The following is a 288,358-nucleotide window of genomic DNA, read 5'->3' on the forward strand; positions in this document are numbered from 1 at the left end:
CATTGATAGGTACTAGGCAGTCAGTCTACAGTCCATTAAAAGCCTTGCCAGTAAACCACACTGAGAAATTCCTTCCAGCCTTGGGGGAGTGTAACATATAACAGATCAGGGAAGAATTTGAGAATGACCATCCAATGATTTAGTGTACCTTGAAGATGGCAAGGGTGCTACTGTACTCGTGGCTGGCAGGATTTGAACCTACATAGATCAACCTAGTGGATTTCAAACCCATCTCCTTAAAAATCTTGACCACAACTACAGATGAATAAAAACTAATTAGATTGCATATGTAAGTAATACTACCTGAAAGGGTAGACATTACTGAATAACAGTATACAAAGAGTACTTTTATTTTAATTTGGTTCACTTACCCATTATCACAAGACTAAATTAAAGTAGATATAAACAAAAAAAAAATGTTGTGTACTTTCAATTCCAAATATGTGAGCAATTTGCCTATGAAGCTGTGTTTCCTAGGCATTCTGTTAATGCAATGACTGAATATTTATTCTTCTCTTCTGCCTTTAAAGTCATCTCTCTGTCTTGCCACCAGAGTGTCAGGATATAGAATGAACATTATAGGATGCGTGATATGAAGTACAAGAAACTATTCCTTGTTCCTCCTAGGCTGTTCACATATTAACTTGGGGTTGCCTAGTTGGTATACACCATGAAGAAAATATTGCACTAGAAATACATTTAGATGTAGCAGCACTTTTCCAACTCATCTTAGCTCCTCAGCTGTGCATAATAGCATGTCCAAAATGTTTATCAGTTACTGAGAAATGACTACTGGTTTTACTACTGCTGATGTTTCATTTGAAGTGTTTTTTAAGTTGTTTTTATCTTTTATGGTGTTTGTAACTGAGAATTAAAATCTGTTTTAAATTCAGCATGAGAACAAAGAACCAACAGAAGATGATTTCTGTGGGAATGTAGGTTCTGGATTGAACTGTAGACAATCCTTATAGGACTAATGCAAAATGACAGATATTTTTTTTTAAATGCTAGTGTCATTACAAAGATATAAAAAGAGCCCCACATATTTGTCTTATGGCAATTGAAGCATATAGTCTAATGAGGAACTCTGTAACACCTGCTAAATCAAGTGAAAAGCATTTAACCATAAATCTAATGACACAATGCAAATATATGCATTTCAGTTATATAATAGAAATCCTAATGGAACAGTTTCTGTGTAGCTAAATTGAGTATCACAAGACTATATTTTGGACATGCATTACAACAAATGCTGAGAGAAAGAGAATTGTGCAGAATGAATTAGGAGCACATTCAAAGTTATTACAGAAAGTAACCTGATATTTGATGTCCAAGTATTGCTTCAAAAGTGGAGGAACCAATTTAAAGTGAGCCATGGAAGGAGAAGAGGAAACAGTAAAAGTGTTATGGTTTACTGGAATTATAGCCCTCAGAGTGGATTACAGTTGTGTAAGTAGTGAAGTCTCATGTATATGATCTGTTCAGGAATGTACAGTCAGTAAATCAGAACAGTTTCTTGTTATTATTTTAATTTATGTGGCTTGTTTTAACTGAGATCAGTAACCCCATATGTTAAATGGATCTGCATTGAAAATAACAAATAGCATTGTTTAAAATTTGCAAATACTTGCATATATAAGCAAGTAAGTGAACAGTATCATTCAGAACATAATTCTGAGAATATAGACTGCTGCAAAACTATGGATTATTCTGTTTGGATTCATAAACAGCTCGGAACACTTCAGTGAACATTTAAAAATGAAACAAGTTATGGCACAGTTTAGCGCATACTAAAAGCTAACATTGCATAAGAAGAAATCTGTGCAGAAAAAAAATCTTACATTAAAAGGACTCCACAGAATTATTTAAGTATTTTTCTTGTATAGAAAGGTACAGAATGTTCAAAGGATGTATTAAGTACCCAACATTCAAGTGAACATTATTTTTTATTTTTTTGCAGAAAGTTAATCCATTCTTGGTTCAGTTGCAAATAGACGACACTTCTGTGCATTGTGAATTACACACCAAAAGAAGCATTACTCTAGTAACTTAACACCGTGAATTGATCTTATATATAACAGCCATAAAAACCAGAACTACTGGAAATGGAAGAACCCACCTCTATAAAAGGAAGGGGAAGAAGGTGACCCTGAAGCCTGATCAGAATATATATGCACAGCAGATATACTATAGCAAGCAATAGAGGTGGTAGAGAGGTCACAATCAAACTCCTGAACAGACTTTTGAGAAACAGTGGAACCAAAGTTAGCTCTATGTCTAGAGCTAAATCCATTATATAATGAAATGAAAAAGTGTGAGGAGGAGCCAAGTAAGCGCTGCACAAATGGTGTGTCAAGGGCAGCCTGTGTTGGAAGGCTATAGAAGTAACCAAAGCTCTGGGTGAGTGGGGGTTGGAACTGGAGGAACCAAGCAGTGAGGTTCAAAGATGGCATCTCTGCTGTGCTGGCCTGGTAAGGGAAGAGGTGAAATAATCTTTGCACTTGCTGTTTTGGGAAGCACTGCTCTCATCTCTAGAACATTTATATAAGTGGCGGCGTCGATTTGGTTGCCATATGCCTGGACTGTTCTGCCTGATATATGCCCCCCCACGATCAGGGGCGTCCGGCATCCATTGAAGGATTCTCATGTGAAATCTGGCTAAAAAAGTAGAGGGATAGCAGCAGCCATAATCCCCAGTACTTTTTAACCAAATCTGACTTTTGACTCTGTTGCTGTGGAATAGAAGAAGGAGTGTAGTGTGTCTGCTATTCTTCTGTAAGTCTTCTTGCTGTGACATTGACTTGATATCTAGATTATTGAGATACTTAACTTTTGAAAATCACGAAAAGGTGTAGTCTCCTGGCAATCAGAAGAAGATGCTTGAGCTGTGAGGGGGTCAAGGGGACACCCAGGAGGTGGAAGAGGCGAGAGCCAAAGCAGATACACAGATTCATCCTCCGAGAGTCGAGGGTTAAGGGTTCCCCAATTCCCCTCTGTTTCTAGATCTAGTAGATGTCTTGCAAAGGGAGACATTCAGCAGGAGAGGGACTCGGGGAACCTCTCCTAAATCTGTGTGAGGTCAGGTGACTGACAGAGAGTGAGTCTTCTGTTTTCTCTTTCTTTTCTTCTCTGAGGCCAATTCAGGAAAGTCTTAGGTGCCGACTCAGTACTGGAGCGAAGACCCTAGCCTTAGAGGGTTTGCCCCGATGCAGTGGAGGGGGACCTCAGGCTTTTTTAACCCATAAAAAATAAAATCTTTCTTTTCTGCAGACTCTGCAGCTGAAAGCATGGCATGGCAGCACGAAATCTTAAGTCCCTACAGAAAACACACACACACTCTCTCTGAGGGAATAGGAGGGCCGAAGGCTAAGGGGAAAGAACAGATAGTTTTTGTGGTAGGGAAAAAACACAAACCTGGAGCGGTAAAAAAAACACACCTTGATAGCTGTAGCCTTTTCTTTCACTGAAATCTTGTACAGGACAGTGCATGAAAACAGTAAATAGAGGTGGGAACTGCTGATGTGAACATGAATAGAAGGAACAAAAGTAAAGCATACTTTTCGTAACAGTATAAAGTAATAACTTCAGTTTACTTGAAAGGAACTGGATAAGTAACTGATTTTAGAATCGAGATAAGTTGAACACACTCACTGCTACTATACAGGTTCCACAGACTGAGGTGAGTATCCTAGCAATGCTGATGCACTAAGTTCTTTGTTTCTCAGGCATTTGCAGACTTGGACATACCTGATCAAGTGTTAATACTAAATGTTGCGGACAGTACATTAATATGTGCTGTTCATACTGAACCCTGGACTTTTGTTGCAGGTGCGTGGATATGTTTTGAATGGCTGGCTTAAAGATAACTCACACAAGGGCTATCCCACAAAACACTAGCATTAAGTGTGAGAGATGGATGTGTATTGTGGGGTTCCAGAATCATCAATTCTGCAATAATACTAAAAACTTTAAGCTCTTCACTGAATGTTTTCACTTTTACGATCTCTTGGCAATGATTTAGTAAACAATGGTCTAGATTGCATGTTAACTCTGATATAAGTGTATATAATGAATTTTGCTAATTTACATGTAATCACTGAAAATGGAGACACTTGTTTTTTCAAGTATGGTACTTTGGAAGCAATCGTATCTAATAATGGATATTGGTTTGCTAGTGTGTAATTTGCACACTTCATAAAAAGAAATTGAATATATTTACTGGCAATTGATTACCGGGGAAGCCCAACTGGGTAGAAGCCCATTTTCAGGGAGAGGCCCATTGAGCGAAGATCTAAAATATTACAAAATATCTTAAGAACAATAATTTTATAATCTTTAGAAATAATACAAAGAACAACTACAGTTTAAATAATTATGCCAAATAATACATAATATGAAAACATTGGTTAAGAATACATACAGGTTATAGGACAGCGATTTAATATTTAGAGAAATTTTAGCCAGTTTATAGAGAACGTAAAGGTAAGTTAGTATAATACAACCAAGAACTACAGTGTAAAGGAGAGAAAAGCAGGATTATGGTATACTTAGAAAGAAAGCCAGGGGAGAGAAATTGACAAAAGTAAGGAAGTGAGTGAAGAAGGGAGAGTAAGGTGCTGTAAGGTATGAAGAGGTATTTTTTCACATTTAGGGATATTGTTTATCCTGGTACGGAGCAAGAGCAGAGCCCACTTTTACTAAGAAGTCTTTCAGAATGGTTTTGAAGGATAGGAAGGAGGGTACTGACCTGATGGATACAGGTAACAAGTTCCAGACCTTAGCAATGTGGAAACATAGTTGTGTAGAATGTTACTCAGTGCTGGTCAAGCAGATAGATGCAGGATCATTTTATAGGTGGTAAGAAGCTGTGTATATATTAGTTAATGGGGTAATTCTAACCAGTTTAAGCTTTTTAGTGCTATACAATGGTGGGTTCTAAGAGGGGTATTTTTTGCAAATTTAACTTTGTTGTAGCATTGTTCAAGTTTTGATTTTTGTGATGCAATCATGGGAGTGTCATAATGTAATTACTGTACAAGGTCTAGCAGAGAGAGTTGTTCAGACTTTAAAGGAAGGGTGAGACTGTGGAAATAAGGCTGAACTGGTTCTTGTTTAGGAATAGAGTTACTTCTTTCCCTAGAAATGGAACAGAAGCAGACAACAGATTGTGCCTTACAGGTCCACTTCAAACAAGAGGATTAAGGGTGTGTGCTGTTAATGAGGTGCTTCCTGTGGACCAATGTTTGATGCCCTCAGCTGCAGATGCCTACCATGTGGCTCTGAAGTCACTTAACTAGACAGTGTCCATGGGCTGAGTCTGAGAAAAGGGTCATGTGGAATAGTGCTCTGCCCAGGTTGTTATTCAATCACTCAATCAATCAATCAGTCTAGACATCTGAGTGGAAGCACACCATCATCAGTGAAATGATGACCACATATCAAGCCTTAATAGTCTTCTAGTGATTATAAAACCATTAGCTGTCCAGATTGTTACAGGCAATGCCATGGTAATGTTGCACTTCAACAAACAAGGGGGAACACCCTGGTTCCTAACAAAAGTGGTCTTGAATGAGGCTGTTAGCCTCATCCTTCTTGTCTGGACAATCAGCATCCTATCATCTTCAGCAGATGCAATGACCAGAGAGATAATGGTTCTTCACAAGTACGTGTTGGACATCTTAAAAGTTGACATGTTTACATCCCAGGTAAATCATCAGGTATATGCCTTGTGTCCTGGGATTCTTTGCTCAGAGGTCAATGAGCAACACCTTCTGAATCAGTTGTAGACAAGGTCACGTTTGCAATTTTCTTCCAGGTCTTCTTATTCTAAAGCCATTCCTTAAGGCAAGACTCATCCAGGAGTATATGGACTTTTAAACCCAAATTTCAGAAGCCTCAGTCTCAAGAGTTTGATCTATAATAGGTTAATATGTAGCCATTTGTTCTTGTCACATGTTTCAGCAATCATGAAAAAGGCTAGAAGACCAATCAACAGGACATTGTATTGGTCTGAGTAGATTAGATTCTCACATTGTTATGACAAGAAGGAACTATCTCCTCCCGATGTAACTAATCCTGCATTATCTTTCTGGTCAATTTGGCAAGACCTAACCTGTTCTTATATCAATGCGCAATAATCCACCATTTCTGTCTATATTCCACTGGAGCCATCTTTGTCTGTTAACACTTCATTTAAGCATTTGCTAAAGGGTATATTCATTTTGTAGGCAGTACAGTGGTGCAGAAAGAATAGTAATGTAATTTCATGGCAAAAGGTTTCCTAGATTGTTACTTTGCAGTGATGCTTTGTGTGCAGATTCTGCCATGTCTACCTGTGTGTCTTTGCATGGGGTTTCTCTCTGTACTCATGGTTGCTCCACATGCAGTAGGTGAATTGGTGATGCTAAATTGTGACTGAGTTTGTCTGATACAGAAGAAAGGCCTGGCACAGTACTTCTATTCCCAACTTTTCTAATAAACTCTGTGGATGACACCAGCTGTTCATAGGTTCACTATAGGAGTTGGATGCTACTTGAAAGCATTGGCTGGATGGATTCTCTATTTGCAAAATCCAAAATGGCAAGTATTTAGTCTGGGATCTGAACTTGAGAAGTTCACTTTACCACCTTTTGAATCCTCCAGTACATGTGAATTAAAATGTCTCCTTTGGAAGCCTTTTTCCATATAGCAGTTACAGAAACCAAGGGATGTTTGAACTCTGACATACAGACCCTTTATGTAGGAAACCCTCTGCAACCTTTCACAAGGATGGTATGGCTTTGAAGATTAAGCCCTCTTTCATGCCACAGGATGTTTCTCATCAATTCTTCAGTCATTCCATACAACTTAATTCTGAAAGCAAATGTTTCAAATACCATTGATGAGCACAGGCAACTTTAGTACCCCATCGTGACTATCTATATTAGAAAATATGTTTTGCTTCCTTCCTGAATGGCAAGCAAGTCTGACAGTTACTAAGTAAATACTTTTTAAGTGGCTGGCAGAGAGCACTGCCTTCTGTTGTGACAAATATGGCAAGGTCATGACAGTACAGATAAGGACCCACACAAATGGGTCAACTGATACCACTAAAAGCTTCTTCAAAAATGTCCATACCCAAAGCATTTCTGACGCTGCCCCATGGACTGCCAAACCCCCATTTTCTGATCATTTTAGACTGGATCACCACTGTAAATGTGGGGGCAGGATTTGTTCCTGCTGCTCAACAGGTGATTTTACAACCAGCCAGCCACATCCAAGGTCAAGACCCACACTGTTTGGTGCACTGTCATTCACCTTAAGAATGTTCTCCAGCAGTGAGCGTTATGATGAAACTGTACTTGCAGATGTTCAGCTAGAAGCAGCTCCTTCTTGGACTCCATTTTGGTCAAGTCAGAGCATTCAACTTATTCATTAAATTCATATAACTTGTATAAACTGAATGTGTAATCACAATATGATTTTAGTTTTGCAGTGTTGATTTGGGAAAAAACTGGATGTGTAATCACAATATGATTTTAGTTTTACAGTGTTGATTAGGGAACTTTGGTACTTTCCTCTTTTCTTTTGTGGTCCATACAAAAACACATACACACTGTATGCACATATATATATATATATATATATATATATATATATATATATATATATATATCATTTTATTTATTTATTTTTCTTACCACAGATGACTCAGTTTCATGACTCTGTTTCATCACATCCAAGCTTTTTAACATTAATTTGATGTGATAAGATGGTGTCCATCATTGATAACAAATTAGGCTATATGCATTACAACCATTTAATACATGAAATTTGTTCATGCAGTTTGATCCTTTGCCCAGTTCTTATGGTCCTGCTCGTCTCTTATCTTTCCAGTTCTTCGTTGCCATGCATTTACTATATCAAAGGAGGCCACTGCTTATCAGCTTCCTATGAGACTCTCTCAGCTGGAGCACTGGCCACAGTGGTCACAGTTCTAAGAAATACTTAAGTAGATTACATTTGTCCAGCAGCAGCAGTGTAGTCTGACCCGAACATCTTCTTCAAACACTACAAACTGGATACTATTTCCAGGACATGATCCACCTCTGGGGTAAGTTAGTCATTGGGATTATTGCCTTGCTGGGTACACCCATGTATGTAGCTGTGGACTCAATCCTACATGTTACCAGAGATAGACCACTTCTTCAACGTACAAAACTTAAGTACTTACCATAGCCCTAGCTCTGTAAGAAGTGCATCCATCTTTGATAATGTAGTCCATCCAGCATTCCCCTGTGGAATCCTGGGCAACCAGCCAGTCTTTTCATCTCCTTTCCAAGAAACTAGCAACAGACAACTGGCTAACACTTGCTGTTCTTCTGTTTCCTACTTTGTTCCAAGAGTTACCTGCATGCTGTATCCTCAGAATAGCCATACAAGTGCAACAAGATGACCCGAGGAAAGAAAGGTTAACAGCATCATGGGAGGGAGGAAACAGGCTGCAGACATTTAGGTGCTGAGCAGTACTAATGACTGTGGTGTATACCTATATGGGTTACTAATCATGGTTGCACTTTTTACAGATCTGACATTATAGCATGTATACTTAAGTTTTATTTTGATTCATGTGCAGGGTTTTTCACTACAGCTTCTGTATACCAGATTACTCTCAGAAGATGTATTTTACCATTCTTACAGTCATGCCTCCTTATGTGGTTATCATTCATAGGTTATTCATGCTTCTTTTGTTTGCTGAAACTATCACAGCTCATTGTATTCTTGTTATACTGTTTTAGGTCTATTGTCTTGCATGCAGCTTTACAGTCTTTAAATGTGTCTGTCTTTGTTAGTTGTGACAGAGTGTCTTCACTTGCTTCATACATGCAATTCACTTTATTTATCATCGTCTAATTCTTCAGTAATCTGCTCCTTAGCTGATCATTTCTGATAGTTGCATTTTTCTGTTTAAAACTAGTAATAATGTTAGTCACTGTGTACTGAAAGACTACATGTACAAAGGTGAAACTCTGAAATTTATGAAACCATTGATTCCCTTTAAAAAGCTCTACAGTTTCATGTGAAAATGTTCAGACATTAAACTCATGCAGACACAAATATGATAGCGCTGTGAATGTGGTGCATTTTCTTCTGCTCTCCGCTAAGCAACTCACAACCAGCATCACATTCAGTTGCATAACCCTCATATTTATCCAGTAGGTAAGGGGAATGCAGACATGGTGTGATCTTAATAAATTGCACATTTCAAGACAAGAATGAAAAAGACTGTGTTTGGAGAAGTGACATGTCTGCCATAATCTATCACTTTTAACAGTATTAGACTGTAGTCATTGCTTAGGAAAGCAGAAATGGTAGCGATCCGAAGATGGTCTACAGATCACTAATAGCTGAAAGTCATTGATGAATAGCACCATTCAGAATGCCTCTTCATATTCAAGCACAATGGAAGACCTTATCTTAGCGTCACGTTTAGCGCTCCTATTATTGGTAGGGAACTTTGCTGTCTTAAAACTGTCAAACCTCACATTGAATTTTACAGGAAGGAAGCATTCTGAAAGCAGTATCTTTCTGCCAAAATACTTTCAAATAAACTCAGCAGCAGCAATGAAGAAGGTTCCAATAATTAAAAATAAATAGATAAAATAATATAATGAGCATACTGAAATGAGACGGCCTCAAGGAGTAACACTATAGCTATACAAAAGGGGCTACAAACTCACTGAAAGTCTTAATCTCAAATAATGCAGAGGAAAAGCTGCTGGGTAAAAATGCTGTAAGAATGTTGTTGAATGTATCAGGAAACTGAAACAGAACTAGACAAAAACTGAATCCATAATCTGCGGCTTGTACAAAGGAAAGGGTTAGCTATAACCAGGATTTAATAAAGAAAATATAAAGAAATGAGGTAAAAGCTGTCAATCCTAAGCCAAGAATTGTGGGTTCATGTCCCATCTGGGGTGATATAATCAGGGTTGGGAGGGTGGCCTAATGGCTAAGGTATTTGCCTTACAAACGCAAGGTGCAGGGTTTGAGTCTCACAAGGAATAATTGGCTAGGCTTAAAATGACCCACAAGGGCAGTTAGCCTAGTACTAATCTATGAAGTGTAAGGATCAGAAGCTTGTACAGTTTTTGATGCTACTTGTTAGTCACTCTCAAGCTATCAGAATTAATGGAGTATTAGAGCATTAGAAAAGCAAACTGTATATTATGCTTTGACTAAACCATTGTATTCAGTTTGTCTCTTTGGTGGAGAATGCATGCCTTAAATGAACTGTCAAGCTGGCCTCCCAGAGGGAAAATCATTTTGACTAAAGGGGCTGGAAATGTCTGACTTTACAGATTTTTTCATATGCAAAGCACATTAAACTGAATATTTCTGATTGTGCATGAGCTAAATAAAGAATATGGATTGTTCAACACAACCTTGTTATGCTTCCCTGAATATATCATATTCTCACTAAAACATGGATATCTGGTTATCTTAAATATCTAGGCAGATGTACTGCTAAAGCAGGAAGCCTTTATTAGAAGTAAAGTCATAGAGTTACAGAGAAGGAAATGTGATAACTTCTTAACAATATGCTAATATCTTCTGTAATAAAAGTTTTTTTCTGCAGTGTGTGTGTGTGTGTGTGTGTGTGTGTGTGTGTGTGTGTGTGTAGCTCCTTGTTGGGACACTTCAAACTGAGTTCTTATGGTTCTTGGCTGCTTTTCACTCATGGTTCCTGGTTTATTTTCAGAGTGGTTGGCTATTATGTCTTCGTAGGAATTTTTTTCTGGTACTCAGCTTTACCCACATGAAGGTAATGTACCAACTCCCAGTGAGGATTAAGGGGGAAGTTTTACCTTCTTGTCTGTCAAATTATCTGATTTGATTGCCCTACGTACACCTGTTGCGACTAATTTACAGCACTTAATGGCTAACAACCACCTTTCCAGCCTTTAAGGAGGGACAGACACACTGTATCGATCCCCCAAACTTTTTGGACCACCTTGCACCAACACACCCCTGCAGACTTTTGTGCACAAGGAGAGTTTTGTCTCAATTCAGTAAGTGGCATTAGTGAAGCAGCAGCTGCAGCTCCGGTTGATTTAGAAATGACCAGCTGGCTGAATAATGTTCCAAATGTTATGAGCAGAGCAATTTCCTACCGTATCTCCTCCCAGTCTGGTTGATATGGGCATCCTGAGACAGTGTAGCAACTACCTCATGTACATGGACAAGCATCTACTACTACCACCTAGAAAAACAATTTGTGAGAGATGCAATTACATTACGAACCTAGAGCCCATAATCCTTCTCTCTCAAGCCAGTATATCTGGAACCAAAAAGGTTGTCAACACAATCAGTACACCTCAAACACCACTCAAATCTACACAACACACACCTACTTATGGGGAGGTCCTCAACATAAACATACCCAAACAAAGGAGACCTCCGAGGCAAAAACACACACAATGTCCACAGCCCTCCACACCACATACCATGCAGAGTCCTTACTCCTGTGTCTCACAGCCACTAAGGCTTCATCATAAACCCAACATATTAGTCATAGGAGACTCCATTGTGAAACACACAGATGTGCCTGTCACCAGGATGGATATGGAGAAAGTCACAGTTAGTTGTCTGTCAGGTGCCAGAATCTGCCATATCACATATGCACTCAAGTATCTCAACCACAGGTATTGTTATGACTCTGTCATAGTCCATGTTGGTGTGAATGACTTGAGGTGTACCTCTCTGGACTATATGAAGAGAGACATGATTGAGCTCGCTGAGTATGTGTCCCAGACAGGTATGTCCCAAACCTTAAGCAGCATTCTGCCATCACCAAGAATGATTCCTCAATACAAACATAAAATGATTGACTTTAATAATTTTAGTTTAATTTCTGGTGTCATTCCAGGGGGATCCAGTACCTGACAGCCTGGGAAGATATGATTGACAGACCATGATGCTTTGCCAGAGATGGCCTGCATCTATCTTTCCTGGGCTTCAGGCTTCTGGCAAAGGATCTTGCCTCCCACATAGTGCCTTTTTAGGAAAAGTCCTGAGGTCAATAAAACCAACATAAAAATGTCAACAAAACACAAATTAAAGGTCATGCTGCTGAACTCTAGGAATCTAAACATGAAACTGCACTCATTGCAAGCATTCTTAACCCTGGAAAATGCTGACATCTGTGCAGTCACAGAAACCTGGTTCAAAGCTGCAGAGAGCACCCCAGCCTTACATGGTTACTCATCCTATCATACATTCAGACCCCAAACTGCAAGCAATAAAGCCAAAGGAGGTGGACTTTCAGTATATGTTAAAGACATACACACCTCCAGGCTGGTCAAACAGTTTGATGCACAGCAAACATTCCAATTGCAGTTAAACATTGACAAGACCCCTATCCAAATTATAGCTAGCTACTGGCCCCCAAGTATGACTCAAGATGCCCAATCTGCCTATTTGGACCTGTTCAGATCTGTCAAGATTCAACCCTTTACCCTGAACCTGGGTGACTTTAACTTGCCAAACATAGATTGGAAGAACTACTCATGCCAGAACACAAATACCCAGAGATGTCATGATTTTGTCAATGCAAATGCCTTTTAACAGCTAGTTGATACCCCTGCAAGAGGTGATATTTTGTACTTGGTATTATCCAACATGAGTAACCACTGCAGCATCCCTATAGTATCATCCTCCCTGGTAAGATCCAACCATAAAATGGTCACGTTTGAAGTCACCGTCTCCCCCATCCCGCCTCTAGCTAGGATCAGACATACAAACTTCTCCAAAGCTGATTACAGCCTCCTGAAGGATGGTATAAACAGTTTCATAGCCCCCTCCTCTCTGTAGGAACTGACACCAATATCCAAAACTACACCAAAGTACTATACGAGCATTTATATAGATGCATGGAATAAGGAATACCAGACAGGACTAAATCATCCTCCTCAAGGAAGAGTAAACCTGTCTGTCTGGTGGACGTCTGCAGTAAATAAACTCTATAACAAAAGGAAAAAAATTGCTGTCCTAGACCAAGAAAGAGCGGGTGGCTAACTGGAAGCAATGTCTTCTTAACCTGAACAAGCAAATGAGAGCACTAGTGAAATCCTCCAAAGCAAACTTCAAGTCCAAATTGGCCACATCTACTAGAGACAATCATAAGGCCTTCTTCACATATGTCCGCAGCCTCAAAGGAAGCACCCAGATCTGTTCAAAACTGGTGGTCAAGGACACCATATATACAAATGCTGTAGATATAGCAAACTTGTTGGCTGACAGATTCAGCGAAATCTTCACTCCTCTGCCCCCCCCCCATCAGTAAATCAGGGCATCCACAGTACCTGCCCCCCTCCCCTTATATCTAGGGAACAGGTCATCATTTGTCTCTCAAAGGCAAAAAATACAGCCTCCATGGGACCCGGTAACACACCAGGCTGCATCCCACGTGAACTCAGGCAGGAATTTGCAACACCATTAGGCACCCTATTCAACTAAAGCCTGAGTACTGGCTTCATCCCAGCTGAGTGGAGGAGAGTCACTGTCATCCCTTTATACAAAGATGGAGCATCCACTGATCTGGGAAATTATAGACCCATCAGCCTAACTAGCCTGATCTGCAAGGCCATGGAACAGATTACATGGACCTCATTAACAAGGACATTGACAACCTCCAAACACTCAATCCCACATACTTTTGCTTCGTCAAGGGGAGTTCATGTCTGCTAAATCTAGTCAACTTCTTTGAGACAGTCACCAAAGCCATGGACGAGGTGAAAGCGGTGCACACTGCCTACCTTCACCTGTCCAAAGCCTTTGACACTATTCCCCACTTGGGCATAATAGATAAACATTCTCAATTAGGCATCAATCCATATGTTACCAGATGGTAGCAAATTGGCTCACTGATAGAGAACCCACCTAGTCAAAATAGGGGAAGCCACCTCAAGAAGTAGACCCGTAACAAGCGTACCCCAGGGTTTGGTCTTGGGGCATCTGTTGTTTGGGATATACTTTTCAGATGTGCAGACCAAAACCAGTGGGCTATGGCTGACCAAGTTTGCAGATGACTACAAGTTGGGTGCTAACATCAATTCCCCTAGTGATGTGGACATCCTCCAGGAGGGTCTCACTCAGACAAATGACTAGTGCCGGAAACATGGCCTCAAGCTGAAAAACAAAAATGCACCATCATCCCCTTTGGGAAGAGTGATGTCGCCACAAATTATCACATTAATAACAACATCTTAAGCAGTCAGTTGTGATGAATTTGGGCACCCAGGTTGATAGCAATCTGACTTTTGACCACAATGTTGCTTCCGTTGTATGGAAAGCCTTCTACATGGCCCACCTCTTAAGTAAGGGTATCTCATCCAGGGACAAGGAGGTCATTACATCTCTTTATTATTCCCTTATAAGACCCATTATTGAGTACAATGCCCATTTCGGCATGTACCTCGCAAAGCACATGCAGCAGCTGGAGAGACCACAGAGGTTTCTCACCAGGAGAATCCAGGGCCTCCAACATCTACCATACACAGATAGGCTAAAAGCCCTATCTCTCTACTCAGTTTCATACAGACTCCTCAGAGGTGAACTCTGTCTGGCATACAAGGTGATCACAATCCCCACCTTGATGGGACTGCTGCATATCTGCAAGTCAAGCTCCACTTGAGTAACTCACACACATGGCCTCAACCTGGTGTGTGACATCAACAGGACTTCTTGGTGGGGCAGATTTGTGTCCCAGAAACTCCCACATCTATGGAATAGACTCCCTCTCCATATCAAGCAGAGTAACTTTTTACCCCTTTTTAAGTGCAACCTGGATAACTGGATGGGAAACAGAAAATATACCCCTGGGATTCCACCCATGTCCCTGCTGGACAGGGGCATCAGGTGCTGACTTGTGTAAACATGGGCTAAACTCTTGGCTAGGCTTATAAGGGCCTCAGGGCCAATAGCCTAGTAACCTCATATGATCCTATGAACAGTCACATAAGCATTAATATTAATAGACCTAGTGGGCATATATTTGGCAGATTCTTTCTTGAATCATACAAATTCTAAGCCATCTTTGTCATCACAGCAATATGTTGCCTTTTATACTTTCAAAATTCAGATATTGTAGTCTTACAGGGCCTCTTTCCATGTGGAATGTAGAAAGAAAGTGCACTGTACCTTTTCAGACTAGATCAACAATTTACAATTCATGAAGTACCCTGAAAAGAGAGGCTTCCTGATGGCTGTAGTTGTTAGTTGTTCTAGTTCTGAAACAAAAGATCAAATTGCTGACTTTCAGTTAATTGTGAGACCATGTAGCATTTAGTTTTCAGGATGGCCAAAAAGTCTGAGAAGGACATACACTGCATGTGGCCATCTTCATGATGTCTTCACTTCTGACCGTTCAATGTGTACATTGTACCAGCCATCATATTTAGGAACCTTTCTATATGATAACGGCACCAAATTTTGTAAAGTGAAATATATGATATATGTGTGTGTGTGTGCGTGTGTGTGTGTGTGTGTGTGTGTGTGTGTGTGTGTGTGTGTGTGTGTGTGTGTGTGTGTGTGTTATGCTGTTATTTTACCTTATGTCACTTTGTATGATTTCCAGAATTTGGAATCTTATTCATGTCTAAACATTTTAACATCAAAACCATAGTTTGTTTATATATCTTCTGATCAGCAACATTTTTTCATAACATTATGAGTGAGTTTAAGGGGCAAACAATAGGCATTTACAACCATTATTATCAGGGGATGACATGCAGATGTCTCCATTTATCTGTTTCTTACAAAAAAAGAAGAAAAAATGTAAAGAAAAGTCAGTTTATGAGTACATTTTGTATAATATAGTAAGCCCACTTTCCCAATAAACATAGTTTATTTTAGTTATATTAGTCAATAATTTTATCGCCTCACAGTAAGACATTGTCCTGCTCAATTCTCAGCTAGAGGGTCATCTGTGTGGAGACATGCGTGAGTGGGTGTACCTTCGTTAAAGGTTGTGCGTCAGGGCCGGCAACTCGGCACGTAAAAATCTACTGCCAATCATTAGCGGACCAGAGTTCCGCTGTGGCGACCCCTAACCGGGAAAAGCCGGAAGACACAAACAAACAAGTCTATAATTTTTAGAAGGTAGGTGGACTGATCTAGAGTTACTCTTCAGCAATAACCTGCACCAAGGGGCATAATTACTAAAGCGGTTCACTGAATTTTTTACTGAGTACTTAATCAGAAAACAATAAAGCAACATAATAACATACTATAGAAAGCTAAAGCAAACATAGGAAAGTAAGCAGCAGACATATTAGTATTTTATTTATTTATTTATTTTATTTAACATTTGTTGACCAGGAAAGTCCGACTAGGTTCCACAGATCCTGTTTTCAGTGGAGGTCCGGGGAGAAATGCTCCAGAAGCACTATTAGTAGTACTGCACTGTGCGCTGTAATATAAGCAGTAATGCATGACAGAGTGCAAATCACAGGAAAATAATGGGGTGTTCTGAGGCTCAGTGCCTGTGGTGTCCACACCCATGTAAAGTCCATTATTTCCTCATAATACCCACTTTGGTGAGCATTACTGTGCTTAGAAAATTGACTGTCTGCTAAATAGCTTTATTTTTTTATTATTATTTAGACATTGTTATATTTTTAAATTGAAATAGTTCTTATGCCCAATGTTTTATAGTTGCTATAGGATGTTGTAATTGTTATTAATGGAGGATATTTTTATATTCAAAATATACATTATGCAAGGCTACACACATGAACAGATTCAGATGCAGAAAGACAATCGCTCACATGTATACAGAAACTCAGATGTATGCATATACAGACACACACACACACACACACACACACACACACACACACACACACACACACACACACACACACACACACAAATGTGCCCAACAGTTGCAGTTAGTAAACTTCAGATGTCTCGTTGTCATGGATGAAAAGCATATAGTCCCAAGGATTTCAACACCCTCCCTCACTCCCCATGTACCTCTTAGCTCTTTCTCATTTTAATTCGTATTTATGCTCTGTCCTTGAAAATATTTGATTCTCTGGTAAATCTCTGAGGACTACATTCAGTCAACAAATCTAGCCATTATTGTTCAATACTTCTTACTGATCCAAAATCTATTGCTTTATTCACTTTTTTATGTAAATTAAGGTATTTTTGATTTTGTGTCTTTTGCCCTGTTGTTGGCGGCTTCTTACACTAACACACTCACACACATACACAGAACTGTGTTACTTTTGCTGCATCTCTTTGTCTCTTTCCCCTTTCTTTCTCACACACATGTGAACTTGTGCACAGACACACACCCATATAATTATATCAATGTTATTCTTCTGTATGCCCACTAAAGTAGTGATTTTAGTGATTTAGCTTATGTAAACAGGACAGATAAGCAAATATAGCAAACTTAAGTGAAGTGCAAAAGTGTGGTAGTGTATGTGCTATAAGATATACATTCCTTAGCTGACTTAATTTAGGCATAGTGTTGTGACATTTGTCTTCAGTGTTAATTTTACTTCACCTACATTTGCATATTTTATTGCTCTGTTCATGGGAAATGAGTGTAGGGTGGGTAATCAGAAAAAAAATGTTTCCATTGCCATTTAGAATACAACACACTGTACAGAACTGCATTTAATTTTTTGTGAGGTTAATCTCCAAGTATCAGACTATATCCCCTTGCACACTCTTACCTATTGAAATCACCTCTGAGGTCAATGCAGCTGTGTAAAATGGAAGCGTCCCCTGCAGTGACCTGTGCTAGCCAATGCATAGCTGTAAGTAACTGCTTTGTTGCGGTGTTGGTTGCCAGAAAATAACACCATCTGTTCGTTAATGTTTGAATACTTCAAGAACTCCTTCTCCTTTATCACTAACAGTAACATGACCAATATCTGAAAACATGATTATTGCACATAGCACAAAAGTGTGTTCCTCTTTTAGTCTCTTTGCAATGTTTTTTTGAAAGCTGTACTATGACATGTATTCTCAGCGGTTGTACATGATCTTGCAGTAAGTCATTATCAGCAATGTACATGTTGGACAAAAAACAGTATCCAGAGGAACAAAATAATAGACAGACAAGGTATTTCTAAAGCACTGCTTAACTGTAGTTTACTGAGAATATTTTTATGTATTTCTATTAATTATGACGAGTAAATGCACGCTATACTTGATTCATACTTATAGTCCATCCTTATCTGTCTACAGTCATTGGGATCTAGAATAGTGGGCCAGAGTGCAAGTCTAAATGGGCTTAAGACTAAAAATAATGATCCTAAATCAACCTGGCAGAGGTCTAAAAGAGCTGTGATTTTGTGTGATGTTGCACCCCCCCTTTATCCCCCAATAGTATTATCTTCATCTCTAAGGTTGTTCTTCCTTGGGATGAGGAGAACTGCCTATTTGCATGACACCTTTTTTTTTAATCAGGTATTCAGGAATTTGTGGTGTGAATGAATGTCCTTTGAGTGATATCACCTATTTCTTGCTCTAGGATGATTAACTGGTGTTATGAAAATCTGCAGAGATTTTTCTTAAATTTGCAAAATGTGCTAAGGATATCTGTCCCCATTGGAATTAGCATGATGTTTTTAAAGAACTGACAAAAAACAAGAATATGATTTCTTTTTCCTTGAGATAAAGGCAGACAGTTATATCCAGGCATTCTCTTTTTCTTTTCAGTATAATTTTACTGGGCCACTAGTCAAAATCATTGCCCTGGTAACAGCCCTTCAGCAGAATCCCCCTTGGATATACAAAAATGTCCTGGCTTAATTCCTAGAGGGGGATTTTCTTCCTACAGGGTATGAAGCATTGCAAACATTTATTCATTTAATTTTACTATTCAGATAAACAGCCTTTAATCTACTTCAAGTATGACATGCGGAAAGGACTCTTTTCCCGGTTAGGGGTCGCCACAGCGGAACTCCGGTCCGCTAATGATTGGTAGTTGATTTTTACGTGCCGAGTTACCAGCCGTGATGCACAACCTTCAACAAAGGAATGCCCATTCACACACATCTCCACGCAGAAGACGCTCTAGCTGAGAATCGAACCAGACAGTGTCTTACTGTGAGGCAACAACGCTACCGCAGCATCACCACCGGGGTACAAATATAAGAAAGTCATACAGGATATATACAGAAGAGTGAAACTAACAGATGTAGGCATAAACCAATATAAGTTTACATAATATTTGTTAGAGAGTACAACTGTAATTAGAAATTACAACTACAAAACTAAATCTTCTCAGAAGTACAGTAGAAACATTTGTCTAACTTAAATTTCTACCAACATTCACACAAGCTTTTTCCAGAAAGTAGACATTTGAACTTGGGTAAATAACATTGCAATGTGGACTGTTTTACATTTCTGCTGTTAAGTAAGGCATTCCTTGGCCTTCTGTTAAGAATTCACCCCAGCATTATCCCAGAGCTTTCTTCTCCTTGTAATATCAGTAAAACTAATGTCTTTCGTCTTTTCCCAGTTAGGGGTCGCCACAGCGGAACTCTGGTCTGCTAATGATTGGCAGTGGATTTTTTATGGTGCCGAGTTGCCAGCCCGATACCCAACCTTCAAAGAAGGCATACCCATTCACACACGCACCTACCTGCATGTCTTTAAATGTCACTCGACCGTGGGGAGGATATGCAGACTCCACACAAAAGGCACTCCAGCCAAGAATCGAATGGGAGAATCTCTTGCTGTGAAGCGACAACGCTAACTGCTGCACCACCACGGCTTCCTCTCCTTGTAATATCAGTAAGATGTTTAGTGTGCACAGACTCGTCGTTACCTTTCAGTCTCTTGATTTTTTCCTATAACGGTATTATTTCATTTCAGATTTCACTTTGTTATAGAAATGAAGGTGTCCATCTTGTATGATGTAGAGAACAGTGTACTCTTTTCTTTGTTTTCAGTGTTACCCGTTGCTTATGGCTTTATATTCCCGAGACTGTAGCTTGCTCGGTAAAGTTCTTTAAAGCTAAAGTAAATTTTTCTACAAACATTTATCTTTAGAACCATACTATAGTGTTACATAACCTGATAAATATGCTAATTTTTGATCAGAGTAATTTTGCTTTAATCTATGTATTTGTAAAAATTTAAGGATAGTACGAAGCATTATATACAGTCTGCTTCTGCCTTACTAGTACTATGAACTGCCAAAAGTCAGTCAGAGATGAATGAGCAGGTCTGCAGGACTTATTTGGGAACTTTGGCACCTCAGTATGAATGTGGGGGGGGTCTGTAAATTGCACAGGACTAACAGCTTTTTTCTTTATGTTCTTTTCCTCCATACCTGCTGATCATCAAGCCTTCCCCTACAGGCCTTGAGATTGTTCTTTCCTACATAATGAGTATCCCCAATATGGAGACAAGCCCTGGAATTCATGAATTACTACACTAAGTATACACTGTTCTGAGTAAACAGGTAATATAAGCATGACTCACACCTTCTCCTTCCTAATTTTCGTTTTTTTTTTTTCCATGGTGGTGGTGCTGCGGTAGCGTTGTCGCCTCACAGTAAGACGCTGTCCGGTTCGACTCTCAGTTAGCACGTCTTCTGCGTGGAGACATGCGTGAATGGGCGTACCTTCGTTGAAGGTTGTGTGTCAGGGCTGGCAACCCGGTACATAAAAATTAAATGCCAATCATTAGCGGACTAGAGTTCCGCTGTGGCGATCCCTAACTGGGAAAAGCCGAAAGTCACAACAACAACAACTGATGTGGTCCTAACTATCAAGGGGATTCACAGAAGTCACTCTACATGTACACTTAGTGTAATCTTTCTGAGTGACTAGAAAGCACAAACATGGTAGGGATGTTCTTGAATACAGATCTTGTACACTTAGTGCAGACGTTAATGAATGTGGTCTAAGGGCTGACTGGTAAGGCTATTATTCAGGCATCTTTGGAGGTGATTTGTATCCCCTCCAACATCTCCACAATAAAGACATTTCTGCTGCTAAGGCCCTAACCCCATCCTTGGTGACTGGTATGAGCAACTCTGTTACTGCAGAGCATTCTGTGCACTCTCTATACACATACATGGCTCCGCCCATATGCTAATGAAGGTTACCATCAATGAGATTGTCAACTGTTCTATCCTCAGTCCTGGCCTTTTCATTGTCATGCAAGTCTCCACGTAAATGGAGGTGAATGGCCTACAAAAGACACCAAGCCCTAGCCTGAGGATAAGTAAGTTAATTTTGTCTGCTGACTTCTCTTCCTTGTCATTATGTGAGCTTAGTCATCAGAGCTGTAGTCGGAGCTTTATGCTCCATGACATGGAGGTGGGTCATAATAGCACTGAATACTTAGTAAGGCCTTATATTTTATTATCTTGTGCAGAAGATGATTTAAATGTGCCGTGGAAGGCTAAATATGTCCCCAGCAAACCACCTACGTATTACAGCTAAACTGAGTCATATTATGAGGAAACAAAGCATGTTACCAAAACAAGACCTGCAGACTGAGCAACAAAAGTGCATTATTATGGTGACCTCCATTGTGGCTAGTGTGGGCTATAATAAACTCAAACATATTAAGAAACAGAGTGATTCTGGTGCATTGGTATATCACAAAATAGCAAGGTATAATAAAACATATATTTTCCAGTTAGGTTTTACCAGCTCAGTTTCTGCTGTATTTGAAAATGATGATGAAGCATAACTGCTAAGAAACAATGTTAAGAAACCAGTTTTGTACCTTGTTTAAATACTGTTAAGGATCCTGTCATTAGTGTTAAACTTTGCACCACTGGCCACATGTATGCTCACTTCCATGACTTGACCATGGGACATTCTCTATAACCACCTTTTACTTTAAGAAAATGTTCTACAAAAGTGTTAGAAAACTTCTAAGCAATGGGCACCAAAAAATGTAAACGTAGCTTGGATTCCTTATACCCCTTCATTCTTAAAATGACCAAGCCAATCATAAGCAAGCCATTACCCCATGTCATGAACCCATTGCTCACTTCTGGAACAACTCCACCAATTTTTAAAATGCTTTTTAGTAATACCTACTTTCTATGGTAGCAAACCACAGGTGCCAATAGCACCATACCTCTCAACCTCTTAATGCAAGAAATCTGGACAAAGCCAGGTAAAATGGGGGACAAAGGCCAAAAAATAGGGACATATTTTAAATATTGTTCTTATAAACTTAGAAAGTTGCTAGAGTAAAAAAAAAATTTTAACATACATTTTCTGAAGGATTTGAAGTCTAAAACTCAAACGTATGTCATAATTTAGTGATGTCAGTCCTCAGATCATCCAGTGATTTGCTAGAAAACCACAAATTTTATGTGAAGCAGACCAAAAATATAAGTAAAAAATCTAGACATTCTGTGAAAATCTTGGCAGTTGAGATATATGAACAGCACACACTGCATTCTACTAACTTATTACAAACATAGCTTATAGTTGGGTCATAAAATAAGTGGACAAATACAGCTTTATTGAAAAAATATCTTTAGGAAGGAATTTAATAGTACACTTAATGCCATTTACTAGGTAGTGGAGCATATTACTAACTCCCTTCCTGAAGCCACAAGATATTCTAACTGGTGATGTAGTTTTAAATTTAAAACATGCATCAAAGTCCTCTGATCACACACTACAGCTGCCTAGGTTTGAAGAACTAAGATGTAGTGATGGCCCAAATACAAGGTTTAATCACTACCTAAGTGGTAGAAATCAATGCTGTCTCACACTTTTATATATATGTGTGTGTATATATATATATATATATATATATATATATATATATATATATATATATATATATATATATATATATATATATATATATATATATATATATATATATATATATATATATATATATATAGACTGCGGTGGTGGTGCTGCGGTAGCGTTGTCACCTCACAGTAACACATTGTCCTGTTTGATTCTCAGCTAGAGTGTCTTCTGTGTGGAGACATGCGTGAATGGGTGTACCTTCGTTTAAGGTTGTGCGTCAGAGCTGGCAACTCGGCACGTAAAAATCTACTGCCAATCATTAGCGGACTGGAGTTTCACTGTGGCGACCCCTAACCGGAAAAAGCCAAAAGACACAACTATATATATATATATATATATATATATATGTATAAAATTAAGATATGGATTATTTATATGTAAGCAGCCTTTTAATTAAGCAGTCACATGTTTTTATGTACATATGTATGTATTTATTTACGTATTGTTTGTTGACAGGCCATAGTAGTGTGGTCCAGGGATCTTTTTCAGTCATGAACTGAGCCAGAGGCAGACACAATGATATAATAAATGTACAGCAGTTATCAGTAATATATCCAAACACATATATAAATATAAACATAGATATAATAGCAGGCTAAAGATCAGTTTATGTAATAATAATGTTACAGGATAAACAGATAATAAGGCTGGATTCATGACACTGGATATCTAAAGTAGACAGGAAAGGCTATTATAGAAACATTTACATAGCAGAACATTTTACCGTAAAAATAAATCAAATGGATACATTTATGTTATACACATGATATTGTATTATCTTCCCAGAAAACATTTACTGTTGTTGAGGTTAATGAAATGGTCCAGTAGAATGGATTTAAGGGATAAGGGAGTAAAAGTGTTTTTAATGACAGCAGTACTTCATGCCACCTGTGCTACTGTCACTGTAAGTATAATAGGGAGAGTACTCCATGCCACTGTTACTGTAACTAAAGTAGGATGATTACTCCATGCCACTGTTACTGTAACTAAAGCAGGATGATTGCTCCATGCCACTCTTCCTGTAACTAAAGCAGGATGAGTACTCCATTCCACTGTTACTAAAGCAAGATGAGTTTTCCATGCCATTGTCACTAAAGCTGGACGAGTACTCCATGCCACTCTAACTAAAGAAGAATGAGTATTGCATGCCACTGCCACTGTAACTAAAGAAGGACTACTATTCCATGCCACTGTTGCTGTAACTAAAGCAGGACTACTATTCCATGCCACTGTTGCTGTAACTAAAGCAGGACGAGTACTCCATTCCACTGTTACTAAAGCAGGATGAATTTTCAATGCCATTGTCACTAAAGCAGGATGAGTACTCCATGCCACTGTCACTGTAACTAAAGGAGAATGAGTATTGCATGCCACTGTCACTGTAAATAAAGGACTACTATTCCATGCCACTGTTGTAACTAAAGTAGGAAGAGTACTCCATGCAACTGTTGCTGTAACTAATGCAGGATGAGTACTCCATGCCACTTTTACTGTAACTAAAGCAGGATGAGTACTCCATGCCACTGTCACTAAAGCAGGATGAGTACTCCATGCCACTGTAACTAAAGAAGAATGAGTATTGCATGCCACTGCCACTGTAACTAAAGAAGGACTACTATTCCATGCCACTATTGCTGTAACTAAAGCAGGACTACTATTCAATGCCACTGTTTGTTGTAACTAAAGCAGGAAGAGTACTCCATGCCACTGTTACTGTAACTAAAGCAGGAAGACTACTATATGCCACTCTCCACTCTTTTTGAAGGTAAAGCAGGATAAGTTCTCTATGCCACTGTTATTTAATTAAAGCAGGAAGAATATTGCATGCCACTGTTACTGTAACTAAAGCAGGAAGAATACCCCACATTACTGGTACTGTTTTGTAGAATGGATGTCGGTTGAGAGAGGTAAAGGTATCCATTTTACTGTGTATGGTCCTGCATTTTAAGACCTAAGAAACTGGTTCTATTTGTTTACATTTTATTTACAACTAATGGGTATTATTTACAAAATAATAACTTGTACATTACTGCTGAGAAAAAGAGATGGCTGTTATTTGTAACCGTTTAGCATTGTTTGAGAATCTCAAATAAAAAGAGAACGTGCAGGAGTGTAAAATCCACTAGTAACACAAAAACACTCCAGTAACTGACTCAAGCACCTAGAAGCACAAACCAGACCAAAAGTTCACTCAGCGATTTAATAGAAAACACATGCAGAAAAGTCTAAAAATTCCACCAAACAGTTGTTGTAGTGGTACATAAAATCAGCAAAGTAAAACCATACGTTGCATAAATATCCAATGCAGAAATTAAGGTAAGCGCTTTCGTGTGAGTCACAGACTTTTTCAAGACCATAGAAAAGCATTGCATCATGGTATAAATAGTAGCTTAATCAAAATCAATTAACATTTTAAAGAGTCAGGTTAAAACTGGGAAGTGAGAATTACACTTGCTGGTGTATTTATAAAGAAGTGTGTGTTTTATGTGTATTCTTTACTTTCTAGATGTATTATTTTTCAAACCTTACAAAATACCTTTATAACTTAAGTGCCCTTTGTTTCAGTATGGGCACCAAAGATAAGTGGTCATTGATACCTGGTGGTTGGGTGGCATTTGATGACAACTGCCACATAAATTCCTCTCGCAAATTCATTACACCAATCTCCTTCCCTCTCATTGTATCTGACCACTTCTAAAATGCCAAACATATCCTGTAAAGTTGTCACATTTCAGTGAATGTCTGTGCAAAGCATTATTGTGGTTATGAGTTTCCTTGACATAGGAGTGTTCATAAATCCTTTTTCTCAGGGGTCTTTCAGTTTTGCGTATGTAAAACATATTACACCCATGACAAACACTTATATAAACCAAACCCTTGGTTTGACAGTTCCCTCCTGCCAAGTAAATTCTCTGCGGCGGGTCACCTATCAATATTTCTGTATTTTCCTAAATAAGTGGACACTGGTTACATCTACCACATTTCTTTGTTCCCCTTCTTTCTTTCGTATTTAAAAGGGGATGCTCCAGGAGATGTTTCATAGTGTGTCCTAACTTATATGAAAATGATGGTCCTTTACCAAGGGACTGAACCAGGTCCTCATTACCCTCCAAAATAACCCAGTTTTTATTGAGAATGTCCCTAATCTTGTGACTGAAGTAACCGTAATCCCCCGAGAAAGATTGCTTCATTCAAGGCTGGGGCACCCCCACAAAAGGGGTATAACTAGTATCTCACCCACCCAGAATGTCCATACCTAGTTAACAAACCCAGTCCTCCGGGTAACCTCTGTCAGTAAACACTTGAATTAAATGACCTAGTTCCCTCTTCAAACAATCCAGGGTTGAATACATACGAGCCCCTCTACATCAATAATATATGTGATTATTTTAAATTTACGCACACTTGTGATTCCACTACTATTAACTACTTAGATGTTACTATTACTAGGGATGCAAATACAAACACATTCATATCCAAGGTTTATCTCAAACCGACATACTTAAATAGTTTTTTAAGTTACAAAAGTCATCAACCCTTTTACATCAATAAGAATCTTGTGAGAGTTCAAATGATTAGGGGGGGCTCATATGTGTTCATCTCTGGATTGTTTGAAGAGGGAAATAGGTCAGTCAATTCAAATGTTTACTGACAGAGGTTACCCGGAGGACTGGGTTCATGAACTGGGTATGGACATTCTGGGTGGCTGGGGTACTAGATATACCCCTTTGGTGGGGGTGCCCCAGCCTTGAATGAAGCAATCTTTCTCGGGGGTTAGTTCCACTCACTCACATTCCATGGTTACCTATTATGGTTACTTCAGTCACAAGATTAGGGACATTCTCAATAAAAACTGGGTTATTTTGGAGGGTAACGAGGACCTGGTTCAGTCCCTTGGTAAAGGACCATCATAAGTTAGGACACACTATGAAACATTTCCTGGAACATCCCCTTTTAAATACGAAAGAAAGAAGGGGAACAAAGAAATGTGGTAGATGTAACCAGTGTCCACTTATTTAGGAAAATACAGAAATATTGATAGGTGACCCGCCACAGAGAATTTACTTGGCAGGAGGGAACTGTCTAGGCAAAACTGAAAGATCCCTGAGAAAAAAGATTTACGAACACTCATATGCTATGGGAACTCATAATCACCACAATGCTTTGCACAGACATGCACTGAAATGTGGCAACTTTACAGGATATGTTTGGCATTTTAGAAGCGGTCAGATACAATGAGAGGGGAGGAGAATGGTGTAATGAATTAGCGAGGAGGGAATTGATGTGGCAGTTGAAATTAAATGCCACCCAACCAGGTATCAATGACCACTTATATTTGGTGCCCGTACTGAAACAAAGGGCACTTAAGTTATAAAAGTATTTTGTAAGGGTTGAAAAACAATTTATCTAGAAAGTAAAGAATACACATAAAACACAAACTTCTTTATAAATACACTAGCAAGTGTAATTCTCACTTCACAGTTTTAACCTGTTTATTTAAAATGTTAATTGATTTTGATTAAGCTACTATTTATACCATGATGCAATGCTTTTCTGTGGTTTTGAAAAATTCTGTGACTAGATCAGACGAAAGCGCTTATCTTAATTTCTGCATTGGATATTTATGCAATGGATGGTTTTACTTTACTGATTTTATGTACCACTACAACAACTGTTTAGTGGAATTTTAAGACTTTGCTGCTTGTGTTGTCTATTAAATCGCTGAGTGAACTTTTGGTCTGGTTTGTGCTTCTGGGTGCTTGAGTCAGTTACAGGATTGTTTTAGAATCTGATAATAGTGCTCATTTGAAATTGCAAAAGCTATGAAATGATAGGACGACATCTACAACATATTAGGTGTGGAAAGTAATGTGTGTGTGTATGTTTGTATATATATATATATATATATATGTCTTATATGTACTGTATATATATATATATATATATATATATATATATATATATATATTTATATTTATATAAGTAACAGCAGATCATATTTTAATTGTGGAATGAGTATATTGATGTGGATAGCAATGCATGATTTTAGGATGTGCAGTCTAAAATGCTTGTAACTTTAAGCTGAGAAAGTACAGTGCTAGTTGTTTCTTTTTCTTTTTTGTCTCTCTCTTTGTGTGTGTGTGTGTGTGTGTGTGTGTGTGTGTGTGTGTGTGTGTGTGTGTGTGTGTGTGTGTGTGTGTGTGTGTGTGTATATATATATATATATATATATATATATATATATATATATATATATATATATGTACATACTCACACAGAGGCTCTCTCACACACACACACACACACACACACGAACCTTGGCTGTGGATGATTGTCACTGTTGAAGTGACACTCCAATGCCATGTGAAAAAAAAATGTGAAAAGGAGCTGTGAATGAATGGATGTATTTATATATATGTATATGAAGGAGGAATCGAGTCCAGCCAATAGCATAGGTATTTTAAAGGATATGGAGACTGTGGTTTCCTACTGGATTTCTAACTGAAGTTGAACTTGTCACAAAGAGTTGTGCTGTCCTGAAGAACATTGGTATTGCTTTTAATGTTAATTGAGAAGTGCTTTGATGAAATAAGTAGTATTCTGTATTTAAATATTATATTTGCATTTCTTTACTGTTGTGATAAAACCAGTACAGCATCCTTTTGTGACTACCTGTGATTGCAGTTTATCTGACTGTCCTAATTTTGTGAAAGAAAAACACATTGTATTGCCCAGCTGTGACATTCCGTATAAACTGCATAAATGATGCTGTTCATTGTACCTTTCTTATTAATTACTGTATAATGATTTGTTGTGCCCTTGGCTTGAGTTGTGACTGAAAGTGGTCTGTGAATTAGCCCACCTACCCAGCTAGCTAACAAACAAATGAATAAGCCCAACTCCATGTACTATTGAAATCATTTTGTATGCTTTTTATGTCTTTTGGGATGTAACTGCTTGAGCAGTTGCATCTTTATTGGATTAAGTATAGATTTGATAGGCTGGATGTAATTTTAAGATATAAATGCAAACACAATAGAACTATGGCAGCTACCACGGTATCGGATTTTCTAAACACTCTCTGGGCACTTGAAACAGCCATTAGCATGTTACTGTCACCAGGACACTATTTGGGTGGCAACTTTTTCATAGCAGATTGGGGAGGCTATTGAATATGCTGTCCCTAAGTGTAAGGAAGGCAGATACACTGCGGTCCTATATAACCAGTGTTGACCAGTGCTTTGGTAATGGGGTCTACAGTTCACTACTAAATGGGAACAAGCTGCTTGAAAGCCTCTGAAGAGGCTCTCCATTTACTTACATATACTGAACATTGACCATTTTATGTGATCACAGTAGTAAATCATCTGTGTAAATTGTAATATTTACTCAATGAAGTTATTAATGAAAAGGAAAAATAACATTGCCCATAGGATGATGTGTGTAGACTTTAGAAAGAAAAGAAGACTCGTCACATATAGTAGTTCTCAGATGAGCTCTTTCTGAACAGCAGAGTGAACTGTCATGCAAAACTGCTGAACAGTATTCCTGGATACTGTGTTATGTCAACAGTAAAACCACGTTGCTTTTGGGTTGTACTTTCAAACATGATGCATAACTGTGTAGGGCTGGTATCTGGCAGAAAGTACATACCACAGCCCTAAGCAATTCAAAAAAACTCATACAAATGCAGAATAAATTCTGCCAAGCCACTGGATTCCTGGAACAGCTCAGGTTTGGAGTAACTACGCAGATGAGGCCTGTCAGACTCAGCTATGAATCATACAGCCCAAACCTAAAGACTAAATGTCTGTTACAGACAGAAAATATGGGGTAGCAAGAGCAGATTTATACCACCAAAATATAAATGTAGCATTTGAATCGCCCTTAAAGCTCATATGTCTGGCAGCAGTATGTGGCTGAGCAACTACATCATGCAAGCTGCGATAACATACAAAATGAAAAAAGTATACAACATTGTCAAAGTGCTACATATTATCACAGAGTACCTTGTGCACAAAGGTAACATACAAAATGAAAAAAGTATACAACATTGTCAAAGTGCTACATATTATCACAGAGTACCTTGTGCACAAAGGTAACATACAAAATGAAAAAAGTATACAACATTGTCAAAGTGCTACATATTATCACAGAGTACCTTGTGCACAAAGGTAACATACAAAATGAAAAAAGTATACAACATTGTCAAAGTGCTACATATTATCACAGAGTACCTTGTGCACAAAGGTAACATACAAAATGAAAAAAGTATACAACATTGTCAAAGTGCTACATATTATCACAGAGTACCTTGTGCACAAAGGTAACATACAAAATGAAAAAGTATACAACATTGTCAAAGTGCTACATATTATCACAGAGTACCTTGTGCACAAAGGTAACATACAAAATGAAAAAGTATACAACATTGTCAAAGTGCTACATATTATCACAGAGTACCTTGTGCACAAAGGTAACATACAAAATGAAAAAGTATACAACATTGTCAAAGTGCTACATATTATCACAGAGTACCTTGTGCACAAAGGTAACATACAAAATGAAAAAAGTATACAACATTGTCAAAGTGCTACATATTATTACAGAGTACCTTGTGCACAAAGGTAACATACAAAATGAAAAAAGTGTACAACATTGTCAGAGTGCTACATATTATCACAGAGTACCTTGTGCACAAAGGTAACATACAAAATGAAAAAAGTATACAACATTGTCAAAGTGCTACATATTATCACAGAGTACCTTGTGCACAAAGGTAACATACAAAATGAAAAAAGTATACAACATTGTCAAAGTGCTACATATTATCACAGAGTACCTTGTGCACAAAGGTAACATACAAAATGAAAAAAGTATACAACATTGTCAAAGTGCTACATATTATCACAGAGTACCTTGTGCACAAAGGTAACATACAAAATGAAAAAGTATACAACATTGTCAAAGTGCTACATATTATCACAGAGTACCTTGTGCACAAAGGTAACATACAAAATGAAAAAAGTATACAACATTGTCAAAGTGCTACATATTATCACAGAGTACCTTGTGCACAAAGGACATCCTCTCCTAGTTCTTCCAACAGTATGAGGTAGCTTAGGACCAGGTCCCTTATTTTAAAAATGAAAATTAAATATCTGCTGTAGACATGACAGTGCAACAGTGAGAACAACATAGTGCTGCCATCACCCAAAGCAGTAACAGATATGTCTGCATTGCACATAATGCTATCTGTATACATGATGCTATATACAGAATAGAATGATTTTATGGGCACACACCATCGGAAGGTATGTTGGTAAATGTTTGCATATTGTTCAGTTCTGTGCTTCACCAGCAAATACAAATGTGGCCTGCATGTTCTATGGACTGTGCCCTCCCTGAGAAACTGTCATTTAATCGAAGCTCCAGTTCACTGAATGTCTCTACATTGAACATAAAGCATTGAATACCATTTCAGCAAAGGATTACATCATGAAAATGTTATCCTGGCGAAGGGAGATAGTTGGCCATTGTAACAAATTTGCCCTTTTCCACAGTAAAGTGCGATCTCTTAGTTGGAATATATAATTGGGGTTGTGGGGGGCACAGCCCCTCACCTTGGTGAGTTTAAAATAGTGTAATTTGTGTTGTGATCACTCTCGTGACCAAGTATTTTTTTCCCTGAGAAATCTTTTCAATGATGTAATTCTACACTGAAATGATATTCAATGCTTTAAGTTCGACAAATAGATGTTCGGTGAAATCGGGCTTCGATGAAATGATATAGTCCCACCCTCCCCAGCACAACATCCAATATGTTATGACCACTGACATTCACACACAACCTATGTTATAAGTTAATGTAGTGTATCTATGCATGGAATGCATGCACACATCATGCCGCATGTGTGACCAAATGATGTGCATTTCGATCTACTAATCGTATCAGGAAATAAGGCCACCTAGTGCATGGCACGTCAGGCTGCATTGTACTGCCCTGTAGTTCTGCCACAGCTCACACCTAGTGCATACTACATTAGGCTACAGTGTACCGCCTTATACTTCTATCACAGGTCACACCTTGTGCTTACTATGTCAAGCTGCAGTGTACTGCCCTGTACTCCTACCTTAGCTCACACATAGCGCATACTACATCAGGTTGCAGTGTACCCCCCTGTACTTGTACTGTGTCTCACACCTAGTGCATGCTACATCTGGCTACAGTGTAATCCCCTGTACTTGTAATGCAGATCACACCTAGTGCATGCTATGTCAGGCTTTAGTGTACTGCCCTGTAGTTCTGCCACAGCTTACACCTAGTGCATGCTATGTCAGGCAGCTGTGCAACACCCTGTACTTCTACCACAGCTCACACCTAGTACTTGCTATGTCAGGCTGCAGTGTACTGTCCTGTAATTCTACCACAGCTCACACATACTGCATTCTATGTCAGGCTGCGATGTACCACCTTGTACTACTACTACAGCTCCCAACAAGTACATGCTACATCAGGCTACAGTGTACTGTCCTGTACTCCTACCACAGCTCACACCTAGTACATGCTACATCAGGCTACAGTGTACTGTCCTGTACTCCTACCACAGCTCACACCTAGTACATGCTACATCAGGCTGCAGTGTACTGTCCTGTACTCCTACCACAGCTCACACCTAGTACATGCTACATCAGGCTGCAGTGTACTGTCCTGTATGTCTACTGCATCTCACATCTAGTGCATGCTGTGTCAGGCTGCAATGTACGACCTTGTACTTCTACTACAGCTCCCAACAAGTACATGCTACATCAGGCAACAGTGTACTGCCCTGTACTTCTACCACAGCTCACACCTATTGTGTGCTTCATCAGGCTGCATTGTACTGGCCTGTACTTCTGCAACAGCTCCCACCTAGTGCATGCTATGTCTGGCTGCAGTGTACCACTCTGTATTTCAGCTCACACATAGCACATGATACTTCAGGCTGCTGTGATGTTCTTCGTGTTTCACTGTTGCAGTCAACACATTTGGATTATCAACTTGCAGTAGCCCTCAGTCAGCCTGATTAACAAAGTCTTGGGTCCTGCGTCGGTTGCTGTCTCTTCTTCCATTATGTCAGGTTGTCAGGGGTATAAAACATGCAGCCGACACCATTACATCAGTCTTTCATGCCGTGCGGTGCCCGAAGCATTAGCAGTTCGCAAGTGCCTGGTCGGCCGACTCCTGAAATTTTCATTTTCGAGTTTCAGAACCAAAGTCTTCAACTAAAAGCTAAGTACCCCATTGGGGAAACTTTTTCTTGTTCTAAACCGATGTCAGTAAAAGTAAATAATTGCATTTCTTGTGGAAAGCAAATACCTCATAAAGATTTTCATTCGTACTGTATTCCTTGCCTAGGCCCTGACCATGATGTACCTCGCTGTCAGTTTTGTGCCGTATTTAAACCATGAACTATCCGTCGGTATATTTTCGGTTCCAAATATTTTGGTGCTCAGTTCAATTATCCTGATATGTCTTCAGTAAGCCATCCAACTACCGACATTCCGAAAAAACGCAAAGATAAAGACAGAGACAGGCCGCCTAAATACAAATCTGCAGACGAAGCTTCTCCTAAGCCAGACACCAGTTCGCCGGTACTCAGTGAGGTGCTGTCGCAGCCCCTGATACCCGCTACTTCAGATTTGCAGGCCTCTACTGAGACCCATTCGGAGTCCGGTATGCCGAGAGATGCTTCAACTGTGGAACCTGCGGATGTCTCTACCTTGGATGGGTCCGGAGCTGCTGTGCAGGCACTGACTTCTGAGCAGGGTTGCCAGATTTCCGACTGGCCAGGTAAGGACTAAAAAAAAAAAAAAATAAAAGGTCTTTCACTGTAAGCTCTGTGTTTATTTTTTATTTGATTGGCCAATCAAAAATCGCTAAACAAGGAGCTACTTCTGTTTAATGCGGAGCTGCAATGTTCCGCATTAAACAGAAGTAGCTCTGTTTTGTGATGTTTTGATTGGCCCGTATGCCGGTATAGGGGCCAATCAAAACATCGCAAAACAGAGCTACTTCTGTTTAATGCGGAACTGCGATGTTCACTCAGTGAGGTGTTGTCGCAGCCCCTGATACCCGCTACTTCAGATTTGCAGACCTCTACTGAGACCCATTTGGAGTCCAGTATGCCATGAGATGCTTCAACTGTGGAACCTGCGGATGTCTCTACCTTGGATGGGTCCGGAGCTGCTGTGCAGGCACTGGCTTCTGAGCAGGGTTGCCAGATTTCCGACTGGCCAGGTAAGGACTAAAAAAAAAAAAAGGTCTTTCACTGTAAGCTCTGTGTTTATTTTTTATTTGATTGGCCCATATACCGGCATACGGGCCAGTCAAAAATCACTAAACACTGAGCTTTGTTTAATGTGGAACTTCCGCATTAAACACAAGAAGCTCCGTGTTTAGCGATTTTTGATTGGCCCATATGCCGGTATACGGGCCAATCAAAAAAAAAAAACAAAGCGGAGGCTGCCCGGGATTTAAACCGGCAGGGTGGGGCTCGGGATCAGGCTGCTGATCTCGGGACAGTTCCGCCCAAATAGGGACGTCTGGAAACCCTGCTTCTGAGAGTGTATTCAAGTCTACTGACTTGCATATTAAACCAATGCCATCTTCTTCTTCAAGACCTAAAACTCAAACCATGCCTAGAAAACTGACACCCAGACCATGTGGTCAAGCCTCTATGCCTAAAAAACAAATGATAACAATGGCTGAAGACCTTATTACTTTAATCAGGGGAAGCCAACCTTCCCCCTCTAAGAGACCTAGGAGTGAGTTTGCTTATGATACTTCTGACCAGGATACTGAAATTTCTGTTTCCTATGATGACCAGGATTTACCCTTATCTACCTATGAGGATTCTGATGCTGAGGACTCTATTCCTTCTGCTCCCCACCCCCCAGAGGATTTCTCTTTTGGTGAAACCTTGCATACTCTCAGGGAGCATTTTCAATGGGAAAGTCAGGATTTCTCTGATTCTAAAAAGAGGCTTAGGGATTTCTTACTCCTGCCCTAGCAAAGGCCTTTAGCTATACCTCCTGTACTGGACAGTATTGATGATGCCTTTTCTGAATCTAGCTTGGCCCCTGACTCTTTACCTCCTGCTCCCAGAAAACCTGATAGATATTACAGAGTTCCTGACTCTCACAAGTTCCTTTTCAAAAATCCTACTACAGATCCTGAAACCGTTTCACAGGGACCCAAGGGCATTAAAGCTACTACTGCCAAAAATCCTACCCCCTCTGATAGACTCCAGGGCGCTGGATAGATGGGGTAAGAAGGTATACACTTCTTCAAATTTGGCCATTAGGGCCTTTATTTGCCAGTTTTATATGTTAAAGTATCAGCAGCATATTATTGGATTGCTTAAACAGAAAATTATGTTGATTCCTGATTGTGCTGAAAATAAGGATTCACAGGATTTAATGCATTCTGCTGAACAAGTTGGTAAACATACTTTGCAATGTGGTTTTGATTCACTAAAGGCATCTTGCAGGACTGCTGTAACTGGGTCTGTACTTAGAAGGCATGCTTGGCTTAAGGAGCAATCCTTGCCAGATCATGTTAAAGCAAAATTACTGGATGCTCCCTTAAATCAGGACCGCCTATTTGGCAACAAGGCAGAAGAAGTTCTTAAAAAGATGGAGGAAAAAGCCAAATCTATGCAAACTGTTAAAGATTTTTTAAAAGTACAACCGCCAAGATTTAGTAGGCATTGGCCTTCTAAGAACTGGTCTTTTCCTGCCTCTTACAGACCTTCTCAGTCCTAACCAAGATCCAGCAGAGCACCCAGGCTTCAGTCCCAGGGGACGCACAGGACTAAACAGTGGGGGGCCTCCACTTCCAAATCTGGGCATAATAAAACTCCCCCCTATGATAAACTGACTCGATGACTTCTTTTTAAAGCTTCCAAACACTTCTCAACTGTCTGCCCCTGTGGGGGGAAAGATTGCACTTCATGCAAAGAACTGGGGACTCATTACCCAGGACAAATGGGTTTTAAATATTGTCCCAAGGATACAGATTTCACTTCCACATGTTACCAAATCCAAAAGGTTGGCTGGATCTACCTCCAAATCAGTGGGCAGAGGCCCAAAAGCAAGTACTGTCTCTTTTAAACATAGGGTCCATTCACTTGGTACCAGAAGAGGAAAAGGGACAAGGTTTCTACTCAAGACTTTTCCTGGTACCCAGAAAAGACAATTCATGGTGTCCTATTCTGGACCTGTCTACTCTAAATACCTTTTTGGTGATTCCAAAATTCAAGATGCTGACTCTTCACTAGTTGCTTCCTATGCTAGGCAAAGATGCCTGGTTGGCAACACTAGATTTAAAGGAAGCATACCTGCACATCCCAATCAGGGAATCTTGCAGAAGTTACCTACGCTTCAAAGCAGGCTACATGCACTGTCAGTTCTCTGCACTGCCCTTTGGCTTATCTACTGCACCCAGGGTATTCACAAAGTGCCTAGCTCCAGTCATTGCATTTTGCAGGCAAATAAATATTCAAATATACCCATACCTGAACGATTGTCTAATTCAGGCAGAAAGCCAAAACATACTTTTGAAACATCTGGCCTTTGTATAAAGGGTGCTAACTTGTCTGAGGTACACCATAAAAAAAAAGAAATCACACCTGGTACCCTGTCAACAAATTATATTCTTGGGAGCAAGCTTGAATACAATTTCCCAGATGGCTTTCCTCACACCAGAGAAACAAATTCATTTGACAACCTACTTCAAACAAGTGGCCACAAAAACCCTGCTATCTGCAAAGCAAATACTACAAGCCTTGGGGTTCATGGCCTCCTGCATTCTTCTAATTCCATATGCAAGACTGCATATGAGGAAACTACAATGGTATCTAAAAAGCCTATGGTGTCAACATTCTCAGGATCTAGAAGTAATGATTCCTATCATACCTTGCCTATGCCTAGAGTTCCTTTGGTGGGCAGAGGCCTGCCACCAAAACAGGGGACTATCATTCACATTACCCCCTGCCGCCCATACCCTAACAACAGACGCATTAGACTATGCATGGGGGCTCACCTGGCAGGGAAGTGCAGTTAGGGCAAATGGAACCCAAGTCAAATGCACCTGCATATCAATCAAAAAGAAATGTTAGCTGTACAGAATGCTCTGACAGCCTTCAAGGACCACATTCTTCCAGGGCAATTAATGGTAAAGACGGACAACGTCACTGTTATGTGGTACATAAACAAGCAGGGGGGTACACATTCTTACCCCCTCTGCAGACTAGCCATGGCATTGTGGAACACAGCCTTGAGCTACCAAGTGCATCTACAGGCTCAATTCCTGCCAAGGAAATACACTGGCAGACGAACTAAGCAGAAACCTCATGGATCCACACGAGTGGAAAGTGGAACCAAGGATTTTCAACTTGTTGACAAGCAAATGGGGAGCCCAGATATAGACCTGTTTGCCTCCCCCCAGAACTATCAATTGGACAAATTTTGCACAAGGACTCCCCACAGACAAACTTGGAAAGTGAATGCTCTGTCCTTCAGTTGGAAAAACCTATCAGTTTATGCCTTTCCTTCTCTGCCTCTGCTCTCCAAGGTACTACTAAAGATCAAGCAAGACAAACCAAGGACAATTTTGATTGCACCAGACTGGCCATGCCAACACTGGTACCCCCTCTTGCGCAGTGTGTCACTGTTGGCCCCATGGCACCTGCCTCAGTCTCCTACCCTGCTGTCTCAGCAGGAGAACCAGATTCTGCAACCTCAACTTCAAACACTGAACCTAGCAGCCTGGCTAATTACCTAATCTCTCCTTTACCATCCCTCAGTAAACCAGGGATGGATATCATTTTAGAGGCAAGGAGGGCCTAGTACTAGAAAATCTTATGCTGAAAAATGGAAAAGATTCTGTGCCTGGAAACAATCTCAAGGGATGAGCACAGCAGTGCCCAATTTACCTGAGATTTTACAATACTTAACTGAAATGCTTTACAATGGCCTGTCTTTTTCCTCAATAAAAATTCATGCCTCAGCCATTTCAGCTCATTGTAACACAGAATCTCCCCTCTTCTCCCATCCACTGCTCAAGCAGTTCCTTAGAGGGGACAAAAATTTAATACCACCCAGGAGAGCTCCAACTCCATCCTGGGACCTTAACTTTGTATTGGAGAAACTCACCCTTCCTCCTTTCGAGCCAGCTGCTACTGCAGATTTAAAATTCCTTTCTTGGAAAACAGCTTTCCTTTTATCAATCACTTCAGCAAGAAGGGTATCTGAATTACAGGCCTTTATGGCAGTGGAGCATTTCATCATCTTTCATGCGGACAGGGTGTCCCTCAGGACCAATCCCTCTGTCATGCCCAAGGTGGTATCCAGTGTGGCCCTTAATCAGTCCATTAATTTGCCAACCTTCTTTCCTAATCCACAGAACAAAGGGGAATGGATACTGCACTCTTTAGATGTGCACAGACAACTTAGAATCTACTTGGACAGGACTAAACCTCAAAGGAAATCTGAACAACTGTTGGTGGCATTTGCTGCAGGGACAGAGGGAAAGGCTATTTCAAAGCAAACCATTTCTAAATGGATAGGCAACTACATTCATTTCTGCTATAAGCACCATGGTAAACCTATCCCACATGGGATCAGACCCCATTCAACCAGGGCTGCATCTACCTCTACAGCCTTTCTCGGAGGTGTACCTACCAGGGATATCCTAGCAGCTGCTACCTCGAGTTCTGTACATACTTTCACCAAGCATTACCATTTGCCAATTTTCTATAAATCCAGAGCTGGCTTTGCCACTGCAGTCTTGCAGGGCCTTATAGCTGGTCCTAATGCTATCTAAATTCCTCCTCCCATCCTTAGCTTTGGGAATCTACCCAAATGTGATGACTGCAACAGTGAAACACGAAGAGCATAGTACAGTTGTGTACACTTACCATAAATGTAGATGTTCGAGTGTATTCACTGTTGCAGTCCTGGTTACCCTCCCTCAAGCCCCCTGACTTCTTTTGGTTATACCTCTTCTCTCCTTTACTATGCTTAAAAGCTTTTTGGTGTATTTGCTTTTTTGTTGGAGGTATAATCTTGTATATTTATAGATTTAATTGCTTCCCATTAAGGGGGAACCTGATATCTGGAGCAAGAAAAACTGATGTAATGGTGTCGGCTGCATGTTTTATACCCTTGATGACCTGACGTCAAGGAAGAAGAGACAGCAACCGATGCAGGACCCAAGACTTTGTTAATCAGGCTGACTGAGGGCTACTGCAAGCAGATAACCCACATGTGATGACTGCAACAGTGAATACACTCGAACATCTACATTTATGGTAAGTGTACACAATGTACTTTGTGCCCTGTACTTCTACTACAGCTCCCACCTAGTACATGCTATGTCAGGCAGTGCAGTTAACATCAGAAACACACTGTGCATGATGGAACATGTGCACATTTAACATTCATGGCACAGCCATGTTTATGAATTTGCCTCCCAGTACAGTAGAGTAAGAAAAGCAAAGGCCCTGGAAATGTCATGGTGCCCTGCCCCCTTTCTGATGCCATCTGACATACAGCACCAGCTTCCTTTGACATATAAAGGAGTGAGCCAGATAAGCAAAAGTTAGCAAATTTTTTGTAGGTTTACGTGTGTGTGTGTGTTTGTGTCACAAACATGTGCATATCTCTCTCTGTCTGTCACACACACACGTCTTTTTACACTGTTTCTCTCTTTAGCAGTGTTCAGCCTTTCAGCTCACCTGCTTTATATGTATATTCCACTTCTTATCCAAGTAGAACCTCTTGACTTCCCTTTACATTAGTGAGTTATTCACTAGAGATTATTTTCATATCAGTACCTGTGCAAACTCTCCATTTTATTTTCTTCATTTACGCCAGTTAATTTACTTAACTGTAGCTTGTTAGGTAGTAACAAAGTCATCTGTAACTTTCTGTTAAACCACTGGTCAATCTTTTATGGTATATCCAACTTCAGTACCACCGTTTGTATTATTATCTCTTCTTTCTTTGAACCTTGCATTCCTGCCTCTGTTTCTTTAACTATGGTTTCTTCCCTTCTGCCATCAAAGTCTTTTTTATTGTTGTGCCCTTGGTGTCATTTAGTCAGAAATAACATCTTTGTAAACTTTCTTCTGTAATCTTCCATTATTATTTACATACACACACACACACACACACACACACACACACACACTACATTCACTAACTTCTTATGAATGCACACACACACACACACACACACACACACACACACACACACACACACACACACACACACACACACACACACACACACACTACCTTCATTAACTTCTTACAAATGATAGACAGAATATTTCTTATTCTAGAGCTGAGCGTTTTTCGTAAGTGATCCACATTTTCAGCATTTCTTTCCTGATTTGTTTATAGGTTCATAGGTTGATACTAGGCTGTCTGCTCTAGGGCATTTATAAGCCTAGCCAGAGTGTGTTTGGCTTTCGCCACCCTTTTAGATTAGTTGACTGTGCCTCTGTATAGTAGGTCACAGAAGGTAGCCCTTTTAAGGTTAGTTTACTGTACCTGTGTCAAGCAGGGACACAGAAGAGATCCCAGGGGTAAACTTACGATCTCCCATCCACTCATCAAGATTTCTCTTGAAAAGGGTCAGTGAGGGGATCTGCCTAACATGGATTTGGATTTTGTTCCAGAGGGAGGGGAGCCTCTGGGATATGAATCTGTCCCTCCAGCATGTCCTATTTATTTCTGTGCTGAGGTTCAAGTCCCTGGAGTGTGTAGCTCTAAGGGATTTGGATTTCCTGAGGTAAAGCATGTCCATTAATTCTGGGTTGGACATGGCTTTATACGTCAGACACAGATCACCTCTGAGTAGGCAGTACGCAACTGAGTAGAGCTGGAGTTTCTTTAACCAAACTGCATAGGGCATCTGTTTGAGCCCCTTGATCCTCTTGGTGAGATACTTTGAGGTCTTTCCAGTTGCTGAAGGTGTCGGGTAAGGTACATCCCAAACGGGGCATTGTACTCAATTATGGGCATGATAAGTGATGAGTAGAGGGGCACTCTTTTGATCTAGATGTGAACCCTTTCATGATAAAGTGGGCTATATAGAAGGTCTTTCTAACCACTTTGGCAATGTGATTGTCAAAGGAGAGATTGCTATCTACTCTGTGAGACCATTTTGGAGGATGCTTGTGTCAGTTGGAGAGTCAATTACAGCACCCAGTTTGCAGTCATCTGCGAACTGGGTCAGCCATAGTCCACCCATGTTAGCCTGTACCTCGGAGAAATATGTACCGAACAAGAGAGGTCCCAGGACTGAGCCTTGTGAGACACCACTTGTAACTGGTTTAGAGTCTGACATGGCACCTGCTATTCTGACCAGGTGGGTTCTATCCCTGAGCCAGTTTGCAACCCATCTTGTGACATACGGGTTGATATTTAAGCTGGTGAGCTTATTTATGATGCCTGAGTGGGGTATTGTGTCGAAGGCTTTTGTGAGGTCCAGGTAAGCTGTGTGGACTACCTTCCCTTCATCTATGGCTTTGGTAACTGTTTCAAAGAAGTCAACCAGGTTCAAGAGGCAAGATCTGCCCTTAACGAAGTTGAATTGGGTAGGATCCAGTGTCTGGAGGTTCCCAATGTCTTTGTTTATGATTTCCATGATGATATGCTCCATAGCTTTGCAGACCAGGCTAGTCAGGCTTATAGGGCGATAGTTTCCGGGGTCTGTTGTGGCACCACCTTTGTGGAATGGGACCACTGTTGCTGTACACCATTCCTTGGGAACATATCCTGTAGTAAGGCTGAGATTGAACAGTGACTTTATATGAGGGTTTAGTTCTTCTTGGAGCTCGTGTAAAACGCAGCCCGGGACACCGTCTGGTCCCATTGATGCTGTGTTTTTTGCTTTGGAGAGGGCAGCTCTCACCTGTGCATCTGTGATCTCAGGAAGGCTACACTCTGTTGGGGTAGACATTTGCTCTTTTGGGGGGGAAGGGGGGGGGAGAAGTTTGCACTGAACCTTTCTGACAGGATGTTGGCAATGTCTGTGGGTTTAGTGTATTTTTTGTCATTTTGCACTAACTCAGAGTATATCTTGGAGTTGCCTCTCAGGTTTCTGTCATAACTAAAGAAGGCCTTGTGATTATCTTTAGTGTCTTGTGCAATTTTTCTTTTGAAGCTGGCCTTAGATGATTTTATGAGGGATCGTAGTTTTTTGCTAGTACTGATCAGTGAAGCCTTCCCTTTTTGGGATTTTGCTCTGTCCTGTAGTAGCTTTCTCCTTCTGTTGTATAGCTTATTTATGGCCGGGGTCCGCCAGATAGGTCTCCTGCCTTTGGAGGAGTGAGTCTTGGTTTTATTTGAGATAGCATGCTCCATGCTTTCCTGTAGGTGTCCATAGTATGCTTTTGTAAAGGATTCTGCATTTTGGGCCGTATTTTCCACTGGCCTGGGGGCTTTGAATGATTCCACCTCAGTTTTGAGAAGTGTGAAGTTTGCTTTTGAGAAGTTCTTCACCGTGGTTTCCTTGGCTAGGGGTTGGGATGGAATATGGATGTCCAGTGAGATTTGTTTATGATCTGATCTTACCAATGATGGGTATGCCTCTGGTGTGGAACATAGAGACCCCATGTTGGTGATGACCAGATCCAATATGTTTTCCCCTCTTGTGGGAGTGGTGACCAATTGTTCCATAGCATTTGAGTTTATAAATTCAAGGAACCGTTGGGCGAGGGTGTTTGGGCTTGAGTAGTTTTCCCAATCGATGTTTGGGTAGTTGAAGTCACCCAATATAACAGTGTTTGGAGAGACCTTCATATTCTTCAGTGTTCTCAGGAAAGCCGAGTGAGGTTCCTGTGTTTGGGAGGGTGGTCTGTAGCAGGCTACAAACTGAAAGGCAGTTTTGCCCACTGTTAGTTGCACATGGATGGTCTCCGATGCTTCGTGCAGGTGTGGGTATCTTTGATAAATATGGATACTCCCCCTCCTTTTGTGGTTCGGTCCAAGTTTTGGGGCCGGAAAGCATGGTATGAAGTATAGCCTGTTAGTGCTGGGGTGCACTCGGGAGCCGTGAACCAGGTTTCTGTTACTGCACAGATATCGATATTCTCCATACTGAGGAGAGTCTCGAGTGCGTGCATCTTGAGGTTTAGACTTCTGGCATTGTGCAGCATTACTCTTAGTTTTTTTTTTCTTAGTGTTGTCTATGGGGGTGGGTTTGTCTTTTGAGCCTTGCCTAAAAAAGGCACTATAGGGGAGGCAAGAGCCTTTGCCAGTATTTGAAAACCCAGGGGTGACAGGTGTAAGCCATCCCTAGCGAAGCAACATGGCTTGTCGAGCATGTCATCCCAGGTTGACAGACACTGGATCCCCTTTGAATGACACCAATACTTTAGCCAATTGTTAAAACTGATCATTTTGTCTTTATACTGTGGCATAATTCTTGGTGAGGGTAAGATGCTACTCAAGGTCAGGGTCATACCGGCCTGGGCTACATGATCAAAGAGCTCCTGTACATCTTTTTTCATGTAGTCCAGGGAGGTACATCTCAGGTCATTCACACCAGCATGGACAATGATGGAGTCATACTTGTACTTGCTTTGGAGTGACCTGAGTGCATGTGTTATGTGGCGGATCCTGGCACCCGACAGGCAGCTTACAGTGACCTTCTCCTTGTTCAGCCTGGTGAGTGGGACGTCAGTGTGTCTGACAACAGAGTTACCTATTACAAGTGTATTAGATGTGTTGTTTAGCCTTAAGGGCTGTGACTGTGTGGCACACTGACTTTGTGAGCTATGTGCTACATGGATATTGTTTCGTGGTAGGTGTTGCTTGGATGTCTGCTTTGGAGGTCTCTGCTGCTTAGGCAGATTTTTATTTAGAGCCTCCAAGTATGTTTTTGTGTGTTTATGTGTTTGGTTTGCTGATGCGATAGGTCTATGTGAGACTGGATTTGTGGTGTGTGTGGTTACCTTCTCCTCCTGACGGGCTGTGCCAGTACTGGGTTGAGAGAGCTTAGCCTCCAGTTTGGCTGTATAGTTGCATCTCTCACATATATTTGTGCTGGTTAGGAGGAGGAGAGGGTGGTCTGTATACATAAGGCAGTTGTAACATTGCCTCAAGATTCCCAGATTCACCAGCTGGACTGGAGAGTAAACTCGAAACTGACCTTTGGACATGCCTGAATAATATAGGAAACTACTTATTGACTGATTAGAAAGAACCAATAGAGAGCAAGTGCTTAAAAGGAGTATAAGAGGATGTAGTGCTTTAGTTTGTGTTTACCTATGAGATTACTTATACGAGCAAGTGCAGGGCTATAGAATGAGAATAGAGTGCTTAATTAGAGATTTAGAGCAGTTGTAAGGGAAAAAGTGAAGAGCAGACTTTGTGGAGCCGGGAATACTTTAAACCTGTTTAAGCGGCACTGCCCGACGCTGCTCTGTGCGCAAGACCGTGCAAAAAGAGGGTTGCAGGGTTTTAAGAGAGAGAGATCAAGGAGTTTAGAATTGACCCAAAATGGCCAAAAAAACTACAGCTTCTAGGCAGTAACCACTCTTACAGGGACAGGCAGGCTGTTCAGTGTTAACGACTGCCACTGGTGGCTATTATGTAGCTCATGTTAGAAGGCATGGTGCCCACATTTAAATGTTTAGATAAAACGTTCGTATTTTTAATGCCTTTGTCTTACAAGAAATTCCATCTTGTGTAGTTGTTAAGTACAAAGTACTATGTTCAGTAGGATATCATTATTTAATTAAGACATATTTTTCTTAATGGGGGAATGTTGTTTTTTTCATTTTCAAGATGAATTTTAGTATTTAAGATAATCTTCAAGAACCGGAAACATTCTTTAATTTACTGAAATTGATGATGTTCATCGTGTTTCACTGCTGCAGTCATTACACTTGGGTTATCCTGCCATCAGGCGGTCCCGCAGTCGGCCAGAGTTCCAAGGTCTTGGTCCTGCTTCAGTTGCTGTTGCTTCTTCCCTGACGTCAGTGCGCCAGGGGTATATAAGATGCAGCCGACGCCATTTTCTTCAGTCTTTCTTGCTGCGCGGTGCCCAAAGCAAAAGCAGTTCGCAAGTTCCGGTCGGCCGACTCCTGAGATTTCAAATACGATTTCAGATCCGAAGTCTTCAATAAAGCTAAGTACTCTGTTGGGGAAAATTTTTCTTGCCTCAGACCGATGTCAGTAAAAGTTAATAATTTTATTTCTTGTGGGAAGCAAATACCTCATAAGGATTTTCATTCTTACTGTATTCCATGCCTAGGCCCAGATCACGATATCACTAGCTGTCAGTTTTGTGCTAGATTTAACAAACGCACTATTAAACGTCGGTTTGATTTTGCACACCATTATTTTGGCTGAAGGTTTAATTATACCATGCCATTGGAGCAACCGACGACCGGAATTCACAAAAAACGCAAAGATAAGGATAAGGATAGGCATTCAAGGTCCAAAACAGACAACGAAGCCTCTTCTAGGCCAGTCGCCAGTTCGCCAGTTCTCAGTGAGGCACTTTCACAGCCCCTGACACCCGCTACCTCAGAGCCACAGGCCCCGATCGACTCCCACGTGGAGTTGCCTAGGCCTCTGGATACTCAAGGTGTTGGACCTCCGGAGACTAACCCTTCAGATGGGTCCGGAGCCGCTGAGCAGGCTTCGGCTTCTGAGGGTGTTCAGACCTTCACAGCTTACCATTGCATCTACAGTCAAGTCTAAAGCAACATTAAAGACAAAGAAACAAGTACAGCATTCTCCTGGACAGGCCTCCATGCCTAAAAAACAGATGCTCAAAAATGGCCGAAGACTTAATTACTCTGATCAAGGGTACCCATCCCCCTCCTGATAAAAGGCCTAGGCAGGATACAGACTATGATTCCTCTGACCAGATTTCTATATATTCTGACTCCTCTTCAGACCAGGGATATTCCTTACCTCCCTATGAGGACTCTGATGTTGAATAATCTATCCCATCAGCCTCTCCTCCTGAGGATTATTCTTTTGGGGAAACTTTACACACCATGAGGGAGCATTTCCACTGGGAGGGCCAGGATTACACAGAGTCCAAGAAAAGGCTCAGAGATTTTCTTTTATTGTCTCAGCACAAGCCCCTTGCTATTCCGTCAGTGTTGGATATTGTGGACGATGTGTTCTCTGAATCCAGTTTAAATCCAGATTCATTGCCCACTGCTCCAGTCAAGCTAGACAGGTACTACAGAGTCCCTGACTCACACAAATTTCTTTATAGAAACCCTGCTGCTGACCCAGAAACTATTTCCTAGGGTCCCAAAAGGGTAAAGGCCTCCACAGCTAAAAATCCAGTCCCCTTGGACAGGGATTCCAGAGCATTAGACAGATGGGGTAAGAAAGTTTACACCTCAGCAACATTAGCAGTGAGAGCTGTAAACTGCCAGTTTCACATGCTTAAATATCCACAATATTTACTGTCTCAGTTCAAACAGAAAATGAGTACAAGTGCAGAACAACCTGATTTTAAGGAAATGCAGGATTTATTGCATGCAGCTGAGCAAGTAGGTAAACATACTTTGCAATGTGGTTTTGATTCATTAGAAGCTTCTTGTAGAGCAGCAGTTACAGGATCTGTGATTCGAAGGCATGCTTGGTTAAATGAACAAACCTTACCAGATCATGTTAAGGCAAAATTATTAGATGCTCCTTTACAGCAAGATATTTTATTTGGTGTTAAAGCAGAGGAGGTATTAAAGAAAATGGAGGATAAGGCAAAATCTATGCAAACAGTAAAGGATTTCTTACAGGTACAGCCACCAAGATTTAGCAGAAATTGGCCTACTAAAAATTGGTCCTTTCCAGTGTCAGACAGGCCACAAAGAGGCAGATACAGACGCCCAAGAGGCAGATCTCAGCATCAAGGAACTTACAGACCACGACAGTGGGGTGCTTCAACTCCAAAAGGAGGTGAGGACAAGTCACAACCTTGCAGGAAACAATCTCAATGACTTTCCCCTTCCAATGCCAAACTCTACCCTGTTGGCAGCTCCCTTAGGGGGGAAACTAGCACTTTTTTCACAAAACTGGCAAACTATCACCCAGGACAAATGGGTGCTGAATATTGTGTGTCAAGGTTACAGGTTTCACTTTCACACTTTACCAAGACTAAAAGGAATGCCAGACCTGCCACAAAATCAATGGGCAGAGGCACAAAAACAAATTGCAGCCCTCATGGACATGAGAGCTATTCAAAAAGTACCACAGCAGGAACAAGGACAAGGTTTTTACTCAAGACTCTTCCTGTTCCCCAGAAAGGACAAAGCCTGGAGACCCATTCTAGACCTTTTCACTCTAAATACTTACCTGGATGTTCCGAAATTCAAAATGTTGACACTACAGCAGCTCCTTCCCATGTTGGGCAAGAAAGCTTGGCTTGTTACTTTGGACCTCAAAGAGGCATACCTGCATGTCCCTATCAGACAAAATTGCAGAAGATACTTCAGATTCAAAGCTGGTTCAATGCACTACTAATTCTCTGCACTGCCCTTTGGCTTATCTACTGCGCCCAGGGTCTTCACAAAGTGCCTGGCACCAGTAATTGCATTTTGCAGACAAAAAGGAATTCAAATTTATCTATACCTGGATGACTGCCTGATTCAAGCAGAGAGCAAGGACTTTCTTCTTAAGCATCTGGCATTTGTAAAAAAGTTAAGTTGCCTAGGGTACACAGTAAATGAAAATAAATCAAAACTAGTGCCCTCACAAGAGATAATATTCCTGGGTGCCATCTTAAATACAACGGCCCAGATGGCTTATCTCATGCCAGACAAACAAGGACAACTGACTCAGTATTTTCAAATGATGGCAACAAAGTCCCAATTCCCTGCAAGAAAAATTCTGGGATTCATGGCATCCTGCATACTTCTAATTCCATATGCCAGACTGCATATGAGGAAATTACAATGGTACCTGAAAAGTGTTTGGAATCAACACTCTCACAGCCTGCAAACGGTAATACCACTAATTCCCTGCCTGCAACAGGAGTTTCGATGGTGGGCACAGGCATGTAACCTCAACAAGGGTCAGCCTTTCACACTACCCACAGCCAGGCAGACTGTAACAACAGCTTCGGATTACGCCTGGGGAGCACACATGGCAGGAAAATGTATTCAGGGCAAATGGACCACAGACCAAATGCATCTACACATCAATCAAAAAGAGATGTTGGCTGTACAAAATGCCCTAACAGCTTTCAAGGACCTTCTGCATCCAGGACAATTACTATTAAAGACAGACAACACCACAATAATGTGGTACATAAACAAGCAAGGGGGCACTCATTCTTACCCCCTATGCAGACAAGCCATGACTTTGTGGAACACAGCTCTAACTTATCAAGTTCATCTGCAAGCACAATTCCTGCCAGGAAAGAAAAATACTCTGGCAGACAACCTAAGCAGAAACATCATGGATCCTCACGAGTGGAAATTAAATCCACAAGTTTTCAACATGATAATGCAAAAAATGGGGGTGCAGGGACATAGATCTCTTTGCCTCCCCACTGAACTGCCAACTACAAAAATTCTGCACAAGGACTTATCACACACAAGTATGGAAAGTGGATGCTCTTTCGTTCAGCTGGAAAAGCCTACACGTTTGTGCCTTCCCTACTCTGCCTCTCCTTTTGAAGGTTCTCCTAAAAAGCCAGACAAGAAAAAACACAGATGATTCTGATTGCTCCAGACTGGCCACGCCAACATTGGTACCCAATCTTAAAGAACTTAGCTCGAGGCCCACCTTGGATTTTGCCTCAAATTCCACACCTGCAGACTCAACCAAACAATCAGATCCTACACAGTCAGCTCAAAACCTTATCCCTGGCTGCATGGCAGATTCATTAGTCAAACAAGCAACACCTCTCTCAAAAGCTGTTATGGATGTCATTTTGGAGGCCAGAAGGCCTAGCACCAGGAAATCTTATTCAGAAAAGTGGAAGAGATTCTGTGCCTGGAACCAGGCTCAAGGCCTTGACCCTCTTGTCCCTAACATTCCTCAGATACTACAATACTTAACTGAGATGCTGGACAAAGGACTTTCCTTCTCATCCATTAAGATCCACGCTTCTGCCATCTCGGCTCATTACAACACAGATCCTCCTATTTTCTTTCATCCATTGCTAAAGCAGTACCTCAGAGGGGCAAAAAACATAAGACCGCCCCGGAGAGCACCAACACCTACTTGGGACCTCAATTTTGTCTTGGAAAAGCTCACTTTACCTCCTTTTGAGCCAGCCATTGCAGCAGAAATAAAATATATATCATGGAAAGCTGCCCTGCTACTGGCAATAACCTCAGCACGCAGAGTCTCAGAACTAAAGGCACTAATGGCAGTGGAGCCCTTCATCATTTTTCACCAAGAGAGGGTTTCCTTAAGAAAAAACCCTTCATTTATGCCTAAGGTGGTATCCAGTGTGGCTCTCAAACAAACTATTCACTTGCCAACTTTTTATCCAAACCCCCAGAATAAAGGGGAGAGAATTCTACATTCCTTGGACATACAGAAAATTACGCTTCTACTTGGACAAAACAAAAGCTTTCAGGAAAACTGAGCAATTGTTTGCATCCTATGCTGCAAAATCACAAGGAAAGGCTATTTCAAAGCAGACCATTTCAAAGTGGATAGGACACTGTATCCAGTTCTGCTACACACAGCATGGGAAACCGGTACCATCTAACATTAGACCACATTCCACCAGGGCAACTGCAACTTCTACTGCCTATCTTAGAGGAGTACCTACCAAGGACATTTTGGATGCTGCAACTTGGAGTTCAGTGCACACCTTTACCAAGCATTACCACTTGCCTCTTTACTCCAGATCCAGAGCTGGCTTTGCCACTGCTGTACTACAGGGCCTCATAGCCACACCAAATCCTCTCTAGAACCAGCCACCCTGACTCAGCTTTGGGATTCTTCCCAAGTGTAATGACTGCAGCAGTGAAACACGATGAACATAGTACAGTTTTGTACCTACCATAAATGTAGATGTTCGAGTGTACACCCTGCTGCAGTCCTGGTTACCCATCCACCTTTTCCTCTTTCTTAGCTGGGTCTTATCTACATCTTTCTACACTATACTTTTTATGTGGTGTATTTGCTGGCTACTAAAGGTTATGTTTTCACCTTCTGTATGTTTTGTAAGCAATATGTATTGCCTATCCTTTTGGGGGCACCTGACATCTGGGGCAAGAAAAACTGAAGAAAATGGCGTTGGCTGCATCTTATATACCCCTGGCGCACTGACATCAGGGAAGACGCGACAGCAACCAACGCAGGACCAAGACTTTGGAACTCTGGCCGACTGCAGGACCACCTGACGGCAGGATAACCCAAGTGTAATGACTGCAGCAGTGAAGACACTCGAACATCTACATTTATGGTAGTTACAAAACTGCACTTTCTGTTGTTTTTTATGCAAGAAACTGCATCATCTTTGTAAAGCCGCATCACCGTTATAGCAACTGCAGTCATTATTCCTTGATTTTATTTCTTATTGAATCACTTTATTTGTTCTGTTTTTAACTGGATAAGCACACAGGACAAAGTATCCCCTTTTCAGGAGTAATCTGGGGGCATTATCTGGTCAAGGTGCTTGTTCAAAGTTATGTTACGTAGCATGCAAATGGTGGTGAAAGAAGTCAAACCAATAGCCTTTTACCTACATGAAGCAGTTCATTAACAAGTCAGTGCCTTAATCCTGTGTGCTAACTGCCAGATACTTTATTGTGCATAGAACAGTAGAGAAAGGTATCCCTGTTCAGATCTGTTTTGGAGGGTAAGTAAGCAGAGCTGCAATATTTTACTAAAATCTATTTCTCTACCTGAGGTTAGCAATAGTACCTAGTAAAGTTTTCTATATTACATATTTATTTTGTATTCACTTTTTAGCTAGACACCTGTAAAAAACCCGTTTGGGTTGGGTGTGACCATTTCTAGTATAATAGGCATTTATGGCAGTCACATTTGCGGGTCAGCTTGGTAATAACATTGTCAAAGAGATGGCCTGAATTCAGGTGGTTATCATCTTATATTTTATATACTTCTGCAAGTTGCTAAATATCTTAAGAATGGTGTAGAATAACAGGTGTGCTGTAACTTTAAGAAGCATTTCCAAGATCTGTGTGTGCATATCAGTACCATGCAAGTATTATTTTCAGTGCCATTTTGAAGGTGCAGCTAATATAATCTTTATTGTATTGGGTTATACTGTATTTGTATTGTACTGTATGTGGAGCTTTTCTCCCCGGGCCTCTGTTGAAAACGGGTTCTGTAGACCCATTCAGACTACCCAGGTAAACAAATGTCAAATAAATAAATAAATCTATGTGCATGATAGCTAATCTGTTTATAAGTTAAAAGTTACTTAACCTCGTTTATGATGTGTTTGCATACAATAACGTTGCTTGAACAAGAACCTACGATGCTCGTTTGTTTTATCCTGGCCTGGCGAGCGATGTATCAGAAGCGGAATTGCAAAGACTATTCTTCAGAGCTATGAGATGCAGAGCTAATGACGAAGGTGAACTAAAAGAACCGAGAGCAAAAAAGGGTCCGAAACAAGTCAAAGGTAAAGGGAACACACACAAATTATTTGTTTATTGAAAGAGGTTAAATGGAGCATTACAAGGGCGCAAAATGTATTGTTAAGTAAACAAATAGAACAGAAAAGTTTATTAAGCAAACAAGAAGTAGAAAAGAGCTCATTAATCAGACAAAATGTTTGAAGCTGAGTTATTTGATAAAATGAGCATTACAAAACTACATAAAGGGTGGAGGGATCAAGATGGCTGCCGTCCTCTAAACAGTGTTGGATCATAGCTCAGTGTCATATCAATAAACATTACCTTTGAGTAGCATCAGAGAATTAACTTACTTGGATAATAACCTTACTTTGGAATAAAGGAACACTTTTTCTTACCACATACTGGGTCAAGAACAAGGAAGATCTGTAATACAGTGAGGATTGTAGCTGATTTTTTTCCTTCTCTTCCCTACATGTGCTATCCATGAGAACTCAGATTCCTCGGCCTGCAATCTCCTAATCAAGTGAAACAAGAAAATCAACTATGTCACAGGATTCTATACACATGGACGCTCAAACTACAAAAGCAAAATATTCTACAATTGCATCTCCGGAAAAAGAAACACTACCCAAAAGGGCAAGAACAGGTAAACAACAGGAAAATACAAAACCTACTGGCAAAATGAAAACAGACCCAACTAATATGGATGAATTAAAATTGGCATTGCAACCTATTCAATCTGCAATACAAAACTTTTCCACTCAACTACAAACCTTTGGGGATTCCATAGACAGAATGCTTACAAGAATTGACAAAACTGAAGCAAAGGTTCTGGATAATGAAATCAAAATAGAGCAGTTACAAAAAGGTCATAATTCCAATGCAAAAACTATGCTGGATATGCAACAGAAACTTTTGGACCTTGAAGCCAGATCCAGGCGCAACAATATCATAGTAAGGGGTATTCCTGAACAGATAGATCTTAACACTCTTCCAGAAACCATTATCAATATCTTTGATTTATTCCTGGACAATGCTCCCTTTATAGACCAGATAATAGTCGAAAGAGCTCACCGGGCTCTCAGACCATCTTTGGAACAAAAAAATCCTAGAATTGTCTATGCCAAAATTCTAAACTACCAGCATATTAACAAAATTTTATTTGCAGCTAAAACAAAAAAATATATAGTTTGGAATGGAGCCAGAATATACCTAGCATCAGACCTTCCTGCGCAGATAAAAATGGAGAGGCAAAAGTTGGCACCCTTCTGTGCATATTTAATACAAAAACAAATTCAGATGAAGTACCCAAACACTCTGATTTTTCAACACCAAGGATGCAAATTATCAGCAGTAAACAGTAAGGAAGCCACTTTGGTCTTCTTTAAAGCATTTAATGAATCCCCAGATCTAGTATAACAAAATCGCTGACTTACTTCAATGTGTTTCTCCTTTTTGTATGTTCTTCCCACTCATGGATGATGGCGCCGGACCTCGGAGGATGTTTTCAGTTCTTTTCATGATCCGCCACAGTCTCCTGGATTTCCTCTTGTCTGATCGCTGGCTGGGGGCAGGCCTCTCTACCTCGTGGATCCGGGTTTCTATCTAGGGACTACAACTTTCACTTCCACCATGAACTTCAGCTCCGTGACACTCCTTGACCCTTGCTCTCCCATAATTCCATGATGTCTTAAAGAAACAGGCATCTAAATATTAAGATACATATCGAGGAGGAACGTCATAAATTATTTAAAGGGACAGCTTCGCTTCATCTCCCTGTCACACAGTGGGGGGGGCTGTCTTAACAGTGATTAAGGTTTTTAGATTGTAATTACATGCCTTTTGAGGGACAGGTTTGTGAACATATTACACTTCCAATGCAGATGGGCGGAAGGGAAGCCTTCGAGAAATCTCGGCTTTAATAACAGATCCAAGAGCAACCCATTTACTTTACCTGGGCAAGGCTTGGTCCTACGATGGAAAAGACTACAGGTACAGTTCATGAAGTCATGTGTAGAAGAGGACCAACCAGTTTTTGATTCATAAAGCCAGTGATTTCTACGTGCAGATTTTATTGGGGGTAGATTGTGTACAAGATTTATGCAAGGCTTGTGAGTAACAGGTAGTATAGAACTATACATTCTGGTATATATACAATCTGCCTTTTCATTACCTTGTTTACCCACGGGTTTAATAATTATAATGATACTCCGGGCAACATTGTTTGAATACTCATAACAGGATTTATACTGAATGTCATTTTCTTTGTGGGGATTTTTTTTTTATAAATAGCTGTTGATATAACCTGGTTAATGGCATAGTCCAAAAAGTTTTACTTGTATAACTATCTGTTGGTTAAAAGCAATTTGCAATGTGAAGGCAGTTATTGGACTAACAACATAGGGATTGTTTTAACTTTATATTTAACGAGACTGGAATTTAAAGATATATCTCTGTAATGTTTTAACCTAGTTTGTACTCAAAACATTGCATGTACTCTTAACATAACACAGCATTTTTAGACTTGAGTCTTCCTGGTGCTTTGGAAAATCTAGGCTGCAGTTCTGGGTTACCACTTTGATTATGAGATGCCTTATCTAATCATTAAATATTTACACTAAAACCACTCACACGCATCTAAGGGGAAACTCATCTTAACACGAATAACACTTACTTAATGGACAGGGTTATGGTTTCTTTCAAAAAAAGAAAAATAAAGGGAGGAAAAAAAAGAGAAATAGCATACTCATGATGAAAATTTCTCTCATTTAATAGAATTTGGTGGTATGCATCACTTATGGTTATAGTTAATACTTACATACATATATAATTAAACTATCTGACTAAACTTAAATTTGCTGAGCTATGAGTTTGGTTCTCTAATTTGTTTGGGATTGTTATACATTTTAGATTGTATAGATGTTGTTGGTTCATGTTGGGATGTTTTAGTCTCACTGTATTAGTTTCACTACAAGTTTTATGTAATTTGTATTTCTTTACTGCTACAACACCTAATATCCCAGTCTCTTCCGGGCTAGAAGGGTGGTGGTTAGGCACGGGTTTTGAGCAGGAAGGGTTTCTTATCTTTGCCCAAACATACTGGTTTACCATTTATCTATACTTAAATAATCCTACATTCTCCACCTATAGCTTTCTATTTAATAAATAATAAAATCACAAATGCTGAAATTAGAGTCATGGAACATTAAAGGGTTACAAGCAATTAAGAAAAGAAAACTTCTTATGCATCTGGTGTTTAAATCTTTATCAAACATAATTTTCATCCAAGAAACTCATCTATCTAATGATCAGTGGGAACAGGAGCGAGGGAAGAGATGGATTAAAACTATTATTGCATCAGGTGCAAAAACTAATAGTGTGGGGGTTGATATAATTATCAAAAATTCATTCCAACAAGACATAATTAACTACAACTCTGATGAAGAGGGTAGATGGTGCTATTTTACTGCTCGGTGTACATACGTTAAACCTACCCTATTTATTAATATTTATGCTCCATGCACCAGACAACAAAACTTCCTTATGACAATTTATAAAGTACTGGCATTTTTCCTAACCATTACTACATATTGGGAGGGGACTGGAATTCTATACCAAATCTGATGACAGACAGGTCCAATATTAATGGTAAATATAATAAATACGCTACATTAACTATTTCCGAACTTAAGGAGGATTTCAGATTATTTGATCCTTACATCTATCAAAAAGGCCCCTCAAATAATAACAAATTCACTTTCTTTTCTAGCTGTCACAAGAGTTGGTCTAGGTTGGACTTCTTCCTAATTTCCTCAATACTTAATAACTTTGACATCTCATTTAATACTGATCCCAGATTTCTCTCGGACCACTCAAAAATTTCCCTCTCTATCACTGGTCTTCCAAAATACTTTCAAATTCCAAAGCCATTTGGTGGCAGGTAAATTCTAACCTTCTAAAGAAGGCAGACATACTTTCAGAAATTGAGTCCTACCTAGATCAATTCCTTCAATCTTTAAATTCTGATTCATCTTCCATAGACTATTCCTGGGCAGCCACTAAGGCAATGATTAGAGGAATGCTTATAAATAAAGCATCTTACTACAAAAAAAACTTTACAATAAGAACAAATCATCCATATCAGATAGAATAACTAAGCTAGAAGCTGAAATCCAAACAAACTACTTTCCCCAATCTGAGAAGGAATTAATTCAACAACAAGAGGAACTTCTATCTCTTCATGCTGAGAATCTTTACTTTCATCAAATAAAAACCTTAGCCAACTACTCTGAATGGGCCCAATTTCCTTCTAAGTTTCTAGACAGAATCTTAAATCAAACCAAACCATCTCCTTCTCTATCAGAAATTCATTATCAGGGGATAAGGTATCAGACTACACAAGAAATACTTAAACTCTTTGAATCAATATGTTCCCAACTATATAGTCCTCTGGAAAGTCCTATAGACAAAGCAGGGATTCAAAGCTTCTTAAACAAGTTAACTTTCCCCAGGCTTACGAAAGATCAACAAGACATCCTAGCCAGGGAAATTACACAACAAGAAATGACCTACGTTATCAACAACCTGAAACTTAACAAAGCCCCTGGCCCAGATGGCTTCACGGCCAAATTCTATAAATGCTTTATATCTAAAATCTCCAACGCCCTGCTCCAGCTTTTTAATCATATTATCCACTTTGGAGTAAAAGATATTCATCTAAATGCATCAAGAACTATTTTTATTCCAAAACCTAATTCTGACACAAAAATACCCTGGAAGTATAGGCCTATTTCTATCGTTAACTTAGATATGAAGATCTTGGCTACAATCCTAGCTAATAGACATAAAACTGTCATTCTCAGAGTTGTATCACCCAAACAATCAGGCTTTATTCTTCATAGACAAACTGTTGATCGTACACTTACACTAGACGCCTTGATATCACTCTCTACTCTCGCTAAAAACCCTATTTACACCCTGGCCATAGATGCATCCAAAGCCTTTGACCGAATCAGCACAGACTTTCTGTTTGATACTCTCCCTTACTTCAGTATACCATACTTATACATTAACATGATTAAAATTCTTTATTCTAATGCATACACTGTTTTACAAATAAATAAACAAGTATCATCCAGGATCGACATTAGAAATGGTGCAAGGCCAGAATGCCCCCTTTCCTCCCTTCTATTTAACCTTTTCATTGAACCTTTATTTCTATTAATCAAACAGAAAACCTTTCATCACATTCCTTTGTTATACAACACAAAAATCTCCTTAGCAACTTATGCTGATGACGTAAACATCTATTTTACCTTACCTAATTCTGACCTTGAGAAAATTATGATTTCCATTGATACCTTCTCCAAATTAGCAAACTACAAATTAAATAAAGGCAAATCCTTAATCTTCCCTATTAATATGTCCACTCAATACCCAAGTATATTCCCATCTAAAGGTATAAACATTAAACATTTCCATTATCTAGGAATCTCATTCTTTCAGGACTCTACAGCATTTTACCAGGGTAATATTACTAGATTATGGTCGAATATGCAAAATGATTTAAACAGATGGGCCAACCTTAAAGTACCCTTCCTCGCAAGAGTAGCAATCATTAAAATGAACATACTTTCCAGATTTCTTTATAGTTTCAATGCAACAAATATTATCTTACACAACAAGTTCTTCAAAAATATATACTCATCCCTTTCAAAATTTATATGGTCCCCTAAATTTGTTAGGATTAGCTACTCTAAACTTTCATACCCAAAAGAACAAGGAGGTCTAGGACTGTCACATTTTAAATTATAGTACAAAATTATAAATTGCAGTAGGATAATTAACATAGCTACATTCAACAGGGATTCCAACATATGGCATCCAGTCTGGGTCATACTCTATAACAATTATATTAAATCACTGAATTTTAACCCCTTAGCTCTTCCTTTCTTAAATAAAGAAAATTTGGGCAAAATCAATATACATCATAACATAAAAACCAAAATAGGAACACTACAAAAACTTTTTCACTCCCTAAAGCTGACCCCTGCCTTTAATATTTTACAACCACTCCATTTTAATCCTAACATAAAAATGAATGGGATTATGCTAAACTTAGCTCAATTCCCCCTTCTGAAGGATAAAAATATTATAGATCTCCTCCCCTTTAAGCACCACTCTATCTCAGATATAAGAACTAAGATGATTCTTCCCAAAAAGTATACAATTATACTAAGACAAATCATGGAATTATCCCATAAATTCTTAGATCACCCTCTGCTATCAGATAAAGATATCTCCTCCTGCAAAGTAATTTGGAACCTTCTCCAACTCAAAAGGAAAATGATTTCAAACACCACAAAATCATTATGTCCTTTAAAATACAAAAGGAGCCTATATACTCTAACTATTGGCTGAAACAGGATCCCTCTATCTCCCACAATCAAATATCGAATGCCATCAAGACTGGCTCCAATCTCATACCCCTAAAAAAGCTCAATTATACCCAGCTTATGTTAGTGAACAATGCTTATCTTACCCCTAACATAGTTAATAAAATTTACCCTAACTCTTCTCCTCGGTGCCAATTCTGCCAAAATCAAAAAGATGATCTCCTACACATATTTTGGAGCTGTAAATGCTCATACAAACTTTGGTGTGCCCTAAGAGTCCAGTTAGAAAAAATAGGCTACGAAAAATCAACTTTGTCTTGGAAATTTACACTGTTACATATCCCCCCTCCTGGACTATCAAAGGTACAACTCAGAATTTTAATTTACATATTCATGTTAATAAAGTATTACATCACACTTAACTGGAAAAACAGGCACTCATTATCCTGGGAAGGGTTTAAGATACTAGCAATTAAACATCTTAAGGCTCATAGGTATCTATTTCACAAACCAAATCAGAAAGCTTATCTTAAAGAATATTAGAGGATGTTTTTTTGAATATGTTCTAAAATGATTGTAAAATTACCAAGATTCACTTGTGATTTTTTTGGGCATTGTATATAGTTAAGCCTGCATGTAGTTCATGTTGTTTTGTTTTGCTGTCTTTGGGTGTCTTAATACTCTTATAAACAAATAAAAAGAATTAAAAAAGAAACTACATAAAGGGTTCAGAATTACCCCAGAATTGTCAGATGAGCATGTTTAAAGTAAAACAAGCATGTCTAGAGTTAAAACAAGCACAAGAAAGTATAATGAGCATAAAAAGAGATTAAATGAGCAAAATGAATATAACACGAGGATGTAAGAGGCACGTTAAGAGATTCAATGAGAAAAACAACTATAGTAGAAAGGGCATAAAAGTGCGTGTTAAGTATAAATAAAGCAAAGGCGACTGCATGTGTTTTGGCACAAATTACTACTTCGTATTAACTGAAACCTTGAATAGTATTACTAGAGTTGTTCAAAGTATCTCAAAGTGTATAAAAGTGGTTACAGTATGTGCTTATTGCTGTACATTTATTCCCGAGAATTTGTTGTGGGCAAAGTGCAACTATTTCATAAAGTTCAGTCAAGTGAAACCATTTTGAAAAGTTTCTTGTTCTTGGATATGTCTGTTTACAGAGTGCCGCCATTACAGAGTGTTTCTTGCACTATACAGAGTTGTTTGGCAAAGTGCAGCCATTTTGGAGAAATTTCACTGTGCTACGAACTGTTTATTTGTGAAGTGCAGTTATCTTAAGATGTTTCCATTCTAAACAACTTCTGCCCAATGCATTCAAAATTGCAATTACTTTGAGGTAATACACTCACAGAGTGCCATTTCTTCGAAACAATTTATTCTTAGAGTGACATTACTTCGAGATAGCTTATTCGCAAAGTGTAGTTGTTTGAAAATTTCTTAAAATGATGATAAGTGACTTTGGCATTATTGCCTTTACAAGATAAATGGCTCGTGTAGTAAAATAATTTTTTTGCAAGTGACTTTACAGTAAAGAGATTTCAAAGTGTTGCCCAGCAATCTTATTTCATGAAATTCAGTTATCCAAAGGCTCTTTGTGTTGTTACAAGTATTGTCATAAATTTCAAGCACATGTATACATGTAAGTATAAGTGTGCATGTTTGTGCATAATTGCAGAAGTTTTCACTGAGATATGTCAGTATGGCAGACTGATTTTGCAAGCCACAGCCACTTGTGTTTGATCAGAATACTGCGGAGAACATTTGAGTAAGAATGTGATATATTTATAAAAGCGGCTTATTCTGATAAAGATGCACATACTAAGGGATTAATTTTTCTGAATGCAGCAGGGTCAGAAGCCATTGAAAGGGAGCATTCATTTGTCTATGCACCAGCAGTGTATGAAGGTAAAGGAGAAACACATTGTGTTGTTGTGCATGCTGAATCAAGGGAAGACCCTGAGTGTTTAAAGCACAAATTCAGAGAAATGTGTAACCCCCAGACTAATGTTACACTAGAGAGGCATTTGTTTCACACAAGAGATCAAATGCAAGGGGAGACTTTTGCAGCTTATATTACTGACCTGAGAAACAAAGCTAAAATGTGTAGGGTTGGTGATTTAAAGGATGAGTTGATAAAGGACAGATTTGTGTGTGGTATTAATAATGCTGCTGTAAGAATGATTTTGCCATTGAGATTTGTCAGATTCATGAAATTACAGAAAGGCACACAAATATGCTTGCTAGTGATAAGAGCATGGTTTCAGTAGGCTCCAGAGCTCATGTAGACAGCATGCAACATGTGACAAGCAGGAGCAGGGCTAAGCATGTGGAAATAGCATCCCCTACAGGACATCCAGGCAAAACATGTAGTCTTCTAGCATATACTCCAAGAACAGTTCAGTTGGAAAGATCATACTCAGTGCAAAACCAAGCGTACTTAGTGCAAAACAGACATTGCTCAGAACAGCATAAGAGTGAATCTGCAAAACCCAAATCAGGCTTTATTGTTAACTGTTGCAGTTGTGGTGCCAACCATGAGTCCAGAGGAGAATAGTGCATGGCATATGGTCAGCAATGTCATAAGTGTAAGAAATAGAACAATTTCCAAAGATTCTGTAAATCGAGTAAGGCTCACACAGTTAGAAAGAAGGGTCACTCCAAAAAGCAAGTTAATCAAATAGACCTGCAACGGTCTGCTTTCTATGTAGATGGTATGTCAGTAATTGGTGAAAAAAACTGATGCAGTAGATTTATTGGCAAGAAATAAAGTGTTTTATACTGTCTGGACCAATGGTAAATCCACTGAGCTCAAAGTAGACACTGGTTCAAAGTGTAATGTCATGTCTGCAGATACTTGTGCAAGGGTCAGAGCTGGTGAACAACTAAATATGACTAGCTGTGTGAAATGTGTAGCTTATGGAGGTGAAGAAATTCAAACCGAGGGCTCAGTGGCACCTTCCTGTTATGTGGCCAAGAACTGTTATAGCCTATTGTTCTATGTGGTTTGAAGACCTGTGCAGTCATTATTGGGTCTCAGAGACAGTTTAAAAATGAATCTGCTTTCTTTTACCAAAGAGGTTCATCAGATAAGCACAAATCCTAGTTTCAGCTTCACCAATACAATTTTTTTCAGAGTATGCTGATGTTTTCGATGACAGATTGGGACAACTTCCAGTTGTGTATTCCATGAAATTAGACCCAGAAATAAATCCAGTGGTCAGACCAACAAGAAGAGTTCCGATAGCTATGCAGCATAAGGTCAAAGCTCAGTTGGACAAAATGGTGCAACAAGGTGTGATTTGTCCAGTTACAGAACCTACCGAATGGGTGTTGTCCATGGTAGCAACTCATAAAAAAGGCTCAGATGAAATCAGAATATGCATTGACCTTAGAGATTTTAACAAAGCATTGAAGACACTGCAGCATCCTATGCATGCAGTCGAAGAAGTTGCAGCCCTGATACCGAATGCCACAGTTTTTTTCTGTCTTGGATGCAAAGAGTTCATTTTGGCAAGTGATGCTTGATCAGAAATCTTCATTACTGATTACATTCAGTACCCCATTTGGAAGATATAGATTCCTCAGAATGCCGTTTGGAATAAATTCTGAAAGTGAAGTCTTTCAGCGCACAGTGGAGCAAATTTTTTCAGGTTATCCTTGTGCCTTAATAATAGATGTAATATTGATCAGAGGCAATGGTGAATTAGAGCATGACAGAAATCTGAAGAGAGTTCAACACAGAGCACGTGAAGTGGACTTAAAGCTTAATCCTGTGAAGTGCAAATTCAGACTACCAGAAGTTACATATGTAGGTCATTTGTTTACAAGTATGGGCTTGAGACCAGACTCATCCAAGCAAGCAGCCATTCTTGATATGCCAGCACCAGATAATGTGCAAGCTCTGCAGCATTTTCTTGGTATGGTCAATTATTTAGGTAAGTTTATCCCAGACTTCAGTGAGTTGACAGTGCCTTTGAGAGAGCTCACACGTAAGAATGTTACTTGGTCATGGCTAGACCAGCACCAGAGAGCATTTGAAGTTCTTAAGCAGAAAATTGCTACCTCCCCCATCATTGGGATACTATGATGTCAACAAACCAGTAACTCTTTCCTGCGATGCTTCGGAATTTGGTTTAGGTGCAGTTATTCTTCAAGAAGGCAGGCTAGTAGCCTACGCATCTAGAACACTTACCCAGACTGAGATGCAGTATGCTCGAATTGAGAAAGAACTTTTGGCAATAGCATTTGCATGTTCCAAGTTTCATAATTATAGCTGAGGCTGAGAAATCCAGACTGAGACTGATCATCAACCCTTAGTTACTATTTTAAAGAAGCCTATGCATTCAGCTACAACGAGATTACAAAGAATGATGCTCAGATTGCAAAAGTACAAATTCAGAATAAAAGGTAAATTTCTTTATCTGGCTGATACCTTATCCAGAGTACCTAGAAATACAACAGAACAGCTTCAAACAGAGAATTTTGATTTTGATGTCATGGAAGTGCATCATTTTTCTACCACAAGATTTGATGAGCTGTCAGATCATACAATGACTGATCCAGTTTTGCATAAGCTCAGTTACTATATTAATGTTGGATAGCCGTCAAAACAATCCAGTGTACCGCCAGAAGTGCAATCTTACTTTCCTTACAGAGATGAGTTGTTGATGGAAGATGGCATTGTTTTCAAAGGTCCTAAAATTGTTGTTTCCGCTTCCTTACAACAAGAATATATTCAGATTTTGTATCGTGGTCAACCGGGGTTCCAAATCTACTAAGAGAATAGCAAGAGGACTAGTACTTTGGACTTCTCTAGTGAAAGACATTGATAGAGTACTTTCTTCCTGTTCAGTATGGAATAGTACTAAAGCACATTTGCAAAGAGAGGCACTTCAGCTAAGTCAAATTCCTGATCTACCTTTGTCAGTTGTAGCTGCAGACATATTCGAGTGGAACGATCAACATTATTTAGTACTGATAGACTCTTATTCAAATTGGTTTGAGGTCAATCTACTACCTAATCTGACTTCTACTACAGTCATTACTAAGTTGAAACACCATTTCTCAGTCCATGGCAGTCCACAGAAATTAATCTCTGACAATGGTATGCAATTCATCAGTCAATTGTTTCAGAAATTTGCCAGAGAATGGGACTTCGTACATGTTACTAGTAGTCCAGAGTATCGCAATCAAATGGACTTGCTGAACATGCAGTGCATAGTGCAAAGCAATTACTTGTAAAGTCAAAGCTTGGTAATACTGATTTTTTTTTAATTTACGCAGTCTCAGAAACATACCGCATGATGATATACTTGGCTCACCTGCTCAGAGATTTCTGTCCAGACAAACCGGAACAACACTGACTATTAGTTCTAGTTTATTGTGGCCTAAAGATAAGAACAATCAAGCCATCAAAGTCCAGTTATCTAGAAAGCGTTCTTTCTAGTAGTTCAGCTATGATAAGTCAAGCAGATTTCTTCATCCATTGGAAAAAGGAGAGAGAGTGAGGATACAAACAGCAAAAGGTTTCAACCGGACTGGTCAAGTAATGAGTATATGTGCAGAGCCGAGATCCTATTCTGTTAAATCCGAGGGTGTGGAGTACAGGAGAAATCGCAGACATCTTCTTCCTGTAGCAGAACCGATATCACAGCATCATACCTGTGATAAAGACTCTTAACTCTCAGAGCAGTCCAGACGATAGTCCTTTTCTTGAACATGTCTTGACTCCTGATACTGCTCCGGCAGATGATTACAGTGTTCCTAAGACTGAACAGTCAGCAGAGACAATCCCAGTTGCTAAACCAGATCCCAAATTTTGTGTCATATGATATGATCGCATTTCAAAGCCTAGTGTGAAATACACAGCGACTTGGACATAGTTGCATATCTAGTTTTGTATAATTGCAGGATGAAAATCATTTCTATGTATACTGCATATTCATTATTGTTAGTGATGATGCTGGACTTATTTTCTCAGAGAGAGAGGATATAGAATAACAGGTGTGCTGTGCCGTGTAAGAAGCATTTCCAAGATCTGTGTGTGCATATAAATACCAAGCACGTTATCTTCACCATCATTTTGAAGCTGCAGCCAACATGTTAACATCTGTGTGCATGATACTTAATCTGTTTATAGGTTTAAGTTACTTAACCTAGTTTATGATGCATTTCCATACAATAAAGCCACTTGAACAAGAACCCACGATGGTCGCTTGTTTTATCCTGACCTGGAGAGTGAAAAATGGTACTAAAACCTAGCATGCAGTCAGAAATTCCATGGTTCAGAAATAGTAAAAGTGACATAATGTGTTTCACAGCTTGCTTAAATTTTCCAAAAACGACAGGCTTTTGATTCCGCCAGTGTACATAGTATCAATAGGTGAATGCCCCAGCATGTGCAGGATGTGGAAGATGTCTGAATGTGGTCAGAAAATGTGTATCTGGGAGTGGGCAGTCTGTAAAAGGAAGCAGTTATATTAGGCTGTTAGAACTGCTTGAGCTACGTGGCCAGTGCCAGCGGCACATGGAGCAAGCAGGGCAGTGTGCCATATGGGTGGCATCACGCCGGAGTGGAAACATCTACAGGGTGCAAGGGAGTTAGGTCTAGGCTGTGTGTGTGTGTGTGTGTGTGTGTGTGTGTGTGTGTGTGTGTGTGTGTGTGTGAGTGTTTGTGTGTGTGTGTGTGTGAGGAGTAGTTTCAGGGACTAGGCCATGCTCAAGGAAGAAAGGGGGTCAAGTATTATTCCAGGTGTGCAGGGTATGTGTGCCGTGGTGTGGGCCTGAAAGCTTTTCAGTGTCAAGCATTTTGCTTAACAATTCAGAAATATGCAAGTGTTTAGATGTCAAAACCATGAGGTTTAGGTGAAACAACTTTTAAGAGTCTGCACATCCATTTATGACACAGTTTTGGATGTTCCCAAAACATTGTTATTTTCTTATGTTATTACTTGACTTCAGGCTTTGTCTTATGTCATGCTTCCAGAAAGCTTCTCTAATGGTAGCTTTAACTGTATCTCTTTCTAAGACTGTTGCTATGCATCCTTGAAACCTTTGCCATAAGCATAGTAACACTGAAGCATATGTAATTGCAAAGGAATAATTTGTAGAACAGGAAAGCACACACATAGTAAAACAAGTCCCCCCCCCCCCCGACGATAAACCTCCACCACCCCCCACATGGTGCTTTTCACTCTTCACGCCCCCACCGTACTTTATTATTTGTTACTGTCAGGGTATACTGGCTTCAGAAAGAGAATGACAGTGCTTACAGAACAAAGCTCTATCTTGCTATTTCTCAAGGTTAGAATGACCTTGGAGCTGGCTGGAGAGACACCAGTAAGCACATCATTACAAGGTGTGGTTTTCACATAGGAATGGAAACTGCACAGTTGTAGGTCCCCACAACTCAAAATAACAAAACTAGAGCAGATAACTTCAGGCACTTGTAGAGAAACCTCCTACTACTAATATAGCTAGGATTTATGTTACAGTTGTTTAATTCTTCTACTCAGACATCCTTTGAAGCACTGCAGAGAAAGATCTTTCTTGTCCTTTTGCAATATTAACTTTCCTTTCCTAGTCAGATGCAAATCACAAAATGCTTCAGACTTTTCAAATAGGATAGTTCTCATTCTATGTATGCTGCCCAGAGAGCTCCACTTATTTCTTAATTGACAGACTTGATTGGCTACATCTTCGAACCAGAGCAAAGTCAGGTAACTGATTGTCTCATACATAGTCTAGTGACATTCTTCTCCCCTCACCTCACTCAGGTGTTCCCAGGAGTTTCAGATTCCAATCCACCCCATAATGTACAGCAGCTCTGATTCTTTTCCAGAGATCCCTAAGATCAGTAATTCACTTAGTAGCAGTGCCGCCTCTTGTAATTGCTTAATGCAATTGGCATTTATTCAACATTGTTAGAGAAAAACTTTATCCTGATTCACTCAAAAAAATCATATTTTTGAAAAGTGTTCTGTGCTGACTTTGACTGAGATCTCATGAAAATTGTTAAGCCCCGTGGTCTCAAGTGGTCCTCTTCCTATCCTTGTCATCGTTTTCCTACCAGTGATGCAACTTGAGGAGTCTAACAGCTGGATGTTAGTCTCTGCCATATCTTTGTTTATTATTATTACTTTTTCTGATGTTCGTCGTCTCCTATTGCTGCAGTCCTGACAAACGGGTACTCCGCTGCCCACCATCGGCCCGAATACCAAAGGGCTAGATCCGGCGTCGGTCACGGGTGCCTGAGACTGACGTAAGTACTTGTCAGTACAAATGCGCATGACCGACGCCATAACCTCAGTCTTTCTTGCTGCATGGTCCTCAGCAGAAGCAGTTTTTGCAAGTGTCTGGAACTGTCGGTTTTCGAGTTTCAGACCGGATACCAAGTTGGCTAAGTACCCTGTTGGGAACATTTTTTGTCTTTTTCTTGCCTCAGTATTGCCGGATGTCAGAAAAAGTTAATAACTGTATTTCTTGTGGGAAACAGATTCCTCGTAGGGATTACCATTCACTCTGCATTCCTTGTTTAGGGCCTGAGCACGGCGTTGTTGGGTGTCGCTTTTGTGCTACTTTTAACAAGCGTACTATTAAACGTCAGTTGGACTGTGCTAGGCTGGTGTTTGGTAAATGTTGTAATTATAACATGCCGTCGGATTCCCTGACGACTGGTTCTTCTAAGAAGCGCAAAGATAAGTCTTTGCGGTCCAAACAGGATGACGTCGGTTCTGTGGAACCACTGACTGCTTCAGTGGCTCCTTCTGACAGTTTACCAGTGTGTCTAGGGGAGCCTTTGTTACTGCAGGAAGTGGTTTCTCCTGTGTTAGGCCAGGCTGAGGGTGCTTCTTTGTTGTCAGTGGCTTCCTCCCCTCATAGGGTAGTTAGACCTCCTCCTTCTCAAGGCAAAGGCCATTCTAAATCTAAGTCTTTCCCTGCTGGTGCTAACCCCCAGGGTCCAGCTCCTAGGAAGCACATGTTAAAGATGGCTGAAGGTTTGATTACTTTAATTAGGGGTTCCATGCCCCCCCCTGTGAAGAGGCCCAGGATAGACACAGAGTTGGAGGGTCTGGTTCAGTCTTCCAATGAGTCAGATTCCTCTGTGGAAGAGCTTCAGGATTTCCCTCCCTATTCTGATTCGGAGGCTGAGGACGCTACTCCCCGCCCCTCCAGAAGATTTTTCTTTCTCTGAAACTTTGCATTCCATGAGGAACATTTCGTGGGATGGCCAGGATTATTCTGAATCTCGTAAAGGCTGAGAGAATTCTTGTTTTACCTCAGCACAGGCCTTTGGCTATTCCCCCTTTACTGGATGTTGTTCAGGATGTATTTTCTGAGGATGCCCTTAACCCAGATTCTCTGCCCCTGCCCCAGTTAAACCGGATAGATACTACAGGGTTGTACTTGTATAAGAGTCCTAGGGCTGATCCAGAAACTATTTCTCAAGGCCCCAAAGGTGTTAAGGCTTCTGTGGTTAAGAATCCGGTTCCTCTGGACATGGATGCTAGGGCCCTGGATAGGTGGGGTAAAAAACTGTATACCTCTTCTACTTTGGCTATGAGAGCTTTAAATTGTCAATTTCATATGCTCCGGTATCAGAATTATTTGCTAAGTCAATTGAAATGTAAAATGGCTGCTTTGTCTGAAGGTGTTGACTGTAAGGAGCTTCAGGATTTAGTGCATGCGACCAGGTTGGTAAGCATTCTTTGCAGTGTGGTTTTGATGCTTTACAAGCTTCTTCCAGGGTGGCTGCTACTAGTTCTGTTGTTACATGCCTGGCTTAGAGATCAGTCCTTGTCAGAGCATGTTAAGGCTCGCATTATGGATGCTCCTTTGCAATCTGATGTTCTTTTGGCCCTCCAGTGGAATCAGTTTTGAAAAATGGAGGAAAAAGCTAAGTCTATGCAGAAGGACTTCTTACAGGTTCAGCCCCTAAGTTCAGTAGGAATTGGCCTGCTAGGGGATGGTCTTTTCCCTCTTGGATTTTCATTCTAGGGGCAGGTCGGTAGAGGTAGGGCTTCCTCTCAGGGCCCTGTTACTTCTAGGCCTTTGAATTCTTTTACCCCTTCTGCTGGGGTGGGCAGGGGTCAGTCCTTTCGAAGCAGTCCCAATGACCTGTGTCTTCAGCTGCCAGACTCTGCTTTGCTGGCAGCTCCTCTAGGAGGAAAACTGGGACTTTTCAAAGGAATTGGCATTTGGTTACCCAGGACAAATGGGTATTGGACATTATAACTCGAGGCTACAAGTTTTATTTTCACACATTCCCTCCTTTCCAAGGTATGCCGGATGTGCCTCATCAGCAAAGACTGGAAGCGCAGGCACAGATTTTTCTCTGCTCGGTTGGGAGCAATACAGGCAGTTCCTTCTGTGGACAGGGGCAGGGTTTTATTCCCATCTTTTCTTAGTGCCAAAGAAGGGAAATACTTGGAGGCCCATTCTGGATTTATCCATTCTAAACACCTTTCTGGAAATTCTGAAATTCAAGATGTTGACACTGCAGCAGCTGTTGCCTATGCTAGGCAGAGATCACTGGATGGTGACTTTGGATCTCAAGGAGGCCTATCTTCACATTCCTATCAGGCCCAGTTGCAGGAAATTCCTGAGGTTTCAGACTGGGAATTTGCATTATCAGTTCTCTGCATTGCCCTTTGGCTTATCTACTGCACCCAGGGTATTCACAAAAGTCCTGGCTCCAGTAATAGCTTTTCTCCGCTCAGGGAATTCAAATTTATCCTTATCTGGACGATTGTTTGATACTGGCTCAGGGCAAGCACGAACTTCTTCGACATCTGCAGTATGTGATGACAGTTTTCAGATGCCTAGGGTATTCTGTGAACGAAATAAAGTCCAGTCTAGTACCCTCACAGGAGATGTGTTTTCTGGGTGTGAGACTGAATACAGCTACTCAGATGGCATCTCTTACCCCGGACAAACAAAGAAATCTTCACCTGTACTTCCAACAGCTATCCGTAATGTCCAGGCTGACTGCAAGGACAGTCCTTCAAGCCTTGGGGTTCATGGCATCTTGCATTCTAGTGCTTCCCAATGCCAAACTGCATATGAGGAAGCTACAGTGGTATCTCAAAAGCATTTGGACTCAACACAGCCACGATTTGGATACTGTCATTCGGATTCTACCTTGCATTCAGAAAGAATTTGTGTGGTGGGCTCAGGAATGTCACCTAAACAAGGGACTCTCTGTGACCCAACCGAGGCAAGTCAGATATTAACGACAGATGCCTCGAGTCAGCCTGGGGTGCTCATTTCAAAGGAAAATGGATTCAAGACCTTTGGCCCCGGACTGCTTCACTTGCATATCAACATGAAGGAGATGCTGGCAGTTCAATTTGCATTGAAAGCATTCAAGGATCTACTTCGACGGGACTGGTGTTGATTCAACAGACAACACAACTGTCATGTGGTACATCAACAAGCAGGGGCGAACTCATTCTTACCCTCTTTGCAGGCAAGCAATGCTGTTATGGGAAACTGCTTTGGATCTGCACATCACTCTTCGAGCACAGTTTCTGCCAGGAGCACAAAATTCGTTAGCAGATGTTCTGAGCAGACAGATGGTGGATCCTCATGAATGGAAGTTGGACCCTCAGGTATTTCATCAGTTGACCATGGCTTGGGAACTCCAGACATAGATCTGCTCTGAATTCCCAACTACCTCTGTTTTGCACAAGGCTGTTTCATCCAAAGCCTGGAAAATAGATGCACTATCCTTCAGTTGGAGCAACCTTCACGTGTATGCCTTTCCTCCTCTGCCTCTTCTTCCAAAGGTCCTGTTGAAAGTCAGGAGGGACAAACCTTGCATGATCCTTATAGCCGGATTGGCCTCGTCAACATTGGTACCCTCTGCTGAGGAGCCTAATTCACGGGACACCTTGGCCATTACCACGGATTCCTCACTTATTGTCTCAAGAAAACAATCATTTTCTCAATGTCAGGGTGCAATCCCTACACCTGACAGCCTGGCATTCAGTTTTAGAGGATGAGGGCCTTCAGCTCCCTCAACAAGTTTTGGATGTCCTTTTGGAGGCCAGGCGTCCTAGTACTCGAAAAGTTTATGCTGATAAATGGAAGAGATTTTTCTTTGGAGTTCAGCTAAAGGCCTTGATGTCACGTTGCCTAATTTGAGTTGTACTTTGCAATATTTGACTATGTTACTGGACAAGGGTTTGTCCTTCTCTTCTATAAAAGTGCATGCTGCAGCTATTTCTGCTCACTATGATGGTGATCCTCCTTTATTTTCACATCCTTTGCTTAAACAGTTTCTTAGAGAGAATATAAGACCCGGCTCCTACTCCTGCCTGGGATCTTAATTTTGTTTTGGAAAAGCTGACTCTGCCTCCTTTTGAACCTGCAGCTACGGCTGAATTGAAGTTGTTGTCCTGGAAGACTGCTTTTTTATTGGCTGTTACTTCTGCTAGAAGGGTATCTGAATTACAGGCTCTCATGGCAGTGGAACCTTTTCTGATTTTTCACCAGGACAGAGTTTCCTTGCGTACTAATCCTACTTTTCTGCCTAAGGTTGTTTCTAATGTGGCTTTGAACCAATCTATACATTTGCCTACTTTTTATGCTAACCCCCAAAATGAAGGGGAAAGAGTTTTGCATTCTTTGGATGTGCATAGGCAGTTACGGTATTATTTGTTCAGAACCAATGAGTTCGGAGATCTCAACAGTTATTTGTTTCTTGCTGTGGCTTCAAGTGGGAAAGCTGTCTCAAACAAACTATTTCCAAGTGGATCGGCCATTGTATTGCTTTTTGTTACTCTCATCATGGCAAGCATGTTCCAGTTCGGATCTGGTCTCATTCTACTACCACCTCTACTGCTTTTTGAGAGGGGAAGCAACTAAATACAATCTAGAGGGAGCTAGTAGGAGTTCTGTACATACCCTTACAAAGCATTATCAATTGCCTCTATATCCTAGGTCAAGGGCTGGGTTTGCCACTGCAGTCTTACAGGGCATGTCTGCAGCTCCTCCTGCTATTTAGTTGGCCAGCCCCCTTTTCCGTTGCTGTGGGATTCTACCCATTTGTCAGGACTGCAGCAATGGGAGACGCATTACATAGTACAGTTTTGTACCTACCATAAATGTAGATGTTGATCTCCATTGCTGCAGTCCTATTTTCCTCCTTCCCCTTTTTCTTTTAGATTGGGGTTTTGGGTGGTGTTTTCTTTTTGCATTCTGACGTCTGAGGCAAGAAAGACTGAGGTTATTTTGTACTGACAAGTACTTACGTCAGTCTCAGGCGCCCGTGACCGACGCCGGATCTAGCCCTTTGGTATTCGGGCCGATGGTGGGCAGCGGAGTACCCGTTTGTCAGGACTGCAGCAATGGAGATCCTCGAACATCTACATTTATGGTAGGTACAAAACTGTACTTTTTAATAATCTTGTCTCCTGAATTGGGGGGTTGTAACATTAAGTCAATGTTAAAAGCTCAAGAATCATTGCATTGCTGAGGCCAAGTGATAAATTTTATGTGTGTTTCCTTCATACTTTGTTCATTATGTTATAACTTTTTAAAATGGTGTATGCTACTTGTTTTATGTTCCTTCTGGACATTTAATATGTGTTTTCTTCACACTGTCTGCTTATTATGTCATACCTTTTTAAAATGGCGTACACTGCTTGTTTTATGTTGCCTTCTGGTCCAAGTCATTCCCCAACAACTTCTGTCTTGAAACAATTCATTTAACCCATTAACAAATAGGTAACACTTTCTTTTATAGAAACCTAATTAGCAAAGTACATTAGTTACTGTTCATCTTAAATAAACCTAACCCCGCTCCAAAAATGGTCTCACTTTCCCTTCATCTGAGTAATACTGCAGTGCACAAAGCTCTTTATTTCACTGTGTTACTTGTAACTCTGGGATTTGCTTATCATGGCATTTCTTAGCTGGTTTGTGAACAACCATTTGCTGCTTAAGCCTGTATGCTAATAAGTTATAGAACATGGGAGTATCTGCATAATACTGATATTGTGTGTATAAAATAATAGCTTTCCTTTTACCTTCATGTACAGTATTCCATTAATTCTTTAACTGCCTTAGTACCTGATCTATAAATTACCTACTCCTTCCTGGTTGCTTTTCTTTTTTGAATTTTACTATCTTTCACTTGCCTCTTACAATGTTCATCCTCATTTTCTCTTTGTGTTGTGGCTACTGTGAAGCAAGTTTTATTTTCAAAGTATCTTTGAGAGTAGGCAAACAGGACATTGTTATGAAGCATTCTTCTTAGAGTGTTTCTATATGCTCTTCATGTCATCCTTTGCCTGAATGCCTTAGTTTGCAACCCATCCTGATCTTAGCATTGCCCATTAGGTCATAGTTCCTGTTGCTCTTGTTGTTGCATTATTTTAGATGGGATTCAGAAAGGGCTACTGACAGAGGTAAGCCCTAACATGGCCATTTTCACACTGGTGGTAGCCATTTCTGATTCAGAGACAGAACGTCCACAGTGATTCTCCATTGTCTGTAGAATCATACTGTTGAACTGTCTCCATAGCTATGTTCAATGCTAGTGACATATTCTGGGGGTGGCCTATGCTAATTAGCCATGTGATCTCCCCTGAATATGTCCACATTAAGAGATTAACCCATAAATTAGCACAGCTGGGCATGTCAATGAACATGGCTGAAAATCTGCGGTCTTGTAATCAGAGGAGAGACCACAAAAATGGTAATATCTAGTGAGTGTATGCAGAAAGGTAGTGGTGTGTGTGTGTGTGTGTGTGTGTGTGTGTGTGTCTGCCTGCCTGCCTGCCTGCCTGCCAGGGTAGTCACAGCACGGGATCATGAAAGTCTTTTATCTGGTAAAAAAAATTAAAACCACTCTCCAGCTCTGATTATGGATATAAAAAAATCTTTCATTTCTGTAAACAAAAAAAAAAAAAATCCCACCATCTGAGAATGTGGCAACTTTATTTTAAACCTACTGTATGTAACCCAAACTCGACAAGCAGACATACCATTTCATTTGCATCCGTCCTTATTTTTAAAGTGCTGTTGCGTGCAGTTGGTACCTTAATGCTGAAATAAAAGTGTTCAGTTATTGTGAAGGCTTCTTATTTCTTTTTTCTCATTAACGTTTATGAACTTTTACATATGTTATTTACAATGATACTAGACCTAGAGAAATATGTGATTTTACGAAAATGCAAATCTGAACATACATTTTAGCTTTCACTGTTTAAATAGTATCTCTCTATACAAAGGTTAATGGCATTTTCCTGACCTGCCACTCAAACTTTAAATTCCAGGGAGTATGCATGTTTCTGCAGCAACTCCCCCCCACACACACACACAGAACGTTAATTGCCTTAATTTTGCTTCGTTCTAGCTATACTTCCTTTGTTAACACCTTTATTGAATTATCATTTAAGACATAGGCAAACATGTATTTATATAAAATAAAGCAAACCATTTTAACATGTTCATAGTTACAAACATTGTACATCAGTTATGTTTTTTGTATAACATCAGCAATCCAGCAGTATGCAAATTGTTCAATTCCCTTAAATCTCAATCTTCTTCCAAAACATTATTAGAATTCTTTCTGCTACTTTGAGTATAATATTTCTGCCTTTCTAATTTCTCCAAATCTTTTGGATTTCTAATACCAATAGACCCCATTCCTAAATCAAAGTATGATTAAAGTTAATATTGTTTCAATCTTTGATGTCAGCCAAAAGTGCTCTTCGCAGCACCCTCAATGTGCCCAGTAATGCTGCCTCCTGCAATGCTTACAGGGTTACATGGATTGATAACATATCTAAATATTATTGTAAATTCTTTTTTACAAGACCCATTGCTCCTACTACTATTGAAACTGTCTGAGTTTCTTTCTTCTGCATTGCTCTCATTTCTGCCTGCAGATCCTGGTATTTTATGACTTTGTGTCTCTCTGTACGCAAGACACTATAGTCACTGGGTGTGGCGATTTCAATAATCGATGCTACTTTTGTCTTCTTTTCTTGGACCACTATATCTGGTTTTCTAGCATCTGTATTTTGAACTGTTAGTAATGGGTGATCCCATGTGATATAAGCTTCATCATTTTTTATGATGCGTTCTGGCTCATGTTTCCAGTGTTTTTCAGCCACTTCAATACCATAATGTTTGCACAATCCCCAGTGCAACAGTCTTACCACATTATTATGCCTTTTAGTATACAGTCCTTCTGTCATTAGTGCATCGCAACCAGCAACAAGGTGTGTGACTGTTTCCAATTCGGTTTTACAAAACCTACATGTGTGTTTCTCCCACATGTTCAATGGACTTTGTAAACCAGCGCATATGTAGCCCACTATCTTGGGCTGCCAATATTAACCTTTCATTTCTTGATGTGAATTCACCTCTCCTTAACTATTCCTGCGTTCATTCTTGATCAACATGAGGCTCTTCCAGAAGTTTTCTATACTTGCAACACTATTTATGATTTTTCCACATTTCTTACCTTCTCATCTGGTCCCTCACCTTATATTCTTTATTTTGTTTTTAGGCACATTCAGTTGCTGCATGGTTTTTATCCACTTCTGGTTTGATTTCCATTTCTGCTTGATGTTGATATGCTTCTGATAAGTTAAGCAGAGACGTCATCTTAGATTTATTCTCCTCATGTTTCAAAACTTTCATTATGTTTGGGTCTTATGAGGTCAGCAGATATGTGTGGAGTCCTACGATTGCAGATCTGTACATATAATCAATTTCAAGGAGGCCCATCCCTCCTTCGGAATGGGGAATATATAATCTTGGTATACACTGATTTTTATAAATCATTTGGTGAGCATGAGGCATCCTTCTTGTTTTAATATCTAATCTATCTAACACTTTTTGGGGACAGTCAGCCACTCCAAAACTGTACGTTAGGACAGGAAGAGCAAATCGATTTATAGCTTGGATCTTGTGCCTAGATATCAATGCTGTTTTCAGGATTAATTTAAGTCTTATAAAGTAATCCTTAAGTTTTATTCACATTTGTTCATGTTTTATTGTTAATCCTTCATCAGTTCCCAAATATTTATGCACTCCCTCTTGCTCAAGTTCTTTTATATCACATTCTTGTCCCAAACTGATGTTTTCCTGGTGCTGTAGTTTCCTGCTTTAAAGGTTGCTTTTGCACATTTATCAAGACCAAATGACATTTTAATGTCATCTGAAATAGTTTTGACAACCTGCAGCTGTGCTTTCAGTTCCTCATCTGATGAGCTATACAGGTTTAAATCATCGACAAAGAGAAGATGAGACATCATTAGACTTTGTTGTTTTCTAGGAGTCAAATTGTGGCCATGGCCTAAGCTGTTAAGTAAACAGCTTAATGGATTAATGGCAAGGCAGAGTAGCAACGGTGACAGAGAGTCACCCGGGAATTATCCCGGGGATAATAATCTGTCCTTTATCGTGGCTTAATTGCAAAGTGGTCTGCCATTGTTTCATGGTTACTGTAATGTATTCAATCAGTGTGGGATGTATCTTATATATTTTTAAGCACTGTTTTATCCATGAATGTGGGATACTATCAAATGCTTTTTTGTAGTCAATCTGTGCCATACTTAGATTCTTCCCCTTTTTACAGTTCTGCATTATAACTTTATTTAACAACAAATGATCCTTGGTTCCGTATGACTTTCTTTTGTGCTACTGCCATAACTGAGTTTTTTTCTAAATGACTGTAAGCTCTGTCGGCATAAATTCCCATGTGTAGTTTATACGTCATCGGAAGGCAAGTTATTGATCTATAATATTTAGGGTAGCTTACAGGTTCACTCTTAAGTAAGAGCATTGTTTTGCCTGTTGTTAGCCAGGTTGGTGTCTGTTCCATGTGTGCATATAAATAGTTCTTACTCATGGCTAAATCTTCGTGCAAACATGTTAATATTTTAAACAAAAGTTAGGTACTGCATCTGGGCCTGAGGTTTTCTAATTAGAAGCTTTCCTTAACTTTGTTTCAATCTCTCTGGCTGTTACTTCATCCCATTTCATATCATGTACCTTTAAACTTCTTATTCTTTCTTTTACTTCTTCTATCCTTTTAGTATCTTTGTTATATTCCATAGGATCTTCACAGATACTTCTCCAAAATGCGTCTACTTCCTCTTTTTTTTTGGCAGTCTTTCAATTCCTTTTACCTTATTCCCAATTCACAATAAAACTTTTTTGGGTCATCAATAAATTGCTTATTTTCTACTTTTCCTTTATATTTAGTTATCTGTGTATCTTCTAAGTTTTTCTGCCTGTGCTGAAATTTTTAGTTTATTTGCGGTACTGCATGATAGATCCTGGTCTGTTCTAATACTGTGCATTGCTATAATATTCTGTATGGCTGTTGTTATACTCCTTAAGGATCTGCATCCAAAATCCAACTCTGTCATTATTTCTTGTTTCATCATCATCTCTTTCCACTTAGAATTATAACTTTCTTCTTGTGTTATGTATGTGAGCCTTAACTGTGTAGATCTAAAATATCCCTTCAAATCAGGTAATCCTAAACTACCTTATTCTGTTGGAAGGATCAGCATATCCCACTTGACTCTTGCCCTATCCAGATAAATTCCTTCAAGTCTTTATTATTGTCCACAACTTCTCCTCTGGTTGATAAAAATATGCCTGACCTGTATATAAAAATAATGGGATTAGAAACATTTTCACTGTTTGTATCTTGCTATTCCATATCCATTAAAAAGAGCTTCCAGTTTCTTAGTTTTTGTATTATCTTTTGTTGAGTCAGTTAGGTGCCATAACAGAGTCCTTTTTAATCCATGTTATCATGTTCCTATAGATATGGATATTGCTGGACCAGTTTACATGTTGGTACATAGTTTACAGCTATAGCCTTTGTTTTATATTCATTAATTGTATATCATAAGTTCATAGGAGATTACTGTGGAAAATGGCTTAAGATCCCTTACAAGCTTAGCCAGTATAATTGGATTTTACCCAATATGTGGCCCCTAGGAGTAAGAAGATGGCGTAAGTCTGTGCATATGCCTTGAGTATTATACAGACTGCCCCTATCCATAAGGGAAATAGGCTCTATCCAAGGTATACATTTCCGATTCCCCATCCATTGATCCAAACTGCATTTGAAAAGGGCTAATGAAGGGCTCTGTCTGATATGAAGAGGGAGCCTGTTCCAAAGAAGTGGTAATCTCTGTGACACATAGCTGTGTCTCCAGCATGATTTGTTTGAGTCACTGACTAGGTTTAGATCCGTAGTTGCAGTGACCCTCTTGCTGTTTGTCTTGAGAATGTATAGCAGATCCATCAAGGTTGGATTTGTGAGTGCCTTGTAGGCTAGGCATAAGTCATCCTTAGTAGTCAGTAGGAGACAGAGTAAAGGGATAGGGCTTTTAGTCTGTCTGTATAGGACATGTTGTTTACACCATGTATTTCCTTTGTCAGGAACCTCTGGGATCACTCCAGCTGGTGTAAGTGACTAGTCAAGTAAATACCAGAAGGTGCATTGTACTTGATTATTCGTCTAATGAGGGCTGAATGCAGTGGTATGTTAGCTTCCTTGGATCTGGCTACCATATCTGTACTTACAACCTGTGCCACATACAATGACTTCCTCACCACTGTGGACGCATGGTGCTCAAAGTTGAGGCTATCTATCTGTGCACCTAGATCACTCACCTCTGAGTCTACTCTTAGGAGTGCGCTATTAATGTAATTTGCAGGGGTCGTTGGCTTACCAAAGAGTATTATAATGAATTTTTTACATTTAGTTTTAGGCCATGGCTCTGGCACCAGTCATTTGTCTGTCTGAGACCCTCCTAAAAGATATTTACATCACTGAGGGATTTAATGATTGTCCCCAGCTTGCTGTCATCAGCAGACTTTGTCATCCAGAGGCCTGCTACATTATCCGTGACTTCAGAGATGGATATTCCAAACAGGAGTGGTCTCAGCACTGACTCCTGTAGCACACCACTGGTAACTGGCCTTTTGCTGAGTCTGGATTCACCTAATTTAACCATGTGTCCTGTCCATGAGCCATTTGGCTGTCCATCTGGTGACATAGGGATTTATGTCCAGTTCTGTGAGTTTGTTTATAATATTTGAGTGTGGGATTGTGCCAAATGCCTTGGCCAAGCCAAGGTAGGTGGTAAGTACTGTTTTACCCTCATCCTTGACTCTGGTAGACTTTTGACTTAGTAGGCATGACCTACCTGCCCCTGACAAAGTAGAATTGGGTCAGTCCAGTGTTTGGAGGTTTCCTATATCATTATTTGTCAGGTCCATGATTATTCTTTCCATGATATTACATATACGACTACTCAAACCTATGGATCTGTAATTACTTGGATCAGTTGATGGTCCCCCTTTGTGCAGAGGGATAACTGTTGCTGTCCTCCACTGTATCAGAACAAGCCAAACAAAAGGCTGTGGTTAAATAGAGAGCTCAGTGGGCCTGATGGGTCCTGTTTCAAGCTGTTTAAGAGGAAATCTGGTATATCATCAAGCCCCACTGATGTCATGTTTTTAGCTTTACAGAGCACAGTGGCAACCTGTTCTTTGATGATAATTGGTGGTAGAGTGGTGGAGGATATTTCTTGAGTGAGAACTGGGGTGATAGGGAATTGAAATTTGAGCTAAATTTATCAGCAAGCAGATTTTCTATATCTTCTGGCTGAGTATAAGTGATGACATCCACTACTAATTCTGCACATTGTCGGGTGTCGCCTTGCAGACTGTGGACATAACTGAAAAACACCTTATGGTTATCCTTAGCTTTGAAGGCTATTTTTGCCTCAAAGTCTACTTTCAATGCCTTGACTAGTTCCCTGATGCACTTGTTTAGAATAATGAGGGACTTTTTGTTCTATTGTGCACATTCCTTCGTACTTCTGGACAGTATTTTCTTTATTTTGTTGTACAACCTATTAATACCAGGGGTCCACCAGGGTGGCTTGTTTTTGACGTTTGACCTGGACTTATTTCAGTCTGGTACTACTGTTTCTAAGCAGTTGTTTATATGGTCATACATGACTTTGTGTGTGCCACTGCATAGGCTTCTGTATTTTCTGGATTTGGTGGAGCATGCAAACTAACTATGCTGTCACTCAATAGGAGGTTGTTTGTCTTATAAAAGTGCTTAAAGTTTTTAGAGGGTCTATATCATATGAGCAAATCATACAAATTGCGAATGCTCATAATATCGAACCTACCAGACCTCAAACTTCCTATTGTGGGGGGCTGTGCCCCCCACACCCCCAGCTAAATATATATTCCACCACCAAGATCGCACTACAGTTAGGAAAGGGCAAATATCCCATTCTACACTGTACCGCGATCTCAGAAAAAGCACTTTGAGGTCCAGTTCATTCGATATTATGAGCATTTGCAATTTGTGCGATTCACTCATATGATATAGACCCGTTTTTAGAATTAGGTGGGGAGGTCTAGCTTTACCTTTATTTCAAGGGATATCACTTTGTGATCTGATGTTATCAGTGAAGATATCACTCCTGGGGGTGCAGTGCTCACCCATATTTGTGAGTACCAGATGTAAGATATTTGTACCCCTAGTGGACTTTATAAACCAACGATTGCACAGCCCACTATCTTGGCCCGCCAATAATAACCTTTCATCTCTTGGTTTGAATTTGCCTCTCCTTAACTATTCCTGTGTTTGAGGTTCTTCCAGAAATTTTCTATACTTGCAACTATATTTATGCTTTTTCCACATTTATTGCCTTCTCATCTGATCCTTAACCTTATATTCTTTCTTTTGTTTTTTGGCACATTCAGTTGCTGCATGATTTTTATCTACTTGTGGTTTGATTTCCATTCTTGCTTGATGCTGATAAGCCTCTGCTAGATTAAGCAGAGAAGTCATCTTAGATTTATTCTCCTCATGTTTCAAAACTTTCACTACATTTGGGTCTTGTGAGGTCAGCAGATATGTGTGGAGTCCCAGGATTGCAGATCTGTACATATAATCAATTTCAAGGAGGACCATTCCTCCTTCAGAATGTGGAATATATAATTTGGTATGGACTGATTTGTATAAATCATTTGGTGAGCATGAAGCATCCTTCTTGTTTTCCTATCTAATCTATCCAACACATTTTGGGGCCAGTTAATCACTCCAAAACTGTAAGTTAGGACAGGAAGAGCAATTTGGTTTATAGCTTGGATTTGTTCCTAGATGTCAGTGCTGTTTTCAGGATTAATTTAAATCTTCTGAAGTATTCCTTACTAAGTTTTATTTGCATTTGTTCATGCTTTATTGTTGATCCTTCATCAGTTCCCAAGTACTTATACACTCCTTCTTGCTCAAGTTCTTTTATATCACATTCTTGTCCCAAACTGATGTTTTCCTGGTGTTACAGTTATTCTGCTTTAAAGGTTGCTTTTGCATATTTATCAAGACCAAGTGACATTCTTATATCATCTGAAAAAGTTTTGACAACTTGCAATTATGCTTTCAGTTCCTCATCTGATGAGCTGTACAGTTTTAAATCATCGACAAAGAGAAGGTGAGAGGTCTTTATACTGTGTTGTTTTCTAGGAGCCAGATTATAGCCATGGCCTAAGCTGTTGAGTAAACAGCTTAATGGATTTAGGGCAAGGCAAAATAGTAATGGTGACAGAGAGTCACCCAGGAATATCCCCCTTTGAATTTTTATCCCTGGGATAACAATTTGTCCTTTGTCATGTCTTAATTGCAAAGTGGTTTGCCACTGTTTCATGGTCACTGTAATGTAATTGATCAATGTGGGGTATATCTTATGCATTTTTAAGCACTCATTTATCCATGAATGAGGGATACTATCAAATACTTTTTTGTAGTCAATCCATGCCATACTTAGATTCTTCCCCTTTTTACAGTTCTCCACTATGACTTTATTTAACAACAAATGACCCTTTGCTCCATATGGCTTTCTTTTATTGCCCTTTTGTTCTACTGCAATAATTGAGTTTTCTTCTAAATGGCTATAAACTCTGTCGGCATGAATTCCCGTGTATAGTTTATACGTCATCGGAAGGCAAGTTATTGGTCAGTACTTTTTAGGGTAGCTTTCAGGTTCACTCTTAAGTAGGAGAATTTTTTTTTCTGTTGTTAGCCAGGTTGGTGTCTGTTCTGGGTGCACATATAAATAGTTCTTAGTCATGGCTAAATCTTTGTGCAAAGATGTTAATACTTTTAACCAGAAGTTAGGTACTACAAGTGGACCTGGGGTTTTCCAATTAGAGGCTTTTCTTAAGTTTGTTTCAATCTCTCCAGCTGTTACTTCATCCCATTTCATACCCTTTACCTTTAAACTTCTTACTCTTTCTTTTACTTCTTCTATCCATTTAGCATCTTTGTTGTGTTCCACAGGATCTTCGTAGATTCTTATCCAAAATGTAACTATTTCTTCTTTTTTGGCAGTCTTTCAATTCCTTTTATCTTATTCCCAAGTTTTCTATAAAACCTTTTTGGGTCCTCAGTAAATTGATTATTTTGCACTTTTCCTTTATATTTATATGTATCTTCTAAGTTTTTCCGCCGGTGCTAAAAGTTTTAGTTTATTATTTGTGATAGTGCATGATAGATCCTGGTCTGTTCTAATGTTGCATGTTGCTTTTATCACATCTATCTTTCTTAGTATTTTTGTTGATCTGTTCCCGCTTCTGTAGTCTTCTAACACTGACAATTCTTGTCTTAATTGCTTTATAATTTTTCTATATTCGATATTTCCATGATGATATTCGATTTCTCCCCTTCCTTTCCCTCAATACCCTGTGTTCTTGTGGTAGAACTTTATCAGTTATTAATTTAGCTGCACAGTAATACATCCTGTTTACTTCTGTTGTATTGCATGGATTTCTATGAACAGTCCTATTTACAGTGTTCATTTGTTTTATCAGACATATGACTTTTTTAGGTTTTATTAACCTTTTGCAATCTATTTCTTTCATTGATCTTGATATATCTGTCCATGTCTATTAAATCAATCAATTCTTTTCTCAGCTCAATTTCTTCCAAACCGAGGCACATCCCTTGTTTTCCAATTCCTACGGGCATTCTATAGAAGGTTCTATAGCATCTTCCTGTGACACAGTCTCATCAATTTCATCCTGTGCTGTATGTTGCTCTATCATATGGGAACTCACCAGCCTATCACTCCTCCACATTCACTGCATCAGAGTTTCCACAATTTCCTGTTCCTTCCCTTGCTGTCTAGCTTCAAGTGAATGTTATACTGGTTTCCTGTGGAAGGCTCCAAATTATCTTGATATGGCACCTGACCAATTGCTTCCTGTTCCACTGATTTCCCCTTAATTTGGATATCCATTACTCTATCCTGTTGTGGTGCTTTCTGAATTAGATTTTCTACACTGAATCCTTCCCTTTGCAGGTACTCCATGACCTCACTTTCTATTTCTTTAATGTCTCCATTACTATCTAGCTTTTCTACTTTTCCTCTGTCTTATTTTTTGTATTGTAAAGTTTTCCATATCCAGATTCCTTCGTCTGTATTTCTCTTGGTGCTGCTGTTTTTGTATTGATCAGTTTTGCTTTCTACTTTGCATAAATATTACACCATATTAAATCTCTTTTGCTTTCCCTTGCCCATATTTCTTCTTCAGATGTTTCTTGATCTTCCTGTTTCTCCCTACTTTGGGGACTCGCTGCATCCTGTGATGTAACATGTCTTAGATCATCTACATCAAATCCTTCACTTCACAGGCATTCCACAACTTCAACTTCTATTTTTTTAACTTCTACTTTACTGGTTTCTTTTCTTCGTTCCATCTTTGTGATATTTTTTTTATTGTGAAATTTTCCATATCCAGATGCCTTTGCCTGTATTTCTCTTCAAATATTTCTGGGACTGGCTTCTTTGCATTGATTAATGTGGCTTTCTCCTTTGCATAAATATTGCACCACATCAAATCTCTCTTTCTTTCCCATGTCCATATTTCTTTTCTATACTTTTCAAATATCTCTTGGTTTTGTTGTTTATATTTTCACACTTCCTCAAATGCTTCTTTTTCCAAGCAGATCAGAATTTCTTGATCTGTATACTGTTTCTCACAAATCTGTTGTATTAGTGAACACAAATTTTTATTTGAGGCTTCTGACAGTTTTTCTTGCAGAAGTATTTTTCTTTCCTCTAATATTACTCTCTCAATCATTTTGTGAATCTTGTGTCTGGAAATTCTGGGCTTTTTGCATAACAGTAATAATCCATCATTTCTTTCTTATCCTCAGTAGTCCACTTTATCATCTTTATGGCTCTTCTTTGGCCTATTAGTTTTTGTGATTTTTGTGGACTGCTACTTCCTTCTACAATGGGGGGGGGGGGCATCATTCCCCTAGGCCTGGCCTGACCTGACCCTATTGTAGGAATGTTTTCATATTTTGAGGATTATGCACTGCCATCTTTTCCAGTCCTGGCACCAATGCGCCTACCAGGATTGGGCACTTTTTTATCCTGTGCTTCCAGCTATCTTTTTTAGTTTTTGACCTACTTGTGTCCATGATATATGCTATATAAATACAGTCTATATATCATTGTCGCCCTGGTGAGATTTTGTAAAAACATGTTCCACCTCATGAAGGTACTCACCAAGACCTGAAGATGAATTCAATTTCAGCACTACTACTCTCCTTTGCTTGCTGACTTTTCATCTCTCCATCCAGACCCTAATATTCGGTATGACTGTTGTTATTCTCCTTAAGATCTGCTCCCAAAATCCATTTCTTTCCTTGTTTCTTGAATTACACCCCCCGCATCATTATCATCATCCTTTTCCATTTTGAATTATAACTTTCTGCTTGTGCTGTGTATAAGAGCCTTAACTATGTAGCTCTAAATATCACTTCAAATCAGGTAATCCTAAACATCCTTGTTCTACTGGGAGGATCACTGTATCCCCCTTGACATTTGCCCTCATCAAATCCCAAGTAAAAATCCTTCAACTCTTTATTAATTACTATCTACAGCTTCTCCCCTGGTTGAAAAAAGTATGCCTGACCTATATATATATATAAAATGAAGGGACTAAATGCATTTTTATTGCTTGTATCTTGATATCCATATCTATAGGCAACAGCTTCCAGTTTCTCAGTTTTTTGTATTATCTTTTGTATAGTCTCTTCCCATATATCCTTAGTTGCCATAACAGAATCCTTTTTAATCCATACTCCTAAATACTTCATTTCATCATGTCCCCATAAATCCGGGTATTGCTGAACCATTTGTGTAGATGCATAGTTCATATAGCCTTTGTTTTATCTTCATTAATTTTTATCTTCATTAATTTTATACCTCGAAAAAATCCAGATATGTCTGAGAATGTTCCACAACACTGAAATGTCCTTTTCTGGTTCCATCAGGTTCAAAATAATATCATTGGCAAATAAAGCCAACTATTTTTGAACACCATCAATTATATCCCTGAATTTCTGAGTCCCTTATTTTCCTTGTTAATGGTTCTAAATATAATGCAATTAATAAAGTGGAAATAGGACATCACTGCCTGGCTCCTCTCTTCAAGCAAAACCTATCAGAGGGGAACCCTTCCCATTTGATGTTTGCCTCTAATACTTCATATATCCCTCTAATTAACCTTATTGCTAATATTTCCACTGCTCTACTCAGAAAATCCCAGCTTATTCTGTTGAGTGCTTTCTTTGCATCAAGACCAATCAATAACACTGATATTTGCTTACATTCTGTTTCTCTCTGAATTATTATTGTTCTAGCAATGTTGTCAAATGTTTGCCTCCCCTCCACAAAACCACATTGATTCATACCTACCAAATACGGCATCACTTTTGCCATTGTTTTAGCCATTATGGACATAAACACTTTATACTCATGGTTTAAAATTGACATTGGCTTATATAAAGCTGGATCAGATGGGTCTTTACTGCCTTTATGTGTTAGAGCTAAAACAGCTTTAGTCTGGGATGTTGGTGCCTCCCCTCCTTTAAAAATGCTGTTAAATAAAACCTTCCAGATATTTCTCAATTTCTTTCTTCCACCAGAGTTCTATATATTCCTGGAGAATTCCCTTCAGATTAGTTATACATCACCATTTTTATCTCAACACCTTCTAGTTAGCTGCTGAGCCTCATCTTCCTCTAACATTTGTGGATGGCCAGCATTTTTTGCAGCATCAGCATGCCAGTGGTTTTGTTGTGGAGTATTTGGTTCACACACTTCTGCAGTTTGGACATTGGCAATGCTGCTGGAAGTGTAGTTTGAGGCTTTTTTTGAACTAGGTTAAGGAGGATTGGTGAGTAAGTTTGGCAGGTAGCATATTCCACTTTTTGCCTACTGAGTTGGCGAATAGAGAGTCCCCAGCCACATTTATGCTCTTAGTTGTTTGCACCAGCAATTTGTCAGCAGAGCATAGTGACCTCAGGTTGCTGTATGGTTTGATGATCTTATTTAGTGCTGATATTTTTTCGGGTTGATATAGCATTTTGTGGGTTATTACAAGTTGGTTGTATCGGAGAAGACTGGGCCACTCCAGCCATCCTAGTTGAGTTAGGTTGATACAATGGTGGGTCCTAAAGGTAGCACTTGTAGCAAATCTAGCAATATGGTTGTAACAACTAGCAAGTTTGGTAAGGGTGGCTTGGTTTAGGTTAGTGAAGAGGGGGACGCATAGAGCAGGGTAGAAAGTAGGTGGAACCAAACAATAGTGTTTTTTTGCAAAAGGAGTAAGGAAGGGTTTGATCCTGTATAGGGAGCCTAGTTTTTTGTTGACAGATTTGGTGGTTTTATTGACATGGATATCATATTTTAGGGCGTTATCAACTGTGACATCCAGGTGTTTTGTGCGAGTATCTGCGGATATAATTGTGCCATTGCTGGAACTTATAGTAAAGAATGGTGAGGAGGATTTGCAGGTGGGGGAAAAGATGAGCAGTTTAGTTTTGTTAGGGTTTAATAGAAGCTGATGGTTTGTGAACCATTTTTCTACATCATTGAATGTATTCTGGGTTAGAGTCATAAGCTCAGTTGAGGAGGAGGTGGTACATATTAAAGTAGAGTCATCTGCATATTGTATTCATGTGGCCTTGGGAGTAATGGTGAGTAGGTCATTGATAAAGACTGAGAAGAGTAGTGGTCCTAGTATGGAGCCTTGGGGGACTCCTAGAGTAATGGGTAGATGTGTGGATAGGGTATTCTGCCATAAAACTGCTTGTTGTCTATCAGATAGGTAAGATTGGAAACATTTAATAGAGCTACTATTCAGTGACAGTTCCTTCAGGGTATGGAGAAGCAAAAAAGCCTTTTAATTGGTTCATCTCATAAGTAAAGGGATTGCAGCCAGAAAAAAGGAGTTTATTACCTCTCTATACTCCTCCCTCATTAGACCATTAATTGAGTATAACACCCCATTTGGTATGTAGCTCTCCAAACATCTGCACCAACTGGAAAGGCCACAGAAGTACCTCACAAAGAGAATCCATGGCCTCCAACACCTGTTCTATGTGGACAGGCTCAGATCACTAATACTCTACTCAGTGTCATACAGACTGCTCAGGAGTGATCTGTGCCTCACCAATAAGGCAATTTTGGACCCTGCCATACCAAAGATGCTCCATATCCATAAGTCTAACTCCTCATGCATTACCCGCTTGAAAGGTCTGAGTCTAATATGCACCATCAACAAAACCTGATGGAGAGACAGGTTTGTCTCCCAGAGGCTACCCCATCTCTGGAATAGACTTCTCATACACATCAAACAGAGTACCTCACTGACCCTCTTCAAGCACAGCCTTGATGAATGGATGGGAAACAAATATTTCCCACAGGTTCCACCTGTGTCCCTCATTGACAGGGGCAACAGGTGCTGATTGAGGTTTCTTTTTTGGGGAATAACTCTTGGCTAGGCTTGTAAGGGCCCCAGGGCCATTAGCCTAGTAACCTCCTATGATCCTATGAACATTGGCATACTTAAGTATTCCAGAAATATTTCCATTTGGGCTTTTTCTTAATTTTCCACTTCTCTACTTTGTACAAAATTTCATAAAACTTTCACAATATCTCTAATACTTCTACAGGATCACGGGTTATTTTTCTTATTATACACTCCTAAAGGTTGGCAACAACTCTTTTCCGTATTTTGTTGCATAACTCGTGCCAAAAGTTTTTGTGCCCTGGAGTTTTACACTTTCTAAACACATGCATGTTATGCAGGTACTATTATTTTTCTTTAGCACTCTGCAGTTGCAACAGTTTCTGTTCTATGAGACTTCCCTTATTTTGTAATATTACATCCTTTGTCAGCCTCCCTGAATAATTTTAATTACTTGTTAAGATTTCTTTCTTTTATTTCTGCCCTATTTTAAACTCCACTTTCATTTTATCCCACTCCCTAGCTATAGCATATATGGTGCCTTCTGTCTTCCTAATAACTCCTAGATAATTTCCACTACCCATTCCCTAAATTCCTCTGGTTTTAACAAGTAGGTGGAGAAGTGCCTGTGTCTCATCTTTACTTCATTAACCTGCATTTTTATCTTAGAAAATATTGGCATATGATCTGAAATAGTTATTGGATGTGTATCAGAATTCTCAGTTAAATGTATACTTTATGAAATATAATTTCTGCCTAGTCTAACCCAGTTATTCTGCCTTGTTGAATAATATGTAAATTATGTCCAAATTCCTACTAGAGAATTCAGATCTTTTGTACCAAATATTTTCATAAATGTCTTCTACTAGGCCCCCCAAAACATCTTCATTGTTGCAAATCAAATCAAGTTCCAGTCCCCCCATAAGTAATTTCCCCTGCTGAAAGTTTATTTCACCCAAAGTTTGTTTAAGCTCCATAATAGCAGTTTAGGTGGAATATAAATTACATGGCAGTGTAATCCTCATCCCTTGCCAGTAGCTCCTTAATAACACAAATCTGTCATTATTATCATTTGTTCCTTCTTCTATCATTATTGGAGCTCCTCTGTAGAAATTAATCTAAGTGTTCCTCTTTTCCTTTGTCCCTGATATTCTGCAGAATATCCCTCCTGAAATCATTTCTTTATCAAATCCACATGCTCATTTCATTCTTTGCACTCTGTATTTCTTAATATAATTAAGTATTCTTTCCTTTTAGTCTATATGTATGAGTCCATTCACATTCTAAGATAATATGGCAAGTGTCACCATTATGGTAGTAAGTAATTATTCCCACATATTATATATGGCAGCTTTTTAAAATGCCTTATTTCCAGCTATAATGTTAAATGCACCCAATAATGTTTGACAGCTTGATCTTTTGTACAGTTTCTTGTCATCTCCATTTGAATCTTTGTCACATATTACAAAACTTTTTGTTTTAATGAAAACTCTCAAAAAACACTGCCTTGAATACCCCAATAACTTTTAAACTTAAAACAAACATAAAAAATATGTACATCTTCAAATAATGAAGTTTAACCTTCCTGATAGGAACATTTGTCCCAAATTAACAGCCGCACACATAGACATCATCTAACCTAAAATTAAGGTTATTCATGCAAAGTCACATGTTGCAGCCTGTGCCCCTACTTAAACTAATTGCTGCCTGCTTTTATCTTATTTTTACCCCTCCCCTTCCAAGTGTGAAAAAACAGCTTGTATGCTTTCAGGAAAAATAACTTTTAGCCTTAAAAGAGTGCTCTGGCTTTTATTGCCTGGTGGTGTAGTTAGCATGTCTCCATGGAAACATACAAATAAAATGTACTGCAACCCTCAGCTGCAAACTTCTCAATTCACACTGAGCACGTATTTGTTAAAGGAAAAAAATCATTACATTCAGCGTTCTCTTATTTACATGCTTACACACACACACACACACACACACACACACACACACACACACACACACACACACACACACACACACACACAAAACTTATTGGATTAAGCCAAGGGTCTTAATCCAAACATTTATCTATGCAAAAGTAAGACAAGACATACAAACTCTACATATATTGTACTCTGTGTGTGTTTATACCCCATCTTCCCACCTCAACAACTCATGAGTACAGAGTATTAACTTAAACACGCTTTTGTCCAGCCCTTCTTCTCTTGTTACTTTGTAATACCTGCATTTCTTAAAAGTAAAAAAGATCTAGCTATCCTTCCTTTGTAGAAAAAAGCTTCTGACTTTAAAATATTACTTTTAGTTTATACCTGCAGTTTAACCGTAAATTTATTAATTTTATTTTATTTATTTGCAGTTGTTGAACCAGGATAGTCCATTGGGCCTAATGAACCCGTTTTCAATGGAGTCCTGGGGAGAAAAGCTCCTAAATACATATTACACAAAGACTAATATATACACATAGATTGCATGTAGATTACAGAGGTAAACAAACTATGCTTAATATACTCCTAAAAGCTCCTAAATACATGTTACACAAAGATTAATATACACACATAGATTGCATGAAGATTACAGAGGTAAACAAACTAAGCTTAATATACACACATAGATTGCAGGTTCATTACAGAGGTAAACAGACTGATCAAAAGTATTTAAATCAAAGGAAATTATATCATTTTTTTTTTCCAGTTGGAATGAGGATAGGTAGTTAGATGGAGTAGGGTCAGGAGTTATTGTATGCATGTGAGTGTTGGTTATGAGGGATGGGAGCATGAGTATTCCCATGTGGAAGTTAGATGAGAGTGGAGTGATTTTTTAAAGGATTGGAGGCTAGTAGTGGTATGAATGGAGGGGGGAAGGGAAATGGAAATGTTTTACAAGTCTGCCGTATTTCATAGAAAAGCACAGTTATAAGTTTTAAACACTTTTGTACATTTTGCAGCTTTGTTGCATTCTTACTAAAAAGAATGTGTAGTTTTAGAGACAGTCTTAACAGTACCCATTGCTTTAAAGATTTGAGAAGACATTACATTACATTACACTCTGCACCAGTGTCTAGTCTGAGCACCATCCTTCACTTTGATTTGAAATTTTAAGCTTTCCTCCCCATGTTTACAACTCATTTTTTGGGCATGCCTTTTCTGTACTTTGGTGTTGTTCACTGCTGACTGTGTGCACAATTTTAACAAAAGTGTCACTTACAAGTTACTAATTTTGTTCTCGCACAGACAACTTCACAAATTTAACTTCATATTTTCTTTATGTTGCAAACTTTGGAGAATGATTTCTTTCTCCACAGTTTCTATGTATTTTTCTAATTGCAAGCCATGTATTTTATAGTACGTATATCCCAAGCTGATAAGCAAGGTTTTTGTTTCTGCCTATGTTATCTGCTTGCCATGCTCACCAATGACTTCTCAACTCATTTTACTCTATTTTACTTACTTTCTTCTCTTCTTCTCATGAGCCAGTCTACGCACATATCAGTGAACTTCTTTACAGCGATGAAGTAATTTCACACATCCTGCACCTGAAATTAAATTTCTTTCAGTAATCTGCCCTTACCTGATCAAATTTTGATACCACAAATAACTCTGTATTGAACTAATGAATTATGTGACTTCACCAAATTTAAATTGTTTGTCTGGATTCTTTAATTTGATAACATAAGCATCAGTAGACTTATTGAGATGTGTCTTCATGAAAAGCAAATGCCAAGTATGTGGCAGACACTTTCTCAGCCGAAGTTAACTCAGACACATTTCTGTCATGACTGCAGTATTCTTTATTTCTGGATCTCAGAAATTAATGTTCTATACTGGGTAAGGTCTTCTTTTGTATTGCTCATAAACCTGGCACATTATATCTTTCCAGGTTTCTCAGATATTAAATTCAGAATTAAGATTCTGAACAAATCAAACTTCTGAATCTTCAATTTTTTGTTTTCAGAGAGGTGGGATTCATGCACCTCCTGGTGAATTGTTTCTCAAACAGAAAGTGAAACAACTTATTTATGATTTCTTGTGAATCAGTGTAATATTTCATATTCAGGATAGCATAAAAGAAAATATGAGGACATAGCTACATGTAGTTATTTTCATCAGCATTTATTTCATACTGCATAGTAGTAGCAGGATACCAGAGTAAATGATCTACATTCTGAACTCTGACTCAGGCTGGAGGTACCAGCTTTATGAAAGCTGTAGCTGTGTACATGTAACAATGCCCACACTGCTGGAGTTCACAAATTTGTTAACATCTTTGTCCCTGATGGAAGGCTGGTGCATCGGTAGGTCTATGTAATGGGGATAGAGATGCATCAGATCACGACCTGGATCCAATTTAATTCTGAGCGGTAACTGTGATGTTAAAAATTACAAAGTAATACATTTTCATATTTCTTGCTTTATCAGCTGAAGGAGCAGAAGTTGAAGATTACTAGTAAGGAGGATGATTGTCACTTTAAACCATTAAAGCAAATTTGAGCAGTGAATGGTAATGTTTTGCAGCATAGTAGTCAACTCCTTTGATCAATAATCGAGATCATGGAGCACAAAGTCCCAAAATCAAGGACAATTTTTAAATATTATTCCAATTTACCTAAAAAGTTAATACAGAATAATTTTTATTTCATCACTTGTTTTTTTTTTTAAATAAGTATGATTAAAATATTTAGTGATTTACAAGAAAACCAAAAAATGTATGGTGGTCATGGCAAAATATGAGATAAAGTCACAAAAGTTCTACATACTCATGGACAGTTGAAAGCTGTGATGGGTTAATATTGCCAAAATAATTAATTCCTACTTAAGGTCTTTGGATAGTCCCGTTAGTACAGGATGCTCTTCAGCTATATGTTGAAGTACTTTGTGTTATTTTGTATACCACAACACAGAATGAGATATGTTTTTGGAAGCTGATTCAGAAAAGTAGCACAGATTTTGACATGTGAGGGGAAGGAACTTGCTGAGCTGAAAATATGTTTTCCCAGATTTCCTATACACCATAATTTCTTAAGTGTTAAAGGCAACTTTTATGGGGAGGCTCAAGTTTATCTCAATGGGAAGGTGTTCAAGAATAACTAAAACATTGTGCATGTAAAATATGTATTCTGTATTATTCTGTAGCAATCAAGATAAAATCAGTCAATTAGGAGGGAAAGAAAGAAAGAATGCATGTTTGACTGGAAATCTATAGTAAAAGAAGTTTTTCCACTGTGTGCTGGCAAGTGGGTCTGCTTCTATGAATGCAGCATTTTATATGAGGCTTCCAAAGGTGTTGAAACTAGGAGAAAGTTCAAGGACTTTTCAGTGGCTTGAGGAAATAAATACTCACTGTGATGTGACTGAGACTGAAGGTCTAAGTTGTCGACCTTCAAGTATTTATTTATTTTCATTTGAGCTACCAAGCATTTATGTGCCCAGTAGACAATGAATACCCACGCAGCATATAACAATGCATGATTAAGGTCATATAAAGAAACACTGATTAGTCTCATAGTAAAACAGATTATAGAAAACACACTCACCAGTAAACATGCCTGCTCTAGAAAGAAAAGTAATGTTTGAAAAAGATAAAATAATGTTTGAGTGACTGTTTTTATTAGATTAATTTTCTGGTTGTTACACCTTCTTTGTACAGTCTGCCTACTTTTATTTGTGTGGGTTTTCACCAGACTCTGTGGTTTCCAAAGATGTGCCACAAGATGACTTGTTGATCCTTGTACATTTCATTTAGGGTATGCGTATCTATTCATTCTGAAGAGGACGGATATCCTGTTATCCTATCCAGGATAGGGTATCTCTCTTACACCAGTCATAGGGTATCTCTCTTACACCAGTCACTAGCCAAGAGAGAGTCCAGTTCCTCTACAACTCTGAATATGACAGCACAAGTACTGAAGAAAGAATGACAGATTTGGACATGGCCTCATATTATATGTACAGAAATAATGCCACGCTAGCTAACTGTCAAGAAATGAGGTTATTAATCATCACAAAAAGTGAGAGAGAGAGGGAGAGAGTGAAATGGTGGAAGCAGACCTAACAGTACCATTAATATTGGGGTTTAGAAAGGTAGCTTACATGGATTAGACTATCAAAGCAGTCACTTAAAGGTAACACTGAATCCATTTATGCTCTGCTGATAAGTTCAATAAGAAGGCCAAATCATGCATGTCCACAACTAGTGGAGTTTGGCTTTATTGGCCTGAGTGTATCCATGAAGGAGTCCAGTTCAGAAGCTGGAATCTTCAAAAAGTTAAACCTCATATGGTCAAGACCATATGATTGACTTTCTGAAATCTTGAAGCATTCCCTTTTCAGCAGTTAGAGCTATCTCAGGGTTGGTATATATATATATATATATATATATATATATATATATATATATATATATATATATATATATAATATGCAGGGGGTGTGTGGAGTCAGGGTGGTCCCCCCTGCAAAATCATAGATTTTTGTTGTATTCTGAAGTTTGAATTTCCGAAAAGTTGATCATATTGTCTTAACCATATGAATTTTGACTTTTTGAAAAGTCGAGCTTCTGAGTTGGATTCCCATGATGACTTAAAAGGTAAAATGTCACAGGCATTCTGAAGCCATCTAGCTGAAACACTTAATGTCTTAAAGGGGTCATTTGCATATATCCCATGGGCCTCTATTTCATTTGTTTAAGGTATCACACAGTGAAAACTGTACCTTGGCTGGGGATTTCTTGCAGTTTATACTAAAAAATAAAATATAAAACAATGTAGTCCCTTTAACCAACACTGAGTTCATACCCCAGCAATTGTTTTTTAAGAGGCATGGCTCTCTAGATCTTTATTTGATGAATCATACTTATTTGAAAAGGTACTAAAAGGATTTTATTAACAGGATAGGTCAGCTTGCAGATGTACAGATTTTTTTATAAAATATTCATCATTCGTAGCGGTACTCCTTTATGCTGCTGTGTTACAAGGATAGTAAAGTATTTTGGATTCATTCAACAAACAGGACCTCAAAGAAAGGCTAATCATGTTGACCGTGTAAGCCACACTTTGAATAAGTACTTCAGGAATGTGGAGACATGACCAGTGGTTAGGAAAATGCTCAGTTGCCCCAAGATGTGAACGCTGTCTGGAAGTCTGATTCTGAAGGAATAGCACTGCAAACTTATTAACTAATGAGATGTGGTATTACTGATTGGTTAAGCAAACCAGGAAGAATACTGCATAGCTAATGCCACCAATTAATTCATGCCTGTAATATACATCTTCTGACTGGCCTTAAACTTAACAGTTTAGACCTCATTTTGAAACTATTATGTGCTCTTAGACAGTCCATCTTTGTCTCCTGGTATGAGCAGACATGCGCTTTTTCCATGAATTAAATCAATTAAGTGACTCTTCTTTTGAATGATATATAGGCTCAGGAGAGTCATATGTACTGTGTATAAAGCCTGATAGTTGAAGTTGTGCTCCTGCAATGTTCTATATATCTGTCTAACAGGGCCAAAGTTAGCATTTTGGAGACCTCTAGCAGGTGTTATAAGTTGGGGGCCCCAGACACTTTCACTCTATGTGTCACTCTTCACTGCCATCCCTTCTAAGCTTCTTCCTTCTGGTGGGAGGTTGGCATAATGGTTAAGGTGTTTACCTTACACACATAAGGCACAGGGTTTGATTCTCACATGGGGTAATTAGCTAGGCTGAAAATGGCTCACAAGGGAAGTTAACCTAGTACGAACCTATGAACACGACATTGGCCCATTTCACAAAGGAACACTGACAGTGACTGGTATTTAGTTGCAGTGATGACACATTACAACATCCCTATGTACAATGCCGGCCTAAGGTGAAATGGTGTATTAGGCAAAGGACTCCATGGCACCATCCCACTACTTACTGTTTAACCCCCCCCCTACAAACATCGTCCAGTGCTATCCCCTGTTTTCTGTCCATTCTCAGCTCCTCACACCATGCAAATTAATTTTTATAAATTTTTCTCACATTTTGCTTTACTTTTCGAGCCTTTTCAAGAAGCCACAGCCTTCTCTTTGGTCTGAAGTTTATTTTAATATATTTTTTGTTATATTCAACCTTTTTGTTTCAATGGTGATGTTTGCAATAATTGTGATTAAGAACAAATTCACTATTGCTGTTCAGGTTTACTTTTCCTTCCATTCTTCCAACATATTTACCTGGCAAAGATAGCCCAGCAATAATTGTGTAGGGAATAAGTTAACTAGGTGGGGATTCTGGCTGGTCAGACCCCCAGATGTCATAGATTTATAGATGCTCTGAGGTGCATTTTAGAGAATTTTCACAACCTTTTGATTCTGTGGTAGCCTGATGAAAAATTATGAGTAAGAAACATTCAGTCTTATTTTAGTGGTGCCCAGGGCTTAATGCTCAAAGCTGGCAAAATAGTAGCTCACAATAAACTAACAAGACAAATGTTTGAGTGGATATATAAATCCTGTTTGAGAATACTGCCAGTGTCCCTACCCCCTTCCCCAAAAAAGACACCAGTCACTGTCTGTGCATCCCCCTAGTGTTATGAGTTGTAAGATTAGGACGAAAGCAGAGGCTCAAAGGGTCACAACTGACTGCTGTTATACATATACATAACACGCCTCCACACTCTTCACTGCTGCCCCCAAAGGCAGCTACCTGTATACTTGCCTGATCTCTAATGTGAAGAAAGTGAAAAAGAAATAATGATCACATTAATGTATTCCAACTTCCAGCTCCTAGACAGTACAATGCCCCTACACAAGCTATAGTAATCTTCTTTGCTACCTCTGAGGTCTGTGAGAAAAGTAAAAGAAACAATAACTGCACTGTCCCCAGCCCGAAAAGAAGCCATGACAACCTTTTGTCACACTTCTGAGGTTTGATTATGGGAAAAAATAAAATAATGATCACACCATCCTCAGATCCACACACAAGCTACAGCAACCTTCTCTACATACCTCTGACCTAGACTGGTTTTAGAATGAGTGCAGCAGCTGATGACAGAAGCCACTACTGAGTTCATGTCAAAATACATTTATACAGTCTATGGTGAGGGGCCATCAGACCTTAGAAGTGCTAAAGGTCTGAATGTTTTGTGATGTACTTTATGCATTATTTTTGAAAGATAACTACTTGTTAGCTGCATTTATTTTACTGTTACCCAGAAGAGTTGTGTGTGTGCCCATTGTGTGTGCACAAATAAAAATCAATGATATTTTATACACACACACACACACACACACACACACACACACACACACACACACACTGCATGTTCACCTTCAGGGAAACTGAAGGAATACGAATTCACATACTGCATTATTCTGAGGTGCTTGAGGAAAGCAGAGTGCATGGCAAGACACACACACAGACAGGTAGGGGATGTAGACTCCACACAGATAAGGCCATAGCCAAGAAGTCAATCAGCAAAGCACTGTGAAATGGCAGTGCTACTGACAGTGCCACTGTGGAAATGAGCAGTTGCTTTCACAAACCTCCTCTGTCTGCAAAACCAGCAAAGATAGACACCTATCATATGCAAGGTCACATTTGTGATAGCAAGTGAAACCAGTTATGGCCAAATTGTTATTCTTAAGTACATTGTAACAACATGCCACCCTCCCCCCAATACACAGGCATAATGTCAGTGCCAATATAATGTTCATGATAGCAAATGAATGAAATTATAGCTATCTTGTTGCTCTTACATTGCAGCCCCACACACACACACACACACACACACACACACACACACAGAACCATAAGCCAAAGTAAAACTAGTTTTACACTGATTTCAGCAAATAGTAATACATTGTGTGACCTCAGTACTGCTGCATACCAGATCAGTGGCTGTTGTTCAGCAGTCATCAGGAGTAATCAATATCTGTCACTTTCCTTGACTTCACAAAATATACCTGATTTTGCCTCATATTCTTGCCCTGTTATTCACAAAAAATAAAGATTTGTAGGTAAATCATTCAGGATTGTAGACAGTCAATAATGCCAGACATCATAGATTCATACTTCCTATTGTCCAAATAAAATATATGTTAATGCAAGACGTGTTATTCTGTGTACTTATTAAGTGAATGAATCTAATAGTTTTAATGTATTTCTGAGCGTGATCCTTTATTCTGCCATTATTGCTGCCTTTGCCTAGAATTCTTAAGCAATTAAGTTATGAGTTAAAGTATATGGTCTCCTGCCAGTATTTATAAAACTCCCTCAAACAGAAGACAATCCCAGAAGAGTGGAAGATTCTGCTCTTTTCAAAATCTCAGGCAGACATGGAGCTCAGTCACTCAGGGCTGTCAATCTCTAGTGCTTAACCTGCTCATTCACTGATTACTGGCTTTATCCTAACAGGATCATAACACAACCCTGTTTGTGTGTAAAGCACACAATCTGAGAATGAATGATTTTTTTTTCTCATTATCTCATAACCGGCACCAGCATCTTTAATGAGCCCCCCACCACATAGTCAAGGATGGCAGGGGACCCCCGCAGTCACATGTATTGTGGATGCCTAAAGCCGACTATGATGATAATTTTAGTGGAGAGAACATCCATCAACAGGATTTAACTAAATCAAGGGCAGTATATCAGTGTTAAAGCTGCTGCTTGAGAAAACATTGTTACTGCAACCAGACATGTCTGTGAATTTTAGAGATGATGTGGTGCCAATCCATTGGATTCTTCACCCTATAAGTTATTGCTATCCACCTAGTTTACTGAGTGAACAAGTCTGCTGTTCTGGCTTTTGTTGGTTTGACAAACGTAACAAAACATCAAAGTAAGATAACTTGCTGTGGTTGCGGCCCCCCAGGACCAGGGAGCCCTCAGCGAACACAGACTTCCTGGTGCTTAAAGCAGGCTATGTTGTCTATTATACCTTGGTAAACTGAGGAAAATAGTTTACTGGTAATTGTGAATAATACAAGGCCTGTGTTAGACATTTATTTCCTGAAATCTTGCAGTTAAAGTTTACTCCTAAAATGATTATAACAACAGCCCAATAATGAGACCTTGTCTGAAAATAATCACAAGTGAAAAGGTAGTTATTCAGAAGGTCAAGCAGAGTTATAGAGACCTGCTTATTTAAAGGTGTGTCTTTGCTGTTATGTAACCTGGATATTTCTCTTCACAGAATGCTGAAGTACATGGCAAGTAACAGATTTATATGAACTTGTAAATATCTGTCACAGGAACCACACAACGTTGAGTAAATCTGTTTTATTTTCAACAATTTACAAGAATCAAAATGTAATGGCTGAGTATCTTGTTTGAAAGTTTGTCTAATTTTCTATTTCAAAATTATAACATCTTAGTATGTTGTGCAAAGAAAAAACAGTCTAACAGCCACCTGATCCAATGACCAAACTTCCTTTGTAAGGTTAGGAAAACCTACTGGTGGGATAAGTTTCTTGCCTAATGCATTCCCTACCACACTTGTGGAATAGAATCCTCAGCACATCAGAGTACCTCCATTACTATTTTCAAAACCACTCTTAACAGTTGTATAACTTATCAAAAATTCATGCCTGGTATTAATGCAAATTATCTACTGTTTGGAGGAAACTATTCTACCCTTATAACCATATGGGCAGTATGACTAAGTTTCTCAGTGACTGTACAGCTGTAAGTGTAGTATAAACTTATGACCTTATGCATAGCTCTGGTTTGCATAATTTGTGCAAGCACTATTAATATACATTTCCAAGGGAAAGAAATTCATAAAAACTGACAGGTAGAATAGTCATCTGCACAAGACAGCTGATATTTTTAAAGAAGTATCTGAAAATAGTTTCTTTTAAATACAGTGGTATATACTACACTAATGACCCCTAGGACCTTTATAAGCATAGCTACGCAACACTAATGTGTCTCATAATTTATGTATTTTAGATGTTTATATAGGGTGTGATGGCTGGGTATGACATTATTTACTGACTGCCTCTATCCATCAGAGACATAGGTGCTAGAGCAGGGATGAAATCTCGGTTTCCCATCCAGTGGTCCAAGTTGCACTTAAATTGGAAGGGACTTTGTTTTACATGGATAGAGAGTCTGTTCCAGAGAATGGCAATTCTCTGAGAAACATAGCTGTCTCTCCATGTCCTTTTTATGTCCCAAGCAAAATGTAGGTCTTTAGATCTAGTACTTCTGATTCTGATTGTTTTGTCAATGTGCAGTATGTTCATCAAAGTGGGATCCAGGTATGTCTTGTTTGCCAGGCATACATTGCCTCTCAATAGTCTGTAGGAGACCAAGCATAGAGATAAGACTTTGAGGTGATCCACATAGGACTTTGTGTTTATGCCCTGTATCCTTTTTGTAAGTAACCTTTGTGGACATTTCATTTGCTGCATGTGTCTGGTCAGATACATACAGAAGGCCGCATTATATTCAATGATGGTTCTGATGAGGGTCGAGTAAAGTGGTACAATGACTTCCCTGGACCTAGATGCCATGCTCTTATTTATAAGCTGAGCAACTTAGAAGGATTTCCTTTCTACCTTGGACACAAGTTGGTCGAAGACCAGGTTCCTGTCTATATGTTTTGCCAGTTCTCTGACTAGTGGGTCATCTCTTGGGACTGTTTTATCAATGATGCATTTTCCTGGGATGGCCATCTTCCCAAAGGGTACTGTAATGTATTTCTTGAAATTGAGCTTTAAGGTGTGGCTTTAGCACTGGTCATTTGTCTGTGTTAGACCTTCTTGTAAGATGACTTCATTTTGGAAATTCTATGTCTGCTCCAAGTTTCCAGTTATCTGAAGAGGCCTTTGACATTGCCCTTGATTTCCAAGAAGTAGATGCCAAAGACGAACAGGCCCAACATGGAGACCTGTGGGACTGCACTAGTGACTAACTTCTTTGTGGAGATGGTCTCACCATTAACTTCCTGGGTCCTATCTGTGAGACAGCTGGCTATCCTATGCATTATTTAGCGATTTATGCATAATTTCATAAGTTTGTTAACCATGCTTGATTGGGGTATTGTATCAAATGCCTTAACTAGGTCGAGTTATGCCTTTGTAGCCTTCTGAAAGAATTTCACCATGTTAAGTAAGCATTACCTTTCTTTGACAAAGCCAAACAGACAGATCCAGTATCTGAAGGTCTCCTATGTCTCTGTTGATAATTTCTGTGGCTTTACTAATCAGACTAATGTTCAGCAGTTTCCAGGATCTGTTGATGGTCTGCCCTAATGAAGAGGGATGGCCATTGCTGTCCTCCGCTCTCATAGTATGATGCCTATTTTGAAACTGTAGTTAAACACTAACTCCATCGGCAGTAGTGTAGCTAGAGTGGGGGTAACTTCCCCAGGGTAAAGTGTTGGGGGAGGGCGTGATTAGCCAATCCAGATCTCTCTTTAATGAAATACTGGCTTTTAAAAGCTGGTAATGCACTTGCTGTCAAACCTGAGTGCTATAGCACTTTGTGTGGTCTAGGCAGTAGCAACTCCTTGTTACATTGTTTAAAAGTAAAAAACAAAAACAATTTTTTTTGTTTCACTAAAACTTGAGCTCTGCAAAGCTCCATGCAGGCAGGTACAAATTGAGCAAGCAGTTTGCTACAGTTTAAAATAAGAATTTTTTAAACTAAAACAAGAGCAACATGAAAGAATAAATATTTTGTTTTATATATATATATAAAGTACTGAAGGAGGGGTAGGCACAGACATAGGACCTGAGTGTCTGCAGTAGGAGGGAGGGAGTGTGTGTCAACAGTTGGTGTGCTAATAAAAGGAACACTTGGGGGGCATGGATCTAACTGTAGTAAGCCGATAGCAATTGACCTATTATTGTGAATTGTTTTTTTTTTGGGGGGGGGGGGGGGCACTTTTCAGTGGAATAGCTGTGGTGGATGTGGAGCTAATTCACTTGAAGAGTTGAGAGGATGGGTTGAACCACTTCTGTCCAGTGGCCCTGATAGGTCATATTTTACACTATTCGGGAAACATCCTAGGGTATTACTGAGGCCCATTAAGGCTGTGTTCTTAGCCTTCATGAGTGTAGCCAGGATATGCTTTCTATTTATAGTTGGTGTGATGTTTTAAGATATTTCTTGGGTTGGCTGGGGTGAGTAGGTTGTAAAACTGGAACTGAATGTGTCAAGCAGCAGCTTCACTATATCACCCAAGTCAGTGAATGTGGCACCATTAACCACCAGTTCAGCACATTGCTGTGTGCAGCCTTTGAGGTTTCTGATATAGCTAAAGTAGTCCTTATAGTTGTCTTTCGCCTGGGAGGCTATCCTGACCTCAAAATTGGCTTTATTGGACTTTATTAGCATTCTTAGTTGCCTGCTTAATTTGATGGATGATTTTTTTGTCTTTATGGGAGATACACTTCCTGATTTTAGCTGTCTGTGCAGCTACTGGTCTATAAGTTTGGGAGGCACTAAAACCTTTCACTTCAGGGGGTACTTTCTGAGGCTTTAACCCATGTCTTAGTAACTGCACAGATGTGCATATTCTCCAGAGTGAGGAGGGCTTGGAGGAAGTGTTTTTTTGGGCCCTGTCATTTAGCAGTAGTACCTTGCGGTTCCACTGAGTTGATTTTGCTATGTAGGTAGGTTTGTCATTTCGGCATTGCCTAAAAAAGGCTCTGTGGGGGAAGATAAAGCTTTAGCCAATTTCAAAAGCCTAGAGGGGATAGATGCAGACCATCCTTCCAAAAGCAACGTGGTCTGTTAATCATGTCTTCTTATATTGCAATTACTGGATTCCCTTAGAATGACATCAGAAACTCAGCCAATTGTTAAAATCAATCATCTTTTGTTCATACTGTGGAATCATCCTTTGGTGAAGGTAATGTGCTGCTCAGTGCTGGGTTCATAACAGCCTAAGACACATGGTCAGAGAGATCTATAATGTCTGTCCATATATAGTCTAGGGAGGGATATCTCAGGTCATTTACATCTACATGGACTATGATGGAGTCATACTGGTGCTGTTGTGTGCATGTGTGATTTAGTAAGTTCAAGCTCCAGATAAACAACTAACAGTATCTTCTCCTTGTTCGGCCTGGTTAGAGGGGAATCTGTATATCTCACTATGGAGTCCACTGTGTTGAGAGTCCTGGGAAGTGTGTTTGGTTGCCTTAGGGACTTAGTGTTTGGTGCTCCATCGAGAGCAACAGTATTTGTAGTGTTAGGTGTTGTTTTAATGAGTACCTTAGGGCTTGCTTAGGCACATCCTTGACAATGGGTGATCTGGGCAGTCTTTGTTTTTTTAGGAAGACTGCTTTTAAGTGCCTCAGCATACATTATTCTGTGTGTGTGTGTGTGTGTGTGTGTGTGTGTGTGTGTGTGTGTGTGTGTGTACTATGTGAGGTGAGTATTGCGTACACTGTTTCAACAGGTTTACCTTTATAAATGTGATTTGCAGAAGGGCGACCTGCACATACCCAAAAGGCAGTGTGCAAGATATACAAACGTCGGACGTAAAAAGGTGCGAATGTGCAATGAGCGAATGCACAGTGAGATTCGCTCACTGCACATTCGACATTCAGGGGTGGATTGCACTATAGTGGGGATTGGGAAATGGTTCCTTTCCCCACTGTAGTGCGATCTCGGAGTTAGAATAATAAAGTAGGGGGGTGTGGGGGTGCATGGGGGGTTGCCCCCCTGCTTTACACTTTGTTTTTTTTTTTTATTCGACTTTCATGTTCGAAAAACAGTGAATCTGCTGTTTGATTTGCTGTTTTTCGAACATGTAGGTGTGTTGACATTGTTAGTTTTGTGGATTAGAGTCGCTCATATGAGCACTCGCCCTTCTGCAAATCGCTGTTCTAAAGGTTAATCGTTTCAACAACCTGCTTTGCACATGCATGTTAAGAGTTTAGCCTCCAGTGTCATTGTGCAATTACACCTCTTGCTTACTGTGTCTGCTTCTTTAATGATTAAGTGCTTGTCAGGAAACATGAGGCAGTTGCTGCAGTGTCTCATGATGCCCATATCCACCAAGCTGGCTACAGAGAAGTTGAGAATTTTTTTATCTATGCTGTCCAGTCCTTTGATTTTTGAGCTACAAGGGGGTGGTGTATCGGGGTTAGAAGGCTTCTGAGTGTGCTTTATTGGAGCAGATTATGTATAACAGTACTGAATTCTATTAACCTTAATGTTTACCTAATACTGAATTCAACTAAATCTGTAGGTATTGCTACTTGACTCCCAATTAGCTGTTCTAAGCTTGTTTGGACTCCAAGTATTTGCACTATATTGCTGCTTTACAGGGTACAGTTTTCTGAACCATTCATTTTAGGTGTTTGCTGCTGTGCAGGGCACTGCTAACCTACAGAAATGTACAAAATGTATAGCAGCACAGAAGAAACAGAAAATTAATTAATTAGCCCTCTGGCCAATAAAATGATTACAGTATGAGTCCTTTTGTGTATTTTCCAGCTCAGACAGAGCAGGCAAACACCTCCTTCCACAAGATGAATAAACCCAGTCCTCTTAATGTATAAGCAGAGTAGAAGACAAGTGCAACGCTTCCACAACTGCTTAAACAACTAGCTGGAAATCCCTTGCTGAAGGCAATTTCCATGCACTGTTACAGCAGTAACAGTGCGAGGAAGTTCAGTTTTCTTTTCCAAAAAAAAAAGGTGAAATGCACACATAAAAGCAGGAAACAGTAGTGATCACTCAAAATAACTTGTGTGATTTAGCAATCAAAGGAACTTAGCTTTACCTGGATGGTACTGGATACAAGTAAAACACTTCCCGAATGCAGGCTAAGACTCCAAACTTTGCCAAGCTCCTGGAAAATGAAAAGGAGACAGAATGTAGTAAAGGAGGTTTATGCATGATCAGTACTGACGTTTGAGAAATATAAGTGTAGTGATACTAAAAAATAACTATTAAACAACGATGTATTGTAGCAGTCAGTCAACAGACTTTACAGATAAGCAAATAGAACCACTTTATTGAATAAAACAAAATAAAACACATAAAAGCATAGATTAAGCACTTTCATCCTAATAAAATGTTGGAGTTCATCAGAGTGGATAAATTTAATACATATTTGGTTCATGAGCAGTATTGGTTTACTGAGTGGCCACTCAGTTTCTTGGATCTATGGAAAACATTGGGTGGGAAGAGTACATAAATAGCTAGTTACTCATAGTTCGACACCTCTAGAGGTATTGGATAAGACAAGGCCACATATCTACTTTGTGTGTGTTGTCACTCAAGAAAAAAATAGTAATGTCTTTCGGCTTTTTCCAGTTATGGGTTATGACTGGCAGTGGATTTTTACGGTGCCGTGTTGCCAGCCCAACACCCATCCTTCAAGGAAGGCACACCCATTCATGCAAGCACCTACCTGCATGTCTTTAAACATCACTCGACCGTGGGGAGGACATGCAGACTCCACACAGAAGGCGCTCCAGCCAAGAATCGAACGGGAGAACCTCTTGCTGTGAGGTGACAACACTAACTGCTGCACTACTGCAGTACTCAAGAAACAAAATAACAAATGAAAAACAAGTAAAATGTGAAGCCTAGGTAATTTAAGTGTCTATGTGCTGCATACAACAACAAAAAAAAAAAAAACAGGTCAAACAGATTTCTCAAAACAGAAGAAATACAGAAAGCAGATCTATCATTTAAGTAACTATTCATCAAGCACAAAAAGAAATTAAATTACTTTCCTTGCTTCTTTGTCTCACATCATCAACAGAGAGTCACGGCAGCGCTTGTTGTTGTCTGCAGATGTTGAATCTTACCTAATGCATGACTGACTCTTCAAATGCAGGTCTTGTACACACTTAATGTATCTGTTCTTATTCTTTAGAAATGTGTCACTTTCTGATTTTATGTTGTTACGTCACCAGTTAATTGTTTTTATTTCATTTTTGTTTGTCACGGTTGACGTGTTTAGCAAGACCCATTTGCAGGGGATCTAGGTGGATTATTTCCCAACATTCTAAACTGTGAAATACATCAGGCAACAGTTTCTACTAATAAAGAAGAAATAAAATACCTGCAATATTAATGCTATAAATTTAACATAAGCAGATAAGATGATACAAGGGCACCAGAACCATAGAGCGAGGGGGGGAGGAGCATCCCCCACTTTTACAGCTGCAATACCTTGGTGGCAGCATCTTCTATGGTCCTGTATGTGCATGCATCCATTCCTGCCACTTGCACAATTTTATAATACTTTACAGTATAGTTTTCTGCTCACATCTAATGCCCAATTGAGTTTTCAATCACATTAGTTGTGGGGGGTGTATGTGTGGGGGTTGGTGTGTGTGTGTGTGTGTGTGTGTGTGTGTGTGTGTGTGTGTGTGTGTGTGTGTGTGTGTGTGTGTGTGTGTGTGTGTGTGTGTGTGTGTGTGTGTGTGTGTGTGGGAGGGTTGGTGTGTTTATGTTTGTATGTGGGGGCTGGTGTGTATGTTTGTATGTGGGGGGGTTGGTGTGTGTGTGTATATGTATGTATGTATGTTGTGGTTTGGTGTGTGTGTGTGTGTGTGTGTGTGTGTGTGTGTGTGGTATGTGTGTGTGTATGTGTGTGTGTGTGTGTGTGTGTGTGTGTGTGTGTGTGTGTGTGTGTGTGTGTGTGTGTGTGTGTGTGTGTGTGTGTATATGTGTATTTATGTGGGGTTGGTGTGTGTGTGTGTGTGTGTGTGTGTGTGTGTGTGTGTGTGTGTGTGTGTATGTATGTATGTGGGGGGGTTGGTGTGTGTGTGTGTGTGTGTGTGTGTGTGTGTGTGTGTGTGTGTGTGTGTGTGTGTGTGTGTGTGTGTGTGTGTGTGTGTGTGTGTGTGTGTGTGTGTGTGTGTGTGTGTGTGTGTGTGTGTGTATGTGTGTGTGTGTAGGTGTGTGTGTGTAAGTGCAAGTAAAATGCCCCAGGTAGGTATACTGGGTGGTTAGTGTTATTCAGGCTCAAACCTTGTACCTTAGGTACAAGAAACAAGAGCCTGAATTCTCTACCCAACTAAGGAGATGACTCCATAGCTTTCAACTGTCCAGATTTTCACAGAAGATTTGACTCACATTTTTGGTCTGTTCCTCTTAAAATTTGTGGTTTTCTGGCAATTCACTGAGAACTGAATTCACTAAATAATGATAAACCTTTAAGTTTCAGTCTTCCTATCTTTCAGGAAACACATGGTAATACAAAACACTTTATTCTAGCAACTTTTTAAGATTATCAAGCAATGTTTAGAATGTGTCCCTGATTCTGGGCCTTTGCCCCCCCCCCCCAATAAATGTTGGCTTTTTCCAGGTTTCTTGTGCTGCAAAGATGAGAGATGTGCTTCTGAGGAAGAGACGTTCGGTGCTGATTATGCCAAGTCTGTTTGCAGTGTTAGTAGCACAACAGGTATACTTGCTTTTGATGCAGAAGGATGTGGGTTCTACTCCCACAGTATGCAGATGGATTGCTGGCACTATACTGTGTTACTGCTGCAGTCCTATGAATGTCCTCCTTTGGAGGAGTTATCTGTTAAATGTAAACCTGTTATCAGTTTGCCATCCATTCCCTGTTGCAATATTATTAGTTTATCATTTTTTTTTAATGTAACATAGGCAATCCTTCAAGGGCAACAGGCACTTTATTTGTATTTGAAACAATGAAATATAAAGTTGTTTACCATTAGTAACCTCTTCATTAGTTACAGATCCTTTTAATGTAGAATTATTTAGATTACTTTTATTTCTGCAGAGATTGTGCATACTTACTGACATTGGTGGATTGTAGTGACAGCAGTTTGAGTAGACTTTTATGATGAAGATGTTCTGAATTGGGCAGTTTTGTCATTATTGGTTCACAAATTTTAGTTTCATTGCTTACAGAAAAAATTTTCAAAACTATAAATGTAAAACACACACTAACAAGTGTGCTGTATTATACAAGAAATATAATTTAATACAATCAGGAAGGTGAATCAAAGAACGCATACATCTATGCTTGGCCCTAAAAATGTATAAGGAGCCTATGGTTTGAAAACAGCCCAGAGGTAAGCTTAGTCCTCCAATGGCCAGATGCAAAATGAATGTGGGTTTTCATGCCATTTCATTGACTGTGAGTTTCAAGGGCAGAGTTTACTGCTCATGCTAAGTCTGTTTTCATTGCAAGACTTTATTGTTTATTTAGCAAATGGCTCAGTATTTGTGCTATTTTATTTCAAATTCTGTAATCATTGTAGAAGTAAATAAGAAAACAGTATGCACACTGACAGGTTTGAATGACATTTATGGTAACTGAGGAGAAATAGCTAAGTAATGGAACAGTGGAGTGGCTGGGGAGGAGGCTGCTGCTGGAGATGTAGGAGGCTGATGCATTAGGGGATGCTCTGGGGGGGCCCACTCTATTATCCTGCCTAGGGCCCCATTTAAACATGATCCAGCTCTGGTATTTTGCAATAATTACTATAAAATGATCAGAAGTTTGAATGAAATAATGAAGTATCACTTGTAACAGTTGCGTACACAGTGTCACTGTATAACTGATTGCCTCTCAGCCTCTCTCAGCTGTGACCCACTCTGTTCACCCTGCGGGCTCACTCCACTCCCCTGCCCCCAATTCCCACCCACCCCAGTGGTCCTAAACTTATACTTCTTCAACCACACCCTCTCTCCCATCCAACCAATCCCATTCACCATCCTTTTCACAAAATTAACCAAACCCATACATTTTTTTTCTATCAATGACTATAACCCAATACTTATAGTACTTTACCATATCACTTTCATTCTAGCTAATAAGTATTAGTTCCCTTCTCTCAATGCTCTCCTTATCCAATACCACTTTTTTTAATTTCAGACTTAACTCCTGAAACTTCTTATACATAATCTCAACAAGATGCCTTTAGTAGTAAAAACTAAAATAACCAAATCAATCCTCATAGCTTTAATTTCAGTTGCCCTCACCACTACCTACCTCTTCACTTCCTTTGAAAAACTGTACTATTACCATTTTAACTACTCTCTAAAACAAACAGCAATACATACTCCCATACTAGTCAGACTAATATCACTTCCATTCCCACCTATCTACTACCTAAATACCATAGACTCTCCCACATTAAGTGCAATAAACCCACAGTAAAGAGAGTAAAATATCAAACCAACTTTATAAATACTTCTGCAATTAAACTAAATAATCCCTCCTTAAAAGACGGTGACATCCACCCTAACCCTGGACCTACCAATCCTGCTACCCTAATAACTAACCCTGGCCCTACCAATCCTGCTACCCTAATAACCCACCCTAAACTCCCTAACTCTTTCCTAATAGGACACCTAAATATCCGCAGTATTAATAACAAAGTAGCCCATCTCCATGCCCTTCTAGATATTCACTGCTTTGACATCTTCTGCCTGACAGAAACATGGTTAAAACCAGAGACCAAAGACAATGAAATCATTCCCCAAGGATATAATATATTAAGACAAGACCGAATAAAAAGCAAGGGTGGGGGAGTAGTAGTTCTATTCAAAGATGGACTTCAAATCTCCACTTTACCATACAACCCACCTCAGCATAGTAAGGCAGAAATCCTTATCACCAGATTTCAAATCAACCAAAATAAATCTTTATATATCATCTGTATCTACCTACCACCCAGTACTAATATCAATACTATAGAGGATATTCTAAACTGGGTGTCCTCAACTTACCCCCAAGAAACAATAATACTTGCTGATTTTAATACTGACTGGAAAGTTTTTAACACTGATAATCCTACCTCCCACATCAACCTTCACGGCTTTAGTCAAACTATCACCTCCACAACTAGAATGAATAAACCAAACAAGAAAGAGAGCACCTTAGACTGGATACTTATAAATAAACAGAAACAAGCTTACAAGGTAGGAACTCTGCCAGATGATGTAAGCAATCATACTTTGACCTACATCCTAAGGCAAAAAAAATGATATCTCTAACCCCCCCCCCCCCACATATAGGATTGCACGTACCAACAAACACTTTAACCCAGTATTATTTCAAAATGAACTTAGTGCCTGTGACTGGAACCCTTTAAAAACTCTACCACTTGAAGAAGCTGTTACTCCTGAAGCCAGAACTACTATAGCTAGAACTCACTTAATCTCTACCCTATTATATGCCTCCCCCATCTATACTAAGCTCTCTAAGTACAATCTTAACAAACTATCTACAGCCTATAACAGTATTGCCAGATTTGCCACAAACCTAAAAAAACTAGGCTGGCTAGAGCTACCTCACCTAATATCATTCAACCAACTCACTATTGCCCACAAAGCCCTTTACCACCCTGACAATACTCCAATGCTCTCCACCCTCATTATGCCATATAACAATCTGAGGAATCTACGCTCATCCAACAAAATACTGATCCATACTTCTTTATCTAATAACTTAGCAGGTAATTCCTTATTCTCCAACTCAGTCGGTAAAATATGGAACCAACTACCAAATGACCTTACTTGCCTTACATCTCTCCCACTATTCAAAACCAACCTAAAACTCTTCCTTTCCAACCACTGGCTATGCTCTTGCCATAACCCTGACTAACTTTTCTTTTTCCCATATTATCTGCCTGCTCCACCACCCATCCTTCTTCTTACTTCCTTCTCTTGCATTTTAAATCTCCTCTCCAAGCTGAGTGCCTTTTCCCTTCATAACAATAAGTTATGCTTCAACTATTCTTCCAGTGCAATTGTGTATGTAAATTTTTACCTTATCTTCTGTCCAAGCTAACATAGTATTTTAAATCCCATACTCAATGTAGCATGCTGAAATTGAATGTTTATTCTATCATATCTTTGTACTTGACTTGATTTTTTTTAAAGTATTTGTAAAGTATTTTTTTAAAGTATTATTTTAGTAGTGTAGCGGAGCTTTTCTCCTCGGGCCTCCACTGAAAATGGACATGTATCCAGCTGGACTAGCCCGGTTAACAAATGTAAAATAAAATAATAAATAATAATAAATAAATAAATACCTAAACTCTAAATTCTTATCTATCCTTGATAAGCACGCAACCAAACGGTCCATTAGAATGAAGTCCAAACCAGCCCCCTGGCTTTCTAAAGAAACCAGACAGAAAATTTTACTTAGGAACAAGTCTTGGGCTAAATGGTGAGCTAACAAAAATATCTCAGATCAACAAATTTTCAGGCAGTTGAGAAATAGTACAAAAAAGGCAATACTTACAGACAAAAAGAACTACTACTGTAAACTACAGCAAAATCACCAAAACAATCCCCAGAAGTTCTGGTCTAGTATAAATAAACTCCTGTTCCCAGGCCACTCGCGTACACCTACCCCATTTCAGGCCAAACCAAACACCCCCCACCAAGCTGCCAATACCTTCAATACCCTCTTCACAGAGACCATACAATCACTAGCCAGTCAACTAATCCCAGACATCTCAAGCCTTCCCACCACCATACCTGGCACTCTACCAACATTCCATCTGCAACCCATCTCAACCACTCTCATCTACAAATTCATCCAAAAACTTAAACCTTGTACTCCTTCTGCTGACTAGCTACCATCTGAATACCTGCAAAAAGCAGCCAAAGTAATTTCCCATCCCATATCCATCCTCATAAATAGAATCATTAAGGAAGGAATCATTCCAGACATCTGGAAAATCTCCCATATTATCCCCCTACACAAAGGGGGTACATCAAATGATTACTCTAACTACTGGCCAATAGCTCTTTTATCACCCTTAGCAAAAAATATGGAAAAATGCATTCAACAACTATTAAATCATTTATCTCAACATAACATAATAGCAAACTGCCAGTATGGCTTTAGGCCATCCCATAGCACCACAACTGCCCTATTATCCTTTACAGAAGCCATCAATAGAAATCGTAATAAAAACAACCTCTCATCTGCACTCTTTATTGACCTCTCAAAAGCTTTTAACATGGTAAACCATGCCCTTCTTATCAACATTCTTGAATCCCTTTCCCTTGACTGTCTGGCAGTTAAATGGTTCAAGTCCTACCTTACCAATAAGCAACAGGCAGTTCTCTGGGAAAATAATATATTATCCCTTCTGCCAGTCACCCTCTGAGTCACTCAGGGCTCTATTCTAGGTCCACTTCTTTTCTCACTGTTTATCAATGACCTCCATGTAGCTATTCCACAAGCCACCTGCATTCAATATGCAGATGATTCTACACTAGTATGCTCAGCAAACTCCCCATCAGATCTACATTCTCTAACTCTGAATGTATTTAACATAGTTGAAACATGGTTCACAAAAAGTTGCCTCCTTCTCAATGCTAAAAAAACTAAGCTCCTTCTCTTTACACCCATCAGTAAGTCCTCCCCCATAGATTTCTCTGTCATTTCCAATAATGGCACAATTATATTCCCCGACTCTACCACTAAATTGTTAGGAATTACTATTGACAATAACCTTACATTTGACAGCCACATAAATAACACCATAAAAACTGTCAACAGAAAAATAAGCTCCTTATATAGAATTAAACCTTTCCTAACTCCAATAGCCAGAACCAATATTGCACACTCCCATTTAATTTCAACTCTTCTGTACTCCTCACCCATATATACTAACCTAAAGAAAAATAATCTTATCAAACTAATTCCTGTAATCACATCACCAGATTTGCCACTGGCAATCCCTTTAGAACTCACCACTGTCTGAACCTCCAACTCACCATTGCCCACAAGATATTTTATCAACCTAACAGCACTTTTATACTCTCCAATCTCATAATCCCCTACAAAAATCTAAATTCTCTACGCTCTTCCAGCAAGCTTCTTGCTAGCATAAGCAAGTCTAACAACATGGCTGGAGTTTCTCTGTTTCCAACTCTGTGGGAAAAAACTGGAACCTACTGCCTAATGAACTAACTTTACTTTCTTCACTGCCTCTCTTTAAACAAAACCTCAAAAGACACCTCAAAACACACTGGCTATGTCCCTGCAGCAAACCTGATTAACCTTCTGCTTCACTACTGATATTTCCTCCTCTTGAACCATAACTTTAATTCACACTCCTTGGAAGCAGGACTGTAACTGCTGAACATAATTCAACATACTGATGTAATCTATCCTGTTTGATGCTCTGAAAGTCTCTATCCTGTTTGATGCTCTGATAGTCCACATGAATCATACTGTATAATAAATTATCCTGTACATATCGTCACCTTTACTATTGTAAATACCTACTTTATTTTATTATTGCTTCCTGTATTTTTAGTATTCTTATTACTTCCGGTATTTTTAGTAATCCTTTTTATTGAAATCCTTTCATTTAGTATGTAATAATATTGATTTTTAATTTTTAATTTAAATTTTTATTTGTTACTACTGGAGCTTTTCTCCCCGGGCCTCTACTGAAAATGGAAATATATCCAGTTGGATTAGCCCGGTTAACAAATGTAAAATAAAAATAAATAAAATAAAATAAAAAATAATAAGCACTTTTGTTCTGTGCTTGACAGTAAAGGAAAGAAAGTGCTTATTATTTTTTACAACTGGCACTTTGTTGTTTCATTCCAACGTCTGATACTTTATGGCTTTCATTGTTATTTTAATAATTAATAACAGTCATATTGTTGAACATGTCAGTGCAGCTCTTTGGATTGTGGACCTCAAGTTACCTCTTTAAAAAGACCAGTTACCAATGGAGTCCCCCAGGTTTCGGTGCTAAGACTTTTTTTTGTTTGGCATATACATCTCAGAAGTAAAAGAAAATACCAAAGGGCTTTGGCCGACTATGTTTGAGATGATTACAAGCTAGGAGCAGTTATTGAATCCCTAAATGACTTAACTATCATGCAGGAAGGTTTGTCCCAAACAATAACTGGTACCAGAATCGTGAATTGAAACTAAACTCCAAAAAATACTACATTATCATATCCTTTGAGAAGTCATCTACTCCAGGAAACTGCCAAATTGACAATATGCCCTGAGAACTGACCCAGTTGTTTGGCATTTGGGAACTTGTATGTGCAGTGACCTAACTTTTCACCAACATGTGCCCAGAGTCATAAAGTTTTCCTATATTGCACAGCTTATAAACAAATTGATTGTGACTAGATCTAGAGATGTTATTGTCCCCCTTTACAAAGCTCTCATAGGTCAATCATTTTATGTAATGCCCACTTTGGCATGTATCTGTCCAGATTTCTCACTGTACTCAATATCCTACAGAGTGCTTAGAGGTGACCTGTGTCTGGCATACAAGGCATCCTCCCACCCAGTACTGGACCTACTGAACATCAGCAAGTCAAATGGCATCAGAAATACTCAGTCCAGGTATCTAAACTGAATATTGTGGAGAGATGGATATATATCAGTAAGGCTACTACTGTTCCGGAACAGACTATCCATTCAAGTAAAACAAAGCTTGGCCCTGTCCATATTCAAATGAAACTGGGATCGAAGGATGGATAATAGGAAATGTACTCCAGGACTGCCCCTCATGCCACTAATGGATAGAGACAGTTCCTAAATTCTGCATTCCTAACATGGGTCCCCGCAAATTATCTATGGCATGATCACAGTTATTCTCACTAGGGCTAGTATATAATTCTCAGCCATGTGATAGGTAAGACCAACCAGGAAATGTTAATTCAAGCACCAAAAGGGAAATTGGCTAAGCTTACATTGTCCTCCTAGTGAACCTATATTGTGGTAGTAAATAGTTTTAAAGATTGCCCTTTTTAGATCACTAAGTGCCCCTGTCACCCTCTGACTCCCCCCCCCCCCCACCCACCAGCCTTCAACAGCTTCCGGCACCTCTGAGGCTACAAGCTTTATCACTTGTATAACATGCAAACTTAATTTCATTATTTTAGTTCATATATCAGAGCAAAGTAGAGAAAGTTGGGTTAGAAAGCTACTGTAACAGGTGCAACAAGTATTGAGATAAGACATTGTACATCTCTAAAAAAAATCAGTTATTACAAACAGCAAAGCATTGGAAAAATGCACAAGTAATATGTCTAAATACTTAACAAGGGAGACAAGATACTATAGAATCACTAATATGAAGTCCTACATGTGTCTCTTTTTATAGTTTATGTGTTTTAGTATTAATGGAGTCTGTTTTGAATGCTATATATGTGTGTGATCACAGATTAGACCTAGTATCCAGTCACTGTTAGCTTGTATGTATGCACAAATGCAATGCTTTAGAAAGTATGATTTGCTGTTAATAAAGGTAATAAATAGGAAAACAAAGATTAATGAATAGTAATAAGCATACGTGTACAGTATTTTATGAAGAGTAAGGAACACCATTTTATCTCTCCAGCCACAATCAGTAAGCACATTGTGATTTTGCTACAAGGTACCATGCTTGTGTTTGAATTACAACATTTGAACAGCACAGCTAAATGCCTTACTACCTTTTTTGAATGCATGACTACCTGTTAGTTTTTGTAGCCCACTGTACCCTCCTTCAAGTCACTGACATGAAGGGGAGCTATGACAATTTGCTTTTCTTCAGTATGAAACGGTTTCTTTTCAGAATTAGTCAGCTGTCAGGAAATGCATACTTATTATGCAACAAAATCAGTTTCTTATTTCGCATAAAGTAACACCTCCATTCTGCAGGCCTGTTTCAGGCATTTCAACTGTTTCAAGGGCCACGGTGGTGCAGTGGTTAGCATTGTCACCTCACAGCAAGAGGTTCCCTGGTTCGATCCTAGGCTGGGGTGCCTACTGTGCGGAGTCTGCATGTTCTCTCTGTGGTCATGTGGGTTTCCTCCGGGTGCTCCAGTTTCCTCCCACATGTCAAAGACATGTTGTAGGTGGATTAGACACTCTAAATTGGCCCTATGTGTGAGTGCATGTGTGTGTGTGTGCCTTCTGTGGAAGGTTGGGCGCCGGGCTGGCAACTCGACACCGTAAAACTCCACTGCCAGTTATGAGTGGACAGGTGATCCACTGTGGCGACCCCTAACTGGGAAAAGCCGAAAGAAGAAGAAGTTTCAACTGTTTCGAGAGCTTTTGACAGTACTTGTGAAAGCACTATATTTGAAACCCCTGTACCACCACCCTAATCAGCTGTTTGCTGCTTTTCAGTATCAGAGAATGAACAAATGAATACATGAAAGATGTAACCTGCTGTATGTCCATGTAAATGGATGCTGTAACCATTCAGAAGAACTTGCTCTTTTAAAACAAAATGCTCCATTCCCTTGGCAATTACTTATGATTTCCTGAACAGCTGTTTGCAACACTTCCTAACTGAACTTGTGAGGGTACTGTAGTTCATCTTCCCTCCTCCAGTGCAACTGTCTATTATTTTGAATCCTGGGTATCGAGGAAAGAACGAATTGTTGACAAAGTCTGTTGTACCTTTGTGCACATAGAAGCATCACTTTCTGTAGTTTTGTGCAGCTGAATGCTGTTCTGTCATCTACACAGTAGAGTAACACCAGTGACGCAGGGCATCTGGAAGCTTTTTAACAGTGTTTGCTGCATTGTACTAGACTGAAACTGGCATTTCCCTTATGTCATTGCCTTCTACCCATTACTTTTGGTATTGAGTATTGCTGAATGAAGTGTCAGTGTGTGTGTGTATGTGTGTGTGTGCGTGTATGGAAAACAGTTGTTAAAGGGAAGCAAATAATTAACAATGTTAAAGGCCGTGAGTAGAAAAACCTTAATAATTATTTAATGGAGCTGTTATTTGTTTGCAATAAGCCATGTATCTCAACCTCCTAGCATAAGAATTCTGTAAATAATGAGGGGACAAAGGACCACAATCAAGGACAGATTATAAATATTTATCTTATAAACTTAGACAGTTGCTAGAACGACAGGTTTTGTATTAACATGTATTTTCTGAATGCTATGGAGTCTAAAACTGAAACGACTGTCATTTTTGGTGGCTTCAACTCTCAATAATTTGCAAAATAACAACAAGTTTTGTGAGGAAGAGACCAAAACTATGAAACAAAGATCTGGAAATTCTTCAGTATTCTCAACATTTGACAGGTATGACTATGAGTCTTGCTGACTATGTCCAGTAGTGTATCTTTAGTGCCTTGTTTAAGAGCTGATAGAGCTCAAATGCTGGACTCTGCTTCTATCTGTGCAGCAAGAACTGCTCAAATGAGTAGTGCCATTATCTTGATACTAGTACTAGTGTGTTTTTGTACCTTATTTAGACAATTAAATTGAGCAATGCCTGGAGTGAACAAGCCTTTAACACAGGAACAGAAGACTGGTACATGCAGTAAGCAATTCTAGATATGATCTTACTGTTTGTATTTGCTAAACTTTGCTAACTTATACTAAACATTAGGCAGAGCTCAAAAGCACCATATATAGTACTAATTACCAAGAGATAATGTTTTGAATTCTGCCCTAGTTGCACATAACGTGGTTAACTATGCTTCTGAAGTGAATGTTTTCCAAAAAGCATTTATTTTAGAGCTGGTTATTTCATCAAACATTTAAATGTCAAAACATCAATCCCAAATGATCAAACTGAACGACATTGAAAAATGTTTACCCCCTCCCCCCACATACCCTCTGCTAATTATATGTACCGACTTTAAGATTTCACAACAGGGGAAAAGGGCAAATCCCCGCCCTTGCTGTCCCATGATCTCCCACTTACAAATGCCGGCATTTCTTCAATATTCTGAATGTGAATGTTCAAGCAAATAAATGGGAACCTTTTGCAGATATAAGTAATCTCAGTACCTGTGGCTAGGATAGAATTCAGAACACTGGCTTGCAGTAGTTAGCACTATGTGACAGAAATAAGTAGCACTTTATGAATACCCCTTCTTACTGTACCCATGAAGTAAGCACTATACTAGATACACTTTTATGTGGTTTCACAAATAGGGGGTGTTGTTTGAGATCAGCTGTAATTTCACATTGGGTATATCCATGTAATCTACACATAACTCAGGGTGTCTACTAAACAGTTCACCACCACAGGTCATATTCCTGTGCTTTACTTTTACTAACAAAATGCACTGTACATTTCCCTGAAAATGTTTAACAACCAGAATATTTGAAAAGTCATCTTATCCACCTTGAATTACAGTGGTGATCGTCAAGGATAGCAAGGGATCAGTAATTGTCAAAACAAGTCTTCAGCTGTGAGTCATGCAGATTGTAGTGGATCTTCAAACAATGAGGCAGGTAGATGTATAAGCACTTGGCTGAAGACGTACCATGTCCTGTGATGTAGTTATACCAGCTTGTAGTCACCCCACCCAATATGAAGCGTATCATGTCCCATGATGCAGTTATACTAGCTTGCAGTCTCCCCAGCAAATATTCAGAGTACCATGTCCCGTGATGTAGTTATACCAGTTTGTAGTCTCCTCAACCAATATACGGCGTACCCTGTCCCTTGATGTAGTTATAGATGCTTGTAGTCTCCCCAGCCAATGTACAGCATATCATGTCCTGTGATGTAGTTATACCAGTTTGTAGTCACCCCAGCCAATATACAGCGTACCATGTCCCGTGATGTAGTTACACCAGTTTGTAGTCACCCCAGCCAATATACAGCATACCATGTCCCTTGATGTAGTTATATCAGATTGTAGTCGCCCCAGCCAATATACAGCATACCATGTCCTGTGATGTAGTTACACCAGTTTGTAGTCGCCACAGCCAATGTACAGTGTACCATGTCCCTTGATGTAGTTATATCAGCTTGTAGTCACACCAGCCAATATACAGTGTACCATGTCCCACAATGTAGTTATACCAGCTTGTAGTCTCCCCACCCAATATGCAGCCTACCATGTCCCGTGATGTAGCTATACCAGCTTGTAGTTGCCCCAGCCAATGTACAGCATACCATGTCCCATGATGTAGTTAAATACCAGCTTGTAGTTGCCCCACCCAATATACAGCATACCATGTCCAATAATATAGTTACACGCATGGCTGATAATGTACCATGTCCTATCATGTAGTTGCCCCAGCCAATATACAGCATACCATGCCCCATGATGTAGTTACACCAACTTGTAGTCACCCCAGCCAGTATACAGCGTACCATGTGCCATGATGTAGTTACACCAACTTGTAGTCACCCACCCAATATACAGTGTACCATGTCCCATGATGTAGTTACACTAGTCTGTAGTCGCCCCACCCAGTATGCAGTGTACCATGTCCCGTGATGTAGTCATACCAGCTTGTAGTCTCCCCAGCCAATATACAGCATACCATGTCCCATGATGTAGTTACACCAGCGTGTAGTCGCCCCAGCCAATATACAGTTTACCATGTCCCATGATGTAGTTACACCAACTTGTAGTCACCCCGGCCAACATACAACTTAATAAACACCCCCAGAAGGCCAGAGTAGAGTTTTTTTTTGGCTAATCATTGCCCAATTTATTAATCAGCATTTAACAGAACAATTAAAATTTGTAAATGAAAAGGGGTGAGGGCCGGGGAGCGGACTTGTTTTTGTCTTCCTGTATGTACTTATGAGCATGCCATTGAAGCATTTATTTCTTTCATTTTTATGTTTGCTGGATGTCTATTATTGTGCAAATGTTTTATATTTCATGGACTTGTTTTCAAAGTGTTTATATTTGCAGCATTTTTGTTTTATGTTTTGGAACATGACTTTTCTCATATTACAGTAGTTAGGGATAATTTTAGTATGAGAAATATCACTGACATTGAGGAAGATGGCTTAACAGACTTAAGAGTAAGCAAAGCAGATGTCCCTGATTCTACAATTAAGGCAGTGCTTGTCTTCAAGACAACACCAGTGTCAAATTTACAAATGTAAAGCACATTTGAACTGAAAATGGGTTTTATGTGTTATTGACTTTAGACTGGGTCCACCTTTGACAAGATTATAATGCTGAGAGAATGTGGTATGAAGAGCCCCCAGGTTGTAACCCACATGACCCAGCTCTGTCTCTTCGTCATCAGTACTGGGAATGCCAATCATGCACTGTCAGCACTCTGTAAGAGGTGGAGTTAGGAAGGAAAGGGAATTATGGTGGCATAAGGGAGTCATCATGAAGCTGCTAATATGAAGTAAGAAAATGAAAGATGGAAAAGTTGTGCAAAAAAACCCTTTGCTATGATGGTGTTGAGCTATTCTTCTAGCCCCATAACCTTTATGCTAGACCTTTGAAATAGACATTGGACATTTAAGAAGGGAACAGCGTAAACTGGTAGCTGAGGAAAGACAGTCGAGGTTTCTTTCTTTTTAACAGTTGTTAGGTTATTTGATCTGATGATAGACATTAGTTGAGTCATCTTTTCATACAGAAACTTAAATGTTTCATTTCAGATACTAGTTTTGTTGTTATATTAAGACTAAAGCATTGTATTTTAACGTGATGGATTTGAGATACATATTACAGCTTATTCAGTAGCTCATTGTACCAACTAATTTATAATCTATTTTCTTTTTGATTTTATAGGTAAGAATTCCAGTGGAACTATTACTTTCCTTATGGTTGTCATTCTCATTCTGAGATATTTCGGAGGAAGTACCTGATGAGTACTTTTTATATTGAAACAGCATGCTATGTTTTAATTTCTGTTTGAAAATTAGTCTACAATATACTGCTTTGTAATGTGTGCATTCCCACATGAAGTGGTTTAAAGAACAATATTAATCTGTTGTTGCAGTGACTGTTCAAACAAGTGCTTTAAAAAAATGTGAAACCGTGAACTGATAGTGAGTATCTGTGTGCTGGTAAATTTACAAAGTTACACATTCCATCGCTATCCTGAATTAAAGTGGAATAAATTATCTTAACAGGTTAATTAATTTACTATAGAGATTTATTCATATTGCAAAATCATATGAATTTCCTAGCTTTAATTACAGTCTATTAAACTACATTAAAACAAGCAGCAGTGGTTTTTCAAAAAATATTTTAAACAGCAGCCCAGATAATTGTGTACTCACCTGAAGTACATCCAAAGCCCATGTACTTGTCAACATGTTATTAGTGACTGTTATCAGGTATTAAAAATCAAATGCATACTTTTCCTGTTACTTTTAACGTGCACACTAATAGTGTGGCATTTTTACACTCATGAAATTACAGAAATATTCAGGTTAAAACTATTACTTCTGATTGCCCTCTCCATATATAATTTGATAAAAATAAAATAATCGTATTTGAGTGTTAAGTGTGATCATTTTATTTTTATATTTGTTTAAACTCTTATCAGCTTGCTGCTGATGTAGTCCCACTGGTCTCAGCACACAGTTAGTCACTGCATAAGTTTCAGTACAAAAAAGTTAAGGGACTAGTTTGGTCTTGTTTATTTTTGTACATTTATTATATTGCACAAGTTTTATTCTAATCTGCTACGGTAACTGCTTTTCTTAACTTCTGTCACAGGTTACAATTACAATAATATCATAAGCTTATAATTGGTAAACCAAACACTCTCTGCTTTTAGCTCAAATTTTTATTACATTACTTTTGCATTACTTTACTTCATTCTTTCTGCTGTAATGAAATGTGTATTTTGTTTCTGTTATGTTATATATTTGAATAATTTTCATCAACTTAGGATATGGCTAAAGATGAATGCATTTTTGTCTAATGCAAATGTTGTGTTTCTTACATGCATTCATTAAATTGTGTGAACTTCTTAAAGATGGGGTATAGCTGACGATTAATGAATCTTCTGTAGTGTGTTACTTGTGTTTATTATGTTTATTTCATTAAGTTTTGTGAACATGGAACACAGCTGAAGATGAATTCTTTACTGTACGCACCTGCTTAATCACAACCAAGTAACAGTTATCAACAGTGATGTTTGCACAAAATGATTTGTTGTAGTAATAAAAGAGATGACAGAGTGTGCGTTGCTGTTTTGTTGGAAGAAAACCAAGACTCAGAGCAAAATAAGACTAGATTACTTAAAAGACACTTGAATGATAGATTGTATGTGAAAGCACCCATCTGTTCTAGAAGAAGCCATTGCTAGTGCAGCTGTATTCAGTAGTAAAGCTAATACTGTGGAGCAGGCTGTGTCTTTTTGTAGAAAGTTATAATTGACGTGTTGAGACACTGAATCTAACTGAATTTGTCCAAATTAATATTAATTCTATTAGAAAGGACTATTTTGTGCTTTGACTGTGAAAACTTTATACTATTGTAGATTCATTTTAATCTCTTTTCTGGATGTGGTTGTATTACAGTTCATCAGAAAGTTTGATAAGTTGTATTAATTATCATAACCTATAGCAGAAATTTAGAAAGAACATGTTGTCTTCATGGTATAGGGGGTAAAGCTCTGGTTACCACCCTATTGACTTTGATTTGTGTAATGTCTGAAGCGTTACAGGATCTGCCCTGGTTATATCAGTGTGAATGGTTGATATTAGCACAGTCATCATAGAGGAAGGAAAGTGACTAGTTCTGAGAGCACTGTTGACACCTGGCAGAGGCCTAGCTATTGACCGCAGCATATAAATGGTTTGTCATGCGATGTGACATCATTATAGCTGAAAGTGGCATGGTCATGGAAGCTAGTACCTGTGGTCTGGCTAGCATTGCAAGCCAAGCCATATTGTGGCAACGTGGATGTTAGCTGGGGGGCAAGGGGATGCTATAGAATAACATGAAAAAAACCCTAACAAAGTGCCAGGAATTTTACTTCCACACAGCTACCATGTAGTTTCACAGCCTGGCATACCTCTCAACTGTACAGATTTTCACAGAATGTCCAGATTTTTGCCTCATATTGTCTGTTCCTCATAGAATGTGTGGCTTTCTGCCAAATCACTGAAGACTGAAGTCACTAAATAACACTAAATAATGGAAACATTTGAGTCTCAGACAAATACATAGCAATGCAAACCTATTATTCTAGCAACTTCTAAGTTTATAGGATCAATATTTAAAAGACAAGTGATAGAGCAAGATGAAATGCCAGCTTCCTTGCATCATTATTTACTGAAGAGAAAGGAGGGAGGATTTAAAATTTTGAAACTGCTTGAAGGTTAGAAATGGGTAACTGTGCAGATATAAGGAGAAACAGAAAGGATGAAAAAACACTGAAGTAATTTAGGGGTGATAAAGCTCAATAACCACATGAGATACCACCCAGAATGTTAACTAAACTATCAAGGGTACTTGTGTCTCTGCTATCAACATTGCATGTGGAGTTCCTTGGATTAGTTCCACTGGACTAGTAAAAGGTGTCAGTAGCACATTCATCTTAGTGAGATTAGACAGCTTATTAAAGCTCATGTCACCCCTTGGGAATGTAATGAGGAACAATTGTAAGAGGTTGACCAGTGAAACTTTTGTCAGAAAAGTGATGAATGGCTGTTGAACGAGTAAACAGTTTTACAGTTTTCACCAAACTTGTTACATCTTCAGTGGTTTGGTACCAGTTGCAAGAGGTAGATGGAGATCAATGAGTGTGATTCTTCTTGACTTTAGCAGGGAATTCAAGAAAGCACTGACAGAAAGAGTAAGATGAACAAAAGTACGCCTAAAAATGGTAAGACAGAACAGAAACTGGGGAACAGAGGGTATGGTTAAAGCAGTGCACTGAGAGCGTAAGAAGATGACAAATGCAATATATCATGATGCTGTTTCTAAGGCCAGTAATGTTTAACAGATTGATGGGTACCATCAGCAGTAAGATTAAGAAGTGGATGCATTTACTCATGGATGACATCATAGCTGGGGGAAATGTGGAAGCTGAAGGAGAGAGCTTTAAATGAAATCTGGTGAACCTCATGGCATAGGCGGAGAGAGCAGCAAGATTACAGGGCAGATAATAGCAATGTAAATCAGTTTAGTTACATTAATTCCAGAGTACAATACAGTACAATGGGGAATATGTTGGCAGCACATTTATTTATTTAGTTAGTTACTTATTTTTGTTGATAGGGTTGGTCTAACTATGTCTATGGCTTGTTTTCAGTGAGACCCTAGGTACTGTTTATACAGATGAAAAGAGGTTCTGTTGTTGTCGAGAGGTGTGTCTGTCACAGAAGGCCAATGAAGGAAATATTGCCACTGATGCTGAGGAAGAAGGGATAATTTGAAATGAACTACTGCAACCTCTAGTGAAGAGATTGAAGGTTTGGAGCTGATCTATCAGACCAGGTGCTGAAAAGGGATAATGTAGAATTATGAAGAAAGTGCTAGTGTCATCTGGAGGTGAAAACTCTTTAGCACAAGCAGAGGGTGAAAAGAATATACAAGAACCCATTCTTGATGTAACTGCAGAACTTGCTTCTGTGAATGGGTATGTAATGAAGCTGAAAGGAAGTGCCAGAAGGAATAATGTATTCCAAAGAAAGTAGTAAATGATACAACAGGGATAAAACAGATGGGTGAAGAGTATGTAACTGGTTCTGTGCTGGCATTAGAAAACAAGTTCAGGGACCATGGCGGGGACTATAAAAACATTTTGTAGTTTATACCAGCATGAAGATTCTCTCTCTAAAGAAAGACTGATTTGTTTGTATTTTAAAGGTAAGGCTTGAAATATTCTAACTAGACGTGTAATGAGCAAAACTAGTCTGAATGAGAAGTATGCATGTTACTACATGCATATGAGGACAGTATGCATGTTACTACATGTATATGAGGACAGTATGCATGTTACTACATGTATATGAAGACAGTATTCTTAGCATCATGCTCTTGAAAGAAGAAGGATTTGTAATCATTTTGATTGATGTACTTTAAAAAGCATAAGTGGATTTTTGAAGACTTTGGTGTCAGAGCAGGGAATGAGGTTGCTAGTCAATATGTAATAGTTATTTTATGAACGTATGATAAAAGGGTTATTTAGTAACACGTATACAGATACACTGCTGAGTACTGTGTAAGACTTGAAATTTGTGACTGTTGTAGATGGGAAATTGTTTTACAGCTCAACTAAAACTGACTGTGTGTGGTGAACTGGGTCTTCTTAATGGGGGGTGTGATGACATTATTCTTTGTAAGGAGAATATTCATACAAGTGAAAAACATAAGTTGGTGATGTGTACTTAAAAAATAACCATGTGATTTTAAGAATGTGCAAGTTTGCTGTTAGTAACAAAATTGTTGAAGTAGATGGTAAGCAAATAGAAAGTAGAGAAGGTACTCCTAAAAAAACCCCTGAAAACCTAGAAAAACCTTATAAGTAAACAGTAAAATATGTGAGAAAAGTGTGATAGATATAGAACTACTTGGCTTCTCTGTCATAAAAGGTCATTTAAATTCTTTGGAGTCTTTAACATTATCTAAAAGAATATCCAGGTCTAGCAAAAGATGATTGTCAAGCAAACATAATGGACCAAGATCTTAAAACAAGAAACCATCAGCTTTAAAGACAACAAAAAGGAAAATCAAAGTGGAAGAAATATCAGTGTAACTTACTTTTAGTACCTCCTCCCCCTCCCCAGGAAGGTATGCGCGAATGTGGGAGTGTCCCAGATGATTGTCAGCCAAAAGGGATGTGATATAATATGCAAATACTTTACTATTATTTCTTTATTATTTTACATTTGTTTACCACAAAAGTCCAACTGAGTATGCATCCCATTTTCAGCGGATGCTCGGGGAGAAATTTTCTAGCTCCACAAAGATTAGTACAGCAAATACAGTAAATATAATACACATGTTTATAAAGTACAGTACAGAGTCAAAATGTTAATAATGTACAGTTTCAAGGCCAAGAAAGGAGCAAAAAGTAAATATACTATAAGAAGCACAGTGTGTTACAATAAACAATGCAGTTGAAAGGACAGTTTGTTCAGTCATTGGTTACATTCATCAGTGGCTAGTACAGTAAACACACATTGATTAAGAGTATAGAAAGGAGTTGTTGAAAGCTTTCATAGAAGGTTAAGGTATGAGATGGTCTAATTAAGTGAAACTACAAGGGTCAGAACAATTACATAACCAGGAACTATGTAAATGGGACTGGAGGAGTTTTTTGAAATTATTTTTGTTTTCAGTGGTCCTAATATCTACAGGGATGGTATTCCATGCTTTTGCAACAGAAATGGAAAACAAGGAGTCCCCAGAGCTATTGTTGCTTTTGCCTAAGTCGGCCAGTGCTTTATTGGTGGATCTTAATTGGCATTTGTTAGAGTAGATATTAAGTAGGCCTAGAACAGCAGGAACTCTATTGGAATAATATAGAATTTGGCGGGCTATTGTAAGCTGGTTATATGTGAGAAGGTTGGATAATTCTAGCCAGGATAGTTGCTTGATTGCTATGCAGTGATGTGTCCTGAAGGGTGAGTCAGTAGCAAACCTAGCTATTTTATTGTGGTAGGTGTTTAGTTTGTTAAAGTCTGCTTTTTTTAGATTGATGAGTATAGGGGAGGCATAGAGGAGTGTGGATAGCAGGTGAGTTCTTGTGATAGTGGCTTTACTGTCATTGGCGAGGTACTTTTTGCACCTATAAAAGGTTCTGAGTTTTTTATGGACTTTCTTTATTGTCTATGCAATCTGCATATCGAATTTCATGTTGTGATCTATGATAACCCCTAGAAGTTTGGTGTGTTAGGTGCAATAGGGGTGTTATTGACTGAGAATATTGTGAATGGTGACATGGGGTCTAAGGCTGTAGTGGGACAGAATAGCATTAGCTGTATTTTATAGGGGTTAAGTATTAGTTGAGAGTTGGCTAATCAGGTTTCAACAGTGGTAAAGGACTCTTGTGTCATTTCCTGGAGTTGAGGGAGTGATGGGGCAGAACAGATTAGAGTGGAGTCTTCGGCGTACTGGACTAGAGTGGTGTGCCGGATAGCTTTGTGGAGTTGGTTGGTTAAATATGTTGAAAAGAAGAGGTCCAAGAATGGATCCTTGGGGGACCCTTAGGGTGGCAGGTAGGAGGGGAGATAAGGAGTTTTGCCATTTTACTGCTTGTTGCTGGTTGGTTAGATAATCTTGAAACAACTCTAGTGTGGAGTGGCTGAGGTTAAGTTCGGAGAGAGCAGAAAGGAGTTTGGGAGGGAAGACACTATCAGAGCCCTTGGAGAGATCTAGGAATACAGTGGATACTATGTTACCATTGTTTCGATGTTGGTTTACTGTGTTGGTAAAGGTAATAAGGGCTAGGGTAGCACTGTAATTGGGGCGGAATCCATGCTGGGTGTTGTTTAGCAGTTTATTAGTGGGGATATAGTGCATTATTTGGGAATGTATACATTTTTCGAGAATTTTAGGTAAGGGGAATAGAATGGCAGTTGGATAGTAATTAAATAGTTCCACAGTGTTATCTCTTTTGTGGAGTGGTATTATATGCAAAATTTTCCTTAGAATGTGTTGTTCTGATAAATAACGGTTAATGAGCATGGAGACTGGATAAGAGATGGCTTTGGCTGCGATCTATAGATATTCTGAAGGTAATTTGTCAATGGCCAGGGTTGTGGGTTTAAGCCTATTTAGGTATTTATATACTGTGCTAGATGGGACAGGCTGTAAGGAGAAGAGGTTTTGGTCTGCTGGTATGGAAGATAGCTTTGGATGTGAAATGGAAGAACTGTTATTGGTGAGGGCTAGGATGGATTTGTTGTAGTGTTCATTGAAGTGGGTGGCAATATCATTGGTGGTGGTGTCAATGTTCTGGGGTAGAGTACTAGACTTTCCTGGTTTTAGGATTTTATTAATGGCAGCCCAGAATTTTTCTGGGTTATTTTTGTGTTTGGTTTGAATGCCTATATAGTGGTTCCTTTTGTCTGTCCTAACTTGTTTTTTGGCTTTGTTCCTTAGTTCCTGGTATGCCTGCCTATTAGAGTTTTATTTTGATGCCATGAGTCACATGCTTCATCTCTCTGTTTTAGCAGCTGGTGGTATCTCTGGTCAGCCAGGCAGCAGAGCTGGATTTAGTTCTAACAGTTCTGATAGGGTCAAGATGATTTAGAATATTTAGGAAAGTGTTATTGAAATAGTCTACAGCACTTTCCAGGGGTACAGATGAACACTTTCCAGGGGTACAGATGAGAGTGGTCTCCAGCTGCATTGATTAAGTGCAGATATGAAGTCATGGGTTTTGAGATTCTTTGTGTACCGGATTTGTTGGAGTGTAGAGGATTTTAATGGATTCACATGGTGTCCAATTATAAAGGTGGGAAGGCGGTCACTCAGGATGTCTGGGAGGGAGCCTCAGAGGTAGGATTGATATAGTTTGTTAGTAAGAATCCAGTCTAGGATGAACTTGATTTTTGATGCTTTATCTACCCATGTTATGGTTTTGATTACTTGAGTGAAACCGTATAGGACAATGTGGTTAGTAGGATGGAGCGAGTTACAGGAGGACCAGTCGGTATTAACATCACCTAGTATGATTGTTTCTTAGGGAAATTTTGGGGATGTCCAGTCTAGAATGGATTGTACTGTGTTAATGTTATTGCTGGGGATATATAGGTACCAATTATATGTGAGTGTTTTTTTTAGTTGATTTTTAGCTTAGTGAACCTAGTTTCTGTATTATTGAACTTAAGTTGTTCGTTGATTAACATTTTAATGGTCAGATTGTTTTTGGAGAGGAGAGCAATGCCTTCACCTCTTTTGGATATTCTGTCTTGTCTAAGAAATTGTAATCAGGTGGTACAAAGCCATTATTATTGTTTATTGCTTTTAGCCAGGTCTCTGTGAGGAGGATTATGTTGGGGGAGTAGAGGGCCAGGGTAATGTGTAGCTCTGGGATTTTGTTCAGTATGCTCCTTATGTTTATGTTTAATAAGGCATGACTGGCAGACATTACTTGCCATCTCTAAATCAGTACTATTCACTAGTCATATCTAAAACTCAGTACAGAACTGCATTTTTATACTGTAAAGAAAAATAATATCATTGGAAAACACTTTCAAAAATGTGGGAACTTTGTAAAAGTTGACTAGATAATAGTAAGTAATAATACTCAGTATAAAGTGACTTGAAAATGTTTGAAGACATAACCAAAGTTATATAAATCCTGTGAACCTGCATTAAAAATCCAAAGAAAAGCCATACAAAATAGATTCTACATATTGTTAAAGTTCCGTACATATTAGTCATAATAAAAACTGGAAAAGTTATGACTTCAGAAGACGGAAGCAACTATAGCAAAAAGTGCGCTGTACATTGGGAATGAAACGCTGAGACAAAATGCAGGATAACCATTCATCAAAGCAACGAAAATGAAAAACTAAACTGGATGAAATGGTAACTGCTAAACTGAAAAGATATCTGTAACATGCATTTTAGGAAATGAACACTTGTGTAAGGCAAGACCTTTACTATGCATGATTGTAGGAAAATGTCTGACATATATTTTAATGCTCAGACAAGCAATGTGACATGAGTGAAAGTATTTTAAGGTGCAGAACAACTGTCGCTGTTACAAATACAGGACCTCTTATTCTTAGTTACAGGTTTCTTTTTTAGGGTATGGCATTTTTGGATTTTAAAAAGGTCCAGCCTGTATCCTGACCTGCATGTCAAAATACATATGATTAAAATGTTGCCGCCATAATAATTTATTTTTACTTGTGTTACCAAACTAGAATTATACGCACTTGGGTATTAATCTGAACTGGTTTACTTGTTAGATTCCTACGTTTGTGCTGTACTCTTTCAGTGGCATGCATTTTGTTCTCTTATAGCATGGCAAAATGTTTATTGTTCTTTGGTGCCTTCTTGTTTTAAAAATACATATTTATTAATGTTTTTCAAACATCTTAATTAAAGAAAAAACATGACATATCCAGTACAAACAAAATAGCATATTTAAACAAAAATAACATTCAACTTAATATATTTAAATTCCTAAGAAAATGTTTATAAATTTGTAGAATAAGTAGATAACTATGCTGGAAATATTTTTATATTTACTATCAATATTAACAGAAGTGCTACCTTTTAAAGTTTTAGTCATACAATAGTTAATATAATTTCCCTCAAATTTATTTCTATTGCTGTAGCAGAATATTTGCTAAGTGCTATCATTATCCATATCAGTGGCCTCACATCTGAAACTATCCCCACTAAAATAGACCCAGTAAAGCCCAAGTCAAGTTTAAATTAAAATACATGTATCCTACATTCTTAGTTAAATATTTAAACAGTTCCACAAGGGATGTACTGTTTTGCAGTACAGGAACAGGTATAATCTGTCCGTGCAAAAGTTGTTTTTCTCTTTTAATTAAATATTACAGTTAAGTGGAGCTTAAAATTAATGATTTTTTTCCAGCACAGAGTTGTAGACCTGTTTTCTTTCCTTGTTCTATATATATTTTTGCTAATCTTTATTAATCAAAGACAGCTCAAGATGTGAAAAATGAGTTGTATTAAGCTAGGCCTTAAACATTTGGAAAATGTTACTGCTTCATTTGGATTTGCATCTATTATTGTAGATTAATGGTAATCTCTCACCAGGTTTTTTTTGTTTTGCTTCTTTCTGTATGTGTTGAATGGGTGTGTAAACTGCAGTAAAAAATAAATCTTCCCAGTCATTTTGCTTAAATACTTATTGTTGAATTCTGCTCCATGACCAGTCAGTGAGTAAATAAATAAGACCTGTGGTAATATATTACTTTCCATGTTCTAGGGTTCATGGTTAAATCTAGACTTTCAGTTAATGTTTGTGTTCTGTAGGATATTTGCAAATTCATCCTTCTGCATGAGTCTTTTGTCAATAATGCCAGTTTTTCCTCACTTCCCAAACATATACTGATTAAATTAGCTTTTCTAAATTATATATTATATGTAGATAGTTTATATGACGGAGTGCCATTGTATAGTGTCATTTATGAAAAGTCTGCAGTGGACCAGTTCACTTAAATGGTTAACCATTAAATATGATTAACAAAGGACAGTCACTACAGCTGTTAGACCAAATGAAAAAAACTGCAGTTGTCCAACTTGTCTGTCTTCTGCTTATTTGAATGTCAGGCCATTGTCACTTGTATTAAAAGGATTCATTCATGATTCTTGTTTAGTGACAGCCAATCGCTGTTACAGCAGTTCACTGGCTGGCATCATAGTGATTGCACCCCAGGGCCGTATCCTGATGTTACCCACAAGCATTTTCCATAATGATGTCTCAGGGTGCTGAAAGAGAAATGTGCAAGGTCTTGGCACGTTCCCTGACACAGAAATACAAGAATGCTCCTTCTGTGTATTAATGATTACCAGGCAGTATTTTGTAGGGTGCAAGTCAGATTTAAAGAAAGATTTTTTTTTCTTACTGCAGCAGATATTTCTAAAACAACATACTCAAAATATCTATACGGTAGCTGTATATGTTGAGTGGTTACTAATTAATTGTTCAGGTGTTTCTGTTGTGACTTTTTACCTGAAAATGTTTTGCTAATGATGATGTCAGTTTCTTTGTAATTGAGTTCAATTAATTTACTTTCTAGTGACTACATTTGGGAAGTTTTATTTTTCTGTGTCTTTCATTAAGAAGAGCACGGTGGTGATATTTTTGGGAGATACTGCAATCTCTTGCTTTATACTTCCTGGCACTGTATATTGCATGGTTAATGATATTTCTTAAGGGCCTGATAGTCATAAAAAGCAAAGCAGTTTCCTTGATAATTTGAAATGTACTGCTCAATGTAAGCCGTGCTGGGATTTGAAACAATGTGCCAGTTTGCTATTTTGAAGACATTTTGCTCAGCATTCCATTGGATTTGTTCTTTGCCTAACATTAATTGCTTTTCAGCTGCTAGTTTGCCGATTCATGCATCCATGAGTTTATCGTAAAAATACAATATGAACTTTATGTAGTTTTAAATACTTAAATATGCTACCCTCTTTAATGAACTGTTTAAGACATTGATACTCAGTCATTCCCCAGAAAGATGCATAGTGCAGTTGTGCAATTTGCAAACTCTAGTCTAGTGAGTGCTGCTTGATGGAATGAACCCTTACAAAGTAAATTCCCACATTCATCCAGCAAGATTTTGGAGATCTGCAATGTGTCCGCTTATGCCCTATTGCTAATGAGAACAGCAGTACCGTTGCTATTGCTTTGATTGTTTATATTGTTTGTCATTGTTGTTATTAAAGACATGACTTGAGTATGCTTAATATGAGAAATTAAATATATTTAATAGGCTGATATCACCAAAAGACTTCTTCTCTTACTTAAAGCAATAAAACTAAGTTTAGATTGCTCCTGCAACCCAGTTTTATATTGTATATTATGTCAGGGTTTGTTAAAAAAGGCAGACTAGAGTAACAGTGTACAGGATGGTGGAGATAAAATCATTTTCAAAACATTATTTTGCACTGCAAGGGCTGATTTTTGTAACTGGAAAAGTGGAAAATATAAATATTTAAAGGTAATATATAGTTTCAAGTTTGCTTCAGATACAGCAATACATGGAGAAAAAAAATAAGTTTCCTCATAGTTGTTGAATGAAATATCCCTTAGGACTTTTATTTAAATGTAAGTAACTTTTACTGTGTGGAAATAAGATTTTGGCTTGGAAACAAATATTACAACATTTATTGATAATGGTGGATGTTAAGGAATAAAACATGGTAGGGGATTGAAGGCCTAGGACAGCATACAACATGTGTATTACTGCAGTATTCCACTTCCACAGATATTGTTGATAAAACATAGCTGTTTTGGGAGCCAGGTGGATACAAGTAAAAACGAGTGAATACTGCAGAGCATTAGGTAGGTAGGTTAAATACAGTTAATCTGGGTGCATTCAGGTAAAATGTTTATTTTTCCCAGGGACGTATATAACAGAAAGATAGAAAAAATAAACAAAGCCAGATAAAGTATAAAGTAACAGATATTCCAAGAGAAAAGGTTCTTTGTGAAGGGCAAATGCCATTTGGTTATACCGCAACTGATAAACGGAGGTGATGTAACACAGACTAACACCTGAGATGCAGTACAGAGTGTCCTAAAAAGTGAAGACTGAGAGTTGTGAAAATGAAAGACTTATGACACTGGGTAGTTCTTTTGTGATAGACATAATGGACTGTTTATAAGACAACATAGTACCTGAAAGAATTTTTGGATATCAGTGGGGGTGGTGGTGCATTACTAGGATTTTACGGCATAGGGAAACACAACATGTATAACATGCAAGGGGAGGCAAATGCATAACACCAAAGAATGGTGAACATATGTCTCAAGTGTACCTCATTACGAGGAACGTACCTCATTTGAGGTCTTAAAAAGTTCATGTTCCTCAAAGTTCCACATTAAAAGACTCTGTCACACATTCAGTTTTTGGAACTTTTTTCAGTGAAATCCATGGTAAATATAAATGAATCATATTAATTCATTAAAATATCTTATTTATAAGTGAAACTAGCATATTTTAACCATCCTATAGCCTTCCTAGTTGAAGTTGTTAGTAAGCCATTAGTATGTGTTCCACATTTTGCCCATTTGTCCCACATTATGAAGGCTAGTGTCCCTCATTTTGGGGATGGAAGGTTGAAAGCTATGATGGTGAAGTCATGAAGACACAAAAAGCTAAGGTTAGAGAATTCATGTAAATATTAATCACTGGGACAGCTGGATGAAAAATGGTCCAAAGCTCACTCTTTCAGAAATAAAATACAATCATCAATCACTAGACCCATTGTAGAGTACAACGCCCCTTTTGGTATGTACCTCACAAGACATCTACAACAACTGACCACAGGACCACAGAAATACCTCACAAAGAGGATTACTGGCCTCAAACAGATGCCCTACGCAGACCGTCTAAAAAAACTACAGCTTTACTCCATCGCATATCTTCTACTCAGGGGCGATCTCTGCCTAACATACAAAGCTATGTCAAACCCAGAGCTGTTGGACATGCTCCACTTAAAGAAATCCCAATCCCTCCGAGCTACACGCTCTAGGGACTTAAACCTTGTCACCACAATAAACAGAACATGCTGGAGGGATAGATTCCTGTCCCAGAGACTTCCCATACTCTGGAACACACTACCTATCTATGTCAAACAGAGCTCCTCATTAGCACTCTTCAAGAAAAATCTTGATGATTGGATGGGAAATGGGAAATTCACCCCAGGGATCACTTCTGTGGCTCTGCTCGACAGGGGCACAGGAAAATAATTTTCTTGGGTGGCAAAAGCCAGGGTACATTTTTTGGCTAGGCTTATATAGGCCCTGGGGCCAATAGCCTAGTACCTACCTATGAACCTAAAATATATGCGTCTTTTGTGGCTTGGTGTTGCTTAATTGCATAATAATTATTGATGTTAAGTAGATCAGAATCAGAATCACATTTACTGGCCAAGTATGCATGCATACAAGGAATTTGACTCTGGTTTCAGTGGCTGTCCAAGTATGAATTACATAAATGACATACATACAACTATTAAGAACAAGACAAACGACATACATGCAACTGTTGAGAACAAGACAAAAAAGTAAATTTACATATACATACAAGGTGCAAAGTGTAACTCAGATTAAGAAATACTATAGTAAACTCTGAAAGAAACAAGTATTAACAATATATAAACAATACTGCAGAATCCTCGGAGGCTTGGGAAAAAGAATACCCCAGCCTAATAGGCTGAGTTAACCGTTTGTGAACTTGATGGCCTGTGAAAAAACACTGTTCTTATATCTGCTTGTTTTAGTGCATATTAATCTATAATGCCTAGCTGATGGTAATAGTTCAAAAAGAGGCCTGGATGTTAAGGGTCGGTTATAATCTTCCCTGCCCTTTTTATAACTCTGGAATAGTACAGGTCCTGTAAGAAGGGCAAACTAGCACCAATGATATTTTCGGCAGACCTGACTATTCGATGTAACCTATTTTTGTCATGATTACACAGAAATCCAAACCACACTGTTATGGATGAGCTGAGATCAGACTCAGTGATGACTGTATAGAACTGAATCAAAATTTCCTGTAGGAGGTTGAACTTCCTCAGCTGCCGCAGAAAGTACATTTGCTGTTGTGCCTTTTTTATGATGGACCCTACATTGGTCTCTGACTTCAAGTCCCGGGAAATTATATATCCCAAAAACTTGAAGGATTCCACAACTGACACAGCAGTATTAAATATAAAGAAGGGGATAATATTGTAGTACCACTCCTAAAGTCCACTGTCATCTCCACAGTTTTAAGAGTGCACGGTTCCAGATGATTCTGACTACACCAAAGGGCCAGTCGCTCAACCTGCTGTCTGTATTCATACTCCAACATTCCTGATGAGCCATGAATGCTTCAGAAAACAAAATGTAGAAAGGATATTGAAATATCTAAGACTTCATTTTTGGTCCCTCAGCTGCTCATCTCTGACCTCACTGTGACCTCATTGTGACTCGACCTCTGACTTATTTAGCTCCATTTGGTTGATGCCTACCTTGCTCCACACAGCGTCCTGTACGGGATGGGGACGGCTGCCCATTTTCTTTGAAGAGTGATTTACATTTCATTCCTGATTGTTTAGGGAAGGCTAGCAATTGAGATGAGAATTCATGGTTTCACAATTCCAGTAACTCACATACTGACTACACAGAACAGGCTTTTTTCTTTTATGGTTCTTGTCCCGGGCAGTGCTTGTAATGAAAGGCTTACATACTGTATACTGTCTGTAATGAGACCATCCATAATTTTTAAGGTATGACAGGCATAGTTTATAGCTTTCATAAGAGGTATGACTTGCATTGAGCTTGCTGACAGCATTACCCCCCCCCCCGCCTACCAAGTTAGCTGAAGTGACTTGAAATTGTTCTTTTCCTACTTCATTACAGCTAACTGTTCATTCAACACATGACTCCTAGCCACATTCAGCTAATCAGTCGTACATGTGGATACATTTTCTTTACATGGGGACAGAAGAGCAATGCTAGTTTAATGATCCCAAGGATGGTAAGATGCTAACCGTATACACTTTTAAGTAAACATACTTGAAAGCTCTTGCCACCATTTATAAGCACTTAGTAATGCTCCCCTTCCAGGTTGAGCAATGATGTACATGACAATTCTGGTGTAAGTTTGTATCACCCTGTCATTTCATTGTGACTGGCCTTAAAGGCAGACAAAGCAGCACTTTGACCTGTAGTGGTAACTTATTCCATAGGCTGGGAATACATTGACCTAGGAAACTATCCCTCCAGCAACTTTTGTTTATTAAATTTAGCTCCCTAGTATGGGTATTCATAGAGCCACTGAGTTTGTGAAGAAATATGTCAAAGAACTGGATATTTCATGGCTTGAAAAACAAGTCAAGGGCCACATCAGAGCAGCTGGCAGAGTGCTGAAAATAAGGAGAGCTGTGCTAATCTATTCGGGATAGCTGGGGGACTTAAGAGCATTCATTTTTTTTTTGGGGGGGGGGGGGTTAAAACATTGCAACCTTTCCAGTTGAGCAATATGCTTGGATTTCTGCATATCTAAGGAGGCACTGTATTTGATGATGGAAATAATAAGGGAAGAGTGCAGTGGTAACTTTTTTGTATCTTGGTGATAGTCCCTTGGAAATTAATTGGGTTGGACAGAAGGATTTTCTGACTATGGTGCAAATGTGATCAAATGAGAGAGAGAGAGTTGTAGATATACATATCCAGGTTTTTTATGACTGCATCTATTTTTAAGGGCTGCCACTTGTGTGAGGTAGAAGCAGTTTTTTGCGGAACTCTACTGTGGCATTCTTTTTTGTATTTAGCTTGAAACCATTCGCAGTACACCTGGTATGTGCACAATCCAGCCATTGTTGGAGCAGTTTAGTATTGGTATCAGGCCTATAAATATTTAAATTTGTCGCTTTATGTTTTCATTTTATTATGTTATTGTTCCAAAATTATTAGTCCTGGATATCTTATATTTCTTGTTTTGTGAACTGAATAGTGTAGATGCAATTGCATTCTTCAGGTTTTCGATCTCTTTATAAATGACTATTGTTACAAAAGTCCTTGTTTCTCACCAGGTACCATGATATAATTAACATCCACTCAAACCATCATTAAAGCAGGTCGACATGATGTTAGTATAATATCTCACCCAAAAGACAGCACTTCAAGGTTCATTGACATCCCTGTCCTTGTAAATGTCTTCTTGTATTCTTATTGTTGATTTTATTTAGCTTTCATTTTACTTACTGTGTCAGTATTTCAGCAGAAGTATACGTGACTGCTGGAGGGACAGAAACTAGAGTCTTCTGATCTTCTGATATCAAACCCAAGCATTCAACCAGCTGAGCCAGTGAAGCTGCACATGCACTTAGTAATTCATGCTATTCAAGCTGAGTTGGTTACTCAGTAACGCATTCTATTCAAGATGGGTTGCACAAAATAGGCAATTGTGTCAGTACCTATAAACTGGTAAGGAGAATAGTTGTGTTTACATTTTGGGGAACCTGCACATTATGTTTGAATTAAACAGTTTTGAGACATTTATAATATGGAAATGGTTGTACCTGCTGATCATAAAAGGTTGTCTGAATCGGAAGGACAGGCTATTTCCCAAGGGCATGTAAGGTACCTTTTATTACATGTACTTCCAGTTTGGGGATAACAGCTGCCCATTCTGGGCCTTACGGTCTGGTCTATCCTTAGCCATCCATGGTCCTTACCAAGCATCATGTTGCCACTGCGAAGGGTGCCTTATGATGGGAGTGTAAAATAGTGTTTTGTTTAGATGGTTGCCTTTTGTTAGAGCCAGTGGGCAGCAGGTGACAGACCATAAGGTTTTAATTTCAGTACCTACAGTGGATATAAAAAGTTTACACACCTCTGTTAAAATGCCAGGTTTTTGTGATATAAAAAAATGAGACCACAATAAATCATTTCAAAACTTTTCCCACCTTTAATTTGACCTGTAACTTGTACAATTCAACTGAAAAGCAAACAAATCTGTTAGGGGAAAAATATAAAAAAAATAAAAAAAATGTACAATACGCTGGTTGCATAAATGTGCACTCCCTTAAACTAATACTTTGTTGTGTGTGCACACCCTTAAACTAATACTTTGTTGAAGAACCTTTTGATTTAATAATGATTTATTGTGGTCTCATTTTTTATATCACAAAAACCTGGCATTTTAACAGGGGTGTGTAAACTTTTTATATCCATTTTATATATATATATATATATATATATATATATATATATATATATATATATATATATATACATACACTCATATATATATATATATATATATATATATATATATATATATATATACATATCCACTGTATGTGTGGAGTCCCACAATTGCAGATCTGTACATGTAATCAGTTTCAAGGAGGCCCATCCCTCCTTCAGAATGGGGAAGAATGTATAATCTTGGTATGCACAGATTTTTGCAAATCATTTGGTGAGCATGAAACATCTTTCTTGTTTTCCTCTCTAATCTATTCAACACATTTTGGGGCCAGTCAATCACTCCAAAACTGTAAGTTAGAACTTGTAGAACAAATTGATTTGTAGCTTGGATTTTGTTCTTAGATGTCAGTGCTATTTTCAGGATTAATTTAAGTCTTCTAAACTATTCCTTACTAAGTTTTATTCACATTTTTTTATGTTTTATTGTTGATCCTTCATCAATTCCCAAATATTTATATACTCCTTCTTGCTCAAGTTCTTTTATATCACATTCTTGTCCCAAACTGATGTTTTCTTGGTGCTGCAGATTTCCTTCTTTAAAGGTTGCTTTTGCACATTTATCAAGACCAAATGACATTCTTATATCATCTGAAAAAGTTTTGATAACTTGCAGTTGTACTTTCCATTCCTCATCTGATAAGCTGTACAATTTTAAATCACTGACAAAGAGAAGATAAGTCTTTACACTTTATTGTTTTCTAACAGCCAAATTATAGCCATAGCCTAAGCTGTTAAGTAGACAGCTTAATGGGTTAAGGGCAAGGCAGAATAGCAGTGGTGACAGAGTGTCATCCTGGAATATCCTCCTTTGAATTTTTATCCCTAGGATAATAATTTGTCCTTTATCATGGCTTAATTGCAAAGTGGTCTGCCACTGTTTCATGGTCACTGTAATGTAATTGATCAATGTTGGGTGTACCTTATGCATTTTTAAGCACTCTTTTATCCATGAATGTGGGATATTATCAGATTTTTTTTGTAGTCAGTCCATGCCATACTTACATTCTTCCCCTTTTTATGGTACTCCATTATGACTTTATTTAAAGGACAGCAATGGGATTCTATTATTAAATGCTCAAACTTCTCTGTCCTTTTTCTCCCTATTTACTGTCCCTGCTATGAATAAACAACAATACAGCATTTAGAGTATTTTAAATTGACTAGTTCTCTCCACTAGAACCGTAGCTTACTGTATTGTGGTACTTTTACTTTCAAACAAACTTTTATCCCACCCTGGAAGAGCTTGCTGTAGTCTCCAATTCATTGATGTCATCAAGGTCAATGAATACAGATAGCTTTCTGGCCAATTCCCTCCCCAAACTGCCATCACCACAACCATCCTAAAAACCCACCCATGAGTGATGTAATTTTTTTACAGACAAGCACTGCATTGTGGGATATCTAGAGGCAGAGTAAACAATCAGAATTATTTCAAGATGCCAGACCCCATGTGATCAGACTCAGAAATTATATATAAAAATATTTAAAAACCTGTAAATAGTCGCAAAGTGGTGTTAATATGTAGGAAACACCAAACCATGTCAAAATAAACATGTTTTTGAGTCTGTGGGTGTGGTTCTCCTTTAACAACAAATGATCTTTTGTTCCATATGTCTTTTTTTATTGCCCTTTTGTTCTCTTGCCACAGCTGAGTTTTCTTCTAAATGACTATAAACTCTGTTGGCATCAATTTCCATGTACAGTTTATACTTTGTCGGAAGGCATGTTATTGGTCTATACTTTTTAGGGTAGCTTGCAGTTTCACTCTTAAGTAGGGCTATTGTTTTTCACGTTGTTAGCCAGGTTGGTGTCTGTTCGGGGTGTGCATATAAATTGTTCTTATTCATGGCTAAATCTTCGTGCAAAGATGTTAATACTTTTAACCAAAAGTTAGGTACTCCATATGGGCCTAGGATTTTCCAATTAGGGGCTTTTCTTAACTTTGTTTCAGTCTCTCTGACTGTTACTCCATCCCACTTTACATCCTGTACATTTAAACTTCTTATTCTTTCTTTTATTTCTTTTATCCATTTAGCGTCTTTGTTATGTTCCACAGGATTTTCATAGATACTTCTCCATCCCATTTCATATCCTGTACATTTAAAATTCTTATTCTTTCTTTTACTTCTTTTATCCATTCAGCGTCTTTGTTATGTTCCACAGGATCTTCATAGATACTTCTCCAAAATGTATCTATTTCTTCTTTTCTCTGATTGTCTTTCACTGCCTTTTACCTTGTTTCCCCATTCGCTATAAAACTTTTTTGGGTCATCAGTAAATTACTTATTTTGTACTTTTCCTTTATATTTATCTGCATATCTTGTAACGTTTTCCACCTGTGCTCAGATTTTTAGTTTATTTGCGATAGTGCACAATAGATTTTATGCTATGGCTAGTGTTTTGAATTGTACTTGGTTTATATTGCCTTGGATTGCACCTGTGCTTGCCATAGTGGTTTGTTTGTGTGAGTGCATGATAGGTCCTAATTTGTTCTAATACTGGGCATTGCTTTTATCACATCTAGCTTTCTTAGTATTTTTGTTGATCTGTTCCCGCTTCCATATTCTTCTAACAGTGACACTTTTTGTCTTAATTGCTTTATAATTTTCTCTATTCGATACCTCCCATGATGTTATTCAATTTCTCCCCTTCCTTTCCCTCACTACCCTGTGTTCTTGTAGTAGAACTTTATCAGTTATTAATTTGGCTGCACAGTAATATATTCTGTTTACTTCTGTTATATTGCATGGATCTCTATGGACAATCCTAATTAATGTGTTCATTTGTTTTATCAAACTTCTGACTTTTTGGGTTTTATTGACCTTCTGCACTCTATTTCTTTCATTGATCTTACTATGTCTATCTGTGTCTATTAAATCAAGCAACTCTTCTCATGGCTCATTTTCTTCTAAACTGAAGGCACATTTTTTGTTTTCCATTTCCTGTGGGCATTCTATAGAAAGTGTTAAAGCATCTTCATATGGCACATTCTCTTCAGTTTCATCCTGCGCCATCTGTTGTTCTGTAAAATGGGAAGTTACTGGCCTATCACTTCTCAACATTAACTGTATTAGAGTTTCCACAGTTTCTTGTTCCTTCCCTTTCTGTCCAGCTTCAAGTGAATGTTTATAATAGTTTCCTGTGGAAGACTTCAGCATATCTTTATATGGCACCTGATGAATTACTTCCCATTCCACTGATTTCCCCTTAATTTGCATATCCATTGCTCTAGCCTGTTGTGTTGCTTTCTGAGTTAGATTTTCTACACTAAATCCTTCACTTTGCAGGAACTCCATGACCTCAGTTTCTATTTCTTTAACTTCTCCATTACTGATCTCCTTTTCTACTTTTCCTCTGTCTTCTTATTTTTTTGCATTGTATAGTTTTCCATGTCCAGATTCCTTTGTCTCTATTTTTTTTTCAAATATCTTTGGTGCTCCTGTTTTTGTATTGGTTAATTTTGCTTTCTCCTTTGCACAAATATTACACCATATTAAATCTCTTTTTCTTTACCATGCCCATATTTCTGCTTCAGATATCTCCTGATCTTCCTGCTTCTCCATACTTTAGGGACTCACTCCATCATGCTGTGATGAATCTGTGTTAGACCTTCTACACCAAATTCTTCACTTCGCAGGCACTCCATAATTTCAAGTTCTGTTTTTGTTTTAACTTGTACTTTACTAATCTTTTTTTCTACATCCCTCTTTGTGATATTTTTTTTATTGTGAATTTTTTTATTGATTAATTTGGTTTTCTCCTTTACATAAATATTACACTATATCAAATCTCTCTTTATTTCCCATGTACATATTTCTTTTTTATACTTTTCAAAAATCTGTAGGTTTTGTTGTTATTTTTTCGCACTTCCTAATGCTTTTTTTTCCAAACAAATCAAAGTTTCTTGATCTATATACTGTTTTCACAAATCTGTTGTATTAACGAATACAAATTTTTATTTGAAGCTTCTGACATTTTTTCTTGTGGAAGTATTTTTCTTTCCTCAAAATTTCTCTCTTAATCGTTTTGTATATCTTGTGTCTGGAAATTCTGGGCTTTTTGCATAATAGTAGCAATACATAATTTCTTTCTTATCCTCAATAGTACACTCTTTATGCCTCTTTGGCCTATCCGTTTTTGTGGACTACTACTTCCTTCTACAACTGGGAGGCTTCCTCCCCCTGGGCCTGGCCTGGCCCCATTGTAGGAATGTTTCCGTATTTTGAGCATTTTACACTGTCATCAAATGAATGCTCCGAATGGGTGATTTAATGTACTGGAAGAGTGCAGTAAAAAACAAGTGCACCTATTCATGGCATGAAATGAGTGTGCCATGAGTGAAATCTTTTACTTGTAGTACAGTTTATTTTTTCCTCACTAAATGCATTTCTTAAAAAGCAGCAGTTAACAACTGGGAAAACTAAAAAGAGAACTTGCCAGGTAACTGCAGCAGCGACAATTACAAGGACTGTGTATGTGCTTGAGTGTGCATGTGGGTATCTTGTTATTGTTTGCACTATATGCATCTGACAACAGTGGGCACAAATATGTTACACAGGCTATTATTCTGTGTGTTAATTCATTCATTTGATAACAATGAGCTGTACAGGTTTTACGCAGTCAACAAAGTTGCTTTGCCTGTGAGTGTGTGTGTGTGTGTGGGGGGGGGGGGGGGTAGTTGAAAATTTTGCGCTATATGTGTCCTGACATCAGTGAGTTAAAACTGAGTATTAATTATGATTTGATCACAATCTGATATCTGTGGTATCTACAGTTAGTAAGGTTTCTGTAACTAATGGCCATGCATGTGTGTGTGTGTGCGTGTGTGTGTGTGTGTGTGTGTGTGTGTGTGTGTGTGTGTGTGTGTGTGTGTGTGTGTGTGTGTGAGTATATATATATATATATATATATATATATATATATATATATTTGTATATTTGTCTGTGGCAGGGTCTTTTTCTCTCTGTTCCTGCATCTATGTGTTTCTGTGGTGTCTGACTCTGCATGTATGTGTGTGTAAGTTGCATGTGTGCATTTCTGAGTTTGTGTGTGTGTGTGTATGTGTGTGTGTGTGTGTGTGTGTGTGTGTGTGTGTGTGTGTGTGTGTGTGAGAGTGTGTATATATATATATATATATATATATATATATATATATATATATACACACATACACACAGTAGATATAAAAAGTTTACACACTCCTGTTAAAATGCCAGGTTTTGTGATATAAAAAAAATGAGACCACAATAAATCATTTCAAAACCTTTCCCACCTTTAATGTGACCTGTAACCTGTACAGTTCAATTGAAAAACAAACAAATTCGTTAGGGGAAAAAATATAAAAAATAAAAAACATACAATATGCTGGTTGCATAAGTGTGCACATCCTTAAACTAATACTTTGTTGAAGCACCTTTTGATTTAATTACAGCATTCGGTCTTCATCGGTACATACCTGCCATCAATTAAAGAGACTGATTAACCCCAAATAAAGTTTAGCTGTCCTAGTAGGATTTTCCTGACATTTACTCAGTTGCCTGCTACAGCAAAAGCCATGGTTCACAGAGAGATTACAAAGCATCAAACGGATCTTGTTGTTGAAAGGTATCAGTCAGGAGAAGGGTACAAAAAAATTCCCACAGCATTGGATATACCGTGAAGACAGTCATCAAAAAGTGGAGAAAATATGGGACAACAGTGATGTTGCAAAGAACTGGACGTCCCTCCAAATCTGATGAAAAGACAAAATGAAAAATGATCAGGGAGGCTGCCAAGAAACGTACAGCAACATTGAAGTAGCTGCAGGAATTTCTGGCAAGTACTGGTTGTGTGCTACGTGTGACAACAATCTCCTGTATTCTCCATATGTCTGGGCTACTGGGTAGGGTTGAAAGATGGAAGCCTTTTCCTACACAGAAAACATCCAGGCCCAGCTAAAATGTGCAAAACAATACATCAAGTCTCCCAAAAGCATGTGGGTAAATGTGTTATGGTCTGATGAGACCAAGGTTGAACTTGTTTACCACAATTCCAAAAGGTATGTTTGGTGCAAAAACAGCACCACCAATAAACACCATCCCCACAGTGAAGCATGTATCATGCTTTGGAGTTGCTTTTCTTCAGCTGGAACTGGGGCTTTAGTCAGGGTGGAGGGAATTATGAACAGTTCCAAATACCAGTCACTTTTGGTCCTAATTCTTCAGGCATCTGCTAGAAAGCTGAAGATGAAGAGGAATTTCACCTTTCAACATGAAAATTACCACAAGCATACATTCAAATCAACAAAAGAATGGCTTCACTAGAAGAAAATTAAAGCTTTGGAATGGCCCAGCCAGTGCCCAGACCTAAATCCAACAGAAAATTTGTGGGGTGATCTGAAGAGGGCTGTGCACAAGAGATGCCCTCATGAGCTGACAGATTTGGAGCACTTTTGCAAGGAAGAGTTGGCAAATATTGTCAAGTCAAGATGTGCCATGCTGATAGACTCCTACCCAAGAAGACTGACTGCTGTAATTAAATCAAAAGGTGCTTCAACAAAGTATTAGTTTAAAGGTGTGCACACTTATGTAACCAGTTTATTGTATGTTTTTTATTTTTTTTATATTTTTTCAACTATCAGATTTGTTTGTTTTTCAAATGAATTGTACAGGTTATAGGTCACATTAAAGGTGGGAAAAGTTTTGAAATGATTTATTGTGGTCTTATTTTTTATATCACAAAAAACTGGCATTTTAACAGGGGTGTGTAAACTTTTTATATCCAATATAAATATATATATATATATATATATATATATATATATATATATATATATATATATATATATATATATATATACATTTACATATACATATACATGGGTCCCCTTCAGTAGATCGAACGTTTATAAGTTTGAACCACATATGGCTGAGACCATATGTTCGAACTTGTAAAAGTCTGATCTGACTGAATGAAGATCTCATTACAGAGTGGAAATGGAAGATTTCCCATTTCTGCAATGTAGTGCGATCTCGGAGTTGGTATATTTAAGTAAGGGAGGTGTGGGGGGGTGCAGGGATATTTAGTTTTGTGTTTTTTGGTTTTGTATGGTTTTATGTCAATGTTCGAACTTTTACGAGTTCGAACATATGGTCTCGACCATATGTGGTTCGAACTAGTAAAGGTTCGATCTACTGAAGTAGATCCATATATATATATATATATATATATATATATATATATATATATATATGTGTGTGTGTGTGTATGTGTGTCACTGTGAATCTCCATCTGTTATTTCAAGTTTGTATTATATATCTGCTTGTGTAGACATTATTAAATACATATATAACTTACAGTTTGGGTGTGAAATACTTCCTCCAACAGCAGCTGTATATTCCACACCAAATTTGAAACAGCAGGTAGAAGAACTATCAGAAATATAAAGAAGTGCATATACTAATAATACAGCAGCTGTAAAACAGCTTAACAGCCCATTTTCTAAAATAAGTGATGCCCTTTAGATTAGGCATTACAGGGAATTAATGGGCTTTCAAGGGGTGGAGAGGCCTGACATATCCCTGGGTAGTTTGGAGGGCATTATTGCTTTCTTACTGAAATGATGTTTGAGCAAGGTTTAGTGATATTGACTAAAGCATTTTTCCTTCCATATATTTTCCTGTTGAAATTAAACTAGCTGGGTCACCTATTGCCACATTGTTTTAAACCCTACACTTGGGGAATGTTTCTTTCTCTCTGATCTAAAACAACATTTTTTCCCCATTTTTCCTTCTCTCCAGCTGTTTGTATCAGCAATGTTGTCTGTGTTCTCACAGAGCCCTCATATGTCAAGGATGGCATCAGGACATTATCTTTTTACATTTGCTGTGATAGTCAAGCAATTGTTCATAAGCTGTTGTTCAGACTCATGCCATTCCTGATTTTTTTTTTCTGTCGGTATTATATACAGCACTTCTGCAAGTACAGAGATTGAAGGGTTAATAGAAACTACTGACTTTAAGTCTTAGTCTGCAGATGTTTGTTTCCAGGAAGACAGGCAGATCCATTAACTGGCATCCATCTGGAGACATGAGTGATTAAAATGTCTGCATCCGTACCAGCCTCTATACATCATACTGTTGGACTGGTATTTAATCAACAACTGTAGCAGACCCAGACTGTTCCATCATGGCTAATACTTTTAAAGAGGGACTTTAGCACTAAGCACAATGGCAGTTGTGCAGGTACCACATAACTGACCACAGATTTGTATTTAACTGGCAGTCAAGTGACTTACCAGGAGTCAAACACAAAGCTTTATAGAAGTCACTGAGGTGCAAATTAATTTTTTTTTTTTCCTGTGTGCAGAACTAAATTTCATTGCACTCTAAAAATCCTTTAAGGGATATTAAGGCAAACTTCTTTTGTATTTCTTGTACCTCATAAGGCATTTGAATTTTAATTTTAATGACAAAACAATTTGCTTTTGCTCCTTTTCATAAACAGGCACCAGGAGTCATGTCCTCATCATGATGACATTGTGCTTATCTGCGTAAGCATTGAAGGGCAGATGCCAGACCCACCAGGAGAAATCTTCCTTAGGAAGCAAGTTTAGAGCCTCATCAAACGGCATTTTCTTGCAGTATTGCAGTCCAGGTTTACTGATGAGTAGATTAACCAACAACGTATTTGAGTAAGGAGCACAGTAAAATGCAAATTTTTGTTTAAGGATGATGGTGACGTTATGTTAAGTAGAGAGAAAATCACTGACAGTCATGTTTTAAATGTGGCATTGCTTATAAAAAATATCTTCTTGGATAATATAGCATATTTCTATAAAATGCAAACTTTGGATCTCAGAAAGGAGTTTTGTGATACTTTACCATCTGTTTGGAGACTTTTAACTGGTGTAACACTCCAGTGGGGGTACACTATAAGATATGAACATCCCAAAAGACATTTTTGGCTGTGTGCCAGGAATCACCTACAGTGCAGAAGTGTATATGTGCTGCTGAATGTTTTACTGTCCTGTTGCTGCTGCGAAAGTGAAACTAAAGTGCAACAGCAGAGAATGAAAGTGAGCTTTTCACTCTGATATGAAAGGCAGAGAAGCCAGGTGCACCATGTAAGCAGATGTATGTGACAGTTCCTGACCAGGGGGGGGTTATATCAGGAAGTAGTATGATAGCCTTGAATGCTGAAATCATCTTGAATATATGTTGCTGAAGTTCTTTCTTACCTGTGCTGAATTCCCAAAAGGTAAATCACTTTTCAGGTCACACAAGTAGAACATGTGTAAAGCACTGCTAAAATGGCAGCAGTGTCAGAAGAAACCTTTCTATAAACTTAAATTAATCCAACTCTTCTAATGTCTGTTTTATATAATTATACGATTCGGATAATGTTTTATCTTCAGCATGTGCAGGACTTAGGACATGTACGTCTTCATTCTCTGATTACTTAGTTAATCCATTTCACAGCTGTGGGAGAGCAGTAACATAGTCCAACAGTCAGTAGGTGCAAGGCACAGAAACTGTTCATGACCAAGCCGAAAAGCTCGACGTGTCAGATGACTGACACGTCAGAATGCCGACTTCCGAATGGTCGACAGTCCAACCTGAGCGGAACAGGGTCATAGTTAAGTAGTAGGCAATCAGTATGCAGACCATTACAAGTCAAAGGCAAGGCAGACGGTATATAATTAGGCTCCCTGAATGCATTGTGTGGTGGATCCTGGTGCCTGACAAGAAGCTGACTGTTACATTCTCCTTATTCACCATAGTGAGTGGGACATCAGTGTGCATCACTATCGAGTCACCTATGCCTAGTATGTTGGGCATGTTGTTCCTCCCTATTCCTATTTAAACACAACTTCAGACCAATGGATGGGTAATTGGAAATTCACCCTGGTTTGGTGTCTGTCTCTCTGACGGACAGAGGCAGTTAGTAAATCACCCCATATATAAATCAAATCTGTGGGTCACGTTTGGATTGCATGGCTTGGGTTATAAGGGCCCTACTGGTATTTCATGCCTATGAAACTATAATGGTTCATTTAAGCTCTTTACCAGTTTGCTTAAAAGTGCTTTTGCAGTAGGTGGGCAAAATGAGACCTGTTGAGAGGTGATCTACGCCTGAGTACAGGGCATTGTCAGAGCCCTCTCTGCATATCCACAAAACAAACAGCACCAGAATTATTCATTCTAAAGACTTAAACTGTGCCTGTGATATAAATAGAACCTGCTGGAGAGACAGGTATGTATCCCAGACACTACCCAGTGTCTGGAACAGGCTCACCATCCATGTGAAGCAGAGTTCATTCCTAACCCAATTAATGTGTATGACAGTTGGATGGGGAACAGAAAATTCATTCCTGGTTTGGCACCTATGTCTGTAATGGACACAGGCAGCCTGTAAATGGTTCATCTTCCAGGACCCAGCTTGTAAATGTTTCATCTCTCAAGCCCCTGCTTGCACTTATCAAGGCTACCAGAACTTGTTAGACATTGGAGATCCATGGCTAGGCTTGTGGTCATTAGCCTAGTAAACACCTATGAACCATATGCCTAACAATAGTATCACCTGTTACTGAAATATTACTGTGGTTATATACAGTCTTAGTGGGCTTAAGGGCTTGGAGTCTGGATGCTTGTGACTCTTGCAGGTATTTGTATTGGCTCCGGTTGTGAGGGGTGAAGGTGGGAGTGTTGCTGTGTGAACTACTGTCTGAGGTTTCTTAGTCTTTAGCCTAGGAGGCTTAAGCAGTGTTCTCTTAACAAGCTCAGTGTAAGTTGATTTAGTGAAAGCACTGTTGTGTGTGTGTGTGTGTGTGTGTGTGTGTGTGTGTGTGTGTGTGTGTGTGTGTGTGTGTGTGTGTGTGTGTGTGTGTGTGTGTGTGTGTCTGTGTGTCTGTGTGTGTGTGTGTCTGTGTGTGTGGTGCTTATCGAATATATTCTGAGGTGAGAAGGTAGCAAACAAGTTGAGTAAATACTTACACCTCTCATCACTGTAAGGCAGTAGTAAAGAGTATTCTGTAAGCATGAAGCAGTATACTGCATTACTTCAAAATACCTTGTCACTTCAGCTTGACTACAGAAGGGGTAAAGGGTGACTGAGAATTCATAGTGGTTAGTGCAGATGAAAGGGTATAACAAAATAGGATAGTTAATGACTACTTATGTAGAATTGATACTTGAATTTCCAAACATTCAGATGTCCCATCGGTGTCTGTATAGGAAAAGCATCCTGGAGAACCAACAACAGTCCTGATATTATCTCATTTAGCAGTTCTTGTACCACTGTTCACTTCCACAGAATATCTACATGTGTAAAGAACCTATCTGATTGCTTCATGTATAGCAGGAATCTAGCATTAACCTGTGTTCTTGTTGAGGTATGATAGGTGTGAAGTGCAAGAAAAATTAAATGTAGACCTTTGGCTGTCAAGCTTCTTCCAACTCCCCCAGCGCATACATTTCCAGGCTTTACCTTTTCTAATAACAGCCTTACAGTGTTATATAGCATCTTTCAGTACCTTCTGGGTTCTGGTCTTGGATAACTGTCATCCTTCCTGTCTTTGGAGAGTGCTGTCAGAAATCAAATGTGTAACATACGTGTCTCTCAGTCTTTTAGTGCAAGAATTCTTGACGAAGCCAAATATAACAGATGAACAGATGTTCAAAATCAGGGATAGATATTGACTATTTCTCTTCAAACCCTAGAAAGTTGCTAAAATTAGAGGTTTTGAATTATGATGAATTTTCCGAAGGATATGAAGTATGTAAGTCAAACGTATGACATTATTTAGTGACTTCAGTCCTAAATGAATTGCCAGAAAACAACAGATTTTTATTAGGAGCAGACAAAAAATTAGGGCTTTATGGAAACTTAAGAAGAGTTGAGGGGTACGGTGACATATAAAATGTAGCAGTGTGTTCAGTGGTTGTGGTACATTTTGTTAGGAGCTTGACGTCAGTGAGCAGTATGCTAAGTGGTTGGGGTATGTGCTGTTAGGAGCCTGACTATGTTCAGTGGTTATGGTAAGTGTTTGGAGCCTGATGTCAGTGAGCAGTGTGATCACTGGTTGTGGTATGTGTTATTAGGAGCCTAATAGCAGTGAGCAGTATGTTCAGTGGTTGTGATATTTGTTGTTAGGAGCCTGACATCGGTGAGCAGTGGTTGTGATACATGTTGTTAGGAGCCTGACGTTGGTGAATGAGCAGTGGCTGTGGTACATGTTGTTAGGAGCCTGTCGTCTGTGAGCAGTATGTACAGTATTTGTGGTATGTGTTGTTAGGAGCCTGACGTCAGGGTGCAGTATGTTCACTGGTGGCGGTATGTGTTAAGAGCCTGACTTTAGTGAGCAGTGTGTTCGGTGGTAGTGGTTGTGGTACATGTTGCTAGGAGCCTGACATTAGTGAATAGTGTGTTTAATGGTTGTGGGCAGTTTGCTCAGTGATGGTGGTATGTGGTGTCAGGAGCCTGATGTCAGTGAGCAGTATGTTCAGTGGTTGTGGTATGTGCTGTTAGGTGCCTGACGTCAGTAAGCAGTATGCGAAGTGATTGGGGTATGTGTTGTTAGCAGCCTGATGTCAATGAGAAGTATGTTCATTGGTCGTGGTCTGTGCTGTTAGGAGCCTGACGTCAGTAAGCAGTATGCGAAGTGATTGGGGTATGTGTTGTTAGCAGCCTGATGTCAATGAGAAGTATGTTCATTGATCGTGGTCTGTGTTGTTAGCAGCCTGATGTCAATGAGAAGTACGTTCATTGGTCGTGGTCTGTGCTGTTAGGAGCCTGATGCTGTTGTATCTTCATGTCACCTGGTGTTTTATTGTAAGGTATTGTATGCTCCACAAATACCTCTCAGCTGTCTAGATTTTTGTAGAATGTCCAGATTTTTACCTCATATTTTTGGTCTGTTCCTCAAAATTTGCGGTTTTCTGGCAAATCATTGGGGTGATCCGAGGACTGAAGTCACATGAAGGGATTCACATCCAGATCTAGTGAGGTCATTGTTCCCCTGTACTCTTCACTTATCAGACCAATGATAGAGTACAATGCCCCATTCGGGATGTATCTCACCCGACATCTGCAGCAATTGGAGAGACCCAAAAGTTCCTCACCAAAAGGATAAAGGGACTCCAAAATCTGTCATATGTTGCCAGATTGAAGAAACTCCAGCTCTATTCAGTTGCATACTGTCTGCTCAGAGGTGACATGTGCCTGACATACAAGGCCATGTCCAACCTGGAATTAATGGACATGCTCCACCTCAAAAAATCCAAATCCACCAAAACCACTAGAGCAAGTGACTTAAACCTTAGCACGGATATAAATAGGACGTGCTGGAGGGATAGATTTATCACTCAGAGACTCCCTATGCTGTGGAATAAAATCCCGGTCCATGTGAGGCAGAGCACCTCGCTGGCTCTGTTCAAGAGAAATCTAGACCTGTGGATGGGAGATCGTAGGTTTACCCCAGGAATCATCTCTGTGTCACTGCTGAATAGAGGCACAACAAGCTAATGGGCACAATATTTTTTCATATAAGGGGTGGCATAAGCCACAAAAATTTGGGCTAGGCTTATAAATGCCTTAGGGCAGATAGCCTAGTATAAACCTATGAACCTATGAACTAAATAATGGCATACATTTGAGTTTCAGACTTCATATAATTCAGAAAAATGTATGCTAAGACAGATCCTGTTATTCTAGCAACTTTTAAAGTTTATAAAAGCACCATTTAAAATCTGTCCCTATTTTGAGGCTTTTGCCCCCCTCCATTATGTCAGGCTTTGTCCAGATTTCTTGCATTAAGAGGTTGAGAGGTATGGCTCCACACCCTCCCATACCAGGCCTTGTCTTCTCTGTATTTTCATTTTCTGTTCATGTCTAAGTCATATTCGAGTATTATTGATCGATTTTTTTGTGCTTATCATGGGTAGCCTCATTGTTAAGGTGATCAGTGCATCTCATATTAATAAATGAGCCCCTCCCATTGGAACTGTGAGTGCATATGCACGGGGTTCCACATTTCTGTGGATTATCTCTTCATTAGTCTTTAGGGTGTTTTCCACATTCTGTATATGTATGCCTGCATTCTTTGAACTGTGAGTGCATATGCACGGGGTTCCACATTTCTGTGGATTATCTCTTCATTAGTCTTTAGGGTGTTTTCCACATTCTGTATATGTATGCCTGCATTCTTTGAACTGTGAGTGCATATGCACGGGGTTCCACATTTCTGTGGATTATCTCTTCATTAGTCTTTAGGGTGTTTTCCACATTCTGTATATGTATGCCTGCATTCTTTGAACTGTGAGTGCATATGCACGGGGTTCCACATTTCTGTGGATTATCTCTTCATTAGTCTTTAGGGTGTTTTCCACATTCTGTATATGTATGTCTGCATTCTTTGAACTTTGAGTGCATATGCACGGGGTTCCACATTTCTGTGGATTATCCCTTCATTAGTCTTTAGGGTGTTTTCCACATTCTGTACATGTATGTCTGCATTCTTTGAACTGTGAGTGCATATGCACAGGGTTCCACATTTCTGTGGATTATCTCTTCATTAGTCTTTAGGGTGTTTTCCACATTCTGTATATGTATGTCTGCATTATTTGAACTTTGAGTGCATATGCACGGGGTTCCACATTTCTGTGGATTATCTCTTCATTAGCCTTTAGGGTGTTTTCCACATTCTGTATATGTATGTCTGCATTCTTTGAACTGTGAGTGCATATGCACGGGGTTCCACATTTCTGTGGATTATCTCTTTATTAGTCTTTAGGGTGTTTTCCACATTCTGTATATGTATGTCTGCATTATTTGAACTTTGAGTGCATATGCACGGGGTTCCACATTTCTGTGGATTATCTCTTCATTAGTCTTTAGGGTGTTTTCCACATTCTGTATATGTATGTCTGCATTCTTTGAACTTTGAGTGCATATGCACGGGGTTCCACATTTCTGTGGATTAACTCTTCATTAGTCTTTAGGGTGTTTTCCACATTCTGTATATGTATGTCTGCATTCTTTGAACTGTGAGTGCATATGCACGGGGTTCCACATTTCTGTGGATTATCTCTTCATTAGTCTTTAGGGTGTTTTCCACATTCTGTATATGTATGCCTGCATTCTTTGAACTGTGAGTGCATATGCACGGGGTTCCACATTTCTGTGGATTATCTCTTCATTAGTCTTTAGGGTGTTTTCCACATTCTGTATATGTATGTCTGCATTCTTTGAACTGTGAGTGCATAAGCACGGGGTTCCACATTTCTGTGGATTATCTCTTCATTAGTCTTTAGGGTGTTTTCCAAATTCTGTATATGTATGTCTGCATTCTTTGAACTGTGAGTGCATATGCACGGGGTTCCACATTTCTGTGGATTATCTCTTCATTAGTCTTTTGGGTGTTTTCCACATTCTGTATATGTATGTCTGCATTCTTTGAACTGTGAGTGCATATGCACGGGGTTCCACATTTCTGTGGATTATCTCTTCATTAGTCTTTAGGGTGTTTTCCACATTCTGTATATGTATGTCTGCATTCTTTGAACTTTGAGTGCATATGCACGGGGTTCCACATTTCTGTGGATTATCTCTTCATTAGTCTTTAGGGTGGTTTCCACATTCTGTATATGTATGTCTGCATTCTTTGAACTTTGAGTGCATATGCATGGGGTTCCAAATTTCTATGGATTATCTCTTCATTAGTCTTTAGGGTGTTTTCCACATTCTGTATATGTATGTCTGCATTCTTTGAACTGTGAGTGCATATGCACGGGGTTCCACATTTCTGTGGATTATCTCTTCATTAGTCTTTAGGGTGTTTTCCACATTCTGTATATGTATGTCTACATTCTTTGAACTGTGAGTGCATATGCACAGGGTTCCACATTTCTGTGGATTATCTCTTCATTAGTCTTTTGGGTGTTTTCCACATTCTGTATATGTATGTCTGCATTCTTTGAATCCATAACTCCTTCATTTGTCCTCAGATGAGTGGTTTAAGGCAGTAACTTGTAGTTTATTGGCCATTTTGGGTCATTTCCTGTCTTTTCCAGCCCCCTGCTATAAAGCACGCTTTAGCTCGCATTAGCGCGATTTAGCCCGATTTAGCGCGGAGTTGCTACCGTTGCACACTAGGGCAGCGCCGGTCAAGCAGGTTTAAACTATTCGGGCTACCTAAAGTCCACTCTTCAAATTTTCCCTTAAAACTACCTTCCTCGAACTATACTACTGATCTAATCAGCGTATCCTATAATTAAAAAGATCATCTCTACTTGACTCCAAGTAGACTATTCTCTAACTGTTAAATGTAGCACTTGCTCCTACAGTACTTATTACCTTGATACGGCACTCTTGTCATAGATAGTACCCCAAAAAGGCAACCCCATTTCTCGGTCACCCACGTCCCCGGAATCTTTTTAAAGTTTTTGTCTATTCCTTCTAGCATGTCGAGGGATCAGTTGCTAGTGTCCTCTCCTGCTCAGCTGGTGAACCTGGGAATATTGAGGCAATGTTACAATTGCCTCATGTACACAGACAACCCTCTCCTCCTCCCACAAAACACAAATACATGCGAGAGATGCAACTATACGGCCAAACTGGAGGCCGAGCTCTCTCAACATAGGACTGGCATGACCAGTCAGGAGGAGAAGGTTACCACACACACTATAAACCCAGTCTCACATAGTACCATTACAACCTCAAATCATACACATAAACACACAAAGACATACTCGGAGGCTCTGATCAAAAATCTACCAAAACAGCAGAGGCCACCAAAGCAAACACCCAAACAACCACCACCTCAGAACACAACACCTGCAACACATAGACCTCACAGTCAGAGTGTCAAACAGTCACAGCCCTTAAGGCCAAACACAATGCCAGACACACTAGTCATTGGTGACTCCATAGTCAGACACACTGACGTCCCGCTCACCAGACTGAGTAAGGAGAAGGTCACAGTAAGTTGCCTGTCGGGCGCTTGAATCCGCCACATAACGCAAGCACTCAGGTCTCTCAACAGCAGGTACAAATATGACTCAGTCATTGTCCACGCTGGTGTAAACGACCTGAGACGTACCTCCTTGGACTACATGAAAAGAGACATTGAGGAGCTCTCTGATTATGTAGCTCAGGCAGGTATGACCCTGACCTTGAGCAGTATCCTACCTTCACCAAGAATGATGTCACAATACAGAGATAAGATGATCAGCTTTAACAATTGGCTTAAACACTGGTGTCATTCAAAGGGGATCCAGTGTCTGTCTGCCTGGGATGACATGCTGGACAAGCCACGCTGCTTCAAGGGACGGCTTGCACCTGTCACCCTGGGATTCGGATATTGGCAAAGGCTCTTGCCACCCCATAGTGCCTTTTTAGGCAAGGCTCAAATTCTAAACCTACCACCCTAGAACACAAAAAGGAAAAAACTAAGGGTAATGCTGCTCAATGCCAGAAGTCTAAATCTCAAAATGCACGCACTCGAGGCCCTTCTCAGTATGGAGAACATCGATGTCTGTGCTGTGACAGAAACCTGGTTCAAGGCTCCTGAGAGCACCCCAGCGCTATCAGGTTTTACCTCATATCATGCGTTCCGCCCCAAAATCCGGACAATACCAAGAAAGGAGGGGTATCCATATTCATCAAGGACACCCACACCTCAAGACTGGTCGCAACGCACGATGCATCGGAGACCATCCAGGTGCAATTAACCATAGGCAAGACTGCTCTGCAAATTGTAGCATGTTACAGGCCACCCTCACAAACTCAGGAACCTCACATGGCCTTCCTGAAAACACTAGAGGGATAAATGTATCACCAAACACCATCATACTAGGTGACTTCAATTACCCTAATATAGACTGGGAACACTACTCAAGCCCAAACACCCTAGCCCAAAAGTTCCTGGAATTCATAAACTCAAATGCCATGGAACAACTAGTCACCATCCCCACAAGAGGAGATAACATACTTGATCTCATCATTACGAACATGGGAGCACAATGTTCAACACCGGAGGTGTACCCTCACTGGTGAGATCAGACCACAAACTAATCTCGCTGGAGGTCCTCATCCCACCCCACCTGAAATAAAAAGACCACAGTAAAGAACTTCTCAAAAGCCGACTTCACACTTCTAAAGACTAGTGTGGTCTCCTTTAAGGCCCCGAGCCATGGAAAACAGTACTCAAGCCACTGAATCACTTACAAATGCCTTCTACCAGCACCTGCAGGACTGCATGGATAAGGCAATCCCAAGCAAAACAAAGACTTTTTGTACCAAAGGCAAGCGTCCAGTCTGGTGGACCCCAGCCATAAACAAACTCTACAACAAAAGGAGGAAGCTACTACAAGATAGAGCAAAATCCTTAAAAGGTAAGACACCCTTGATCACTATAAGTAAAAACTAAGAGCTCTCATAAAATCATCCAAAGCAAATTTCGAGAGAAAAATAGCTAAAGACTCAAAAGACAATCATAAGGCCTTCTTTAGCTATGTTAGAAACCTGGGAGGAAACTCCCAGATATGCTCAGAGCTAGTTCAAAATGATGTGAAGATTACTGATCCTACAGACATTGCCAACATACTGGCTGACAGGTTCAGTGCAAACTTCTCCCCTCCCCAAAAGGAGAGATATCTATACCAAACGATTGCAGCCCCCAAACATCTCCAGCGCCCAAGTGAGAACTGCTCTCTCCAAAGCAAAAACACAGCATCCATGGGACCTGATGGTGTCCCCGGCTGTGTGCTCCATGAACTCAATGAGGAATTAAACCCACAGCTAGGACAGCTGTTTAATCAAAGTCTTACCTCTGGATACGCACTCCAGGAGTGGCGCACTGCAACTGTGGTACCACTTCACAAAGGCGGTGCCTCCACCGACCCTGGAAATTACCGCCCATTAGCTTGACAAGCCTTATCTGCAAAGCCATGGAGAGGATCATAATGGACCTCATAAATAAAGACATAGGGAATTTGCAGACTTTGGATCCAACCCAGTTTGGCTTTGTCAAAGGCAGATCATGCCTTTTAAACTTGGTTGACTTTTTGAAACAGTCACCAAAGCCATTGATGAGGGAAAGGCAGTCCATACAGCCTACCTCGATCTGGCTAAGGCCTTCGATACAATACCCCACTCGGGTATCATTGAAAAACTCATCAGCTTAAATGTCAACCCATACATCACAAGATGGGTTGCAAACTGGCTGAGTGACAGAACCCACAGGGTCAGAGTTGCTGGCGCCATGTCAGACTCAAAGCCTGTCACAAGTGGTGTCCCACAGGGCTCAGTCCTGGGCCCACTCTTGTTTGGCATCTACTTTTCCGAAGTACAAGCAAACACAGGAGGGTTATGGCTGACAAAGTTTGCAGATGACTGCAAACTGGGCGCCATAGTAGAAAACACATCTGACACAGATATCCTTCAGAAGGGTCTCACAGAAACGGATAACTGGTGCCAGAGCCATGGCCTAAAGTTAAATGCCAAAAAATGCATAGTCATACCCTGCGGGAAAAACAAGGTTACCCCTAGCTACCAAATAGGTGGCAATCCACTGAGCACAGAAGAAGTTATCAGGGACCTGGGGACCCAGGTTGATAGTAGTCTGTCATTCGACACCCATGTAGCTAAAGTAGTTAGGAAGACCTTCTACATTGCCCACCTTATCATGAAGGGATTCTCATCTAGATCAAGGGAGGTCATAGTCTCCCTTTACTCATCACTCATCAGACCAATGATTGAGTACAATGCCCCATTCGGAATGTATCTGACCCGACACTTGCAGCAGCTGGAGAGGCCACAAAAGTTCCTCACCAAAAGGATAAAGGGTCTCAAAAATCTGTCCTATGCTGCCCGACTGAAAGAACTCCAGCTCTATTCAGTCGCACCGCTTGCTCAGAGGTGACCTTTGCCTAACATACAAGGCCATGTCAAACCCAGATTTGATGAATATGCTTCACCTCAAAAATCTAGATCCATCAGAGCCACAAGGGCGGGAGACTTAAACCTTGACACGGCTATTAATAGGACGTGCTGGAGGGATAGATTCATCACCCAAAGACTCCCTATGCTGTGGAACAAAATCCCGGTACATGTGAGGCAGAGCACCTCGCTGGCCTTGTTCAAGAGAAATCTTGACCAATGGATGGGAGATTGCAGATATACCCCAGGGATTACCTCAGTGTCACTGCTCGACAGAGGCACAGCAAAATAATGGGTATAGTTCCCCATACTAAAGGGGTGGCATAAGCCACAAAACGATGGGCTAGGCTTGTAAATGCCCTCGGGCAGATAGCCTAGTATGAACCTATGAACCTATGAACCTATATGCACGGGGTTCCACATTTCTGTGGATTATCTCTTCATTAGTCTTTAGGGTGTTTTCCACATTCTGTATATGTATGTCTGCATTCTTTGAACTGTGAGTGCATATGCACGGGGTTCCACATTTCTGTGGATTATCTCTTCATTAGTCTTTAGGGTGTTTTCCATATTCTGTATATGTATGTCTGCATTCTTTGAACTTTGAGTGCATATGCATGGGGTTCCACATTTCTGTGGATTATCTCTTCATTAGTCTTTAGGGTGTTTTCCACATTCTGTATATGTATGTCTGCATTCTTTGAACTGTGATTGCATATGCACGGGGTTCCACATTTCTGTGGATTATCTCTTCATTAGCCTTTAGGGTGTTTTCCACATTCTGTATATGTATGTCTGCATTCTTTGAACTGTGAGTGCATTTGCACGGGGTTCTACATTTCTGTGGATTATCTCTTCATTAGTCTTTAGGGTGTTTTCCACATTCTGTACATGTATGTCTGCATTCTTTGAACTGTGAGTGCATATGCACGGGGTTCCACATTTCTGTGGATTATCTCTTCATTAGTCTTTAGGGTGTTTTCCATATTCTGTATATGTATGTCTGCATTCTTTGAACTTTGAGTGCATATGCACGGGGTTCCACATTTCTGTGGATTATCTCTTCATTAGTCTTTAGGGTGTTTTCCACATTCTGTATATGTATGTCTGCATTCTTTGAACTGTGAGTGCATATGCATGGGGTTCCACATTTCTGTGGATTATCTCTTCATTAGTCTTTAGGGTGTTTTCCACATTCTGTATATGTATGTCTGCATTCTTTGAACTTTGAGTGCATATGCATGGGGTTCCACATTTCTGTGGATTATCTCTTCATTAGTCTTTAGGGTGTTTTCCACATTCTGTATATGTATGTCTGCATTCTTTGAACTGTGAGTGCATATGCACGGGGTTCCACATTTCTGTGGATTATCTCTTCATTAGTCTTTAGGGTGTTTTCCACATTCTGTATATGTATGTCTGCATTCTTTGAACTTTGAGTGCATATGCACGGGGTTCCACATTTCTGTGGATTATCTCTTCATTAGTCTTTAGGGTGTTTTCCACATTCTGTATATGTATGTCTGCATTCTTTGAACTGTGAGTGCATATGCACAGGGTTCCACATTTCTGTGGATTATCTATTCATTAGTCTTTAGGGTGTTTTCCACATTCTGTATATGTATGTCTGCATTCTTTGAACTGTGAGTGCATATGCACGGGGTTCCACATTTCTGTGGATTATCTCTTCATTAGTCTTTAGGGTGTTTTCCACATTCTGTATATGTATGTCTGCATTCTTTGAACTTTGAGTGCATATGCATGGGGTTCCACATTTCTGTGGATTATCTCTTCATTAGTCTTTAGGGTGTTTTCCACATTCTGTATATGTATGTCTGCATTCTTTGAACTTTGAGTGCATATGCATGGGGTTCCAAATTTCTGTGGATTATCTCTTCATTAGTCTTTAGGGTGTTTTCCACATTCTGTATATGTATGTCTGCATTCTTTGAACTTTGAGTGCATATGCACGGGGTTCCACATTTCTGTGGATTATCTCTTCATTAGTCTTTAGGGTGTTTTCCACATTCTGTATATGTATGTCTGCATTCTTTGAACTGTGAGTGCATATGCACAGGGTTCCACATTTCTGTGGATTATCTCTTCATTAGTCTTTAGGGTGTTTTCCACATTCTGTATATGTATGTCTGCATTCTTTATGAGGGCCATAACTGAAGTGTGTTTTTTGTATACCCTGAAGAAAAATAACGGTAATATGCCCATGAACTGTGAGGGCCTCGGATGAAGACAGTTATCTAAGCATGTAGACTGAAAAACAGAGCATGGCAATAGTATAGTGGTTTAAAAAGATCTGAAATTTGCTGCATAATGCACTAACTCAGGCTGGGATGTGAGAGTGCTGTTATATTGTGGTGAATTATCTGGGTACATTATTGTGTGAGTTAACTGTCCAAATGTTTTTAATTTCTATTTGCATGTAATTATGTTGCTGAGAGCTATATAAACCAAGTAGAAAGAAAGAGTGCATTATGAGGAAACCGAATGAACTGATTTGAACCACGTTGTTTACATAATTTCTTCAACATGTATTTGCTTATTGTTACTTATAGGTCAAATAATTAGTAGGAAAAACATCTGCTGGGAGAGCTAATTGCCTATTTGCAAAACTAATGGGAATTTACGTCTATAAGTCTCCTCTGACTATCTTTGACTTCTTCTTCTTTCGGCTTTTCCCAGTTAGGGGTCACCACAGCAGATCACCTGTCTGCTCATGATTGGCAGTGGAGTTTTAGGGTGTTGAGTTGCTAGCCCAGCGCCCAACCTTCCACAGAAGGCACACACATGCACACACCCATGCCTAGGGCCAATTTAGAGTGTCCAATCCACCTGACTATCATGAGTAAAATATGCTGAAATACAAGACAGAAACATTCCTGTAGATTTCAGTCTGTGGCTGTTTGGTGAATTTATAGGTTCATACGTGAATATTAGGCTACCTAACCTGAAAGGCCATTTAAGCTTTGCCAATAACCTGAGACCAAGATCATATTCTGTTTTTTGTATCTTTTAGATGAAGACCTTAACCAATATGTCAAACCCACCCCCTTTTTTATTGTAGGTCAAGTGCATTAAGTTCTGTTTGGATGAATTTTAATGATGTATTGTTCTCCAGTTTTTAAGTAAAGTTATTTGGATGCATTATCATCACTGCTGTTTAGTGCAACTTTATACTAACATTACGTTACAAGCACTAGGTTATGTAGAGACTGTCCTGTGTTACCCTCACATTTAAATTGAATAATGGGTGATGTAAGAACTACCTAAGTAAAGGAAGTTTTTTTTTCCAAGTGTAGTCTACCGTTGTATTGTTTTGATGCCCTTTGCTTTTATATATATCTGCACTATTATCTTAGTCTCTAAAATGCTAATCAAGGATTGCCAATTGCTTGTCTTTATATTGACGTAACTTGGAAATGCTGGAGATGAAGGAACTCCTTTATGCTATGCATGCTTTGTCTGTATGACCTTGGTGACACCTCCGTCCTATTACTTCCAAAGAATATGCATATGTTATTCTAAGTTGGTCTTATCCTTCATGCTTTACTATGTTCTTGCAGAATGTCATGGGCATTGGAAACCTTTGCTACTGTAAAGAGAAAGACCACATTGATGAAAAAACGCCATGCTATACAGGTTTATTTTACTGTGTTTGTTTAAGTTTGTCTACTGTGGTAGTGCTGTGATCACAGTGGACTAATTTTTACCACAGCCCAGGTCAATCTAAAGGGACAAGTTTGAATGACATAGAGCAGAAGATGTTTTGCAGTGAAACGTCAACACAGTTTATTTCCTGGCTAATTTCAAAGTCCAGGTGATCCTACAAATTACTTTCAATGCCAAGATCATGTGACAGTCTAATCTGATTTGTGTGACTGACAACAAGTCTAGCTACAGTTACAAGCCGTAATTGTCTGATAATTTGGGATGACAGTAAAGTAAAAACCACAAAGCTCTTCCTAAATGAGGCTGCAGGTCCCAGTAAAGAGTTAGCTCTTCCGTCTAACTTTATAGTCATATAGAGCTCATGTAAGGGTGGAGGGCGGGGACAGTTGACATTTTAATCTATCCCAGGGCTTCAGGAAATTCTAGTCACATAGACTGTAAGTGTGTTTTGGTGGCATAAAAATGCTAAACTCATGGTCAGACATTTTTCAAAAAAGAACAGCATATATTCAGAAGCTTACTTCATATTTTATTTTTAGGCGGATTTTGTGCATAGTTGTGAGCTTGCGTGGTGACACAGTCTTTCACTTGTTTGTGGCATGCCACCTTAGCTTGTAAAGTTTTGATTCCTGCTGTTTGTAGGACATGGGTGAAGTTTCCCAGGAGTTCCAGGACTTTATGTTAAAACTATTCCAACAATAAACTGGTGGCACTGTTAGAACAGTGTAATTCCAGTGGATATAAAAAGTGTACACACCCCTGTTAAAATGCCAGGTTTTTGTGATATAAAAAAAAATGAGACCACAATAAATCATTTCAAAACTTTTCCTACTTTTAATGTCACCTATAACCTGTACAATTCAATTGAAAAACAAACAAATCTGTTAGAGGAAAAAATATAGTAATGTCTTTCGGTTTTTCCCGGTTAGGGGTTGCCACAGCGGATCACCAGTCCACTTATGATTGGCAGTGGATTTTTACAGTGTTGAGTTGCAAGACTGGTGCCCAGCCTTCAGTGAAGGCACAACAACTCACGCAAACACCTACCAGCATGCCTTTAAAGTTCACTCATCCACAGGGAGGACATGCAAACTCTGCACAGAAGGCGCTCCAGCTGAGAATCAAACCAGAGAGCCTCTTGCTATGATGCGACAACGCTAAAAAATGTACAATAAGCTGGTTGCGTAAATGTGCACACCCTTAGACTAATACTTTGTACTTTGTAAAGCACCTTTTGATTTAATTACTGCATTCAATTTTCTTGGGTGGGCGGCCACGTGTCTGCATGTCCTCCCTGTGGTTGCATGGGTTTCCTCTAGGTGCTCTGGTTTCCTCTTACATCCCAAAGATATGCTGTAGGTGGATTGGACACTCTCAATTGGCCCTAGATGTGAGTGTGTGCATGTGTGTGCCTTTTGTGGAAGGTTGGGCTGGCAACTCGGCACCATAAAATTCCACTGCCAATCGTTCTGTGGACCGTTGTTCCACTGTGGTGACCCCTAACCAGGATAAGCCAAAAGGAGATGGATGATTCAGTCTTCTTAGTTAGGAGTCTATCAGCATGGCACATATTGACTTTGCAATATTTGCCCACTCTTCCTTGCAAAAGCACTTCAAATTTGTCATATTGCGAGGATATCTCTTGTGCACAGCCCTCTTCAGGTTACCCCACAGATTTTCTATTGGATTTAGGTCTGGGCTCTGACTGGGCCACTCCAAAACCTTAATTTTCTTCTGGTGAAGCCATTCTTTTGTTGATTTGGATGTATGTTTGGGGTCATTGTCATGTTGAAAGGTGAAATTCCTTTTCATCTTCAGCTTTCTAGCAGACACTGAAGGTTTTGGGCCAAAGTGACTGGTATTTGGAACTGTTCATAATTCTCTGCACCTTGACTAAAGCCGCAGTTCCAGCTGAAGAAAAGCAACCCCAAAGCATGATACTGCCACCACCATGCTTCACCGTGGGGATGGTGTTCTTTTGATGATGCGAACTGTTGTTTTTGGGCTAAACGTACCTTTTGGAATTGTGGCCAAAAAGTTCAACTCATCAGACCAGAACACATTTTCCCACATGTTTTTGGGAGACTTGATGTATTGTTTTGCAAATTTGAACCTGGTCTGGATGTTTTTCTGTGTAAGAAAAGGTTTCCGTCTTGCAACCCTACCCCATAGCCCAGACATATGGAGAATACAGAAGATTATTGTCACATGTAGTACACAACCAATACTTACCAGAAATTCCTGCAGCTCCTTCAGTGTTGCTGTAGGTCTCTTGGCAACCTCCTTGACCAGTTTTCATCTTGTCTTTTCATCAGTTTTGAAGGGGACATCCAGCTCTTTGCAACTTCACTATTGTTCCATATTTTCTCCACTTTTTGATGACTGTCTTCACTGTGTTCCATGGTATATCCAATGATGTGGAAATTTTTTTGTATCCTTCTCCTGACTGATACCTTTCAACAATGAGATCCCGTTGATGCTTTGTAAGCTGTCTGTGAACCATGACTTTTGCTGTAGCAGGCGACTGAGTAAGTGTCAGGAAAATCCTACTAGGACAGCTGAACTTTATTTGGGGTTAATCAGAGTCTCTTTAATTGATGACAGGTGTGTACCCAAGAAGACTGAATCATCTCCTTTCAGCTTATTCTGAAGAAGACCGAATGGTGTAATTAAATCAAAAGGTTATTCAACAAAGTATTAGTTTAAGGGTGTGCACACTTATGCAACCAACTTATTGTATGTTTGTTATTTTTTATATTTTTTCCCCTAATAGATTTGTTTTTCAATTGAATTGTATGGGTTATAGGTCACATTAAAGGTGGGAAAAGTTTTGAAAGGATTTATTGTGGTCTCATTTTTTTAAATTACAAAAACCTGGCATTTTAACAGGGGTGTGTACACTTTTTATAGCCACTGTAACTACACTGTTCCAACAGTGCCACCAGTTTATTGTTTTCCTTATGCAAAACTACTTTAGTGCATTTGCATTTGCTAGAGGGTATTATTGCTTTGGATACTAATGTATCCATATTGACCTCATCCTGTTTAGGGATTTTACATGTATGAAGATATGTATTGAACCATTGTATTACTCTTGAGCATGCTTCTTAATGGCAAATGCGTTCAGCATTCCCTATGACGAAGTTATTGTTTTCCCTGTACCATAGTACAGTAAATTATTCATTCATTCATTTATTTATTTATTTATTTCAATTAATTTACTAATGTAAGTTTGTAGTCTGTACTAATAGTTTCAGCCAAACTGTTAATTTAACAGTTTGGCAGTTACATCACTAATTTGCAATTACTTACCTATGCTAATTCAGCATTAGTAGAGCTGAACCTGGAATGATGTAACCACGGAGACCTTTGGGATGGTGACAAGTACCTTTATTAGACAAACCAGAGAACCCTTTTTTTCTCCCAAAAACATCTTAATGCTTATCCAGGAAAGACTGAGAGAGAGAAAGAGAGAGAGAGATGGGGAGAGAGAAAGGGAGAATGAAAGTATAGACACTTAAGTTGTTAAGGAATATCCTGAAAACTCCCTATCACTATAATACAGATCACCTTTACATACCATCCGCTAATTTTCTTTCTCTTTTGCAGAATAAAAAACTAAGGCAGATTTCTGCTGCCCCCATACAAATCAAGAAAACGCCAACATTTGACTTCCCTTCCCTAGTTAAAGGAACCCTGCACTTTAAACAGATGTAGAAAAATAGTGTTTTGTACAGGTGCTCTTACTGGTAGGTACCATAACTGACTGTTTCACACATGGCTCCATTTCAGTTCCAATTTTACTGCCATTACAGCTTTTCAAGAAAGAGAAACATCTCCAAACAGCTTTCAGGGAGAATGTTTCACCAGCTCCATGGGTGCGGCAGATCTGTGCGAGTACAGTAGCTTGGTTTTATGTACCCTCGATCCATGATGAGTTCTGGCAGTGGATTTGAGATGTTTCTTTCACAGACTATGTTCATAGGTTCATACTAGGCTATCTGCCCTAGGGCATTTATAAGCCTAGCCAGAGTGTGTTTGGCTTTCGCCACCCATTTTAAATGAATTTTGGTATGCCCTTTTTCGAGGTTAGTATACTGTGCCTCTGTCTAACAGTGACACAGAAGTGATACCCGGGGTAAACCTACGATCTCCCATCCACTCATCAAGATTCCTCTTGAAGAGAGTCAATGAGGGACTCTGCCTAACCTGGACTGGGATTTTATTCCAGAGTGAAGGGAGCCTCTGGGTTATGAATCTGTCCCTCCAGCATGTCCTATTTATTTCAGTGCTGAGGTTCAAGTCTCTCGAACGCGTAGCTCGATGGGATTTGGATTTTCTGAGGTGCAGCATGTCCATTAATTCCGTGTTGGACATGGATTTATACGTCAGGCACAGATCGCTTCTGAGCAGGCGGTATGCCACTGAGTAGAGCTGGAGTTTCTTTAACTGGGCAGCATATGGCATCTGTTTGAGCCCTTTGATCCTCTTGGTGAGGTACTTTTGGGGTCTTTCCAGTTGCTGCAGGTGTCTGGTAAGGTACATCCCAAAAGGGGCATTGTACTCAATTATGGGCCTGATGAGGGATGAGTAAAGAGGCACGATGACCTCCCCTGATCTAGATGTGAATCCCTTCATGATTAGCTGGGCTATATAAAATGTTTTTCTAACCACTTTCGCCACGTGGTTTTCAAATGAGAGATTGCTATCAACTTGGGTCCCCAGGTCCCTAATTACTTCTTCCGTACTTAATGGATTACCACCTATGTGGTAATTTGTGAGCACTTTGTTTTTGCCAAAGGGGATGACTATACACTTTTTGGCGTTTAGCTTGAGGCCATGGCTCTGGCACCAGTTGTCTGTTTCTATGAGGCCCTTTTGTAGGATGCTTGTGTCGGCTGGAGAGTTGATTATGGCGCCTAGTTTGCAGTCATCTGCGAACCTGGTCAGCCAAAGTCCTTCTGTGTTGGCCTGTACCTCCGAGAAATATATACCGAACAAGAGAGGTCCCAGGACTGAGCCTTGTGGGATGCCACTTGTAACTGGTTTGGAGTCTGACATGGCTCCAGCAATTCTAACCATGTGGGTTCTGTCCTTGAGCCAGTTTGCAACCCATCTAGTGACATAGGGGTTTATATTTAAGCTGGTGAGCTTATCTATAATGCCCGAGTGGGGTATTGTATTGAAGGCTTTTGCGAGGTCCAGGTAGGCTGTGTGGACCACCTTCCCCTCGTCAATGGCCTTGGTGACTGTTTCAAAGAAATCGACCAGGTTTAAGAGGCAGGATCTGCCCTTAACAAAGCCGAACTGGGTAGGATCCAGTGTCTGTACGTCTCTGATATCTTTATTTATGAGGTCCATGATGATCCTTTCCATAGCTTTGCAGACCAAGCTAGTCAGGCTTATGGGGCGATAGTTTCCAGGATCCGTTGAGGCACCACCTTTGTGGAGAGGGACCACTGTTGCTGTACGCCACTCTTTGGGTACATATCCTGTAGTAAGGCTGAGATTGAACAGTAGTTTTATGTTTGGGTTTAGCTCTTCTTGGAGTTCATGTAGGATGCAGCCCGGGACACCGTCTGGTCCCATTGATGCTGTGTTTTTTGCTTTAGAGAGGACGGCTCCTACCTGAGCATCTGAGATGTCAGGGGGGCAGCACTTTGCTGGGATAGATATTTGCCCTTTTGGTGGGGGGGGGGGAGTTTGCGCTGAACCTGTCAGCTAGGATGTTGGCAATGTCTGTGGGTTCGGTGTATTTTTTGTCATTTTGGACTAATTCTGAGCATATCTGGGAATTTCCACCCAGGTTCCTAACATAACTAAAGAAAGCCTTGTGATTATCCTTAGTGTCCTGTGCAATTTTTCTCTCGAAGCTGGCCTTAGACGATTTTATGAGTGCCCGTAGTTTTTTGCTAATACTGATCAGAGATGCCTTCCCTTTTTGGGATTTTGCTCTGTCATGTAGTAGCTTCCTCTTTCTATTGTATAATTTGTTTATGGCTGGGGTCCACCAGACAGGATGCCTGCCTTTGGAGGATTGGGTCTTGGTTTTATTTGGGATTGCATGATCCATGCATTCCTGAAGGTGTTCATAGAATGCATTTATAAAGGATTCTGCGGTCTGGGCCGTATTTTCCACAGGTCCGGGGGCTTTGAAGGATTCCACCTTGGTTTTGAGGAGTGTGAAATTTGCTTTAGAGAAGTTTTTCACTGTGGTTTTCTGGGCAGGGGGTGGGGTCGGAATGTGAATATCCAATGAGATTAGTTTATGGTCTGATCTTACCAGTGAGGGATACACTTCTGGTCTGGAGCATAGAGCCCCCATGCTGGTGATGATCAGGTCCAGTTTGTTTTCCCCTCTTGTGGGAGTGGTAACAAGTTGTTCCATAGCATTTGAGTTTATAAATTCTAGAAACCTTTGGGCTAGGGTGTTGGAGCTAGAGTAATGCTCCCAGTCTATGTTTGGGTAGTTGAAGTCGCCCAATATAATGATGTTTGGAGAGACCTTCATATTTTCCAGTGTTCTCAGGAAGGCCGAGTGGGGTTCCTGGGTTTGGGAGGGTGGTCTGTAGCAGGCTATAAACTGGAAGGCAGTTTTACCCACTGTTAGTTGCACATGGATAGTCTCTGATGCTTTGTGCTGTGCCACCAACCTGGAGGTGTGGGTATCTTTGACGAATATTGATACTCCCCCTCCTTTTGTGGTTCGGTCCAAGTTTTGGGGCCAAAAAGCATGGTATGAGGTATAACCTGGTAGTGCTGGGGTGCTCTCGGGAGCCTTGAACCAGGTTTCTGTTACTGCATAGATATCGATGTTCTCCATGCTAAGGAGAGTTTCGAGTGCGTGCATCTTGAGGTTTAGACTTCTGGCGTTGAGTAGCATTACTCTTAGTTTCTTATCCCTTGTGATACCTACGGAGGTGGGTTTGTCTTTTGAGCCTTGCCTAAAAAAGGCACTATGGGGGTGGCAAGATCCTTTGCCAATATCCAAAAGCCCAGGGGTGACAGGTGCAAGCCGTCCCTAGTGAAGCATTGTGGCTTGTCGAGCATGTCATCCCAGGCTGATAGGCATTGGATCCCCTTTGAATGACACCAATACTTAAGCCAATTGTTGAAACTGATCACCTTGTCTTCATATTGTGGCATCATTCTTGGTGAGGGTAAGATGCTACTCAAGGTCAGGGTCATACCGGCCTGGGTTACATGCTCAGAGAGCTCCTCTATGTCTCTTTTCAATTAGTCCAGGGAGGTACATCTCAGGTCATTCACACCAGCTTAGACAATGACTGAGTCATATTTGTACTTGCCTTGGAGTGACCTGAGTGCTTGTGTTATGTAGTGGATCCTAGTGCCCGACAGGCAGCTCACCGTGACCTTCTCCTTGTTCAGCCTGGTGAGCGGGACGTCAGTGTGCCTGATGATAGAGTCACCTATTACAAGTGTATCAGGTGTGTTGTTTAGCCTTAAGGGCTGTGACTGTTCGGCACACTGGCTTTGTGAGCTATGTGTTGCACGTGTTTTGTTTTGGGGTAGCGGTTGCTTGGGTGTCTGCTTTGGAGGTCTCTGCTGCTTAGGCAGATTTTTATTTAGAGCCTCCGAGTGTGTTTTTCTGTGTTTATGTGTTTGGTTTGCTGTCGTGGTAGGTCTATGTGAGACTGGAATTGTAGTGAGTGTGGTTTCCTTCTCCTCCTGACTGGTTACGCCAGTACTGAGTTGAGAGAGCTTAGCCTCCAGTTTGGCTATATGGTTGCATCTCTCACATGTGTTGGAATTTGTTGGGAGGAGGAGAGGGTTGTCTGTGTACATGAGGCAGTTGTAACATTGCCTCAAGATTCCCAGATTCACCAGCTGGACCGGAGAGGAGATTGACAACTGACCTTTGGACATGCTAGAATAGTATTGGGAATTCCTTTATAATTGAAAAAAAGGGCCAATGGGGAACAAGGTACTCAAGGGGAGTTTGTGAGGGTGTAGTGCTTTTAATTTTTTATTGCTGACTTATATAATTGCTTTAGTGAGCAAGTGCCAGGCTTTAGAGTAGGAATAGGGTGTTTATTATGAGAACTAGATCAGTTCTAAGGGAAAAAGTGAAGAGCAGACTTTGTGGAGCCGAGAATGGTTTAAACCCAATTAAGCAGAGCTTTCCGATGCTGCGCTATGCACAAAATCGTCAAAGCCGCGCCAAAGAAGGTTTTATACAGGGGGACTTGAAAGAGCTAGAAATTGGCCCAAAACAGCCAATACACTACCAGATTCTTGTGCTGGGAACACTCCTCCAGGGATAGATAGGCTGCTCTAAGCTCCCCACTGCCACTGGTGAACAAAGAAGCCTCCCTTTATCCAAGAAAGGAAATGGGCAACACAGGAAGGTAATGCTGTGAATATTTAATACAGGACTTCGAGCAATGAGGGAAGTTTATCACCCACCACCATGGAGTTCTGTGCCACATCCTAGTGTGAAACTTAGTTCTTCCATAAGAAACCATCTCAGAGAGTATGACAGCAAGAAAGAGGCGGTCATATAGGTGATTTGTATATCTGTCTCTCTATCAAGTTTGGAAGCCATCACTCATTCCTAGGTAGTACTGAGTGGCATAAGATGCATACAGTCTCCTGGGTCAATATTTTTTCCTATCCAATCACAGCATGTCCCCTCCCATCAGTGGGGAAGTGCCTAATCACAGAGAGATGTCCCCCCACTCCCCTCCCTCCCTGAATAGGGGAGTTAGTAAAATGCTGACAAATGCATACAGCACCAGCAGTACCTGTTGTAGTAATAACTGTACAGAGCCAAAGCTGGCTCATTAGCTTCCTGGTGATGGTGCCACTCCCCAGTCTGGCACCCCTCAATTCTATGTTGAAGAGAATAAAATTACCTTCTCCAATCAGTCACTCCTTTCTTGTGTTAAAATTCACAAATAAATAATAAAGAGTTTTACCTTTTAGTGTCAGTCAAGAATAACGCTTGAGGATGTGCAAAGTACTTGTTTATTCCATAAACAGTGCTGGGAGACTCCCTACTTAAATTTTCAGATTAGTCCCAGAGAATAAAGGAAACTTTCAATTTTATACTTTTTCTTATCAATTTCATTCATGCAGAACTCTGATGTTACATTGCTTTTAACAAATCATGACATTTTTAAATGTTTTATGTCTTCGTGATCCTCGCTTAGAGCTTCACCATTTCATAAATATGCTATTTAAAACATAGACAACCTCTTCTTAAGATTTACTGGCTTTCAGCTTTGTAACATTTGGGACCAGTGCACACTATCTCACAGACATTCTTGCAAAGACTCATTCCCCCAGCCTGAAAAGGCCAGAGCGTACTGCTGATTAATCTGGTTTCCACAGACATGGGACACTTTCAGGCATAATGTAACACAACATAACATCCTGTAACTCCTTCAGTACTTACTTTGCCTTCAATTATTTGTCAGTACACTACAGAGAGAGAGAGAGATAGAATGCAATTGTAAGACACTTGAAATATAAAGCATCTGTTTTTCCATTTCCCTTTGACACAAACATATTATAAACATTTTATTTGACTCATCTGTGAAGAAACTACAAGTTAGTATGCATTTTGGGAAGAATAAACATGAGACATAATAACCTTCCACAACACTTCTCTCCTAAGGAAGAGCACCAAGTCCTTAATGCCCTCATGCTCTACATGAGAGCAAAAAAAAACAAATTTCTGTTTACTGATCTGGCACCTGGTCCTAAAGCCCTCCTTTTATTTTCCTGTCCTTGCATTTATGTGAGCAGCATTAACTTGAAAAAAAATGGTCTGCCAGTCACTCCCCCTGACACATTGCACACAGGGTAGCTGCCTCTTTGCACCACCCTAAGCTACACTTCTGTTATTGTGGCATGCTGCTAATGCTATTGTAGTGCATGGAGGGCACTGATTGCTCTCTGATATTTGGAAAAAAGACAAACCAGTTAAGCACCAGAGTGTCTCACAACCCAACCTTAATAATTGTTGAGCACCTCCTGCTTATGTTGTTAAGTTCCGGTCTTCCACTTAGCAGTGTAATCTGCCTGTACTAACTAGCAAATGACAGCGGCAGAGCAACATATTTGTTTCTGCCTGCTGTTTGTACCCTTAATGTGTCCCTAACTTCTTGTTAAAATATAACCTTAGGAAGCTGCTAGAATAACAGATTGCCTGCATAATGTGAAGAATATGAACACTTAAACTCAAATGTATGTCATTATTTAGTGACTTCAGTCTTTGGTGGTTTGTCTGAAAACCACAGATATCATGAGGAGCAGACAAAAATATGAATCAATAATCTAACATTCTGTGAAAATATAGACAGTAGAGAGGCATTAAATGTAAGTGTAAACATGACAAAGAGCATTACACTGCCTTTTTGACAGCATCTGCTGAATGCTTCACAGCTTTGAAACCAGACAAAATGCTTAGCATTTTTTCCCCTGTAATTAATAGTACATGAAGCAGATAAAGCTCCATGCACTACAAAGAACTGTGATTGTTTCACCAGTCATAATCCTTGTGATGCCCCTGCACTGGCCCCGTAATCTAGGATCCTCAATACTCACCACTGGCAACAGCTAGGGGACGTACACACTGGGAGGATGACAAGTACACACACAGTAAAATACAATTTCCCTTAAGAGCACACAGAGATCACAGACAGTCTGGGTCTGGTTTCTCCAGATCCCAATAAGACTCCCCACTGGCACAGCTGTAGAGCACAGCTATAGAGTTGAGTCCTTAGCCTGTGTTCCAAGCCAAGTCCTCCCAACCCTCTCTCTCTGTCCAACCAGTGCTTTGTGTCCCTGCCCAAGTAGCTGACACACACACACACACACACACACACACACACACACACACACACACACACACACACACACACACACACACACATTTTGAGATTTGATTTATATGCAAACACACACCTATGAAGGCTGGAACAGGTTTACTAGCTATGCCCCCTTCTGCCCAGAATATAAGATAGTTGTCACTGCCACCAGAACTCCTTATCAGCTACTTTAAGGCCCTTACCAAAGGGTGTCCAATCCAACTGTGTAATGTTACTATTAATCCAAATGGTAGTTTTGACCAAGAGCAAGGCTGTTTAGGAGTGGCCTGTACAGTGTCACCAAATACATATGTAAGTACTCTAAGAGCTTAAATATGTCTCAAAAATATCAGCCACAAAGACAAGTTTAAATATATTTAATAATAAATAATAAAACAACAAGACAATACTCAATCAATACAGTTACTTCAGAACTCAAATCACAGGAAATATTTTAAAACACCATTGCAGGACAGTCTCAAACACATACAGAACACATCTAAACTAATCATTGCTATATTTCTATCAATATCTAAGAGAAATGACTGTACTCTAGTTACTTACTATTAGCAACGCAAGTGCAGATAGTGATGATGAGTGGATGTTCTTGTTAGGTCCAAGACAAAATACAAAATGCACAGTCAGTATCTATCTGAGAGAGCTCCCAAATCAATATCGAACACCACCGCTGGGCCAGCATGGATGACATCACTCTTTGTCACCTGACTTCAGTTCTCAGGCCAAACAGAAACTAATAGAATTTCAATATCTCTATGTTAAAAATACATATCTCTAACATGTTTGCCAGATCTTGGAAGTCGTAAAACAATATAACACTTTACATTTTAAACCTAGTAATTACTTTTCTTTCAAGACAGTAGAAAAACTTCTAGCTCTAGACATTATCTCTGCCACTGCATTGAAAGTGAGAGATAACATCTCTTGTCTATGGCCCAGCCATAAAATAAGTTAACCTCAACCATTCTTAAGTTCTGCAAGTTAATCTTCTCTGTTCCAGCAGGGTATGTTGTTGTTACATCCTTGAAACTCAGTACATAACATACAGTTCTGTATAAATCATATCAATATTCACAAATGATATAGAATTATTCACAAAATTCCAGATAACTGGGCTGGCAGCATGATATTTCTTCGCCCCCTCCCCTAAAAAGTCAAGCTAGTTTTTCAAGTAACCCTTGAGAAACCATGTTTGAGAGGGTTGAGCCTATCTGGGAATACTTTACCCCATTCCCTGTCTTGAGAGCCCATTTATGTTGGCATTGCTAACCCCACTATGGTGCTGCACTATTATATAATATGCTTGCAACCCTAGGCTCCACCTTAGTAACTTGGCATTTTGCTGGCTGGATGGATGTAGCCATGTTAAGGGATTGTGGTCTGTAACTACAGTAAATTTTCATCCATACAGATAAGGCTGAAGTTTCTGCAGTGCCCACACTATGGCTAGGCATTCCTTTTCTACATCTGCATAGTATTCCTCCCTGGGTTGGAGGCTATGACTGAGATATACCATGGGGTGCTCTTCTCCCTCTGAGAAAACCTGGCTAAGTGCAGCCTGCACCCCATGGTTTGAATCATCCACTTGTCCAACAAATTCTTAGCTGTAATCTAGACTGGCTAACACAGGGAGTCCTCCCAAATCTCCATTAAACTTCTGGAATATCTGCTCACATGCTCGGGTCCACACTACCTTATTTGGCCTGTTTTTCCTTGTCAGGTCTGTGAGGGGAGCAGCTATGATACCATAATTGGGGACAAACTTTCTGTAGTGCCCTGCTGTCCTTATGAATGCCCTCACCTGCTTTTTGGTAACAGGAGCAGGCCATGCCTGAATGGCTTCCACTTTGGCAGGTTCTGACCTGATCTTACCAGTTCCCAATCTATGTCCCAGGTAGGAGACCTCTACCATACCCACCTGACATTTGCGGAGCTTAATGGTCAACCCTGCCCTCTGTAGTCTGCCCAACACCTCGCTGACATGCTGAAGGTGCTATTACCAGGAATGGCTGTAGATGGCAATATCTTCTAGATAAGCAAGGGAAAATCTCCTGCTAGGATATGATCTACCAGCCTCTGGAAAGTTACTGGGGCATTTTTCATCCCAAAGGGCATTTTCGTGAACTCATACAAGCCAAAAGGAGACACAAAGGCTGACCTCTCTCTAGGACTGGGAGTCGAGGGTACTTGCCGTTAACCCTTGGTGAGATCAGTAGTGGTAAAATACTTAGCCCCACCCAACTGCTCTAGGGCTTCATCTGTCCTAGGCATGTGGTAAGCATCTGACTATGTGTGACTATTTGATTTCCTGTAGTTCATATAGAACCTGGTGCTCCCATTCTTCTTTGGTATCAGCACCACTGGGGAGGCCCAGGGGGCTGCTGGACTCCTGAATTACCCTTAGTTCCATCATTTCCTATATCGCCTCCCTCAGAGTCTGTTTGACACTCCCAGACACCCTATAAGGGACCTACTTAATAGGCCTTTGGGGTCCAGTATCCACATGTTACTGCACCAGGTGGGTTCACCCTGGTTTCCCAGTGAACATGTCCCCAGACCCCTGTAACACTGTTCAGATTTCTTGAACCTGAGTAGGGGATAGCTGCTGGGACATTGCCACCCCTTCCACTGAGGTGTCAGTCCAAGCCTCACTGAGGAGATCAATCAGCAGATCCCCCTCAGACTCCTCCTACCATCTACTGCAAATAGTCAGCACAAGGACCTCCCTGTCATGGTAAGATTTCATCATGTTAACATGGTACAATTTGTGCCCCTGCCTCCTGCCTAGCAGTTCTACCATGTAGTTAACATCACTAACCTTCCTTACCACCTTGTAGGGGCCCTCTCAAGCTGCCTGCAGCTTGTTGTGTCTGACAGGAGATCCATTACCTGCATCCCTAAAGCATCCTCTCTAGTTCAAGCATTCCTGTCATACCAGACCTTTTACTGCTGTTGGGCTTCTGCCAGGTTCACCTGGGGTGAGCCCCTGAGTTCCCCGAGCCTTTTTCTGAGGTTTAGGACATATGCCACAACAGACTCCTTGTGGGATTCACACTCACCATCCCACTCATCTGAAATCAAATCAAGAGGTCCCCTCACACTATGCCCATACAACAACTCAAAAGGTGAAAAATCTGTGGATTCCTGGGGCACCACTCTGTAAGCAAACAACATATGGAGCAAATATTTGTCCCAACCCCTCTTAAACTGGTCTGCAAATGCCTGTAGCATGGACTTGAGTTCAGAGTTTAACCTCTCAGCAAGACCATTAGTCCGGGGATGGTAGAGGGTTTTCTTTAGGTGCTTCACCCCACAGTGCTTCCACAGACAAGCCAGCAGGTCTTACATAAAATTGGCACCTCTGTCAGTCAGTATTTCTTTTGGAAAACTTACCCTGCTGAAAATTTCTAACAAAGCATCTACCACCTTTTCTGCCTCAGTGGAAGGGCAGAGCCACCGCATCAGAGTATCCCATAGCATAATCTACAACCACTAGGATATACTTTTTCCCTGTGGAATTTGGGGTACTCAGAGGCCCCACTATAGCCATCCCTACCCTCTGAAATGGCTCCTGAATCATAGGCAAAGACATCAAAGGCACTTTCACCTTGTCTCCTGCCTTGCCTACCTTTTGGCACTGCTCACAGGTCCTGCAGTACCATGTTACATCTCTAGAAATCCCAGGCCAATAAAAGCTCTGCATAATACACCTATTTGTATGTCTTATGCCCATATGACCTGCAAAGGGAAGATCACGAGCTATGGCTAGAAGTGACAGACGGTAGGCTCTGGGCACTACCAACTGCTGTATTCTCTCAGATGCTAGCCCTCCCTCAGGGGTCCACTCTCTATTCAGTAACGCTTTGTCTCAGTATACAGATTCCCCCTTCCCTTGAGAATTAGGTGCATCACTAGCTACCTCCCTCAGGCCTTGTAATGCAGGGTCTGACAGCTGAGCCTGTCTCAACTCTCTCTTTGTAACTCTTCCCAGCTCCCCTTCCACAGGAAGTCTGGTATCCTCTGTGACGCCCGTGCCCTGGGCCAGCAGTCAAGGAGCCTCAATCCTCACCACTAACACCAGAAAGGGCATCTCATATATGAGGAAAGGATAACCAATACACACTGTAAAGTGCAATTTCCCTTAAGAGCATACAGAGATCACAGTCAGTCTGGGCCTGGTCGCTCCCTTGCTCCCCAGGTCCCCAATAAGACTCCCCACTGGCACATCTATAGGGTCCGGATCTCAGCCTAGCTGGGCAAGCTAAAATCTCCAGCACCCACTCTGTCCAACCAGTGCTTCGTGTCCCTGCCCAAGTAGCTGACACACACACACACTTTGAGATAAGAGTTTGCACAACCACACAGACACTTCTGGGGAAGGCTGGCACAGGTTCTCCAGATTTGCCCCCTTTTACCCAGACTATACGGTAGTAATTACTGCCACCACCCAGCTAATATTTATCCGCTACTCAAAGGCACTTAACAGGGTGTCCAATTATTACTGTGCAATATTAATATCCAATTGGTAGATGTGACTCAACAGTCTCAAGGCTTATTAGAGTGACCTGGTACAGGATTCTTATATACATGCAATGTACTCCTAGAACTTAACTTATCTCTACACAAAACCAGCCACAGTTAAAAGGTTTTAAAATATTTAATAATAAATAATTAAAACCACAACACAATACTTTGTACTACACAGTGCTAAGTCAAAAGAGTTCAGAGATCACACAGAAATACTTAAAATAAATCAGTAGTACAGTTCTAATGTCACAGAAAAACACTTAGTCTAAACTTTCTAATTCCTAGCTATTGCTACAAGAAAACACACTTCTAAAATAACTTACTTACGTAGAGCAACAGGCAGTGCTGTGAGTTGGATAGTCAGACAAAAATCCTTAATAATCTCTGATTCTCACTGTATCAATTGAAACTGCAGTTCTGCTAAACCATTACATCATCTTTTACACTTTCCTGGTGTTCCCATGCTGACAGAAACTGCATTTACATTCTTTTACACTTAGAGCAATAAAGGACATTCCATATGTAAATTCTGGTCATTAACTTTAGCCTTAACACAATAGACAGGATGCTTACTCCAGACTCATCAACTCCAAATTCTAACTTCAAAAGAACAGATATAAAGTAATTTTAATTTCAAAGGACGAACAAGAAATGCTTGACTTAGCTTTCTTTACAGTACCGGGCAATGTTGCCACATTGTTTTAAGTTCAACAAGCCTGTAATTCACATTCATATTTACAAGTGATAGAATTATGTATAAAATTCTATCTGGCTAGGCTGGCAGCCTTCACCCTTCTCTACCAGTCTTCACATCCTCTGACAGCAGTGCCTCTCTGTCAGCCTGGGAACTACCAATCACCTCTGCCCTTGCAGTCACTCTGTCCAAGGAAACATCAATACCCACAAGCAACTGTGGCTCACCTTCAGTCTCACTGCTACAGAGTAGCTCCCTCTCTGAAGTAACCACTTCACCAGTCCTGGCTGCAATTGTGCGGTCTGTCTGGGTCTCCCCCAGGCTACCAGACCCACATGTTTGTCTCTAAGCCTGACTGCATATAACTGTGTGCACAAACGGTACTGCATTATCAGAATCATTCCCTATCAGGACATCTGCAGGGATATCCTCAAACCCATCTACTTGCTGGCTTCCTTTTCCACCCTCCCAGACAATGTGAACCCTAGCCAAAGGTAATTGGAATGGGGTCCCCACTAGAGCTCTGACTGGAGTAGACTGCCCAGGCATGTAGTGCTTCTCTGTAACCATTGCAGGCTTCACAATGGATAGGTCAGAGGCTGTCTCTCTCTTAGCAATGGCCTTTTTCCCATTCACTAAGACAGGATATAACCTCTTGTGGTAGTTTGGTACCCTTGGTGTCTCAAGAGAACCTACTGCTGGCATTTTGTCATTCCCACTTACTGGCTGTCCCACCTTTTGCTCCCCACCATGCTCTGTGGACATCCATATGCTATATGTCCCCACTGGTTGAATTAAAACATTTAAACCTTGGTCCTGGATGTGTACCTGGGCTAGTGGGTTCCCCTGCTACTGGTGGACTCTGTTACTGCCCACCACGGGTTTCTTTATAATCATGAGCAGCACTGGGTGTCCATTTCATTTGCAGTGATGCCCTGCTTGATAGGTATAGGTCTCCCTTCTTCCCCAACTCATCTGCAGTATTGCATTGTCAGCTAACAGATTCTCATATCCTCAGGCAAAGTGCTAAGGGCTTGTTCCCTCATCAAAAGATCTGCCAGCCCTTTAGAAGTGGTGACCTGACATCCATTCACCCACCTATGAAAATAAGTGCTTAGTTCAGCAACATATTCACACATGCTTTCACCTGTCTTGTCTCTGTGCTCACAAAACTTTTTCCTATAAGCTTCAGGTGTTAACTTAAAACATTGTAAAAGACAGTTTTACAATATTATAAGCACACAGGTTCATAGGTAGGTACTAGGCTATCGGCTCATGGGCCTACACAAGCCTAGCCAACAAGGTTCCCTGGCTTACGCCACCCAAGAAAGTTATTTTCCTGTGCCACTGTCTTGCAGAGACACAGAAGTGATCCCCAGGGTGTATTTCCTATTTCCCATCCACTCATCAAGATTTTTCCAGAGTATGGGAAGTCTCTGGGACAGGAATCTATCCCTCCAGCATGTCCTGTTTATTGTGGTGACAAGGTTTAGGTCCCTAGAGCGTGTAGCTTGGAGGGATTGGGATTTCTTTAGGTGTAGCATGTCCAACAGCTCTGGGTTTGACATAGCTTTATATGTTAGACAGAGATCACCTCGGAGTAGGCGATGTGCTATGGAATAAAGCTGGAGTTGTTTGAGACGGTCAGTATAGGGCATCTGTTTGAGGCCAGTAATCCTCTTTTTGAGGTACTTCTGTGGCCTTTCCAGCTGCTGCAGATGTCTTGTGAGGTACATTCCAAAAGGGGCGTTGTACTCTATAATGGGTCTAATGAGTGTCAAGTAGAGGGGAACAATGACCTCTTTTTTCCTGGATGAAAACCCTTTTATGATAAGGTGTGCCATGTAGAAGGACTTCCTGACTACTGTGGTGATGTGACTATCAAAGGACAGACTATTGTCCACCTGGGTCCCAAGGTCTCTTATCACACATTCGGTGTTAAGTAGACTGCTGTCTATGTAGTAGTTCATGAGTACAGAGTTTTTACCAAAGGGGATGACAATGCACTTTTTGGCATTGAGCTTGAGGCCATGGCTCTGACACCAGGCATCTGTCTCAGTGAGGCCCTTCTGTAGGATTTCCACATCATTTGGGGACTCGACTATGGCTCCTAGTTTGCAGTCATCTGTTAGCTAGAGGCCTTCTGTGTTAGCCTGTACTTCTGAGAAGTAGATACCAAAAAGGAGAGGTCCCAGGACCAAACCATGTGGTACTCCACTTGTCACTGGTTTGAGGTCAGATTTGGAGTGTGCAACTTTTACAGTGTGGGTTCTGTCAGTGAGCCAGTTGGCAACCCATCTTGTGACGTAGGGATTCATACCTAGTTTAATGAGTTTAGCTATAATTGCAGAATGGGGGATGGTGTCAAAAGCCTTGGCAAGGTCAAGATATGTTGTGTGAACCACCTTACCCTCATCTACAGCTTTGGTGACTGCCTCAAAGAAGTCAGTCAGGTTCTGGAGGCATGATCTGCCTTTCACAAACCCGAACTGGGTGGGAACCAGAGTTGGAGGTTACCAATGTCTTTGTTTATGAGTTCCATGATAATACGTTCCATGGCCTTGCAGACCAGGCTCGTCAGGCAGTCAGTATCAGATAATTTAGAAATACCAGTTACAGCTTTACCATGGAGTAAGGGGGTCAGGAACCGTACCCAGAACCCTTGGTCGATATTATAATGTTTACTCTCAAGCTTATGAATGAAACTATCAAAATTATCCCCCTGTGTAAATTGTGGAAGAAATTTTTTGACATTTGTTGCTTTTGTGGTTTGGTTACTCCCTTCCCCATTACCTCCATGACTCTGTCAAAGAGTCAGCATCTCATTTTCATGTTGCCTCTGCCTCTCCTGCTCCTCAGCCTCCAGACGTCTCAGTTTCTTATTTTCCTCAGCCTCAGAAAATCGCAGTTTCTCATTTTCTTCATCCTCAAGACATCTCAGTTTCTCTGCTGGTTCTATTTCCAAATGCTTGGCCTCCAGCTCAAGTCTCTTTAACTCCTGATAACTTTTTAAGTCCGCTGAAGTGTCCATTTTCTGAGAGTTGTACATCTCCAAGGCCAGTCTGATTATCCTCCTGGTTGCTATCCTGTGATGCAACTATGACTATCATTTCTGGTGTAGTCTGGTTGGCATGCATCAGTCCTTTAGCCTGGCACATTTCAGCCAACTGGCTCTTTGTCAGCTTGCCATGCTCCTCTGCTAACATGCTTGTCTGCTCTCCCTGACTAACTAAGACGACAAAAAATAAATAAATAAATAAATAAATAAAACAATTGTGATGTGAAACTCCGAATGTTCACTGCATGGCTGATTGAGAGTACAGACACTTTCAGTGACCAGTGTACGCAGGCTACAGAAATTCAATATCCACACCACCCCAAGACAATTAATATGTGATATGGCTATCCCACCACTGTGTCACCAATTAATATGTCACGTGGATGTTCCACCACTGCCAACCAATTAATGTGTGATGTGGATATCCCACCACTGCCAACCAATTAATATGTGACATCCTTGCACTGGCCCAGTAATCAAGGAGCCTGAATCCTCACCACTGGCAACAGATAGGGGACATACACAATGGGAGGATGACAAAGTACACACACAGTAAAGTACAATTTCTCTTAAGAGCACACAGATATTACAGTCAATCTGGGGCTGGTTTCTCCCTCTTTCTCCAGATCCCCAATAAGACTCCCCACTTGCACAGCTATAGAGTTGAGTCCTTAGCTAGGGTCCCAAGCCAAGTCTTCCCAACACTTTCTCTGTCCAACCATTGATTTGTGTCCCTGCCGAGGTAGCTGACACACACACACTTGCACACACACTTTGAGATTTGATTTATACACAAACACACACCTGGGAAAGGCTGGATAAGCTTTACTAACTATGCCCCCTTCTGCCCAGATTATAAGGTAGTTATCACTGCCACCAGAACTCCTTTTCAGTTACTTTAAGGCCCTTATCAAAGGGTGTCCAAGCCAGCTGTGTAATGTTACTATTAATCCAAGTGGTAGTTTTGACCAAGAGCAAGGTTATTTAGGAGTTGCCTGCACAGTGTCACCAAATACATTTGCAAGTACCCTAAGAGCTTAAATATGTCTCACAAATATTAGCCACAAAGATAGGTTTAAATATATTTAATAATAAATAATAAAAGAACAAGACAATACTCAGTCAATCAACACAGTTACTTCAGAGTTCAAAATCACAGGAAATATATTAAAACAACATTACAGGACAGTCTCATACTTACAGAAAACATCTAAACTAATCTTTACTGTATTCCTGTCTATATCTAAGAGAAATTACTGTACTCTATTTACTTACTATTAGCAAGGCAAGTGGTGATGATGAGCAGATGTTCTTGCTAGGTCCAAGACAAAATACAAAATGCACAATCAGTCTTTCTCTCTGAAAGAGCTCCCAAATCAATATGAAACACCACTGCTGGGCCAGCTTGGATGACATCAGTCTTTGACACCTGACTTCAGTTCCCAGGCCAAACAGAAACTAATAGAATTTCAACATGTCTGTGTTAAAAATACATATCTCTCAGATGTTTGGCAGATATTGGAAGTTGTAAAACAATATAACACTTTACATTTTAAACCTAATTACTTTTCTTTCAAGACAATAGAAAAATGTATAGCTCTAAACATTTTGTCTGCCTCTGCATTGAAACTGAGAGATGACATCTCTTGTCTATGGCCCAGCCGTAAAGTAACTTAACCTAAACCATTCGTAACTTCTGCAAGTTAATCTTCTATGTTCCAGCAGGGTATGCTGTGGTTACATTCTTGAAGCACAGTACATTACATACAGTTCTGTATAATTCATATCAGTATTCACAAATGACATAAAATTATTCACAACATTCCAGATAGCTGGGCTGGCAGCGTGACAGTTCTGTATTGTATTTTGTCAACATGGATGCCGAGATTAACATCATGCGTCACTTTTTAGGTGAATTTCTTAGCAATCGTGTCTCAAACACACAATAAAGCAGGTTATGATCAGCAAGCCGATTATAATCTCGTGTGTTGTTATCTTGTATTTGATGGCTGCTCATAAATCCTGATTGGAGATAAATTCTGGAGGAACAGATTGTAATCTTTTAGCAAGAAGCTGTTAGTACAGTCATGTTTAAGTTTATTGGCAAAGTTGATTTATATATATATATACTGGCTTATATCTGGGACATGAACTCCCTGTTTGTGATAGCGATTGAAGAGAACAGCAAGAATGGACCTTATAAAATCCTGCCATGTACCCATCAGGCACTGGTGATTTGCCTGGCTTTAGACTGCCTATGGCCACTATTACTTATTTTACTGAGAAGTCTTGTTGTAACTTGATTTAAGGTTTTTCCTTCATGCTTTCCCCTTAAAGTATTTCAGATATTCTTATGTTATTTGTAGGGTTTTCTGAGGTAGAGGTAGTGTATATCTGTGTGTATCTTTGTGAATTCCTCTGGAATTAATTGAGTGTCAACTGTAACTGTTTTCTTCCACCTGAAGAATGCAGTCCCCGGGTTTGTCCATTTTTACTATATTGACTAAAAGCATTGATGGAGTTAGGAAACATTTTGCATATTTTACAAACCACATTTGCTGACGGTATAATAGGTTAGCAGGGCTTTTTGCCCTGAGTTATTTTATCTCTTCCTGGTTTTGTATTTGCAGTTTATTCTTGAGGCCAGACTCAGTTTGATTTTTCCATCAGTGTCTCTTCATTCTTCTTAAGCCCTGTTATAGTGCTGCCCATTTGATGTCAAGATGTGTATAGTTTGTTCGCTCTTCCATCCTAAAGCTATCTATTTGGTCCCTAGTTGTTTTCCTTAAGATTCTCATTTTCAGGAGGGATTAATTTAATTGCCAGTTCTATTTTTCTCTGGAGAGTGTCACTCATTTTTAAATGTAAACATATGCAAGAATAATCCAGGATTGTTCTCTATCTTATCCTAGGATCTGTAAATAATTCTACCATTTTTTGAGGTGAGAAAAAAAAAAAAAAACAGTCTGTCTTGGACCACATCATATGATCACCTGAAAAAAAGGAAACTGCTTGCATCTTGACAGCTGAATACACATCTGTTTATGGTGAATAGGTCACTGGCTTGCTGTGTCGCAAAGCACAGGACTGTGCTTATGTTTTCGGTAGACTGTTGGAAATGTGTATATCCCTGAATAACATGCCTCACGGGTGCCAAAGTGGCTTACAGGACTAATAAGTGCTTATGGACAGAGAGAGTAAACTTTGCTTAAAATTGTTAAACCTTGTAATACAGTGAACCTTTAAAACCTAACAGTAAATAAATAGGATTTTTTCTCATTATATATACAGTACTTCATGTGGAATTCATGATATTGCTGTAATATAGATATTATTTTTTTTGTGGTAATGTTTTAGTTTTTATTTTGCCAAAGATTAAAGTGTGAAATGTCATGCATGCTCAGTATATGATGCATTCACAAAGTGGTGTTGGACCCATTTTTTCTCAGCAGTGGATGAAAGTAGCTGAGATGTTATAAGATATTTAACATAATATTACCACACGATAACACATTTTGTAATAAAGCAGTAGAGACAGAGGAAGAGGTAGGAACCCATATTAAAGATTGCATGAAGACCATACTACCATACTAATGAGGCAGAAAGAGGAAAGAACCAGACTACCTGACCCTTTATCCTCCAACTGAAATTACCTGTGATGAAGTCTGTAAGTTTCCTGGCAAGCGCTGCTAGAGTCGTTTTTGGAATCTTAACACCTGACAAATTAATTTTTGTTGGTGTGACCTGATGACTGATGCCCTCCTACAGAACACTGGTCTCATTTGCAGTTTTGCTTTGAGAGCCAGGAGTCATTGATTAATTCATGCTTTCCAAGTGATTCATCTGTATCTAAAAGATTTAGAAATATCTCATTTCCTTTCAAAGTGAAAAATATGGTACAATGCCTAGAAGCTGAGTATTACTGATTTTCTAACTCCATGTTTTATTAGGCTTTCTGTTATACAGCATTCCTCTTTTGCAGAGTCATCCACTGCCCTTAGCAGACCAGTTATGGCCTGAACAAGGTTATTAGTCTGTCCCCCACAAAAATGACCTGAGAAAGAATAAACATTTACTTTGCAATGACATCAAGTTCTGTGTGGTGGTGTCTTCAAGGAACTGCCAGAATTTTCTTGTTTATGCAGTGCATGTGCAGTGATTTGGCACGTGTGTGTGTGTGTGTGTGTGTGTGTGTGTGTGTGTGTGTGTGTGTGTGTGTGTGTGTGTGTGTGTGTGTGTCTGCATGCATGCATGCATGCATATATATGTGCATGTTTGTATCCTGACTGCACCATCAGGTGTTATGCATGTCTCTGCTTTCAGTTTCTGTCAGGGCTCAATCCGCCAATAGTTTATTTTATTTATTTATTTATTTGCCTGGGAGAAAAGCTCTGTGTGCTTACACTGTCTTATACTAAGTTCCAGTTAAATACAGAGTAGTTAACATTTCTGTTTACATATACACAAACAGTAGTTACATTTATACATTCTAAGATTTTACAGAGGTAGAAGTTACTAAAGAGAAAGCTTACGTGTGACATTGGATTGTACAGGCAGCTGTTATTTATAAAAATTGTTTTGTCATTTCAGTGAGAATTTGAGAATATTCTGTTTAAGGAAAGTATTTGGAGAGTATTGTATGGTGAACACAAAGTCTTAATCTTGTGATGAGCATGTGCAGGGCCAGGCTTGGTTAAGATGTTTAAGCAGGGATTTAAAACTACTGAGTTTGTCAGAGAGTTTTATTTGTGTGAGGAAGGGGATACTATTCCAGAGTTCAGTCAAGTACTGGGAGTAGTACAAGGCTCCTGCAACATTTGACTTGTTTGTGAGTAATAAGAATTTATTACTAGAACGGATGTCCCTTGCTGGACAATAGGGCAGTAGTAAGTTTTGTAGTGCACAGCATTTTTCTGGATGATGAATGAGTTTGTGTGCTGTAATTAGTTGTGAATATGCTATCTAGTTGTGTAGTTCACGCCAGTTTTAATTGCTTTAAGCTATGACAATGGTGGATCCTATGAGGGAGACTATTGGTAAATGTAGCTATTTTATTGGAGCAAGAGGCAAGTTTCTTTTTTGAGTATTGTTTAAGTTTGTTAGGATAGGAGCAGAGTATAAGAGACAAGGTGGTGACTAGAGGTTTTTCTTGCAGTATCTGTAAGAAATCCATTGATCCTATAAGGGAAGTCTAGTTTCTGGTGTGTAGATTTAATGTTGTGCAGTATATGCTGGTCATAGTTGAGACTGTCATCTGTTATAATGCCTAAAAGTTACTGCGAGTTATAGTTTCCATGACAGTATTGTTTGCTGCCTTTATGGTAAAGGACTGCTTTTGATTTTGGCAAATTTTTGATGTAAAAAAGCATTAACTTTGTTTTCTTGGGTTTGAGTAGGAGATTTATATTATTTGAGCCAGGTTTCTTAAGAGGAGAAAGATTTTTAGGTAATGTCTTGGAGGTTATTTATTGTTGAGGTCACACACATTAATTTTAAGTCATTTACATATTAAAATAAACTAGCATGGTCAGTGTAGGCGTGGTGGTCATTAGTAATTATATTAAATAGGAGAGGACCCAGGATAGAACCCTGAGGGACACCTGCAGTAACCGGTTAAAAGGATGAGTAGGTTTTTGCCATTTAACGGCTTGCTGCCTTCCAGATAGGTAACTAAGACACCATGGCAAGGAGTTTTGTGAAAGTGCTATTGAAGACAGTTGAATGAGCAGTTGCTGGTGTCAGACAGTATCAGCTGCCTTTGACAAGTCTAAGAACATGGTGAACATGAGCAGACCATTGTTTCTGTCAGTTTATTATATTGGTAAAATGTAGTAGAATAGTAGTGGTGCTGTGCTGGGGCCTAAAGCCATGTTGTGTTTCTGAGAGCAGGTTATTTGAGGTTAGGTACTGCATCAGCTACATATGGATGCATTTCTCTAATATTTTTTTGGGGGGGTATTGCTATTGGTCTGTAGTTATTAAACTCTGTAGATGTGCTGCCTTTGTGCAGTAGTATGATGTAGGATTTTTTTTCTACAGGAATGGGACCTATCTTTCTGCTATGGACATATTAGTATGAAGGCAGGGAAGGCTATGACCTCTGCGACCATTTTTAGTAGTCTGATTGTAGCTGGTCTGCTCTGGGAGTAGTTTTTAGTGTAAGGAGCAATTTCTTTATGAGCGAGGTGAATATTGGACTGAAATTGTAAAGCTGAGTGTGGTTTTGGTTAGACAGGGGTAGAGAGAGGGGGTCAGATGTATCAGTGTTTAAGAGAGATAATACTGATTGTAAAAAAAATAGGAATTAAACTGTGTTGTGATAGGGTCTGTTGTATTGTCTGTTTTTGGAGTGGGAATGGTTGTCTTGCCAGGGTGTAGTAGTTTAGAGATGACAAAAGAAGTTTTGAGTTGTTTTGATGTTTGTCTTTTAGGTTGTTATAGTATATTTGCTTGTTCTCTTTTATATGGAGTTTTGCAAGGTTTCTAAGATGTCTAACTTGCTGGAAGGCAGTTTGAGTTCACTTTTTATGCCAGTTTTTCCAGGCTTTATCCCTTTTTTTTTATCATGCATTTTTTGTTTCTTTTGTTAGCCATGGTGCGGGTTGGACTTTTAACTTTTATTACGTACTGGTGCTAGATTACTTAATGTCTGTAAGAATATTTTATTAAAGCGTTCTACAGCAGTGTTTAGTAGCATTGTTATAAGTACATTCTAGTTATATTGTTTTAGTGTTCCACTGAAAATATCTTTGATGAAATTGATTATATTTTGTATTTGATTATAGTTAATGTGTTAATCTAGGTTATGGTAATATCTAATGGCATATGTTGGTATGTGAAACTTATTGCTATCTGAGAGGCAGCCTACTTTTGCCAGTTTGTCTGGTTTATTTGTAAGAAGTCAGTCTAATGTTGAGTGTCTCCCAGAAGTTTTATTGATTCTAGTGGGTGTGGTTATAGGTTCATAGGTAGGTACTAGGATATCTTCCCGAATGCATTTATAAGCCTAGCTGGAATGTGTTGGCATTCGCCGCCCCCTTAGATTAGTTCCCTGTGCCTCTGTCCAGCAGAGCCATTGAAGTGATCCCTGGGGTAAACTTTCTGTTTCCCATCCACTCGTCAAGGTTTCTCTTGAAGAGGGTTAGCGAGGAGCTCTGCCTATTGTAGATTGGAATCTTGTTCCAGAGCATGGGAAGTCTCTGGGACAGGAATCTATCCCTCCAGCATGTCCTATTTATTGTTGTGGTGAGGTTTAGATCCCTGGAGCGTGTGGCTCTAGGGAATATGGTTTTCTTTAGGTGGAGCATGTCCATCAGTTCTGGGTTGGACATGGCCTTGTATGTCAGGCAGAGATCACCTCTGAGTAGGCGGTATGCAGCCGAGTACAGCTGGAGTTTCTTCAGTCGAGCTGCATAGGGCATCTGCTTGAGTACCTTGGTGAGGTATTTCTGTGGTCTTTCCAGTTGTTGCAGGTATCTTGTAAGGTACATCCCAAATGGGGCCTTGTACTCTATGATGGGTCTGATGAGTGATGCATAGAGGGGCACAATGGCCTGTTTTGATCTGGATGCAAACTCTTTTGTGATTAGGTGGGCCACATAGAAGGATTTTCTAACCACTTTGGCAATGTGATTATCAAAGAAGAGGTTACTATCTACTTGGGTCCCCAGATCTTTTATTACGTCTTCCATACTTAGGGGGCTACCACCTATGTGGTAGGTTGTGGGTACTTTGTTTTTTCCAAAGGGGATGACTGTGCACTTTTTGGCATTTAGCTTGAGGACGTGGTTTTGAAACCAGGTATCTGTCTCAGTGAGACCCTTATGGAGGATGTCTGTGTCAGCCGGAGAGTCAATTATAGCCCCTAGTTTGCAGTCATCTGCAAACTTGGCCAGCTGTAGTCCTCCTGTGCTTGCCTGTACCTCTGAGAAGTATATGCCGAACAGGAGGGGTCCTAGGACTGAACCCCGGGGAATGCCACTTGTAACTGGTTTAGAGCCAGACCTACCTCCTGCAACTCTTACCATGTGGGTTCTGTCCATGAGCTATTTGGCAACCCATCTCATGATGTAGGGGTTTATGTTCAGGCTGGTGAGCTTGTCTATAATACCTGAGTGGGGAATGGTGTCGAAGGTCTTTGTGAGGTCTAGGTAAGCTGTGTGGACCACCTTTCCCTCGTCTATAGCCTTGGTAACTGTCTCAAAGAAGTCCACCAGATTTAGGAGGCATGATCTGCCCTTAACAAAGCCGAACTGGGTAGGGTCCAGTGTTTGGAGGTTTCCAATGTCTCTGTTAATCAGATCCATGATGATGCGCTCCATAGCTTTGCAGACCAAGCTAGTCAGGCTTATAGGGCGATAGTTCCCGGGGTCTGTTGTGGCTCCACCTTTGTGGAGTGGAATAACCGTTGCTGTGCGCCACTCTGTGGGCATGTAGCCTGTGGAGAGGCTGAGTTTAAACAGTGTGTTTAGGTGAGGGGTTAGTTCATCTTTGATCTCGTGTAGGACGCAGCCTGGGACACTGCCCGGTCCCATTAATGCTGTGTTTTTGGCTTTGGAGAGGGCTGTTTTAACCTGAGTGTCTATGATTTCAGGGCACTACATTCTTCTGGTATAGTTATGGGCCCTTTTGGGGGTGAGGGGGGGTAAATTTTTCACTGAACCTGTCTGCCAGGATGTTGGCTATATCGGTCAGTTCAGTGTATTTTGTGCCATTCTGCACTAACTCTGAGCAGATCTGAGAATTGCCACTTAGATTCTTGACATAGCTAAAGAATGCCTTGTGGTTATCTTTGGAGTCCATGGCAATTTTTCTTCCTTTATTCATTCACTCTTTCTTTATTAATTGTTTGAAGTTGTATACGTTTATGGATTCAGTGGGGTAATGGTATTTATGAGTTGCCAGTCTATATTTAAGTCTCCAAGTATTACGGTTTCATGGTTAATTTGTTTGGATGTCAAATACAGGATATTTTCAGCATTATTCAGTATTACTCTCTGATGGTATATAAATTGCTGTTAAACATACAGTTTTCCTGTTGTTGATTTTTAGAAGCTTTATTAGAAGTTCAGCATTGTTAAATGTGGCTATTTTTTATTTCTCCAAGTCTTTTGGGTTTTTAATACCATGACAGGAATGGACCCCATTCTTAAATCAAAGTATCATTAAAGCTCATGAAATTAGAATTGTTTCAGTCTTTGATGTTAGTCAGATGTGCTGTGTGAAGTACCTGCAATGTGCCTAGTACTGACTCCTTTTGCAATTCATATGGAGTTACATGTATCAGAAATGTACCCAAGTATGATTGTAAATTATTTTTTATAAGACCTGTTGCTCCTACTGCTATTGAAACTGTCTGAGTATCTGGGTAATATCATACCTCTCAACCTCTTAGTGCAAGAAATCTAGACAAAGCCCAACAAAATGAGGGAACAAAGGTCCAAAAATAGGCACATATTTTAAATATTGCTCTTAATAAACTTAAAAAGTTGCTAAAGTAAAGGGTTTGTTTTAACATACATTTTCTGAAGGATTTGAAGTCTGAAACTCAAATGTTTATCATTATTTTGTGATTTCATTCTTCAGATCAGCCCAGTAAATTGCCAGAAAACCCCAAATTTTATGAGGAACAGACCAAAAATATGAGCCAAATATCTGGACATTCTGTGAAAATCTGGACAGTTGAGAGGTATGCTAGGTATCTTTCTTACACAATGCACTTGTTTCTGCCTGCATATCCTGCTATTTTATGACTTTGTATATCTCTGTATGTAAAACACTGTAGTCACTGAGTGCAGCAATTTCAGTGATCAATGTTACTTTTGTCTTCTTTTTATGGACTACTATATCTGGTTTTCTCACATCTATATTTTGAACTGTTGGTAATGGGTGATCCCATTTGATCCAGACTTCATCATTTTCTAAGATGCTTTGTGGCTCATGTTTCCAGTGTTTTTCAGCCACTACAATACCATAATGTTTGCACAATCCCCAGTGCAACAGTCTTGCCACATTATTATGCCTTTCAGTATACAGGCGTTCTGCCATTAGTATATCACCAGTAATAAGCTGTGTGACTGTTTCTTGTTTTGTTTTACAAAACAGTTGTCTGTCTGTTTCTCCCACATGTTCAAGTGACATTGAAAACCAGTGTATATCTGGTCCATTATCTTGGGCTGCCAGTATTAACTTTCATCTTTTGGTTTAAATTCACTTCTCCTTAACCATTCCTGCTTTTGATCCTGATCAACACGAGGTTGTTTAAAGAGTTTTCTCTACTTGCAACTATATTTATGTGTTTTCCACATTTTTTGTCTTCTCATCTGATCCTTCACCTTATATTCTTTCATTTATTTCTCAGGACATTCAGTTGCTGCCTGATTTTTATCTATTTTTGGTTTGATTTCCATTCCTGCTTGACGCTGATATGATTCTACTAAACTAAACAGGGAAGTCATCTTAGACTTATTCTCCTCATGTTTTAAAACAGTCATTATGTTTGGGTCTTGAGAGGTCGGCAGATAGTTATGCAGTCCTACAATTGCAGATCAGTTTATGTAATCAATTTTGAGGAGGCCTATGTCTCCTTCGTTATGATGACTATGCAGTCTTGGTATGCACTGACTTTTATAATTAAGCATGAAGCATCCTTCTTGTTTTCCTGTTCAGCTGATCCAACAACTTTGGAGCCAGTCAGTCGCTCCAAAACTGTAAGTTAGGACAGGAAGAGCAAACTGGTTTATAGCTTGGAATTTTTTCCTAGATGTTAGTACTGTTTTCAGTATTAATTTTAGCCTTCTAAAATATTTCTTACTAAGTTTTATTCACATTTGTTCATGTTTTATTGTTGATCCTTCTTGAATTCCCAAATATTTATACATTCCTTCTTGCTCAAGTTCTTTTATATCACATTTCTGTCCCAGGCTGATGTTTTCTTGGTACTGCAGCTTTCCTGCTTTAAAGGTTGCTTTTGCACATTTATCAAGACCAAATGACATTCTTATATCATCTGAAAAAGTTTTTTGACCACTTGCAACTGTGCTTTCAGTTCCTCATCTGACGAACTGTGCAGTTTTAAATCTTCCACAAAAAGATGAGAAATCTTTACACTTTGTTGTTTTCTGGGATCCAAATTGTAGCCATGACCTAATCTGTTAAGCAGACAACTTCATCATGGCTTAACTGCAAAGTGGTTTGCCACTGTTTCTTGGTCGCTACAATGTAATCAATCAGTGTAGGGTGTAACTTTTATACTTTTAAGAACTCTTTTTATCCATGAATGTGGAATACTGTCAAATGGATTTTTGTAGTCTATTAGATTCTTCCCCTTTTTGCAGTTCTCCGTTATTACTATTTTATTTATTTATTTATTTATTTTACATTTGTTGACCGGGAAAGTCCGACTGGACACATGTCCATTTTCAGCGGAGGCCCGGGGAGAAAAGCTCCAATAGTACATAGTAGGTTACAAAAAGTTCCAATAGTACATAGTAGGTTACAACAATGTTTGACAGCTAACATACGATTGTAGTTATGCACTAAATACCCAGGGAAGAAAAAAAAGTTACATTAGTATGTACAATAACAATTATAAAGAGAAAAACAAAGCATCATATAGTTAGTATACACAGGTAAGAAAAAGTTACATTAGGATGTACAGTGAACAATTATTATAAGAAACAAACCTACAAGTAGTTAGTTTCAGGGGAGAGTAGATGGCTTGAGGCCTAGGAGGATAGTAATTTCACTGAGGAGGTTGAGGGGAGCTATGGGTTAGTCTGGATTAGAACATTGGCAAAGCCAGTGGGATTTGAAGTGGTGGGAGAGGCCATTTCTGAAAGTATTTAGGGAGGTTGATTCGGTGAGACTAGGTGGAAGAGAGTTCCATATTTTACCCACTGTGTTTGAAAACAGAGAGTCACCTCCTGAGTTACAGGATTTGATTGTCTGTGCGAGTAATCTGTGAGATGATCTTAGTCTATTTAGGTTGGTATAAGGGGTAATTATTCCAGACAGGCGGGGAGTGTTTTCAGGTTGAGAGAGTATTTTGTAAGCAATAATAAGTTGCTTCTGTAGAAGTAGATTTGGTAGTTCTATCCAACCTAGGTTCTGAAGATTAGTACAGTGATGGGTTTTGTAGGGCAGGCCTGTGGCAAATATTGCAATATGATTATAACAACAAGAGAGTTTAGATAGATCCGATTTGTTGGGATTTGTAAGTATGGGGGAGGCATACAAGAGGGTAGAAAGGAGATGGGTGCGAGCAATGGCAACTTTAGCCGTGGGAGTCAGAAAAGATTTTATTCTATAAAGGGACCCCAGTTTCTTATTAACAGTTTTGATAGTTTGGTTGATGTGCACATCAAATCTGAGTTTGTTGTCAATGGTAACCCCTAATAGCTTGGTATGAGGGTCGGGGGTGATGGTGGTTCCATTGTTGGATTGTACACAAAAGGGAAAAGTTGGTATTTTATGGGTAGGATGGAAGAGTAGCATTTTCGTTTTTTTTTTGGATTAAGGATCAGTTGGCGTTCTGATAACCAATTCTCAACTGCAGTGAAACAGTCTTGAGTTTTGGATAATAGAATAGTTGGGGATCTATCTGAGCAAATTAAAGTCGAGTCATCAGCATATTGAATACATGTAGACTCTGGGATGACTTTGTTAAGATCATTAATAAAGATGGAAAATAGAAGAGGGCCAAGTATGGAACCTTGGGGGACTCCTATGGTGTTGGGTATGAGGTCGGAGAGCTTGCTTTGCCAGAGCACAGCTTGTTGCCTATCAGAAAGATAGGCATGAAACCAGTCTAGGGTTTTGTTATCTAGATAGAGAGTTTTAGGGTTGCATGCAAGAGTTTGTGGTTGACCATATCAAAAGCTTTTGATAGGTCCAAGAAGAGGGCTGAAGAAATTTTTTGTCATTCGGTTAAGATTGATAGTGTTTGTGAAAGAGAGGAGAGCGGTAGTAGTGCTATGTTTGGGCCTGAAGCCATGCTGGGAGTTGGTTAGCAGGTTTTCCTGAGTTAGGTAGTGGATGAGTTGTTTGTGAATACTTTTTTCCATGATTTTTGCCAGTGGTGACAAAATGGCTATTGGTCTGTAGTTTGAGAGGTCAGTGGATGAGCCACCTTTATGGAGGGGGATGACATGGGAGATTTTCCATATGGAGGGATTGTGGATTCAGTTATGGTCCGATTAATTAAGATTGAGATGGGATAGGCTATAACATCCGCAGCTTTTTGTAGAAAGTCTGCTGGAAGTAGGTCTGCCGCGAGAGTGGTTGGCTTTAGTTTCCTTAGTAAGGATCGGATGTATGCAGTAGGGACAGGTTGTAGGTTGAATAACGGCGTGGTCTTCTGGGTGGGACTTGTGGTTAGGAGCAGGGGCTACTTGTTGGTTGGCTAAGGATTTGATCACATCGATGAAGAAGGTATTAAAGGATGTGGCCACTTCATCTGGGTTTTTCATAGTTAGGTTTGCTGGTGTGGGGGTGGAGGACCTGCCTGGATGGAGAAGTTTGTTTATTCCTGTCCAAAACTTTTGGGGGTTGTTTTGATGTTTATGTTGTAGTTGGAAATAGTAGTTCTTTTTGTCCATTAAGATAGATTTTTTTGTGTCATTTCTTAGTTTTTGGAAGTTGGTACGGTCTAGGGGTGTCTTGGTAGTACGCCATTTATTCCATGCTTTGTTTCTAGCTTTGATTTTGGCTGTGGAGTCTTTTGATAGCCATGGTGCTATGAGAGCTTTTGTTTTGATTAACTGTTTGGGGGCATGTGTGTCAAGTACTATTTAACAGCAAATGATCCTTTGTTCCATATGACTTTCTTCTGTTACCCTTGTATTCTATTGCCATGATAGAGTTTTCTTCTAAATAACTATAAACTCTTGTCGGCATCAATTCCAATGTATAGTTTATACATCACCATAAGGCAAGTTATTGGTCTATAGTTTTTAAGACAGAGTGCAGGTTCACTCTTAAGTAGGAGCATTGTTTTTCCTGTTGTTAATCAGGTTGATATCTGTTTGGGGTGTGCATGTAAATAGTTCCCATTCATGGCTAAATCTTTATGTAAAGATGTTAATACTTTAACCAGAAGTTAAGTACTGCATCTTGGCCTGGGGTTTTCAAGTTAGAGGCATTTCTTAACCTTGTCTCAGTCTCTCTGGCCATTACTTCTTCATGTTATATATACTGTACATTTGAACTTCCTGTTCTTTCTTTTACTTCTTCAACACTATCTTCATAGATATATCTACAAAATTAATCTATTTCTTCTTTTTTTTGGTGGTGTTGCAATTCCTTTTGCCTTCTTTCCCAAGTCTTTGTAAAACTTTTTTGGGTCATTAATAAATTGCTTATTTTATACTTTTCCTTTATAATTGTCTGCATATCCTCCAAGTTTTTTCTGCCTATGCTAATATTTTTAGGTTATTTTATGCAATAGTGCATGACAGATCCTGAACTGTTCTGATACTGTGTATTGCTTTTACCATGTCTATCTTTCTGAGTATTTTGTTAAGTTGTTCTATATTTTTCTAACAGTGACAGTTGTCTTAATTGCTTTATATTTATTTTCTTATCAATACCTTCATGATGACATTTGATTTTCCCACTTCCGTTCCCTTACTGCCCTATGTTTTTGTGGTAATATTTATCTGTTATTAATTTAGCTTCACAGTAATATATCCTGTTTACTTCTGTTGCATTGCATGAATCTCTGTGAACAGTTCTTATTACTGTGTTCATTTGTTTTATCAAACTTATAACATTTGGGGTTTTACTGACTTTCTGTAGTCTATTTCTTTCATTAATCTTAATCTCTTTCCTCACTCTTCTCTTAGTTCGTACTTTTCTCTTACATCGTACATATAGTTTTCCTGCTGCTGAGTTTTAGAAGTATTATTAGAAGTTCAGCATTGTTAAATTTGGATATTTCCTGTGAGAGTAAGGTGATGGTTAGGGAATTTTTATTGAAGATTGCGACACCACCTGCACACTTGTTTTGTCTGTCATACGTGAGTATATTGTGTCCTGTTGGGGGACCTCATTATCCTTTATTTCATTTTTAACCAGGTTTCAGTAGCTACGACTACATCAGGAGTGTATGTGGCAAGGTAAGCATGTATATCATGGGTTTTATTGCACACACTTCTTAGGTTCATATTTAGTAAGGTGAGTTTGGGTTCTGTTTTTTGTTGAGAGGTATCAGGAGACTGGTTTACTTTGGGGTTGGAAGTGATGGTTTTATGAACAGTGGAACACGGGTTGGTGTGAATATCTCTGCTAATTAAGTGAGGGTTGGAACTTTGAATGTTGGCAGTATGACTGGGATAGGGAGAGAGCTAGCCGATATGATGGACAGAAGGAAGGTTGGTATATTGTGTGTGCAAGAGACCAGATGGAAGGGGAGTAAGGCTAGGTGTATTGGAGGTGGGTTCAAATTGTTTTATCACGGTGTGGATGGGAGGAGAAATGGAGTAGGAGTTATCCTGAAGGAACAGTATGTTAAGAGTGTTTTGGAGGTGAAAAGAGTGTCGGATAGAGTGATGTTTATGAAGCTGGAAACTGATGGTGTAATGATGAATGTTGTTAGTGCATATGCTCCACAAGTTGGGTATGCAATGGACGAGAAAGAAAAATTTAAGAGTGAGTTAGATGAAGTGGTGATGACTGTACCCAAGGGTGAGAAAGTGATGATTGGAGCAGATTTCAATGGGCATGTTGGTGAAGGGAACAGAGGGGATGAGGAAGTGATGAGTAGGTATGGTGTTAAGCAAAGGAATGCAGAAGGTCAGATGGTAGTGGATTTTGCAAAAAGGATGGACATGGCTGTAGTGAATACGCATTTTAACAAGAGGGAGGAGCATAGGGTGACATACAAGAGTGGAGGAAGATGCACACAGGTGGATTATATCTTATGTAGGAGGGCTAGTTTGAAGGAGATTGGGGACTGTAAAGTGGTGACTGGGGAAAATGTATTTAGGCAGCATAGGATGGTGGCTTGTAAGATGACGTTGGTGAAGAGGAGGAGGAGGAGTGTGAGGGCAGCACCAAGGATCAAATGGTGGAAATTGAAAAAGGGTAATTTTGAGGTGGAGTTCAGGGAAGAGTTAAGAGAGGCACTGGGTGGCAGTGAAGAGTTTCAAAATAGCTGGGTAACTACAGCAGAGCTAGTAAGGGAAACGGCTAGAAAGGTGCCTGGTATGACATCTGGACAGAGGAAGGACGACAAGGAGACATGGTGGTGGAATGAGGAAGTATAGGAGAGTATACAGGGAAAGAGGTTGGAAAGAAGAAGTGGGATTGTCAGAGCGATGAAGAAAGTAGACAGGAATATAAGGAGATGAGGTGCATGGCAAAGAGAGAGGTGGCGAAGGATAAGGATAAGGCATATGAAGAGTTGTATGAAAGGTTGGACACTAAGGAGGGAGAAAAGGACCTGTACTGATTGGCTAGACATAGGGACCGAGCTAGGAAAGATGTGCAGCAGGTAAGGGTGATAAAGGATAGTGAGGGAAACATACTTACAAGCGAGGAGAGTGTGTTGAGGAGATGGAAAGAGTAATTTGAGGGTTTGATGAATGAAGAGAATGAGAGGGAGAGAAGGTTGGATGATGTGGGGAATAGTGATTCGAAGTGCAATGGATTAGCAAGGAGGAAGTAAAGATAGCTATGAAGAGGATGAAGAATAGAAAGGCTGTTGATCCAGATGACATACCTGTGGAAGCATGGAGGTGTTTAGGTGAAATGCCAGTGGAGTTTTTAACCAGATTGTTTAATGAAATTTTGGAAAGTGAGAGGATGCCTGAGGATTGGAGAAAAAATGTTTTGCTACCGATTTTTAAAAATAAGGGTGATGTGCATAGCTATAGTAACTACAGAGGGATTAAACTGATCAGTCACAGCATGAAGTTATGGGAAAGAGTAGTGGAAGCTAGGTTAAGAAGGGATGTGATGATTAGTGATCAGCAGTATGGTTTCATGCCGGGAAAGAGCACTACAGATGCAATGTTTGCTCTGAGAGTGTTGATGGAGAAGTACAGAGAAGGTCAGAAGGAGTTGCATTGTGTTTTTGTAGACTTAGAGAAAGCATATGACAGGGTGCCTAGAGAGGAGTTGTGGTATTGTATGAGGAAGTCGGGAGTGTCAGAGAAGCATGTAAGAGTGGTTCAGGATATGTACGAGGGTAGTGTGACAGCGGTGAGGTCTGTGGTGGGAGTGATGGATGCGTTTAAAGTGGAGGTGGAATTACATCAAGGAACAGCTAATGATATATGCTTGAAGCCAATAGCAGCCACAGTGTAGAAGAAAGGCACAACTGAATACTGCACTCAGGAAACATTTGTAGGCTTGCAATCTGTTGATGCAGCCTCGCTTGATGCTTTTGTGTTATAAATAAAGGGACCAACTGAAATTGCCAGGTCACCTGTGGATGTTTCACAGGTGTAGCTTAACCATGCCCACATTCTCACATTCTGCCACTAGAGGCATGAGAACCCCGACCATGCTAAACATGCTTTGGGCCTGTCTATCTGTCTGTCTTCAGAGGTTTTGACACATGGGAAAGCCTCAGATATAACATATTATGTGACTGGCTGTTATATTATGTTTGAAAACTAGTTTGCAATGAGGTTTATGAAGGGCAAATGTGGCAAAATATTTTGATATTCTAACTGTATGTTGCCACTATGACTGTGTCTGTGAGTTTATCTGCATATCTTGCCAAAAGGGTTTAAATTTCATCCAGTCACCTTCACACTCACTTGTACCTGTCATTGCTCTTGTCTTAGCTCAGTGATGCTTGTCTGGTTTATTGTGCTTTGAGAACAACCTTTTCATAGTATTTTTTTTTTTGTGGGGGGGTAGGTGACTGATAGCCACTTCCTGCTTGTCAAGACAAACTTAAGTGGTAGTTGAGAAAGTGGTGTACATTTTAAACTCACATATAACATTTTTAACTGGAAGTTATCAGAGCAGTCCATCTAGATCATCATTCTGAGAGACCTTAGCTACCCTTTGATAAACTGGGAGACCTAGACCTCAAAAGTAGGCTAGACCCAAAAATTCCTGAATTTCAAATAGTCAAAACAACTCACTGGAGGTCTAAATGTTCTTGACCTGGTCCTCAAATATGGTGGATATATGTACTTTCCCACAGGCATAGCCTTCCCCAGTCAAGTCTGATCACAAATTGGCAACCTTTTCTTTCAAAATCCCTAAAACAGATGAGGCAAATATCACAGTTTTCAAAGACTTCAGACATACAAACTTCTTACAGATGAACTCTTTGCATTCAAATGTAAACCTGGATAGTATTTATGCAAGTAAATTCTGTGATCACCTAGTAAACTGTATAAAATTGTCAGTCCCTACCAAAACTAATCAAAATGTGAAATGAGAGAGCAAATTGGCCTGGTGGTTCTTATGCATAAATAAACAGTACAATAAGAGAGCAAAAGCCCGTTAGAATAGACAGAAAAACTGAAGAGCCACAAATCAAGGTTGACATCAAAACATTAGCCAAAGTACTGAAGAACACTATTAGATAAGCTAAAGCTTCCCATGAACTTAGGCTGCGATCAGGAGCTAAAGATAATTACAAATATTGCTTTGTCAGTGACAGAGAGTTATGAAATAATATCCATCATTGCTCTGAACTCACCTGCTCTGATCCAGTGGATACTGGAGATTTACTGACAAACAAATTCAGTGCTAACTTCACCCCCAGAGACATCTGTACCAAACCTACATAAACATAAAGACTTAAAACCCCCTATCATCATAAAAGAATGCTTGTTAAAAGTACTTTCCAAAACAAATAAGTAAAACCCATATAGGGTCTGATAACATACCAAACTGCCCGCCAAACACTCTAAACATATACTTTTTGATGTATTCCTACAACTATTCAACATGGCTGGCTTTGTCCTGAAGGTTTGGCACACAGCAGTTGTGATGCCACTTCACAATGGTGGCCCCACCGCCCATCCTGGGAATTATAGACTTGTCAGGCAGACGATCCTCATTTGCAAAGCCATGGGACAGGTCATAACAGACCTGTTAAACTGTAATATAAAAAAAAAAATCTTTATAAGTCTTGACCCCCCCAGCAATTTGGCTTTGTTAAGGGGAGATCCTATTTAACAAATGTTATATATTTCTTTGAGAGGGTGACACAAGCCATGGACAGTGGTCATACTGTTCATACAGCATACCCGAGCCTCACTAAAGCATTTCATACCACATGTCAACATTATCAATAAACTAAATGCACTCCAAATCACTCAGTGTGTAGTTAGATGGAGAGCTAATTGGCTGAAGGACAGAACCCATACTGTAAGGGTGTTAGACAGTCTCATAGTGCATAGAAGTGGGTACCACAGGGTTCCATGCTAGAAACTTTGTTATTTGGTATATACTTTTCTGATCTCTAAATCAGAAATCAGGAACTCTGGTTAACCAAGTTTGCCTATGATTGTAAAGTGGGTGTTATGCTTGAATCCCCTTCTGATATGGAGACATTACAAAGTGAACTTACAATTGTTAGTAGCTGGTGTGCCGACATTAGGCCAAAACTAAATGCTAAATAATTCAATATTGTTGCATTTGGCCAAAAAAAATCTCTACCCAGCTTTGGAGTATATAAAACAATCTACTCCAAAATGAAGATGTTTTGGCATACTAGATAAATAAGTCTATCTCCTTTGACCATCATGTTGCAACAGCGGTTAGAGGAATTCTTTCTGTCTGCCACAGGTGATTGCACATTTTACAATGTGATTCTGGGAGGACAGAATGTGCACTCATTATTCATTGCCCATTAATTTCACAGCATTGTAAGCTTATCAGTGAATATTAGGCTCCATTTCATTCCAAATCATCTTTTTGTAATTGTCAGATAAACATGTCAGCACAGGTATAAGTCAGTCAACACCCCTCACACACACACTGTCTCTCATACACACATTTTAATTATATGTATTCCCCTTCCACTCTGTGTAACTCCTATCTATTTTATAGTTTGTCAGTAATCCACTCCCATGTGTGGGTTTCACAGGATTGCCCCACGGTTGTGACTTGATCACAGGGGCAAAGTCCAAATGATTCAACAAAGCAACCATGGGTAAATCTTGTGATACCCACAGACAGGAGTGGATTATTGCTATTATACAATGACAGTAAGACATTGCTTACCTTTCTTAAATAATTTCATTGCACGATAGCAGAATGGGTGAGTTTGGTATAATGGTTAAGGTGTTGACCTCTCATGCCAGAGGTATAGGGTTTGATTCTTCTCAAGGGAATTTGACTATATTTAAAATGGCCCACAAGGGCAACTAGCCTAGTACTAAGCTATGAACCTATGAAGTGTTCTTTCACTTCGTCTACTCTGCACCGATGTACGGCACATACATATGGCACTTAATGTTCCTATGCTAGTGTAGTACAAGAGGGGCATGGAGAAGAGAACATTTCCACAGCAGTTTGTAATAATTTGACCTGCTTTCTCTCTCTGTCTTTTTTTACTGGTGCTTTTTTAATATTGCTAGATTACATCCTCAGTTGATTTAGTAAAGAATATTGGTTAAAGTCAAAAATAAAGGACAGGATCAGGATAACTTTAAAGTTACAAAAACAACAGGTTATGCATCAGCATGCATGCTTTATATGAATAATAGGAAGTGTGAGAATTTAACATCTGTGATTACTGACAGGAAATCCTCAGTAGTTTACCATAAAATTAAAAAATTTACAAGTGATATGGCAAAAGTATGAGGAGAATCAGGGTGTTCTGCAAAACTGTGGACAGTTGAGAGATATACTTACTGGTACATGGTTGGTCATACTGCTGGTAAACATACCTCTTAACTGCATGCAAGGCATCCCTGAGTTTTGTCATATTTTGCCTGTCCTTTATAAAATATGGTGTGGATAGAGTTCTACATCATATGCTAATAAAAACTCCAGCCTCTCAACACTGTTTCAACAACCAGACTTTTTTTATTGGTATGTGCTCAATTTGTAACAGCCAGGCTGACAGGGCTGTCCAGTCAGTGTGCACATTTATAAGTAGAAGTGACACCTTATAGAGTAATACTTAGTAACATATGTTCTTCATATTGTTCGCTGCTAGTACCCTAAGCTATATGGATTATGTCCTGCAGTAGCATAGCTAGGGTGGGGCAAGAGGGACAACTGTTCCGGGAAGAAAGTGTTGGAGGCACAGTCGGCTTAATCCTGATCTTTCTTTAATGCAATACCAGCTTTTAAAAGCCAGCATTGCATTTGTGGTCAAACCTGAGCACTGTAGCACTCCATGTGTGTCTAAATTGCATCAACTGTATGCTACACTGTAGCAAGCAGTTTGCTACAGTTTGAAAGAAAAAAATCTATTTTTTTAACTAAAACTGAGTGCTGTGGCACTTTGTGCAGACAAGGGTATAAACTGTAGCAACTCTTACTACAGTTTCTAATAGGGATTTTTTTTTTAACTAAAACATGAGAGCCCTGTGCAGCAGAGTATAAACTGTCACAACTGTTTAATACATTTGTAGCAGGCAGATTGGTATAAATTATAAGAAGGATTTTATTTTAGCTAAAATCTGAGATTTATGAATGCATTGGAGGAGGGAAGGGGACAGGGCCCAGAACAGGACTTGAATGTCTGGGCGGGTTGTTATGTATCTGGCTATCTGACTAGAAGGAGCATTTTTTTTTTTTTTTGGCTTTTGAAAGATCTGTGTGTGTGTGGGGGGGATGCATGGATCTGCAATAAGCCAATCATACAGCGGTTGGGGATTGGGGCACCAGTTCCCAGTACCGGCATAGGGTGCTGGTTGAGCCAGCTATGCTTCTGATGTCCTGTACAGGATATGACAGCTGGCCAATATCCAGAGCTTCAGGACATCTTCCATATGTACAAACCATTCGTTATCTTGAGCTGACTTGTTTAAAAGGACAGGTTTGGGTGGCAAGCCCTAGGGAGCTTTCCTGCCACTGAGAAGGGCACTCGTCTGCAGGCTTTCAATGATTGATGGTCAACAAATATTGTACCATTGCTGGGCAAATTAGCTCCCTTCAGGTAAAAAAACCTTCCAGTTTACTATTAAAGTTGTTTAAACTTAAGTTTTTTTTTTCTTTTTTGTTTTTTATGTGAAAAACAACTACTTTTTAGCTAGGAAAAAGTATTTTTCTTGACTGTTTCATGACTTTTATATACTTTTAAACAGGAGTGCACTTTTATACTTTCATAGTAAAAAGTTATTACATTTGTTTAAAACTAATTTTTTCTCTAGAAAAATTGTATTTGTTTTACTTTTAGGACTGGGGAAAGTGCCTAAAGTGTTTTTTTTAACTGTGTTTTTTGGGAAAAGTTACTTTTTTTTTTTCTATTACATTCATATTTTGCTGACTATTGCTGCTAAACTTCCCTGGTAAGCAAGCACCTTTTTCAGGCTTTACCATGGAACAATATATCTTCTTCCAGCCACAAAAAGAAAATGTTAAATATGCAGCCTCTGCCACCACAGCAGGCTAGTAATTTGCCCCAGCCAAAGGTGGGCGACTCTGCTGTGGCCAAAGCTGGTTCCTCAGACTGCTCATTTATTTTCTTTGGTTTCCCTGGTGTTGTCTATAAAGTTACCATGGAGTGGGGATCAGTCGCATCCTCTGCATCTATTGGAGTCCCTCAGTGGTCAAGGGAGAGACATTGTTGTCAGTAATGGGAGAAGGGGCAGGGAATGTTTGCCTGCTTAGCCATAATAGTGCCCATCCCACGGAAGGTGTTCCTGGCAATACTAGTTTTTTGCCCTAAATTTCCTGTCAAAAAGAGAGAGAAAATGAAACATTTAATCTCACCTTTGTCATTTTCCCTGGACAGGAGTACTTTATTGCAGGTGGCTCAGAAATTTGTGCAAGCTGTTGGCCCTTCTTCTAAGGTGGTTTCTGGCAAAATAAAAAAAAAAGAAAGGATTCCTCTTGTTGAATCTGTGGGGAACATGAAGGGACAGGTGCATTTTTTTCTCCCCAGGTTTCTGGTTTAGATTGACAGGAGACTATGATATCTGAGTTTACCTGTGAGGGGTTCTCTTCTTTCTCTGAGACTATTTCCAGAATGAGCCAGTGTTTTCGATGGAAGAACGCTGGCATTTCTCAGTCCCTTGGAAAATGCTGTGAATTCCTACAATAGGAGTTTCCAGAACCCTTACCCAACCACCAGTGCTCTTAGTATTAGAGGATATTTTTGTCACAGCCTGTGATTTCCCTGACAGCCAGTCTGCTGCCACTAAGAAAGCAAATGGAATGTACAAAGTTCCCCAGTCTTTCAAATTTGTATACACCCATCTCAGATCTGACCCAGTAGCCTATCTTTCTCCTTCTGACAAGGACAGTAAAATTCTTGATAAGTTTGGGAGGAAAGAGTATGCTTCTGCAACTTTGATTTTTCAGAATTCTGAATTCTCAGGCTCATATGTTAAGGTTTATACTCACTAACTGTAAGTATGACAAACCTTTGGCTGTAGTTTCCTCTAATGAGGAAAAATCTGATTTGTGTAGTTTAGTTTTTATATTTCTGAGGTCACTACTCATTGTTTGAAGTGTGTTAATGACTCTGTTGTCTAGCTGTGCTCTCTGAACCTCTCGGTGGATGTTAAAATCTCATTTGGATTAAGATTTATTGTTTGGACCCTCCACCACAGATTTTCTCCTCCCTCATCCAATTTTGGCAAGAAACAAAAAAAATCTCAGCAGAATACTGGTAAGTGGGTGTTTAAAAATCAGTGGCAAAGAGATTCCAAAAAGAAAGCTCGACCCCCCCCCCCGAACAAAGGACAGTCAAGGCAGAATGACTGTACATGGGACCTTGTCTTCCCATTCCCACAGCACCCTAGCAGATGTCCTTCATGTTTCATTGTTGCAGTCATCACATTTGGGTTATCTGCTTGCAGGTATCACTCAGTCGGCCTCATTATCAAAGTTTTGGGTCCTGCATCAGTTGCTGTCTCATCTTCCATGACGTTAGGTAGTCAGGGGTATAAAGCATGCAGCCGACGCCATTACATCAGTCTTTTGTGCGCGAAGCAGAAGCAGTTCGCAAGTGCCGGTCGTCCAACTCCTGAAATTTTTGTTTTGGAGTTTCAGATCCAAAGTCTTCAACTAAGCTAAGTACCCCATTGGGGATCCTTTTTCTTGCTCTAAACCGATGTCAGTAAAAGTTAACAATTGTATTTCTTGTGGAAAGCAAATACCTCATAAATATTTTCATTCGTACTGCATTCCTTGCTTAGGCCCAGACCACAACGTACCTCGCTGTTGGTTTTGTGCCTTATTCAAACCTTGTACTATTCATCGTCGGTTCATTTTCGCATCTAAATATTTTGGTACTTGTTTCAATTATCCTGAAATGGCTTTGGTAAGCCACCCGACTACCGACATTCTGAAAAAATGCAAAGATAAAGGCAGAGACAGACCGCATAGGTTCAAAGCTGCCGACGACGCTTTTCCTAAGCTAGCCACCAGTTCACCGGTACTTAGTGAGGCACATTCACAGCCCCTGATACCCGCTACTTCAGATTTGCAGGCCTCTACTGAGACCCATTCGGAGTCCAGTATGCTGCGAGATGCTTCTTCGACTGTCGAACCTGCGGATGTCTCTACCTTGGATGGGTCCGGCCAAGTAGGTCTTCTGAGGGTGTATTCAGGCCTACTGACTTGCATATTAAACCAACGCCATCTTCTTCTTCAAGGCCTAAAACTTGATCCATGCCCAGAAAACTCGACACTCAGACCGGATGGTCAGGCCCCTATGCCTAAAAAACAATTGATAAGAATAGCTGAAGACCTTATTACTCTAATCAGGGGAAGCCACCCTTCTCTCTCTAAGAGACCTAGGACTGATTTTCCTTCTGATTCTTCTGATCAGGATTCTGAAATTTCTGTTTTCTCTGATGACCAGGATTTGCCCTGATCTACCTATGAGGATTTTGATGCAGAGGACTCCATTCCCTCTGCTTCCCCTCCAAAGATTTCTCTTTTGGTGAAACCTTGCGTACTCTTAGGGAGCATTTCTGTTGGGAAAGCCAGGATTACTCTGACTCTAAAAAGAGACTTAAGGAATTTTTACTCCTGCCTCAAACTGTTAAACAAAAAGCATGAACACCAACAATAAATTCAAAAACCAGGAACTGCAGTAGTCAAAGTAACAAACCAAATGAAGTTGAAAGTAAAATTTAATGTAAAGCGCTTTTCATTTGCACGGTGTGCAAACTTCTTCAGACAAAATGTTAAAATTCAGTAACACTTATAAATACATTCAGGTTTGGTTAATTAATCAATCCAAATAGGACAAACCCACTTAACCATCTTCTTAAAGGCACAAAGAGTAACCAAATAATTGCTGTCACGAAGATTGTATACATTCATTAAAATGAAAGTTAACATGAAAATTAACATAAAAATTAACCTCATAGCAACAGAACCTACAAAAACAATATATATATATATATATATATATATAAAATATATATATAAAAAATATATATATATATAAACAAATATATATATAAAAAGCTAATTAACATATAACCTACAATATTACAAACAATTAATTCAATATCAACTCCATATCACCTCTTTAAGCTTTTTAGTTTCAAAATACTGCTTAAAGAACAGCTTTCATTCAAGCCTGGAAAATTATAGGCATTAAGCCTAATCTGCCAGGCTAACTCCAATTTTTCCAACTGTAAAGGTGTAGGACTACCCCTTATATTGTGTAAAATTTGATCAGTAACTAAAAATTTAAAACTGTGTTCAGTGTGACCAAGATATGTTTAGCGAGTGCATTGTCCTGCTTTTTCCTACTGATAGCATAATGGTGCTCATACATTCGATCACGGAGCCTCCTGTAAAAAGCAGGACATCTTTGCCACTCAGCTAAATAAAGAACCATTTTTGAATTACAGTTAGCCCTACATCTCAACTTATATTGAATGCCTTGCACAGTAAAACGATTGGACTCTACCACATACTTGCAAAAGTTACACCCTTGGCATTTAAACATCCCTACTGTTTTGGGGTAAGTATAACATTGTTGTTCAAACAGAGATTTCAAATTCTTACCCTTCCTAAAGGTAACACTGGGGTGATCACCCATCTTAGTATAAACACCGGGGTTACTTTTAAACAAACCCCAGTTTTTACGAATAATGTCAATATAGGTATAACTATGCATATTGTATGTAATAATAAGCCCAGAGTTACCAGATGAAACAAAAGCACCATCCATGTTGTTAGACTTTATCACGTCAGAATTTGGTACTTGTTGCGTCTGGGTATGCCTAATACTCAAAATTTGTTTATACATATCATTCATTCTTTTATATTTAACCTCACCTATCAGGTCATCTATCAAGGTTACAGGGTACCCTCGATGTAAAAACATACTTCTTAGCAACTGGCATTCATCACCAAAATCAACATTCTGGCTAACAATACGTGCAGCCCTCACTAACTGGCCCTTGATAACTGACCGCTTCTGGTAATATGGGTGGCAACTTGAGAAATGCAAAAAGGAGTTTGAGTATGTGTTTTTTCTATGAATTTTTGCCACAAAGCTATTTAATTCACTATTCTTGGATAACCAAATATCCAAATATGCAATTGCTTCCGTGTTATATGTGGATGTGAACCACAAAAATTGAGTGGAAGCATTAAATTGTTTCACGACCATTTTACTGGTCTCTACATCACCATTAAGCAAGATAAAAATGTCGTCCAAATAGCGTGTATAAAAAACTAACCGATCCTTAATGTCTAGATTGTTAAACACAAACTCAGATTCCCAATGGGCCATAACTAAGTTGGCTATACTTGCCCCACAGGGAGAGTCCATGGTGACACCAACTTCTTGTAAATAAAAGTTGTCACTGAGCATAAAGAAATTATTGTAAAGTGTTATTTCCAAGAGCTCAATGACTAAAGCTATTTACCTTTTGGTGGCCCCATTTTTCATTAGTACTAAACTCACCTCAACACAGGCCTTTAGCTATGCCTCCTGTACTGGATATTGTAGGTGATGCCTTCTCGGAATCTAGCCTGGCCCCTGACACTTTACCTCCTGCTCCCAGAAAACCTGATAGGTATTACAGGGTACCTGACTCTTACAAGTTCCTCTTTAAAAATCCTACTGTGGATCCTGAGACCATTTCACAAGGGTCCCAAGGGCATTAAGGCTACTACTGCCAAAAACCCTACCCCCTCTGATAGAGATTCCAGGGCACTGAATAGATGGGGTAAGAAGGTATACACTTCTGCAACTTTGGCCATTAGGGCCTTAAACTGCCAATTTCATATGTTTAAGTATCAGCAGCATATTATTGGATTGCTTAAACAGAAAATGATGTTGATTCCTGACTGTGCTGAAAATAAAGAATTACAGGATTTAATGCATTCTGCTGAACAAGTTGGAAAACATACTTTGCAATGTGGTATTGATTCATTAGATGCATCGTGCAGGACTGCTGTCACTGGGTCTGTACTTAGAAGGCATGTTTGGCTTAAGGAGCAATGTTTGCCAGATCATGTTAAAGCTAAATTACTAGATGCTCCCTTAAACCAAGACCGCCTGTTTGGCAACAAAGCAGAAGTACTTAAAAAGATGGAGGAAAAAGCAAAATCTATGCAAACTGTTAAAGATTTCCTGCAAGTGCAGCCTCCCAGATTTAGTAGGCATTGGCCCTCTAAGAAATGGTCCTTTCCTGTCTCTTCCAGGCCTTCTCAGTCCAAACCCAGAACCAGCATGACACCCAGGCTTGAGTCCCAATGTACTCACAGGCCTAAGCAGTGGGGGTCTCCCACTTTCAAAGCAGGGAGTAGTAAGACTCCCCCTGTGGTAAACTGTCTCAGTGACTTAACTTTAAACCTTCCAAGCCCTGCTCAACTGACTGTTCCTTTAGGGGGAAAGCTCGCCCTGCATGCAAAAAATTTAGAACTCATTACCCAGGACAAATGGGTTTTAAATATAGTTTCCCAAGGATACAGATTCCACTTCCACTCCTTACCAACCCCAAACGGTTGGCCAGACCTACCCCCAAATCAGTGGGCAGAGGCTCAAAAGCAAGTTCTCTCTCTTTTAAGCACCAGGGCTATTCAACCTGTCCCAGAAGAAAAATGGGGGCAAGGTTTCTACTCAAGACTTTTCCTGGTACCGAGAAAAGACAATTCCTGGTGTCCTATCCTGGACCTGTCTATCCTAAACACCTTTTTGGTAATCCCAAAATTCAAGCTGCTAACTCTTCATCATCTGCTTCCCATCCTAGGCAAAAATGCCTGGTTGGCAACACTGGATTTAAAGGAAGCCTACCTGCACATCCCAATAAGGGAATCATGTAGACGATACCTACGCTTCAGAGCAGGCTACATGGAGTTCTATGCATTGCCCTTTGGCTTATCTACTGCGCCCAGGGTATTCACAAAGTGCCTAGCTCCAGTCATTGCATTTTGCAGGCAAAGAAATATTCAAATATACCCATACCTGGACGATTGTCATATTCAGGCAGAAAGCCAGGACATACTATTAAATCGTCTGGCATTTGTAAAGAAATTGCTAACTTCTCTGGGGTACACCATAAATGAAAAGAAATCACATCTTGTACCCTGCCAACAAATTGTATTCCTGGGAGCAAGTTTGAATACAACTTCCCAGATGGCCTACCTCACGCCAGAGGAACAAGTTCATTTGACAGCTTACTTCAAACTACTGGCCACAAAGACCCAGCTATCTGCAAGGAAAATACTGCAAGCCCTGGGGTTCATGGCCTCTTGCATTCTACTAATACCATTTGCAAGACTGCATATGAGGAAACTACAATGGTATCTAAAAAGCCTATGGTGTCAACATTCTCAGGATCTAGAATCAATGATTCCTATCATACCTTGTCTAAAGATGGAGCTCCTTTGGTGGGCAGAGGCCTGCCACCAAAACGAGGGACTGCCATTCACTCTACCCCCTGCCGCCCAAACCCAAACAGCAAATGCATCAGACTATGCAGGGGGGGGGGCTCACTTGGCAGGGCAGTGCATTCAGGGCAAATGGAACCCAAGTCAAATGCACCTGCATATCAATCAAAAAGAAATGTTAGCTGTACAGAATGCTCTGACAGCCTTCAAGGACAACGTTCTTCCAGGACAATTATTGGTAAAGATGGACAACACCACTGTTATGTGGTACATTAGCAGGGGGAACCCACTCATACCCTCTCTGCAGACTAGCCATGGCTCTGTGGAACACAGCCTTGAACTACCAAGTGCACCTACAAGCTCAATTTCTGCCAGGAAAGCTAAATACACTGGCAGATGACCTAAGCAGAAATCTCATGGACCCACACGAGTGGAAACTGGAACCAAAGATATTCAACATGTTGAGAAATAAAGGGGGGAGCCCAAAGATAGACCTGTTTGCCTCCCCTCAGAACTACCAATTGGACAAATTCTGCACAAGGGCTCTCCACAAACAAGCTTAGAAAGTGGATGCCCTGTCCTTCACCTGGAAAAACCTATCAGTTTATGCCTTCCCCCCCTGCCTCTCTTCTCCAAAGTACTATTAAAGATCAAACAGGACAAACCAAGGACAATACTGATTGCACCAGACTGGCCACGCCAACACTGGTACCCACTCCTGTGCAGTGTGTCACTTCTGGAACCATGGCACCTGCCTCAGACCCTTGCTCTACTGTCACAGCAGGAGAGCCAGATTCTGCACCCACAGCTTCAAACCCTGAACCTTGCAGCCTGGCTAATTACATGATCTCTCCGTTACCATCCCTCAGTAAGCAAGTGATGGATGTCGAGGCAAAGAAGCCTAGTACTAGAAAATCCTATGCTGAAAAATGGAAAAGATTCTGTTCCTGGAGCCATACTCAGGGGATGGGCACAGCAGCGCCCAATTTACCTCAGATTCTTCAATACTTAACTGAGATGCTGCATAAGGGACTCTCCTTTTCCTCCATCAAAGTTCATGCCTCAGCCGTTTCAGCTCATTACAACACAGAACCACCCATCTTTTCTCATCCACTGCTGAAGCAGTTCCTCAGAGGTGCCAGTAACTTAAGACCACCCAGGAGAGCCCCTACTCCAGCCTGGGACCTTAACTTTGTATTGAAAAGCTCACTCTACCTTCCTTTGAGCCAGCTGCAAATGCAGAGTTGAAATTCCTTTCTTGGAAAGCAGCCTTCCTTCTAGCCATCACTTCAGCAAGAAGAGTATCTGAATTACAGGCCCTCATGACAATGGAGCCTTTCATCATCTTTCACGCGGACAGGGGGTCCCTGAGGACAATCCCTCCTTTATGCCCAAGGTGGTATCTAGTGTGGCCCTAAATCAGTCCATTCATTTGCCAACCTTCTTTTCTAATCCACAGAACAAATGGGAATGAATACTGCACTCCTTGGATGTGCACAGACAAATTAGATTTTACTTGGACAGGATTAAGCCTCTCAGGAAATCTGAACAGCTGCTGGTTGCATTTGCTGCAGGGGCAGAGGGGAAGACCATTTCAAAGCAAATGATTTCTAAATGGATAGGCCATTGCATTTATTTCTGCTATAAGCACCATGGAAAACCTGCCTCACAAGGTGATAAGACCACATTCAACCAGGGCTGCATCTACCTCTACAGCCTTTCTCAGAGGTGTCCCTACTAGGGACATCCTAGAAGCTGCTACCTGGAGTTCTGTACATACCTTCACCAACCATTACCACTTGCCAATTTTTTCTAAATCTAGACCTGGCTTTGCCACTGCAGTCTTGCAGGGCATTATAGCTGGTCCTAATGCTATCTAATTACCTCCTCCCATCCTTAGCTTTGGAAATCTACCCAAATGTGATGACTGCAACAGTGAAACAAGAAGAACATAGTACAGTTGTATATACTTACTATAAATGTAGATGTTCGAGTGTATTCACTGTTGCAATCCTGGTTACCCTCCCTCCAGCCCCCGACTTCTATTGACTATACCTCTATTCTTGTTTACTACACTTAAAGCTTTTTTGTTGGAGGTGTAACCTTCTATATAATTGCTTCCCATTATAGAGGCACCTGACATCTGGGGCAAGAAAAACTGATGTAATGGCATCGGCTGCATGCTTTATACCCCTGACTACCTGACGTCATGGAAGATGAGACAGCAACCGACGCAGGACCCAAAACTTTGATAATCAGGCCGACTGAGGGCTACCTGCAAGCAGATAACCCAAATGTCATGACTGCAACAGTGAATACACTCGAACATCTACATTTATGGTAAGTGTACACAACTGTACTTTCCTTATCCCTTCCAGAAAGCCTGAATCCCCATTTCTTTCTTTGTCAACAGATTGATTCACACCAGTGGCTTCTGAATATGATCTGCCTAGGATACAGATGACAGTAGCAGGGAATTAGAGAAGCAGTAGGTAACAAACTTAGTTTCTGCTTCCAGAATGCTTTGTCTCTGAAAAGACAGTTATGCTGTGGTCCTAGTTTGGGCAATAATAACAGTCCTGTTAGATCTAAGATTGTTGGGACCTTCCCTTGTTGCTTATGTAAACCATGTAGCTATATCTCAAGTGCCAGAATTTTTCAGCATCCTTGGACTGGTTTCACTTTTAGTCCCCGGCTGTATGCCGATTATATTAGTTGTGATTTGGTGTACCTGGCAGTCTGTAGTGAATGTCCTCACTTCTATATGGGGAAAAATAACAGACCTTTTCAAGAAATAATCTTGAAGCATATGAGTGATATTTGACTTAAGAATATGACAAATGTGCTTATAAAACATGTCTCTATGAATCCAGGGCATACTTTTTCATTTGTTGGTTTTATAGCTGGTGAAGAAGAATAAGAGGTGAGGTAATACTGTTCATAGCACTGAACTGCTAGAGATTATAGGTTCATAGGTTTGTACTAGGCTATCTGCCCTAGGGCATTTATAAGCCTAGCCAGAGAGTGTGTGGCTTTCACCACCCCTTAGGATGAGAATACTATGCCCTTTTAGGGTTTAGTTTACTGTACCTCTGTCTAGTAGTGACACAGAGATGACCCCCGGGGTAAACCTACGATCTCCCATTCACTCGTCGAGATTTCTCTTGAATAGAGTCAGTGAGGGGCTCTGCCTAACATGGACTGGGATTCTGTTCCAGAGTGTAGGGAGCCTCTGGGTTATGAATCTGTCCCTCCAGCACATCCTATTTATTTCTGTGTTGAGGTTTAAGTCTCTTGTTCTCGTGGTTCTGATGGATTTGGATTTTCTGAGGTGGAGCATGTCCATTAATTCCGGATTGGACATGGCCTTGTACGTCAGGCACAGATCACCTCTGAGTAGGCGGTATGCGACTGAATAGAGCTGGAGTTTTTTCAGTCGGGCAGCATATGACATATGTTTAAGACCCTTTATCCTCTTGGTGAGGAACTTTTGGGGTCTTTCTAACTGCTGCAGGTGTCGGGTGAGATACATCCCGAATGGGGCATTGTACTGAATTATTGGCCTGATAAGAGAAGAGTACAGGGGCACAATGACCTCTCTTGATCTAGATGTGAAACCCTTCATGATAAGGTGGGCAATATAGAAGGTCTTCCTAACCACTTTGGCAATGTGAGTGTCAAATGAGAGGTTTCTGTCACCCTGGGTCCCTAGGTCCCTGATTACCTCTTCCGTACTTAATGGATTACCACCTATGTGGTAATTTGTCGGTACCTTGTTTTTCCCAAAGAGTATGACTATGCATTTTTTGGCATTCAGCTTAAGGCCATGGCTCTGGCACCAATTATCCGTTTCTATGAGGCCTCTCTGAAGGATGTTTGTGTCCGCTGGAGTATCAATTATGGCGCCCAGTTTGCAGTCATCTGCGAACTTTGTCAGCCACAATCCTCCTATGTTTGCCTGTACCTCGGAAAAATAAATGCCGAACAAGAGGGGTCCCAGGACTGAGCCCTGTGGGACACCGCTTGTGACTGGCTTAGAGTCTGACATAGCTCCAGCAACTCTGACCCTGTGGGTTCTGTCCTTGAGCCAGTTTGCAACCCATCTTCTGACATATGGGTTTACATTTAAGCTGGTGAGTTTGTCTATGATGCCCGAGTGGGGTATTGTGTCAAAGGCTTTTGCAAGGTCAAGGTAGGCTGTGTGAACTGCCTTACCCTCATCAATGGCCTTAGTGACTGTTTCAAAAAGTCGACCAAGTTCAAAAGGCAGGATCTGCCCTTGACAAAGCCAAATTGGGTAGGATCCAATGTCTGTAGGTCCCCAATGTCTTTGTTTATGAGTTCCATAATGATCCTCTCCATAGCTTTGCAGACCAGGCTCGTCAAGCTTATGGGGCGGTAATTTCCAGGGTCCGTAGAAGCACCGCCTTTGTGAAGTGGGACCACTGTTGCCGTACGCCACTCTTTGGGTACGTATCCTGTAGTAAGGCTAAGATTAAACAGCAGCCTTATGTGTGGGTTTAGTTCCTCTTGGAGTTCATGTAGCACACAGCCCGGGACACCATTCGGTCCCATTGATGCTGTGTCTTTAGCTTTAGAGAGGTCGGCTCTCACCTGGGCATCTGAGATGTTAGGGAGGCTACACTCTGCTGGGATAGTTATTTCTCCTTTTGGGGGGGAGGAGAAATTCGCACTGAACCTGTCTGCCAGAATGTTGGCAATGTCAGTGGGTTCAGTGTATTTTGTGCCATTTTAGACTAACTCTGAGCATATCTGGGAGTTTCCACCCAGGTTTCTAACATAGCTAAAGAAGGCCTTGTGATTGTCTTTTGTGTGTTTTGCGATTTTTCTCTGAAAGTTGGCCTTGGATGATTTTATGAGTGATCGTAGTTTTTTGCTAGTACTGATCAGAGATGCCTTCCCTTTTAGGGATTTTGCTCTGTCATGTAGTAGCTTCCTCCTCCTGTTGTAAAGTTTGTTTATGACTGGGGTCCACCAGACTGGGTGCCTGCCTTTGGGGGAATGGGTCTTGGTTTTATTTGGGATTGCATGATCCATGCATTCTTGAAGGTGCCCATAGAAGGCATTTGCAAAGGATTCAGCAGTGTGGGTTGTGGTTTCCACTGGCCCAGGGGCCTTGAAGGATACCACTTCAGTCTTAAGAAGTGTGAAGTTTGCTTTTGAGAAGTTCTTCACTGTGGTCTTTTGTGCAGGGGTGGGGCGGATGTGGATTTCCAGTGAGATTAATTTATGGTCTGATCTTACCAAAGAGGGATATACTTCGTGTGGAGCATTTTGTCCCCATGTTTGTGATGATCAGGTCTAGTATATTGTCTCCTCTTGTGGGAATGGTGACTAGTTGTTCCATTGCATTTGAGTTTATGAATTCTAGGAACCTTTGGGCTAGGGTGTTGGGGCTTGAGTAATGTTCCCAGTCTATGTTTGGGTAGTTGAAGTCTCCCAAAATGATGGTATTTGGAGAGACATTCATACTCTCCAGTGTCTTCAGGAAGGCTGTGTGGGGTTCCTGAGTTTGAGAGGGTGGTCTGTAGCATGCTACAAACTGTAAGGCAGTTTTGCCTATGGTTAGTTGCACCTGGATAGTCTCCGATGCTTCGTGCGCTGCCACTAACCTGGAGGTGTGGGTATCTTTGATGAAAATGGATACTCCCCCTCCTTTTGTGGTTCGGCCCAAGTTTTGGGGCCGGAAAGCATGATATGAGGTAAAGCCTGATAGTGCTGGGGTGCTCTCAGGAGCCTTGAACCAGGTTTCAGTCACTGCACAGACATCGATGTTCTCCATACTGAGGAGGGCTTCGAGGGCGTGCGTCTTGAGGTTTAGACTTCTGGCATTGAGCAGCATTACCCTTATTTTTGTTCCACTTGTGTTTTCTAGGGAGGTAGGTTTGTCATTTGGGCCTTGCCTAAAAAAGGCACTATGGGGTGGCAAGAGCCTTGGCCAATATCCAGAAGCCCAGGGGTGACAGGTGCAAGCCATCCCTTGCGAAGCAGAGTGGCTTTTCAAGCATGTCATCCCAAGCAGACAGACATTGGATCCCCTTAGAATGACACCAGTAATTAAGCCAATTGTTAAAACTGATCATTTTGTCTTTGTACTGTGGCATCATTCTTGGTGAGGGTAAGATGCTGCTCAGGGTCAGGGTCATACCGGCCTGGGCTACTTAATCAGAGAGCTCCTCTATGTCTCTTTTCATGTAGTCCAGGGAGATACGTCTCAGGTCGTTCACACCGGCATGTACAATGACTGAGTCATATTTGTACTTGCTGTGGAGTGACCTGAGTGCTTGTGTTATGTGGCGGATTCTAGCTCCCGACAGGCAGCTTACTGTGACCTTTTCCTTGTTCAGTCTGGTGAGCGGGACGTCAGTGTGTCTGACTATGGAGTCACCTATTACAAGTGTGTCTGGCATGTTGTTTGGCCCTAAGGGCTGTGACTGTTTAGCACACTGACTTTGTGAACTATGTGTTGCATGTGCTATGTCTTGAGGTGGTGGTTGCTTGGGTGTCTGCTTTGGAGGCCTCTGTTGTTTTGGTAGATTTTTAATCAGCGCCTCCGAGTATGTTTTTGTGTGTTTATATGTTTGGTTTGCAGTTGTGATAGTTCTATGTGAGACTGGGTTTGTGGTGTGCGTGGTTAGCTTCTCCTCCTGACTGGTCTTGCCAGTACTGAATTGAGAGAGCTCAGCCTCCCGTTTGGCTATATAGTTGCATCTCTCGCATAGATTTGTATTTGTTGGGAGGAGGAGAGGGTTGTCTGTGTACATGAGGCAATTGTAACATTGCCTCAAGATTCCCAGATTCACCAGCTGAACAGGAGAGGACGCCAGCAACTGACCCTTCGACATGCTAGAAATAGTGAAAAAGATTGCTGTGTAACTGAGTCAGAAAGGACCTATAGGGAAATGGGTACTCAACAGAATTTAGGTGAATGAAGTACTTTCTTTTGTTTAAGAGTGCTTTACCTGTGTAAAAATGCTTTAGGAGCAAGTGCTGAGCTTTTCAGATAGAGTATAGGCTGTTTAGATTGCAAGTAGAACAGTTCTAAGGGAAAAATTGAAGAGCAGACTTGGCGGAGCCAGAAAAACTTTAACCTTGTTTAACCGGCGCTGCGCTATGCACACGACCGCACAAAGCCATGCAAACGCGGATTTTAAGCAGTGAACTACAAAAGAGCTAGGAATGGTCCCGAACAACCAATTACTACAGCTTCTTGTGCTGAGGTCACTTCCCCCAAGGACAGGTAGGCTGCTCAAGGCTCCCCACTCCCACTGGTGAGCAAAGAAACTTCCTTCTATCCAAGTAAGGTAATGGACAACACAGGAAGTACACCACAGCCCAGAATACAGCAATGCCTGTATACTGGTCTAAACTAGTCGAGAAAGGCGGGAAAACGAGGATTATTTTTTTGTTTTTGTTTTTTTTTGTAGAAACACACAGAAAATGCAGAGACAGTGATACATTAGTTACACAGGCTAGCACACTTTAGTGGGCATCCTCCACAGTTAAATTAAACAAACAAACAAACAAGCAATCTTTCGATTAAATTTGACTAAATGTAACTTTAAGTGCAGATTTTAAAATAAATGCAGTAATCAGTAAAAAAACAGTTCAGGCTAGTTTAAAGTAAGCAACAAAAGCCATTTCCAGTGAAAAAAAAAGCAAAGATACTTAAATCCAGAAGGTAGTCGCTTTTTCGAGTTCCTTGCTGCTAGGACTACTCTGTAAACCCACGTGGAGTTTGTCTGAGCAGTATAGCCAGGAAAAAAATGCCCAGAGGCGGATTTTAAGCAGTGAACTACAAAAGAGCTAGGAATGAAGTGGATCATCAGGCTGCAAGCAGATAAGACTCCTGGGCTTAATGAGACTGTGCCTTTAAGACCTGCATTACGTTCATGTCAGCTGTTTCATTGATATATTCCTTGCATTTCCTGATTGGATAGTTTTTATTGAATGGAATGTGTATTTCAATTTAAAGTTTTGTCTTTTATCTACTGATTTTAGATCTGAAGAAGAGCTTAATACTTGAAAGCACTTATCTGTTTTATCTTATTTATGAAACGTTTTCTGTGTTTTTAAACTGGATTTGGCCATGTTAGTTGGCCTGCTCTTTTTTCTTGGTTTTGTCTTTTTGTTCTGGACTCACTTTTTGCTGCAGTTTGTGTATTTTTCTTATTGTTTAGTGGCAGGAAATTCCTCCTTGACAGGGGATTCTTCCTCATCTGCCAGACCAAACCTTCTCTTCTGTCCTACATCATATGCTGTCTCAGGGGGACAACAGAAGCAGTTCCTTCTACTGGGAAGGGGTTTTATTTAAGAATGTTTTAATTGTCAAAAGAAAGAAAGTTTGTGAAGATCAGTTCTAGATCTTTTTTTCCTAATTCATTTTATGATAGTGCCCAAGTTCAAAATGTTTTCACTTCTCAGCCTGTTACCTCTTCTCATATGAGTTTTTTTAGTAACTCTAGATTTTAAATATACATATCATCACATTCCTTTTCATCCAGATTTCGGATATCACTTAAGGTTGTGTGTGTCTGGATCACATTATCAGTTCTCTGCCTTAACCTCTGGGCTGTCCAGTGCTCCAAGTGTGTTCACAAATTGTCTAGATCCAGTCAGAATCCATTGCATGCTACTGGTGTAGCCACATTTTTCCACATTTAGTTGACTTGCTTGTCTTCACAGAGCCTTTTTCAAAGTGTCAGGAATGTCTCACTTGGTAAGATCTCTCATACACAAGCAATTCTAAGAGACCATTCAAAAGTCCTTTTTGACTCCATCTCACATAATTATGTTTCTGAAGTGCCTTCTAGACACCTCAGTACAAAGAACTTTTCTTCCACTGAAAAAAAACAGATCTGTATTTATTTCTTTTCCATGGTTTCTCTACTCATACTTCTGTCTTGGAGAGGGAATACTTCAGGAGTCTGTGTCTCATAGCATTCATGATTCTCATGATACCTCCTAAAGATTCCACGTAACACAGATACAGTCATATCTGAAGTCTCTTTGGTACCAGCATTAATCCTCATTGTCTTTTCAAATTCCAGTTCTGGGATTTGAAAAAAGAGGAATCACTTGTTGGGGACATCAGATATTCCTGAATCCAGGTCTCCCATCCTCCCCTTTTGCTCCGAAGCAGTCAGTCACTACTTAGGGAGCAGTGTCAGGGGAAAAAAATACAAAGTCTCCGGGACAAGAAAGACAGTCAAAAGCATATAAAGAAGAAAGGTGCACTCACTGTTATAAAGTTTGCAACTTTCCGAATCATCTGTGGTCCCCAGAACCTCTTCAAGTAGTTACATACAATACCACAGTGATGTGGTACATAAACCACGAGGAACCAGATCTTACCTCCATTGCAGACTAGTCATGTTAGCCTGGGATATAACTTTACAGCATAATCTCACTCCACAGACATCTTACAGTCCATCAGAACAAAACTGTGTGTCAGACAAGCTGAGCTGGAAAAACATAGATCCTCACAAATGGTAACTGGATCAGGGGGTCTTCTGGGATTTGATCCATATGTAGGGAATTCCTCAGGTAGACCTTTTTGCCTCCTGTCTAACCACTAAATTGAAAAAAAATATGCTTCAGGTCTCCATGCAAGAAGGCCTGGAAGACAGATGCCTTTTCTTTTTTTTTGGAGATGAATGTTTCTGGATGCTTTTCCACACTTTCCACCGATAACCAGGGTACTTATGAAGATTTAAAAGGAATCCCCAAGATCATTGTGGTGACTTTCTTCTGCCCCAGACAACAGTGGTTCTCCCTTCTTTTGGAATTGGCTAGAGGCAATCACCTCAAGCTTCCTCAAAGACTGGATTTACTCTCATAAGAACAAGGGTATCTGATACAGCCCAACCCCAAACATTTACAACTGACTGCATAAATGATAGAGTCTTAATACCTTTTAGGCACCTGTTTTCTGATAGTATGCAAAAGGTACTAATGGAGGCTAGAAAGTCTACTACTCAAAAATCTTATATAAGCAAATGGAAAGAGTTATCTAGTTGGTACCAACAAAACAACCAGCACCCATTTAGGGCTAGTGTTTCTCTGGTTTTACAGTATTTGTGTGAGTTACTATCCTATGGCCTGTATTACTCCTCTATTCTTTGTCAGCCCTTTCAGCATGTCTGCCCATGGATCCCCCTATTTCAGTACATTCTTCTGTGGAAATATTATTGAAAGGGGTGTACACAAGAAGCCGCACAGAAAACTGGTGGCTCCTCCTTGGGATCTTAATTTTGTGTTAGAGAAGCTAACACTTGTTACATTTGAACCAGCACATTTGACTAACTTGAGATTCTTAACATAGAAGACTGCTTTACAAATTGCTCTGACATCTGCAAGAAGAGTATCTGAGTTCCAAACTGTAATGGTGGGTCATCCGTATCTCAGTTTTCACGTAGACAGGGTTTCTTTGAGAACTAATCCTCCTTTTATGCCCAAAGCGGTATCCAATTTTTCTTTAAGCCAAACTATCCATCTCCCTTTTTTTTCTTTCCAGACTCTAAAAATGAGGGAGAAAGGATACTCCATACCTTGGATGTCCACAGACAACCGAGGTACTATCTTGACAGAACAAAATCTTTCAGAGCCCCTAGGCATTTGTTCATATCTTGCAAAGGTAAGAAGGGAAGTCTTTGTCAAGGCTAAGTATTTCCAAATGGTTGTCTCAGGCTATGACATTTTGTTATTCCCACTAAAATATAACTATTCCAGGCAGAAGCAAGGCTCACTCTACTAGGAGTCTGGTCTCCTCTATAGATTTTTGGAAAGGATTGAATTACAGAAGTTTTCTAGAAGCAGCAACTTGATCTTCTCTGTCCATATGTTTACAGAGCACCATAAACTAGATTCCTTTGGGTAGTTTAAGACAGGCTTTGCCAGGATCAATCTTCAGGGGTTTCTGGACCCTTCTCCTTCCACCTTCCAGTTGTTCTAAGCTATGGCAATCTACCCATTCATAGTGGATATAAAAAAGTGTGCACACCCCTGTTAAAATGCCAGGTTTATGTGATATAAAAAAATGGGACCACAGTAAATCATTTCAGAACTTTTCCCACCTTTAATGTGACCTATAAACTGTACAATTCAATTGAAAAGCAAACAAATCTGTTAGGGGAAAAAATAAAAAACATACAATATGCCGGTTGCATAAGTGTGCACACCCTTAAACTAATACTTTGACACACCTGCCATCAATTAAAGAGACTCCCATTCACTCCAAATAAAGTTCAGCTGTCTAAGTAGGATTTTCCTGATATTTACTCAGTTGCCTGCTACAGCAAAAGCCATGGTTTGCAGAGAGCTTACAAAGCATCAAAGGGATCTTATTGTTGAAAGGTATCAGTCAGGAGAAGGGTACAAAAAAATTTCGACAGCATTGGATGTACCATGGAACACAGTAAGGACAGTCATCAAAAAGTGGAGAAAATATGGGATAACAGTAACGTTGCAAAGAACTGGATGTCTCTCCAAAATTGATGAAAAGACAAGATAAAAACTGGTCAGGGAGGCTGCCAAGAGACCTACAGCAACACTGAAGGAGCTGCAGGAATTTCTGGCAAGTGCTGGTTGTGCACTACATGTGACAACAATCTCCCATATTCTCCATATGCCTGGGCTATGGGTAGAGTTGCAAGATGGAAGCCTTTTCTTACACAGAAAAACGCCCAGGCCTGGCTAAAATTTGCAAAACAATACATCAAGTCTCCCAAAAGCATGTGGGAAAATGTGTTGTGGTCTGATGAGACCAAGGTTGAACTTTTTGACCACAATTCCAAAACGTATGTTTGGCACAAAACCAACACTTTGCATCGTCAAAAGAACACCATCCCCACAGTGAAGCAGGGTGGTGGCAGTATCATGCTTTGGGGTTGCTTTTCTTCAACTGGAACTGGGGACTTTAGTCAAGGTGGAGGGAATTATGAACAATTCCAAATACTAGTCACTTTTGGCCCAAAACATCCAGCTAGAAAGCTGAAGATGAAGAGGAATTTTACCTTTCAACACGGCCAGGCATACATCAAAATCAGCAAAAGAATGGCTTCACCGGAAGAAAATTAAAGTTTTGGAATGTCCCAGCTAGAGCCCAAACCTAAATCCAATAGAAAATCTGTGGGGTGACTTGAAGAGGCCTGTGCACAAGAGATGCCCCCGCAGTCTGACAGATTTGGAGTGCTTTTGCAAGGAAGAGTGGTCAGATATTGCCAAGTCAAGGTGTGCCATGCTGATAGACTCCTATCTAAGAAGACTGAATGCTGTAATTAATTCAAAAGGTGCTTCAACAAAGTAAGGATGTGCACACTTATGCAACCATCTTATTGTACATTTTTTATTTCTTTTTTATATTTTTTCCCCTAACAGATTTGTTTGTTTTTCAATTGAATTGTACAGGTTAAAGGTCACATTAAAGGTGGGAAATGTCTTGAAATGATTTATTGTGGTCTCATTGTTTTATATCAGAAAAACCTGGCATTTTAACAGGGGTGTGTACACTTTTTATATCCACTGTTACTTAGGCTACTGCAGTTGTGATCAATATAAAGAACATTATAGTACAACTGTGGAAGTAAACCTGTCATAACAATAGATGTTTAGATGATCACTGCTTTAGCAGCCACTGTCTCCCTTCATCCTCCTTGTTTTTGGTGTGCTTTTTATGCCAGGGTGTGGACATGTATTTTTTTTTTTCCTAACAATGGCCTCTCAGGGCTTAGTCTCCCCCTCTCAGTTGGCATGAAATCTCTAAAGGTCTTGGTGCCAAAACCTGTCTTTTTAGTCAGCTCAGCTAGAGATGACTAAGTGGATGCATGGAATGTGCCCTAAAGCTTTGGAAACTATCTAGTTGTTATATCCTATACAGGATATAACCCCATATAGCTTAGGGTACTGCAGCAGTTATCTTTCAAACACATACTGTTACGTTAAGTTTACTTACACAACTGTGCTTTCCTAATTCTTTCCCATGACTTTTCTAACTTTTTTATTTCTTATTTAGTTCCACAACCTTTGTAATGATTTTGTCAAAAGTTTGTTCTTAGACTTCTTTTGTCACTTTTTATATTCCTTATACCTTACTATATTTACAAAACACATTGCATCCATATATTATCATCTTCTTTATAGCTTAAGCACTGAATAATCTGTGGTTCCCATTTATCCTAGTCAGTAACCAGGAAGCCTACTTTACACACCTCACCTCTGAATCATTGGCACTTCCTAAGGCACTGTTGTTATATATGTCATCCAATTTGAACAAGACAGGCATTGCATGTGATTTGATGTGTGATACTGTTCTCATCATTATTACTGAATTTTGGCTGGATAAAAACTTCAGTCCTCCTTTAACTGCTTCTTTTCCTTAGGTACACTTTTAGTCAATACCCTAGATGCCTCCTAAATAGCTTGAAAATTAACTGTCAGGACCACTTGAGTCACTTTTCAACTATAACCTCATAAGAGGCTTTGTAGCACAAGAATGGAGGACTGCAATGGTTTTCTCAGTTCACAAGAGTGGATCATCAACCGACCCTGGAAATTACAGGCCTATTAGTCTGACAAGTCTAATATGCAAAGCCAAAGATAAAATTATCATGGAAATGATCAACAAGCCCATAGGAACCTTCAGGCACTAGACCCAACCCAGTATGTATTTGTCAAGAGAAGGTCATGCCTACTAAAGCTGATAGACTTATTTGAGAAAGTCACCAAAACAATGAATAAGGTGAAAATGGTACATACTGCCTACCTGGACTGGGCTAAGGTGTTCTGTACCATACCTCACTCAGGTATAGTTGACAGATTCACTGATGTGGTCATAAATCTCAACAAAATTTGCTAGATTGGCAGCTGGCACACAGACAGGACCCAAAAAGTCAGGATTGGTGATACCACCTCCACTAAGAGACTGGTCATGAGCTGGGTGGCACAAGGTTCTGTACTAGGATTGCTCCTATTTTGCATCTTCTTCTCGGAAGTAAAGGCTAATTTTAAGGGCATTTGGCTGACCAAGTTCACAGATGACTGCCAATTGGGAGCTATCATAGAGTCTCCCCATGACACAAACAACTTACAAGAGGGTTTAAGGCAGAAAAAATGACTAGTGCCAAAGTTGTGGACTAAAACTCAATGCCAATAAATGCAGTATAGCACGTTTTGAGAAACCTGCCACCTGAGCTAATTATTTTATTATTTGTATTTACTTTACATTTGTTTACCTGGAAAGTCTGACTGGACACACGTCCTTTTTCAGCAGAGGCCTGGGGAGAAAAGCTGCAGTTAGAGCAGTGATATACATAACATAGGGAACATAAATGTAACAATACAAGTTAAAAGCAATGCCTCGTAAGAATAGTTTGAACCTAAAATCTAGGTGTAAGCTGCACAAGTCAAAGAGGATAAGTAGCAGTACGATGCAATGTGATATACAATCTAATGTTATACAAACAGTAGGACACTTGTGGAATTTTATACATGCATTTAGGAAAAATAGATTCTCAGAGAGACATTTTACATTATAGTAATAGCAAAAATCACATAGTTTGTTTCATTTTGAATCCAGGCATCAATGTTGAACAGGCAAGAGTTATAGACATACTTTCTTCTTAAAAGTATTTTGTTGGTATATCAGATGGACAGGGGTTGTAAAGTGGGTGGATTAAGGTGGAAAATATCTGTAGGTAAATTTGTAAAAAGAGTGGAGAAGAGTTGGAGATGTGACAGTGGAGAGTGAGTGGGTAGCTATCAGCCGGGAGTAGAGCAAGGGCAGAGCCACCTGCTAAGGAGGTGTTTTTTTCAAGTTTGGTTTAAGTAGCACTGGGGATGTTAAGGAGGTAAGGTTCGCTGGCAGATAATTCCATATCTTACCTGTTTAGTTTTCAAAGAGGGAATCTCTTGCTTGATATTTGGATATATAGGTTTTTTATGTGGTTTTTGTTGGTAGATCGGAGAGGTCTGCTAGTAGCATAGTGTTGAAGAAGCATTTGTGGGGCAGGTATTTTTTTCAGGATTTGAGAGGATTTTATGGGGCATTGTGAGTTGTGTATGTTGTAGGAGTTGGGGAAGTTCTAACCAGTTGAGTTGCTTGAGTGCTAGGCAATGGTGTGATCTAGCTGGTACATTTGTGGCATATCTAGCTATTTTATTGTAACAGGTTTCAAGGTTTTGTATTTCAGATTTCTTAAGATTAGTGAGAATGGGAGCTGCATATAATAAGGTTTAGAGTAAGTGAGTTTGGTTAATGGCTATTTTGGTATTTTTGGTGAAATAGTGTTTGTTTCTGTATAGGGTACCAGTTTTTTTGCATACTTTTTTAACTGCCTGGGAAATATTAATATCAAATTTAAGTTTATGGTCTGTTTCAACTCCTAATAGTTTAGTGTGCAGTGAGGGGGGTTATGATTGTTTTGTTATGCGAGGTAATGTAGAAAGTGTCAGAGGGGGAGGAGTTTTGTTAGGCGAGAAGACCAATATTTTTTTTTTTTTTTTTTTTTTTTTTTTAGGGTTTGAGATTAGATGAGCATTTGTGAGCCAGGACTCAACTACATGAAAGGCTTTTTGAGTTAGAGTCTGAAGTTCTAGTAAGGAGGAAGCAGAACAAATCACAGTTGAGTCATCTGCATATTGGATGAGTGAATCATTTGTGGTTGCAAGATGGAGGTTATTAGTAACTACTGGTAACAGGGGAGATAAGGTTTGTTGCCATGAGACTGCTTGTTGATGTCCTGTGAAGTAATCTTTGAACCAAGCTAGGGTGGGATTGCAGAAATGTAGATCAGAGAGAGTGTTTAGTAGGTTAGTATGGGAGACCATATCAAAGGCTTTTGACAGGTCCAGGAAGATAGAAGAGACATAGTTATTATTGCTCCTGGGATATCTGATCATATTAGTAAATTACAGTACTGTAGTTGTTGCGCTATGGAATGGTCTGAAACCATGTTTGGTATTAGTAGTTTGTTTTTAAGTAAGTAGTCAGTGACCTGCTTATTAATTACTCTTTCTAGACTTTTTGATAGTGGTGACCATATTGCAATAGATTAATAGTTATTAAGATCAGTTGATGGACCACCTTTATATAGGGAATGATGTATTAGGTTTTCCAGATGAGAGGGAACTGGTGTTCAGCTGTTGATCTATTGATTAGTATCAATAATGGGGTATGCTATGCTTTCTGCTGTTAGCTTTAAGTATTCTGCAGGTAGACTGTCTGTGGCTATTGTAGTCTGTTTTAAGTTTTTCAGATGTTTATTGATAGTGTCAGTTGCTACTGGTTGCAATAAGAAGGTGGGTGTGATGTTTGGTGTGTGGAAGGAGGGTTTACTTGTTGAGGCTGTTTGATTTTTGGATAGTTCTAAGATGGTTTTTGTAAAGTATTTGTTAAATTGGGTGGCTGTATATTCTGAGTTGCTGTTGGTGATGGTGGTGGGGGGAGTATCTGCTTTCCCTGGGAGAAGGATATTATTTATTGTGGACCAGAATTTGTGTGGGTTTTTGTGGTGCTTGTAATATATTTCTGTGTAATAGTTAACTTTATCTATTTTAATTTGTTTCTTTGCTTTATTCCTAAGTTCTCGATAAGTTTGAAATGTGAGTTGAGTCCTATTTGTTTTCCAGGTAGTCCATGTCTTATCTCTAAGCCTGAGAAGACTGTTTCTTTTTTTAACAATGAGGCATAGTTAGATTTAACACTTATGAATCTACTGGGTGCATGGGAGTTTAGAATGGAAAAGAAAGTAGAGTTGAAGTAATTCACAGCTTCTTGTAGGGGTAGCTGTTTTAATGGTACCCAAATACAATGTTTAAGTATCTCTATAAGTTTGCTGGAGTTGTGTTGTTTTTTATTTCTTATTTGTAGCAGAATGGGTTGTTTGGTTGGGATAGTTCTCTTTCTGACCAGATAAGGTGGATAATGATCACTGAGGCAATCTGGTAGACAGCCTGAGTAGGGGTATAGGGCTGGCCAGTTTGCTAACATGCAGTATAGAGTGGAGTGTCTGTCTGAAGATTTATTCACCCTGGTGGGTGACTGGATGAGTTGAGAGAAACCATGTAGGTTAGTATAGTTTTTGGGATGTGGAGAATTGCAATCTGACCAGTCTACATTAAGATCACCCATTATGAGTATTTCCTGGGGTAGGTTATTGTTACACCAGTGTAGTATGTTTTCCATCATTAAAATATTATATCTTGGTGGCATGTAGAGTCTTATAATGTAAATATTTTTACTGATGTTGATGTTTAGTTTGGCGAATATTGTTTCTGCATTTTTAAGTTCTAATGTTTTTTTCAGCTAGTGTTTCTATAGAGAGGTGTTTTTTACAGAGTACAGCTACACCACCACGTCTTTTTTTTTCTGTCAGTGTGAATAATAATATTATAGCCTGGTGTAAGTATTTCATTACTGTTGGTGTTAGCATTTAGCCAGGTCTCTGCAAGTAGTGCAATGTATGGTGTGTAAAGAGACATGTTAGCATGAAGCTCATGAATTTTGTTATTTATGTTTCTCATGTTCATATTCAGTATTAATAAATCTGATGTATCTCAACTGGCAATAACTGATGGCTGATGAGTGGTGAAATGAGAGATAGGATTAGGGGCTGAGGTTGAGGGATTGTTGGCTGGGCCGGGGTTTGGCTGTATGTCCCCACACGGACGATATTTTTATTTGTCATATGTTATGGAAATACTGAGTACGTTTGGATAGTGAGGTGGTGGGAGTTTAGCTTGGGCTAAGGTTGTGACACTGAAGATGGTATTTCCTATACAGATGTTAATTGGTTTGAGAGGAAGGGGTTGGGTGGTAGAGTTGGAGTGGAATTGGGGGATATGGGGAGGATCAAGTGATAGGAAGTGATGTTGGTTGCTATTATTAGTAGGCTTAGTGAGGCTGTCAGAAGGAGTACCTGATATATTGATTTAACGGATAGTTGGTAGGGCACGAGTCTGTTTGACTTAGAAGGGTGTTTAGAGGTGGCCATTTGAGGTGTGAGCTACTGCTAATTAATTTCATAGAATGAAGTTGTAGAGAGGGGAGAAGAAGTATTTAACGGTGTGAGGTTTGTTAGCCTGGGTATGGATAGGATGTAGGAGGGAGTTTTGGAGGAAGTATGAGAGGGAATTGTAAATGAAGGGGTGAAGTGATTGGAGGAGGTAGAGGAGGAGTGGTCTTACAGCTATAAATCTAGGGAGAGTAGAGGTGGTTGGGAAAGGGGATAGGCTAGGGTAAGGGGAGTGGAGCCCAAGCGCAGTGGTGGCAGAACAGACCTGGATGGAACCTGGATCTTAAGAAACAATCAGAGAGATTACTTTCAGGTAAAGAAAACGAAAGCATGAGCTTAGATTACAGTTACTGGATAATAACAAGCAAACATATAACTTTTAGAAGTTGCTGGGGGAGAGAGAAAACTATTGCAAGCTTGAGGTAATGTCTGTGATTCTAATCAGACCAAAACAGCAGTAGTGCCAAACAGCTGTCGTTCCGAGTGTGGTGAGCGGTAACAGTTACATGTAGAAAACTACAGCATATTGTAAAAACATGTTGTAAAAAGTTCAAATTGATAAATGGAAACAGTAGGTAATGACGGCCTGGCAAGTAAATACATTAACAGTCACTGTGCAATTCTAATCTAATTATGTCATCAATAAAACACCCCTAAGAGTTGACCCAATAGTCAGGGATCTGGAAACATATGAAGACATTAATTTGGCCTTTGACCAATACATGGCCAAGTTAGTAAGAAAGTCATTCAATGTCACGTAACTTATAAGTAAGGGCATGGCATCCAGGTTCAAGGAAGTCATAGTGATACTTTATGTGGCCCTTGTCAGACCCATCATTAAGTATAATTCTCCCTTTGGGTATGTACCTGACCAGACATATGCAACAATTGGAATGCCCACAAAAGTTCTTTACCTGGAGAATGCAGGGTATAGACACATTGTCCTGTACAGATCGCCTTAAAGCCCTATTTCTGTACTCTCTCTCCTGCAGATTATTGAGACTTGAACTATGCCTGACATACAGGGTATCCTCAGGTCCAGCTCTGATGGACCTTTTGTAAATCTGCAAAATGAACAGCATCAAAAGTACTAGATCCAAGGATTTAAATTTTGCTTGTGACATAAATAAGACATGTTGACAAGACAGATATGTGTCTCAGAGGATTCCAATGCTCTAGAATAAGTTCTCCATCCATGTAAAGCAGAGTCCATCCCTAATCCTATTTAAGTGTAATCTTGACCAGTGGATGGGAAATAGGAAATTCACTCCAGGTCTGGCCCCAATGTCTCTGATGGACAGAGGGAGACAGTAATGCCCAAATTAACATACCCCCCCCCATAACCTCTAGAAACTTCCTAACTAACATATCCCTCTCTTAATAAATACTCATGATACAAAGTGACACGGTTGGGTTGGATTGCACGTCTAGGCTTATAAAGGCCCTGGTGGTCATTAGCCTAGTATATACCTATGGACCGATGAAACAGTATCCATTTGTAGTCATTTTTCTCTTAGGACAATATGACCTGTCTTGATAAATTAGAAAACCTTATGGAAAACTTCTTGAACTGCAAATTACTAAGTTCAGAAATGCCTTTAGCTGTGCAGGTGCACTGTGATGTTACCTCTAGGTCCTTGGAATCATTCAGTTTCCTGTTTATGTTTTTATGGAGAGGAAGAAACTCATATTTGTGATTTGGGTACATGGATGTTCATCGTGCATTCAGCTGCAGTCATAACAGATGGGTTCTCCTGCCGTCAGGTGGGTCCTCAGTCGGCCGAATTCCAAAGTCTAGGTCCAGCGTCGGTTGTCGTCGCTTCTTCCCTGACATCAGTGTGACAGGGGTATAAAGGAACCAGCCGACGCCATTTTCTTCAGTCTTTCTTGCCGCGCGGTGCCCGAAGCAGAAGCAGTTTGCAAGTGCCGGTCGGCCAGCTCCTGAGATTACGAAAATTTGGAAACCGAAGTCTTCTTAAAAGCTAAGTACCCCGTTGGGGAAACTTTTCTTGCCTCAGACCGATGTCAGACAAAGTTAATAATTGTATTTCTTGTGGGAAGCAAATACCAAATAAGGATTTCCATTCCCTCTGTATACCTTGTTTAGGCCCAGACCACGACGTCTCGGTCTGTCGCTTTTGTGCTACATTCAACAAACGCACTATTAAGCGTCGGGCAGAGTTCGCCCAGCATTATTTTGGGAAAGCATTTAACTATACTATGTCGTCGGATACTCCGACTCCGGTTTTGTCTAAAAATCGCAAAGATAAGGACCGACACACAAGGTCCGCGGCCTCTACCGACACCATGCCAAAGCCGACTACACGTGGTCCAGTTCTCAGCGAGGTGCCTACGCAGCCCCTGACTACCGACGACACTTCTTTGACAGTGTCTCCTATGCCCGAGGTCGCAGGCTCCTCGGTCCATACCCCGATTTCAGATACCGAAGCCACTCTTGGCGTTGAAACTCAGAATGTGGACAGGTCCACCTCCACTCAAGGTGTCTTCAGACCTTCCTCTTCTTTCTCCGTCAAGGCTTTCACTAAGTCTAAAGCAACCATACACTCTAAGAGACCAGCTACACAGGGCCCATCTCCAGGCCCCATGCCTAAGAAACAGATGATTAAAATGGCTGAGGATTTAATTACTCTTATCAGAGGTTCTCAGCCCCCACCGGACAAAAGGCCCAGAGTGGAGGAAGATTCCTCCTCTTCTGATCAGGGCTCCATTATTTCAGAGCACTCTGATGATCAGGAACATTCTTACTCCCCTTTTGAAGACTCTGATGCGGAGGAATCCATCCCTTCTGTATCCCCCCCTGAGGATTACTCATTTGGGGAAACTTTGCATACCTTAAGGGAACACTTCCACTGGGAAGGCCAAGATTATTCAGATTCCAAGAAAAGGCTCAGGGAATTTCTCTTGCTACCTCAGCACAGGCCTCTGGCTATACCTCCTGTCTTGGACATCCTAGATGATGTTTACTCGGAGGCCTGCCTTAACCTGGACTCTCTACCTCCAGCTCCAGTTAAGCCTGACAGGTACTACAGGGTTCCTGACTCACACCAATTTCTATGCAAAAGCCATGCTGCTGACCCAGAAACCATCTCACATGGCCCCAAGGGAGTTAAGGCCTCCATTGCTAAAAATCCATTGCCTTCCGAGAGAGATTCCAGATCCTTAGAAAGGTGGGGAAAAAAAGGTATATAGGTCGGCTACCTTATCCATGAGGGCCTTAAACTGTCAGTTTCATATGCTAAAATACCAACAGTTTTTGTTATCACAATTGAAAAGTAAAATGTCACAACCTAAACAACCAGACTTGAATGAGTTGCAGGATTTGATGCATAGTGCAGAACAAGTGGGTAAGCATACCTTACAATCTGGTTTTGATGCTCTAGAGGCCTCATGTAGAGCTGCTGTTACAGGATCAGTCATACGTAGGCATGCCTGGCTCAAGTAACAAGCCTTGCCTGATCATGTCAAAGCTAAATTACTAGACGCCCCTCTTCAAAAGGATGTACTATTTGGTGCTAATGCTGAGGAGGTATTAAGGAAAATGGAGGAAAAGGCTAAATCAATGCAAACTGTGAAAGAATTTCTACAGGTTCAAACCCCACGTTTTAGTAGAAATTGGCCTTCCAAAAACTGGTCCTTTCCTGCCACAGACAGACCCCAGAGAGGCAGATACAGGCGCCCGAGGGGCAGAGGACAATCCCAAGGATCGTTTAGAGGCAGACAATGGCAAGCTCCTACACAAAGAGGTGGTGAGGATATTTCGCAATCTTTCAGAAAGCAAACCGAATGACTTTCCCCTTTGCATGCCAACCAAGTCTCAAATGGCAGCCCCCTTAGGAGGAAAGCTGGCATTATTTTAAAAAAATTGGCATATTGTCACAAAGGACAAATGGATCCTGGACATTATAAACAGAGGCTACAAATTCCATTTTCACACCCTTCCAAAAATGAGAGGCATGCCAAACCTGCCACACAATCAAAGGGCAGAGACACAAAGGCAAATTACAGATCTCATAAACATGAAAGCTATTCAAGAGGTACCTACGCATGAACAAGGTCAAGGTTTTTATTCCAGGCTATTTCTGGTGCCAAGGAAGGGAAAAGATTGGAGACCTATTTTGGACCTATCCATCCTAAACACATTTCTACTCGTACCAAAATTCAAGATGCTCACTTTACAGCAACTTCTTCCCATGCTGGGCAAGGAGTCTTGGCTGGTAACATTGGACCTCAAGGAGGCATACCTGCATGTCCCAATCAGACAAAATTGCAGAAGGTACCTCATATTTCTTGCAGGTTCAACCCATTATCAATTCTCTGCATTGCCCCTTGGCTTATCTACTGCGCCCAGAGTATTCACGAAATGCCTGGCATCAGTAATTGCCTACTGCAGACTTCAAGGGATACAAATATACCCCTATTTGGACGACTGCGGACAACAAGCACATTCTTCTGAAACATCTGGCTTATGTAATAATGTTGTTGAACTCTCTGGGATACACAGTCAACAAAAAGAAATCAAGGCTAATACCCTCTCGGAAGATAATTTTCCTGGGTGCCAATTTGGACACAAACACCCAGATGGCCTACCTCATGCCAGAGAAGCAGGGGCAACTAATTCAATACTTCAGAACACTAGCAAATTGCACCAGGCTGACTGCAAGGAAAATCCTGCAGGCTCTGGGATTCATGGCATCTTGCATCTTACTAATCCCATGTGCAAAGCTGCATATCAGGAAACTACAGTGGTACCTGAAAAACATATGGTCTCAACACAGCCACAGTTTGGAAACAATAATACCACTAATTCCATGTCTGCAAAAGGAATTTCTGTGGTGGGCTCAAGCATGTCAAACAAACACAGGTCTTCCATTCAGCAAGCCTCAAGCAAATCAAGTCATCACAACAGACGCCGGACTACGCCTGGGCGACATGACAGATCGGTGCATTCAGGGCAAATGGTCCCAAAAAGAAAAGCACCTTCACATCAATCAAAAAGAAATGCTAGCAGTAATAAATGCTATTATAGCTTTCAAGGACCTTCTACAACCAGGTCAACTAAGAACGGACAACACCACAGTTATGTGGTACATAAACAAACAGGGAGGAACACATTCTTACCCCCTATGCAGACTGGCCATGTCACTTTGGAACATGGCCATGGACTTACAAATGGAACTACAAGCACAATACTTGCCAGGCAAGGAAAACACGCTGGCAGACAACCTAAGCAGGAATATGACAGATCCACACGAATGGAAATTGCATCCAAAAGTTTTTACAGAAATAATCCAAGAATGGGGAAGGCCAGACATAGATCTCTTTGCCTCCCACAAAAATCATCAATTGACAAAATTCTGCTCAAGGATTTTCCATCCAAAGGCCTGGAGAGTGGATGCTCTCTCTTTCAGTTGGACATCAATGACAGTTTATGCCTTCCCACCTCTTCCTCTGCTGCCCAAAGTTCTATTGAAAACCAGAGCAGACAGACCAAAGATGATTCTCATTGCTCCAGACTGGCCAAGGCAACACTGGTACCCACTCCTGAGGAGCCTGATGCATTCCCCACCATGGACCCTGCCTCTAATGCCTCTTCTTCTGACTCAGCACAGCTTCAAAACTCTTCACAGCGAGCTAAAAACACTCAATCTAGCCGCATGGAAGATTCCTTAGCATCACAACAGGCCCTACTCTCCAAGGAGGTGCAGGGTGTCATTTTGGAGGCCAGAAGGCCATCAACTAGAAAAGCTTACTCCGCAAAATGGAAACATTTTTGTGTCTGGAATGAGAAAAAGGGCCAGGACCCTGGAAAACTGAATTTACCTCAAATACTACAATATTTGGCTGAACTGCTAAGCAATGGACTTTCATTCTCCTCCATCAAAATCCATGCCTCAGCCATTTCTGCAGAATACAACACTGATCCACCTTTATTCTCTCACCCTCTCTTAAGACAGTTCCTCAGATGGGCTAAGAATTTAAGACCTCCAAGGAAACAACCAATACCTGCTTGGGATCTTAATTTCATTCTGGAAAAACTGACCTTGCCTCTCTTTGAGCCAGCTGACTCATCAGATTTGCAATATTTGTCCTGGAAAACAGCTTTCCTTCTGGCTATCACCTCAGCTCGTAGAGTTTCAGAACTACAGGCTCTCATGGCTGTCCAGCCTTTTATCATCTTCCATCAGGACAGAGTTTCCTTATGAACCAACCCGTCCTTTATGCCTAAAGTGGTATCCAGGGTAGCTTTAAATCAGGCCATACATTTACCTACTTTTTATCCTAATCCTCAAAACAAAGGGGAGAGATTACTACATTCCTTGGACATCCACAGACAACTGTGTTATTATTTGGACAGAACAAAGCCTTTCAGAAAATCAGCTCTTTGTGTCCTATGCGGTAGGAGCTCAAGGAAAGCCAATTTCCAAACAGACAATCTCAAAATGGATAGCCCACTGCATCTACTTGTCTGTTGCTCCAGCGTCTCATTTACACAAGTGGCTGTTTGGACTTTGTATATTTAAAGAAGATATGGTTACACTCTTCTAACTTATCTCTTGTGCTCATGACAGGCTACCAGGTATTCCTATTACAAACATGCAGTAGAATGTTCAGGCAGCTGTTCTTTTATAGGTTCATAGGTGTTTACTAGGCTAATGACCACAAGGGCCTTTTTAAGCCCAGCTGTGCATCCCACATCTCTGACAAGTTCTGATACCCTTGGTAAGTGTAAGCATGGGTCTGGCAGATGAACCATTTACAGGTTATCTCTGTCCATTAGAGACATAGGTGGCAAAACCAGGGATGAATTTCCAGTTTCCCTTCCAATTGTTCAAGTTGCACTTGAATTTGGTTAGGGAGAACTCTGCTTCACATGGATGGGGACCCTGTTCCATAGATGGGGTAGTCTCTGGGATACATACCTATCTCTGCAGCAGGTCCTATTTATATCACAGGCAAGGTTTAAGTCTTTAGAACAGGTAATTCTGGTGCTGTTTGTTCTGTGGATATACAGGAGGTCCGTCTGAGTGGGGTCTGACAATGCCCTGTATGCCAGGCGGAGATCTCCCGTCAAAAGCGTATAGGAGACGGAATACAGAGATAAGGCCTTGAGGCAGTCTGCATAGGACATATTACTTGCTCCCTGTATTCTTTTAGTGAGGAAACTGTGTGGACATTCCAATTGTTGCTTATGCCGGGTTAGGTACATACCAAAGGGGCATTGTACTCAATGATAGGTCTGATGAATGCCGAATTCAGGGGAACAATGACTTCCTTGAACTTAGATGCCATGCATTTGTTTAAGTTGAGCACCATAGAATGATTTCCTCACCACTGTAGACACGTGATGATCAAAGGCCAGATTACTATCTGTGTGTGTCCCTAAATCCCTGACCACTGGGTCAACTCTAAGGGGTGTATTGTCAATATGATAGTCACCAGGTATAGATGACTTCCCAAAGGATACGAATTTCTTGGCATTTCATTTTAGTCCATGGCTCTAACACCAGTTGTTTGTCTGTGTCAGTCCCTCCTGGAGAACATTTGTGTCAGTGTGAGATTCAATCACAGCTCCTAATTTGCAATAATCTGCAAATTTAGTCAGCCAGAGACCACTGACATTGGTCTTGACTTCTGAGAAGTAAATGCCAAGAAGGAGCGGTCCAAGGATTGATCCCTGAGGGACTCCACTTGTGACTGATCTTTTTGTAGAGGTGGAATCCCCAATTCTAACTTCCTGGGTCCTGTCTGTGAGGCATTTGGCTATCCACCGGGTGACATACGGGTTTGTACCTAACCTTCTGAGTTTGTCAACAAATCCTGAATGGGGTGTTGTGTCAAATGCCTTGGCCAGGTCAAGATAGGCAGTGTGAATGACTTTGCCCTCATCCATTGTCATTGCCATTATTGTCAGGTGCCTCCTTTGGGGAATTCACTGCCTCGTGAGACTTGATGATTCAGCCTCAAGGCTTTTTACTCCAGAAAACTTGTATCTGTTGCAGTACTTATTTTTCATAATTTTCTACTTAAAATATATTTGTGTAAAGACTGCATACTTAGGTACAGAAAAAACATTTAATTTATTCAGATGGTCATTTATGTAATTATGCAGCTGCTGTAAGATCTTTTGTTATCCGTGAAGTATTTTCATTTGCTGATTCTACACTAAGCCCCACACTCTTCTTTCTTCCACATGTCATGGCTAACTCGCCCCAGTTTGCATCTGACTACTTCATCCCAGTTCCTAATTCCAGCTCAGTCATACCTTGTCCTTCCCTCATATAGGCCTCACTTCAGTAAGGTCCTTTGACGTGTTGCCCACTCCCCTCTGCTCACCCATACTCATTCCTCCTAGTGATATTTCTCTGCTGCTTGCTCCATTCCTGCCTCTTTTCCCCATTTTGCAAATTTAATAATAGGTTTATCATTCCAGATTATTCAACATCTGACAGGAAGGAATTTCTCTGGAGATCTTTTTTATCTGAAGCTTTCCGTGTGTGCCCTTGGTCAGTAGTTAAGAAAAGGGGAGCATCCCATGTAACGCCATAATCCTGCCCATATCCTATAAAGAGCAAGGTTGTGATATTATCAGCTTGAAGGTACTGTTGTCAATGGTTGTGTTGGTGATGTACCACTGTTATCACTGGTTGTATTGGTGATGTACCACTGTTATCACTGGTTTGTATTGGTGATTTGCCACTGTAGTCACTGGTTGTTGGTGATATGCCACTGTTGGTAATGGTTGTATTTGTGATGTGACACTGTTATCACTGATTTTTAGTGATGTACCACTGTTGTCACTAGTTGCGTTGGTGATGTACCACTGTTATCACTGGTTTGTGTTGGTGATGTGCCATTCTTGATAATGGCTCTATTTGTGATGTGCCACTGTTATCACTGGTTATTGGTGATGTACTATTGTTATCACTGGTTTGTGGTGGTGATGTGCCACTGTAGTCACTGGCTGTTGGTGATGTACCACTGTACTCAATTTTTGTTGGAGACCTACCACTGTTGTTAATGATTGTATTTGTGATGTGCCACTGTTATCCCTTGTTTGTTAGTGATGTGCCACTGTTGTCACTGGTTATATTGGTGACGTGTCACTAAACTGCCTTGATGCTGCTGGATCTTTTAGATATGAGGTGCTGTTCTTGTAGAAGTGTCCCATTCTATGACAGAAGAGGGAAGTTTAATCCTTTATGTAAGCTGATGTGTCTTACTTAATTTAAAAATGTTTATTTAATAGTAGACTTACGCACATTTTGTGTATAACTTTATCCAGACAGCTGTAAGGCCTAGCAGATAAGCATAAACAATAGAAAAGTCTGCTGTCGATTTGTTGGTGAATACAGCAGGTACAGGTTAAATCTTTATTGCTTTCCTTACAAACAGAGTGACTTGGGATTCATGTAAACTCGCAGAAAGCAATTGCTGTGAGAGCCAGTAACATGAAATGATTGTATGGAAAACTACATTCAGTGAACTAGAAGCAAAGCTTCTTTTTATTTTTATTTTGCAGAGGTGCAATATCCACCTGCACTAACATACAAGAGGAGTATCCACCTCCCTTAGTTAGATATAGTAACTCTGTACTCAAACAGTTGAGAAAAGGAGCAAAGTCAAGGTTTGCTGAAAATGGGTTTTCAGCATAACAGTTTTATGTTATTGCCAATGTAATGACTATTAAAGATCTGTCATGTTCCAATGACTTTAACCCCCATCTATTTTATTTAATTGTAGTGCCCTTGCCAGTAATATCCAACAGTTTGCAGCTAATTAGCAAGTTCTCATATCATTCTCACATACCCCAGCCAGTAAGCAATACTGCCTTTCTACTTCGGACTACCTATAAGTATGCTGCTTTTGAAAAAAAGATGCAAAAGGCAGGTGGTGTCTGTATTGAGAAAAGCACCAACTTGCAATAAACATAAAATAAATTCTGCACTTCATAGGGTATAAAGTAGCTCTTTGCTACTATCTTATGATAGTGTATGGTTGCATTGCCTTTTCTACTGAAACCAAAATTATACCAAAATATGGACTGAAAGGAAGATTAAAAAATGTATGTATTGCCAGCTATGCTGCTTTTTTGTCTTTCTGTCCTTAGATAACCATTTTAGGAACATGCTGTATGTCTGTCAATGTGGAAAAAAAATCACCTACCAACATAACATAAAAGCATCCCCCAGGGACAGATGGAATCTCAGAAATAATTACAAGATCTGTGTAAACAGCTCTTTGAAGTGGCAGCAGGGAGCTGAATACAGAATCTCATCTGTATAAAAACCTCATAGCATTTAGAACTAAACTTGAAATTGAGGGTATTGTAGTGAGATACTTAGACTGCGCTGTGTGAGGATAAATCATAACATTATAAAGGTTGTGCTTCACTAAAGGTCATGTCTGATCCAAGGGCTCTTGTTTCATATTGTGTTTAATGTTCCTTTGATCATCTGACTTTTTTTGTACTATACGTTAATTTTCTACTGCATTGTTTCCAGGACATTTTCCATTGGCTTTCTGGTCCATCAGGCATCCATCACTTCATTACCTAGAAGACTAATCCATGGCTGGTGGAGGCAAAATTGCTTTCAAGCAGGCAGTCCAGTACTTTGGGAGATCTAGTATTTTTTTTCTTACCACTTGGTAACAACAGCAACACTGGACAGAATCTCATCAAAGCCTGAGGTTCACTCGTGCAGCAGTAAACAACACAGTGGGCCACATTCTAAAGGGATTTCAGTCTAGAATAACTTACCAAGCCAAACAGTTAGTCCACATCTCAGCCCATAAGACAGGTTTCTGCCAGTCCACATTCAACGTATGTTAATGGAGACTGCTGCAGCTGTGCGCCCGATTCCAAAAGGGATATTGGGCTTGTTATGCTGAATTTATTTAGCATTGTGCATTGGTGAGGTTTACAAATGTAGAATATTTAATTAACTGAAAATCATGTTAAAGTAAATGGAAACTATTAATGAAAGGGAAGCAGGCAGTACCTTGTGTGATGCTAGACTGCCTCGCAGTACCCACTTCCACATACAGGTGGAGTTGTGCTGCAGGTGTCAGGAACTGGGGGGGGGGGGGTTGAGCTTTGGTCCACATGCATACACTGAAGTTTGTAGTGCAAGACATCCCTCATCACCCTAGTGGCCATGCCCGTTCCTCTTCTTGGTTTCACCAGTCCACCCTATAGGTGGAGCTGATGTGCTGAATGGCTTCATGGCTGTGCAGCTCAACCTGTATGTCAGACCTAGTAGTACAGGCAGGCTCCTTACGTTGACATAAAAGTGAATCTGCTGTGCTAGAGAACTTTGACCAGCATCGGTATCTACACCAAGTCCTCATATGATTGTTGAATATGCTTAGAATAGTTAACAAGATTCATTAATGTAGAATGTTGTACAATCTCATTAGATTGTCTGGGCATAGTGACCAGTTGTGATGTGTTGAATTGGGTGAACCCCCTCCCAGAAGATGTCATCCCAGCTGCAGATTAGATGTCACATATTGATGTTGTGAGAGTAGTTTTGTAGAGAGAGAAATGTATTCTATATTTGGAATCACCCAGGGATAGTGTGATTCTCAATGCCACAGGTGAATGACCTTCTCACTCCTGGAGATCTATTTCCCTGTAATGCTCACCTTGATGAGCATTATTGCACTTAGAAAATGTGCTGCTATGCTATTTGTTGATTTCTCTACTAAACCACACTACCACAGTACTGACCCCCCCTATTGTATGACTTCATATTCTGCTTCCAATGTCTAGTAAATTGTCTGCTCTCACTATGCAATTATTTTTGGAATTTGTTCTTATATCTTCTAATGCCATGATAGGAATTGGATAGATGGAGGTGGAAGGTTTGACTGAAGAATTGTATGCTTCTCAGCATCAAACATCATAGACATATCAATAAACCACAACTAGCTGTTCAGTTGTCACACGTAAAACTAGTACCAAACTTGCCAAGTACTTGTGTAGAGTGCAGCGTCCAGTATCACAGTTGTAAATTGTAAACGTTAATGAAAATAAAAATAGGGAAGAACAGTCTTCAAGAGTCTTCATCCTTAGTAATGATCAAGACTTTTTTAGAAAGTAACAAGTACTGCAACACCACCTACTTAAGTACTACAGTCACAGGGTTGACTCAAAACCATACCTCTCAACTGTACAGATTTTTGCCTCAAATTTTTTGTCTTTTTCTCGTGAAATTGTGGTTTTCTGGCAAATCATTGAGAGTTGAAGTCAGAAAATAATGACAGACATGTGAATTTCAGACTTCATACCATTCAGAAAATCCATGCTAAGTGTGTGTGTGTGTGTGTGTGTTTGTGTGTGTGTATGTGTATGTGTATGCGTGTGTGTGTCTGTGTGTATGTGTGTGATGGCTTTTTTTTTTTTTTTTTTTTAATAATGCAAGTGTTTCTGAGAATTTGCATAACTATGCAATATGATTTATAATAATTTTTATGAATACAATATTTTACTCTATTGACAATAATGAGTTTAAGTAAATGCTCATATACAAACAATTCAAGATTTTTTTGGAAGCTGTTAATAGTATTCACATGACAGAAAATAGATGCATCTTAATATATGTAATGTCTGAATCATATTAGCCAAAGTTTTTGATTTAAATGAATGTTAGAACCTAATTTTCTCTCCTCTTGATTTCTAACATCAAGATTATTTGAATGCTATTTGAATACAAGTGTTATATATTACATAGATCTATATAGTAGTATGAACAGTTTTTAAAAAAAAAAAAAAAAAAGTTTATTTTAGTTTATATGATGCTGTTTTACCAAATGTGTAGTTTTGTCTTGATAGATAATTGAATTGAAAACTGTTAACCTCAGTTAAATATAACTAGTATTAAATTGATAAGGTGGTAGCTGAGGTACTGCTGCTTAGGGTAGGGGGTTAACTTGAGTAGTAAATACTACTCTAAGTTGGAGTTTTCAACTCCAGGCTGGATGCAAGGTTTAATCCTTACATTATTTTCACTTGTTCATAGTTATATGTATATAGTTTTGACATCCACAATATATTTTGTACACTCATTGTCACTACAAACAAAATTGAATCCTATACAAAATCCCATAAGAGATTTAATAAATACAGCTATATTTAAAGGTACACCTAAAAGAGGAGATGTAACATTATTTATCTTGTTATTTGTTATCTCGATCATAACATTCTTGAGTTTTAAAAATGCCAAATGACATCTTTAAAAGGAATTTCTTTAAACATTAATGGATTGAATAATCCGTGTAAAAGGGCAAGCCTAATAAGATACATTAATTTACACAAGGCCAATCTAGTCTTCCTGCAAGAAACCCATCTCTTGAAAAAAAATATTGATAAACTAGCCACTAATAAGTATACAGTATTGGTTAGTTCAGAGCACACTCAGAAAAAAAGAGGAGTGGCTATTTTATGGAATAAAAGTATGCCCATTCCTAAAACCATTAAGTCTTATCAGGATGACAAAGGAATGTTTTGTATGGTTACAATACAAATTAATGGGAAGACTTACACTTTAATTAATGTATATTGGATACCTGGAATTGGTATTAATACAGTGAAACATCATATTGATAAGATCATATCATTCTCTATAGGGGATATTATTTTAGCTGGTAATTTTAATTGTATACTACATGAAAGTGATACTACCACTATAAGGAAAAGAAGAATTACATCTAATGCAAAACACTTAAATGATTTTGCTAATTCTTATCATTTGAATGATATTAATAATCAGATAGATTCAAAATCATTACCATACACCTTTTTTTCTAACAGATACAAAACTTATTCAAAAATAGATAGGGTCTTTATTTCTAACCAGATGGTAACAGATTTAATTAATTCCAAAATCATTTCATGTCCTATATCTGATCATAACTCAATTGTTTTTGAATTCATGATTAAAAAATACTCATAATGTTCAGATCAAAAGGATGCCAGCATACTTAACTCAGCTAAAAGACTATAAAGAATATATACTTTCAGAAGTACAACATTTTCTAGACATAAATAATACTCCTGAAGTCTCCATTGTCTATGTTTGGGATGCCTTAAAATCATATCTATATGGACAAAGTATCAGATGGTATAATAATAAAAGGAAATCTTGGGATAAGGAATTGTTAGATATTCAAAGTAAATTAGACTCTTATAAACATAATAATAAAGAAAATATTATGGACAAGAAAGTTATTGAAGAAATAAACAAACTAAATGAGAAATACAAATAAATTTTAACTCATAAAGTTAAAATAACTTTAGAGAATACAAGTTTTTGTCTTATTCAATAAGCCCCAAATACTTACATAGACTTAAAAATAAAACAAAAAGATTGAATAAACAAAACCATATCAAAGAAATCTTTTCTCTAAGGAAAAGAAGAATGTTTCTAGTATACCAGAAATACTGGATGAATTTAGAAATCACTTTCACAAGATTAACCATAACAACATTAACATGGAACCTAAAGATAAAATAAAGGAGTTTATAACCACAAACATGAATAAAAGCTTAATAAACAACAGATTAAACTATTGGACAAGAGTATTTCATATACAGAAGTTATTACACAAATAAATAAGCTTAAATCAAACAAAGCACCGGTAATGATGGTATTATACCAGAGATATATAAAATCCTTTCTAAAACTACATATTCATTAATACATAAGGTTTTTATTTTGGCCCAAACTGAGTTAATAACCCCCATCTTGGCAATATACATTTATTTCACCAATTTTAAAACCTAATAAAGATCCAACTAGATGTTCTTCATATCGACCCATCTCATTACTTAATGTTGATTATAAAATGTTTATGAGTATTTTTGCTGATAGATTGAAGACAATCATCCCGCATTATAGATATAGATCAGACAGGCTTCATTGTAAATAGAAATACTTTTGATAATATAAGAAGAACTTTAACATTAATTGATTTTGCAAATTGGAAAAGAAAGATTTAACACTTATTAGTCTTGATATAGGTTCAGCATTTGATTCAGTAAGTTGGGACTATCTGTTTACCTTACTGAAATGCACAAACTTCTCTGATGCATTTGTAAATTTAATTGAGCATTTATACAAAGGAACGCTGGCTTATATTAAGGTAGGAACATATGTTTCACAAAAATACCCATTCTTAAAGGTACAAAGCAAGGATGTCCACTTTCTCCACTATTATTCACTTTAGTAATGGAGCCTTGGGCTAATTTGATTAGAAACAGTACTGACATAGAGGGTTTTGAAATAGATGAAAATACAACATCAAAAATTCAACTTTTTGCAGATGATGTTCTAATTACATCAGCAGGATCTAATTCTTCTATGCAGTCTTTATTTGATAAAATGATGAATTTTAAAAGTATTTCTGGTTTAATATTCAATGAAGAAAAAACTAAAATACTACCTATATATATACACGAAAAAATATTCTCATTAGTGATTTTACTAAATATGTACCCAATTCAGGTCAGATAACTTATTTAGGTATAATACTATCTAAAGATATTAAATCTATTATATATAATAACTATAATACCTGTTTTCTTAATATACAAAATCTGTTTAATAGCTGGAATAATATGTTTTTACTATGGAGGAGAGACTTACAATTATTAAAATGATAATATTCCCCAAGATTTTATACTTAATACAATCAATAATACTTTCACCTACAAAAATAACTATCAAGAAACTGAATACACTAATGTTACATTTCTTATGGGCACCTAATAGACCTAGGATTGCATTAAAGAAACATACTAATAGCTGGTCTCAAGGGGTATTTCTTTTCCAGACTTTAATTTATATATTATCTCTTCTATTATAAAAGTTATTACTTTATTAATAGATCAGTCATATATCGCAAAATGGAAAGATTATTGGGAGCTAATTAGTATGCACTTCATGAAAATCTCCTTAACACATAAAAATATGATTGTAAATAACTCCATGTTGTGGTTGCTAAAGGAATTTTGTACTTCACCTATTACACCTAAACATATGGTTTGTTACCCATTAAATATTATTATTAGTTATTGTAACTTTATATTCATGCACCCTAAGTATAGGGAATGGAATTTTATTGTATTCCTATAATGTATACTCAGGGTATGCTTATGTCATCTACTTCTGAAGGAGCTCATTTAGCTATAGATAATAATCTAAAGTACTGGTATCAGCTGATATCTGATAATAAAGTTAAAAATCTAGATTTCTTAAAACAAGAATTTGATCTAAGAGAAACTTGCTGGTTAGAGGTTCAGATCTTTAGACAACATCTCATTGATAGAATAGATCTAATGTCTATAACAGTTAAAGAATCTATTCCAAAACTGATTGATTACTTGATATTAAATTTACAGCATAAAGTTTCTGATAAAGGTAAACTTTCATATATACATAAAATTATCAGACAAGAAACTTTTTACAGTGTAGATTCATACTGGAATTATTTCACCTCTATTAATGGGGACCCACCAACTCAACAAGATAAACAATATATATTGGAATCTGCTTATAGAACTACATCTTCCATTGTCTGGAAACTTTATACATGGAATTTTTTACATAGATCTTTTTATACACCTTTGATGATGAATAAAATAAATAATAAAGATAATCTATGTAAGAGATGTAATGTAGAAATTAATGCTGACTGGGCCCATGTGTTTTATGACTGTATGAAGTTGAAAGAATACTGGAAGTCAGTTAATGATTTTTTGCAGGCTCTTTTTACAGATAATTTCATTATTTCTAAGTCTCTTATATTATTCAACACACCTGTACCTCAATGTGTTAAAAAGATTAAGCTTCCCTTGTTATGGTCTATCCTAGCAGTGGCCAGGAAAATAATAACTAGAAATTGGATTTCAGATACACCTCCTTCGTTCAATGAATTTAAAAATGTTATGAATATAATGTGCCATATGGAAATAAGCACAATTAGAATGAGAACAACTAGAAAAACATCATATTATATTGTATGGGATAATTTACAAAATTTGTTAAAAAAATTCTAATTTCAATAGCATGGTATTTTAGTTTAATTAATTGATCTGATTGTAGTGGATGTCTTTGTAAATACTTTAGTTGTTTTGTTGACTATTATAATAATACCTATTTTTAATTACTTGTATAAAATTGTTATGATATTTCTCTTATATGTTAAAACAATAAACCTGTTTTGAAAAAATAAGAAAATCCATGCTAATGCAAAACCTGTTATTCTATCAATGTTCTAAGTTTGTAAGAGCAATATTCAAAAAGTATCCCTATTTTTGGGCCTTTGTCCCCCCAATTTTTATGGCCTTGTCCAGATTTCTTCCTCTAAGAGGTTGAAAGGTATGCTCAAAACGGCTAATATTTCCTGCACTATATTAATAAAGGCATACATGTCATCTAAGATGCTGGTTGTATTACTATTAAAGCATTTGAAAAAAAATTAAAACTATAAAAGATACTGGTACTAAATAAGTAACCTTGCTCAGTGTGATGCTGGTGTTTTTCACCTAGGTAGAGAGACATTCTGGCACTAACAAGTCTTCTAAAGATTTACTTTCAAAGTGACAATATTATATAATCATATTTTGTGCATGTGGCACTCATGCACACATACAGTAATATAATGCTTACTGACTTCTACATGTGCACCGCAGATGAAAGAGGGAGTAAAACATAACACATCGTAATTAAATGTACTTTTATTTATTTGTTGACCGACTAGGTGAATTGGTACTTCGAGGACCATTTTCAGCCACAAATTGAGCCACAATGCCAGTGGCATAACGGCAATGCATATACATACATATATATTTTTTTACAGTAGCCAGTCCTGCTGGATATTTTGAGAAGGTGGAAAGAAACAAGAGCCCCCACAGAACGTTCACACATTAAGAAGAAGAACACACAGACTCCACACAGACAATGGCCAGAAGTCATGACTGAACCCTGAAAATGTAGGGCAGAAACTTTATCCAGCAAGCTGTGATGCTGCCAAGTGCATAATGCATTTCTTTCTCCACTAAATTACACTATTACAATATCAATGCCTATTGCATGACTACATCTTCTGTTACAAATGTCAAATAAACTGATTTCTTGAATGTTTTTTGAAACTTCATTTCGATGTGTTAATCTGGTAGTAATGTCCAGCAGGGTGAGTGTTGCAGGGAAATAATGGACCACCCGGGGGATCTGTGAGTCTCAATGCCACAGGTGAAGGACCTTCCCACTCCTGGAGGTGCATTATTTCCCTGTCATGCACACCTTGATAGGCATTATTGCAGTTAGAAAATGGTCTGTTACGCTGTTTGTTGTTTTGTATTTGTTTTACTGTTATGGTGTATGTTTGCATATATATCTATGTCTATATTGTGTATCAGTCGATAAAGTTATAGGATCATAGGGCCATAGGTATATACTAGGCTAATGACTACTAAGGCCTTTATAAGCCTAGCCTTGCTTCGTAAATGTGACCCACAAATTTAATTTATATATGGGGGTGATTTACTGACTGCCTGTGTCCATCCAGGACACAAGTGCCAGGCCAGGGGTGAATTTCCAATTACCCATCCATTGGTCCAAGTTGCACTTAAGTAGGGCTAGGGAGGAACTTTGCTTCAAAAGGATGGGGAACCTGTTCTAGAGAATGGGAATTCTCTGAGAAACATATCTACCTCTCCAACATGTCCTATTTACATTGCAAGCAAAATGTAGGTCTTTTAATCTGTTTTTTCTGATGTTCATTTTGTGGATGTGCAAAAGGTTCAGCAAAATAGGGTCCGGGCATGCCTTGTATACCAGGCAAAGATCACCTCTCAGAAGTCTGTATAATATTGAGTAAGGAGACAGAGCTTTGAGGTGGTCACTGTAGGATATTGTGTTTACTCCCTGAATTGTTTTTGTAACGGACCTTTGTGGGATGTTCCAGTTATTGCATGTTTCTGGTCAGGTATATACCAAATGGGCATTATGCTTTATGATGAGTCCGATGAGGGCCAAGTCCAGTGTTATGATGACCTCTCTGGACTTAGATGCCATGCCTTTGCTTATAAGTTGAGCAACGTAGAAGGATTTTCTCACTACCTTGGACACATTGGTCAAAGGGTAAGTTACTATATACATGAGTTCCCAGATCCCTGATTAACGAATCAACTTTCAGGGGTGTTTTTATGATGACGTAGTTACCCAGGGTGGCTAACTTCCCAAAAGGTACCATTATGCATTGTATTGAGTTTTAAGCCATGGCTTTGGCACCAAGTGTTTGTCTTGGTTAGACCTTCCTGAAGGGTGTTCTCAACTTTGGGCGGGATTAATGACTGCTTCCAGTTTGCACTCATCTATGAACTTGGTTAACCAGAGGATTGTAACATTGGCTTTGACATCTGAGAAGTTGACGCCAAACAGGAGTGAGCCTAGCACAATGCCTTAGGGGTACTTGTGAATGGCCTCTTTGTGAAGATGGCCTTGCTAATTAACTCCTGGGTCATATCAGTGAACCGACTAGCTATCCATCATGTTATAAAAGGGTTTATACCTGGTTCTGCAAGGTTGTTGACAATGCCCTGGTGGCATATTGTATCAAATGCGTTTACCCAAATCTAGATAGGCAGTATGCTTAGTTTTCCTATCATCCATTGCCTTAGTCACTTTTTCAAAGAAATCCACCAGATTCAGTAAGCATGACCTTCTTTTGACAAAGCTAAATTGGGACGAATCCAGTGTCTGGTGGTCTCTTATGTCATTGTTGATAATTTCCATAATAATTCTTTGCATGGTTTTGCAAATAAGACTAGCCAGACTAATGGGTCTCTAGTTTCCAGGACCTGTTGAAGGTCCTCCCTTATGAAGAGGGATGACATTCTCAGTCATCCATTCAAGTGGCACAAAGCCTATTTTAAGACTATAGTTAAATAATGATTCAAGGAGTCTTAATAAGAAGTATTTGAGTCCGTTCAAAAGGCATCCTGGAATGTTATGTGGGCTCATTGAGGCCTTGTTCTTGGCCTTAGAGAGTGCAGTCAGTAATGCTCCCTAATTATAGTTTGTAGGGTTATTTTTGAGGGTATTTGGGGAGGGTGGTAGGGGATGAGAGGGGGGGGGGTAAAGTTGGAAATGAATTTGTCCACTAACAGGTTCACTATATTGCCAGGCTTGGTGAATGTGGCACCATTAACCGCCAGTTCAGCACATTGTCGTGTGCTGCCCCTGACGTTTCTGACATAGCTGAAAAAGGCTTTATGGTTATCTTTCATCTGGGTGACTATCCTAACCTCAAAATTGGCTCTGCTTGACCTAATTATTCCTGTTAGTTACATATTTAGTTTGATGAGAGAGTTTTTATCTTTATGGGAATTATCCTTCCTGATTTCTGCCATAGTTTTGTTTCCTTTTGTTGTATTTCCTGTTTAATTTGGGATGCCACCAGGGTGCTTTGTTTTTGGGGCTAGTCCTGGGCTTACTTCTCATAGGTACAGCAGCCTCTGTGCAGCCGCTATTGATATGGTTGTACAGAGTTTCTGACAGTAATTCATCAAAAGGCTGCTGTGTTCTCAGGGGGTTGGAGAAGCACTGACTTTTGACAAGCCATCACCTAATAAAAGGTCATTTGCCTTGGAATAGTTACTGTTATTGGTTTTAATGGAATTATGAGGCTGATTTTGATTTTGAAGGAGTCAGCTTTATGATCAGACCTTACCTGGGAGACAAGACATTGGAGGGATGCAGCATTATCCCATATTTGTGAGCATAAGGTCCAGTATGTTAGAGCCTGTACTGGGTGTATTCACTATTTGGTCAAGGGTGTTTGTGGTTACGAAGTCCAGGAATCTCTTTGCCTCTAGATTTGAGGCCACGTAGAATTCCCAGTCTGTAGAGGGTTAATTAATGTCTTCCATGAGTAGGGTGTTCGGTTGGCTGGTAATTGTCTCCTGTAGGTCCAAGTATGCATTGTGGGCTTCTTTGGATATGGAGGGTGACCTATAGCTGGCTAGGATATGGTACAGGATTTTGTCTGTGGTGATCTGCACATGGAGGAACTCTACCATGTCATCCTGTTTGACCACCCTAGAAGTATGTTAGTTATTGATGTATACTGAGACACTCACCTTTAGCCCTTGTCTGTAAGTGTGGAAGACACTGAAACCTTCAACTGATGGGGTTCTCCCTGCCACTTTAAACCATGTATTGGTAACGGCACAGATATTTTTATTCTTGAGTGTGAGGAGAACCTGGAGGGAGTGAAGTTTTTATTTAGGCTCCTGATATTGAGCAAGTTACTTTGACATTCATTGGAGTTGATTTTACTATGTCTGTAGGTTTATTAATTTGGCATTGCCTAAAAACATCACTATGGGGGTGGATGAAGTTTTAACTGGTATTCAGAAACCTAGAAGGGACAGGTGCAGACCTTCCTTTGCAAAGTAACATGGTCTGTTATCCGTGTTCATAGGTAGGTACTAGGCTATTGGCCCAAGGGCCTAAGTAAGCCTAGCCAACAAGGTTCCCTGGCTTACGCCACCCAAGAAAGTTAATTTCCTGTGCCTCTGTCAAGCAGAGCCACAGAAGTGATCCCCAGGGTGTATTTCCTATTTCCCATCCACTTATCAAGATTTTTCTTGAAGAGTGCTAATGAGGAACTTTGCTTGACATAGATGAGTAGCTTGTTCCAGAGTATGGGAAGTCTCTGGGACAGGAATCTATCCCTCCAGCATGTCCTGTTTATTGTGGTGGCAAGGTTTAGGTCCCTAGAGCGTGTAGCTTGGAGGGATTGGGATTTCTTTAGGTGTAGCACGTCCAACAGCTCTGGGTTTGGCATAGCTTTATATGTTAGGCAGAGTTCACCTTGGAGTAGGTAATATGCTACGGAGTAAAGCTGGAGTTTTTTGAGATGGTCAGTGTAGGGCATCTGTTTGAGGCCAATAATCCTCTTTGTGAAGTACTTCTGTGACCTTTCCAGCTGCTGCAGATGTATGTGAATTACAGCAGAAAGACAGTCAGTTGTTGAAATCAATCGTTGTTTGCTCATATTATGGCATCATCCTCAGTGATGGTAATATGCTAGACTCACACCAGTATGAGACATGTAGACCGAAAGCTCCATAATGTCTGTCTTCATATAGTCCAGGGAGGTACATCTCAGGTCATTTACACCTACATGGACTATGATGGAATCATACTGGCACCTGTAGTGTAATGACTTGAGTGCATGCATGATTTGGCAGATTCTGGCTCCAGATAAGCATCTAACAGTTATCTTCTCCTTGATCAGCCTTTTTAGAGGGGTAAAAGTATATCTTACAATGGAATCCTCTGTGAAAAGAGTCCTGGGAAGTGTGTTTGCTTGCCTTAAAGGCTTAGTGTTTGGGGCTCCACTCAGAATGACAGTATATTTGGTGTTATGTGGTGTTTTTCCGAGTGCCCTTGGGCTTGCTGAAGTATAGCTTGTCAGTGGGCAGTCTAGGTGACCTTTATTGTTTAGAAAGACTGCTTTTCAGAGCCTCAGCATACATTAGTCTATGTGTGTGTTGTGTGCTATGTGAGGTGGATGTTGTGTGTGTGGTTTCGACAACCTGATGTATGCTTGTATGGAGAGTTTAACCTCCAGTGTCATTGTGTAATTACACCTCTCACATACTGTGTCTGATTCATTAAGCACTAAGTGGTTGTCAGTAAACATGAGACAATTGCTATCCACCAAGCTAGCCACATAGAAATGACAAAATCGCATATCTGTACTGTCCACTCCCTTGAACTGGGGGGGGGGGGGGGTTAATGGGGTAAGAAGTTTATTAAGGGACTTTGTTAGTGCAGACAAATAAGGATGCTTTAATGGGGCATAATATGCTTAACAGTACTAAATTCTACCAACTTTAATACACAATACTGAATTGTAATAGGGTCAGTGAGGCTCTCTGCTTTACATGAATTGGAAGTTTATTCCAGAGTTGTGGCAATCTGTGTGAGATATAGCTGTCTCTCCAGCATGTTATGTTAATGTGACAGGCTAGGTTAAGATCCATAGAGCAAGTGAGTGTTATGCCATTTGACTTGCGGATGTACAGGATTTCCAGCAGGGCAGGGTCATAGATTGCCCTGTAGGCCAAGCACAGGTCACCTCTCAGCAGCCTATATGATACTGAGTACAGTGACAAGACTTTCAGTCTATCCATATAAGTCATGGTTTGGAGGCCATTTATTTTCTTGGTGAGAAACCTCTGTGGTCTCTCCACCTGCTGCAGGTGTCTGGTGACATACATGCAGAAGTGAGCATTGCACTCTCTTAAGGGTCTGATGAGGGTCAAGTACAGTGGAGTTATAACATCCTTAGACCTGGATACAATGCCCTTACTTCTGATATGCACAACATAGAAGCCTTTCCTTACCACTGTGGAAACTTGGTTGTCGAAGTTCAAATTGCTATCTACCTGTGTTCCCAGATATTGCACCAATGGGTTTAAACTTAGGGAGGTGTTATCAATATTGTAATTAGCAGGGAATTATGCTTTGCCAAAGGGGATAATAATGCACTTTTTGCATTTAGTTTTAGACCATGGCTTTGGCAGCAGTCATTTCTCTGTGTTACCCCCTTCTGTAATATGGTAGCATCATTGGGGGCACTCAATGATGGCACTCAGTTTGTAATCCTCAGTGAACTCAGTAAGCCAAAGGCCATCTTCTTTATCCTGGACTTCCGAGAAATAGATTCCAAACAGTAAAGGACCAAGCACAGATCCTTGTGGTGTGCCACTGGTTATGGGTCTAGTAGTAGAGGTGGAGTCACCAGCTTTGACAGTATGTGTTCTGTTGGTGAGCCATTTGGCTACCCATGTAGTGACATAAGGGTTAATCCCCAGCTGAGAGAGTTCCTCAGTGATACCTGTGTGGGGCATTGTGTCAGAAATCTTGACTAGGTCAAGATAGGCAGTGTTCACTGTCTTACCTTCATCCAGGGCTTTGGTGAATTTCTCAAACAAGTCTACTAGGTTTAATAAGCATGATCTACCTTTAACAACACCTTGGATCTAGAGTTTGAAGGTCTCCTATGTCCTTATTGATAAGGTCTATGATGATTATTTCCATGGCCTTGCAGATGAGGCTGTTTAGACTTATGGGTCTATAGTTCCCAGGGTCAGTTGATGTCCCCCCTTTGTGTGAGGGGATTACTGTTGCTTTACTCCACTCATCTGGAACAAAGCCTGTTCTCAGGCTGTGGTTAAACAGCATGCCAAGTGGGCTTGCTATGTCCTGCTTTAGATTGCTAAATAAGCAACCAGGGATGTTATCTGGTCCCACTGAGTATGTGTTTTTGGCCTTGGAGAGTGCAGATATGACCTGATCTCTACTGGTGTCAGGTATGTTTTGGGGTATAGCTGGTGGGGGTGAAGCTTGTGCCAAATCTGTCAGCTAGCAGGTTGGCAGTTTCCTCCAGTATAATATGAGTGGTACTACCTACTAGTTTGGCATGTATCTGGGCATTCCCTTTTAGATTTCAGACATAGTTAAAGAATGCCTCATAATTATCCTTAGAAATACTATTTTAGATTTGTAATTAGCTTTAGTGGACTTTACAAGATTTCTGATTTGCTTGTTCAGGCTGTGGAGGAAATTCTTCCTCTCTTCAGTCGGTTCCCTCTTATTCTTAGACATCAGTTTCTTCCTTTTGTTATATAACCTGTTTATACTTGAGGTCCACCAGGGTGGCTTGTTTTTTTAGGAGGACCTGGTTTTAATCTGGTCAGGTACAGCCAAGTCCATACAGTTGCTTAAGTGTTTATGCAGGGTATTTCTGTATACCTCTGCATAAGAGTCACTGTTGTCTGCAATTGCAGAAGGTACAAAGCATTTTATACCATTGCTTAGTAGGCTGTAGTTTGTTTTGGAAAAGTGTTTTAGTTTTTTTGCTCTGGTGATGGTGGCAGGTCCAGTAGTTACTTCGAATGAGACAGATTACCAGAGATGGCATACATACAGGAAGGAGTGCAGTGACCCCGCCCCCCATGTTGGTGAGTAGTATGTGTAGGGCATTTGAGCCCCTTGTGAGGGTGCAGACTATCTGTTCCAGAGCATTTGTACTGACAAAGTCCAGGACCCTCTAGGTGATCATGTTCATGCTCACGTATGTCACTCAGTCGATGGAAGGATAGATGAAATCTCCCATGACTAAGGTGTTGGGCTGTATGGCAAGTGTCTCCAGTAAGTCCAGGTAGGTGGTGTGCTTTTTTTGGTTCATGGTGGGGGATATGTAGCTAGCAGTGATGTGGTAGGGTATTTTGCCAGTAGTTAATTGGACATGGAGTAGCTCGAGAGAATCTGGATGGCACTGGATACAAATAAAACACTTTTGGAAAGCAGACTACTTATCTAAGCTTTGCTGAGATCCAGGAAAATGAGGAGACGATATGCAGTAAAGGATGTTTTCTCAAGAGCAATACTGGTTTGCTGAGTGGGGACTCAGTATCATGGCTCTATGGAAAACAACAGATGGGATGAGTACATAAATAGTTTATACAACAGAGAATAGCAAAGAAAGAGGGGAGGAAGAGATTTTAGATATTAGATTACCATAAGGGTTGAGGCCAGAGACACACTCTTATAAAACCACCACAACAAGAAGGGTGGGAGGGTTGAGAAAATTTTTCAAGCAGGTTAGCTAGAAAGGCATCTAATTAAATAAAGACAATATTGGAGCTCTTTCAGAAACTTTAGCTTAATGTGTTAGCAGGGAATGGGACAGACAAATAATGCAATTGTCAGTAGGTAAATGAAAAACAGAATATAAAAGCACTGAAGTACAAATTGGAACAGAAACAATCCTCTCACTATTGACCTTCTACTACAGTTTAACGCAGCAAATTGTGCAGAAATTTGCCAGTACCACTATTTATAGGAAGAAATGCAGTAGTAAATGACTGAGGCACAGATCTGGTAGTAGTAAACAGTCCTGCCACAACTGTGAATTAAACTGCAGAACTATGGCCCAGCAGGGTTTAAAATACAGACGGATAGCTTTTACAAGTAATTCCACTTTTGGAAAAAGAAGTGCAGAATATGGCAGAAACATACTCTTCACTCAACTGCAAATCTGCAAACTAAAGTAAAAGAACAAAGCCCAAGAACAAACAAAAATGCAAACAGATAACTTGTTTGGCTAAAATATTTTAAAAAAGCAGACAAGTACAAAGAATTATTACCACACAGGTCACTATAATGCAACTTCCATATTTAAGCAGAATTGAAATAATTCTCTCTCCATTTTGATGAAAAGCTGGTTACTCACAGTTCCGCACCTTTTCAATTCTTGGTAAAAAGATTGGGTAAGGGTCGCTCTGTACTGGAAGTAGCAGGCTAGCTAGAAAGGCATCCAGTCAAATAAAGCCAATATTGAAATTCTTCATTAATTTTAGCTTTAGCTTATATTTTTGAAGTAAAATAGTACTTCCATCTAATGTTTCAAAGCTGTTATAGGAGAAATATTTTACACCCAAGACATAAGGCATTTTAGTATTTAATAATATCTACACAACATACCTCTCAACCTCTTAGCGCATTAATTCTGGACAATGCCTAAAATAATGGGGGACAAAGCCCTAAAAATAGCGACACATTTTAAATATTGTTCTTATAAACTTAGAAAGTTGCTAGAACAACAGGGTTTGTGTTAGCATGTAATTTCTGAAGGATATAAAGTCTGAAACTCAAATTACATATGACTTTAGTCCTCGGTGATTTGCCAAAAAACTACAAATTTTAAGAGGAACAGACCAAAAATATGAGGCTAATATCTGGACATGCTGAAAAAATCTGGACAATTGAGAGATAAGTACACAATCATACACACACACACACACACACACACACACAGACATACACACACAAACAAGTCCTCATAACTGCTGCTACAGTTATTTGCAACAGTTTTATTTTTCTTTTTTCCATTTACTAACCATGGTTTTTAACAGTTGCTGTTAGCAAGACGAGAGGAACTGGTGGCTACAATGAAATATTTCAGCCATGGGACCCAGATTTTATGCCGTGAAAAGGCTTGCTTCTATTATTTATTTATTTTTATCCTGGTCGTTATACATTAATTCACCCTTTTAGGATACTGAATTTCCAATGGAGTTCACCAATTGTCCAACCTTATTTTCTAATGTAAACTATAGCCAAATTATTTTTGTTTCTGTGACCCTGGTTATAGGCTGTAGGCTATAAAACTGGAAGGCAGTTATTTGCTGCGTTTGTAAAGCAGACTACAAGCCTAACATATTTTTACAGTGTTTCCGGTAAAATCATTGACATGGCAGAGCATCTGATTCCACTAAGGCTGGGAACTGATGCTTGAATGAAAACAGTTGTCCAACAAAATAAACATTACTTGATGGGAATTATAAACTTAAATGTATGCAAGGAATTTGTTTGTATACTGTTATGGTATTGTGAGTTAAAAATCTGCTGTAGATGTACAACAGCTGGAAATGAGGTAGACAGAAGTCAGCTGTTGTCAGTTTTCAGGTGGAATGCATATCGACTGTAGAAAGCTAGCTCATGGTAGAGGTGAATAAACCGATGAACTCATTTTTGTACTTTGCTAAAAGATTATGTTACTTATGAAGACATGCTTAGTATTTGGGCATATCTTAAAAATAACTGCCACAGTGTGTACCATTCAGAAATACTTTTGATATCTATATGTCATTTAGTTTTCTCCACATAGTACACTATCTTAATTGTATTAGCTTATTTTATTTGAAAATTTTAGTGACTTTACTTGGAAATGTTATAGATTACTTTGTATTAGACAGTGCTAAGTCTACAAGTAGTAACTTTCCCGAAACACAGTTTTGTAAGCTGTTGTAGCCAGAAACAAACATCATACTGAAATATTAACCCCTTGTATGTCAGAATAGAATGCATTCCAGTTTTAAACTGACATCTATGATCTGCTCCTTACTGAGAAGTCTAGTCATATGAAACAGGAAAGTGCGATACTGAATAGACCTTTCTTCTTAACAGTTTCATTGCACTACATAGCAGTTATAGGCACCCAGAATCTAACTAGATTGACATTACATCCAGTTCTGCTCATTGTTCCCAGGCACTGGTGAAACACCTTTTATCCCTTGTATCTAGCTAGCGAGTATGTTACATACTGTTTCTAGTTAATTGCATTTGATTGCATACCAGTAAATTTTGTGTTTGATAGTTGTATTAATGGGGTGCTACATGGTGATATGTACTTCCATGGAGACATTTATAGATGCCATTACCAACTTAGACTGCCAGTGTAAGTTGCTGATAGGATAGATAATGTCGTTATGAATGTTCTTAGTTTACTGCATGGGCATGATTCCTGTAACATCCACTAAAATGCTGTTTGGCATTACCCCTGTCACAGTATCTGGTACCGAAGTGCCGGACAGGTATCACAATGTATATTGTACAATAAGTGGGATATCATAACTTTCAGCAGCTAGCGGTTGCAGGATGTAATAATACTTTATACTGAATTATTTTTTTGAGGGAGCATGGTTATCAAAGCTATTAACTGTAGGCTACACAGAGTGATATATTGTGGTACCTTTCATGAAATAATAATAAGACAGCAGATGCTGTCAGAAATAATAGATTGTCACAATATGTGTTATCACATTCTAACTCAGGATGTGGCATAATTTATTAATAGAACGTACTGTCATGTTTTCTGTTCTTTGAGAGTAGTAACAGAACTGAGTTTCTCAGTTATGGCTGTACATTTTTAAAACACAAAGTTATAAGATCAGAAGTAACATAAATAAATCTGCAGTGTTGAATGACTTCTTAAATCTCTTGCCATTTGCAAACCAGTTTTTTATTCATTTGTAACTGGGTAAGTCCACTAGCCACAAGCTTATTTTCCAGGAAGACATAGTTGCGCTTTCTAAGTTAGTGACTTGCACATTGTACCACAGTAAATATATAGGGGCTGTGGGAATCAAGCCCTGGACCACAGAGCAAAGCTCATTAGCACCACATGGCTTTAATCCTGTGTGTTTAACTGCAAGTCTACTGCAGTGTGTTAACACAAGCTTGGAAGATATCTAGTTTCCTGGTCCAACCACTTGAGTTTTTGTTTTGTATTACTTAGTGTCTGATTTAATGTGCTCTTCCTGTATGTCTTCTTTCTAGCAGTTTTGCTTTTATTTATGCAAGTAATCTTTAGCTTAACCCATACCTCTCAACCTCTTAGTGCAGGACATCTGGACAAAGCCAGAGTAATGGGGAGACAAAGGTCCAAAATCAGGGACAGATTTTAAATGTCGCTCTAATAATCTTAGAAAGTTGATAGAATTATAGGTTTTGCTTTAGTGTGCATTTTCTGCATGATATGATATCTGAAACTCAAATCTTTGTCATTATGTAGTGACTTCAGTCCTTAATGATTTGCTAGAAAACCACACATTTTATGAGGAACAGAATGAAAATATGTGACAAAAATCTGCACATTCTGTGAAAATCTGGACAGTTAAGAGGTATGGTTTAACATGTTGTCTTCCTTCACATTACATTTGTAGACTTTAGATTTCCTTTTGCTTGTATGTTCCTTTGATTATATTATGTTTTCTTTAGTATATGAAGGTACAGAATGTATGATGTGTTATATTTATAGTACATATAACATATATTTATTTATATGTAATAAGTTATTGTATAGTTACACATATGGCATTAGTATTTGAAACTATATAATAATTGTTATGAATATAGTATATATAGATAGATACTGATGTATGTCCATATATCATAAATTCAGAATTTTAAATGGCAAGCAATTAAGCACAACTGGTCAATCACCAAGCCAATCAAAAAATGCAAAAAAAAAGTTAAACATGAGCCCCACTGCACTTTCCATGCTCGCTGCTAATTATATACACCCACTCTGAGAATGTAGTAGAATGTGGAATTTCACTAGCCTCCCTCTGCTGCAGTTGTCAGTAACTGTTATACACGTGTGTGTGTGTGTGTGTGTGTGTGTGTGTGTGTGTGTGTGTGTGTGTGTGTGTATATATATATATATATATATATATGTGTGTGTGTGTAAGTATATATACATATATATATATATATATATATATATAAATATATATATATATATATATATATATATATATATATATATATATATATATATATATACTTGTGTGTGTGTGTGTGTTTATGTATATACTTGCAGGTTTTTTTTTGTTTACTCATAGATAGATATTACATTGCCATGCATTAATCTACAAAATATCTTGCTGGTTATCTCATGTAAATTATTAAAGTGTGGTACTATTCTTTGATACTAATGGTAGGCATCACACTTCCTAATCTGTGACTCATACAGTTAATCAGTGTAAATCATATAAACTGCATTGCTTTCATTTATTACTGCTGTTCTATCTTGTCTCATGTCCTTTGTCATGCATGCAAAGGGTCCTTGGACCAATGTACTTACATTGTTAACAAATGGTAAATAAATAAATAAATGAATGAATGAATGAATTAATGAGGTTATATTAAACAGTGTAATTCAGTTGCTCTTATTAAAGATCCTTTTTTCAACCCTGCCTATGTACTTTCATTATTTGTACCTGATGACCGAGAATGTCCACCTGTGTGGTACCGGTATTCAGTGGCCTTTTGGGAAGATAATTTCCAGAAATATTTATTAGACTTACAGAAATATAAAGTAAATCACTCACACTTACTAATCAGTTAATGATCATGCATAACACTATATACTGTGAAAGAAATAATAAAGAATAACCAGGGACAGACAAAAAGATAAGTCATAAAGGGCCTGTGACTAGAGTAGTGTTTCACCATCCTGTTAACAAATATACTGAGGAACAGAGGGTGAAGTACAGAGCCCTGTGAAGCATTTACCATAGCCAGTGAATGAGAGATTGTCCCGATGTTCTTCGTGTTTCACTGTTACAGTCATTACACTTGGGTTATCCTGCTGGCAGGTTGCCCTCAGTCGGCTCAAATTCCAAAGTCTTGGGTCCTGCGTCGGTTGCTGTCAAGTCTTCCCTGACGTCAGTTCGTCAGGGGTATAAAAGATGCAGCTGACACCATTTTATTCAATCTTTCTTGCTGCACGGTGCCCGAAGCAGTTCGCAAGTGCCGGTTGGCCGACTCCTGAGATTTTCGTGTTCGAATTTCAGATCTGAAGTCTTCATTAAAAGCTAAGTACCCCATTGGGGAAACTTTTTTCTTGCTCCAGACCGATGTCAGAAAAAGTTAATAATTGTATTTCTTGTGGGAAGCAAATACTTCATAAGGCTTTCATTCTTACTGTATTCCTTGCCTAGGCTCTGACCACGACATTGTTAGTTGTCGGTTTTGTGCTAGATTTAACCAACGCACTATTAAGCGTCGGTACGATTTTGCATTAAGCTATTTTGGGTGAAGATTTAATTATACAATGTCGTCGGATAGCCATCCGTCTACCGGAGTTCATAAAAAATGCAAAGAGAAAGAAAAAGACAGGCAACCGATGTCCAAAACTGACGACGAAGCTTCTCCTATTCAAGTCGCCGGTTCTCAGTGAGGCGCTTTTGCAGCCCCTGACGCCTGCTACTTTAGAGTCGCAGGCCGCTACCAACTCCCACGTGGAGTTGGCTAGGCCACTGGAAACTCAAGGTATTGGAGCCTCGGAGATTATTCCCTCAGATGGGTCCGGAGCTGCTGAGCAGGCATCGGCTTCTGAGGGTGTATTCAGACCTAAACAATTATATATAAAACCGACTTCAAAGACAAAGACTAAAACACCTTTAAAGGCAAAGAAAGAAGTTCACCAGCCACAAGGACAGGCCTCCATGCCCAAAAAGCAGAAGCTCAAAATGGCCAAAGACTTAATTACCTTGATCAGGGGTTCCCATCCCCCTCCTGATAAGAGGCCTAGGCAAGAGACAGACTATGAATCTTCAGATCAGGTTTCCATTTCTTCTGATTCCTCTTCTGATCAAGAATATTCTCTTCCCTCCTATGAGAATTCTGATGCTGAAGAATCATTTCTTTCAGCTTTTCCTCCTGAGGATTACTCTTTTGAGGAAACCTTGCATACTATGAGGGGAGCACTTCCACTGGGAGAGCCAAGATTTCTCATAATTTAAGAAAAGGCTCAGAGACTTCCTTTTACTACCTCAACACATGACTCTAGCTATTCTACCTGTGTTGGACATTGTAGATGATGTGTTCTCGGAGTCTAGTCTGACCCCTGACTCTTTTCCTCCAGCTCCTGTTAAGCCGGATAGATACTACAGGGTCCCTGACTCTCATAAATTCCTTTTCAAAAACCCTACTGCAGACCCAGAAACTATTTCTCAGGGTCCAAAAGGGGTCAAGGCTTCTACTGCAAAAATCTTATCCCCTCTGACAGGGATTCTAGGGCACTGGACAGATGGGGAAAAAAGATTTACACATCTGCTACTTTGGCTATAAGGGCCTTAAATTGCCAGTTTCATATGCTCAAATATCAGCAATATATCATGACACTGCTTGAACAGAAAATGATGGCAAATTCTGATTGTGCAGAAAACAAAGAAATGCAAGATTTGTTGCATGCAGCTGAACAAGTTGGAAAGCATACTTTGCAATGTGGGTTTGATTCTTTGGAGGCCTTCTGCAGGGCCGCTGTTACGGGTTCTCTCATTAGGAGGCATGCTTGGTTAAAGGAACAAACTCGGCCTGACCATGTTAAAGCAAAATTATTAGATGCTCCTTTACAACATGATACCTTGTTTGGTGTTAAGGCAAAAGAGATGTTAAAGAAAATGAAGGACAAAGCTAAATCTATGCAAACGGTCAAGGATTTTTTACAGGTACAGCCACCTAGATTTAGCAGACACTGGCCTACAAAGAATTGGTCCTTTCCAGTCTCAGATAGACCTCAAAGGGATTCCAGACGCCCTAGAGGCAAATCACAGCCACAAGGATCCTACAGGCCTAAACGGTGGGGTGCTTTTACCACCAAAGGTGGAGAAGACAAAGCACAATCACACAGGAAACAGTCCCAATGACTTCCCCCTGCCTGCACCAAGCACTTATCTTCTGGCAGCACCCTTAGGAGGAAAACTAGCACTTTGTTTCACAAAATTGGCACATTATAACCCAGGACAAATGGGTTCTAGACATAGTGTCACAAGGCTACAAGTTTCATTTCCATACCCTGCCAAGGGCAAACGGTTGACCAGACCTGCCAAAAAATCAATGGGCAGAGGCTCAAAAACAAGTTGCAGTTCTCATGGACATGAGGGCTATTCAACAAGTGCCACAGCAAGAGCAGGGACAAGGATTTTACTCAAGACTGTTCTTGGTGCCCAGGAAGGACAAAGCATGGAGACCAATACTGGACCTATCTATTCTACACACTTTCCTGAATATACCAAAATTCAAGATGTTGACCTTACAACAGCTTCTGCCCATGCTGGGCAGCAAGGCTTGGCTCGTGACTTTAGACCTAAAAGAGGCATACCTGCATGCCCCAATCAGACAATCATGCAGAAGATACCTCAGATTCAAGGCTGGCTCAAAGCATTACCAATTCTCTACACTGCCCTTTGGCTTGTCTACTGCACCCAGGGTCTTCACAAAGTGCTGGCACCAGTAATTGCTTACTGCAGACAAAGAGGAATACAAATACATCCTTACTTGGACGACTGCCTCATACAAGCAGAGAATAAAGGCATTCTACTACAGCATCTGACGTTTGTGATAAGACTTTTAACATGCCTAGGGTACACAGTCAACAAAAAGAAATCACAACTAGTACCCTCTCAAGAGATAATATTTGTGGGTGCAAGCTTAAATACAACTGCCCAGATGGCTTATCTCACTCCAGACAAAGACAACTGACCTATTTCAAGGAAATTGCAACAAAGGCCCAGTTATCTGCAAGAAAAATTCTGCAGGCTTTGGGTTTCATGGCATCCTGCATCTTACTAATTCCATATGCAAGACTGCATATGAGGAAAATTCAATGGTACATAAAAAGTGTCTGGACACAACATTGCCACAGTCTGGAAATGATTACTCTACTTCCCTGCCTGCAACAGGAATTTTGATGGTGAACAAATGCTTGTCACCAAAAGAAGGGACAGCCATTCTCACTACCCCCAGCCAGGCAGAGCCTAACAACGGATGCTTCAGATTATGCCTGGGGGGCACACATGGCAGGAAGAGGCATTCAGGGCACATGGACCTCAAACCAAAAGCATCTACATATCAACCAAAAAGAGATGCTAGCTTTTCAAAATGCCCTGACAGCCTTCAAGGACCTACTTCATCTGGCACAACTACTGATAAAGACAGACAACACCACGGTCATGTGGTACATAAACAAGCAGGGGGGCACTCATTCTTATCCCCTGTGCAGACAAGCCATGGCTTTATGGGACACAGCATTGACTTACCAAGTTCATCTGCAGGCACAATTCCTGCCAGGAAAGGACAATACTCTGGCAGACGAACTAAGCAGAAACCTCATGGATCCCCACGAGTGGCACCTGGATCCACAAGTCTTCAGCATGATAACAAAAAAATGAGGACGCCCGGACATAGATCTATTTGCCTCCCCTCAAAACAATCAACTAAAAATATTCTGCACAAGGACTTATCAAAGACAAGCTTGAAAAGTGGACGCCTTATCTTTCAGCTGGGAAAACCTTATCAGTATTTGCCTTTCCTCCACTGCCTCTCCTTCCCAAGTTACTCCTAAAGGTCAGGCAAGAGAAAACAAGCATGATTCTGATTGCCCCAGACTGGCCACGCCAGTACTGGTATCCAGTCTTAAGGAACTTGTCCCAATGCCCATTCTGGACTTTACCTCAAGTACCTTATCTACTGTCCCAGCAAAACAATCAGATTCTGCACAGCCAACTCAGGACCCTAAACCTGGCGGCATGGCAGATAATGTAGCCATACAACCCACACCTCTCAGTAAAGCTGTGATGGATGTCATTTTAGAAGCCAAAAGGCCTAGTACTGGAAAATCCTATGCTGGGAAATGGAAGAGATTTTGTGCTTGGAACCAGGCTCAAGGAACTGATACAGCTGTCCCAAATATTCCTCAGATTTTGCAGTACTTAACTGAGATGCTGGACAAAGGCCTATCTTTTTCATCAATTAAAATCCATGCCTCTGCCATTTCGGCTCATTACAATACTGAGCCACCACTCTTTTCTCATCCTTTATTAAGGCAGCACCTCAGAGGAGCCAAAAACATAAGGCCTCCAAGGAGAACACCAGTACCTGCATGGGACCTCAGTTATGTCTTGAAAAAACTCACCTTACCTCTTTTTGAGCCAGCTGCTACTGCGGATATAAAGTTCTTATCTTGGAAAACAGCTTTGCTCCTAGCAATAACTTCAGCAAGACAAGTTTCAGAGCTACAGCTCTCATGGCTGTGGAACCCTTTATCATTTTTTATCCAGACAGGATCTCTCTGAAAACAAACCTTACATTTATGCCTTAGGTGGTATCCAGTGTAGCCCTTAACCAAACAATTCATTTGCCAACTTTTTATCCAAATCCACAGAACAAGGGGGAGAAAATTCTGCATTCTTTGGATGTACACAGACAACTTAGATTCTACTTGGACAAAACTAAAGTCTTCAGAAAGACAGAGCAATTACTAGTGGCATATGCCACAGCATCACAAGGAAAGGCTATCTCCAAGCAGACTATTTCAAAGTGTTTAGGACACTGCATTCGTTTCTGCTACTCACAGCATGGCAAACGAGTGCCTAAGGGCATTAGGCCACATTCTACCAGAGCTGCAGCCACTTCTGCAGCCTTTCTCAGGGTAGTACCAACCAAAGACATTTCAGAGGCTGCTACTTGGAGTTCAGTGGATACCTTTACAAAACATTACAATCTGTCTCTTTCCTCTAAATCCAGGGCAGGCTTTGCCACTGCAGTTCTGCAGGGCCTCATAGCCGCTCCTAATGATGTCTAGCTCCAGCCACCCAACCATAGCTTTGGGACTCGACCCAAGTGTAATGACTGCAACAGTGAAACACTAAGAACATAGTACAGTTGTGTACACTTACTATAAATGTAGATGTTCGAGTGTATTCACTTTTGCAGTCCAGGTTACCCACCCGCCACCCCCCCTTATTTTTGCTGGAACTTATCTTTACTTCAGTAATCTATACAGCCTAGGTGGTGTATTTGCTTATAGATGAAGGTAAAGCTTATTTTGGTACATGTATGTTTTATTTACATAATTTTAGCCTACCCTTTTGGGGGCACCTGGCATCTCGGGCAAGAAAAACTGAATAAAATGGCGTCGGCTGCATCTTTTATACCCCTGACAAACTGACTTCAGGGAAGACGCGACAGCAACCGACGCAGCACCCAAGACTTTGGAATTCCGGCCGACTGAGGGCAACCTGCCAGCAGGATAACCCAAGTGTAATAACTGCAACAGTGAATACACTCGAACATCTACATTAATGGTAAGTGTACACAACTGTACTTTCTCTCTAATGGATTGCATCTTATCTTCAAATAGCTAGTGACCTTTCTACTGAAACTGAAGAACAACCCACATGAGGATAGACGTTCAAAAGGCCTGAGTGGTAGCTAAAAAGGAATGACCTTGTTCTCAATCCGCCTGTTTAAATAAGGTAATAAAATGGACAGTGGTGGAGGCAAGACTCTTAAGTGTTTCATTTTTTTGAACTCATCAAATGCTTATCTTAATTGTGCAGCTTTTTATTTCCTTTATTTATTCTACATAGCATAACTGCTAGCAGTATAGTCAAAAGAGTATAGTTTAGTGAATTTACACTAAATATTAGCAGTCTCTTGACATACTCCCCCCTTACTCTGTAGTAAAGCAACAATTAGTATGTATAACTATTAGGTTGCCATACCGTACAGACCCCATTGTGACTGTGGCTTCATTGTTTAAAATGAATTTATTGCTTGCGTCACACGTTTTTTTTTTTTTTTTTTTTTAAACCAGGTCAGAAAACCATTATGTTTGGCTAGTATCTAGAGATTAAAAAACAAAACATGAAAAAATAAAACTGCTTCTACTACTGTTTGAAACTTGCAGCATTCTGATGCTTTCTGGCAGTCATGTATAACATCACAGCACTTATTTATTCAGAAATCTACACAAAATAAAATATGAAATGAAATAAACAGACAACTCTGTTTACTAAAGTTTTAGCTTTGCATTGCTGAAATGCTTTCCTGCAAGGTAGTAGCAATTGGTCATAAAATTCCTGAAAGGCTTCTTTTCTATGAGGTTAAAAAGCACAGGTGAAACTAATGCATGATTCAGTGCGAGCTGTTGTGAGCACAACTGCAATTTGAGATGGAATTTGACTAAGACCATTGAAACTTCCTATAAGTACCCCTCCCCCAACTCCCACAGCCAAAGCTGGGACATGCCCAGAATCCAGACTGAAAATGTAAACAAAGATAGAATCAAAACAAAAATTCTCTAGGATTGTCCCTTTAATGTTGCTGCGCAAGTAATTTTGGTAAGGCTGACAGCTTCTGTTATGTCCTGTGTATCTTTCCTTCATATGATCATTTGTGTCCTGTGTATCTTTCCTTCATATGATCATTTGTGTATAATGTGCTTAGGTTGTATGAACTTTTCATACCTAGGAACTCATTAGGAAAAGTTATATGAGATCTCTTTCTACAGAGGAAAAACCTAATATCCTCTTCGTACTCAGTTCTGGAAGCAGAGAAACTACTTATGAGGTAAATTAAAAAACAATCAACCTGTACTGCCATGATGCCATCAGCCTTAATGGTATTAAATACACCAAGTAAATGACTCCTCGACAGACATCTATTAAGAAATTATTTTTCTATTTGCATACAGACCACCAGATATTTATGATAATGCTCATTACTGTAGTACATTCAGAGTGAGATGTAGCCGCAAGCAAATATCAGGCTTCTGCCCAGAATTTAAGAACTGTTGATATCTGGTAGTCAAGGTGCAACATTGCCACATTACCACCCCTGTGAGGATGCCAGCAAGAAACATAACTGTAACGGTGAGAATAACCCCCACCACCTTCATTTCACTGTTGACGTGAACAGTTGTCTTTTTTGTGCAAGATCATCAATTAATTCCAAGTAAAGACCAAAATGCATGAGTAGTCTTCGAATGTCAAATGAAGACACAGAAAACTGAAAAAGATAAAGAAGATGCTTGTAAGTGAGAATTTTTTAATTGAAGAGCATGGGGTCTTAGATCTTGTGTTGACCCTACCCTGGCTTGACACTCCTAGTTCTGATGAGGCCCAAGTTCTTCTGCCTCTGGATGAGGTTTTTATTTCTGTGGTTGCTTGCTCTGCTGTAGACATTTTAGACAAAGACAGTGGAATGATTATACTATCTCTAGCAGAAAGGCCTCAGAAGTTAGTTTAGTTGCCACATCACATCAGGATGCCTGATGGTAACCAGGCATGCACAGAAAACATAAATCTTGAGAGGTTCAGCAAGGAACATGTACCCGTGAATTACCACATAGATGGCAGTACACTAAACACCAAAAGTGTGATAAGAGACTTAGGGACACAGGTGGACAGTGGTCTCACCTTCAATAACCACATCGCCACAACAGTCGGGAAATCCTTCTGTGTGGCACACCTCATCACTAAGGGCTTTTTATCCAGAAAAAAGGAGGTCATTGACCCACTGTACTCATCCCTCATTAGACCCATTTTAGACTACAATGCCCCATTTGGTATGTACCTCTCAAGACATCTGCAACAACTGGAAAGGCCACAGAAATACCTCACTAAAAGAATCACAGGCCTAAAGCAGATGCCCTATGCTGACTGCCTTAAAAACTCCAGCTATACTCTGTCGCATATCGTCTACTCTGAGGCAATCTCTTCGTAACATACAAGGCCATGTCAAACCCAGAGCTGTTGGACATGCCACACTTAAAGAAATCACACTCCCTCAGAGCCCACATGCTCCAGGGATCTAAACCTTGCCATCACAATAAACAAAACATGCTGGAGGGATAGGTTCCTGACCCAGAGACTCCCCAGACTCTGGAATAGACTGCCCATACATGTCAAGCAGAGCGCCTCATTGGCCCTCTTCAAAAGGAACCTTGATGATTGGATGGGAGATAGGAAATTCAACCCGGGGATCATGTCAATCACCCTCTAGACAGGGGTCCAGAGAAGTAAATATTGTGGGAAGAAATATCCAGGGAATTGTTATGGCTAGGCTTGCATAGGCCCTAGGGCCAATAGCCTAGTACCAACCTATGAACGTGATATCATGGTGCACTTGGTTGATGTGTCAGATGGATGAAAATAATTCACTGAAGATTCAGCTGAATACAAAACAAAACAAAAAAGTGTTTTGTGAAGGCGGACTTGTTTTTGCCTGACACCCCCCCTAAAAAACGAAAGATATTTTGTGCAAGGGAAGAAGACAGAGTGAGACATGATAGACGTTAGGAGTGAATAATTAGGAAAGAATTATGAGGCATTTAAGTGAATAGCAGTTGTCTGGTAGTGGGAGAGAGAGTGTGAGGAAGTGATTTAGCATATGGAAGGGTAAGAAGAGCAGAAATGGGGAATAGCTGGCATCACTGGCAGTTAAGAACTATGAAAGAAAATAGATTTTTTAAACTAATCAATGTCAAAATAAAATTGCTGAATGTAAATATGCATTGACATATTTAAAAAGACCTCAGTGAATTACATTGCCATTTTTATTGAAATATGGCTATTGTATGAAATGGTGCTGGGGTCGTCTGTGACCTGTTGTTTGATATCCACATTTACAACTGGTTAACTTATGTTTAAATGATTATGGCTCACTAAAGTCATACTGCCTCTTTTCTGTATCAGCCAAGGGCTTTTAATCCAGAGCGAAATGATGAAATTAATTTGTGGTGCATAGCCTTCAAGAGATGAGATGAACTATAGGCGGTGCCCATAACCTTCATCTCCTTGTCTGACTGACTTTAGTTATGATATCATTCTTAATACTTATACTGAGCTTTTAAATTGCTGTACCGTACCTGTCATAATATTTGGTATAAAATAAAGTCCAAAGGAGTTAGTAGGAAATAAAGTTGGCAGACGAGTATTAGAAATATTTCTGGTTCACAAATGCTTTGTAACAGACTGTTTCAGTTTTTTTCCCATTTTATGTCATATGATCCTTCTATGCAAGAAAATGAAACCTTAGAATCATTGGCTAGATCAAAAATAAGCCATCCCTTAATCCTTCATACAGATGTGTTAATATTCCCTAAAAGAACTTTGCAGCTCACTAGCCGTTGTCTCCTTTGTCCCAACTAAGTAGTGAACCCAGTAGGGCAGAATGACATGTAACCCTCATGGTATACTGTGATTCCATATAGTGCGAATCTTGCAATTAGTGTGACCTGCAACACTTCAAACATCCCAGTCTCACCTTAGCCTTCCTCAGTTAATATTGAAAGGCTTAAACAATTGCAGAATCACTTGCCAGAGAAGTAAAAACAATTACTTATTTAAACACCAACAGACAAACAAAATCCCTCATAAAAAAAAATAATGAATTTAATTGACTTACTATTGCATTCATTGTGGTTAGAAACATCAAAATCCCCACTGTCTTCTGTTGCCCATTCTTCTATAAGTCAGTGAAGGCTTAACTGAGGTGAAATATCAGTTTATACTGCTGACTCCTGTGAAATATTCGTTAATAGTCCAAATGGAAAACATGTAAGTCAGAGATAGGCGCACAAGATTTATTTTTGATGGTTGTGGATGAAGGCAGAGAATCTATTACATTTATGCCTGAGGTATCCTGGACTATTAACTAATTCAGCTGAGTTGTGCTTTTTTTATGGCTCAGTGTGTTTTTAGTAATCACTCATTTTGTAGGCACTAGTTGCAAAATAAGGTTTGCACATCTTTATGTGTATCACTGCTGTTTTTTTCCTTGTAACTAGAATGAAATTGTGGCACAAAATAGGAAATTGGTTTGCTGCATCACTAATTTCTGACTAGAACACAGGTTAAAAAACACTTATGTAAATGCTTATCTGTATACCCAACACTATAGGGTGGAATCTCGTGTTCATTCTGTCCTCCCTAAGAAATTTTAAGTGTGTATCAGTTTAATTCGCTGATAGCTTTTGAGATCCCTGGCATTACAGCATGGTTAATGGGTTAGTACAGCACCCAGCCGCTCTATGAATTTTGAGGCAGCTGTATCTTTCTGTTGTTGTATTCCTCTGCTGTGAGCTTCAGTGGAGTGATGAATCAACTTTATTCTGACACTGCGGTATCGATTTGGAATACTGTTAAGAAGTACATGAAAGAAATCACAAGAGATGAGTGGGTAAAAGCAGGCCCAAATGTAATGATATTTCATGGTATGTAATAGTGTCTGGGAATGTGCTCATCACTAATCTTAGCTCTGTGTGTGTGTGTGTGTGTGTGTGTGTGTGTGTGTGTGTGTGTGTGTGTGTGTGTGTGTGTGTGTGTGTGTGTGTGTGTGTGTGTGTGATATTACAGCTCTCCTTTTCATTTAGTAAAAGAAATTGAGAAATTAGTAACAGACTCCTGGTTTATAGCATTCAAATTGTTCTCTGCTTCATCAGTTCACACTTTGCAGAAGAAGAAGTGACATTCTGTGTTCTTTTTGCTACAGTGGATACAATAATTCTACTCACCTTCTATGATTTTTGGACAAATTGTAATATACACCCAGAATTAAATGGGTTTTCCTTCATATATTAGCAAGTGTCACCCCATTTGCAGTCATTCCGGAGGAAAATAAGCATTGCTTTTACTGGTTCTGTTGCCTTGCTCTTTTGCTCTGAAGAAGGGTGTCTGTTGTTTTGCAAGTTGTTTTAACTCCTGTGTCCTTATCTGTCCCTTTTGTTGTGTATTTCCAAGTGTAGATTATATTTTCTTATCCTGTCATGTAGCTTCTGAGAACGCTGCCTCTAATATGTACAGCAAATTTCCCTTTCGTCTCTATAACAAAGCTAAGAATGTTTTTATTTATTTCCATTCACCTAGGTAATAAAAATGTAAGAACAACTTTTTTTTAAATTTTGTACTCAACTGTTCTGCTTTTCTGTAAAATACTTCCTTACTTATCTGTAGCACAGACTGTGAATTACTAATGACCTGCATTCTCCAGCCATAGCTTTGAGTTCAACAGTCTCTACAATCTGTTCTGTGGCTCAAAGCATTTCACTTAACCTGAGACAAGATCCTGTAACAAACAACTCTACCCAGACAGCTCTTCAGTTTTAAACTCTGTCCAAATGCCACATTTTCCTTATCACCCAATGCTTTTCTTTCCCCTAATTTCATTTCTATGAGTGCCACATAAAAATGGTTTGTTATTCCTTGTTGCCTGTCTGTACTCAATTCTGTACTCATTGTGTATGTCATTTTGTTTTTCTGTGAAACTGTGAGTTATTTCCTTCTGCTACTTATTCCAACATCTGCTAAATCATATAGCCACTTTTTGTTTGCAGCAAGTTGTGGAATAGAAGATGGACAGCTGCATCTGACATATTTACAGCCATAACAAAGCAAAGAAATTAGGACATTGATTTAGCCAATAATAATATAGATGTAAGACTAAGTTTTAAACTTGCATAGTGATTGCCATTTCATGTATGACCTGGCAGTTTTCTTTGTGTACCCAGTTTCCCACTTTTTTGGATAGTTCATAGCTTCTGTTCTCTTCCGTCTTCTGCTCAGCCTGCTTTTCTTTGTCTCAGCTAGTCCTATCCCCTTCTCTCTAAATGGCCTCCAAACCTGCACATATATCAGTATGTCAAAACTGTTTGTTTAAAGTCCAAGTAACCATTTGAAATGCCTGGCCTGCTAAAGAAACTCCCAAGTTGTGGAGACTGAATGGCCAATAAACATACTTAAATATACTAAGTCCGAGATGGCCATTTCTCAGAATATTCTTTTTTTTCTGAGGTATGGTGATCTCAGAGTTGGTTCATATAAGTCAGGGGAGCACTAGGAGGGTTGCACCCGTGCATTAAAGAAGTTTAATGGAGAACAGCAACCCGCGGTGGTGGTGCTGCGGTAGCGTTGTCGCCTCACAGTAAGATGCTGTCCTGTTCGATTCTCAGCTAGAGCGTCTTTCTGCATGGAGACATGCGTGAATAGGCGTACCTTCGTTGAAGGTTGTGCGTCAGGCCTGGCAAGCCGGTATGTAAAAATCAACTGCCAATCATTAGCGGACCGGAGTTCCGCTGTGGCGACCCCTAACCGGGAAAAGCCAAAAGACACAAACAATGGAGAACAGCAAAGTTTGGTCTGTTTTGGTTGATGTGTCTGCACTCTGCGTTTTGAGTGCCAGCATTTCAGCAGAGAGCCTAAACTCTATCACTGTGGAACAAATGTTTTGAAGTACATGCTCCCAAATCTGAGCCAGAGACTAACAGGACAAAAAAGTGATGGTACAGTATATCCTTAGGCAGTTAAGTAATGTAGTTAAGAAAAAGGTTCAGTTAAAAGGGACCTTGAGTGAATAATAGTAGTCAGTTTTAACAGAAAGAAAAAGAAAGTCCTCAATTTGTTTAGTTGGACTTATTATTAAATGTTGTATTTTATAGATGTGACATCCAGGAAATTTTGTAAGAACATGAAAAATCTGGCTACCTTTAGTTTCTCCCAAACCCAGTTCAGGCTCAGATTATCTCCTTCACTCATCACTGAATTATAAGGTAACACCATCAATCTCCCTTGCATTTCTGCGGTGGTGGTGCTGCGGTAACGTTGTCGCCTCACAGTAAGACGCTGTCTGGTTTGATTCTCAGGAAGAGCATCTTCTGCGTGGAGACATGCGTGAATATGCGTACCTTCATTGAATGTTGTGCGTCAGGGCTGGCAACTCTGCACGTAAAAATCTACTGCCAATCATTAGTGGACCGGAGTTCCGCTGTGGCGACCCCTAATCGGGAAAAGCCGAAAGACAACAACCATCAATCTCCCTTGTATAAGTAAAAGGTTATTTACTAGCCCCCCCACCCCACCCACACACACATACACACACAAAACACCTCTCCTGCTAAACAACATTATTGAATGACCTCCATTTCATTTCAGGGTCATTAATAGTACTGAAATACCAGAAGATATTCAAACATTGATTGCTCCTATCAATCATTCTTCTGTAACATTCACCCCAGTGGTTTTAGTTTAGTTAGTAAACTACTTGCAAGTCTCATTCCTTTCGTTTTATTTAACCTTCATGATCAAAATCCTACCGCACAATTTTAAACATGCAGTAATTGTACCCCTAACAAAAGTCTCCACCCTGTTCTCAGCTAATAACTTCCAACCTATTTTTCAACCTTTGGCCTGTCACCAAAATCCTTGAGATTATTTATGACCAGATTCTTGAGTAAATTTCAAAATACAGCGTTCTCAAAGAAAGGCAGCATGGCTCCGACCCAGTTACAGTACTAACACAGCCACCTACTCGGTCACAGACCACATTTTCTCCAATATGGAGCAAGGAAAATAACTGCATTCTTCCTAGATTTCACAAAGGCCTTCACTACTGTTGATCACCCCTACAAGTTCACAAATTCAGAGAAACAAATTTCTCCTGTGAGATCCTGCAATAGTTTGAAAGTGATCTCTGTGACTGTACCTTCACCCTCCTAGGACTGGTTTAAAAGTGATCTCTGCGAATGTACTTCACCCTCCTAGGACTGGTTTAAAAGTGATCTCTGCGAATGTACTTCACCCTCCTAGGACCGGTTTAAAAGTGATCTCTGCAAATGTACCTTCACCGTCCTAAGACTGGTTTAAAAGTGATCTCTGCAAATGTACCTTCACACTCCTAGGACTGGTTTAAAAGTGATCTCAGCGAATGTACCTTCACCGTCCTAAGACTGGTTTAAAAGTGATCTCTGCAAATGTACCTTCACACTCCTAGGACTGGTTTAAAAGTGATCTCTGCTAATGTACCTTCACCCTCCTAGAACTAGTTTAAAAGTGATCTCTGCGAATGTACCTTCACCCTCCTAGGACTGGTTTAAAAGTGATCTCTGCGAATGTACTTCACCCTCCTAGGACCGGTTTAAAAGTGATCTCAGCGAATGTACCTTCACCGTCCTAAGACTGGTTTAAAAGTGATCTCTGCAAATGTACCTTCACACTCCTAGGACCGGTTTAAAAGTGATCTCTGCGAATGTACCTTCACCGTCCTAAGACTGGTTTAAAAGTGATCTCTGCAAATGTACCTTCACACGCCTAGGACTGGTTTAAAAGTGATCTCTGCAAATGTACCTTCACCGTCCTAAGACTGGTTTAAAAGTGATCTCTGCAAATGTACCTTCACACTCCTAGGACCGGTTTAAAAGTGATCTCTGCAAATGTACCTTCACCGTCCTAAGACTGGTTTAAAAGTGATCTCTGCAAATGTACCTTCACACTCCTAGGACCGGTTTAAAAGTGATCTCTGCAAATGTACCTTCACCATCCTAAGACTGGTTTAAAAGTGATCTCTGCAAATGTACCTTCACACTCCTAGGACTGGTTTAAAAGTGATCTCAGCAAATGTACCTTCACCGTCCTAAGACTGGTTTAAAAGTGATCACTGCAAATGTACCTTCACACTCCTAGGACTGGTTTAAAAGTGATCTCTGCTAATGTACCTTCACCCTCCTAGAACTAGTTTAAAAGTGATCTCTGTGAATGTACCTTCAGGCTCCTAGGATCTGATAATACCTGCACCTCTAGGACTGTTTGTAATGGTATTCTCAAGGGTCTGTGACTGATACTTGCATCTTCTCTCATTTCATAAATGATGTTCATTGGAACTTTTCACATACCATCTGTATTCTGTATGCAGATGACATTGCTCTCACAAGAGACAGTAAAAATCATGTTAGTCTGTGAAAGGAACTTCATAACACCTTCACTGCTATTTGGAACTCAGTTCATAACAACAATTCACCTTCAGCATTTAGAAAAGATCAGTGATGCTATCTGGCACTCACCAAAACTACTACATGTAATGGTGAATGGAGGCCTTTCAGAGCCAGGGACAACTGGAAGGGATACCAAGGGAGGGTGCCCCTCTCACCAGGTCTCGTTCTAGTAGTCATGGAAGAACTAGCACACTAGCTTAGAACAGTTTTCAATATGCTTTTCTCCCAGGAAGGAGTGACAATTTTTATTTTTTATTTTTACTGTTTGCTGACAATTGAGTATTAATGAGCTCTAGTCTTCCTAAAGTGTTTGATAGTGTTCAATAAATATTCCATTTTTTTCAGTAGGGTCATCGAAATGGAATGTACCACTTTTAAATTGGCTATGATTTATTGTGGCACACATGTTCCATAATTATGTTATGGAGGTATCTCATTTATAGTCTATCTAAGTGTTTAGGCCTCAAAATAGGGGTAACCCTGGGTGTCACGACAGATAAGAACAGTCATAGATAATGTAAATCTTCTGTTACCAAAGGTAAATGCTTTTTTCTGCTATTTCTGGCAAAATCAAAGTAGTCCAGTTTATGATATTACTAGATGTGCTCTATTTGATATGGAATTTACCAGCTTCAATTACAAACCAGGAAAAGCTCATGTGCAAGTATTAATAAAATATGCTATTCTGGGAGGGGAGAAAAATGTCAGCCTCAGTAGCCAATATACTCAGACTATATGGGGGTAGGGCTCTCCCCCATGTACCAAGATATAACATAGCCTTTTACATTTCCCATCTTATTACATGGACCAGACTGTATAGTGAAGTCTTTGGAACTGAAGAGAGGATAAGGGTTGAGGACTCCCCATGCAACTACCTAAAGAGTGATTTTGCAGGTTTACAGGAGCAGCTTAGAGGTTAGTGGTCAAGCCTAAGGTAGAGGACCTACAAACTGCATCTACCATCATCCCATGGTAATGGATTCATTAAGTAAAGTAGTAAGCATTCAATAGATACAGAAAGGTTTGAAAAAATAGGCACAAAGTTTTCTAAATGAGGATGGGACCAGATGTAAGAGTTTTATGGAACTCAAGAATGAATTTAATTTACAAGAACATGATTGGTTTACTTATAAACAAGTACAACACATGCAATATAATCATGTCATATATAGGTCTTTTATTCAGCTCCATACTGTTTTTCCAGTTTGAAGAAAGTAACACTCTATTTTTGTATAATGCTGAAGAAAACAATATGTTTATCTGTAACAATGATTTTCACTATGTATATATATTTCAAAACGTTTATTGTCTTAATAAGTTTGTAACTGTTCTTAAAGTTATAAGTGGAGCTTTTCTCCCTGGGCCTCCACTGAAAATGGACATGTATCCAGTGGACTATCCCAGTCAACAAATGTAAATAAAAATAAATAAGTAAATGTTATGTGAGTTGAAAGAGCTGTCAGACTGCTGGAGCAGAAAAATAGGGTGAAATTTGAGAGGGTAGCTTAAGCCTCATATAAAAAGATATTTGGAGGCCAAAAATCTAGCACACAAAAAGGAGAAGAAAGTAACAAGAGGGCATTCATCTTACAGGGACTCAGTGGGGAATGGCATGGATGGCTATTTATAAGCTTTTAAATGGTCCCAAATATTAAGATCAACAACAAGGGTACTATACACATGGTACCTTACTCCTTGGCAACTTTGAATGGCAAACAGGAAGCCTGATAGCTCTTGTTGGAGGTGTGGAAGTTACAATACAGACAGTAAGCATACATTTTGGGAATGCAAGAGGAGTAAAGATTATTGCAGAGACCTCAAGTGGATAATGGATACACTTTTCAATTTATCCTTCCAGTTAGACTGGGGCCTCTTGGGCTTTTGGAATCTTTCCCAACAGTGAATCTAAATTCTTGCAAGTTCATATGAAGTTAATAGGCAAGTGGCTCTAGAGCCCTTATAAGCCTAGCAATGTTAATACCAAGTTGCTCCAATTGTCCTTATTAGGTAGACATAATTCACAAAGTGAGTATATGGTCACCACTGACTATTCCTGTCCATGAGGGACATGGGTGCCTCCCCTGGAGTGAATTTGTAGTCTCCCATCAATCTGTCTAAGTTGCGCTTGATTAATGATAAATGTTTCTTGGGATACTGAGATACTAGCAAGTATTGTTAAAGCTGTTGTGTGCTCATCACTGTACATCTAAGTGAACCTCACAGGTAAAGACAGTTGATCCTTTTTATTTTTATTTTTTTTATTTTTTTTTTTTTTGCAAAACCAACTACAGAACAATTTGTATGTCTTTCAGTGTCCTCATCACACAGATAAGATTCCCAGATTGTGCAGGAAAAGTCTTATTATAATCAGAAATCCCAGTAGATGGTTTGATAGACACTGTAGTGTTACTAGTCACCCTGCACGATATTCATAGACACTGTAGTGTTACTAGTCACCCTGCTCGATATTCATAGACACTGTAGTGTTACTAGTCACCCTGCTCGATATTCATAGACACTGTAGTGTTACTAGTCACCCTGCTCGATATTCATAGACACTGTAGTGTTACTAGTCACCCTGCTTGATATTCATAGACACTGTGGTGTTATTAGTCACCCTGCTCGATATTCATAGACACTGTAGTGTTATTAGTCACCCTGCTCAATATTCATAGACACTGTAGTGTTACTAGTCACCCTGCACGATATTCATAGACACTGTAGTGTTATTAGTCACCCTGCTCAATATTCATAGACACTGTAGTGTTACTAGTCACCCTGCTCGATATTCCTAGACACTGTAGTGTTACTAGTCACCCTGCTCGATATTCATAGACACTGTAGTGTTACTAGTCACCCTGTTCGATATTCATAGACACTGTAGTGTTATTAGTCACCCTGCACAATATTCATAGACACTGTAGTGTTATTAGTCACCCTGCTCGATATTCATAGACACTGTAGTGTTATTAGTCACCCTGCTCGATATTCATAGACACTGTAGTGTTACTAGTCACCCTGCACAATATTCATAGACACTGTAGTGTTATTAGTCACCCTGCTCGATATTCATAGACACTGTAGTGTTATTAGTCACCCTGCTCGATATTCATAGACACTGTAGTGTTATTATTCTCCCTACTCAATATTCATGGACACTGTAGTGTTACTAGTCACCCTGCTCGATATGTATAGACACTGTAGTGTTACTAGTCACCCTGCTCAATATTCATAGTCACTGTAGTGTTACTAGTCACTCTGCTCGATATGTATAGACACTGTAGTGTTATTAGTCACCCTGCTCGATATTTATAGATACTGTAGTGTTATTAGTCACCCTGCTTGATATTCATAGACACTGTAATGTTACTAGTCACCCTGCTCGATATTCATAGACACTGTAGTGTTACTAGTCACCCTACTCAATATTCATAGACACTGTAGTGTTACTAGTCACCCTGCTCGATATTCATAGACACTGTATTGTTATTAGTCACCCTGCTCAATATTCATAGTCACTGTAGTGTTACTAGTCACCCTGCTCAATATGTATAGACACTGTAGTGTTATTAGTCACCCCGCTCGATATTCATAGACACTGTGGTGTAATTAGTCACCCTGCTCGATATTCATAGACACTGTGGTGTTACTAGTCACCCTGCTCGATATTCATAGACACTGTAGTGTATTAGTCACCCCTCTCGATATTCATAGACACTGTAGTGTTAATAGTCACCCTACTCGATATTCATAGACACTGTAGTGTTATTAGTCACCCTGCTTGATATTCATACACACTGTAGTGTTATTAGTCACCCTGCTCGATATTCATAGACACTGTAGTGTTACTAGTCACCCTGCTCGATATTCATAGACACTGTAGTGTTATTAGTCACCCTGCTCGATATTCATAGTCACTGTAGTGTTACTAGTCACCCTGCTTGATATTCATAGACACTGTAGTGTTACTAGTCACCCTGCTCGATATTCATAGACACTGTAGTGTTATTAGTCACCCTACTCGATATTCATAGACACTGTAGTGTTATTAGTCACCCTGCTCGATATTCATAGACACTGTAGTGTTATTAGTCTCCCTACTCAATATTCATAGACACTGTAATGTTACTAGTCACCCTGCTCGATGTTCATAGACATTGTAGTGTTATTATTCTCCCTACTCAATATTCATAGACACTGTAGTGTTATTAGTCACCCTGCTCGATTTTCATAGACACTGTAGTGTTATTAGTCACCCTGCTCAATATTCATAGTCACTGTAGTGTTACTAGTCACCCTGCTCGATATGTATAGGCACTGTAGTGTTATTAGTCACCCTGCTCGATATTCATAGATACTGTAGTGTTATCAGTCACCCTGCTCGATATTCATAGACACTGTAGTTTTATTAGTCACCATGCTCGATATTCATAGACACTGTAGTGTTATTAGTCACCCTGCTCGATATTCATAGACACTGTAGTGTTATTAGTCACCCTGCTCGATATTCATAGACACTGTAGTGTTATTAGTCACCCTGCTCGATATTCATAGACACTGTAGTGTTACTAGTCACTCTGCTCGATATTCATAGACACTGTAGTGTTACTAGTCACCCTGCTCGATATTCATAGACACTGTAGTGTTATTATTCTCCCTACTCAATATTCATAGACACTGTAGTGTTACTAGTCATCCTGCTCGATATTCATAGACACTGTAGTGTTATTAGTCACCCTGCTCAATATTCATAGTCACTGTAGTGTTATTAGTCACCCTGCTTGATATTTATAGACACTGTAGTGTTACTAGTCACCCTGCTCGATATTCATAGACACTGTAGTGTTATTAGTCACCCTGCTTGATATTCATAGACACTGTAGTGTTACTAGTCACCCTGCTCGATATGTATAGACACTGTAGTGTTATTAGTCACCCTGCTCGATATTCATAGATACTGTAGTGTTATTAGTCACCCTGCTCGATATTCATAGACACTGTAGTGTTACTAGTCACCCTGCTCGATATTCATAGACACTGTAGTGTTATTAGTCACCCAGCTTGATATTCATAGACACTGTAGTGTTACTAGTCACCCTGCTCGATATTCATAGACACTGTAGTGTTATTAGTCACCCTGCTCAATTTTCATAGACACTGTGGTGTTATTAGTCACCCTACTCGGTATTTATAGACATTGTAGTGTTAATAGTCACCCTGCTCGATATTCATAGATACTGTAGTGTTATCAGTCACCCTGCTCGATATTCATAGACACTGTAGTTTTATTAGTCACCATGCTCGATATTCATAGACACTGTAGTGTTATTAGTCACCCTGCTCGATATTCATAGACACTGTAGTGTTATTAGTCACCCTGCTCAATATTCATAGACACCGTAGTGTTATTATTCTCCCTACTTAATATTCATAGACACTGTAGTGTTGCTAGTCACCCTACTCGATATTCATAGACACTGTAGTGTTATTAGTCACCCTGCTCGATATTCATAGACACTGTAGTGTTACTAGTCACCCTGTTCGATATTCATAGACACCGTAGTGTTATTATTCTCCCTACATAATATTCATAGACACTGTAGTGTTACTAGTCACCCTGCTCGACATTCATAGACACTGTAGTGTTATTAGTCACCCTGCTCGATATTCATAGACACTGTAGTGTTACTAGTCACCCTGCTCGACATTCATAGACACTGTAGTGTTATTAGTCACCCTGCTCCATGTTCATAGACACTGTAGTGTTATTAGTCACCCTGCTCGATATTCATAGACACTCTGGTGTTATTAGTCACCCTGCTCGATATTCATAGACACTCTGGTGTTATTAGTCACCCTGCTCGATATTCATAGACACTCTAGTGTTATTCACCCATCTCGATATTCAGCTTTTGCATATTTTCATTCTGTAAATGTCAGACATGTCTGAACGCTGCCTTTGTTGGATATCACCTATGATATGGTGTAATAGGAAGTCAGTGTAGCAAAGGAACAAGATCAGCGGTAACACTTTGCTGACCATGTGCATAACTATGTATAGTTGTTTGTGTATGTGCTCAGTTCTGTAGTTGTGTATAGTTGTTCTGTTGTATTTCATTCATTCTGCATTTTTGTTCACTTCATCTTTACCATGTTAAACTTGTGAAACTTGATAAAAGTTAGTTAAAAAAACTGCAGTATGTTTAAGTTGTCATTATTACCAATTCTTTGCATACTCCTCTTCCATGTATGCAGGAGCAAAAGTATCTAGGCTTCATTTTTGACCAGCACATCACCTTTCATCATTAATAAACACATTGAGACTCAAATACTTAACCAAGTATATAATACAAAATCTCAAGTCTGCTAACTGTCAAAGCCAGACAATCCATAGCCATAAATATGCGGTTTCTCAGCGAACGATATGGGCTGCTAATTACAGCTCTTTGCTCTTCACAAAGCAGCACTCTGCAGATACCCAAGTAATTGTATTTATTCAGCTTTTAAAAAACAAACAAACACCATTATTCTACTATTAGCCAAAGTAAATGGCTTCCTGCTGGTGCCAGAGCTACTCTTCTCCATTAACATAGACATACTTACATTCAGACTTTTGCATGAAAAATACCATTCCTACTTCTTTCTACAAATTGACCATCAAATGCCTCACTCTGTAACTCAGACTCTCTCCAGTGCATAGACGTTACCCTTCCTTACCTGTGAGAGAGTAAGAGATCCTTCTCAAAAATTGTCAGTGCTTGCTGGGACTCCCTGCCTGAATCTATAAGACTAAGTCTTAACTGTTCAGTAATTCTGTTCATTCTCTTCATACAAACAAACACATCTGCTTTAGAAATTCAGGTTAACTTCCACAAGTATGTTCACATTTCTTCACTAGTCAGTATTGAATCAGCACTTTTTAACTTCTCAGTGAATTACTAATGCAAGTGATTTTTCTTTTTTGTAGTAACGAAACAGTTTTTATTCTGGTTACATTTCAATAAATCTTGAAGGAAGGAGTGGTTTTACCTTTTATACTTGCTGCTGCAGCCAGATGGCTGAATTTCCACTACATAGTTTGTAATTTGTAACTGTTTAACTTGCTTTATTTTACATGTATGTTTTCCTGCTATATGTCACTGTATATCTTTGTATGTTGCTATGCTCTGATGATATGAACTGTATGTTTTAAGTTTGTGTCTGTTTTGTATTTACCTATTTGGTACATGTCAATGGTTGAAAAAGATCCTCAGACTTGTTCATTTACTTGGTTGACAAATGTTAAAAATAAATTGTTACTGTCTCTCTCATATCCTAATCAATGCTTCCATAATTTCCATATCATTTTCACAAGTTTTTCAAGTACAAGACATGTTTTGTCATAGGCAGCTCTGTAGCAGAGATAGATGGAGCCAAGACTGGTTTCCACGAGACCTGGTTTCCGTTAGTTAGCCTGACCCCTGATGAGTTAGCCTGGGAGAATGAGCTTTTGACAGCTGACCAACTTCAAGGTTTTGAGAGGAGCTCCTTGGTTAACGCTACCACTCTGTTGGCCAGTGAGGACAGACAAGAGGGTACAGCATTCATCACAACAATGAAGGATGCACCAACTCACACCCAAGTGATCACAATGCTGTGTCACTGTACAACCTGTATGTGTACATGGGGACAGATCTAAGGGTAGGGCAAAGCAAAAAAAAATTCTGCCCTTGGCAGCTATGTGATGGAAAATAGGGATACTTCAATCTCATCTCTTACCTCAAATATCAGATTAAATCCAGGGGAACAGCTGGATTTGGGAACTAGGAGACTGAGGAAGAGCACCAAGAACAGCTGAGAGTGTCTTCTGAGGAAGGGGGTGTGCCTTTTCATCATGCTGAGGAGTCTGTAGTAGGCAAGTTTAACCTTAAGGGTCTCTGAATGCATAGATACAGTCCATTTGAATGGTCTTTCAAACATCAGTGAAAATTGTTCTTCATTGCTCCTTTGCGTAATTCTTATGACATCATGTGCCAGCATGACACAAGCAGTACATCAGCACTGTGACCTGTTGATTACTTTATAAGAACTTACCCTTTAGATAGAAAAAGGTAGTGTAGGGGACTGTAACTGTTTGCTGAGCATGTGTACCTTTCCATAAGCTCCATTTGTAAGTAGGTATTCATTCTACAGTATTATTAGTCTGTGTTGAACCTCATCATTCATTTTAAGTTGTCACTCTAGGCATTTCTTCTTCAGTTATCTCTGCTACTCCTATGTTGACTGAATAGATCTGATTTATTTTATTTATTTATTTTTATTTGTTTAACAGGGTAGATTACTGTTCCATTATTCATATGGACGAGTTTCAGGCTCAGCCTGAAACTTCTGCTGAACTCAGTGCAATAATGTAGGAAGAAGTAAAAAATAATGGGAGGCAAATGCCCAAAATAATGGGAGGCAAATGCCCAAAATAATGCACAAATTTTAAATATTTCTCTTATAAACATAGAAAGCTTAAAGAATAACAGGTTTTGTATTAGCATGTATTTTCTAAAGGATATGAAGACTGAAACTTAAATGTTAATCACTATGTACTGACTTTAATCCTCAGTGAGTTGGAAAAAATGACAAATTTTATGTGATATACTCCAAAATATATGGCAAAAATGTGGGCATTCTTTGAAATTCTGGACAGTTAAAAGATATGATGTGGAAGATTACAGAGACAGAAAATATGGAGAAACCATTGTCCATTTCCAATGCATAGACTATTTACATAATTGTTTGTGTAGTAATAAGTAATACTGGAATGTAAAATAGAAATCAAAGAGGGAGAGAGTTAAATAATGTGGCCTAAATGACATTTACATTCTGTTTCTTTGAGAAGTGTTGTATAAATTGATGCTGGAATTTGGGGTAACTGGGTAAGTTCTTTTAAATATAGGGGTAGTGATTCCCAGTGGTCCATAGGAAAGGTATGGAAATTGAGTCTTATGATCATTTACTCCTTGCCAGTGCCACCCTTCATGCTGAACCTCCTTTGATGAGCAAGACCAGAGCAGTAAAACTAGAGGTAAATTTGTGAACACCCATTTGAAGGAAGACAATAAATCACACTGCTTAATTTGTAGTTTGAGGCTGTTCCAGAGGTGAGAGAAGTGATATTTAATTAACCACTGTCTGCATCTTGTTCCGTTTATCTCCTGTTGATGATTTAGATCCCTTGTTCCAATATTTGTAGGACTGTTAGTTTTTTTGAAATACAAAATATACTGGACTACTGTATCCCCTAACGACTCCTGTTTTAAGAAATCTATTTGGTGTGGTGTTTTTATTCTTTGTGGCAGATAGACACTTAAGTTACCCAGGCTGCACAGTTTACATGCTTTTTTTTTCCATTGGTTGATTTGTTTCTTGAGTGATACTTAAATACACAGAGAATATTTGTGGCCTTGTCTTTTCTGATAAGACTCAAGGCCTGCAAAAATTAAAAGCACTGTTCGTGATTCCCCTGCTGGTGAGAGAAGTAATCTCTTTTTTTGTCTGTGAGTTGCTTAAACTGATAGAGTTGCTTTCTGTTTTACCTGTTCCATTTATTTTCTATTTTGAGAAATAATCTTGGCCTAGTGTTTTTGTTCTGTGTGGCAGATAGACACTTAGTTTATCCAGGCTGCACATTTCACATGCTTTTTTTTTTCCATTGGTTAATTTGTTTCTTAAGTGGTACTTATCTGTTGCCTTGTCTGTTCTGATAAGACTCAAGGCCTGCAAAAACTACAAGTTCTGTTGGTGACTCCATGCTGGTGATTGTTTTCCCCATACTCTCTCCCACATCTTGATCTGCTTTTTAAAGATGGTGCTTTCTAAGCTGACCATCCTTAGTGTAAATTCAGCTTTATAAGCTTCCCCCTTTCTTCACTGCTGTTGATATCTTGATTTATTTATTTGCCTTTCCATGTGCTTATTTTGAAAAAAAAGTGAAATTTCCTTCTCATTGTTCTACTGATTTACTTGCTCTGCTTTCATTATCTAGCTAGCTGTTGGATAAAGTACTGTATTTATGCACTTTAGTAAGCTCATGTACCATGTCATGCTTTGTGTTTTTACATCATAAGGACAGAGGATTTTCCATCTAGTGACAGTGGGTGGTAGTCTTGTCTATATAGGATAGGGAAACACACTAGAGATTCCTGCATGTAGTTATTTTATTGACAGGGTGGGCTTATTAATCAGCTTACTTGTTTTTAGTGCCTTTATAAATTCTGCACAGTTGAGTGGCTCTTGGCTCATTTCTACAAAGCAAAGTACTTTTACTGAATAATCACACTTCATAAGCTGTTTAACGTTTATTTACAACTAATAGTGTTATTACTCGTGACTTGGTACTTTGATTGTAGTTATATGCATGGGACCCTTCACTACTAGCCCATACCTACTCTCGTTTTATTACTGTTGTTATGTACTAACTAGGATAGTTTTATGATTATACTCAGATTCGTATGTTTCTTTTTGTAGAATGTAATGATTATCACTTGTATTTTTTTGTAGTTGGAGCTTTTCTTCTCGGGCCTCCACTGAAAATGGACTTCTAGTCCAGTCAGACTTCCCTGGTAAACAAATGTCAAATAAAATAAATGAATACTGATATTATCCCAAATTACTTATTGCCTTTTCTGAAGTTTAAGTTTAAGTTTGTTTGTGGTAAAATTTCACTTTGGACACTCTTTTACTGTGCTTTTACATTAGGCGGACTGACGTTATTCGTATGGTGGCAGTAGGTGTTTGCCAGTTCAGTCTGAGTTGGGGAACAAACAAAAGGGCTCTAAGTGTAGTCATTTCATCAGCCAGATGGTTTAGTTATCAACTTTGTGCATCACCTATGCTGGTATAAATTTGACACATTGAATGGAGCTGCTCTCAGTGCCAGTACCCTGTACAGACGCAAACATCTAGAAGCATTTTCATTATACTGTGAAAGTTTACTGTGCTATTTGTTTTTTTTCACTTCTTTAAAGTTTAAATTTGCATTTTCTAACTAGTGTTTTTAATAAGTATTAGGCATCTAAACACACGGGCTCCAAACCAGTCATTTTTTCATTAAGAAGGAGTGCAGTTACATTATTTCCTGGAGACTGCTGATCACTAGAAAGCTTAATAACTGCTTTATAGGTGACAGCTTAGAATCTTTGCTTATATTCTGATCCTGGTGAGAGTAGGAGCAGAGTGCATTGATTCCTGACTCTTTCTGGTTGGAGAGTGAGTGTCTGTGCTTAACATACCTGATTGGTCTGGTTGCTATTCGAGGCATCTGCCAGAAAAAGGCTACAAGCCTGCAGACCCTTGCATCATCTGGGGCAAGAATGTGGATCACCAAACATGCCATGGCCTGCTTCTGTTCTTGGGATTGGTGCTAAAACTAGCCAGTGTTTTAGTTTCAGCACTCAAAACTGTTTCCTTGTGCTCAGCACTTGCTCAGAACTCGTTGTAAGCACTAAATAAACTACAAATTACTACAGCACTTGACTTTCCTCACTTGTCAAGAGGAAAACAGTTCTTAGTACTTAAATAAATAAGCACCTATCCAGGCATATCCATGGGTCAGCTCCTGGTATTTTCTCCTGTCCACCTGATGAATCTGGGCATTTTTATTTATTTTTTTAACATTTGTTGACTGGGAAAGTTCGACTAGGCTCCACAGAGCCTATTTTCAGCAGAGGCCCAGGGAGAAACGCTCCAGTTGCATCTCTTTAGAATGTGGGAGGAAACCGGAGTACCTGGAGGAAACCCACGTGAATGTAGGGAGAACATGCAAACTCCACACAGAAGGCACCCCAGCCGAGAATCAAACCGGAGAACCTCTTGCTGTGAGGTGACAATGTTAACCGCTGCACCACTGCGCCACCCATAACCACCGGCATCTTGGGGCAATGTAGCAATTGCCTCTTGTACACTGACAACCCTCTCCTCTTACCACCCAACACTACAACCTGTGAGAGATGCACTTATATAGCCAAACTGGAAGCCAAGCTCTCTCCAGCCAGGACTGGACTAGACAGTCAAGAGGAGAAGGTTAACACCTGCACCACACCACACTCAACACATAGTCCTTCAAAATCCAAACTACCAAAACCCACACATAGAAACACAAAGCACACACCCACATTCACTGAGGCTGTCAATAAAAATCTGCCCAAGCAACAGAGACCTCCAAAGCTGAAACACAGACAACCACCACCCCTCAACACTACCCAAATGACACATAGCCCACAAAATCAGTGTGCCACTCAACCTCAGCCCATAAGGCAAAACAATGTACCCAACACACTAGTCATAGGTAACTCTATAGTCAGGCACACTGATGTTCCACTCACAAGGCTAAATAAGGAGAAAGGTACTGTCAGCTGCCTGTCAGGTGCCAGGATCCTCCCCATAATGCATGCACTGAGGTCACTCCACAACAAGTACAAATATGACTATCATTGTCAATGCTGGTGTGAATGACCTGAGACGTACCTCCCTGGACTCCAGGAAATGAGACATGGAGGAGCTCTCGGATCTTGTAGCCCAGCCAGGTATGACCCTAGCCCTGAGTAGCATCCTGTCATTGCCCAGAATGATACCACAGTACAAAGACAAAATGATTGACTTCAACAATTGGCTAAGCTTCTGGTGTCATTCTAAGGGGATCCAGTATCTGTCTCCCTGGGACGACATGGTCGACAGACCATGATGCTTTGCCAGAGATGGCCTGCACCTGTCACCCCTGGAATTCCAGATACTGGCTAAGGCTCTTGCCACCCCTAGGCAAGGTTCAAATGTCAAATTCACCACCGTAACAGGTATAAGCAAGCAAGCTCTGAGGGTAATGCTACTCAGTGCTAGAAGTCTAAACCTCAAAATGCACTCACTCGAGGCACTTCTTAAAATGGAGAACATCGACATCTGTGCAGTGATAGAGACCTAGTTCAAGGCTTCAGAGAGCACCCCTGCATTACCAGGCTATAGTTCATGCCATACAGGTGGAGGTGTGTCCATATTCATTAAAGATATCCACACATCCAGGCTAGTTGCTCAACGTAAAGCATCCACAATTATCCAAATGCAACTAACACTGGGCAAGACTGCAATCCAGGTTGTAGCTTATTACAGATAACCCATCATGCCCCATGATTCCCACTCTTCATTTCTTAAGATACTAGAAAATATTAAGGTACAACCCACTACCTTAATTATGGGCGATGTCAACTGCCCTACCATCAACTGGGAAAACTACTCGTGTACCATTTCATTTGCTCAATGTTTTCTGGAATTCATAAATTCCAACGCCTTGGATCAGCTTGTCCACACCCCCACCAGGGGCAGAAATATTCTGGAACTGGTTATTACCAATATGGGTAACCGGTGTTCCATGCCAGAGGTCAGCTCCTCGCTGGTCAGATCCAACCACAAGCTAATCACCCTAGACATCCATATCCCAACACCACCATCCATTAAGGAAACCACTGTCAGAAAGTACTCCAAAGCCATCTTCATGCTTCTTAAGACAGAAGTGGCAAAGTTCACGACACCCATGCAGACGGACAATAGAGGAAAGACTGCTGAATCTTGCACAAATGCACTGTATAAGCACATACACGAGTGCATGGATCGTGCTATCCCCAACAGAACCAAGACACTATCCTCCAAAAAAAAGGAAGCCAATCTGGTGGTCCCCTGCCATAAATAAACTCTACAACAGAAGGAAGAAGCTGTTGCAAAAAAAAAGAGTAAAATCCCAAGATTGGAGGAACTCCCTGGTCAGCCTCAGCAAGAAGGAGATCCCTCATAAAATCCTACAAAGCCAGTTATGAAAATAAAATTGCCACTGATTCCAATGACAACCACAAAGCATTCTACAGCTATTTCAAGAAAATCAGTGGAAACACTCAGATCTGCTCTGAGCTACAGCACAATGGCACTGAATATACAGAACCAACCGATATTGCCAAATCTTGTCAGATAGGTTCAATGCTAACTTTACCCCCCTCTTACCCTCCAAAGGGCCCATCTTAATACCAGAAGAATGCAAAGCCCCTGTAATCATGGATGAACAAGTAAAGACCCACTGTCCAAAGTCAAGAATACAGCATCCATGGGACTAAACAACATGCCAGGCCGCATACTGCATGAACTACAGAACGAACTGGCACCCCACCTAAGTACCATGTTCAATCATAGACTCATCTCAGGCTATGTGCCTACTGAATGGTGCACAGTGATGGTTATCCCACTCCACAAAGGAGTGCCACCATGGACCCCGGAAACTACTGCCCCAATAGCTTGACGAGCCTGGTCTGCAAGGCCATGGAATGTATCATCTTGGAGCTTTTAAACAAGGATATAGTTAACTTCCAAACCCTGGACCCCACTCAGTTTGGGTTTGTAAAAGGTAGATCATGTCTACTAAACCTGATTGACTTCTTTGAAGCAGTCACCAGAGCCGTAGACGAGGGCAAGGTAGTGCACACAGCCTATATTGACCTCGCCAAGGCTTTCAATACCATCCCCTACTCTGGAATTATAGATAAACTCATTAAACTGGGCATAAATCCCTATGTCACAAGATGGGTGGCCAACTGGCTCACCGACAGAACCCACATAGTAAAAGTAGCCAACTCCAAGTATGACTTCAGACCAGTGACGAGTGGAGTACCACAGGGTTCGGTCCTTAGTCCTCTCCTCTTCGGCATTTACTTTTCTAAAGTGCAGGCCAACACGGAAGGTCTTTGACTAACAGAGTTTGCAGATGACTGCAAACTGGGAGCTATAGTAGAATCACCTAATGATGCAGACATTCTACAAAAGTGCCTCCCATAGACAGATGCTTGATGTCAAAATTATGGCCTCAAGCTCAATGCCAAGAAGTGCATTGTCATCCGCTTTGGGAAAAACTCAGTACCCATGAACTAGCACATAGGCGGTAGCTCACTAAACGCCGAAAGTGTGATAAGAGACCTTGGGACACAGGTAGACAGTAGTCTCTCCTTTGATAACCACATCGCCACAGTAGTCAGGAAATCCTTCTGCGTGGCACACCTCATCACAAAAGGGTTTTCCTGTAGAAAAAAGGCGGTCATTGTTCCTCTCTACTCATCCCTCATCAGACCCATTATAGAGTACAATGCCCAGTTTGGCATGTATCTCACAAGACACCTACAACAATTGGAAAGGCCACAGAAATACCTCACTAAGGGGAATTACTGGTCTCAAACAGCTGTCATACACAGACCGTCTAAAAAAAAATCCATCACTACTCCGTCGCATATCGCCTACTCAGAGGCGATCTCTGCCTAACATACAAAGCTATGTCAAACCCAGAGCTGTTGGACATGCTACACTTAAAGAAATCCCAATCTCTCCATACCACATACTCCAGGGACCTAAATCTTGTTACCACAATAAACAGAACATACTGGAGGGATAGATTCTTGTCCCAGAGAAGTCCCATAGTCTGGAACAACTACCCATTCATGTCAAGCAAAGCTCCTCATTGGATCTCTTTAAGAAAAATCTTGATGACTGGATAGGAAATAGAAAATTTACCCGGGGATAAATTCTGTGGCACTGCTCCACAGGGGCACCGGCAAATAATTTTATTGGGTGGTGAAATCCAGGAAGCCTTTTTGGCTAGGCTTATGTAGACCTCAGGGCTGATAGCCTAGTACTTACCTATGAACCTATGAAAGTCAAAGTCTACACTCTTGTGGCAGGAGAGGGATGATTTCACCTATATGAGCTGGGAATTGCTGGTGGAAAGCTTATAGTGTGCTGACCTGATTGGCCTTATGGCATAATTAGTGTAAAACTTGCTTTTTCTGATTGTATATAAGCCTCACATTTGGGCAAAGCTGTTCTTCACACAGTGGTGGTTACTGGTGCCATGCATATACACAATAACCAGAAGTTGCAATTTTGCTATAAAAAACACCTTGGAACTTTATTTCAGTCCCATGTT

The sequence above is a fragment of the Protopterus annectens genome, chromosome 2.part1, assembly GCF_019279795.1.
Source record: "Protopterus annectens isolate FY-2018-M chromosome 2.part1, PAN1.0, whole genome shotgun sequence".
NCBI classification, from domain to species: Eukaryota; Metazoa; Chordata; order Ceratodontiformes; family Protopteridae; genus Protopterus; species Protopterus annectens.